The sequence below is a fragment of the Neodiprion pinetum genome, chromosome 2 (assembly GCF_021155775.2).
Source record: "Neodiprion pinetum isolate iyNeoPine1 chromosome 2, iyNeoPine1.2, whole genome shotgun sequence".
NCBI classification, from domain to species: Eukaryota; Metazoa; Arthropoda; class Insecta; order Hymenoptera; family Diprionidae; genus Neodiprion; species Neodiprion pinetum.
This window is the reverse complement of record NC_060233.1, coordinates 32,742,824-33,031,181: the sequence shown is the minus strand read 5'-3', so window position 1 is coordinate 33,031,181 and position 288,358 is coordinate 32,742,824. Positions and strand designations below refer to the sequence as shown.

At 42.8% G+C, this 288,358-nt stretch overlaps 2 protein-coding genes across 4 annotated transcripts; one reads left to right on the top strand and one right to left on the bottom strand.

The window, feature by feature from the left end:
- Window positions 1-20,455: 20,455 nt before the first annotated feature.
- Window positions 20,456-24,679, bottom strand: LOC124213141 (uncharacterized). Its single transcript, XM_046614086.2, has 8 exons — window positions 24,400-24,679; window positions 24,033-24,263; window positions 23,564-23,625; window positions 23,439-23,474; window positions 23,217-23,355; window positions 22,585-22,694; window positions 22,472-22,499; window positions 20,456-20,746 (listed from the first exon to the last, which is right to left on the bottom strand). The coding sequence occupies exons 1-8, from the start codon at window positions 24,476-24,478 to the stop codon at window positions 20,664-20,666; spliced, it is 768 nt and encodes a 255-aa protein (XP_046470042.1). The 5' UTR covers window positions 24,479-24,679; the 3' UTR covers window positions 20,456-20,663.
- Window positions 24,680-50,951: 26,272 nt separating this feature from the next.
- LOC124213138 (leucine-rich repeat and immunoglobulin-like domain containing-NOGO receptor-interacting protein 4) lies at window positions 50,952-287,475 on the top strand. 3 transcript variants are annotated; one of them, XM_069133335.1, is made up of 8 exons: window positions 50,952-51,836; window positions 52,194-52,356; window positions 58,745-58,782; window positions 72,437-72,481; window positions 131,844-131,907; window positions 194,902-194,958; window positions 223,735-223,805; window positions 280,448-287,475. In XM_069133335.1, the coding sequence occupies exons 7-8, from the start codon at window positions 223,788-223,790 to the stop codon at window positions 281,999-282,001; spliced, it is 1,572 nt and encodes a 523-aa protein (XP_068989436.1). In that variant the 5' UTR covers window positions 50,952-51,836; window positions 52,194-52,356; window positions 58,745-58,782; window positions 72,437-72,481; window positions 131,844-131,907; window positions 194,902-194,958; window positions 223,735-223,787; the 3' UTR covers window positions 282,002-287,475. The 3 variants fall into 3 exon arrangements, with proteins under 3 accessions (XP_068989436.1, XP_046470038.1, XP_046470037.1); XM_046614082.2 differs by having other exon boundaries at window positions 50,952-52,356; XM_046614081.2 differs by lacking the exons at window positions 50,952-51,836; window positions 52,194-52,356; window positions 58,745-58,782; ... (2 more) ...; window positions 194,902-194,958; window positions 223,735-223,805 and adding an exon at window positions 249,421-250,248.
- Window positions 287,476-288,358: the final 883 nt, after the last annotated feature.

The following is a 288,358-nucleotide window of genomic DNA, read 5'->3' as shown; positions in this document are numbered from 1 at the left end:
GTCAGATGGACGTGAAATTGATACTCCAAGGCACCATAAATTTATCCAGATGCGCGCGAGACTCCGCGGTTAAGATGATAAGATTTTCCCAAAGAATACTCTCGTCGTATTAAATCCGTGCGAAAGTGTCTGTATAATTTATTACGTATATAACCGTATACTTGCCAAAGTATTGAAAATTAAATTGCAAGGTTTTAAAAAGTTCGCGCGCCAGACTAATCAACTTTCCGATACAATTATTTTTCTCTGCCTGACATTGGTGCTAGTCGACGTATAAATCATCCTTCACCTATGAACAAGTTTGTAAGCCTCAAAACTTCAGTCCGTGCCTGCGATGTTTAGTAATTTTTATTACAGGACCGCGCGTAAAATATAAACGCTGAATTAAAAACCAGGATGAATTTAAACAAAAATATTCGTTTATGGAGAAGTTTTGCATGATCTTGTTATAAGCAGAAAGGGTGGCCATTATTATATCTTTCACCGAGATAGATATTTCGTTTCTTACAATTTTCCCTTTATGCAGAACAAATTTTTCAAAACGTTTCACAAAAAATTTGCTATTCTGCATCGTAACAGCACGACACTGATCCTCCTCACTGAAAACGTACGTTAGTGTAAGTAATATTTTTAATTTTTTGGACGAAAAATTCAACAAACTACACGGCGTGTAAGCTGCGAACACATCCGGCCTTTGCTCTCGAAATAATCTGTGTTTTATGTTTGTTGAAAGGGGTCAAATAGGCTGGCTAATATGTTACATGTAAGCTGACGAATTGAACGTTAATTTTCGATGACCTCCAATGCTTCGGTTAGCTTTCTTTTTGTTGTTTTTTTCTCGGTTCGACATTTCAGATTCTTTCACTTTCCTCGTATAACAAAGGAACATTATTAAAGTAAGTATTTATGGTTGGAGTTACAATTCTTACAGAATCTTTCTCCAAATTTCCTTGCATTAGCGAAATTTTGAAAAATCCCATTAATTTCACTAGCCGCTGATGGGGTATCTCTTCGAATTTGATCGTTATACACTGTACGTAACCGATGCTCCTGAGGGATTTATCAAAGTTGTGAAAAAGACGGAGACATTATTTTTGTAACCAGACGCGATATTCTCTGCCGTTCGTTTCTCCGTATTGTCTGAGCCTACCAGCCCATGATGGAGTTTTGGTTTTTCCCGTCAGCCCCGCTGCGCACCGCCGTCCGCCCGATAGAATTCGCGGGGAGGAAGTTGAATTCTCGTAATTTGTAAGATCCACGCCTCAGCGATTCTCATTGTTTTTGTGCAAGTTGAGCTCCGGCGAAGAAGTTACAAAGTTGGCAGTTTCTCTCTCCCTTTTTCCCTCTCGAGCTCGGCTCGGTTCTCTCGGTTACTTCTTCTCACCGACCTTTTCCAGCAACCATTCCACGGCGTCGCGACGCAATCGCTCGATCTTCCTGCACCAGGCAAGAACTCGACTACCTCGACTCACTTTTTTCTTCAAATTACCACCGTCAACAGGGTCTAAAGTCGAATCCCCGACACCTGCAGCAAAACTGAAAAAAATATTTAGAAAAGTAAAATATCTCGTCCAGCGGTTTCTTGCAGAACTCGCTATACAGAAGGGGTTGTAGAATTTTCATTTTCCCTGTTCGTCTCTCACAAAAGTGCAAAAGCGCGATCTTACAAAACTGAATAACGAAGTTTGAACAGAGGTAAAATTCGGAAAGTATGAACAATCGACACGTGATTCATGCCTGTGTGAAAAGCACCTCGACACGCTTCGCGCCTCTTTCCCTCTTCCGCTTCTACTTTATCTGTCACAAAGAAAAGATCAAAGCTTCGGCGAGGCTCTCGACGGCTTCCACATATACTCGTTGCTTAAAAAGCTCACGCAGACGGGTTTAATTAGCGAAGCACGTGCCGCACCCTAAAGCACCGGCACCGAGTGTGAATAGGACTTTATTTTACCGTCTTGGCTTTCGAAATAGCGAGACACTTTACCGGATAGAAGCGTAGCGCGTCGTTGCCGAGATGCTCACGTATTCCCCTTGATTAATGGCACCGGTGTTGGCACCTCTATGTCATTCATTGGATCGATTGTGCACCGCCTCGGCGCAGCGCGACTAGTCGAGGGCGTCTCGGCGCCGAGTCATTAACGCCTCGTCGGTAATTACGCTAGATAAACACCAATTTTCTCACATGCATTTTGTCACCCAAATACAGGTGCAGTAGCTATGTACCTACCTCAGCTTCCGCGGTACGTATAATGCGGTTTTGTGGATTAATCGCGAACACGTACCTGCGATATCTCGTACACTGATACGTTTTCTATATAATCAATATTGTACACAGTACACAATAATGTACACAGTTACAGGGATAAGAATTGAATTTCATATAGTCGATGAAAAATTTCGATATTGCTGATGTTTGCACCAAAATTTGAAGCAATTCTCATCGAATCACATAACGAATAGTTCAATTGTTTCGTCGTTTTGCAAACGAACATTAGTCGTTTCAAAGTATACTTCTTACATTACGCCGTCGATTGTATTATTTTTCACAAATGGAAACGTGAATCCTAATTCCGATCAGCTTCTAAGCTCATCGAGTCACATCGTCGTACAATCATCTAAACCAGCATCCCATTGAAATTAGTCAAAATTTTTTTTTCCCCGATTGCATTCAGTCACGTCCGACTCGATTAGGTCTCTTGCATCGGCTGCACGCGCTGGCCAGCTTAAATCTCACGCGTATATTATCTCCGACAAGGGTTGGTCGAAACCGTAGCAAACCTGCGTAGTTTAATTCGTCCGCAGGGCTTGGGGCTTACCGATTCGAAACGAGCGGGGTGCGTAACGGTTCGGCAACGGGGGTGCCGATGGGGTTGAGGGGGACGAAAAGGAGGGAGGGCCTTACACGCCTCGGTGTTTCCCGTTTAATCTTGTTAATTGCAACAATGGGTATACACCGCTAATCTCCAGATCTACATTCGATATCCGCGTCCGCGTTGGCGGTAGAAAAGGAAAGCAAGACCATGCGGAAACAATCGAATGCCTAACGTGGAGAAGCAGAGGCCGAAGGGGTTGGATCGCAGAGACGAAGCGAAGGGCCGCGCCGCAAAGTTTTCATGGCGCTGCCGCTGTTCGTCAACGTAAGTCCCGAACTCGAGAAGCATCCCTCTAACTTTCCTCCGTGTTTCTCGAGGAGTCTCCGCCAGTCGGGAAAGCTGCACCTCCTCTTCTCGCTGCTGCCGTCCGGCCTCGAGATAGTTTTCGAATTAAGGGTTGAGCCGGCAAAGTTGCAATTTAGAAGCCACGCGTCAAGTAGCGGACGCAGAAATCCTCGAGAAAAGTGCCGCGACGCTAATTAAATCGTCCCTCTCGGCGCCGTGACCTCCGGACCGCTATACCGAGTTCTGCGACACTGTACGCCAGAACTTGCGGATGTGGTTCTCGGGTGCTACAGTCGTATCACACTCTCGCGGCTGCCATTTCATACGGGCACATCTGCATGCGGGGTGACGGTCAGTCGGTAAGTTAAAACGCCGCCGCGCCGCCAAGGCGAGGGCCGGAGTAGTTACGCCGCAAATGCGGCCGCGGTCTCCGACCCGTCGTAATTGCACTGACAATGAAATTCAGCCAGATGTCTCTCGGACGGTAATGCATTATTCCGACCACCGCCGTTTTGCTCATACTTTGGTGCGTTTCGCCCGCTTTGATTATCGCTTTGTATCATTTTAACGTATAATTTACGTGAAAATTACTTTCTCCAACTCATCATTTCTACCGTTAAGGGGAGATCTTTGACGCAGAATCATATCAACTAACGGTACAATCGTATTGAGATTTAATTCAAGTGCAACATCATCGTAACCGCGAAGCGAATTACCGCAGCAAATTTTTGCGTTGTGCAAATGCTCGCGGCTTTGACCGCAGTGCAGCTAACGAAGACTCGGCGGGGACGGAGACAATTAAACCGTTGACCCTGCAGCTGCACGCTTCTAGAAGTGCAGCATCGCTTTTGAGCCACCGGTAGCATCTTTGTCCTGGAAGGAGCCCGGTAGAGGTAACCTGTTCCGGCGGACGTCGCGGCGGCATCAACGCCTCGGCCAGCTCTTGAGACAGGAAATCTCATCACAAATGTAGCCGAGGAGCAGAAGCGCGCGCTGTGTGGGAAAGTGTTGGTCGGTGGATGCGAAGACAGGAAATATTCCACCAGATCGTATCTCATTTTGTTAGCAGCCTCCGCTCTTAACTTTACCTTACTCTCTCTCTCTCTCTTTCTTTCTTCGTCTCGCCGCTTATGAGAAAATATTCTCTTGGAAAAGTTTACGATTACAGCTGAAGGTCGGTGTACGGCGCTAGTATTAAACGGGGTAACGAGAAACAGGGCGCATCGTTTCCGAATAGAAAACTGCGGCACGCGGTGGTAAATGCGACGAATGGAAAATGCAACGGTGAAACCCGCAGCGTACGGCTTGATATTCGAATTTAAACCGCTGGTGAACGGATCTAATTTCCGCAGAGTTATACGCTTTGTTTTAGCCGTGAGGGGTATATTCCACGCGAATGTACACCTACGCGTATCGTCGAGGGGTTAAGCGTTGCGTGAATTCGGTACAACATGATTGCCATTTCGCGGTTCATCGTGATTGGCAGAAAATGGCTGTCGCTGGAAGTAGCCGGCGTAATACGCGTATAATACCGATGCCGGTCCGCCGCACCATCGCCGATCTCAAATGACCGTAGGAAATACACCGGCGTTCGCACGCCGCGCGGCCTCGTCAAATTGCCTAATTATTAGAGGAAAATGCTCGAGAGATTTGCTAATTCCGCACTGACACGATTGCCGTCGACGTCAATTGGACTATGTCGAATATTAATCGAATGCAAATGGGCATCCCCGCCTGTTCCGAAATCGGCTCTGATTAGCCGACCCGCCGATTGTTTCTCCCTCGTACAATAAATAGGTGCCTGAAATTTCCAGTCGATTCTCCGTACCCTCCCTCCTATTTTTCACCCTCGGACCTTGCCGCACGCTTACAACCCTCTCTCCGCCCCTGCGAAGCTAGAAGGCGGTTATACGCGATAGGCTGGATCGCGTTTTATAATAGAGCTTCGCAGTGTGCGTCGAGTACTTTGCTCCGTCAACGGTTATTCGTATTTCAAATCTGCGAACATCCCTGTGTGCTCCGCCAAGGCAGGCGGGCCGCATTCAGATCGGCGGAGTCGAGGACCGGAGTCGTCGTCACCTGACACCCGGGGCATTCATCCACAAGATTGTCGTCGCCCCTGGAGGGATCCCGTTATTGAGAACGGAGTGCCGAGAGGCGGAGGGTAGGCTGCCTAAAGTGTAGAGCCGGGTAAAATTATAGGTTTCAAAGGAGAAGGAGAGGAGAAAAAAATAAAATGCGCTCGTTCATGTTGAATAGCCAAATATCCTCCGAACGTGACCTGAGGGGTTATACGATTCAGGGATGTTGAAAAAGGAGCATTTCCTCGCGAAAAATTCGCTACCATTAGCAATAATTGCACGCGATAAGGTACCGGAGGTGTGCCGTTGAAAAACACTCGAGCCTTGTACTTTGCCAAGCGGTATAAATCTAATTTACGTTCAAAATTCGGTTCTCCGTGCACGGTTTTTATACTTGTATGTATTGTCTCTCTGTATTCGAATTTATTATAGAAGAGTTGTAGGAATAATTCTTGACCTATTCCTGGTCAACTGGAAATCTTTATGTTAACATTAAATATTCCCAAGCCGAATATTTTAATGGGCAATTTTAAATATACGTCGGAAAAAAAAATTGATCGTAGAAATTTGAGATGTACATAAATTGATATTACTCGCGAATCCTCGGTATTCGTATGAGGATTACGTCACTTTTTGCATACTCCGCAAGTCTTGAACCTGATGCGGACTGCAGCCTGCATATTGTAAAAGGTTGCAATTTTTCTCATAAATCATATTTCCTCTCTGCGGTATAAAGCTTAAGTCCTGTACACTTTCAAACTGTTTGCTGCCAATTTCTCACTGAATTTATCCGCACGAACGGAGTGAAATTCTGATAACAGTCATGTTATATTTCGATTAGTTGCCGGTGAAAAAAGTCGAACAGTTCAACCGCGAGGCTGATGCGGTAAATAAAAATGAAGAAAACACAATAAAAACGAATTGCTGACGCCTCGAGAATCCCGCGTGCAAATTGTCCGTGAAAAAATTTGCGAGGAATTTCACGCGGTAGACTTGAGACCCGTTTCGACGAAATATAACGAGGACTATTTTCGAGGCACGCTATTGCGACAGCGTGTTGAATTTTTTCCTCATAACAAGAGTTCCGCTATAATTCTAAAAAATTCACCGAGCTAAGTAGGTCCAGATTTTGAGTAAGAGCATCGAGCGTTTCAAAGTACATCTCTATTCCAAATATCAGTTTGGTATTTACTCGTCTGGAAGATGGTTGCCGGGGCAGATACCTCGTAACACGGACGGCTGGCAGAGATTTCGAGCTTTCCGGCTTTGGAGGATGCCGCTTTCGATTTCACAGAGCTCCGAAATGCCACTTATTCACACCCGTCGCTGGGCGTGTGTATCGACACACGAATATCGGGATCTCTTTATAAACATCCACTTTCATAAGGATACCATTTACGCGAGCGGTGGATTTTCGAATCAGAATCACGTTTTAAATTACATTGGCAGCGTCGATTTTTATTCACATTTGTCGCTGCCTTCTCTCTTTCTCTTTCTCTCTCTCGCTCTCTCTTTGATTTCTCGGTCTCGGTTATTGTCATCTTCCATGGAAAATAGGCTCATCGACAATCCGTCGAGTGTCACGTACCTCGCGAGTTTCGAGTCGCATTCAGGAGGCTGAGTGCAATATTTTAACCCGCAAAACATTCCCGCCTTATACCCTACTCCCTTTCCCTCTGATCCTTGCTATGCCATCATCCGTCTCGAAACACCTTTTTGTCCAGGGCTCATTATGACATGGACGAGTGCCAGCAGCGCGATAACTACAACGTATTGTGCTTTCGAGAAGACCAACAAGAAATTTAGGAGCTGCCGTGGTTTGTTCTATACCTCGTACAACGCCCGGAGAAATTGTTCGAATCTCCAATAGCCGAAAATGGATGGAAGCCACCAGTTATTCACCATTTCGAGTAAGAAGTAATAGTAGCTGTTGACGCTCTCTCTGCTGCTGCTGAATTCAAGATGAAAACATAACAGGAAGTCATTACTCGAAAGTTAACAATACTCGTTCCGTTTTATCCCACAATTTGTTGATTTGGCGTATAGATTTGACATTTCATCGGTTGAACAATTTTTTATCCCTATTATTCAGTGCATACGAACTCGGTCATAATGTAGAATATATGGTTCGTATATGCAGATTTTCTCCAAACCTGGCGAGGTTTTGAAGATCCTGATGACGAAGATCGCTCCGTAGAAAATAATCATTGTATCCGTTGTCTTATTTCACTGCACGTTGTACACACCAGCTCCCTTTCTCAAACGAGTAATATGATAAAAAAAAAAAAAACGATGGTCGGTAGCTGTCTGAATGTGGTTCAAACGCGCTGTGAGCCTAAGTATACGCACGTATAATTCACCCGCCAGAAATCAGACGGTGTCAACTGGGACGGGGCAGCGGGGGTGGCAATGCCGTGGTCTTGGGGCGAGGGCTGAAGCAACGTCCGTCCGGCCGCCCCCGAAATCGGCGAGTTGATGTGCAGTCGCGGAGGGATGGCGGAGAACAAAGAGACAAATTGGGTCCCCAGACGCGACCACACGGACACAAATGCCGAGTGACCCCTTGCAGTGACCCGTGACCCGTCAGATCCCGTCGTCGCGCGTCACGTCGCCGGGGAGAAGAAGCCGAGGATCCGTCTGTCGAGTTGTTGTATCCACGGTTCGATTGAGGCGGATCAGAGCCGCGTTGCGAACGCAGCGATCAGAGATCCGGGAGAATTCGCAGGGAAGGCACCGGCGCGTCTTGGGGTGTATTTACTCGGTGAAAATTTCTTTGAAAGGGAGGGCAGAAAAAGGCAAAGTGAATAATCAGCCGGGACGCCGGGACGCCGGGGACGACGGACCGGATTATAGGCACCCCGTTTCACCCTCGGCGGCCACGACACTTCGATTTTACCAAATTAAATCGAAGGGCAGCGAGGATTTCCGCCCTCTTTTCACCCCCCTCCCCACCTTGACGCGGGGTGATTCATTTGTTTGAACTTCACCTACTGTAAGCTGAAATGCGAATTTTGCTCGGAGATTTACGAATCCCTGGGCATTTTTATCCAGTTATATTTTTTCCTTCCACCCCCTTGGCTCCGTTTTGCCACCGTGCGGCCGCTTGACTTGTATAACGGAATTTAATAATCAGCCTTTTGTATGAAATGCTTGTCAAATCGTTGAAAAAGATTGATTTTAATATGTGTGGCTATTCGTTTGTAATCGGACAGTTACGCAGATCGGTTGACTTTGAAAAATTGGGAAACCGCGAAATCCGTCACGTTTTTATTTTTAATTTCAGTCTTCTTTGTATTCGGAGGAGAAAAGAAGTTGTTACAATAACTCTGGAAATGAAAAGTTGATTTTTCATTTGATCTCGACCTTCTCAAATCTAAAACATCACCTCTGACCATTTTCATATAAAGGTTCCAGTGTGTATGCGTGTGTGTGTGTGTGGTAAATTTTTGGTACGACAATATTTCGAAAACTGATCAACAAGCTATCTCTAAGCTTTTTGTTGAAATAAGCACGTTTTGCGCGAAGATCCATATCCCTAGTCGAGTCGGTTTTCCTTGCTTTTTGTTATACCCAATTTTTCCAGAAATACGAAACCAAAAACAATCTTTCAATTTTATTTCAGCAAAATGATCCGGTTATCATGTAACGAAGAATCGATGGTTGGTTCAAATTCAATCAAGTTTTTCAATTCCTTATTAAAAGAGCGAAATAATGGGGGCTGAAGCTCATAACGATGATACAAACAAAATACCCGCATTTCTTATAAATCACGAATACGCCGACTGTCTTCGTTGTCTTTTCCTCGATCCAGGCCTTTGTAAGAAACAAAGGTGTTCTTATCCGGATAATGGTTAGGTGAATCACCCCTCCAAGCACACTAACTCACTGTACCATTACAGTCGCGTGATACGTAAGTACTAGCAGCACTTAGTGAACAATTATTACACATTAACACCATCGAAAGGGGACGACGACATCCGTATCTGGGTGGATTGTCCGCAGCCGGGTTATTCTCACATGAATATTTCGCCTCTTGTAATCCATAAAACCTCTAGGCGGGTATATACGGCGACTCCTTTCCCTCTGTTTAACATCGAGCAGGGAAGGGAGTTGCATGTTTGAACACATGACTGAATTTTTGCCATTCTCACGCCGTCGCTACGGGGGATGAGATGTAATGGAATAATGCCCGTTTAACATCGGTGCGAAATTGATCAAAAATAATTACTCGTTCATTTGTCCATTGTTTATTATTTTTCCTCGCGAATTCTGGTTTTTTTTCGATAAAAACGTAAGAGAGAAATCGGTAGAAAAAAAAAGAACAGAATATCATGCCATGTACGGGATAACATTCGAAGGGAGGCTGGTAATAAGCGGCGGTCAGGGTATTGCGTTTAATCGATTCCAATTAAAAGATTGAAATTGCGTTTCCTAGGTACAAAAAGCCAGCATGAACAAACAGCGGATCCATCGCTCTTTGAAATTAACCAATCCTATGGTCCGTTCTAAGCGACCGTGATCCCCTATCGGTGGCAACTAAATTGAATTTGGCGATAACTGATTGACCAATAAATAACCCAAAATCAAGATAACAGTGAAATAATGACCCTCCCCCTCCTCCCATCTTCCAAGCAGGATCATTTATCTCGGAACCGATAATCTCGTTAACACAACAAAAAACATTTAAAAGAAAGAACGAAAATTCAATTCCCATCCGACCTTCTCAACTTGTTATACAAATTGTGAAAATACTTATTTTCGTCCGTTAATGATGTAGAGGAATTTGAAAATCCTGAACATGATCAGAACGACACATTGGTGAAAATTACGAAATAATCGAAGATGCCGATCCTATACTAATACCGACCACTGAAAATCGGTGGAAATTTCCGCGGATTCGTATCTGAGGTTCGCTACCGGTATACGTAAGTGTAGTATAGGTATACAAAGCGTGACGCCATTCAATTGGAATTGGCCAACAATAAGGCGAAGGAATTTTCCAATTTAATTCTTTCAAAACGGATCCCCTCGTATACCGATATACACTATTGCACCATCGATCCCCGCCCCCATCAGTCGTTTTCTCCGCGTTTAAGGTACCCGCCTCAAATATGTAATACCAGCGGGCCTTCGAAATTCATACGTACATATACGCTACATCCCATCCTGTGATTTGAGCTGTTCAATTATTAAAACGTCGTGAAAGGATGGTTCGAGGCAGATTGCTGAATCCGACTAGAGCTGGTTTTATGGCGACTCGACCGTCTTTCTCTACCATCGCAGTCCAATAAATATGGTAAGCGAGAGACTTCTTCCGGTAGCAGCCATCCGAGACTCGAGTGCAGGCGAGATATCGTTGTATATTTGAATACGTCAGTCAGGGCGCTAGCTGTTCCGGATAACGTGACAGGGTTGAGGCGACAGTCGTGGTTGGCAGCCGAGAGACGTTTAATATAACAGTTTCCGTGTATCTGCTTTCTCGCTCCTTGTACAACTCTTCAGGATTCGAAGCACTGCATATTTGACACTGGAAGAGGATTCAAGACCCGGCAACGATCTTTGAATAAAATTATTGACAGATTGGCAGATTGGCGGGCCGCGAATCTTGCGTCGCGAAAATCGCGGACCCAGTTCGGAACCCAGAAGCCTGGAAAATAATGTTGAATGATGTCTGATAATGAAGAAGACCGTCTGTACGAGGTTGAGATTATCATACAATGAGAATAAATATTCCCGGTTGGACTAATGAGACATTCTTGGCGTAGAATGTTTACCGCCGGATCAGAATTGATGAATACTTCCCGACGAAGCTTCCTGCATCATGAGTTACCACCTTGATTTACTTCCAGACCAATTCGCGTGCTGGGAATTGTTCTGCAAACTCACAACGCCAGATTAGCAGATTGTCGGGCCGCGAATCTTGCGTCGCGGAAATCGCGGACCCAGTTCAGAACATAGAAGCCTGGAAAATAATTTTGAATGATGACTGATAAAGAGGAAGAACGTCTGTACGAGGTTCAGATTATCATACGACAAGAATAAATATTCCTGGTTGGACTGATGAGACATTCTTGGCGTAGAATGTTTACCGCCGGATCGGAATTAGAGAATACCTTGCAAAGGAGCTTCCTTTATCATAAGTTACTTCCTCAATTCACTTTCAGACCAGTTCGCGTCCTGAGAATTGTTCTGCAAACTCAGCGACGTCAGATTGGCAGTGACAGGATCCGCCGACCCGGAGCGATTATTTTTCGTCAGTTCTCATCGTCCGGGAAGAGGCTGCCTGCTGGATAACTCTGATCGAAGTACATAATTCGTGTTCCAAATCGATCGTTCGAGAAATCAGATATTGAGATATGGGAAAAATCCAGCCATTTTAAGTTCGGGATTTACTCGGCTTTTAAAGTGCAGAAACTTCGGCTCTCGTATATACGTTGGGCACATGCAAGCCCGGTGGCTGGAGGCACCAGAAGTAAGGAAGGATGGAAGTAAGGAAGGAAGGAAGGAAGGAAGGAAGGAAGGAAGGAAGGAGTCACCAACGAACCTGCAACTCCGCGCCTCTCCGAGTCAAGCATGAATAATGAAGCCTCCGCATGTAAGACGCTATTATCACTTCCACCTGGAATTATTAAGCCAGTATAACAACTGGGGAGTAATATTAATTGAGATTGCATTATTTATGATCGTTGGAAGGCCATGAATAACCAAGCACCGTATGATTTTTGGTGCAGGCGATGCATTTAGCAGCCGAGAGATTGGACTGGTATTATAACTTATACCTATACGGACAGGATCGACTCTCCCCTTCCACTTCTCAAACTTTCATACCGCGTATTATTATTCTTCCGGACTTTAACAAAGTGATGAAAAATGTATGCCGGATAATATCGCTAGACCATCTAGATTCAACTCGATTTTATTACCTTAAAGGTAGTCAAATGCATGACGGACGATTTTTCGTGCATTGCTTCTTCTTCTTTACAAGTTTCTTTTGAGAACTAATTATTGTCTAAATTTTCCAACCAATTAGCGTCTCTATGCCCTGCATCTGCATACGCATCCCCGTATCATCGTGCGGAATGTCGTGAACCTTTAAACAATTCGCAATCTCTAGCATCGGTAGTCCACGGAACACTAGCCTGCGTTTTTTCTCCTGAATTCCTTTTTTTCCGTGCCGTTCAAGCGAGGGATCATCGGTTTATCGCATCCATGGAGTCGCGATAAGATCATCGATAATCGCACATTGCTACTCGATATATTTACAACCACTTTCGGTCATGCGATGCCACGCACTCTCGCTCTCTCCCCCTCACTCTCTAGCTCTCGTGTTGGGTACGTGTTACGTGGCCGCGTTGTGGCTAAGTGGAAGAGATTAAAATTATAAATAATTCAGTAACCAGAGCGATATGATACGTGACACCGGCAGTTAAGTCGCTTGTCACGCCCGCGATAATCACTATATTTGAAACTACGGAATCGGCGATAACGTATCTACAGCAGCGTTGGCGATATACTGCGCTTATGCCACATCACGCACGCGTTTGCAGCCATACACATCTTCGTATCCTCAGGGAATGGAAGAGTATTCGTTGCTGTTGAGCGGTTAGAGAAGTTGTTTCTTTTTTTTTTTTATCAAAATTTTCTTTTGCAAACTCTCAAGCAAGGCTGCAGGAATAGATTCGTAAATGAAAGCGGAAAGAGCCAGTGCTAATTAGTGAAAAGGAAGCTCCGCGGAGCTGCTTCGTCGAAAAATTAGTACCGAAATCAGGAATGAAATGTTCGTAGCTCAATTTCACTACGGAGCCGGATCCGGGGGTTAATCGTGGTCTTACAAGGATCGCGGGCAGAGGCAAGGCGGAAGAGCTGCCAACAACCGCATAAGCGCTTTCGTTAAATCCGAATAATAATTACGCTGCAATTTCCCGTCGGTGCAGGAATAAATTAGTCCCTCTTCTTTTTATCTTGGAAGCCGCTTAAAATTCTACCACTGCACCTCTTCCCCGTCTACACATACATTACATTGGTTTTCAACGATTTCTACAAAACACTTCCGTAGCGATAGCAATTGTGGATCTCTCCTCTTTCCCCACTTGAGTGGGATCACGTTTTTCTTGGCTGCAGGATCAGTATCAAAATTTTCAAAGATCAAGAAATAATATCATTGCAGCATTCAACTTAGACCGATCATGTTGGTCATGACTGGTCACAGACTATGAATGCTACGATTTTTTTTATCGGAGTTCTCGAAACTCGACTCATGGACGTGACTTGTTTGAGAAATTTGCGTTCACGAAATCGGGGATGATTGTAGAAGACATGGTTAAAAGTGAAAGTTCTTGCATAAAACAAAATATAAGATTTTTCTCCGAAAGTCTGGGGCGCACAAAGAGCGAAGCAAGAGAAAGAGAGACGTAACGAGAGTGGAGAAACAAAATGAACTGGAAAATGAAAGAAAATCTTCATATACACGACGTGAGAATTATAATACAGTGGTTGTTCGGCTGCGGCCCCATTGAATAATGCATGATAGCCAGACTATGAACTTGCAGTTTGATAATCTTAGATCCGGGTGAGGTCAGCTATAACACGTTCGGAAAAATTTTAACGACTCCGAGCATATCGTTACGTGAAATTCGTTTCATCGATCGGTCTCGTTATCATCATCGTCGTCGTCGTCGTCGTCTTCGTCATCGTCATCATCGTTATTATTATTATTATTATTATTATTACTATTATTATTAAATATATACATATACATTATATTCTAATCACCAGGCACGCTTTATATACTCGCAATCACATGTACATATTATTCATGTATGCATACAGCGCATGTGCATTTACTACCCATTTGCCTTCCCTACGCGAGATTACGTGTCGCATAATCTCCAGACGCTAGACTTAACGCCGTACAACTATTCCTGTGCGTCGCTCCATCTCTTTCGAGATAATTATCGCGATTTAGGACTGTACGTCACCGTTTATCTTTATCATCATTACGTTCGTACAGCATGTGAATCAAGAGATTTTGGGAATTTTTGAAAGTAGTCAAAGTTTTAGTAAAAATGAAAAGGAGGGAGCTTAGTTGACTAGCTTTGGTAAATCCTAGCGACCTTTCGGTTGTGAATTTTGAAACTTTGATTGCAGCACAAGTTCAAATAAAAAAAAAAAAACTTCCAATTCAAATGAGAATAATATTCTTGCAATTTGTACGTTGAAGGCACTATAATTCAGCTGAGTAGCTATGAAGGCATTGAATAACGGTGCCAGTGATATGACCTAAGCCACACGTATATAATAATGTACGAAAGTAAGCAAGACAAACGGGGCCCGGAAGGTACGCGTGTGTCACTTTCGGAATTCGGTCAGTAAGTAATAGTCGACCAAAGTATCCCCATTTGTTTTCTTGTCGAAGACTTACAACACCAAGATCGTGAGAAAAGAAAGGGATAATAGATAAATAACCCTCTATCTCGATTATTGCTTTGCAATGACGTGCATCCTTCAATCATATGCTCTTCGACCACGCTTTAAATCGTACCGCTCTTCACCATAAGATTTGCAACGGCAACAAGTTTTAAGCAAGTAAAACGCCACGGCTTTAAAGTAAAAGTATAAATCACGAATATTAAATGTACAAAACCCAAGTACAACCTCACAACTCAAGGAATGGCATTCAACTGCCAGCACTAAAGTTGGAGGTAGAAATAGGTTCTTTTTTTAGGACAAGGAATTATTTTGACGAGAAGTCCTTCCGACTTTATGGCTCTTGAGGGATTTTATATGGCTTGGTTTTCGTCCCTTTTGAAAGCGTTCTGTTCTCGAATCGATGGCGCAGCTCTGGTGCGAGCTTTTTATCGAATTACTTTGACTTTAGGGACTAGTAGGAATTTGCGGTGAAAGGAAGATTTCGGAACCTTAAGGCGTGCAATCATTCAGCACAATCGGTTTACGCCATCCTCAGATATACTACAATCGGATTCATCGTCGTACAATTAAATGCACACCTATCCATCCATGTGCATATTGTGCATATTGTGTAGGTATTTCTCTCTGGTATTATCACGAATATTGTCAGTGTCGCATTACAATTACATGCCACCCACGTTTTCCAAGTTGACGCAATTTTTGCATCATAAATAGAAGGTGTCCCGTAACGGCTACTTTTTGCCAAGTACTGCAGCGCACCGTATGACAATCATTCCCATAAATTTTTTTCCATAACATTTATACCGTGTGTATGTCGTCGTAAATTTCGTCACACGTTTTCTCAATATTCCACATTACACTCTGTCCCCCTGTGTTTATTTTCGTTCCTCCTTTTTTATGCATTACGAGTAACGCTTGTTTTTCGTTCGTGATCGTTGGGTCATTGGTAAAATGTATTAGAAGAAGACCGACCACGATTCTTCAGTATCGCAGTAAGGGATTCTTTCACCTTACCGTTGTTCCACCCATCAGGAAACCGCGAAAATCCGACGATGAACATGGCAGTGGAAGACCTTCGGTAGCGTAGTAAAGAAAAAAAAGGGTCACTAGAAAAACGATACAAATTCCTGTGTATTTCGAAGCTTTATTGCTTCGAAAGTTCGCCCCCCCACCCCTGCTCGTATCGAACTTCCCGCGGTGCGGGGCGATCGGACCGAGAGTACTTCGTGAGCGAATGGAGGTCTCTTTGATGTCTGAACAGCGGGTGAGCGAGGTGACACAGTCAGGCTTCGCCCCACGGGCCTATTTCCTATCCTATCCCGTTCAACAAAAACCGTGTATTACCGTTGTGTCTGATCCAGTGACGTGGAAATTTTTCAACTGGGAAAATAACGCGCGTATGTCGAAACGGTAGCAATTTTTTTTTTTTTTTTTTCTTTCTCCTTTTCTTTTATTTTTTAACGTGTTTTTTTTTTTTTTTTTTTTTTTACAGTTAATTTTTTTCATTTTTCCTTCAATTACAATTCGCTCGAAGGGGGGAAATTTTCCATTGAAACCGAGGGAATTATCTCAAGATTGATGAGCTAGAGGGTTGGGAAATTGTAATCAACGGTTGGTTGTATGGAAGTAAACCGCTTAAGCGTTATTAAAGGGCACGGGCATGGGATCTTTTAATTACGCCACTGGCCGGACACTTTAGTTGCGTTAACTGAAACGACGGTGGAGGACAACCCTTTACAGTTACGGTCAGTGACCGACCAAATTCAAATTATTATTTCAGAGGGCCGCTGGATCAACGTGTGCACTCATCAGCGAAGCAATTTCCTCATTATCCTTTGTGACACGTCGCTCTTTCTTCGTCCTTTTGTTTCGCTGGTTCCTTGCTACAGGCTTTCTTTTTGTTTCATTATTTGGTTTCTCTTTCTTTATTTATTTTCAAACACGCAACGCGTTTCTCTCAAGGCTTTTGCGCGCTTATGCAACTTTTCGCGAATATCAACGTTGAATGCAACAGACAAGCTGGCTTTGCATTCGATGCTGAATTTTTTTTACCTAAGGTACAGATTATCGCCTCGGTGATCTGCGTTATTTTAACTCTGTTATAACGATGTAGAAAATCGCTGCAGGGTGTCCGACAAAAGCTTCATTTCATCAAAAAGCGTTAATAATCCGGGCACAGTGCGACGTGTTCATTTCCTGATCACCAGTTTACGTGCAAACTAAAACGCTGTTGTATTTTCATCAAACAATGAACGACGAGTAGAGTATTACATTTTCATCTAGAGGTGTCACTGGTCGTGTTGCTATATTCGCGATGGTGATGCGCAGGTCGTTCGGTTGCAACAAATCCATAAAGCTTTTTCAGTCGTGTCATGTTCCAACATTTGCGCAACGTATTATTCTATTACATCTCACCGTGCCGGAAACAGTTAAGAGCCTGCATCTGTAGATTAACGACCTAAAATTTGTACCCAACGACATATTTCTCCATACGATATAGACTGCAGAGTGAAACGAATCTCGTTACGCGATTGATCAATCTTCTAGTTCCAAAATAACATTGAAAATAAGGGAATGGTAATGATAAAAATTGTAGACTAACGGATGTATGGACCAAAAAAAAAAAGGGAACGGTGTCAAAATAAAAGAAGTAATCGAAATATCGGAGACACTTATGCTAGTGGTGAAAAATAAGTCTTTGCGAAGGATTGGTCACGGGACATAAAAATTTAAGTGCACACAGCGACGACGCCGGCTCGTAGATTTTCTTTTCTGTATAAAAACTTTCGCGAGTGCTCTCCTTTTAGAAATATCAATGCATGACAGAGGGGTAAATGGGGGGTGGGGGAAAAAAAATAAAAAATACATCGAGCTACGGCACAAGGAAAAAACATTTAGCGGTAAGCAGAATTCGTTGAAAGTCAAATTTATCGTATCTCAAAAGCAACTTGTCTTTTTAGTTTGTTTTTATCGAACCGAATTTCTCATCGAGTTGAATATCTGCTAGTCCAAGTATTAAATGCCAAGTGCACCTGGTACACTGAACCGAAAAATACTCATGCATTGGGTAGTTCAAACAGATAATTGACGCCTGCACATGAAAAGTTTTTCCAGCCAGAGAATTTTACGGACTGGCGATGAAAAATTTTTCTTCAATTCTTCCAATAAACTGAAAGAAGCATTTTTTTAAACTCTAGTTGGATGCCGCAAACGCCGTTTTGTTTGCACCTTCGCTTTTTTTCTTGCACGTTATTCAACTTTGTTTTTCTGAACGGAGCTCTCTCTTGAAAAAAGATATATGCATAGTTACATCCGTATCACGAAAGTATATAATGCGTGAACGTGATTCTTTACGAAGTAATTTATTCCCTGCGTTTTACTAAGTTCTATCCATCTTCCATTTTCGTATCAATCTTCGGAGCGGAAAGGCAGAAAAAATATGAATCCATGCTCGCATTTTCGCGCACACGCGGCACACATGGAGGTATATATAATACGTTTACATACATAATGTTATACATAACTTTGACCTTCCCTTTTCAACACTGAAACGAACCTATTGCGGCATACATTTTCCTGGGAAAGTTCTTTTTGTTGGCTTAGGCAGCGTACACACCGATTGCTGACGAATTTCTTATCGAGTATCAAGTACATACGAATATCTGCGCGTAAAGAAAGGGAATCCTTTAGCTCCCACGTATTATTCCGCAATGATGCAGAGGGGTAAGGACTGTTCGTAAAGTTGTCGAAAAGCTAAATTACTTTCAGCCGTGACGCAATCCCCGTTAAATTATGGCTGATAGACGAGAGCTTCGTTCGGTGTGAGAGTGATCTGATTCCGAACGGACGTAAATTCTGCGTCTCCATCGTGGAGATAAAATTTCTGCTCCATTGCGGTTAAATAAATAAATGCAGAAAGAAACGACTGGATAAATATTACATACCAAGTGGTTTCATATACCGTAGTCATGTTTTTCCGTTCGAACGACGGTAACAATAAACGTCGTCTCAAAATTTATGGGTGTATTCCGGCAGAACATAATACATACGTGTCTAATGCCTTGCGTTTAGTTAGACACCCGATGTCGCAGGGTTGAGTTGGAATTAGCTAGAGCTAGAATTGCGGGTCGGTTCAAACATGGAAAACTTGTTAGATCAGTTTGAGAAATGGGAATTCCCCGTGCATTGCCAGTGTGTTCGCCCGTAGGTGAAATACAAGCGTAACGATAATCGCTCGTACTCTCCAAAGTCGTCTGCCTTGCACTCAGCACCTTTGAGTCTACGATATGGTAAATTTTCATCGGAGCAAACATCAACTCTGCATAATTGCTCGCTATTTGAATTTTCAACAAATATGAAGACCGGGAAACTTGCAATTTGGTCTCCCATTCCACGCCCTCGTCTAGTCACGCTCGTACCCATGCGTACCGATATTCCCGTATGTGTTCGTAGTTTGATTCCAATAGTTTGCCTGCCTCCCACGGCTGGAACACAATCTCAAGTTTTCGACGGGCTGCTAATCGAACGAGTAGATTTCTCGAAAACGATTTTCTTTCAGAGTTAGAACTCTAAAAACGTGGCGAAAGATAGATGCACGAATCCGCGAGGTCGAAATCGAGGACTGTATTATCCGTTCGTCTATTACCTTCGTAATTTCAGTTTTTATACCACCGTGCCAGAGCGAGAATTCCAGCCACAGGTCGACGACGTAGTGCAGCTCCAGTTTGCAACTCGAGTAGAGCCTGCTAATTATGGATTAGAACCGACGATCCATGAGTCGCTGTCGAGTGGCGTCACGTTACATTGGCCGGACGTGCGGTGCCATCCACCCACCCTCCACACTTCACCCTCAGAACTCAGGTAGCGATGGCTCTGACAATGCGAGTGTAGAGTATTCAACAATTGTTACATTCCATACGAGAAGATTACTCGAACGGCATCAATGCTGTGTAACATAGTCATGATAGTTGGAGTCAAGCATGGCGGACTTGGATTGACATTGGGAAGAGAGAAGATTAAGTTTCGAAGTACGAAATGATGGTTAAATACTTGGGAGAAGTAACGACATTATTAGTGCCATTTACTAATGCTCTTGTTAGCTGATTCGAAGTCCTAATGATATTTATAACTGCAGACGAAGTCCGCGTGACGTAGTGGCGATGAGAATGATCTTAGAAAATGGCCGGAAGCCATTCGTTGTGAAATATTATTATGTTTTCGAATTCGATGTAAGCTGTTTTAATTATTTCCAAGCTGCTTTTTTTTTCAACCTCTGCGAGGCAACCTTTTCTCTCTCGTATTCCCGCCGCACTATTTATCAAAGTATAGGTATCAACGACACGCGCTGTAAAATGTCTGCTCTTGTGTGGGGTTGAGGGATAATTATCTCCTTTTCCTTTGATCAGCGTCGGGGGATTGGGGTCAGAATCGTCTTCCTTTGAAAATTTTGCTCGCACGTTATGATAACATTGTTGCTGAAAGTTTCCAAGCCGCAAAAGCAGAGATCTTACCGTACCAAGACTGTTACGTCGGCGTCGGTAACAGCTGATCACAGCTCGGCATATCCTATCGAGAGGCAGGTCAACTACTGTGTGGATTAGAGGCTATTAGCTGCAGTGATTGGGTATTACAAGAGGTAACCCCGACCAGTGGCACTAACCACCACGTTATTGGTTCTCCCGGATCAATCTTGAGTAACCTTCATTGATAATTAGGTGCGAGCCGGGAGTAGGCATGCATTGTGATGTGTTCGAGTTGGGAGGCGTAATTATTGGGATATCCTTCATATTATCTTCGTTTATCAACACATTTATGAAATTAGAATTCAAATTAACTATATATAAATACATGTATACTGATCGTTTTTAATAAATAAAAATTTGAGAAAAACTAACAAGATAAAATGTCATACGTCAAACATTGTACGAGTGATTTTCTCAGCTTAAATTAAATAAAGCAAAGTAACTTAAAAACAACTTCCAACGCCTGTACGTGTTCAGAAAAGACTGCGCTCAGTCCCGTTCTTAACTGCGGATTCCTGCAAGCGCAGCCTTTCTCGAAGTCTGTTACATTTTCGGCCTGAAAAATAAAAATTAAATGAAACGAAGCGAAGAGAATTGTGTATAAAATCGAAACAAGGATAAGCAGGAATTCGGCAGGTTCCCGACTTCTTGGAAGCTTCACACGTGCGTGCGTCGCGATTGCGGTATAACGCATATCTTGTACGCTCGAGGCTATTCAACTTTACGCCAGTTTATCTTACACCTATACCGACACAGTACGTATACGTATATGCGCGACTATGCTGCAAAATAACCCGAGATTTTCGAGTAACTAAAGACCCTTGTGAAACTTGGAACAACAAAGTAATCCGAGCTTTGCTTGGATACAGCCAATAGTCGAGGACCTCTAAAGCTGAGGCAATCTTTCGAGAAGGAGCATCGATATTACCCCGCTCATCGTTTCTTCGCAATACAATTGGTCGCGGTGATTTAAGTCGATCGGTATTATACGTTGGATCTTTATAATTGATCCCCGAACCTGTTGCCCGATTTTTCTTTTGTTATAAGTTGCATTTCCGGGTGCCAAATTGAGACGTCTAATATTAGGCGTTTTGATCAGCTTATTGTTTCGGTGTGTTCGTGTACGCTCTATTGTTGAAAATCATCCTGTAAGGATGTTGAAAAAGTGATATTCGATTTTTCTTTTTTCTTCCTCTACAATGCTCTGAAAACTTTTAATTCTAGCTTACGTTGGAGGGTTTTGTTGAACGCTCGAAGTTAATTAATTAGTCGTTGGTATTCGTTAACATAATTGAGACACCAAACTTCTGAATAATACTGAATGCATCGATATGTCACGATATGATGTCACATAAATGTAAATGATTGAAATTCGGAATGATAAAAAACGGATTCCAACGTTGTGGCGTCAAATCATTCGAATGATAAAATCACAGGACAGATTCACTTGTTTGTGAGAATAATCATAATTGACACAAAGTATATTTTCACGTAACAATGGCCAGCTTATCCCGACGGGGTTGGACGAAATTCTTCCGAGAAGTGAATGTATAAGCTCGAGAGAGGGTGGAAAAGAGAAGATAAAAAAAAAAAAAAATTGCATTAAACAATACTCAGTAACTGTGAATAATACCGAACGGAAACTGCAGGGTGCTCAAAGAGTTGCCGTTTCCTGAATCCTGTTTTCATCTTGCGGAAGACCCGGCCTTTCCTATACTTCCATCGCCCCCCATGACTATCGTCTCCCTCCACCCCAAGCAAATCCCACTATCCGCGGACCGTTCACCAGCCGCAAGGATATATATTTTCACGGTTGAATTACTCGGCTAGATGAGAGGTGCGGTCGGGTTTATAGGTGGGTAGCTACAAGCTTTTGCGAAAATATCATTTCGTTTCACTCCAACTGATAAACGGGCTCTGCTCAGTCGTGTCTAATAGTCTTGATAGCACCGGAATATTCTCGTCCAGTCTTTCCATTATGCGCAGTTTCCGTGCAGCAGCTCTATTCGTAGTTATATAGGTGTAATTACAGGAGGCGTTTATTGTCGAGTGAATTTTAAGTGCCGGCTGTAGTAAATCTGCTGCCTGCACAGGCACCTACACCTACCTACCAACTTTTGATCGGCGAAAAAAGCTCAGGGAATTTATTATGCTGCGGTAAAACGATTCTACAACACCTTTTAATTACTACAAACAGTTCTCGCAATTTTTCGCCAATTTCTTTTTTTTACATAGAGCCTACGTAGCGTTACATACCAAAAGTTAAGGAACGTCAACTTACTCTCACGCAGCTTGTCGGCCGGACAATTCTGAAACAGGATATACGGGAGAATGATATCACGACGTGTTCACCTCACCGCTTTCCGATACATTTATCCTCAAAGTTTAACTCACCAATTGCATCTCTCGCCAGAGACAGTGAATGAAGGCAATCCCGTTTTTATTGCACTTGGCCTGCACCGATCTCCCGTTCGTGACTGCACCGTTATCCGTTGACACTTCACCTGCAGGGGTTGAAATTTATTATAATGTGCCTATAAAGTATATCGTGTCTGTTAACTAGTAACGCGTTACGCCTATCCACCGTCGGCGAATGTCACAGTGATAATATTTTATCAAAGGGAGAGTTATAACGATCGCGTTGCTCTAACAAAAGCCATAACGTCGACTCTGAGCCGATTGTGAGAAACATCCGCGTGTATAAATATTAATAACGCAAAGACGCGAACAGCTGCGGGAAGACAATAACTCCCCTGCGTCTTCGTGCATACTTTCTCTTATTATTATTAACAAGAAATCAGGTCGTAGCATCGCTGACTCGCGATATGGGAGTGATTAGTCACCGTTGAAGAAGAAAGCAGGTCGTCGTGCATCCCAGGTGGATATTATTATTTCGTGTAGCTTTTTTCTTTCAGCGAATACAATTTATTTTATTATTTTTATTTTTTTGATAACAAAAATTGCAACACCGTTAACGTGACCGTGCTCAATATATTTTTATACGTCAACTTGAATCAACTTCTCACCTTCGCTGGGCTTTTGCGTTTCGGCGAAACACTTTTCCAGAACTTGATCTGCTATCTCCGCCTTCCACGGTTCCGACGAATACGTATCTTTCACGTATTCTCCCATACTTTCCTTCATCACGTTTCCCATGTGGTCCAGCTAGCCAGAAACAAAGATAAAAATTAGGTCTGGGATCTCAAATTTTTTCACTCCTACAACGCTTTAGAACGAATCCTACTTACAACTTCCTTTTTCTGACCGATACACTGCACAGCGCACTGTTGGAAAATGGTCAATGTTTCGGTAAGGTTTTTTTGTTTTGTTTCTTAATTCTAAAGTAAGCGAAAATGCGTAAGTAATAGCTCACAATGTATTCCTCTTTGGTTCTGTTGCCGTGGATGAATCCCTCGTATTCTTCCATCATTCTGGCTGGAAATGAGAATAATTCAGGTTGAACGGAATTCTCTCCAGTGAATTGTATAAATCTGGGAAATTTCGCGAGGCACCTAGCTTAACCTAAATAGAGATAACTTTATCCCCCTCGCTCCCCCCGGAATTCCTCTGCTCTCTTGAGTTCTCCGATGTTCAGATTCGCGAAATATTTTCTCGAGAAGGAAACGGGTGTGGATTTTAACAGGCAATATAAAATGACTAAACAGCCAACAGCTGACGGAGTCAAAATGTTTATTAACGAGCCACCGAGATTGCGTGTTCCTTACGCTTCATCGCTCCTCAGCGAATAGCTCGGCGTCAGATTTTTGGTAATCAAGCGTCGACTGAACTTTTGATCGATAATTGTTTTTGTTCATTTAGTTTGCGCCCGTGACACTGCTCACCTTTTCTCACGACTTCGGTAGCCTTCTTCGCTTGATCGAAACACTCCTTCTTAATGTCTCTGACGCCGTCGCCCCAGAGAATTTTCAGATCGTCATTTTCACCGCAGCAAGAACGACGAGGCTTCTTCTTTTTCTCACCGTCTCCCTGCGCGGTATCGCGTCCTTTTTCCATCTCCGACGACCGTCGGACGCGGGTGGAAATCTGGTCGAATTCATCACGGAAGAATTCATCTGGACATAATTCGACAGAGGTATAATAGAAATTCACTCAACGATACGCGTGCGATTAGGCAAGGTCAAACGAAGGCAACGGTGGGCAATTATTTTCAATATCTTATCCGGGGATCCGTAATTGAATTACCCTCACCGAATTCATCGCTGCTAAAGGCACTCGCGACAGCGAGATCAGCGGCTAATAGGAGAGCACAAATCACAAGAACCCTCATGTCTGAAACTCCTAAATCTCGTTTTAGTTTAGGAGGACCAAGAGATCCGCGAAAGGATATATCTCGGGGACCCTGGTAAAAGTCTGTAATTGAACCGAGCTCCGAGGTTCGTACTCGGGGAACGAAGACTGGGAAGTGAATAGGAAACCGTTCGAGGAGAAGCTTGGGCCTAGAAGGAAACCAGGCTTACAGGGTCAGTGACAGACTGTGTGGCTATATAACTGTTCCACGACCCACAGACCTCCCACTATCCCGGCAATCGGAGGACCGATCCTCCGGTCTCTCTCCATAATTCCACCTCCTTTCTTCCTTCCTCCTTCTTGTTGCAAGGCGAACACCGAAACCCCCCCCACCTTCACCTCCCTGACTCAGAGAGGCCCGACACGCAACTTTGTCGGAGTCGCCCGAGAGAAATGGGAAGTGCCAAGGTTAGTCTGGAATGATGAATTGATCAGACCTGAACAAAATCCACTTGCTCGTAACAAAAAGAGGAGGAGGAGGAGGAGGAGGAAAAGGACAAAAAGTAGTCGCAACCGTTGCGTCGGTATAATACCGTTATAAACCGCGGTAAACTCTCTTCCTCGACAACTCGTTGAGTATGTATCTTTTTTTTTTTTTTTTTATCATTCACGCCGATTTTTTAACAAGTCAAGACGTGGGTATGCGGTGACAACACTAGCGGTCAACGACTCGCTCCATGATCCTTTTTTTTATTCGATATCATGTTCCCCGTGTTTTTACAGTTTCAAGTTACGTTTCTTGCGATGATTGTTCAGGCGCCTTGGTCATAGTTTTGCCATCGTATAAACTGGAACTGTGTATAACTGTACGTATATACTCGATGCGAGTGCCACACGCGAAATACAAACAGCCTCGATACCTGCTGCATGGCCAGAGAGAAATATAAATTTATATAGTACAACGTACAGGGAAAAATGGGAAAAGGAGCTCGGAGTTTGAAGTGATGATCAACTGTCTGGAACAGTGAACAATACACCGGATAACCAACAACTATGATAGAGCAGCACGCTTCGTTGATCTTAGCAGAACTCGAGTGGATAATATATTGTTTACGCCATTCGCGGTATAACGAGATCCGATTGAATTGTAGAATTTAGAGCTTCTTGACGATCCCTCTTCATTCGTAGCTCTCTTTACCCTGACCGTGAGATGTGGAGTGGGATCGGGACTCGAAAATTTGAGAGAATGCGCGGATTGGCAAGGATTGTTTCAAATAAGGAGTTGAAAGAACAGGTTTCTAGGAATGAGGTATAAAGTTATTTCCAGCAGCGGACAAAAGTGCCCGTGAAGCTGACGATCTCAATTTTTTGCCAGGTGATTTCGAATAAAAATAAATTACTCATCTGCAGCGACTTCGTTTAACTAGACCATTGGCACGTATTCGCACACTTAGTTTTGCGACGGTAAAATAATCAAAATCGGCCAATTTGCAGAAAAGAGAGAGAAAAAGTATGATGGTAAAAATAAAAGAACGAAGGTGTGTTAATGAAATTCTACAATCAACTATGTACCATCTGCCAGCACCTGTGCCCGCCGGCCAATTTCCATCGGCACCATCTTTTTCAACGATTTGTTTTCAAATTGCATTTTTAATTTCACAACCCACCCAGCTACGATTCTCTCCCTCAATTCTCACGTACAATATACCGCATATATGTACGATATTCGACGCGTGTTTTACAGGACGCTACGGCTCAACCCAACAATTCGTAGCCACATACGTAAACAAACGGCAAGGAACCGATCCTGTCGAATTGTACATTAAATTTCAGTTCACGTATCGAAATGGGAGGTTGATGTATCAAACGCATCTAAGAAAGTCAGAAAAATTCCAAGACGTTAAGATCGAAATAGCGTGCTGATCAGTCCAAGCTGGAATATCCTGTATTCGTTCGTGTTTGCTTGTCCGCCGATGAAAAATTCCATCCGGTGGTGCACTCTACGGATAATAAATAGGAATAGTAAAAAGAGGGGGGAAAGGGAATTCGATTACTCTGTCGAGATTACATCTACGCACGCGTTGGCGACATTTCTATCTATCTCCGCGCTCCGCGCACACGCGAAGCTTTTCGCCGTTCATGTCGTACATACTTGTACCATTGCGTAGGCAGATAAACGCACCTACGCAAAATGCGTACGGGTGAGCAAGCTCGGCACATAGCGAAGCACACGTGGTGCGTCTGGGGTTAAATGGATCGTCCCTCTCTCTCGTTCCCTCGGCGTTCCATGCCCGTTCATCCGTTCATGCATGCCCTCGACAGATAATTGCGTGTTAATAGCTCGCGGAGCGAACCCCGTAGGCCTGATACAAACGGGGGCCTTGGGCCAGCTGTGAGTGTGTCTGAGGGCGCGATGCGTCGACGCTGCCTATCTGCCCGTATAATATCGAGGAAGAGGGCTGCCGGGGGGAAAGCTCGGGGAAAACGTATCGCCCATCGGAGCGCGGACTCCGCGTACACAGCTTTCTCGATGACCATTGGCCGAAAGGAAAACAGTGGCTTCGCTGACCGGTGAGTGTTGCGAATTTGTTTGCCAATCGTTAGGCCGATCCTCCACCCTCCTCTTCGCCGTGTGATGGAACGTCGACTGTACAAGTCGATACTCTCGAGCCGCTGCGAGAGTAGCTGGTAGTTTTGAAATTTTGCTTTAAATCGGTCTTCTTCGTCGCCCTGTACGTGTAAATTTACGCGAGACAATACATTCTCTAAAATCGTTTTTGCTATTTCTGATTTGAAGGAAAGTTGGAAAAAATGTGTTAAACATTTCGGTCTCGCACAGTTTTTAGCGAGTATAGATCCTGCAGCTACGCCCGGGCAGCAATTTGGTTCGCAACTCTCACGTTTTACCGGATTTTTCCTTTTTTTCTCGAGTCACGATCGCCTGTCACAGCCAGCCCGCGTCCGACTGATTAACCTTGTCGACCCAGTGAACCAGCCAGCGTCCCCGGCAGAAAGACCCACCTTTAGACTTTTCGCGTCTTTTACCTCGTGCCTTTCGCTGCTGCTGCTGCCGCCGCCGCCTCGCTTTTCGCTTGGAAACTCGAAAGTCTTGTGACAAATTACCGCGATCTATATTACGGCAGCACCCAGAGACAAAGGATCCACGTTGTATCTACGCTCCCAGCGGTGACGATTTTCAGATCTTGTTTTGTGCACGACGACGGTTTTTTTTTTTTGTTTTTTTTCTTTCTTTCTCGATTAGCTTTTTTTCTCCATTTGTAATTCCTCTTTTGCAACCTACGCAGAATTTCGTATCTCCCTCGGGTGATACGAACGGACGATGCTTATGGTTTCAATACCCCTTCGTCTTTTTACATTCATTTGACCCGATTTCGTGACACTGATTCGCTAATTGGTTTTTTTTTTTTTTTCACATTTTTGAGTTCACCAATCGACGAATCTCTGTCCGAGAAACGTGTTTGATCGGATGTCTCTTAAACGCAGTACCTGATCCCACTCGAACGATGTAAGATTAATCGAGAGAATGGCAAGGCGGCGAAGGGAGGGGGATATAATTTATGGGAGCAAGTAATCGTAGCGGTAGCATGCACGTTAGTACGTGACTGAAAGTGGCACGGTTTTCTTCATTGTTACAATATGTACGTAGGTCATACGGACATGAATATGAAAATACCTGTTCATAAATTATGCAGGTAAAATACGTACTGTATTACTATCTATACATTTTTCAGCCGTTGACAGTGGATTTTTCGGAATAAGAATTTCCCTCGCGAATCGTATGTGGGTCTTTGACTTTATTCGGGGAATTTTACTGGTACTACTTTTTGGCGGAAGCTAGGTCTGCGAGAAATGCGAAACAGAGAGCCGTCTCCGAATTGGAGAATCTTCTATTTCACAGCCGTACCGCGTATCCTATTTCTCGACATTTTTTTGCCCTACTGTAATCCTAGTTGCGGATGACGTTATTTTTTGCTCTCCTCTCGCTATTTTTTTTTTTTATGTCCATTTTCTCGTCGTTGAGAAATTAGGTTGACGTAGGGTGTTTGCAACGGCATGCCTCTGACAGCCAGTAAAACAGCTAAAGCATCCAGATCGCTACCAATAAACATCAACTTGGTACCTACGTGGTACCAGCTCTGGCTATCTTATTTCCGGTGACTCAGCGGACAAGTGGATGAATTATCTTTCCTACAAACACCTACTCGCAATAAACACTTTGTGCAATATTCTAATTTCAATTCTCGAAGAAGTTATAACCTGTTCTTTGCGGAAATCGCGCAATCGGAAGAAGAAAATTTCTGTATGATTTTTAACTGTGATATTCAGATGCTGTGCTACTACTACGCGATAATTCAATCCCGCAGCTTCACGTGTGTGCAAAACCGATTAACGGTTTTTAGGTACCATCGTTTTAAGCGGTATTCACACACATACAGCCGGCATATTATATCTCAGTATCGTATCGCATGTTTCATGTCCCGTATAATGCGATATTCATCTATGCGCACAGACATTTCAACGTCAGCGGAATCAGAATCAATGAAGAAGAAGAAAAAAAATCGTTCTCTCCTTTGGCGATAGCGTATAGAATTGAGGACTAACTGAAACGGTACAAATATTATAATTAACTCATCGACAAATAAAGGTGTGCAAGGTTATGCACTTTTTAAACATATTTCGGCACTTTAAATTTGGAATCTGTTTCAACGTTGTTTATTCGTTGAGAAAGAAAAAAAAAAAAAATCTCCACAAAAGCTGTCCGACAGCTGTCTAGGCCAATAAAATACAGCGTAAAAAGAAATGGGAATAGGAATAGGAAATGTGAATTATTCTCAAAATTGATGGACGTTATTCTAACTTTTAAATTATTACAAACGATTTAAAAGTAATTTTTATTTCATATTTCTATTCTTACGTGTGTCAATTGTATGTCAAGGATCTGTCTGTAACAGAACAGACTTATTTTATCCAAATATTACCGTGACACATTCGAACGGATTGATATTTATATGAGACATTAATTAAAATATGTCACAGCGCAACCAGCTTAAATGTATTTATAACGATGTAACTTTTTAACGACGTAACTTTTCAGCAAACTTTTACCGACGATTCTCTAACAATATACAAGTCATCAGATCTACGTAAGTATTAATTACGTATAATTATTGTAGGCGCCTTTGATAAAAGGTTTCATTCGCAAACTTCCTTGAATTCCGTCTGGAAGATCAAGGTTTTATTGACTTTTATTGAGTAGAATCAATTCAAAATAAAATAAATCGAAAGCAGAGAAAAGCACAGGAGATGTCACAGGTACCGTCGACACTGCGGTGAGATTCAGGGTATGAATTTCAAAACTGAAATGAATCGGCGTTCGGCACTCGAGATTTATACACGCGCATGCATCGGTTATAAGCATCCTGCTCGCGCCTCTTTAAATTTTCCCTCTTTGACGGTCACGTTTCTGGTGTGACGTCAGGCGCCGCAACGCCGCTCGAAATTCCTCAGCGTCGCGATACCCGGCGTCCTTGTCGTCTCTCAGCCCCGGCTTAATCCCTAACCTTAGGAACTCGATGTACATGCCGTACCAGACCATACAGCGTCGGCCCTTCTACCCTCTGAGAACTTTCTTGATTAACACTCACTCGGTAATTCCTACCCGAGGATATAATTCAACTTCTCATCCACGTTGTCATCTCTTGAACCAACGGACGATGAGCAGTCACCTGGTCATTCGGGCGAAAGAAAATCACAAGAAAATCCGTCCTAACAAATCCTCCTTGTTTCTTTCGCCGAATAAAGGGCTCAAGTGGAATTGGTTAAGGAGACGCGTCCCGTGTCTTGTAAAACAAAAAAAAAAAAAAAATAAATCGAGTCAGAAACGTGATTTTCAGAACAATTCGTCGAGCATTTAAGCTCCGTGGTCAAACTTTCCTAAACCATTGTCGAGTGTTGGCAATTGCCCGTAACTAACGATCAAGGAGTTGTTCTAGTTGGTGAAACTTATCAAACACCGAGAACCTACGAGTCCCCTCGAAGCTTCAATGGAATGGCAAAAATGTAAGCTCGTCTGCGCTCTCCCTTGCATATCCAGGATGCGGTGTACGTTCCGCCCTGAATGTGGACCAAAGTGCACCATCAGCACTGGATGCGATAACTGGAGATTTTGATTCAACAGGATTCGTTCAAGTCTCGGGGGAGCCGTGTGCCCCGCACCCTATACTATGGATATACCCACCTTTCCGACCCGTCGCACTGCGCAGTGTGCAAGCTGTGCAGTGCCGCGGGTGTGTCGTATACTACACGCGCGTGTCTTCCGTACCAGCATGGACGCAGAGCGGTGCACCGGAGTAGGTATATAGTTTAGCGCAAGTTCGTCCATCGTAGCCGTGGCAACACGTCCTTCTCAGTTCTCAGCTGCGACCCAATTCATTAGAAGGCAATCTATTCGGAGCCGAATTGAGTCCCAACTTCATTACACAGTCGTAACTATTTCCGCTCTCTAGACATTTTGTCTCAAGTTGAAGGGATTTTCTCAACTGAATCCCCTCACTTTGTAATCAGCTACCGCAATGGATGTTTATTCATTTATCTGTACCCGCGCGGTATTCGTCAGTCGTTAGACACTCCGGCTCGACAGTTGTTTTCTTTATATTTTTTTTTTCGACCAGGAAAAAGCTTCCGGCCGTGGTAAGTTTTCGACGAAATTATCAATTCCCGGTTATTTATCCTCAATTACACCTTGAAACCCTCTTCGAAGTTCGGCACGAGGCAACTTCTTCCGAAATTCCAAACTGTCCGACACTTTTCACTTCGTTATCGGAGTCCGGGAGGCTTCTCGAGTTTACGAAGCACCCGGTTTTTTTTTCCGGTGATTCTGCCGGGTCGCGGTTGAAGAAGTGCGTAATTAGCGCATCCTGCGCAACCCTCCTTGATTTAGACTGTCAGTGAGTGTTGAGCCTGGAAAGAGGATTAACAACGAATTCGCGGTGTATCATGGATGAGTAATGTGTCGGAACGTTAACAACAAACGACGGTGCAGAGTGGAGTGTAACACCAATTCCACGGTCCTCTTGACTTTGTGCGTAATAATTCACGGTAATGTTCTCGGCGATAAAGGCGTACCATGCTCGTTGGTGAATTTCAGGCTATACGCGACGCCCTGAGCATTGTGCTGCGCCTTGCCTACACGCTGCTGGTCTCTCTCTTTCTCTCTCTCGCTCTCTCTCCCTCTCTCTCCCTCTCTTTCTCCCTACATCGTATTTACGCCTTTCCACCGCCAATTTCTTATCAGCTACTTTAGCTGTGAGGTGCTACTGCCCAATTTATCATTCTCCATTATGTAAAGTTCTCAAGTGTCCTTGGGTCACCCCCGACTCTCCCTCTCGCGGTCTATATCCGTCTCGCTTTCGCCGCCGAGAGGCAGTCAGTTCTCGCGGAAAAGGGCGCCCCCTAATTCCCTGCGTTTCGTATGGCCTCGTTTTCATTTAAGGTGGGTACCTTTGCCCACACGTTAACCAGAATTAGGAAACCTCGGAGCACTAAGAATGTTTTGGGGTCTTGGAAGTGCGTTGTCCCGGCAAACGTTATACGGCCCGTTCTTCAAGTGGCAAGGTGTTAAATAACGCCGAGGAAATCCCCGAGGTTAACGAGTCAAATGAGTTTCGGATCAAAGCGACGACCGCTGTCAGCAATTAGGCATAAAAGTCTTCCAAGACTCGCGGCGAGCCCGACGTTTCGCAACCCCAAAACGACCCTCGTAATTCTTTTAGGCATCAGAGAATTCACATCCCTTATGTACGGCCACTCTGGGACAGGATTTAGTGGATTTTTACTCACCGCGAGCCTGGCCGCATCAAACATCGAAGTACCATAAATTCAAATTAGCTGGAAAACGAAAACAACGTACGCTCGAAATGGAAGAGAGATAAATATTCAACCCGTCATTGTGTCTCGGCGCTAATCACGAATCGTTGCTGTCTTTCGTTATTTATGTACTCGCATTCATTCCTACCTACGTTTAAATGTATGGTCATGTACTTCTTGATATGAAAAAAAGCCGGGAACGTGCTTCAGTTTGTGTAGAACAGATCTGTAGTTTCAGCTACATTCCTGAAATTAATCATTGGATGGGAAAGAATTCTAACCCCGATGGCAGTCTGTTTCTCTTCTTCGAGTCAACTCCTATCTAAAGATTGAAATTTTGACGACAAATCATTTTCCTTATCCGAGCGAAACGTTCGACTGAATTATAATTGCGAAATTAAACTCGGCATAGAATGAAACTTGTGCAATAAAATTTTTAAGTACGACGATTGTGCGAGATTATTTACGAAAAACCTTTTACCAACAATCGAATAACTGCCCGTTGAAAAAGTGACGGAATTATTGCCGGTTTCAGGATATTTGAATTTCCATACGCAGATCACTTGGAAGAATGTTATATATGATACCTGAAAAATGTTGAACCGGTTATACAGAGTCGTATGCGGTGTTCAGAGCAGCCGATAAAAATGAATAAATGGCAAACGAAATGAATGTAACGTTTATCAAACAGATCGTTGGCCAGACGATGGAGTCTCGAATATATTATCGGGGGACTGTAAATACGTCTGGATACCTTTTTCACGATTGATATACTTCTAGGTAAGTAATAGGCATAAAGTAGATGCGTGATGTATGAATAGTATCGATCCTACAATCTTTCGACGAACTTCTGCGCCGACACACGCGTACCGTTATTATTATTGCTACTAAAAATTGAACATATGGTGCAATAAACTTTCTATGTGAGAATAAAACAAGACGTAGAAAGGTGTTTGTTCGTTTTTATATGTTTTCATTATGCCTTCATTTTATCACCTCACGCAAGCTGGGAGTGAAGTCGGTATCTCGTCGTGACTTGTACGGCACAAAGAAGAACGGAATTCAGTGAGATTTTATTGTGATCGTTCGAGTCTCCGTTGGCAAACTTGATAATACGCGAGCATCTTGTAGGTAGATAAGAAGCTCACTCGCGATTCCCCCTTTTCCTCTCTCTCTCTCTCTCTCCACTTTTCGAGAGAGCGAGAAACGGGGGCTGGGGGGAAGAAAGTGAGACGGAGATATCGGCGACAAGGGAACCGAACGGGTGACCTTGGCAAATATCAGGTTATAGGTCCCTCGATGGTTGGCGTGGATTCTGCACGCGACATCTCCCCCATATATTTCATAGAAGATATTGCCCCTCTGACGTGATTTTTTCCCGAGGCTCGGATACTTATCATTCAACATGCCAATACCGATTTATCGGAAAACCAGCAATGGGCCTCCGCCACGTACGCCTCCATTTCCGACGCGGAATTCGCACTTGTAATACACGATACTGTTCTTTCTCTCTCGCGTATTTTATCCACTTGTTCATTTATTTGTTTATTTATTTATTCATTTAGCTTTACCCGGGTGAATAAAAACACGGGAAACCATAACATTGCAGGGATATGGGAAACTAGCGATGACGAAGGTTTCGGTGGCGCTATCGCGCTTTCCTGGATCGTTGAGGGGAGCCGCAAGCCGATTGTGGTGGTCCTGACCCGATTGGTTTTTGATTGCGATATTGTCAGGGAAATAGAGTTGAACCAAACTGAACCAGATCCCCAAGGTTCTATTGATATTGATTGCTTACTGCCGATTCAAATCACGTATATATATATATATATATATATATATATATATATATATATATATATATATATATATATATAAGTAAATAATATATGGATATATATATATATATATATATATATATATATATATATCGTCCATATATTATTTACTCTTGCCTATAGATACAATATATTGTATATGTACATACACCCAGCATATGACCCGACTCCGTATCAATCCCGCATTCAACTTCCAAGAATATCCACCACTCCATTGCCCAATCAACCGACCAGCGGACGCTGAAATATCATATTCGTACCATTGATGTGGCGCCAATGAAAAGAGTAACAAACAATACAACAACATCACGATTCGAATATTTTCGTCTCTCCGTACTCAACTCTTCGTCAATTTATTTTTTCGTCTCGATCATCGCAGGCATCATCCTAATACGTCGGACTTTTCACTCGAGCTCAGCCTGGAGTCGGTGATGCCTATTGGATCTCTCTCGGTTTTCCTCATTGTCGTTCGTTGATTGGGTTTTAAAGAAAACCCTCCGTAGGCACGCCGCGCCACGGCGACGTTCACCCTTCAGAATATCTGGGGGTGATTCCTCCCTGCGATTCGGTTGATAAATCACCAATTATAAGAAGTTTCGATTTATTGTCAGAGTTTGGCGATGAGGAGGCGAAGGATGAGGAAGGTATGGGAGGGGGGTGGGGTGACGGCACAATGCCAACGAAATTGAAAGTTGAGGCACACTGATTGTGATTGAGGCCCTGCACTACATAAATAATGAAAATTGAATTATATATGAAGATACATATATATATATATATCGATCAGCTCGATGATCTTTTATAAACGATCAAATTGAGTATCAAAACGCAGTGTGGAGTGTACAAGGTGAAATTTTATATCTCGATTAACATATAATGAACGGTAATTTTAAGTACATACAATTTAATGCATAAATGGCTTAATCCCGACGTGCTTATCTTTTATATCGCAGGCACATATGTACGATGGCATTACGGTTATAGGCATACAGGCATATATATATTTATAGCTTATTAGAGAATTACAATACAGTAGCTGCTGTATGTTGAATTTCGCTTTGCAGATACGAGGCGTCATTTTTAACAACACAATTTGATTGAGAACGAGAAAACAAAGAGGGTAAGGTGCTTATTCCCTGTAAATGATGCATGGATTGCGAACGAGAGACTCGACAGCATTCAGGGAGAAATCCTTACTCAAATAGCTTGATGTTAATGCAGCTATTTCTCATTGCCGAACGGGAAGATTGAAAATCGACGTCTTATTCGATTATACCGGCACGTGGCCTTCTGCATCAATTGTTAACCATCCTTTCTCAGTTTCGTACGTTTAATTTTTTACGGCATTTTTGACGTCATGTTCGTCTCGTTAAAAAAAAAAAATCGCGAAAATTTACCATTTTTTGCAGCGTTTGGAGAAAACTGAACAATTTTCCCAATGTACTTCAGCCTGTTTCATCCATTACCGATGTCGGAATTACGTTAAAAAATGTATGAGAATTAATGCATGTTACGACGTTAGCGATTTATTTCACGTTATTAACTACGACGAAATAGCAAACAATTATTAATCTGGAATAACGAACTATTGTGATAATTGGCGATTACAACGGAGCTTAGTTATTAAACAGCTGGTTTAACGGAGGTACTTCCCTAAGTGCTCCTCCGCGAAGTTTCAGATTCGCAGTACTTTAAAGAGTGGTTAATTGCCCGTGTAAAACGTATAAACTTTTTGCATTTTGTAGGTATAGATCCAGGGTAGGTGTAGGTCGATGTACATATAGGAACGTATCCAACTACCGTGCAGCTCAACTTCAGTTTCACCCGGTCAAACTTCTAAATACGCCTGAAGTAACGCGACTCGTCCAACAGGAATGTTCTGCCGGTTGATCAGCAGCATATAAATACCCACTCAGGCACGAAGCTTTCTTAATCCCGTCAACTTTTCAATTCGATTTAGGAAAGAGAAGATTTCGGTTGATCGCAACAAATAAAAAGAATCGACCGAAGCGGTATTAATTCAACGAATAAACCACTCTTCATTTTATTAGAAAATATTGTACACCTCGTGTAGAAGCAATGTTGAGAAGTCGTCGAGTATTGCGATACGAATCGTTGACGGGGGGAATAAAAAATTTCTGAGACAGATAGTTGAGAAGTATTTAATGTTCGGAGTAAGAAGCTACTTTAATTGGCAAAGACGTATTCCCGGATGTGCGGATTAATCCGCGGCCTACGTTCCGTAATACGTCGCGGGTGAAATGTTGTACGATTTTTGGAAATTATCAAGCCCAGCTGGACCGTTTTAAAATTTCACCCAATTAACCCGGGGGCGGAGTTTGGGCAGGGTTGGAAAATGTACAAGCGCACGTGAGTTTACTTGCTTGAGCCGGATCTTTATAGTGTTTACGTGAGCTTTTTAATTAAGATTTTTAACTAAAAAGAAAGAGGTAATGAGTATGTTTTTGAAATACCTCGAGCTAACCGCACAACAATTACCCTATTCACTTAATGTTTTGAACGTATACATATTAATGCTAAATTTCACCAATTAAAAATGTTTTGAATTGCAAACAGGAAAAAAAAATTGAAATAGAAAAACAGCTTTACGAACGTCAAGTGACCACAGAAATGCGAATGAATGTGCACTTCCTCATTCAATATAATATATGTAGTATTGGTAGGAATTGGAGATTATTCAATTCCAGCGACGGAAAATAATCACTGATAATTGAAATTGAAAATTGAACCATCCTCTTTGTTATATGGGATTACTTGACTGGGCTGAATTCCACGAACAGCTTTGATCAATTATTACTCAATCTATATCGATTTATACGTGGTATATTCTGAATCCTCACGTTTCTGACAGGATATTTTGCACCCAAATCTACCGCTAGCTTTTGTCTGCTGTCCTTGAAAAGCTTGCCATTAAGCTCAGGTTGCATTTCATTCGCATCTTCAACATTAATCCTCTCCGAGTAAATGTCCGTCGTTATTTTAATTCGTAACAGAGAAATTGAGTCCCTGGATCGATTGCTATACTTAGCGAATAAATTCGAGACGTTAAAGAATGAAATGTTGCAATTATTTAAGGGCTGCGAAGCATCTGAGGAAACATTTTTTGAAGGATCCGAGATGGCTTCTATTTCAAGGGGTTGTTCTAGCTATACATCCCGAAGCCTTAAACGTCGAATCTCTTTCACGACTCATTTTCATTCATTGTCAGTGAACCAATGTCGAGATCCGATCTACCTGACATTACGGACAAATCGCAGATACAAATATCTCTCTAATTCAACTAGAACATTACCATTGAAGTATCTTCTTGTCTCGAAATAATTTCTACCCAAAAACAATTACTTCTTAATTTCTCATCATCTCAGGCTAACCCTAAACTGATACCATGGAAGGTTGCTGCGTATTTTCAAATTGATAGCAATCTACTCCTGTTAAATTGGCCAGACGTACTTTTCTCCTATTCGTTCGACAACTACGGCTGTAGTAGCAAGTAAGAAAAAGTGTCTAATAGATTAGAGGATCTCTGCGACGGGAGGGGTGTCGGCTCTCGCTTTCGGAGGTAGCACCAGTCGTATAAAACGCGTAAAATAGTTCGTAGCGAATTGAAGTCGTCGGAGATGTCCTTGAATTTTGGCGAAGTGGAAAATGGCGGCACCATTCGTTTCGGGGCAAGGGCGTAGTCCAGAGGATTTTATCTGGTAGTGGCGTTGGCCGAGGCTCGTGGTATTGGCGCGGTCCTGATAATCCAGACTTAACTTGTTTCATCCTCGCATCGATAAAGAAGATCAGGGACTGCCAGAACCACCGCCAAGTCCAACCCTCGATTCCACGATGCTGGATAGCGAGAGAGAGAGAGAGTGCTACTTTATCGGTCAGCGAGAAGAACGAGCCGCGTTTAATTCCTTAATTCCTTCATAAAGCCACCGCGTGTCTCACACGAGACTGTAATTTTCACAACGATATAATTTTGAAACCTCCCCTCGGACTGTTTTCCAATTAAATGCAATTAATCGCGCTGCAGCGCGGGAGTTTTAAGCGATAAATTTTTCGACTTCCATTACTAGGTAACTCAACTCGCACAGATCCTAAAACGAGTCGTAAACCGAAACTCCCTCGGGTTCGAGCGACGCTTCGGCCCCTCGCTATGCTGACGCACATTTCGCCCAAGGGCTCTCCACCGTCCGTCTAGCTTCCCACCCAGCCAACCTCCAACTGATTGATTTACTCACGGATCTCCTTGTTAATGTAGAGGGATATACTGATCGAGAGAGATCGCGGGGGCCCCGAGGGTCGGCGGACGCATCGCCGGACATTAATCGTTCGAATTTAAGTGTATCCAGGAGGTTGTTGGAGGATTTTTTTCTCTCCAGCCAATAATCATGGCTAGTCAGCTATGTGAGCCAGGCGGAGGGAAGCAATGACTCGAGTTCGTATCGAGATCGTATCGAGTACAAAAGTAGCCCAAAAAATTTCTGTCTCGTTTCTCGTTGCTTCTTTACGGTTCCTCAAGGTATTGGAATAATTTGCACTTATCAAGTCAGGAATAAAGCGATGCGAAACGACTTGACGTGTGGATATAACATGTCAATGCTTAGCTTGAAACAGTACAATCACACTCGTCTACGTCGGTGACTGTTACCCAAAAATATGGGACGATTCAAAGTCGGACCGAAGTAAGACAAAGCGACTCGAGGCGAATAGAATTGAAGTCATTTGGTCCGTTTAATTGGGTCCACCAAATATCTAACTGAATTTCGTGGAAAGTGACAAGAATAGTCCTTGAAATTCACAAAGCGTTTTCAACTTGGGATAGTTTCGTAGTCCAATCGCGAAACGGACCGGTTGTCAATCAGCGTAGCGGTTAACCTCCGGGTGTGTATTAATAAAAGGGTCTGCAATTTGACGGATCGGGCGATCACGGGTTGCAGGGTTGAACTTTGTTGCTACCAACCGGGGTTTAATTTCCTAACCTCGCCGGATGCCTAATTGGTGAACACCAGCTCCGCTCTGACCGGCTGCAGGGGTACCGGCTACATCGGTTTATTTTTCCAGGGCCAATTAACACCGCGTGCGAATCCAACACGGGTCTTGCCAAAGGCAATTAGCGGGGAAACATGGGCTGTTAGATACACCTCGCGAAGGAGAAACGTTACGGCTCTTCCGAGACGTGACCTACACGAGTCGGGCCACCTCCGAGGTCACCCCTGTAGGTACGAGCGCTGAAAAGGAAACGGAGTATCACATATCTGCGAGGAGATTCGGAATTTTTATTGCCGGTAAAAAGCGCCCTTTGTTTCCGCCCGCTCTTTGTGAAAAATTCAAATTAAATCACTCCGGATTATGTTTCTTATTACCCGCCTTTCCATTGTCAAAGTTCTCGCGCGTTTTCCCTGTCGTATATTTTCAACGACATCCAAACGCGATCATTTCGCACAATCCGCGTGGTAACGATTCTGCCCCAGCAGAGGGCGCGAAGAAGCAGATATGGTCGAACGGTGTATAAGACATCGGAAGTCGATGAACGTTATGGAGGCGGCTCACGCCTTACGGAAGTGACTAACACGTGGCGCCCAATAAAAAATTACCACAGCACCCCCGCCCAGACATCGGACTACGAAGTGAGATAAATATAAGGGACGACGGGTACGAAACAGGAAATCACCGATAGCGTGTAACCGTCCGCGAAGTGCTTTTTCCTCCCCTCTTCAAAGCGATTTTTCCATCTTCAGAGTACACCGATTTATTTCTACAATTGCGGCTGATTCGCGGCCGCTAGAGATTTATTAACTTTATTATTTTTGTGTCGAAGGACGCATTCGAGCAAAGTAAAAAGAATTTTAAAAACAGACACGACATTTTCTCGGTTCATCAATTCACCTGGTAGATTGAACCAACGAACAGTTTCGATAAATTGAGATGTTCATCGGTCGATGAACTCGCAGACACACGGGATGCAATTATTGTAGCATTTACGCAGCGAGTAGGCGGATAAATGTGAAATGGGAACGAGGCTTTTGTTGGAAGTAGCAACGCGCTAAGGGACAGCCGGAAAAGAGGAAAATAGTGGGGGCGAAACTGGGCATAATAAAACGATCCATCTTTGGGAGAACAATATTATTCTCGCTGCGGACATTCGTCTCGTTCTATCTATGCGGGGATTGCCTATTTCTCTTCATCTATTCCGGCCTTGACGGTCCTCAGTCTCGAAAGTTTGGGGGGGTCTTGATAAACCCGGCAAGAAAATACATTCGGGGGTTGCCTAATTCCACGATTTGTCCCCCGGCCGATACGCGTTTCTCGAGAAATCGCCAATAATCGATCAGGGAAAGAGAGTGAAGCGGAAAAAATTAGACAACGCAAACCGCGGGCTGAGGAGAGGAGAAAAATTTGCCCGAAAGTTGACGATGGTGGAAAGCGGAAAAAAAAAAATTCTCTCTTATCTCGTGGCGGGTGGTGTAATTATTTCCAATACAGGTCCGGGCAAAGATAAAAATATAAAAATCTCCCCATTAATTCTTATCACCCAACTCGCCCCGCGTTCTCCCCTAAATCATTTCTCTCCCTTACGGCTAATCCGAGCCGCGTTCGTCGCGGCGTACACACCGGAAGTTGCCGATAATATAATAATACATAACGCGGTGCGCCTCGTGTCAAACTGTCGTTTCTAAGACCCGGCGTAATTATGACGTAAGATGACCTGACAACGGGCCATACAAATTTTTCACTCCGAGCCTGATTGCGTCTCGGCACGCCAGGTTTATATGCTCACTTGTCCTTATCACCCAATTCAGATGTTAGCCCTGGGTCATTTGAGGTAACGTATTGCACGATTTGCCGGTGATCGGTGCGGACCGATAGAAAGAAAAGCCCCGGACGGATTGGGGGGCGGGGGACTGAGCGACAGGAAACTGGGAAACGGAGGGCTCCAGATTTATCCGTAAAGTAAAATTTATCTTCTTCTTACCCCTTTAAAATATTCCCTTTCACGATTTCGATTCCGCGGATCTATACCGAGCTAGGCTAACTGTATTACCTACTCGAGTCAGTTGCAGTATATACCTTTGGAACCTCTTCGCCAAAAATAGCTTATAGATGTAAAATCGTTTAAAAAACTTCAAATCTGTTTGCAGTTCGTTAGAATATCATTGAAATTAGCAAATTTACCCATATTTCTAATATCTTCACTTCACTTCGTTGATCGAATTGAAATTTGGGTACCAGCTTGCCATGAAATCTGTTCTGGAAATAGTCATTGTTATGATTTTGCAAATTTCCGATGACTTATCCGTAGAAATACGTCTCTTAAAATCCAAGATGATTCCAAATCAATGGTTTATTATGCAAATCCGACATGTTTTCAATATCGTACGTGACCTCGTGACAGACTTTCTGGTATATGTGATGTAGATGGAACGAGTAGTGCGAGTGAGTAAATACAAGCGCAATTTCTATCAAAGGATTCAATTAATAATTAATACAACCTTTACGAAGTTTGCCTGCAGAGATAAAGCCGTCGCCGGTAGTAGCGCGTGTATCTATAAGTACGCGAGGTTGAAAACACAGAGACGGAGCGAGACCCGCGACACAATTATTGCTAGATCTTAGGCGTCTCCCTGGTAAACACGTTAGAATTAGCCGTAGGGGAGGATTACGATAAGGGGTTGAAGTGCCGACGCCGCGTGATACGCGCAGCCTCTCCGTGTGTGTGTGTGTGTGCGCGCGAGAATTCCTCTCGGCGTCGCGACGCCGCGGAAAGGTAGACGTTATTATTTATGCATGTATGTACAGAGGGGAACCGGTCGGGTCCTAATGGCGCGCTACCGACTGACTTATGATAACTTCATTTGCCGATTTGTTGCGCGGATACGAATGGAGGCATGAATTTGAACACACATAGACGCGGCTGACAATAAAGTAGAGCGGAGGAAAAAGGGGGACCGAATGCAGTCCGTCCCTGAATAGAGCAGCTTTTCAATATTGCGCAACCTTTGCACGCTGCTCGCCTGGGTCGACATTATCAAGTTACAGAAGCCTGCGAGTCGCAAGTTGACAAATGCCATTCGTTCCTTATCGCTGCAGCCGCTCCTGATCGATAAAATCTTCACCACGTATGTATTCGTCTTTGAAAAATTCTGACCTTATATTCCTTTGGCGATGCCAAGGGGCTTTTCCCCCCTTCTTCCTACTTCGATATTCCCTTCGTTCTCCCTCCAGTCCCTGCGGTTGGTGCTCTGGCCTTTTTAACCCCCTCCTATCGCGATCTCTTCAGGCGAACGGTTCGTTTTGTTATTCGTTAATAGTTCAGCGGACGAGAGTCCCGGGATGAAAAATAGGCGAGGACAAAAAGCGGGGAATATGAAGGGAGAAAAAACAAGATCGCATCCTCTTTCAGGTTTTCTTGATTTCTCCTCGGTTTTTTTTTTTTTTTCCTTATACCGCCGAAAACGACGACCAAGTTCTCTGGAATTTTTCCGTTCCACCTTTTTATATCCTCTTTTAACGCGATTCTTTCGCGCTATAGGGTTACCTTTCGTCCAAAAACGGCTACTATACCCGGCATATATGTGGCTCTCGCTGACATGATTGAAACGGAAGCCTAGATACTGACAAGAATGATAATACGAGAAAATGTTTTATTTATCTGACGGGGTGTGTGGGGAGTTCAGAAGCTGCTGGTAGAAAAACGAGCCGAGCATCCGCGGTTGACATAGAGGGGCTAAACAAACGGGCGTTGAAAGTAGGTATAACCTATACATATGTGTGTGTGTGTGTGTGTGTATACACATTAAACAGTAACTGATGGCGCAGGTATGCGTTAGTGTACGAAATATAATAGCGCCGTATTGTAGATGGATAAAAAGTTTGGTTATTCTTTCACATAAGAAACAGGATCGCTGAGATTTGAGCTGGTAATTTTACATTTTTCCTGTTTTTTTTGTTTTTTGCATTTCATCTTTTTCAATTCTTCATTATCGTACCGTGCAATTTGTTCTCTCGGGGAAATTGTTCGCTAAAAATTATCATCCCCATGACGTGTAGACTGCCGCAACGGATGAAAAATATCCAAAGATTACAACTGACAACGAAGACCAAATCCGGGTGGGGATAAATGCTGTTTGAAATATTACACGTTTTAATGTGATTTGCTTAATTTATTCATAGCTAATTATACAAAGTGCCTCCGTTATAGCTTTCCATGTACTTAATACTTACATACATACGTGCATAGATACATACATACACACAGAGCAGTGCTTGCGAAAAAATTATACCCTCATACAGTAGGCGGTAAATATTTCGCGATTTTAGCCTCAGTTGATGGAAAATTTTATACCATTGAGGTTTAGTTTTTTTTTTTAACGTCTCTTCCACTTCGCTGCTGATGCTGCTGCTTTTAGAAAAATTTTTGCAACGATAGCCTGACAATCTGCACCGTGAAGCTAATATATCACGTCATACTAATAGTGGGATACAGAGAGGCAAAAACTTTTTGAAACTGAGGAGGTTTTATTTAGAGACCGGAGTTTCACGCCATTCCGAAAGAGGCTTGACGTATTTAGTAAACAGTTGATTGCTTCGATTGTTGGATTACGGATATTGTACATTGTTAAACTTCAGTCAACACTTTTCCAATTCCATTGTCCCAGCTGAGCTGACTGCAGCTGTGAACACGCAAGCAGACTCAATGGACTCGTCAGTAGACAAGGAGCGTTTATTTAAACAATCGAACTCTCTACCTGAAAATCTACTTCGCTGCTCTATTTTTTGTTTCGAATTTCGTTCTATGACTTTTTTTTTCCATTTCTTTTTTATTCACAGAGATCAATTGCAAAAGCTTTGGAGTATTTTATACTTTTCAGAACTAATATAATTCGGTCATTCGTCACGTTGATGAAGTGAATTAAATCAACCCACATTCTCCCTACGTTAAATGAACTCTCCTTCGTTTCAGGATAAAAATTTCAAAAGATTCTATGCACGTTGAACAATGTGCAGTTTCTGTATTGGGCGGGACCTTTCGGAATCTGTGCGAGTAAAAAATATCCTATTGAACGGTGATCGAAGCCTGAGTCTGACATCCGATTTCAACTCGACGCTGTTTCCGCGTTCGAGTTGTTTCCACACGCCCGTATTATGCACGGCCTGGTAACGAGACAGACAATGACTAAACGGTCGCACGCGATGAGCTTGCGGGCCAAGTACCTTAAAGTACCTACCATTCAAAATGCAAATCTCAACGATCTCTGAGCATCCAATCGAATTAGGATGCACCGGCGGATATAACGCATTCGGGCCGCGACTGCAGCCACAGAATTCAGACTCCCAGGGGTCGAATGCTGACATTCATGGTGCGATAGAATCCAGTCCAATTATTGCAGACATTCGGAGTGATTATGTAACCCGACCCCACGCCCCGTTCCGCGAGATTCTTCCCCTTCCTCAGTCTGGAACATAGTTAGCGAATATTATCTAGGGAAGTTCGGAAAAAGTTCGGAAAAAGTGTTTTTCGATGCAGAAAAGAATCCGATCAGCTCGTATCATTGATCGAGTTGACTATTTTTAAAAATTTTTTTTTGCGCAGCCGGATCGCCCGGCCTTTATGCTGTTTACGATTTGGGCTCTTCTCGTATTTCCACGTTTTTACGTTTTAAATATTTATACAGTCGACTTCGGGGAATGTCAGTATATATACATGCGAACCCGGACAGTAAAAGGTTAAGTGGTATCCGAAGTCTGGAAATATATGCTCATACTCGTATACCGGACGGCTAAGAGGTATTTCGATTTCAAATTAGAGTTAAATAAACATCACTCGATCAACTTTTATTTGGTTCTTTTAGCTGTTATACTACGGCTCTCGCAAAGAATTGGCCTCTCCACTTTGAGAGACAAAATAAAATACCAATGAATTTCGTGAAAATAGAGTTTTGAAAGTAACATTTTTATCCCCTGATCCAAGAATTGTTTCACCGGGTCGTACTTCGATTTTAAACTCAATTTTGAACAATTAAATTTAAGGTTCAACGGAGGGTCTCGAACGATATACAGTACACGGCGAATATACACCCGAGATGCGCTAACAAACGAATTACGTACCGCGGATAAGGAACTTTATACGTCCCGGAAAAGCGTGAAAGCCTTTTTCTCTGGTCGATGCCGCAGCCGTCTCGCCATTCTCTTAATAGTTAAATAAACGTGTATTCTGAAAGCAGACGTCTATAATCGTAATTCGTCACTTCGACAGGTTAAATCGTATTTTCGATTCCACAAGGGCGTAAAAATTGCATGAAAGAAATCGAATACAGGGCTCGGAATCTGACCCAAGAATAGCGACATCAATTAAAGATTGCATTAAATATTTCTGCCTCCGTAGAAAAGTAAAATTCCGCAATTCAAGTGATGGGGACGAGGGGTTTTCTTTAACGTGTAAAATCGCGATATCGTGATTTGTGCTAAAAAGTAAAGCACAAGTTGCAGCCGGTCGTATTATGCGAGTATAAACTACGTAAATTTTCTCTCTGCGCCACACAATAATGTGACTGCATATACATGACGAATGAATATACAGAACTGAATATATTCAACCGTAAATTGAGGCATAAATATGTAATAAGCAGGCTGCAGAGCGAGAGTAGCTACAGGGCTTGCCAAGTTTGTACATAAATTGCGGTGGAAAACTTTTGTAAAGGGGTTTACATCGGTGGTGGTTGTACTAAGGGTATACGGAAACAGAGAAACGTAACACGGTATGATAACGACAATTGCTATTTTCTCCTACGGATATTGTATCCGGGTGTAGCCGCCTGCCGGTGTGTTTGAATTTGTTTACCATTGCTACGCTGGCTTACTTGACAATATCGCTATTCAATCTTCGCGTGATTGAAAACCACATAACCGAAAATATGATGAAGTGAGAAGGAAAATGCAGTCGAAATATTTTAATCTTATCAACCGCCAACTAATGGCACGACCGAACTCTCCTACGATTTCTATTAAGTGTGAAATAGTCCCTGTCATATTTCCGGTCCGAAAGTATCGGCTGACGGGACGAAAGCTCACCGACGCGACGGTAGACGTCAGTCTGGTTTTCACTGACGTTAAGTGCTCTAATGTGGCCTGGACTGGAGTGGCGCTGTTCATTATCGTCGTGTTAATTGCTGAATTTCAGGTTAACTGAATTCGTGCTACTGGCAAATTTTCAACTTACTTCTGGTGCTGAAAATTAATAGAGTACTTCGATATAATAACCCATGGAACTTGCCCATCTTGGAATGGTAAAATTTTTCCTACGAAATACGATTCACGTTCGGTTTCAATCCGGCGTTACATTTCTTCTTTCACGAAGAAACCCTCCCTCCCCGAAGCACAAACATTTCGGGCTTATCGGTACAGAACTGGAATATTTATATGTACAAAATTCAGTGCAATATTAAGGGCTTCGTAACGGCTCCTCGAACGGGGCTTCCGGTTCGATCATTCATTAATCAAATTTTCTTCGCGTGAAGCGGGAGCTTTTTAACGCCAACCCTTGAATAATCAATCACGGGTAATTGATCGTAGTAGATATTCCCGGGAAAGATCGGAGGGGGCAGAGTGTATGTACCTACTCACCTGTACCTACATTTCGCAAAAAAGAAAGGACAAAAATTGAACGAAGCGTAAATGGAAGAGGCAGGGGAAAGGTGAAAAAAAAAAAAAAAAAATGTACGGAAATTGAAAGAAAAACAAATTTTTACTAATGCCTTCCGAATGCATAATTAACGAGCATCGGTCTCACGTCCCGATAATTATCACTCTTCTCGATATCAGTAGCTTCATATCCACGAGTGTAAATTCATCCCGACCATCGGCTACCTACCGATAGTCAATTAAAGCAGAGAAACAATAGAATATTCAGGAAGTTAATGAAAAATGACAGGCGTATTACAGTCTTGGCCCCGGGTCCGGGGGAGGCGGTGGTGGTACAGGTGTATTTGATGGGAGGAAAAGGTGGGCGAGGGTATTCCCTGCAGGGTAAAAGTCACGAGAGATAGGTGGGCGCAGGGCTGGAGACACGTAGAGGCGATCTATCCGGCTGTTATGCCGTCTCTTTATCTTTTTGGCCGTACGAAAAGCCGGGCTTCCTTCCCCAATACTGCCTAGTGGCTGTGCCGTTAAAGTGTTGCAGGCAGCCCACGTACACGCGGAGATGCTCGCAGCAGCTCGATTTTACCACCATTCACCGAGGAAAGAGAACGTACCCTACCCTATACTACCCTACCTACCTTATACCTTACACCCACCAACCTAGACTCGCGATTCTCGGCCAAGACTTTCCTTTTGGCCACCTTCCTCCGATGCGCACCTCCTTTCTGCCTCACTTTTCTATGGCTCAGAAGATCGCGACGTATGGCTAAGCAAGGTAAAAGAACAACAAGTGCCGAATGACATGGATTTCCTCGATGGGCTGGCCTCAGAACTGTAACTAAAAGTCGTCACAGAACAATAATTATTGTTACACCGATATTTCCTTTGACGTAAATTGAAAATTTTCGCAAATGACAGGAGCATCGAGCCTAGCCGTGGATATTTTTCGAAGCCATAAAATCGGTGCCTACTTTAGTCAGGTCGAATTTTGGGCGATGGAAAGGAAAATAGCAACAGAATCGTAACTTAATAACTGCGATAAATCTTGTCGTGTCAATTATTTTTGTCTCTCACGACTCTAATGAAAATGAGGATTTATTCCCCGGAGTCGGGGGTTATGGTAATGCCCGTCAGTCACCCTCCAGGAAGACGGAGCTGCAGGGTATTGGTTCTCCAGTTTTGCGTGCGAATATTATGCGAAGGTGACTATTTATCATACGGCAGTTTTCGCGGCCTCCCGCAAACCTCTGGTCCCTGAGAATCCGCGGTCCGGGACTCCAGGACCGCTCTTGGGCACAGTTAGTATAAATTTCCCCAGCGACTGCTAACCTGGCCACATAATATTGACGTTCAATGCAACTCTGGCAAACCGCGTCGCACGCGTTTGTTCGCGATGTTACCTTATACAGGTGTTCGGGGTACATTTTGCACGCTGCATTGTTGCATTGTTATACCCGCCTGCGTACCTGCGCATATTATGCAGCGGGTACGTGTGTACGGTATGTACGTAATTCGGATTCGTCGACGGGTAGGTAAATCGTTGGCGTGCAGTTACGATAAGTAGGTATAGCTCGCTTCCGTACGTGACTTGGATTCGGAATAGAAACCGCGACGTATTATATTAATTAAAACGCCTATATAATTAGCCGTGTATACTTGATTTGCACCGTACGTGAGCGCAATTTTGCGCGATCCGCCGGTTTCAATGCCTCTTTCAAAATTTATCTCGCAGCGAAACCGTATATAATATGCATTCGTTAATGATTCGTCGAAGCGAATTCGTTACATCAACGATCATATTCACTCGGATGAAAAGTGACGCGGTTGTATTTCGTACGCATTACACCGATCGCTGCAGTTTCAATTCTTCGAAAAGCACATTCCGCGAAAAGCTGATCGCGGAAACGGATAATCGCTATACAATTGCAGATGAAAATTTTGTCAAAAATTCGCAGCTTATATCTGTAATTCATTAGTGCAGATCAGTTTTGTTCTATGCTTCTGTATTAAATCCGTCATCGTTGTGCAATCAGAACGCTCTTACACGAGTAACGAGCACCTAATGCCTATGAATTAGAAAAGCGAAATTTGGGGGAAAGGTACTGATACTTGATATTTTCATCGCATACGCACTTTCAATGCGGTTACACACAGTACATTTTTTTCATGATGTATTTAACTGAAAATAACCGTCTCATTAAACCGGCTTTGTTTCCATGCAACAAGAACTACGCGAAACTGTCGAGGAAGTAATTAAAAATTCAATGCTCGCTGTTTGTTTAACCAAATTGGTAACCCCCGCGATGAGATGCTTTATCATCCCCTTGGTTTCGTCCACCGTGCGCAAATAATACCTGGATATTTTATTTACGCGGGATGGACATTTTCGCGTGACATTATGCCCCAGGAAGTATTTTTAAAACGCTCGCGGATCGTGCGTGTAATGTAGGTGCAGCGGATCGATGTCGGCGGGTTAGGCGGAAGGGTTGTTGTTCGGCTTGACATTCACGTCGCGTCTTGTTGTCGCGAATAACGATACAAGTATATTATGGGACGAGAGTAGGAACTAATTTGGCAGAAAACCTCTGGTTACGCTTTAATGTAAATCTATCGGCCCCGATTTTCAGCCCTTCCGTTCCACGATCTGCATAATACAGCAGTTAAGGATTCCGGGGGGAGAAAACAGGCATGTACATGTATACCTACCTCCATGTACGTATTCACGGGGTATGCGTGCCATTATACGAGAAACATATTATTAAGTCCTGTATATTTGTTTCCTTGACGTGAATAAATATCGCACGCTTCACAAGCTGAATAAATCTCTTTCTTCTTCAAATCATCGATTTCCGGTATTCGTTGGTGGATCCTAATATAAGCTGTTTAGACGGTTGTACAACCCTCAACGTCATGGAAATAATCATCCCAATCTTTCCTGCTTTTCGACGATCAGCTAAATAATGTACGCATTGCTGAATCTTTAAAATAAAACTCGATGAATTTTGAATAACGAAGTTTTTGCGGTTTTGTGCCTGTTCGTGTAGTAGTCTCGATGTGTATAAATTTTTTATTTATTTTTCTTTGCATTGCTGCAGTAAACGAAAGGAAGATTGAAATGTCGAATTTAAATCGAAATGAACAATAATTCATTTCGTGCACGCTGAAAGAAGAACCTGATTTAAACAAGCCAAATAAATTTCATTCAGTCGATTTGTTTGAACCAGTGAATTTTGAACTCGTTGAATTGAGAATTTCGTTTTATCAACAAAAATGACCGGTGGATAATTTTCTAAACAGATTCGATATTTGGACCAGTTGATTCTGTCCAGATTCAGATTCACAAAGTACCAATAGATTCAATGAATCGTAATTATTCGAGCGAAGTACAGTGTTTCCGTAATTGAAAAGTTCAAATTATCAATATGTGAGTTAAAAATCAAAAATTGAGGTCTGGCCGGGTCAAAATTCATCTTTACTACCCACAATTGAGCGCTCTTGTATCACTTCTGACGCAATTCTTCGCAGCGACGCAGAACACAGGTTGATGTAAGCAGGGAAGTCCTTGAAGGTGTTGTTGTTGGTTTTCATCAACACTGGGGTTGCTCGGTCTGTTTCTCTCTCGTTCCTTCGTCGGATGCGTACGTCGCATTCCCGAGGTGTCCGTCCGTGTACACAGACGCCGATCCCGAAAGGTACGGAGAGTTGTGTATCCGCAGCAGCAACGTTTGCGATTTCGGCGTCACGGCGCCGACGCGAAAATTCGCGGGACGTCGCGACGCCTCTATCCTCAGTCGAGCACCGCTCACCGTCCGCGACGCTGGCAACCGTCGCGCAATTATACTTTTCTCAAGCACGTCGCAGACAGCGTAATAAGCTGATAAAAACCGCAAGCACGATAAAATTTTCTTGTCCTCTACGCATAATATTTTAAATATGTCCACTAATCGCCACGTCTGATCCTCGTCCCTTTAATCATTCGCACGACGGGTTGTAATTTTTGTTGGTAATTTAACTTGTATTAAGCAATATTCTCAGCTCCGTTGCGAGATTGTTAATTAACGAATTGTATCAACGCTAGATTGAATTTCAGGTTTCCAAATTCTCGTTCAATGGTTTCTATTTTTTTTTTTAAATTTATTCTTGCACTATTTCTAACTTCTTAATCTGCTTGTTTATCTCTATCGCGAGCACGTTCGTACTCCGAGATTTTCACAAGGAAAACTCGGAATTTATCGGCTGTAAACTTTGGAGCTGATTTTCACTTCAACGTGTCGATAATTTTTTTAATTTTCTCTCCTTCATCTTCTACTTCTACTTCCTTTTCTTTCCTCTTGCCGAGACGCTAATCAAATGATTAAAAAATAATCGTAAAGTAATTTCTTTCAAGAGGATTATGTGATTTTGAAATCAGTGCTAAATCGTTTGTGCAGGAAGAGAGAGAGAGAGAGAGAAAAAGAGGGGGGACAACGAATGATAAATATAAATAAACATAAATTAAAAGAGAAGATAAATTATCAAGTGTAATTGAATTGTATCTCGATAATATTCTCGTTTCGTCACGTGACACGTATCTGCACTATACTATATGTCTATAATAAGGAGTAACAAATAATAGGGTCATAAATTCACGTACATTTATAAATATCCGTGGAACATATAACCTGTATCGTTGAGGCATGAATAGTTGATGACGGAAAAGCTCGCGTAACGTAAATGTGAAGTTGCAACAATAGTATCTCATCTCCCTGTACCTTGTATTATATCTATAATGTACGACGTGATTAAATGTATAGCGACGATACACGGAACCGTTATATACAAGGATAACGAGTAACCCTTTCGGGTCACGTTCCGGGAGCCTGTGTAACGAGAAATTGGACATATGTTGAGGGAGCGATAAAATGTCTATGGTGTTTTATTCGTATAAAATAACGCAAATCATCCGCAGAGTGTGAGAGTTTATTGAATAACGATACCGTAATTCACATTTCGAAGTCGATGAAGATGCGGTGAAATTGGACGCAGGTAAATAAACATATACGTATGTATAAATGAAACGTTAATACGCCATTCGAACGTAACGAATAATTATAACAATATTAACACGGATGCAACATAACGATATGCAAATTAAGCTTGTCAGAATACGTGTTTTATCCATATAAAAAGTACGCTTAGACATTGCCTGGGCAAGAAATGATATCCGTATAAAGGTAATACCGGTCTCTGGATATTGCGGAAAAGTTTGTTCACCGAGTTTCGCCGCGGAATCGCCGGGTGAATTTCGTAATCTCGAACTAACACGGGGCAGGGGAAGGGAAACGACACCGCAGTTGAGGAATGGAAATGAAAAATATTCAATCTTAAAACTTATACTTTGAGGACTCAGTCGGGAGTCTGGCTCGGAGTGAAACCCTAGTGAAGTACTTAAAACAGGAACAAGTGAACCGAACTCGGACGGCCGAACGAATATCGTTCCTTGAATATTCAATACCGTCGCGGGTGCTCAGCAGGAAGCGGAAGTTGGCACCGTCACCTTGATCAGGTCAGTAATATCATGTCTTCGTTTATCGTTGTGTGTGATTTTAATGCAACTTGATCGATCGCCGAGTTGAGATGGAATTGGAATCAGAAATTGCAATTCGAGAATGAAATGTTGGACAAATTGATGGCGCAGGCGACTTTCGAAGCATCTCTTTCGCAAATCGTTTAATCGCCTTGCGTGTTCGGGTAATAAGCGGATTGTCATTTTCCGGGGGGCTTGAAGGGGTGTAATAATATCGACTAAAGTTTAGTAGCAGGTGGTACACAGCCTCGAGTACGAGAGATGATGGTAAAAAACGAGTTGAGATATTACTAACAAAATTACATCGCTTACATAGTTGAAACTTTATTGGATAACCTCCGACCTAAATTTTCCTCCGTCAGCGCAACCATCTTCTATCCATAATTCTTCACGTAAGTTTTAGAAGAGCAACTAGAGCTTTATCGCTTCTACGGGATTTTTCCCCCTTTTATTTCTTGCTTTTCATTACTCCGACTTCATTTATTTCTTTTTTTTTTTTTTTAATCGGTTTCCTTATTTCCCTACCCGCGGGCAAAGAGAGTTTGAAAAAATTCAACGATCCTCCGCGAGGATATTAATTTCACGGAATATTGAGTGCATGGGCTCAACGTTCGTTTCTCTCGTCCCTTGATTCTCCTTCGCCTCAATTTTAGGTCAAGGGTTATTTGTTCGCGGGTCATTGAATAATGTTGTTAATCAAATACGCTTACACGTACATAATATAACTGACGGTGAAATTATGCTCGTTGAATAAATATCGAGCTCGCGATGCAGCTACGCGTTTTAATTCTCTCTACTTCTTATATTACGGTAACTGCATTGTAGTTTGAAAAGCTGTATAAATCAGATATACATATATTATATATATATATGTATATATATAAACTACGATTTTCAATTTTTTTTTTGCACTCGCTCCACAATTTATTGACATTTTACGAGTCAGTTAAACGGAATTTTATGATACCTCGTATCTAAGTATCTTGGAATATTCTCCGTGTGCTGATAAATATTCTACCTACATATGTAATATTACTATTAAAAATGTCTACTTACCGTTTTAATAACGAGTGTGTAAAAAGTTTTATACATTGATCACGCAGATTGTAATATCGGATCCAATTTTATAATCTATGTTTTCCAATTTTCACTATTGCGGACGAAAGAGTCGAAGTGCAAGTGATGAATGTACGATTATCATATCCATACCACGATACAAAATACAACACCGTGAACACAATTTTTAGAAATTTTCTTCCATTCAATATCAACGTGAGTGTCTCTTTTCCGGAAATAACCAAACAAATTGTCTGCTTTTTACAATAGAAGCTAAGTGGAAAGGTCGACGATTCGTTGACAGTTGCAAGTTCAATGAGTATCCGAAGTTCTTTCAAGCAGTATCTGTAATTATTTATTTCCTGGCATGAGTAAATAACGACATTTGATTTGTACCTCGGTACAATTAATTATTATTATATCGACGCGATTTCGAGAGGTGGCCGGCTGATGTCGAGTGTAATTCAATAATAATTGTTACTAGATAACTATGTCAATTATCATCTGAAACAATTAATGCGTGGTATTCATAGCAGTCGCGGAATTGAAATCACATTTTCAACACGCGTAAATTCTGGTCGCTATTTACACACAAGACTTGAAAGTTTCACCTGCATATATTCCGAAGCTGGACTTTAAATCCATCGAAAATTTCGAATCAATCAAACAAGGCCTGAGTATCGATGAAAATGTGCGAATGGGTCTATTTGTATTATATGTTGCCGCTCATCAACATTTGGCAACCCTGCAGTGCGATATTTTGATTGAATGATTCGATGCCCTGGGGCGGGAAGCTACGAGGTTTCGGCTAAAACGTGGGTAACGAAAAATGTAAGCTTGGAATAAAAGTTCTCGGTTCATGCAATTCGTAATAACCACTGCAATCATTGCTCGCAACGCGGATGTATATTTTTTTCCGAATTATTAGCAGCTGAGCTTTTTCACGTGTTTTGTAGGTACAAGCTCTAAATTCAACAGCGGCTAGTCGGCGCTATCTAGCAGCATAAATAACGAAAAACTTTCCAAATTTATAACGCTGTATCACGCACCGTTCCCCCGCAGTGGGTGGAGGTATGTATGAAATCTAGTCCGTGTAGCTGCACCTGTTCAACACGAAAAACTACTTCCGGACTGGCTGCACGCTCTGCAGCTCGTTGAACCTCAATGCCGATAATATTAATAAAACCGGTAATAAATAATCAGTCTGTATTATATTGCAGGTAAAAATAATTTCAGTTCGACCCGCGTCGCTGGGGTCGAAAGGTTTTGCAAATTCCCATACTTTTGTCAAAAAGCTGTACGCCTATGGGGCGTGTTGGAAAATTAGGAAATCGTGTCAACGGAACTATATGGCTCTGTTTTTTAAATTTATCATCATATCGATTTCAAATAATTTCTATCCATTTAACTGGCGACGATATTATTTTCAATTTGATGTTTCGACAAGCGTAAAACTAACGGCCATGCTACGTTATTGCTCAAAATTACTCGCGAACGATAGAAATACCGTACACGTTATTGATTTTTGTCCAATTATCGGGATACCGAAGAGAAACAATCGCTAATTTTCCTGACTCCAGCAGTCCATTCATCATTATAAACGTTCAGTTTCACATACAGCGTGCTTCGAATTAGGTAACGTGTGTAATTAATTTACTCGGTGCATCTGCGGTATTCTTACTCGCGAAGACACGAAGAGAAAATTTATGAAAGTACAAAAAAAGCTCACATACATGTATATATTTTTTCGACCCGGTTCTTTAGAACAACTATTATTTACTCTGTATGGAGTGACAATATAATTTTTATAAGTATACAATAGGCGTGATTATTCGATTTCGAAATTCACCTACCGTGAGTTTAATTTTCGTTAATAGTGTTTATATTTCGCACGTTATAACGCGCTAGTGGTGAAAAGCTGATAATCACGGTTCGAACTTTATAACACATTCCAAAATAAAATCGAATTTCGCTTTCTGAATAAACAAGGATGTATATATTGTACAATTTCATTATAGGAATGAGAGAGTTTTGCAAATGGCTTCCTACATCGTATGTCGCGTGTCTAATGGTATAAGAACGTACGCGCTGTTATAACACCCTTTACCACGCGTAAAGGTAAAAAGACGTATTTTTTCGCCCTTTGTATGTACGCGAAAAATGTAACGACACGTTCAAAACGTTAAAATTGAAAAATAGATGAATTGACGGCAAAAGGTCGTATTTATCGTCGGTTATGCCCTTTCATCACGAACCTTATGAAAACCAATCACATACACTAATGGTATAAGGTCGCATGTGCCCACATACGACTTCATACCGTTACGTTCGATATTATTTTTTGAATAAATAAAAAGTTTTAAAACTTCTTCCCTACATCGATAAATATTTATGTTCCGAAGTATTTTGCGTCGTTTACAAAAAAAAAAAAACACAAAACTGGCGGGTCTGACCTTATACCATTTATAGATGTAATAAATAAAAATATATCCTGGTGTTGAAAGGACGTATACATCAAACATAAGGCCTTTCAGCCTTTTTTATTTTTTCGGCCAATTTCAGTGGGAATATGCGTTTTGAGTGCTTTTGTAACGGATACCGCAAAAAGATAAATTATTTTCGCCCTTTTCCATCGAATTCGGCTTTTTAGCGCATACATCTTTATATCATCAGACACGCGATATAGGCGATGAGAAATCTCCGTCTCCCGTGGTGCAGAAAGAGTGAGAAGGAGATAGAGTCGGAGAGTGGCAGCTAAGTAAGCTTCCTGTCCTTATATACAGGCACTTCCTCCGAAACAAATTAGTTGAAGTGTGCGGCTTATTAAAGGCAGGCAGTACGTACGCTTTGAAAAGTAGGGTGTTTCTTCAGGGTTCCTCCACCTTGTACCGCTCAGATGACAGATAAGTCAGGTCTGACCTACAATTATTTATCACACAGAAGGAGCAGAAGAAGTAAAATATACCCCCAACGCTCAGTTTTCGCCCTCGAGGCTGCAGTTTATAAGGGGTGCAAAATTGTTGACATTAGTCACTTTTCAGGTACGATTATCATCTCTCGTGCGCACGGTAAAAGCGCGTGTTTATTATACGTATACAACGGTGAAACATCGTTCACGTTAGCTGAAAAATTTCAACCTTGACGAATATTTCTACGATTAATTTATCACTCGCACACAATGAAAAAAATCATACAATGAAATCGCGGCCAGGTGGACGTACGTTTTTCAAAAACCTAAAATTCTCCATTTATCACGAACGATGAGAACATCCAGTTATTGCTCCAGACTGCAGCGAGACGTAAAACACCATTCACGTTTATACCGTTGCATCGACGGGTATAATCAAGACCTCGTCGACGCGATCCTTAGCATTCGATATCGATAGACCGGCTTCCAGTATCGGTAGAAGACCTGGTCCCTCGGCGTATTACAGCCATGTTGATAAAGGTCTTGGATACCGTGGTAGGCGGAAGTCGAGAAAGAGCAACGTCGTTAGTCTGCATCGAGAAGAAACGACAGATATTGTTTCTTTCGGAAAATCGGGCTAGAGGGAAGAAAATCGTCCTAGTTTGGCATTCGGTATGTCTTGTATCTTCTGCGCAGCGAATTTTAAGAGGAAAATTCTTTTTCGGAACAGTAATGATTATAAGGATAACGAAGCAACGCGTATCTCTGGATGCCTCGTGTTTTTTTCCTCAAACAAGGTATAACCCGAGCGAGCGGTGCACCGGATTATACGCGTTTCGGAACCCGAGGCCTCTCAGCCGGCAATGTCAATTTCTATATCGCTCGGAGGGATGATCTTTCCTCGTTCCTCGACTCCACCCTCCCGGCATCCTTCCTCCTGCTTCTCTCTCTCTCTCGGTTCACCTGTTTCTCTGTTTCTCTGTTTTCCTGCCTTGGGCGAGGAGGGCAGCAGATAAGGCTACTCATTAGCTCAGACCTTCCCGTCTTATCTGATTACCCCTGGGGTATATCCTTTCTGGTCTTCAGTGTTTACCTCCTCGATCATGGCTGGAGTACCAAAATTCTAAGCGCGATTCGGAGAACCTGATAACCGCCTGATTGACCGAACTGACTCTTTCGTGTTCAACTTTTCCACGCGACGTGTCGGACCTGCGCAGCCTTTGTAAACGGATGATTTTTATACTCTCGATCTCCACTCAATTGCCGCATTCACCCCGTAACCGCGGGGCAGGTTCTCCATCCAGGTCCGACGTTACCCGGGATTCGAGACTAATTGCTAAGGCCGATACACGCCATTTTGCAACTGGGTTAGTCAGGGATTAAGCATCGTTGAATCACCATTGGCAATTCTACGTTTCTGCTCTCTGCTCTTCGCCATTTCATCCCTAGTAGTCTCGCGTGTTTTGCACCGGAATGCTTCTCGCTGAAAAAAAGCATAGGCGAACAGTCGATAAGCCGCCGTTTTATGACTGCTCGAAAAAAGCTCGTTGAAAACTTGTGAACCCAAAGCTGCAGGCTCGATTGTCAAGTTTCACGTCATCGCGCTAAGGAGTGTCTTTCAAGTCCCCCGTGCAGTACCAGAGCGAGGGGGATGGTCTCGATCGATTTGTTGAAAGCGTTGAAAATTCAATTCTACAGACAGTTTATCGCTTGGTTGATTAACGAACGCGGCTACCTATACACGCCGTGCCAACCGACCGACCGACAAGCCGACCAGCCGAACCCCCGCGTATTCATAATCTATTTAACGAGCGAAACAAAGGTGATCGAATTATATACCCAGCGTGCTGCAATTATTCAGTTCCACCGTATAACACGCCACCCGGCAATGCTTACGATTACCAACAAGGTTTTCCGCGTTTGTTTGCCCAGCGGTTTCGCGGTCTATTAACCGAATTATCCGTCGTTGTTGTACCCGCCCGCCCCCGCTACACCGCGAAACACAAAATTTCATCATCCGTACGTACGATAGACGTGGATATTCACCTGCCAATTTGATCTAGGAAGCTGCGGTAAATAATAAAGAATGAAAAACAGTAATCCGATCACTTTACCGAACGAACGCGGGAACTTTCTTTTCCATTTTTTCAGATTAGCACCCAATCGTAGTTCTCCTGCGGTTACAATTTTTGGTTAGATTAACACGAAAAATACTAGAAATAATGCGCGTCATGTCTGGATGTTGGTATGAAAATTGTGCAGCTGACCTGATATTAAGTGTCAAGATTATCAGGCGTAAGAAATTGTTGAAAACAATTTTCTAGAAGAAAAATAACAAAAAAAAAAAAAAAAAACACACAAGTTCACAAATCATTTTAACGCTCTTCCTCTTTCTTGTTACAGATGAAGCAGTAATCTCATCCCAAGGATCTCGCAGACCTGTAAGTTTTTCAATTTTTCATCCAAACAATAAACGAAAAGAAATGTAATTTTTCTGCAGAATGATTTCCACAGTGATTCTCATGGGACTGATATTGCGGTTCTCGATAGAAAAAGTATAAAATTGGGCCCTGTCGCTGTTAATACACATTGTGTTTAATTCGTCAGCTCTCATAGAATTGACAATCGTTCCTTATTGAAAAAAAAAAAAAAAGAAAAATCTATCCAGCCAAGTTCTTCCAACGAAATCGATCGCGACCAGAGGAGAGAAATCCGGGTCTCTCGTAATTGTAAGAACGATTATAGGGCCTGATTAGACCTCTGAACCTCTCTCGAACTTCCTCTCGACCGGGCTGCGAGTGGCCCATCAAGTTATGAGCCACGCCGGCGGGAGAGCGAGAGATAAAGAGAGCGAGAGAGAGAGAGAGAGAGAGAGAGAGAGAGAAGGTTGTTGGGCCAGGGTCGGTCATGGGGTGCCGGAAGCGAGTCGGGCGCCGAGTTGGTAGGGTAACGCGCACATGTATCACCAAGGAGTGTCTGAGCTGTCCGCACCAAGTGGCACACGACGCGTCCGCCTGTCCGAAATGTGCCTCTGGTACATACGTATACATTTATATGTATATACAGATATAGAAGTGCGTTATACCTGCCTTCGGCAGCAGCTAGCTTGAGCTGGAGCAGCCTCTCAGAGCGGCTTCTCGGATGTCCTAGGTCACCCATTGTTTTACTCCCTCTCGTGCCCCGAGGGCTTTTTCACACTGACCGTAAGACCTCGTCTTCTTTGCTGAGGGTTAGGCACCGGGGACCGTAGAGGGTTCTCGGTTACTTTATCAGCGCTTGACGTATATACCGCGACATGATGTACGAGGTTGGTCCCGCTTTCAGAAACTTCCCCCATCACACTCACCTCGCTCCCCTCGTTTTTTCTCGGTAATTTTGCTAATTTCCCAACAACCGGTACAAAAAAACAACCGTCTCGTTCGTATGCTTGACTGGCACCGCACTCTGAGAGGGTTGGATAGTCGGGAATGAATACTTTTTTGGTAATGCAACTGCAAGGCATATTAAATTCATTTATTCGCGAGCTACGATGATTATTCTAAAAAATGGAATGCGGCGGAAAAAAGCTTGGATGTCGATTTAATATTTCAAACTAGTTTAGACTAACGGTCAAGATTTGGTGTATTAATATTCAATCGATTACACGTTTTATTAGCTCATTTCTTTCAGAAGACTATTCCTTCCAATTTCCGCATACTAAGTACAAAAAACATTTCTTTGCCACGCTGTTATCGTTAGACGTTTAATCCTCCGATATCGCACTAATATTTGTTTCTAATTTTGATTAGAAAATCGCGTTATTGTACATACGGTTAAGAAATGAAAAAAAAAAAATAAAAAAATACTGCTTCAGTGAATTCGTGAACATCACTGTTTTCAACAAAATACGCCATTATGAAGTGAGAATGAAGAAGTCTACTAGATCTGCCTCGAAAGTAATTTGAAATGAAAAATCAATATCTAACCTCGCATCTTATTCATATATTCATTATTTCTAATTTTTTGCATTTTGATCAAACTAATCACAGTTTGCGAATAGAATCGATTTTGTTTCTTCTAAATCTCACAATGATTACGTCGTCGAATATTTTTTCTAAAGTCGTCCGGATATTTCGCGTCCAACGTCATTACACTGTTCGCATTATCAGTTTCAAGGTCAGCCACGAGGCGACTGGGCGTCCACATTGCCATTTAATCAAATGTATCCGATCAATTAGCATTCAATATATTCGCAGTTCCATACGTGGATTCCACGGTTTTAGGACCGTATCTCGGAGCTGCGGAGGGTGGAAAACTTTTGACAAAGCGGTGAACTAACTGGCGTAAGGGACATTTGCATAAACTGTATCACCGAAAGCAGATGGAGCCATCTGGTTTTAGAACTATATATTTGGGTATATACGTACATAAACAGCATAATTTCATCCAGCAAGTTCTCTTGCACTCCTCGGGGATAAATTTGCACGCGGAATGATTCACTGATTTCTCTTTCCATTATAGAAATGCCATTACAGTACGCGTATTTCATGGACGTAATAATTAATCATTAACGAACGTACGGCAATCGAGAAAAATATCTTGGCTAGAGTTTTGCTCTTTTTTGTCCACTTAATACTTCTCATTATAAAAAATGAGGGAGCGAAGTACGTGCATCCGAGAAGCGCGTCTTCAGCATGGGGAGGTTTATACGCGGATGAAACGGCGCCGACTCGAAAGAGTGATTAATTTTTCTATAGCGCGGTAAATTGCCCTGTATGATATAGTGTTTTCCTCCAGACCCTTGGACTCCGCTTTCTTGGGTAATCGGTGGGTTATTAAGATAAGCCAATTGTCCGCAGGGTGCAGCTGCTCGCCCTTCATGCGGGTTTCCCGCGGCAGCTTCTAAAACCGCGCTCATGATTCCGTAATGAATGTGTTAATTTTTCATGGCCAAGAATTATACCGCAGTGATTCGGCCAAAGTGTATCCAGCACTGAAATTATATTTCATTATTGTGATTAGCGTCGTTTGAATTTTGTTTCATTCTCAAGTTCTCATCCAAACTTGTAGTAAAACAGATTATTACAAATTTAGAGCCGAGTTTTGAGACCGTACACAGACGAGAAAAGACGAGAGAAATGAAAAAGGAAGAGAAAGAATGTGGTAAAATTTATAACTGTTATCAGGCAAACTCTCAAGGATATCTCTTCTTACTTCCGAGTGGATGGCTCGAACAATGTAGCTAACATAACCTAACATAGCGTAACATAACGTAACATAACATAACCGCGATACTCATGGAAATGCTTTTTTAACCCCTACAAAATGGCGTATAGATATGTATACGGAAGTAAATAGCTATATACCTACCCGTATGTATCTTAGGAAGATAAAATCTAACGCAGTTTCCTACCCATTCGGTTGTGTGTATATATATATATATATATGTATGTATATAATAATAATAAGAGCGCCTGCGGGATATATATACCAAGAGAGAAAAGCTGCGCCCACTTATTATTGGTGCACTTTATTAGTGATATTAAAACAACATTACGTAACGCGGTATTATATCGATCCAACCTTGAACTCTTGCGAGTTAATAAGGATAAACGATGTATGTAGAAAATAGAAAAGATTAAGTACATGGCTTTGTTTCTTCTCCGTATTTTTCATGACAACGTTCGACCTTGCGAGTGATTTGCTTGCCGATTTATTCTAAATATTACGTCAAAAGAAATTAATTCCCCCAACTATTTGCGTCACAATATAATTTTCACGATGCCAGGTTCTTGAAGCTTTTGCTTTCGAATGTAAATTTTTTACACTGCGATTGAAAAAAAAAGGAATAAATAAAAAATACCATTTCAACGATATAAAAAAAATTCTAAATTACTTGATAGTTAAAGTTTGTTTCGTTAATTTCAAAATTCTCGCTGCTGTTGAAAGAAACAGCTTTTTTCGGATCAATACACGTTAATCGTGCGTAGGAAAATATCTAAAAATTCAATGTACAGTTCTATAGCGGTAAACGGTTGGATTTGAGCGTTGAAAGCCACTTAAATTGAGCTAGAGCACACCTCGAGTCTATCTAAATGTACTCGTATACCACCTTCGTGCGTAAACGTACATTTCGGCAAACAAATGCAAACGAGGGACTCAGTTTTCGCCCTCGGACGTTAATGTCTCGAGACAGAGATCCTCCGTTAACCAACCTTATGAATAACTAATTCGCAGAAATTATCATAGGCATTAGTATCTGCCGAGTGGTGCTGGTATGCTAATATCAAGGTACGGATATACCTACCGGGTGTATAAGCAGGCGTACCAATGATGAAAGTGTTGTTTTTCGCAGCTGCTCCGTAAAGATTCTCGCAGTTGAAAGATGAGTCTGTGAAATGGGCGTTATTAGCTGATTTACTCATTTCATTTGTTTGCAAATTATCGAAGGACGAATACAAGCAAAACAGTTTTGTTATCGATCATTCCACGCTTCTAGGCGATTAATTATTAGTCAGAAAAAATCAATTTTTATCTTTTCTTTTCTTTGGGAATCACAGCTTAACGAAAAATAAGGGATTTTAACAGAGATAGATCAAACAAATTTTCAGCCTGATGATTCAAAATGATAGATCGATATCGTAAGGGTGGTAGATTGCGTAACTGTTATTCCCTTCGGTAAAGAATCAACGAGAAACAAAAATGACGAATACAATACGAATGAAAAGATACGGAATGACGTTTCAACATTGTTGCGGAGTACAGTGCGTTTGCAATTATTAATTTATAAACCAGACCCGCTTTATCCGTGAAAGTATTATTTATTGCAGCGGTAAACCACCTACTAAAATGGAAAATAGATTTCGCATGCAGAACGCGTGTCGTTTGTTTGCTGCTGCCGCTGCCCTGCAACCGGGGATGTATTAATCCGTCCTGGATCTGTACAATCGATAAATTGTCGGTGATGAATAGTTGAGTTCGGTTTTATGTATCCATGACGAAGTTACGCACGGCGAAGCTCAGCTGGTTTAATTTCTATGTAAATGGATTTTATTGCGAGACCTGCAGGGATTGAATGTCGGGGTGACGCGGTGACTTTATCGAAACCATTTCAAACTCGCGGCGTCGCGTCGTCGGTGCAGATTGTTCTTTAGGATTTGGCTAATCCGTACTAACTCGTCGTTCGCAAATTACACGAGCAGAGTTTTTTTCCTCAGAACAAGGTAAGAGCTATAAATTGAAATGAATAAGTAAAGGAATAAAAAAACTAAAAGCTCGTGGATCGAGAATTTCTTTCCTCCCTCGGCGTAGCATCTCTTTTTAAATCAAAAAACTTGCTACCGTCGCCGTTTCGGACTCGTAAATGTAGGCAGTTACTTTATATTTCAAGAACGCTAAACGCAGCGATGTGCGTCGCGGATTGGCTGGATAGTGCGGTTCTGCCGCCGAGGCTAAACTTTACAGCTTTAAGAGGTTTACAGCCGAGCTCTCGCATGTACCTTGTATAGAGACCGCACACGCGCCGATAGGTATATAATACACAGGTGACGGCTTTCGAGGAGGAGGTTCCTCTCCCTGAAAAGCCCGTCACGTTTTATCGGTTAACGCTACACCGCCGATCGCATGCATTCATACATATTACATGCGTAGCTGTTTGTGTGCGAGTCAAGATAAAGAATTCCTCTCTATCGATTGATGGATGTACAACGCGCATACTACGCGTACCAATTGCGCGCGTATCCGTCAATACAGCCTATGTGTGGACGCATGTTTAGATACCTTATATGTATACGAGTACACCGAGCAGCAGGAAGCGAGGTATCAGCCTTTGAATCAGCCTTCAAATCCCTGCTTTATTTTACGCTGATACAACTCTTGAGAGAAAATTTCATTTCCTCGACAGAGACACTCGGTACGGTACGGTGGGGTGTAAACGTAGGTATGCACAAGGGTTTCGGAGTACAGAGCAAGGTGGAAGGCAGCCTCTTGCAGGAACGTTTACGAGCGCAGGACACTTTCAGGACGAAAAGTTCCTACGATGTTCTTCCTCACCTCTTCGCTCTTTTCTTCCCTTCGTATCTACTTTCCCACCATAGATTCTACAACACACACACCCACACCCACACACACCACCTCTTTCAACGAACTTTCAAAGTTATTAAAACTTTCCTTAATGGCGGTGCAGGTTTTAGATTTGATTAGACAGTCGTTCAAGCTCCGGAGCGGAATCGTTGCTCAGGATCTTTAGCAGCGTGTACATGCAGTATATAGTATGACTGTGCAATACCTCGATTCCAAAACAGGAGAATCAACTATGTGTAGCAACAGAAAATGTTCCAATCAAATTTTTGATTCCTTTTTCGTATCCTGTATAACGTCTTGAAGGATAGTTTTTTTTTTTTTTCGCATCGGCGTTAACGTCGAGGCGGATAAACAGAGAGGTCGAGTGGCTTTTCAATTCGGAAGTACGGAACTCTCCTCAGGCAGGATCTAGACTGCGAATTTTATGGCTCAACGCGTTACTGTTTCCTGCAGGCTATACAACTCTGTGCTGCTCGTATATTCAAAAATGGATATGACATAACGACGCCTTATCGCACTCAGATAGTTTACCCTACGATACTTGTGCGCTGTATGCGTAACCCACGCATGTCGGTATATAGGTATATTTTAAACCATACTTATGTACTCGGGTCTTGCTTCGGTATAAGTGAATGTTGTCGTCAAATTCGCCCTTTGAAAGTATGGAATAAGAAAAAGAGAACGGGGTTGGGAATGTGAGTGAAGACACGCGTTAATTCAGTTCGGGAAGGTGACTCAGTTGGTATATACGTGATATCTGAAAATTGTAAAGTTGCTAGGACGAGTCTTAGGGAGTATTTCAAAGAAATATTATCGACGACGATACAAGAATAAGGTTGTTTCCAGCCGAAAGTCTCAAATAACAGAGAAAAAACTTGGGGAAGCGGAATGAAAGGAAAAAAAGGATATGCCAAACACATCTCATTAAGGGTTGCTTGTTCCCAAGCAATTTCGCGAAGCAGGTTCTTGGTAGAATTTCCATAATGTACGTATGTTGCTTGGTAGGTATTCCGTGGTTGAGTCGGCGGGCATAACAACCCCGCAGTCTAGTCGTGAGATGTAGAACGCTGGCATTTCTCTACCATGTTGCAATTAAAAATATGACCAGTCAAAGGATGCCTACAGCGTGTAACAGCGGCTCTCGAGAGTCGAGAGGTAAAGACCTGGAAGAAGGATGAAAAATAGTGCCAAGAAAATAAACGAAAAAAAAAAAAAAAACAGCAAACGGTCTCACTCTTTCGTGTATCGACCCAATCGTCGATGAAAACGACAAATCCTCGGCGATGAAGAATGCTCGACGACTCAACAACCGCGAGTTAGAGATAAGTTATCTGTTCGAGTGGCGGAATCAACGATCACGAAGGAAGAAGCGCCTTGCAGTGAGATGCGGATGCAGTCACTTGGGGGCTGCAGGCGAACCCTCCTCGAGCTTGGAAGCTCCGGGAACGGCGTTGCGCACAAAGGACGCTTTAGGGGCGGAAATTATTTCAGTGCAATAATTACGCAGTACGCTCAAAAGCCGACCGACAACTCGCTCACGCAACGGTCTCACTTTGAAAGTGAGAGGGAGACTCGTAGCAACTTGGGGTTATAAATACGTATATCGTGGGAGCCATTAGCGGGGGCGGCTTCTACGCCCCTCAACGGAGACAGTTACTTGTCCACGAGGATTCGGCCGCCTCTTCCTTCCGCTCCTATAACACGACCCGGTTTACTTCTAGCCAAGAGTGTGGGGTTGGGTATACCTTGAAAGGTGTAATTAACTGTTATTGTTCACTGTGTGACGTAAAAGGGAGACAAGGCTGATACACTCGAGACGGCTAAGCACGTATGGATAGTAGAGGTGTATCGGTTATCCGGTTGAAACGAGGCTTTTCACAACGATAAAACGTAATCCTGACACTCTTTGCTTTACCAAACGATTCGATACGTAAATGTGCAGATTCGATGGGTTGAATCGCACTACGGAAATATAGTGGAAAGTGATTTTACCCCGTTGCAGAGAGCGATGATAGATTGATTCGTCGTTATTCAGAGATTGTTACGGTCAGGGTTGTATTCTGCACTTTCCGCAACGATGCAATATGTATGATTGTGGAGATCGCTAATCGGGTGTGTTAATTTTTGATTCGGTCAGCAATGATTTAGTTATTATCACGATGGCACAGATTTAAATCGTCATTATTGTTTCAAAATTAGGACGCCACTGTGATTACCCCGAATTCTCATCAATATTGATGGCAATGGTTGCAAGTATTTCAGGCCATTTTCCTACAACCGGAAGTCTATTAAATTAAAGCTAAAGTGATGCATCGATGAAATAAATATATTATCCATTAACCGCGTTTCAGTAATTTCCAACTGTGCCAATTCACCTCGCGTATATAAATAACGCGAGCTGTCAATTTTCCGGCAAAATTATTACACGCGAATGTTTGTAATTCCAGTTAATTACCCCCATCCCGTTCCAGTAAATAAACTTTTTCTTCCCAGTCGTTTCTATTTCTCTTTCTGGAGAAAACATACATCTGAAAAACGAACGTTGCGCGCAACGGGAACAGGCGTAATATAAAGTAGAAAAAAAATGTTCCGGAGCTTGAAGGCAGAAGCTGGAGGTAGATGAAATAGGCATAACTTGGGGAGAGAACGAATGGGGGCAGTTCCGTGACGCACTAATGTGTTTTGTCTCTAGGTCGGGGATTGTAAAAGCGTACCGTCCATTTTCGCCCAGTATTTCTCCCTCCTTGGTTTCAGCCGCCTGGCAGAGAGCGGTGGCTCCTATTTGCCGTTGGAACAAATTTATCCCCAAATTACCATCAATGCACCAACACCACCATTACCACCACCAGCAGTAGCAGAAGCAGCAGCAGCGGCAGTGCGGCCGCTCAACCCCCAGGATTCTACAGAGCAAAGGAGTTAATGGAGCGGCTAAGTGCACCATAATCACGAAACGTAAACATAAATAGAGCACACACAACCCTGGAGGCACCGGGACGTGTATTATTATCCTGACTTACTCAAAGACTCCTTCATCTTTTAGCGTACTTAGGCGCGTTCTTACCCTCCGGCTCTAATGTCACGGTAACATCGTTCTCATGTAAAATTTTCTCCGGTATATTCCGTATTACTTAGATACACGACACACGACCGATGACTAATCTCCGAACGATTGGATGGTGGCGAAAATTTTTCGATTCCGCTATTTTTAAGCGCACAAGAAGCTGCGCTCTTTCGGACATCTCGTCGCTGATATTTTCTAATTTACCATTTTCATCCACTCTCCGATCTCTTCTCTTGCGTACATCTTTCCATGGTTTTTACCCTCTTCAAGCTTTCCCGAGAAATCCCGCAACGGCAATCCAGGTAAATGCATTCCGCCAACATGCGTTACGTGGTACATTAATCTTGAGCAGTGTTTATAGTTTCCACCGTGTTTCGAATCGTAGGGAAATCCTTTATTCCGGTAAAACCGCTACGTTTCTCGGGTGTTCCGTATTCTTCTACTCCTTTTCATTCCTCCCGTTTCTACTTCTTCTTCTTCTCCTGATTCTCCTGCACTCTACAGCCGGCAAACAATCAGGGAAATTCCTCCAGAACGGAATTTCACTGGCAACCGCTGTAGAAGATAAACCAGAATCTGGCTCTGCCTGTCGAGTCTAACACACGCGAAATATCGATTATCAAAACCCAGTACAAGCCTGCAGGACATGTACTTCAATCCTTCCACCACGCGATTCCCTCTCGGCGGCTGTAAGTCAACGTCCCGAGAGTTTCGACGCTGCCAAAAAGTCTTCGAACGCTAGATTCTCCTCTTTATTTACTGCTCAGGATTTAGGACGCTTTGCGAATATAAGGTTTGGGATCTACCTATGCCGCATTACCTCGTATAAGAGATTTCTTCCCACGTATGTATCAGTTCACAGAGCTGCGTATCTACGTTACTCGGAATCCGATCTCATTTTGACGAATTTATTTCGACTTTTCGGGAAAAGCAGGATAACGGAAAAATAAGGATAGACCATATCTCAGTGCTTGGTGAAAATGTGTCGGTTTCCGTTGGGGTAATACAGTTGTATTTTTTGCCACCCCAACATCTGCACCGTATGGTACGTCTCACCTGCATGTATAGATAAGTATTGAGAAAATTACTGTCACCACTGTTGTGAGATACTAGTGAAATAAATGTCGCGGTAACGAAAAAAGCCCGTACACGATTTTTTTCGTCGTGTGTAATATATTTAAGCGAGGAAAATTGAAAGCGGGAAAACCGTTGAAATGCAAACAGTTCTGAAAGGTTTAACAATCTTTTTCGTCGCATTAAACTTTGCTCATCCATCAACGGATTGGAGATAAAACACGTTTCCCCAAAGACGGCAACAGTATTTGACCTTACGTCTTAAATACGCTTCAGAAAAAGGCGGCTAGGTATTTACCAATAAACTCACAAGCTCTGTGCCGGCCGTATTCTTCTCGTCCAAGAAGAAAGTTCGAGAAACGAAAATTATTACGCCTCTTTCAATTTGTTCATCCTCTTCAGCTGAATGTTTTACTGGCTTTCAGTTATGCTCACTGTGAAATAGTAAAAAAAATTGTTGAAAACGCAAGAAAGAAAGCAAGTCGTGACCTTCGAGAAAGGAATTTATAAGCGATTTCATACGGCCAACCGTGTAAAATGATTCAAATCACAGAATCAATTTTCCTTCCCTTCATTATTTAAAAATTTAATTTCATTTAAAAATTCCTCGCTCGGGAGGGACTGTAATTTCTTATCCCGCCTGGATTCGTTTTATACTTGACTTATGGGGGTTTCCAGGCCCCGCGGTATAACCGGAACCTCTTTAAATTCCACCTTCCATTTTAATCTGACCCGTGTCTCGCGGACTAACGGACGTTCCGCGATCAGTATTGATGACGCCGCTCCACCACGTTTCCCTATAAATCATTCAGCTTCCCCTTTGCTTCCCCCCCGCAGGCAACGCTTTCAGGAATAATTAAGGCTAGACACGAAAGTTCGAATTGAAGCATCGAGCAGCTCGGACGAATTTACATTGATCAGCGTGTTTTTATTTTCTACATTGAATTTTTTTCTTATTTTGCGCATCATGACGTCGCGCATTTTTGAGAAACTCCTGCGATAAATTCCAGACTTGGTAGCAATTGCGTCAGGAATGAAAAAGCACGCAGCAAGGATTTTACGAAAAGTTGGAAAAAAAAGCAACATTTTTTATGTAGATTATATGTTTATCTGCCTATCGTGCAACAATCCAAGTGGCTACTTGAGGCTTCAAGCCGATCGCGTGCGACCTGAACGTCGACGATCGTCATCGACTACCGCAACCATCCAGCGATGCAGTTTACAATGTAGTTCGCAGCTGATCTGTGATCAAATTAACCTGCGTTCACTCTTATCCTTCGCTTTTGAAAACTACAGCACTGGCTTATCGTCGTTCTGATCTTTAAAGTTGCAGGTACTCGGCTGCATGCGTTTTGAAATAAAATTGCAGGAAAAATTGTAACAGCGACATTCCTGGGTCTTAGGTTCGGTAGAACATTAATCAGTTGACAATTCTGTATCGATATTCAAATACTTCACATTTATTCGTTTCCCTGATAAAATGATTTTTTTGTTTTCGTCAAGGATCAGTTTGAATTATCATCAGGTTCGAGTTCGAAAGGTTAACCTGATGATTTCAGTTTCCGACGAAAGACATAATTTAGCAATTTTGGCTTTCTCTGAAATTCGTTAAACCGTAATGAAGCAAAATATTCTCATATTCTGTAAACTCAGCTCCTGTAGATTTATTCTAAAATTGTAGACTAGTGACTTCTGAAAAACGTTTTGTTCTGGTAATATTACTTACTTCAACCTTGTTGATTTTTTTTTGTAAAACATATTCTAAAGAATGAGATTAACCAATCGTCCGATGACCCTTTAAAGGCATAGCTGATGTTTAAATTTGAATGTACTTAAATTCACAATATTTTAAAATTGTTGACGCTCGAAAGATTCATCCGAGTCTCGTTTTGTGCTCAACGTTCGTTTTACCTTCCATGCTGCGTGAGCTGGTACGACAGTCTTAGGAAGAAAAAGTATTTGGGTCAAGGCAATGAATGAAGGGTTGGTCTCAGCGTTGAGAACTCGGTGCAGGGCTTTAACACTTGGCATAAACCTAAAGGTACCTCGTAATTCCCTATTTGTTTTTTGTACTTTTTTCCTCTCCCGGTTCCTTTATCTCTTTCGTTTTTCTGTTTTATTTTCAAAGGGAAAAGAAACGCAGAAAGAGAGAGAGAGAGAGAGAGGGGGGGGGGGGGGGGGGGTGCAGAAAAAAACGATGCAGGAGGAAGAGAAGAAATTCATTTGTGCGACCAGAAACAGGTGCGAGAAGCGGGAGTCGAGTTTGCCGCGTGCTTCGTGTCAAGTAACGCCGATGTAAATAGGAACGTAAATGACAAATAAAATTAAGAGGCTGTAATATACGACCTAATAAACGTAGAAGTTAGTTAAAGACCAACGGCTGCGGGATACGTGCCTTGACGATTTCACTTGAATATAGAGCGTGCAGTTGCATGTCGTAGCTGGAAAACTGATATTATTCTTTTTCCCTTTTCGAAAAGAGGAATAAAGTAGGAAACAATGTTCAATGCACGATGATTGCAATCAGGGAGACATCTGTACAATGAAATGAAAATTAAAAATGTTTTAGTCTATTTTATTATAGAAAATTTTCCTGCCGCAATTATAATTACCAAGGTTTTCTCACTCCTTGGTATAATACGTCTTGTATTCCCTTCGGAGTAACCTAGTAACTCGGATGATTTTCTTTGGTAAAAGGAGAAGAGCCGTGAGTTTGTCAAATTAGTAAGGTCTCACATGTTACACCATGAACGTCCCCGACGCGGGTGTTAAATACCAAAGGTTGGTGGGTGTTAAGAATTCATCCTCCGCTACTGATTATCCGGTGGGCGTACACGCCGAGCTTAGGTTCGGGTTGGCTTACGTTACGCTTATCATTTATGGTCCCGGGTGAAGTGAAGTTGTACGCGTAGTCTGCTCTGCGGTAGGCAGACAGGCGACGAGGCCGGGAGGCGCAGACTTACTCACCCCGGGGGTCTGAAAGCAGCCTTCCTTCCTTCCTTCCTTACTTGCTTGCTCCCAGTGTTGGAACTTCAGGGTATGATTGATACGCGAATTTGAAACTTGAATGAAGAAACATGATCGATTTAAAACATTGATACCAACCTACCACTGCATCGTTCCGAGCCCTTTCAAATCCCGCGCTATAATTCTGATTGATCGAGCCTCCCTTCCTGTACCTTTAAAACCTTTCCGTTGTAGTTTGCCTATCCCATCCCTGTCATATTATAATATAACCTCAGCTGATGTGAGTTCAGCTGTGTTTGAAATGTCGCTACGTTGGCATCGAAGTCGATGAAATCGCGGTTACCCGGAGGTTCATGTATAACACACATTCGAATGTATGTACAAACAATGTGCCGCCCCACGACGCGTGCATCCCGTGACTTATTTTCGGCACTCGTGTATCGTAACTTTCGATCTCATTCGACAAAAAATTCTCTCTCTTTTTTTTTTTCATCCGAAACCTGCAATTTCCCTCCGGCGAAAAAAGCTGTACAACTGATGGGAAACATTCGCGCTTCAGAAGAAGCTCGTCTTCCGGGAAGTCTGTGAAAGTTTTGATTGTTGCCAAAAATCCAGGGTTTCCTTGTATCTGGCAAGTTTTACCTTCGTTTCGCTTCGTTTTTTTTTTTTTTTTTTTTTATTTCTTTCATTTCTTTCTCCCTTCTTGCCTCGCCATGTCCGATTGAGCGATAGGCTGAAAGCAACGTTTGAAACTTTTCCAATGCCACATAATACCTATCGTGTTTTGTTACCGCCACAATATTGCAAAAATTGTCTGTATGTTTTTATGAATGAAAAAAGACGTTGTATCATAATCAGTTATCGAATTGAACCAATGTAAATTGAAATCTGACAGACAATGAACTACGATAACAAATTTTTCATTTTTTCAGGATCATCGATCCCCGATCCAGGTGCCAAGGACCGCGGCGTAATCGGTGAGTTACAAAACCGGAAGTTTATTCCATTTTACTCGGTATCGAATGTAGTGCTTATTATTTGCCGGAATATAGCCGAAGCAGACTTAAATTTGTCGTCGCGTATTCGTAGCGACACGGTTTCAAACACATGGCTGGTGGTAGCTAGGTAGGCATGTAATATATTTTCCTGTCCAGGATACTTTTATCATGCAAATAATTTCGCAAATAACCGTAGGGTACTTTTACCTCTTTTACTCTTCTCCCCCAAAACTCGGCTCTACATATTTACGTCTCTTTCCCCTGTACCCTATCCCTTTTTTTCGCGTAGCTTCGTAATAACCAGTATATTCACTTGTTCATTATGCCTCTGTGCGCCTCTCGTTTCCCCGCCCCGTCCCGCCCCGATCGTTCGCCGCGGGCACCGTACCAAAAGTTACAAAATTATGTTACAAATTGAGTACCAACGTATACGTACACACGCATGCACGCTCGATTTCCCCTAACCGATAAATAAATTCGCTCCCTAACTCTCGGCGCGGGCGTTTTCTTTTTTCTTGTTTTTTTTTTTTTCTATTTTCTTTATTTTTTCGGATAAAGCGGGGGCGAGGAGGTTAAAAGAGTCCTGGGAAACACGTATGGCGCGTAACAAATGAAATACCTAACCAAGTCAGCTAGTCATTATTATTATCATCATTATACTATATGTCCTGCAGGCAGTAATTATTTGAAAATGATGATAATAGTAATTCAATAACTTGCGCGCGACAAACGCCCGCCATGCACGAGGCGCTCGAATATTTGTCGAAATGATTGTATGAAAATATCACCGTATTTATTTCGCATGACGGATATTCGACCGGCAGGGTTTTCGCTCCGAGTCGCGTTTTAATGGCCCGAAGCATTTTCCGAGACTCGATTAGAATCTCTATGTTAAATACGCATTCGCTAGACGCGGGGATGTAGAAGCAGGTGGCTAACATCTGTCCGCGTATGTGCAATAACCCAAGCAACGCCTCGTGACCTACAATGAACCTAGGTTATATGTATAACATGGTAATGCGCATAACCGTGTTGTTGGTTGGATAAAATATGCTGCTTGCGGGGGGTGTCGCAGCGTGTCCCATTTGTTATAAAAATTCTCAGTCATCTGCGTATTTCTCAAAGTAGAAAATGGAGAAAGATTACAAGATGAAACGGTTCCATTAATAATATCGATTTTATCGAAGACACCCGATCAATCATTTCACAGAATTCATCGATGACTTCGTCAATTTTATACCAATTCTGATTTTCGATATTTCGTCTTTCTACACTTTGATTTTTCCAGATTTTGACTTTCCATTGTACACTTAAAAGTTATGTATAAAATGGATATTCTCGTCTTGAGAAAGGCCGGTGTTCCGCGCCTTTTGTTTTTTTACAAATTTTTCGACGTCTTCCCCCCTTCCCTCCGCCCAAAACGAACGTTTCGTCAGCTGACGAATTGTGATTTAAAGTGACCACCATACGACCCTTCCTCAATCTGTGGGTAAGGACGGAGGCTTTCGTGGTATTTTGTAATTCGGTCCGTGCAAATCGACCCTCCTCGCTGCCGCTTTCGTACTCCACCCTGACGTATCGGCAATGTATAAATCAGAGGCGAGACCCTCGGGCGGCTGGTTGGGCGAGTGCTTTTGCCTTCAGAAATTCGCCCGGGTCATGTTGATGGGATCGCTTTGGGGTCTCCGGGACATTTTACCTCGCAAATTAATAAACTATCCAGTCTTTGGGGCGAGGTTGTCGCCCGACGATGGAGAACCTTCCTTGGTTACATTTAATGTCGAAGCGGATACAGTTTGCGACGTGTCTATTGTAAAACCGCGACCAAAATGAGCAGGAAGAAAGATTACATGTGAGAATTAGATCGTTCGCTTTTGTTTGAGATCGATCTGTTTCACTCTCGAAGATTTTACTCATCGTCTTCTCTATGATTGGTTGTACGGATTATTCATCGGATATAAGAATAAAAAAAAAAAAACCTAAATATGATTAAAGCAAATATTCAGCGAGATATATAAAGGCGAGGTTCAACTGCCTCACGGTTCTCGTGAATTTCCTTTTAATACACTCAGCGAGTAAACCCAGGCATGATGAAGATGCTACGTTAGCAGGGAAATCCTTTCAAGATCGACCCTATATGCAAGTCTTTGATCCTTTTTACTTGGCGGAGGAAAACTTCGGCATAGTGAACTAAGTGGGCTTTTTAATTGGTGCGGTAGAAAAAGGAAAAGAGAAGCTGAAGAAAAAGAACGACGAATGAAAAGTAGGAGGATAAAAAAAATATATATATATAACAAAAAAATAAAAATAAAAATCTCCGTCTTCGTTTCTTATTCAGAGTTTATTTGAGCCGTAAGTTTACCTTACTCTCAAACTTCATTCAGTGTACAGGCTATCCTGCGTTCTTAAAAATCCCCAGTATTTTATTTCCGTCCTGAGAATTATTATATATTATAAAGAAGAAAAAAAAATATAAAACGATTTTCCTATTCTGAATTTGAAATCTTACGCTGTATGGCATTGATTTTTTACTTGTCATCACCTTTGATGAATATAATACAAGAAAAGTATTGGTTTCGGTAGAAAATCACTTTCTCTGATTCTAACGAATCGTTACGTTTATGAACCTTCAAAATCTGAAAAACAGGCTTTTAGAAAATGATGGTCTGGATGAATAAATTGGAAAACTTGCAGGATTTTACAACCAATTGATAGGGCTGAAAAATAGATTGTTTCGTTTAATTTGATGATAAATCGATGTGAATATGTTTTACCGAAAAACCTATACTTTTAATGTTAGTTTTGTTAGTTGAATCTTTGTGATTAAATTCAACTGACTCATCATCACAAACATCTATACTAAGTTATTTTAGAAAAACAACAGAAAACGAACTCGATGTCAAAAGCAATGTGTGTGTGTAAGATCGGATTGCTAATTTAAAAATAACATGTGAAGTGTGTTACCGCGATACAGTTTACAGAATTTTCTTTCGAAAAGAATATTAGTTATTTTGATTTTCATTGGTAAAAATAAATTATTTTATAAACGTATCCTGAACAATTCAGCTCTGAGTTTTGAAAAAGTGCTGTATTTCCGTGCATTAATTTTACTCCATACTCCAAATATGTACTCTCTGCACTCGTTGTGGTGATCAATCCCTTTGATGTATTTCATAAATTTTCCACACAGTTTGTTTCCTAGTATGTTTTTTATACTTCGTTTTTATTTTTCCACATATACGTACATATAATTCATACATTCCGCACGATGATTAACATCTATATGATATAATTCCTGGTATTTTTACTGTCCTGCGATCAATGATGTTGCGGGTTTTCTGCAGAAACACATTTCAGATGTTATTTATTAATTTATAAAATGAAAATTCGTTTATGAAATTTCGTTTGCGATACGTACGTACATACTTCGGATTCATTCCATCGGACACACACACGCGCATAAACACATAATACACGTATCCTCGTGACTGCATCACACCTGGAGGCTAACAGGGTTAGCCGGCAGAGCATACAGGGGGTTGCAATAATTTGTAACATTCCCCATGATATTATTCATGGATTGAATCAGCTCCCGAGAGAATGATGTAACGCTGCAAACAAACATTATTACAACTACTACGGATGGGATTTCTGTCTCCGACGATAAACTTTGACTATCGCGTATATATACGATGACGATATATTTATTATGCATATATAGTTGCCGCAGAGCGTATCTACTAGTGTATCTTGGCACTCTCGGAGCGATCACGCTTTCTCATCTCTTTCACTCACGTTCTCGCTCTCTTGAGCCATCGAGTCGAATAACCAAGATCCTAATTGTTCCTGCAGCTATCAATGTAATAACGCCAATTATCGTGAAGCTTTTGTCGTTAACTGCGCAGCGCCGCCTAGCCGTAGGCATATACCGTCCATTTCCTGTAATACGCGGAGCATGGCGGACGAGCACCTTATTTTACAGCTGCTGTCCTTTCCACATTCTCTTTTTGTAATACTTAAGTGGCGAAGGAGAAGAGAAAAAATTAAAATATATACCGCAGGAAAAAAAGACGAGAAGGATACAGCGGCGTGTGTGAAATGCAGAAAGGAAATCTTTGAAATGCCTAAATTGATTTTCATGCAGTAAGTGCAACGGTGTAGGGAGAAATTCATTTTGGATGAAAAAAAAAATGTATCGACAGATACACAGCCAAAGGAAATAGAGGTGAGCGAGCGGGTGTCGCGCAATGACTCGAAATTTAGAAATTAATCGAAAACATAGATTAAAAATCTCGAAAACCGTATTGCCAACATTTACATGTATTTAAATGAAAAAAAAAAAAAAAAAAAATAGCACGGAAGTCAAGAGGGAAAGGAAAAAAGAGGAAAAGAGACAAAGAAAAAAGATACACCAAATATGGTAAAACGATTTCAAAAGCGAAATTCAATTTACGCTACCGCACAACCTGCAGGTGAGGGATGAAACGTGTTACTACTCGTGTTATATTCCTGCACGATCTATGCGTATCTGTTCATAGATAACAGAGATTTTGTATTTAGATTTTTGTCACCATCGCATGCGGACGTTCACAATACACACAGACACACACACGCTTCACCAGAGTATAATACCAAAGCCTCGATATTAAATTACATTTCACTGAATTTTTGTAATTTATTAAAACTACGTAGATGCAGCTTTTTGATTATGAAAAAAAAAAAATCAGTCACCGTTGCTAAGCGATACGAAAATGTATACTTGGGAAATATGACGTGTAACACGTTAAGTTTTTACTTTTTTCGGCAAACAATCCAAATGATGTCGAAATGAATTTTATCCCTTACCTAACTAGATTCTCAATCTTTCTGTCAATTTTCTTTTAATCACGTCGTTGCACACCGTTGAACAACTTGTTTTTTCTTCATTTGCTGATTATAATATATCATATGCGTCGAACGAGGTAAGCGCAGTTACTTATCCGTATCCGTAGTTACTTGTGCGAATAAGATAGTGAGGATTAGGAGAAAGGAAGGGATGGGAAAGGAAGAGAAGGTAAGGGAAGGGAGGAGGAACCTAGGATAGGACGGAGCGATCCGGATCGTGAGGAGGAGGAAGTTTCATTAATGATTTAGAAGATGCAAGACTATGCGAGAATTCCGCTCGAACATCCTGCGCACCAGTAAGCCTCGAGGAATTACCGATTGTAGTATGCGCCTTGTAGGTATAACCTGTGTATATACTACCATACATATACCTAGGTCGGGATATTGCACGGCTGATAGCATTTAGTTCGAGGCTCCTCGCGCATTGTGATAGGAAGTGGTAGTTATGTAAATTGGTTTAAAGCGACGTAATTGGTCAATTTCTGTGGTAAACTGCCCCCCCATACCCTTGACTCTTCAACCCTCCGTCTCTCTCCGTCTATATTTCGAGCTGATACTGATGCCTATTATAGAAAACATTTCAAATTCCGTTGTTTCATTTTTGTATCTAATTAGACACGGCTGGCTAAAAGCCAACCACCGAACCGCAGAATTTTTCAATTTTTTTTTTTTTGCAAAAAGAAGACCTTAGATTTTGGCAAATTTATACTACGACCATCCAAAATGATAAACGAAACGCTGTCCAAAGATAAAGCGAGAAAAAAAAACAACTCCCGAATCGCATTCGAAAGGAAGGAGTGAAACTACGGGTGAAAAAATAAACCCGTTACCGTCGACGGGAACGTATTTCGTAATAGTTTTGGGCGACATAGTTTCGATTGGAAATAGAATGAAACGGTCGGCGAGCAGTGCTCTTGATCGAGCGATGTGCACTCAGTGGACACACAACACCACGGGGTTTTCTAGCGGAGCTTAATGGGAATCCCGTGGTAAAATAATGTTTTCCCGTGATAAAATTTGGGTCAGGATCGAATCACCTCGTCGCGAGTTGGCTGTATATGCTCAATTGCTATCAAGGGTTCACCGTTCGTTATGTGTATTCGTATTGTACGATTTGATTGATTGAAACGAGCGTCTCTGTTTTCGATCTGATCGATCCTACATTTTTATTTTTTTTTTCACAACGTTACATTATCGCTTATTTGTTTATTCAGGCTTGATTTTTCATTCCACGTTTAGCGTCTTGTTTTCGTTCTAGAAATTCCCAATTTTAAAACGTTGAAATTACAAATCACGCAGATAATTTATGTTGCGCCTGCGGAAAAATTACTTTTGAATATTTCAATTACTCGAGTTTGAAAATCAAATTGATAATATCTGAGGATAAACACATGATGGTTTCTACCTAATCCTAGAGGAACGTAGGAAAATACTGAATTAAACGTACTTTTAATTTTTTCCTGCGAGGAAATTAAATCGTAACCTCGATTGCGCAACCGTATAACCGTGTGGTGTACATTTCTCAGGAGAGATCAGGGATAGAAATTTATTTGCACGGCAAATTTTCCCAACCGAATACCATTCAGGTGCATGTATATAATAATACATCTGGGATAAATATGTGAAGGTATATATTTCTTAAAGTATAAATAATGTCAAAAAAGCAGCTGCAGCGCCAGCAACGCCATCCGCGGGTTTAAAATGACGGTGAAAAATAGCAAACCACCATTTCTCATCATCCTTCTCCCCCCAGTTTAAATGTGCTACGCTATTTCAGCACGTGCAGCAGTTTTCTTCGAACTAACTTTCTGTTTTTATTTTCTTTTTCATTTCTCAAATTGCCTTGAGCTCTCTCTCTCTCTCTCTCTCTCTCTCTCTCTCTCTCTCTCTCTCTCTCTCTCTCTCTCTCTCTCTCTCTCTCTCTTTTTCTCTTTCAACGAAGACGCGCTGTTTCTTTTCCGTAAATATGACCGTTTCCGAGTAATTCCCTTCGTTTTGTTCAGGGGCGAGAGAAAATTGACGATGTAGAGAAATGCAGGTAATCATCTTTCGCTCGTGAGAAAAAAATATCTGCGTATCGATTTTCTGATAAAACTTGCCCTTAATTTTGTGATTTTTCATTGATAAGGTGTAAAAATAATATTAAAAAAAAAGAAAAAAAAATACAGAGATACTTCAACTTTTTTTTCACTTACTTTTGGAACGTTAAAATTAATTGAAGGGCTGAAATAAGCCGGAGTGAGTATATCATACCAGTTATATAAACCGAGGTGGGAATTTTTCGGTATCGCTAAAGCTCAGGGGAGACGAAGATTGCGACGGGAGTCTAATTCGCGTGGGGAGTCGCTCGGTCGTTTGGCGAGCCTGTTGACCCATAAAATCGGATAACAGTGTCAATAAATAGCCGCATTATCGCGGTCATTAGCAAGGCAACAATTTATTGCGGTGTATCAACAAATTGCTACTCACTGTACATTAATACTAACGTTATTATTATTTATTTATTTTTTTTTCTAAACCTCACATCAAACCTCAAGAAGTTGTTGCAAATATTCTTCGCATACAAGCAGCGAAATTTTTGTAAAACGAGAAATCTGCAGAGGCTAGAAAATAATTAATCAACCTTACGTTGATCAACGGATGAACGAATGGACGAAAAATTTTCTGAAAACGACGAATCGGGCTTTGAAATTTTCCAGGTAACCGCAAGGGCGACGGTAAATTCGAGTTAGTCGGGCTAGGCTACGTCGTATCATATACGAGGCTGTCTCCCGGGGTCTGGAGGGCATATCTGTTCTCGTTGTATGCACGTATAACGTACCACCCCCGCAATCCCGGCTGTCCGTGAACTCGTGCTATGTACGTTACACCTATATATAGGTAGTCGTACCGTCTGGCATGCAGGAGTCGAGGCTTTTGCCTCCCTTAAATCACGGCGAATCGTTCGGCGACACTGTGCACTGCGGTGAGGTATGTGTACGTACACACCCGCCTGTACATGCGCGTGTATACCTAGGCGAAAACCGCTAAAAATCGTAGAAAACTCGACCCAGTTTCGTGTTTATCGAAATATTGCTGCTTTTGCGTCCTCCGCACAGACCTAATAAACCTACGTACAAGTATACGCGTTATATATATACACACACACACACACACACACACACACACACACACTTCTATTTCCGTACAGACGTATACGTGCGTACACATGAGACGTGTACATGTCGTATATACATGGTACTCCTGCATACATGAATGTATTTGGATAGAGTAGGTATGTGCGTGTGACGAGTCACAGTTTTATTTGCGTAAGAGCGATTATTACCGTTTCTACTCTCTTCGTGCACGGTGAAATTGTCGTTATGTACACGCATGCGTGTATGTACGTGTTTTATTTTTCATTTTACATTTTATCCGTACATTATATCGGCCTGTAACACGGCTCGAGGTATTTTTTTTTTTTCTACGTTTAGCCGAAAGGGTCGCTCATAACCTGAGGTGTACGTATCCGTACACCATCCTAGGTGTAAAATCGATTTACAGATGTAATCTACCTTGAAATATTGCCCGGGATGCTTCCACCTATTACACGGGTCCGCTTACGAGAATCCCGTATTTTAAACACATGAAATTTGTTTTTTTTTTTGTTTTTTTTTTGTGACCACCATATGGACAGATATTTTCCGATTCATTGAGACGGTCTTTTGAAGCAATTTTTTTTTTTTTTCCCTCCATCATTTTTCACTGGAAAAGGAAAACTTGGCGACAAAGAGAAAGAAAAAAAAATTGGAACGAACTTTTCTTGGCTTAGCTTTTCTCCGATCACTTGTGCTTCGGTTCTTGCCGCGTACAGCTTCAATTTCAAAAGACGTTAGTGGCAAGCCAAGGGAAAATGGCCGAGTTTAAATGCTTTCGCCTCCAAAGCGAACCTGCGAACCTTTCACCAACTCTACACCGCAGCTGAGCACTGAAACGTGCTTTGGCAAAAATATGTTCACTCGCAATTTGAAGGTTTTCAAAAACGTGGATAAAAACGTCCATGTCGTATACTGTGTATAGGTAAGTGTACGAATTTCTAGATCTAATGTCACGGCTTTTCGAAAGTGAAAAATGACTGATAATATTCAGTGATGAAATGAATCTAGCAATATTCGTTTGTAACTAGGATTTTTGCAATTTAATTACTACCACATCTTTTACGAGTGTTTAAATGTTGGCAAAACGACAATTTCGCCGCGAATGTCACAACTTTCAAATACAATTTTACATCGGTAAATCCTGAACGATTCCTTGTCAAATCAAAGAATACACGACTGTACCTTCAATGTCAAATAACTAAACCCGGTATGTTTGTGTAATAACGAAATAAAAACAACGCAAATTAATTAACGCCCATTCAGGAGATAAATTCACTCGGCAAATACCGGGTTATATAACATACATACCGTACTGCGCTTTTGGATGATATATTAATTTTTTGGGTCGGACGAAGAGGTCGGAGGAGGTCCGCGGTCGCGCAAAGCTCCCATCACATACACACATGACGCTATAAGCTTGACACGCCCGTCAGACAAGCTCGGAAGCTCGCGATTTTCGCACAAATCTCGCGGCACGGCATGGTCATTAAATATGAAAAGCTCAACGGTTTTCCTAGTCTAGGTTATATATTATAACGCAACCTCAATTCCGTGGCCTAGATCGGTTTGCGCGGGGGAGGAAAAAAAAAAAACTGTGATAGGCAAGAGATAAGTGAAGTGATGATATGTCGTGAAACAGTGGTGAGAAATATCCTGCCTAGCTAACCATGCAACGGCTCTCATATGACGCCTTAGAACTTCTTCACCATGCATAAAATTATAACCAACGAGTTTATACGATATATGATCAATGATCATACTTCGCCTGCACATGTCACATCAAACATTCGGGTACACAGTTTTTCAATTTCTGTTGCAATTGTTTCCATTCGTCATCTTTCCGTACGAGGATAGGAAAGGGGGAAGGACAAATTCTCTAGTGAAGAATAGAATGAAAACAAAAATGATTTTAATTTAATCATCACGATCAGTTGTCGCCGCTCGTATTGGGTATACATACGTGCACGACGATCGAGCGAAAGAGCCGTCTGATCGTATAAACGTTTCAGTGATTGTGGTAGAAATTTCTTGGTGTCGGTATGCGGTGTAGATACCGGCTGCTGTTGGGTTGTAAATTGATAATTCAGGTTGATTCGAATATCCGCCGTCTAATTCGGTCGCTCGAAGCGTCGTGACGCCGGTACAACTTGCTAATCCTAATAACTTATTAATCGCAGGCTGTTCGACTCTCTACTCGATTCTCGTCCTCGCCGATAACCGTTGAATAATTGATCGTCGAAAATGCAGTTCGTACATGTATAACATGTATATACCTACGTAAGTGCCGAATGATTAGCAAACAGTGATATGCCAAACCTGGTGGCTCCGGTAATACTGTCAGTTTCCATTTTACCCTTAATCAACACTCGACCCTCGATGCATTCGCAACGATTTTAAATCGTCGCCGCTATGCAATCCGACAAAAAAAATATTATCCCTCTGTTAACCGAATTCCCGCGGGGTGAAAAAGTTCACTTTACGCTTCTTACTCACTCGGCAGCCGCTATATATATATATATATATATATATATATATATATATATATATAACATGGAAACTTTTCCCACCTGCGAAGAAATCGAACGCAGCAACCGTGACAATGGTATTTACGTTAGAGTTTCCTCGAAGTAGTCTGATAAGGGTTGAGGATCGAGTGGCTAGGCTGCACAGAGACCAAAAAGCCAAGTTTCTCGCTCTCGGGTATTTGCTTGTTGTGCTGTACCTTATACCGCACGGTCTAGTCGTTAAAAAATCAAGTATGTAAGGGTATCGAAAAAATCGATGCCAATTTTCACTCTCCAGCGGTTGAATAGCTTGACGAAAAAATACTCCTACCATTCAAGGGTGGGAGTGAGAGCGAAAGAGAGAAAGAGAAGGATAAAATCACTTGAACGCTCGTGTTTCACTCAACTCTTTATTTTTTTTCGGTTTCGCTTCGGCTTTTCTCGTTCAGCACGTGTAATGAATTCGCATTCCCGGCAGCTTCGCTTTACACGTGCGTGTGCGAACTTCGTCGTCGACGTCGCAATTGTTAGTGGTAGAAAATATACACAACTAGATGAGCTTTTTTTTTCTCATACCGTGAGCTTTTAATCTCGGTCACGCGAGAGTTGCGGCATAAAATCATTAATTAAAGAACAATGGAACACTCTCCCCCCCCTCACCCTTTGGTTTCTCCGTATTCGGTATGCATATATATACGTAGGCACATTTAAACGGATCGCGTGCGTAATCGTTTGCACTCGTGTTTGTAACCTCAGATCTATGTGTGTGTGCGCAGGTGTAATTGGTTGTACAAACATTTCGTTCCGTAAGAGCACGCGGGGGAAACGCGGAGCTATGACAGGTAGGATAACCCTGACGTACGTTGTTGTTATTATTATTATTCAAAGTGAAATATACGGCAGGATGAACGAGGTACGCACCCCGTGCACTCACGCAATAATACATGTGCAGGATGCTAAAAAGTATTAACATTCACGGCGAACCTGCGGAGGAAAGCACGAAACGGGAAAAGCGGTGATTTTATAAAGGCGGCGGGTAGAGAGGGATAGGGAAAGAGTGATATAAAACGTTGAGACAAAAAGACACGGGTTTGCTGGCAACTGTATCAACGCTGCTGTACGTATTCCACCTGTATACGTATATATTGTAGATTGTACATACTTACGGAACCGGAACTCGCGGCAAAGAGCTCTGCTCGTCTTGCCGCCGCGCCGCGTCTCTTCCGTCATGCCTGCAGAGGGAATAAAACGAATCTGAATTAGTGAAATTAACTTTATACATAAATGGAAGCTCATTTGACTTCATTTGTACAGAGGAGCGAGGTGAATCTCCAGGCCGCGTTGTACTTTCACCCCTTTTTCCATCCTTTTCCCCTTTATCCTCATCCCACTTCGTTCTCGCGCTTTTCTGCCACCGCCCAACAGCAGCAGGCTTCTTCTTTCTCTCTTTCTGATTCTGAGGGTGGCAAAAATTATATTTCACAGATTCACTTCCCGCGGCTAAACTGGAAAATTACCTTTCGCGTTAACAATACTTGACTCGCATTTCACGCTATTACACGCCCTTCTCACTCCCTTCGCGCCGTTCTTTGTTTTTTTTTTTTTCAAATTTCATACAATTTTTTTTCTGCTTTTAATTATGTCGTTCCGAATGTACACCTGATGTTCGCGTGTATAACGAAACCATCTCCGACTTTTCAGCAGAATTTTCAAATTAACTGGAATACCTGTTGTACACGTGTACACGTACCCAGACGCATGTGTGTGTGTGTGTGTGTGTGTGTGTGTGTGATCAGCCTGCGATCACTCACAGAATGAAAACAGGCTGACCAGAATTTGTCTCGCAATTATTTTCGAACGGATAAAAACATTCTGTTTCAAAACACCGCGATTTTAAAAAAGCTCAACATACCAAATTTGCTTGTAACTTTAATTGAAATATAAAAAAGACAAAAAAAGAAAAATCGAAAACTCGTAAGGCAACCAGGTATTTTCCATACTAAAATGATCCACAGGTATGTAACGAATGAGAATTGAATCAATTTAGCGATCGCGTGAAAAAGCTGGAAGGCTGTGCACGCTGGCACGTACAACGACGATGATAAAAATAAGAAGGAATTCTCAGGAAAGGGTTGACAAGCTCTGATGGCGCAGTGGACACAAGCTCATACGAATTTTCGTGGCCCTCGGCGCGTATCTAACCTAGCCGTAACCTAACCCGACCCTCGCTGACGACGGTCCTCATTGTTCCAAGATAATAGTCCTCCCTGCTCCTCTATTGTCTGAAAAAGTTGCAAATTAAGTCGCCAGCATCCGCCTCGCATACTTACGGACACGCTCGGCTCGCCCCACATCCTGTTTTGGCACAATTTTTCACTATACACGCGTCCCCGTGACGTCGCTGCTGCTGCTGCTGCTGCTGCTGCTGCAACACCGTTATTAAGAAATATCGTAAACCGTGTCGCACCGCGGTGAAAATAAAAAACATGAAAGAAAAGAAAAATAATATCACACCGGGCAAGCATACACGTGTGAAGTAACGAGCAGAGGGTGAAAAGAAATTCTCACCAATGCAACGCCTCATGCTGGCACCATTTTATTTCTCGTTCTTTCGAAATTCTTCGTATTTCGACTGTGCTTTTTGTCTCACCGATGTATCGCGTAAGAGTTGTGACGATTTTTCAAAATGATGTATTATAGCATCAAAGAACACAGGAAGAAAATAATGCGAATGAATTATGATTCGTTTTTCGTGGTTGACGATGCACGGAAGTCGTGTATTTAATTTGGTTGTTCTGCTTACTAGAATCGATACTTTTTATTTCTTGTCACGATATTTTTAAAATATCTATTTGAAAATACAAAGGAAAGCTCATCGACATCAAGGATTCATTTCAAATTGCTCAGGTATTGTTAGAAATTTAGTAGATTCGTTTGACAATGAGTTCAGTTGACGATTGTTGATTTTTATTCAAAAGACTGTTTTTTTCGAAGCCAATGAAACAGATTTTCTTTTTCGTCAGTAGTCAATTCATCATTGACATTTGTCGATCATTATCAGTTTCAGTGCAATAATGATTATCTGGACTGAAAAATGCTGATTTCTTGGTCGGAGACATTTTCGAGCGAACTTGAATCGAAGTTTTCTTTCAAACTAACTGAATTATAAGAGCACGCACATTTCACGGGTGATGAACCACCCCAAGAACGCGAGGTGCGGGAATTCCATACGGCGTCAAAATGCGTAGGTTCTCGCAAATCTCGCGGCGCGGCGGCGTGCAAGCGAAAATTAGCGCCTCGCCTCCTACTTTAATCTTTCATTCAAGTCCTGGGATATCAGGCTCGCCTCGTGAAGCTCAGATTAATTCTGGATCTCAAGATGAAACCGCCGTCGTTGGCTCCGTACGTACGGGAGTGGTATATGTAGGTATACCCTCGCTTCCAGATTGAGTGGCGAGGAATAATGGAGCAAGCTCTACCGTCTATGAGGATACGGGCTGCATTTTAATACACCCTGCAGGCTGCTGGAGGTTGCGGATATTTCAGGAAAAGAAACAAGAGGAGTAGAAAAAGATGAGGCATAAGTAAAGCGAAGAGCTGGGAAAGAAAGGAGGAATTATGTAAAGTGCAGAGGGAAAAGCGCGAGGGGGATTTGTTCAATTTATTAAACGAGCGCCCAGCGTTCGAATGAATAAATGAATGGGCAAAAATTAATACAATATCGCGACGGCTTTCCTCTTCGATTATTATCATCCTTTCTAGTCTCAGCTTCCTCGTCGAAGGACTGAAACTTCTCCGTGGTTTGAAGTCGCGCGGCTCAGTCGAGGGGTCTGAGAAAGCCGGTTTTTCGCGCATTGGTCGATCTAAGGGGAAGAGGCCGAGGGGCATATCCTATGGACGGTCATAAAAACGGTCTAAAGTTGAAGGAAAAATAAGAGAAAACCTCTCCGAGAGTAAGAGAGAACCGGCCGCAGGTTTGCAAGAGCGGATAGGAAGCGTGGAGCTCGACTCCGTCCCATACATTCGTGGCTCGCCAGCTCCTTCTCCTGACGCTCGGTGCCGGTGCAATAAAGTTGGAAAATACGGTCAGTAAATATCCACTGTGTCGAGGCCCATAACTCGCGAATGCATTGGCATCGGTTCACACCGCGACAGGGATAATTCTGTCGCGCGAAAGGTTTTTGCCGAAGAAAAGATGGGGGAAAAAACTGTACGGATAGTATGGGAGTAAGAAACGGAAGGGAAAGTGAGAGGGAGAAAGACGAAGAAATTTCAAGTGCGCTTCTTTACTTTATACCTCGCGCATTGCTACGTGTGTCGCGTTATTTGTCACACCACAATATGGCCACGCTTCTCCAGGGAACACCGTTGGACCGATAACTTGTATATTTTATTCGCAACATGTGGCGGAAGGTAAGAAACGTAATACGGAATCGCTGCCCCGCTGTACTTGAATTGCAGACATCGCGGTGAAAGGAAATAGGTATCGATAACATACACATTGTAGGAGATCTTTTGCCGTGTTTCAAAGTGCATGTATTACTTGCTCAACTGTTCTAGCGAATTCAATGTCAAGTGTAGAATAGAAAATCACGTATAAATATCTTTGTCGACGAGTTGGAACCTGGCAAAAATCGAAATCGAAAAATTTTAACGGTGATCGTGTTCGTAAACTTACAATTTTAGGATTTTTATAAATTAAACACCGATAGGTAATTATTGCCTATGACAATGGAGAAAAATTGGTCAACCAGAACGTTGAGACGATAAGAAAATTCTTGCATCGCCGAGACAGTGAAATATGATTTTTTCACGCGGAGATTGAAAGTCCGGAAATTCAGATTGTGGATAAATATTTCTATGTGCAGGGTGAGTGAGAAATGGAGGAGGAGGAAGGATCAGGAAATTTATATGAAAAACAAAAGGAAGTTCGACTTTGTCAAATTTCAACCTTTGTTTCCGCCCTTCTGAATCGATGGTGTCATTTCTGATCGACAAATACGTGACGAGAAGAATAAAAAGAAATCACAAAGCCCGCAGCGAATTTTACGCATTTCGAGGGTTCTCGAATATTGAATATTCCACCGGTATGTCCTTCGGATGTGATTCGATTTACTGTTAACTTTGATGCAGGATTGAATAGAGAAAAAAAGAGAATCCTGCCGAATTTATAATTACCCCCGCGGTTCAAAAAAACTCGGATTTTGCGCTTCGTGCAATTTATGAGTACAGACTTGTGACAATAAGTTAACGATAATACTGTCGTTGAGAATTGAGACCGTAAAGGATTTATACCGTTGAAGGGAAGTTATTCAAGGCGGAGCGGGCGGGGAAGAAAAAGAAAGAAAGAGAGAGAGAGAGAGAGAGAAAGGGGCTGTTCGGGTGGTACGTAGAGGCGAGCGAAAGGCACGCAGGGTATATAAGGCGAGTTTTCATTATGTATTCTGGTCGCGGAAATCATAAAACAGAATCGTGGCAAAGTTTGCCGATAAGCCTTGTTGTGTTGGTAACAAAAGGTGTGCGCAAAATGGGTGTCGAGAGTTTAGAGAGTCTTTCCATACAACTTTCATTTAATTGCGCTAGCTTAGTGCGCGATATCACCCTCACGGATCGGCCATGCTGCCTGCAGTAAAGGTGTTTCTGCCTTACGGCTTGGCTGGTGAATTGATTATGAATTTTCAAGTTTAGCGACATTAAAACTTTCCCGACACATTTACTACTGTTATACATTTCATGTTTGATCGTTCGGTCTTTCGATAGCCAACCGTTTTGGGATGATAAACCTTCGCTGAACGTCGCCTCGAAAAAATGTCGAACAGAAACGACGACGGGGGTGATAATCTTCGCTTTCTCCTCTCGCCCTTTCGAGCCCTGCCAATTCCTGCCTCGGCGAGGAAACCCCGAAAAGCGTCACTTTGATTGGGGAAAGCTAACAAGTGGAGTCTGTCTGCTGTCGTCAAATATCCTTCTCGAGTACATCAATCATCTGACCCTTAATCCGCGGCACGAACAGCCTCCCCGGGCTCCTTTATACCTAGTCGTGATAACTTGGGGAGAAAATGGCATCGGCCAATATTGACACCGACAACCGACGATTGAATATTTTTATTTTCTTGAATTTCATTATCAACGAACACCGTTCTGTTTTATTCATAAACTGTCCAAGACTGCGTCCTTCGAATTAAGTGAGAGTTGAGCGATTATTTACAAGGAGAATTGAATAGATACTTAATCGAACGTTTAAAGAATATCAATTTAAATGGCGAGCTCCTCGTTTCTGAAATTTTCGTCGCATTTGTTGATTAAGTACGTGAAATTGATCGATCTTTAAATACGCGGGTGGGTCGAATTATGGGCAATTTAGATTGTACGGAAACTAATTGTAAGCTTTGCTCGATATTTCAACATGATGCTCGAAACATTGTAACGCATAAGTGTAAAAAAGATAATAATAGAATCACCGTTATTATACCGGAGAGAAAATGTAAGGGAGAAAGTGATAATAATTCTTGATGTGAATTAAGGAGGAAAAATTGATATACCGGGAATGAAAATGTGGCGAATATATTTTTTCTTTTACTTTAAAAATATATCGTATACATGCGATAGAACGAAGAGACGAGAATATTTCGCTCAAATATTGGTTGGAGCCGGTGAACGAAAATGGGTGGTGAGAGTGGAATGAGGGGGAGAGGGGCGTATGTAAGTAGGCATATCTCGGTGAAGCTGGTTGGTATACTCGCTAAAAGTGTGCTACAGAGGCAAACAATTTCGCAAAACCATAAATCACAACGTATCACGGGAGCGGGCGCAATACTATAAACGTAGCGAAAACACACGGTTGTAGCTTTATTTGCGGTGGCACATTTGTTCGCTCCTTCACTCGCTCCGTTTCACTCCTCCTCCTCCTCCTCCTCCACCTTCCTTTCCAGCTCCCTTTTCTCTCGCTCTTCAATCTCACTCTCAGCTCTGCTCACTCGTTCAGTTTCACCGGGGAACTAAACCGCCCTGTACTTTGAGGGGGATGATTGGAAACGATAAATAGCAGCTGGCCTTCGAGTGCGTGCGTGCGAAATACGCCCACCGTTAAGTCGAGCTAGGTGAGAGAAGAGGGGAAGAGGGAGATGGTGAAAAAACTAGAAGAGAGCGGAGAGAGAAAGGGAAAAAAATCCGAAAGAGAAAACCAGATGATAGTCGAGGGTGGCTAGCGTCTTGGGGATGACAGACGAATCCCCAAATGGATGAAGTAAAGGACTGCAGCCGCGGGTCCCTTCTGCGAAAGATTGCCGAAAACGATACCAACATATCTGTCTATAGGGGCGTGACTACCGAGGAAAGGAATAAGAAAAAGAAAAAGAGGAAGAAGAAGAAGAGGAAGAAGTGAAGTGAAGTGATGTGACAAGAACGGAAATCAGACCCAAGGTCAGACCATAAATCTCACCGACGATCGTGACCGTTGATAATCACAAAGTGCGGAATGTTCGGTGATGAGCTTCTCGCTTTGTATCAATTTACTCTAACCTTGAGGACGTATAAGGGCTTTTTCCGTGGGGACGTATTTCCAACTCATGCGGGGAGGAGGCTCAGCCGTATCGCAATCATAGCTGGAATAATGCCTTCGAAACACGCCATCGGGCATCCGCCATCGGGCTATTATGATCCGTGAAAAAGGATGGATTATCCTGGGCATGCCCTGGAGGGAGGAAGGAGACTGTGCCACGGTTGCCGGTGATCGAGCACCGAGGATTTATTATATTAGCGAACCACTTCTGTTCAAGATTACCCGTGAAATTGTTGGGATTAGAAAGATGTATAGCTGGGATGGTTGCAGTAACGATCCGCGTGATCGATAGGGTATTAAAAAGGCAATGCAGTCGCCGATACAACCTCGGACCAAAGTTATTCCCTCCCGGGCTACCGCCACGTCGTTCCTCCTCCCTAAGCCGTGGAGGGAATCGTCAAATGCTCCGCCGACACAGCGAATCCTGCTAATTAATTACCTGCGAGGTATTTAGGAAGCTCGCATCACGCGAGCAATCATACGTGTCAAGCCGGTGGAGGACTGCGAACGCCGGGAATCGCGAAGAAAGCCGTACGAGCTCTCTTCTTCTCACACATGTAGACGTGATGAAATAAACGTATTTGCGAGCCGGGTCGAACGAATAACGAAGCGTAATTTTCACTCACACAATCGGATTATATTGACTCATGCATGACGTTGACTTTTTTGCCTTACCGACTCCAAGAAGCCGAGTCCAATTCGGACAATAACTACAGCCTCACCTAACTCGTGTCACGTTTCCCATTTATCGAAGTTCACTCATATCTGCCGGTCCTCTTGAGTAATGGACGAAACTATCAGGACGTACCTACGACGCATCGGACGTAGAACAGAACGAGGAACAACAAGAATCGTTGTAAAAGAAGCGACGTCGAGGAGTGGATAAAGTAGGAAAGAAACCCCGTGACGTTGGATGCGGTGGAACGGAGAGTGAAAAGTTTAGTGGTTGGTATACCGCGGAAGAGGGTATGAAAAGATGTACAAAAAAGGGTTCCCGCTGTTAGGTTGAGTTTCGTTCTCGCGCGAGGTTGATTGCAAAGTTTGACTCGGAGCATCGGAAGCCGCGGGTGCCTGTTTGGCCTTTTAAATTTTTAATAAGTACCTCTGCCCTGCAGGGAGGAGGGGGGGGGGGGAGGGAATAGGGCCAAAGCTCCGATATATCCGCGCCCTGAAACGCAGTCTTACCTCAATTTTCGCCGAAAAGCAGGCCCCTATCACTCTTCTGCCCCTGTCACACCGCCTAACAACGGCTTAAAATAATTTTACCTTCCAAAAGCTTTTAACTTTCGGCTTTCAACTCACGAATCATTGTTTGCCACCATTAATTCCATCTTTTTATTCAACTTTATACCGTGAAATATGTAAGTAGGTACCCCGGCTACCCGGTTCACTCAGCTTTCTTTTGCAGGACTGAAAAGCAGCGAATTTTTACCGTTAAGTAGAGTAACGCGAGAGTGTAAGGAAATTAAAAAAAGCATCGTGTATGTACTTTGCAATAACAAGACGACGAGGGTGACTCAATTAGTGGTCCCGACAAATTTTTTTTCGGCAGGCAAAATAATATGAGAAGTTTGGTACCGGTTTCTTTTTCGTATTTTCATACTCTTAACCTCTTCATCAACGTAATTTAAAAACTTCGCGTGTTTAACCTCGTCACGGTATGGCCTGGATGGTTCTTCACTCCGAGTTGAGTAAATATGTGACGTCATAGGGCCGCGTGGAGATATGAGGAGGGAAAGAGGGAAACTAGAGACCAAAGAATAAGAACAAGGGAGCAAACGGGTGCGAGAAAGCGTGATAAAGAAAGAGAGAGAGAGAGAGAGAAAGAGAGTCACATTTTCGTCAGCTCATGAATTTGCAAAGTCCTTGACTATAAAAATGCAAATTAACTTGGCAAGTCTCAATGAATTTTTCATAGCTATCTGCAACGAGCAAAAAAAGGGCACGGTACTATAAAGTACCTTGACAGTTCAACTTCGCTGTTTCCTCTGCGTTGTGTTAACAATTCTCCAATTATAATTCTATCTGTGATACTTCTAACAACTGCAGCAGTTCGACTCCGTCACGCGTGCGAATCGATGAATCCTTCAAATTTCCCCGGAACGTTTTTTTAGCTGCGGATGCGTGTCGAGTGATCAACGTCACCCATCTCCGGTGCTAAAAGCTCAATCCTTCACCCCTTCCGCAAGCCCAGCGACACACGTCGCTTCTGAGCTTGACCGATGATGAATTTCTTCGACGCTGAGTCGTCGTTTGCTGCTCGACGATTATCGCGTGCTTCGGAGTGCGCAGACACACGCGCACGCATTTGTACACCTCAAGATTGATGAAACAATGGCTACCGCTCGACCTTCTTCCAAGGCACAATGGGTCTTCGATTGCTGAATTCATCAAATTGCTGAAACAAGCGGCACCCTACGTTGCGGGCGCCCGGCGGTCCGCTACCTTAATTCATTAATTAGGCCGCACCGTCGATTGTGTCCCACGGCTGGAAATTTGCGCGGAATTCATCCTGACATTGTTTAAATTTGCCAACGAGAATAATTCAACCCTCAGGTATACAACAATCAAAACCGCCTTGCTGATTCGGTGCGATGGATTTTCCTAAACAGCTTTCAGACGTTTCCATACCGCACTACGTTCATTCGCATCTTACATGCATCCATATTACCTTGTATTCACTCACTTGCCCAACCACGCGTTTCGGGCAGCATTCTCAGATACGAGACTCGAGACACGCGTTCTAATCGTAAACGCAATTACAGCCACACCGGGCCGAAACAATCAGCACATTTGAATAATCACTGTTTGGTGAGTCTGTTCAAGCCTCCTTCAAAATGTCTGGCCGTTACCGTCTCTACCTACTTCACAAAGCTGTAGCAATTCCGCTGAATTACTTCACTGCTGGAAATGATTATAATCCGGATTTATTTCACTCGAAATACTTTCGTCACTTTACTTTGCCATTGATGCCGAATTTTCGCGGTGAAAAATCATATTTCAGCGTTGCTTCGTGTTGATATAGACAATGGCTTTGTCGTGACTTGAGGAACTTTGAAGTTGATCCGTTTATTCCAGAAGGTAGAGCGGAAAACGCACTCCATGAGACTCCTCGGTGTGATCGTAATTTTAAAACTTTTTGCTCCTTTTTTTTTTTTTTGAACAGAAAAGGGAGTGTGGGAATTTATTGTAATCAGTCAAACATGAAAGGTTGAATGATCACTAGATCTCGTCGTTTTAAGGTCCAGAAAATTGTGCCTGATTTTCTGATGTTATTTTGTGTACACGTTTCTGTGTCATTACATTATGCCCGACGATATCTCGAGAGCAAATGAACCGATGAAGATGTTTTAGGTCCCAATTGACCCGGAGCTTTGCTTAAATCAGAATTCATTAGATTTTTAACCTCATTAGCCCAACAGGTTTAGAGTTATTTAAATTAACAACACCAAAAAAAAAAAAAAAAAAATAAATGATCGTACAGAAATTTTCCATCAGAAAAGAGAGAAGAATTGAAAAAATCTAGATATCTGTCTCCTCAGAAGAGGTAAAACCTTCCCACTCAATTACGGGACGCGTATCTAAATTTTTTCTCCTTCTGCGAGTGTGTAGGATAAAAATCTGGGTTAGAATATAGGCTCGAGATGAGTGAGAGATTAAAACATTAATCAAGGTGTGCAACTTTCGCAATAATTATACGACTCCTTCGTTCGTTACTGCATACCTACGCTGCAACGCGACGACGGTAAGAATTTCGATCCGACCGGAACCGGATTTCTGCATGGGCAAAGCAAAAGTTTGAGGCAAGAGCAATTTGTCCCCCTCTATTCCTTCTGGCAATTTCGCTATTCGGAAAAAGAAGGCGTTACGAAGGGTGGAGGGGGGGAAGGCGGGGGTGGAGGAAGAGGAGGAAGCGGTTCGCGACATCAAGGCAAGCTTTGTGCCGGAGCTCGAGGAGATAAGAGAAGCGTTTAATACCGCGCTCTGATCGCTCGAAGCAGTTTGTGCAGCCGTCTAGAGGCGACAGAAGAGAGCCAGTGCAATATTCTCTCTCTCTCTCTCTCTCTCTCTCCCTCACTCTCGCTCTCGCTCGCGGTGCTGAACTAGTTTTCAAGCACCCCAACCGCTTTGTTCCGCTAAAATCGTTAGCAATATCCACCGGCAGCTGCACCGAAGCGACGATCAAGGTACCATTGATGAGATAGGCAGCGAAACGTGCATGCATGCCGTTTTCCGAACTAACCCAGGTATCCATCCTAGATCTGTGAATATGTCTCTCTGTGCAGGCAACGATAGGTGTATAGGTATGCGTCCGGGGATCGGCTGAAATCCAGAGAGAACGACGATGCGGATCGTAATACACACACATACACGCACACACATGCGTGCATACGTACATATATAGTTGACAAATGATCATCGATTGGCTTTGTAAGTAAAACTAGAGCTCGACGGTAATTTAGCGTAGAGTTGAACCGAAGCCCGAGGGGCTGCGGGTAAACCGGATGGAATAGATATTGTTTGTAATCACCGCCACGCGGCGCGAAGTTCCGGTCGAAACTTCAGGTCGAGACGGTTGATGTTAAGCATAAATTGTGTATTCGTAGAGCGTGAATCGCGAAAAGAAAAAAAAAAAATAGATTCGTATCAGAACGATGGAGAGAAAAAGATTCGTTGAAAAGAGGATTTAATTGAGACTAAAAATGAACGAATGAGTTTTTTTTTTTTTAAATGAGCGTTAATTTAAGCTGAATTTTAAAAAGTAGGTTCACAAATTTCCATATTTGAACATAAATACAAATATATGTTATTCCTCTTCGGCCGACTTGCTCGAATTTATAAACTCTCCCTTTTTTTTCTTTTTTATGCGTCTGGTTTAGGGATTGTACGTGTATGTTATGACGCCCGTTGAATTTTCGAATAAATGTTTCTCTGCTTTGCTTTTACACAAGCATTGCGAAATTTGAATTATCCAAGCCTCACGCGTTACTTTTGCATAATTATTCATGAGCATCAGGCTTGTGCACGGATAGAATAGAAAATCTCCGACAGAGGTCAATAAAATTTCTATCGTGGTATTTGTACGTGCGTAGGAATTAAAAGATAAAGCCAGAAGCAGCAACACCCAATAAGGTATTCCAAAGCAAGTTGGTATATATTACGTGAAGAAAATTCAACCCACTACAATTTCACCCTCTTCTTACATTATTTCCTGTTTTTTTCTTTTTTTTTTTTTTTTTAAATCACGCAAGGATATATACATATTGACATATATGTATATAAATGTGTATATATTATATCACGATATGTATACGAGGCCGCGAGTTTAACCCGCGAAAAAGGGTTTCGCTCCACTTCTCGATTAAGGCGACAAAAAGGTGCGGTGTCGATTTGAAAAAATGGAAAATACGGAGCCAAGAGACTGTAGGAACTTTCCAATTCCCCAGCCCCCCGAATCCTCGACCCCTTTCCCATGCCAATGGAAAAAAAAAGGAAGAAGATCATGTCGAAATATCCGAAGTTCACCGCGTACCTAAACTTCTTTTCGTCTACCGAATATGGGTTTTCAAATTGGGATCGGCAAATGTATACGCCGATATTTGGGTGTCCAATATATTCGAGACATTTTTTTACTGTTTTCTCTTTCTTCTCGGTATTGAAATTTTTCGGTTCTATACCTTACCAATCGAGCATTTTTTTTTATCTCAAAATTAATTTAACAAACTACACGCGTGACTGTATATGGTTGGTATTGCGAATGTGAAAGAAGTGATCAAAACGGTGGTAATCAAATAAATCCAACTCTAATAAAAATGTATTCGAACAAAATTTTTTTCTCACACATTTTGTCAAACTGTATCTTGCCTTCGGCTTTCACGGTTGATGACATGAAAAACTGTAGAGTAACATTTCAAACACAGGTGCTGACTGCTATACAACGTCATAATGGACTAATTAATCACAATTCCTTTGATGTTGTTGATTACAACGAAATAAAACGAAAAAAAATAACACAATGTGTACAAAAAGTGCACAAAGTATGAGACAAGGTTGGAAAAAAAAGACACTGACAGTAGAATCTGATCGAAATACAAAATTGCAAACGCTAATTCATCGTCTGGCACCGAAAAATGGTCAAAAAAACAAGAAAAAAATTTGAAGAAAAACCGTGGACATCACGCTAGTCGTGTTGTTTCTCAGTGGAATTTTTGTTTTGTTCATTTGCACGTATGTTAAGAATTTTCCGAGCACCTTCTTAACAATCCTTAGGATCTTCGGACAATAAGAGACACTTGAAAGAACCGGCGATATTTTGTCCGCTGAACGAAGGTATTCGGAGCGTTTCCACGAGTCGGGAAAATGTCAAAAGTTATCCAGCGTTTTCACCGGGATTTAAGGAGCAGCTAGGAGTCTGTTGTAGATAGTGGTTAAGCCGCCGCCGCCGTCGCTTGGACCGCGGTTCTGCAAGCAAAATGTACTACGAGGTTAAAGGCTAAGGGTCGGTCCTAAAAGCCTTAAAAGCAAAATTCGTCTCTCGCCTCAGATGACGTTTTTTCAATTTTCTCTCCTTTATTTTCTTTTATAATACAATTGAAATATCATTTCTTCATACAACATATTTTGCACTTCTGCAACAGAGATTCAACGTAAATTAAATCTTTTCAGGAAGTTTGCATTTTTCGTGAAATTGTAATTGGTAATAATGCTGGGTCGTATACATGATACATAATATCTCTATGAGCAAAATTATCAGGTATGTGTATACGTACCTATATGTGCGTACATATGTCTCGACGTAGTTTTGCGGTTAATACAGTACGAACCATTGAAACTTCTCCGCGTTTTGGCGTCGGAGCGTGAAGCATGCCGATATAATTCAACGCTACTAACTGGCTAGTGTTGCAGGATAGCTGTTGTATCAGAAGTAACAGGAAATGTTTCAGTTTATTAGGTTAACACGTTCCCGTCGTCGTCGTGCGGCTCATTTTATCATCCGAAATTAGCCTCGAGTTCCCCGAGCAGACTGGAGACATTTTCAGATCGTTAAATTTTACTGTTTACGTAAACAAGAGTGTCTTGATTTTTTCTTGTGTGCTATATATACTCGTATATATTACACCGCGTCGCGCATTAAACACAGCTTCAGAAGCCTCATCGGACATTCCGCAATTTCTACTTCTCTCTTATACTTCCGTTCCGCTCACTTCGCGTGCTGCAGGGACACAACGCCAAGCTTTTTTACACCCATTCATAACGATTACAACCCCAACGATCCTTGTTGGCTTGACGGCAACCTGGCTACTACCGGTACCTTGTATTATATACACGCCTGCCGCGAACCGCGTGATGGGCCAAAACGATGCTTGGAACATTTCCATCGACCTTATGTAAAAAACGGCAACAGTTATCGCGGTTGGATTTCGGTTGAATTTTTTCTTCCTTCTCCTCCGCTTCGCCTGTCTTCTTACGGTGAGACGGATTCCGTGGGTATATTTCACTCGGGTAACGGTGTGGAAAAATGCACATACTCGAATCCAAGCAGGTAAGACCGCAATTGCCCGGAATGTCAGGAGCGTCTCGGTCACGTCTCTAATACTGTTACATGCTGACGAATTCACGGTTATAAATTCGAAATAAGCGTTTTATCGCCCGATTAGCGGTGTATTCGGTTATCCTGGAAACAGATTCATACCGTTTATCCTAGTGCTCAGGGTATAGAGGCTGATGAATGGGTGTGACAAGAGGTAAACGGCATGTTGACTACAAATGATATATTCGCGAGGGATAAAGGGGGCGGCGGAGGGGAGAAGGGAGGTAAGGCAGAGAAGGAATTCGGGCCGATTTCAACGTAAGGATGGAATCGAATATTACGGGTTGTCGAGCAAGTTCCTCGATAATTTCTATTGTGGCCTAGGCGGGTTATACGGCGTAGAACCCATTAAGGAATATGGACTAGAATTCGTCCTCGTCCCCCATTATTCGTGCACGTTGTACACGCCTCCACTTCTCTCGCAACTGTGCTCGAAATGCGAGTCTTCTTATGTACATACTATATGCATATACGCAGAAGACAATTTTTGAAGCGGAGAAGAAGAGAACAAAGGGAGGGCCAACGATTCGACGGACGGAGAAAAAGGAAGCGAAAAAAAAATTGTCCCCTAACCAATATAAACTCGGTGGCAACGCCTACCTTAAATCGTAATAACGCACAGTTATGCAAAACACACGGACATCATTAAAGGGGTGGTACGAATTTCACTCGTTGCAGTGATTACATCCTACATCCAACCGTACGGAATACTTACATACATTGAAAAATACAGGACTGCCCTCCGCCTTCGCGGTACCAACATTACACTCACTTCCTCTTTCCGTGTAATAGGTCTACCTATTCTCGCTGGAAAATTCTCTGCACATAGAGCTTGAGTGAGATGTCAGCTTTAACCCCTCGCACACTCGGTGGTCGAGGAAATAACGATCGTAGGAACGGCTGACGTAATGTTCGGCAAAATCAAACGACGTGTCAAAATACTTTTCGATGTGTTAAGAAATTAACGAGTCAGATTTCCAGTCCTCTATCTCGCGTCCGGGACGACGTGAAAAATTTAGTTTTCGACTTTAACGATCGGATAAACGTTCGTCGAAATCTCGTGGAAATCTAGTCGGTACGCTGGCTCTTCGACGTAAACTGCAAAGCTACGGGAGCAAAGTGGGCCAGTTTATAGACAGCAGGTGTGGGTATTCTCGGCAAGTTTTGAACCGGGTATACGCATATACGTATATGTGTATGTATATATATATGTGTGTACATATATGTACGTCTGTGTCCTGTGACTGCTTAGCGTAGACTACTTCGACAAACTTGAACCCCACCTTCTGCCCCTGTATTTCTTTACTTTTCCCTGCGACTACGTACCACTTCCGTCCGTCGAGTTCTATACCCACATCCTTTGCCGACCACTCCTCGCAATTCAATAACTCTGTGGAAATCCTCGGCGTAGGAAAATTATAAATTCCGATGGGCAAAGTCTGAACGAACTGTCGAAAAAAGAAGCACGAAAACGGTCGATTTTAGCCTGTATCGTGATGCGGCACTCGCCGATGTTACGTCCCTTTGATTTTTCCGTCAATAACCTTGTAGACAGAGAGTAAATAGATTTCGCGACGAATCGAACTTTCATGATGTTTCTTGCTCGGCCGTCAAAGTTAATCATTACTCGCACTCTCATTGGGGCTTGGGAGTGAAACTCACGACGAGTCGAGTCGGCGGCCTCGTCGTCAGTCTCTCAGGACCTGCCTACCCGGCTCTCGAGGCCCGGACGCCAAGTGTGTATTACCCGTCCCTCCCCGGGGATCCTTAGAGCCGAGTGGGCAGGTATTGTGTGTTATAGAAACCGAGGTAATAGAAGGAACGGAAACCCGGAGGAACGACGCCTTTCCGGGGCCGAACCTCCTTCGAGCTGCAGGAGCGCCGATTAGCCCCCTTCGATTCGCCCCGATATCAAGGATCCGGGTTTACCATCGGGACATTATTAATCAAGCGAACAAATTTCACCGGCTCAGCTGGCGGATTAACCGCACTCGCTATTATTCGCTTTATGGTTAGGCAATAATAGTTTGATTTTCTTCCCATTTCCGGTCAGATTTTTTCTTGGATCGGTACGCACAACGCCTTCGTTATCCAGACTACGTACGGTATCATCAAGAAATTGTAGACGATTCGATTGTTCCTTTGTGAATAATAATTACCAGGGTTAAAGAACACCGTTCCCATTTGATACGGCGCTGCTGCCATTATGGCGTACTGATTCTCGTGGAACAATCTGTGGTGCATGAAAATATATCACTGACACATTCTCTCGAGCGTACGGCAAAGTACGCTTATTTATATTAAATCTTACCCGAATGAAACCATGTTTCCTGCCAGAAACAATTCGACGAACGGGGTTCCCCAGAAACGGCATTGCGGCCTGAAGACGTTCTGAAATACGATTGAAAAATCGAAAAAGTTGTCGTCTCCGCTTGTTACACGTACCAAGTTCAAGTTTCTTTCACCGAAATTTACGGCTCAGGTATCACCTTGTAAAACCAGTCCATTTCCTTCGCTATCTTGACTAAGAGAAACTGCAACCGACCGCACAACGCTATTTCGTAATGAACGTACAACGAGCAGGTTAAACAGGGAACAGCGTCTGAGCAGATTGCTTCGACGATAGGAAATACCAGACCGACGTCAGTTGGTATCGGTTCCTTTTTAACAGGCAGCAAAGGCTCCGCAGGATACTCTGGATCGTCGAATTTTGGAACGGAATGAGGTGTTGCTTTTGTACGATTTATTATTAGTGCATCGTTTTCACCTACTCGTTTTGTAGATCATCGCGTTCAAGGTGTCGCCGATTATCATGCACAGACCGACGGTCGCCATTCGATACTCGAATATACCGTAATTATCGTGGGAATTTTTCATGAGGACGTAAAACCCGTATATCGATGTGAAAATCAATGCCGAGCCTGAGAAAGTCAGCAACGACACGTTGTCGCGACACCATTCGATGATTTTTGTCATATCGAAGATTTCTTATCGCGCGTTGTTGTCGTGCAGGATTTTACAGTGCAATAATCCTGAGACTCGAAATCGATCATTCGTACAATTATTTCATCGAAATTATTCGACATACTTGTCGTTTCTCGCGCGAAATGACTTTAATAGGTTAGAAAGATACAATCTATAATATCGCATGCTTGTTTCGTTGACGAACGGTCAACTTCCGAAATTTGTCGTACGATAAAAATTGATCGATGATATCTGATACGCTGTAAACTTCAGTATGCTACTGTTTGAACGTGGAAAGAAGATCAGAGGTCGGTGGCAAAAAATATGAAAGAAATTTTTGGACCGTTCGTTCGAAGAGAAAAAAAAGAGGCAACAAGACGCGCGCATGATGCAAAAGATTATTTTTTAATCGTATTCTTTCCTCTAAATTCAATTATTAAATTTTCTTACGCTTCTCTTTGATAAAGCGCGAGCAGCTCTTCGCGGTTGAGTAATTTTCATGGTTTTCACAAATAATGAAAAAATAAATGTAATTAAACAAGAACGTTGCCCTTACTCTTTAAATTGAAAACCAGGGCTTGGTAAATATATATATATGTATATTAATTTTCACCGAATGTATATCATACACGTCTATGTATATTGCATACGGTAATGTGATACAGAAATTCGTTCTGCGCATGGTTCAAAGTGAAATGATACGGTGCCTAGGTGCATCTGGATATTTACCGTGCATGAAGGGTAAAATGTTTAATATTATGTTACCGAACGAACGCTGGCGTATTGCGGTTTCTGCGAATAGCCGCAAAATGTCTGCCAAAAGCAGCGAGAGGCAGAAATAGAAATTGGTTTTTGCACCGTTCATGAATTCTCGATTTGTATATGAAATACACACAGGTATACGTCTCGACTCGAGAATTTCTCTTGACTTTTTACCACCCCTATCGCAAACAATATGCAAAAACGAATCAATATAGAGCAATGGCCGTAACATCTCTTTGTGCACACACGCGCACACAGACACATATACATGTATATATATATATATTTGCTATTCTATTAAATTCAGCGAACAACAGAGAATAAGAGACAAACTTTCGGCGTGGAATTGCCAACGCTTCAGGGAACATTTATTATCAATAACAATGCCGAAGACGATTTCAGCGTTTATAATAATGAGGCGATTATAGTTATTTTAATAGGGCTAAAATACGAGGGGGCGGACAAATAAAATAAATAACGATATCGCACCGATGTATATCTTGCAAGGTACACGTATAGGCGGCGTAATGTATACGACGATATCGGAGGATAGTGGATAACGTAATTTGCTATTTACACTATATCAGGAAACTGACAACGAGCGATAATGGCGCGGGGAAAACGCTTCAGTAAAAACAGCCTCTAGTTTTGTCAGAAAGATTGATTACCGTCCGGTGTAGGTACATGCGGCACGCATGCGTATACCCATCTATGTACTTACCTCTCTTTGCGTGTATATAAATATAAATACATACACCAGCTGTATTACAAAAAAACGATGCATTATCCTTGAGTTATTTCCTTGCGCTTTGTTTCGAGCTTCTCCAGACCAAACCCTCTCACTTCACTTTCCTCTCAATTACTCTCAAGACATTTCCACGGGTTTTTAGTCATTATAATAAACTCCGCGGAATTATTTTACGCAATGAAAACACGTGTGATCATTATTTTTTTTTTTTTTTGTCAACACAAATATTCAATTTCATCGTTACGCGGAGAAAACGATCGAGATTTATTCGTGGGCTAAATTTTATAACTAGTTTTACCTAACGCAAATCAAATCATCGTATAACGTAAAAAATAAATTGTCAATTCGGATTTTCACCCGATAACACATACCAATCGGGGAATATTGTGTGCATATTCTTACACTGTGGCATATATCGATGTATTATATACAAATATCTGTATATCAATGCACATATATGCGCACATATTTGTATACGTATTCACATTTTCCTCCTCCCATGGGGATCGCAATCTTCCTATGTAATAAGCTGATCTCCGAGGTATATATTTGTGTATATATATATATATATGTATAATACGTAATATCTGTAATATAGGTTCTTATATACGCTGCGTTTTCGAGCTCGGCGGAAAACCGACCTTGCATGCTTCGATTTGAGGATGTAGGTAATATCGAGAAGTATAAAAGTGATACCCTGAGAGGCTTTTCTTTTCTTGGCCGATCATCGCAATTTCGTAGACGTATCTACATATATATATATATACCTAAGTAAAAAAGAAATAGGTAAAGAGCAAAAAAGTAACGTCAAAGGTACAATCTCATCTTTGTATGGAGATATGATAGACGGTGCATCGATGTATTAATATATCGATAAATTCATGTAACCCAATCGCATCGGTAATTTTATGAGTGCTTGAAATATAAATCGTCAATTTTTATTCAAAGGATTCGAGGGTCTCGGCTTTCTTCGCCGCGTATATCAATCCCGTAATGAAATCAAAGAGTTAAACGGATTGCGGAGGGAAAAATAAAATTTAAACTCGAAAGTTTTTCACCGTCTCTTAGAATGGCTATCGAAACATTCAAGTATTAATAACGCAGAGCCAGATTTTATTCCTTCTTCGCTATTTGCCTGTAATAAGGACACGGTGAGCGTCCCAGTTTCTTTTCGTAATACGATCCAGCCACGAGAGTCAGGACCGTCGCATCTCGCGTTCGTTTTGCTCCCCCGCAGTAAATAAGCGGCATCAATATTCCACGGAGTTATACAGATAGAGGAAATTACGAACTCTTTGGGTAAAGATAGAATTTTATCCCGTGCGGAGGAAGCGTGGCTTCGTATAGCCTAGCGTAATCGGTATTTGGGCTTTCAAAGAAGGATTCGTACGGTATACTTTCTTTGCCCATTGTTAGTCTTCCCTCAGAAGTCCGTCGCTCCTCCGACTTTCGATATTATCCCGAAGAACTTTATTGCCATTGGCCAAGGACGTCTGGATACGTACGTACGTATGGTATTATATTACGTTACACATATGCCCTCGGCTACGCCGATTTTTGGCACGGGGAAAAACGCAGCGTATACATATGTGCGGGACGGCGTATACATACCTATACGTATACGTATATCCTCGTGCTTTTATTACATTTCGACGGATGAAGTCCTTTGAAAGATAATGGGAATTGAAGAGCTCACTTTTGAAGCTCGGTTTTTACATACACAAACTTCGCAATGCGTTTAGAACGAAATAACGGACTGAAAGCTTCGTTCTGACAAATACGAAAATTCCTAGCCCTTCAGCTTCGGGGTTGAAAAAACATTGGCTTCTTCGTTTATTCTTCGTATATATATAATCACTTTGTCACGAACTACCTAAGTTTTTACATTTTTCAACGAGTTTCTCGAATCTGACAAAAAGATGTCTGAATCTTAACAAATTGAAAGGTTTTCATTCTGAAAATAAGCCAACTTCTACCCGCACTGTGAAAACAATATTTCAATCCAAACATACCCTTCTTCGAATGAATAAAAAAAGCACATCAAATGATTGCTCCATAAACGCGTATTATTGTTTAACTACAGGCAATTAAAGTAAAGTGTAAACGAGTTCTACGTTCAGCTCGACATTCGTGTCAGCGAATGCGTAGAAAAAAGGTTGACTATTCTTTGTAATACATACCTATGTAACAGCATCGGTGATCTGCCGAGATTATTAATGAATCGCAAAAGCGACCGGCTCGTGTTTGTTTAAAAATATGTACATATTGTAGAACGGTAGATGTGTACTTACAGGTCTGTACAGATAATTTGCTGATTGTGAGAATGAAGAATACGTAAGATATATATTGTACGTGTGTGTGTGTGTGTATATATATATATATGTATATATAGACGCGCCTCGTACATAACTTATTCACGTTACATAATAATGTCTAGATGCAAATAATACCTCTGTACATTGGCGTTGTCTTACTCCCGGGGCTTTGTCGAAACTTTGCCAAAGCTAGGGGTATTAGTCAGATCACGACCGGGCCTCGCTCAAGTCCGAAGTGGCTATAAGTAGCGGGAGATAGGGAGAGCTGGTGAGGTGAGATGAGGTGAAGTTACAGACTGTTAGGATAATTGTTTGAAGGATTTCTGTATAGAGGGTAACGGAATCACGAGCTTGCGAAACACGATACAGACGGAAAGCTTAACCTTCTCTTCTTGCTTTCTATGCAGACACGTGATCGTTTACCTTGGACCTAATCGTTCGGTTTTATCCGAAGAAATAATCGAACGGATAATCGTCGAAATTTCAATTTTGTATATCAGTCGAGGCTGGTAATTAGTTTCATCTAGATTACATACACAGCGTACTTTGCTCGCTCTTGTTTCGTAGCTACTTTTTTCTTCAACGAAAACAAAGGCTTCTTGGTGAAACTTTAATCCAGATTCTGGCTTCCGTTGATAAACTTAACCCGGCGTCGATAATAAAGCGGTCCGGAGGTAAGGAAAGAGAAGAGAGAGGTAAAAAAAGGGGGTAAAAAAAATATGCTTAGGACAGCTACAGGGTAGATTTCGTCTGCGGGTAGCTAATTAAGATCACGAAAAGTCGTTTTAAGATCGAACGAGCTAGTCGAACGGAGAAAGCTACTGCTCGAAAAGGTACGCGATAAAATCAACCCCCAAATTACATCACAATTTTCTCCTCAGCGGCTGATAGCCTCGCTTAAGCCTAGTTTTATTACGAGTCCTGCAGCCAGGCAGCCTAGACAAACGAAGGACCCCCCTTACCCTACCCCTTCCGCCCTTCTCCTTCCAGCCTCTCCCCTTCATCTTTTCCCGATTGGTTTTTATGCCTTTGGGTTCGAGAAATCGATATTCTTCACTCCTGTTCTCTAGCTGGTTTTTTGTTTTTTAATTCAACGCCATCGGAGGCATACAAACAGGATATCTACGATGGCCGAGTACACTTAATCTGCTTCGCGGTCTGTGCGAGGTAAGACTTTGATCACGGGTACGTGTTCGAAGGGCCGTATGTGGGACAGATGATGTTTCATGTATTACAAACCCCGATTAAACCAAAGTGGATAGAGAGATGTTTGCACAATGTACACGTACAACCAAGTCGGTCCTGCTCTTGGCTCCGGAATCCGCGAGATAGGGTCGCGGACACATATAGCCATATATATATGTATATATATATATGTGTATATATATATATATATATGTGTGTGTGTGTATGGTATATACACGTATATCCGGAATTATACGCGAGGGCCGAATTATTAATTTCGAACAAAGCCCCGCCTCGCTTCGCCTCGCCTCGTCTCACCGGCAGGGTTGACGTTATTTGGACGGTGTAGTCTGAGAGCAAACTAGCCGCCAGTGTCGTCCAATAAACGATATTTGCATAGGCTGACGTGAACCCCGATCCCTCCACTTCCGCCTGTGCCAGCTTTATAAACAGCGAGATACATCCCGGGGAAGCTCAACAATTTGTTGTCGCATGGGTTAAATTCGTATCTATCCTGCATCGCGATCAACTCATCGCCGAATTTGTAAGTACAGCTGTTGCAGGTCGGTAGAAGATCAAGTGAAGAATTTCAGTATATCCAGGTTTTTCAAGTCCACTGCGGAAACACCTCGCGGCCATTGATTTTCACACTCGTTCATACCTGTAGGGTGCTTCTCGTGTGACGTCAGATGTCGGGGAGTTGCAAGCGGTAAAAGTTTTCAACGATTCCCTTTCTTTCTTCGATGGTACATGTTCAGTTTTTTCTTACTTCTTTTTTATTCTTCGTATAGTCATTTAACGGATGAAAAAAATTTCACCGTATTATTTTCCCCCTATTTCGCGGAATCCTTATGAAAACAAAGAAGAAAATAGTTGCGCCACATTGCACACTCGAAGCTTGAATCTTTGATCGAGAAAAACTGAGTTCAGAATCTTTACAGAGTATTCGGGTTATCAGGAGTATCTGAAAAAATTTCGTATTGATATCAAATATTCCTAGAAAAATGTCTGTAACAAGTGATACGCGAACATATGGAAAGATGCGGAAAATCTATGAAATCGTTTGTATGTAAATATTCGTATAACGTGGGCTTTTGGAAAGTATCGAAAGGTTTGACGGGGAATTTAGCGGGGTTAATTATTCGAAGGCGTGGGTCAGCCGCGGATAGGAAGGCAATCTAATCGCAAGGAGGAAATCCACTCGTCAGAGCAAACTAGAAAGCTTTCTCTTTGGTCCCCCATTCGGCGCCTCCGAAATGCTCATTCGATATTCTGGCCCCGTCTCGCATCCCGGAGAACCTAGCCGCCTAGCTCCGGGTGCTTCGCCTCGCCCCTTCGACTTATCCGAGTCTCTTCCCCATCTCCGAATGCAGGGAAACAGAAGCTCATGCTCGGGGATAGAGGATCTCTCCGATGCAATTAAACAAACCCAGTTCAACCGAGTCCCGGAAGATGAGAGAGGGACCTACCCTCCGAGTAGCGCCTCGAGTGCGCTCCACCCTCACGGATACACGCGTCGATTCGGAATTCACCCTCCGTGTCCGATCGCGAAGATGAATAAGAATGGGAAGAAGGTGGATCCAAGAATCGCAATTTCTTCCGAACAAGCCGCGCTTGTCTCGCAACATGTTTCTTTTCGAGGATCTTTGAAACGAATAAGTTCTTCTTTTTTTCAAACACGGTTCAGACCCTTGTTACATCGCATCGCGAACAACTGGAATTTGCCTAAAATTATACGGAAGTTAGAAAACTCGCAGATTTCATGTCGCGTGAGTGTCCTTGTGAAAATGCAGAATGCGCATCTAACTGTAACTGCAGTACGACGTTGACTACCGCTCGGCCAACTTGTCCCGATTCTCGTTAGTTCGTTTAAACACTAATTACTCTCAGCTTAGAAACTGGGAAGGGAGAAGGCGGGGTTGTTTTAATACAAGAGATTATTATTTCACCTTAGTCACCGGATGCAGATACTCCGGGCACCGTGCTTGTTGACTTTGCGAAGTGAAGCGAAGTGGCTCGTGTACCTGAATATGAGAGTAATCGCGAAACTGGTCTTCGCGAAGATTGGATCCGTGCAAGAACTGACGTCCGTTGTGTTGCCGGATGAGGAACATTTTTTCTTTTTTTCTTTTTTTTTCTGATGTAATATTTCGTCGGAATCGGTCGTCTGACAAGTCCGCGGATACCGACAAGAAAAACACGGCCATCATTCCTGATCGATGATGAGGATGAGTAGCAATGCTTGATATGCGCAATCGAAAAGCTGTCATCTTGGTTCTTGATGTATACATTATCCGGAACTCGTTGAGGGCCTCGGGGGTGTGCGGCTCGTTGGCTTTTGCGTATTAATTAAAATGATGTCAAGACTCGTTACCGTCGACGCACGGTTACGTTACACGTCGATACAATGCGAGACAAAAGATCATTCAACGACGAGTTTCATCACCGAAGCTCAATGTGACTAAGCTTGAATCGATGCCACGTTCCCACCGACGCCTGTTCATATTGGCTCTAATTATGTATTTGATAGCCGAGTTTCGTTATTTTATCGGAGAGAATGATAGCGATTCTTGTCGAGGTTGGAATTTCTTTTCTCGGACAATTACGTGTTTCTCCAATAGTTAAAGAGAATGAAAAAAAAAGAGAAAAAAAAAGCCCAGCAACAACAATTGGAAATTCACTCAGGTATACAGTAAGCGTTCATTGAATCTCAGTGGGGACTTGATTCTACGCGTCATCGGCAAAAGACTAATAAAACGAAACAACAAGCTCGAGACCAACAACACTTCAAATAAAACTATAGTAAAAACAAGTTCTGTACGAAAGTACGAAGTTCGACAGAAAAGCTTAGCGATGTTGGGGGAAGGGATGTTGAAATTCGAATAACTTAGCATAGTTTACGGTAGGGAGTCCTTGGGGTGTTACGGGTTCGAGGGCGTATGTTACCAGAGCGATGATCGGTAGGTATGAAACTGCAGGGTTTGGTCTGCAGGGAGTTGGTCAGTTTTGACGATCGCGAATCACATCGCTTGATACCTAGAAGAGGGAGAGCCGAGGCTCGATTTGCCGCGCCTTCTCTTCGGACCGCCGGACGGTCCCGAGGATTTTCCCCAACTTATGATTTATATTGGAAAAATTTTACCTTTTTCTTTCTAGCTGCTACTCCCATTTCTCTCAGACCTTGTATTTTACGCTTATGTTATACGTAGGCATGTGTATACCTCTGGTATATATATATATATATATATAATAGCCGGGGCGATCGTTGTTTCATCGATGTAAATCCTACCGCCATCAAGAGCAGCAGACGAAAGAGGGGAAAAACGCCGATGAAATACAATACTACCGAAACTTTTCAGGAAGGCCTCCGCTGTTCAGAGCGGCGACGGGTGGAAAAAGGGAAGCGGGGCCGCGGACCCATTGCAAGAAAGTTTTCATTGTTTGACGAATGGTGAACCGATTCCATTGTGGCGTCGCGCGAGTCGGGTTATAGGAGTTCAACTCGGCAGGGTAAGAAGGGGGTGAGGGTGAAGGAGGCGGGGGGGAACCTTTTAGTCACTCCGGTCCCATTTCTCATCCAGCATCCCTAGTTCCCTCATTAACTTCGTATAAGTTCGAATAAGTTCGCGGCTTTCCCGGCGTGGACGTTCGCAAGTATACGTGTAACTACGTACACACACACACACACTCACGCATATAATACTTGTACATGGATATATATGTGTATACGTATATATGTATATTTACATTTCACGCGTATGTGCGGTTGTCGCGATCGCGTGAATTTTCCTCTCGCGTGTGTGTTACGAGTATACCTATATCTGTGAGTAGAGCTTCACTATCGTTCTTTCTCTCACTCTCACTCTCTCTCTCTCTCTCTATCTCCTCGTCGTCCCTCCTTCTTTGTCGTTGATTTTGCCCGGTTTCCCTGATTAATCGCCCGACTTTCAGAGCTCGCGTGGTACCGCAAGAGAATTCAGTCGAAATTTCCTCAAACTATAATTTCTGAAATCGAGCTATTATTCCCCCCCTCACCCCATTCACCCCGTCTCTCGAGATTCATATCTGCACCCCGCATGCATCGCTTCGTCGCGATCTATTATCGGATCGCTCATTTCCACCGCGCGTAAAACTTTACGTTGAATTCAATGTATTTGAAATATAGTAATTGGATCTCGGTCGTAGGTCTCGTTCGGTTCGTTCCCGACGGATATAATTATCACCCAAACGCAGAGGATCCTGGAATTTGTCCGAAAGCGCTGTTGTACAAATCTGCTAATACCCACGTGGGCACGGATCGCAGAATGCACCTGCAAGCTCCAACGTCGCCCTGCGGTCAATTCGACCGGGGTTTATACGGAATGAAGAAATTTGGCCCCGTTCCAGTCCCGCAGGACTTTCGACGCGGTCTTCTTCGGTGCCGAGCACGCGTCCAGATCTAGCAAGAAATCGCGTAAAACTAGATAACACTAGGAGGTGGGTGTAGAGCTCTAGGGCCGGGCTCCCGGATGACCGGATTACCGGACCACACCGGCGCCTCTCCCGTTCTCTCCTCACCGTAATCGGATCACCCCGGCTAAGAAGGGATTCCTCCCGATTTTGACGCTTTGCGGATCTATACTGCCGCTTGCGGGGAAGACGGAGCACGTCTTAAGGACGTAATTTTCGGATAAAGTATTTGTCATCGCGAGGTGACCGAGGTAAGGAAAAACAGAGTGCGAAAACAAAGAGGACCTGTCAAAAAGTCTTGGGTATATATATATATGTATGTATGTATAATACACCCTTGAAGAAGTAATATCGATTCGTCTCCCTCACCGTCTCCAGGAAGCGAGTTATATATTATCATCAGGTTCTTTGTAGATTATTTTTCGTCAATTGTCATAACAGATTTGCTTTAAAATTTTTTTGAGGAAGACCGCTTTATCGGTTGATTAAAATTTCAGAGGAATCTGCTTAACCCTTTAAAAATCATTTTCACAACCGCTTCAAATTTTTCTCAATCAAAACATTTGGAAAATTACACGTTTTTCAATTTTCATGCCTAAATGAAAAGTTTTTCAAATCAAATTATCCAATAAAAACTTTCTCTAGAGTGCGTTACTACTTTTTAAATTATTTCAAGATTTTTGAATTGAAATTGAGGAAGATATTTTAGAAAATAGCTGTTCCGTCGTTGCTGCAAATATGCTACAAAGGGTTAGAGACAAAGTTTTCTTTCGTTTTTTTTTTTTATTTTTTATTTTTAAAGAAAGGAAAGAGGCGATACCCGAATCTAGCGCCAATAAAAGGGAAAAACTATGTATCGAAGTTTGCCGACTAGGTATAATACGATGAGGAAGGGACAGATAGTATATATCTACAATACAGTATACCTGTTCCGAAGACTCTTACGATTTATGCATATAACGTAAGTTATTCTTTTCCTATTCGAAAACTCGGGGCGATGTATAATATTTCCCTTGAAAATGAAGCGAAACGTGGAGGAAATAGTCAAGTCCTACTTTGCTCGGGGCTACGTTGTACCCTCTATATATAGCCATGCATGAGAAGGACGAAGGGCTTTTCCTTGGGACGGTCGAGAGAGAGGTGGGAATACGAGCAATGATGTATGGAAACAAGGGCGCATCATCGTTGAAAATATATCGAAAAACTTAGAGGCGACGTTCTTCCATGTATTCTCCTCTCGGTCGTGTCGTGCCGCTTGGGACAATCGATATTCACCACTTTTCGTAGCTCGACATGAATTTATGATCAAAACTTAAACAACGGGTGAATACCTTCTATCACCGTGTCTCAATTCCCCAAACTACGTTCCTAGACGACGAGATCTTGAATTTTAGAATCAACCGTTGATCGATCAAGGTATTCGAAATATCGGCAAAATTTTCTATTTACTCCGCACGAAGAATAGACTTTTCTAGTTCATCAAACGCATGAATCTGACTGACTACCTTGAAAGTTGGTGGTGGTGGATGAGGAATATGAAACATTGCTCAATTCGAAGTATCAGCAGTTTGAAAGCAGCTTTCAGACAAACTCTTTCCTGACACTTGGCGATGCGATATTACGCAGACACTCGCGGTTCCTTCCATTCTCCATTAAACCCAACACGCGCACCTTCAACCCTAATAACTTTAAGGCATCCATCATTCTCATACAAGTTTCTTTACTGCACCTTCAATCTCGTCTCGCAACCTTTGCCAACTTTTTACCGTTTACTTTTATCCTACCAATTTTTTTTTTTCGGCTACCACTCGTTTAAACTGCGTTTGACAAAAACGTAACAATCTCTTTTCTCGCGTTTATACAGAGCCCCCGTCTCGTCTGGAGGTCCAAAGAGGTTCAATACCACCTCTGCAGGCTACAAAATTGAAAGTACGACCTTGGCTGCACAAGCTGCATATGCGGTGCCTAAATGGAGCTGTCGCAAGTTCGTCGAGTTTCCATCTCGGAGTCATCTTTTATGTCCAATATATCGGAGAAATTCCGTATCGAAGTATCCACTCAACTTTTTAGCTCCCGTCCGTCGCCAATCGACTCGGATGATGTGGCATTGAAGTAGCAGCGTTTGACTCACTTTAGACAGATTGAATTGTTATTGCCTTGTATCGGGAATTTTCGATTTCTTAGCTCTGAACGGTGACTGCTTTTTCTTCTTGTTGTCATTCTCTCTCTCTTTACCTTTCCTTCGATTACCCTCTTTATGGAGATTGAACGTATAAAATTCACGGCAGTTAGTCACGACCATCACGAATGAACGATTCGATATTCAGCCATTCGGTTCCACTTCGTGTATGTATATGTATACCGTTTTCTTTTCCCTTTCCGCAGTCACAGTGACTCTGCAGAACCATGAGAACAATTGTTTTAGAAAGGAAAGAAGTTTCCCTGGGACTCTTCAGCCCCATTTTGATAACGCACAAGAGACAGGCTCGCCGAGATGGCGTGGCGAGATATAAAGAAGCTCGAGTCAAATTCGGCGCTGGGTTGGCGAATTCCGTCAACGGTGGTAACTTCTCATTAGACAGTCTAGACCTAGTTAACCCACCCTGGGTTACAATTAACCATGTCGGGGGGGTGAAGCGGGTCGGTAAGTAGCGCATAAAACTCGGGCGTCGACGTGAGCTGCCGATGAGATGGCTGCCGGACGGCCGATAGACCTTCTGTGAACTCCGTTCCGAGCTTAAAGTGACCCTGCACGAAGTCCCTTGCTCACGTTTTGCGTAAAACGCTTTACGCGTCGTGAGGAAAAGGACGAACCCACACTGGACACTGCGAGGAAAATGTACGAACTTTTGTATAAACGATAATCCGCACAGCGTATACAGCGTTAACCCTGCGATATAATCTGATTTTCAACTTTCGAATTGACCGTGAAAATTTCATCCACTCTCTAATTTTTGTCAATCTTGACAACATCGTTATTCACGGTTATTACAGTAAATCCGTCCGAGGATAGAAATCACGATTCTCAATGTTTGCTGAGGCGCGCAACGAGAAGAAGTGCTGATATATGGAAATGATTTCACGGGTCTTTTTTGCCCGTCAAACCATCCAAGGTACCGAGTTCGGCTTTTTCGCTGGATAATCGAATAATGTCGCGTTTTTTGGTCGATTGATCAACGCCCCGAGTACTAAATCCTGAATTCCTTGTTACGGGACGCAGAAGCTGTCGAGGATTTAATTGAACGTCGGTACAGATTCACCCTCTCACCTCCCGCTTCTCACCCCCACCTCCCTCCATCTCCCTTTCGCTCTCTCGCCCCCTCTCTCTTGGCTAGTCCATCCGACGGCGCGTTTGTTTGTCCACCTTAATTAAGAGGTTGTTTTGTTTACTTGCCCCGCTATATTTGATTTGTATGCTGATGCTACTCCTCCTCCGTACTCCGCTACTGCAGCAGTCTACCGACTCGAGCTTCGTTAGCTATGCTCTCCTACGGAGAGATGGCCAACTTTGCCAGGGTCTGTCCCGTTTATACAGGACAAGTATGAGACACTTGAAGGATCCAAACACCGCTGGAAACACAATACCGTCAACCATCTCGTTATACTTAGCTATGCAGTCTGTACCAGCCTTATTCCGGTTTCTAAAGAATCAGAGCGCTGCGGGTGAAAAATTAGAAAACCACGAAACGCGCATCAGGCTCATTGTCAGATATATACCTGTACGTAACGCACAGTTTTCTAAACTGATTTCATCTTTCGTTCTCAAGTTGTTTCTTTATTCTCTAGTTTTTTCCCCCCCATCTATGTATCGTTTTCGTTCCATGTTGTTGTGTATGGCGAGTTACACGATTTTATTACGCTCTTTAAAAAAGTTTTACTCTTTCGTAGCCAGAGGTCGAACAGGCTATTTCGTTCCTCTTTCTCCCTCTCCCTCCCTCTCTTTCTCACTCTCTCGTTCTACACTTTGGCTTCAACTAAGTTAATAATAATTCTCTGCGTACGAAGGGTGATGAATTATTCATTTAATTAGTTACGAGTTGGTTTCGTAGGACGCGTGTTGGATGTGCGTTGGCTCAGAGAGCTCAGGGCTGTACACAGCTGTCAGAAACAGTGCCAAATACTACTTTACATAGCCTCATCTGCGAGAAATCTCGTTCGAATTCTTTGTCCCCGTCTGCGTCGCGCGGCCGCTAATCACACCCCTGTGATAAGTTATACGGTGAAATAAAACATCGCCCGGTATTTTCGCCTGGGCTGGAATTAAAAATATCGTAAGCAAACAACGGCAAATAAACGAAAAGTAAACTAGTCACGGAAGTAAGCCGAAGTGTCATCAGAAACTAGGGAAAAGTCGGCTCGAAACGGATTATGAATGGAAAGGTTGGTATTAGTTAACGAACCAGCTTATTGTCAGCCCGCTGATTATACGAATTCAGAGCGCAACTTCACCGCGGCGACACTCTTACCTTAATTAATGAACTTCATATTTATGGTCCAGCTCGTGTGTCCTTCCCTTGTGATTCGCGAACCTCAATTACCGAGCTGCTCCTCCCTCCAGCTCCCCAGAGATTTGCCCGCGTCGAAACTGCAGTTTTTTTTTTTTTTTTTTTAAATATTTATTTATTAATTTTTTGTGACAAGCCTGCGGACGTGCAGCCGAATTTTTGAGCAACAAACCGACTAGATTGCATTCTCAAAAAATTTTATATATTCAGAAGCATGGAACGATAAGCGTCGTGATGGTAGTATGACGGTGCGAAGGGAATAAGAAAGTTGGACGAAGGTTGCAGACTATACTTAAATTTTTCCATTGTGCAGAAGCTGCGGCAGCTGCATCGAAACTCGCGTGGGGATGGTTTTTGAATCCTATCTTCATTACGCAGGCCTATTCCTTACGTCGTTTTCGATTTCCTTACGTAACGGGTATATTGCGAATGCCATGAATATAGTTTGGTAAGAACGATATCTCCAAGTGCTGCCAGAAAATGCGAACTCGTTCGCAAGGAAAAACATCATGCTTTCCAGAAGAATAAGAAACAATTGATTATCGCGCTCCAGTTGCTTTCTCCCTCCACCTTTTTCGCATCCCCTTTCGTCGTTCGCCGGTTATTCACTTAGCTGCACCCAACGGCGATGAGAGAACGAAAAGGGAAAAAAGTGAGAAGGGAATAGGGAATAGGGAGAGACTCGCTCCTCTTCCTTCACCTTTTACACCCCGCGTCTAGGCCAAACATCTTCGGATCGCAACTTGAGGGGCTAACTAATTACTTCCCGCGACAGATCTGAATCTGAACCTCATTCCTTGGAGCATTTCGCACTTCCCGCTAGCTCCGACTTTGACTAGCAGGAATACCTCTGGACATTTTACATAGGAACCTTCTCTCCCTCCCTCTCTCTCTCTTTCTTTCTCTTTCTCTTCCTCTTTCTCTCTCGACTTGGCGCCGCTTCATCTTAAAATATACACGCGCTCTTATCGTGGGCACTAAATCAACCTGCGGACTGGATTCTCTGACTAACTAGCCAAACTCAGTTCCGTGTCAGCAGATCAACCAGCTAAACTATCGCATGCTTCGGGGTTAACTAAATTCTGACCCCCGAGGCTCGATCGATCCGTGAAACATGCCAAACGATACCTACTCCATGAGAAAATTTTCGGCCGTGCGGAGCTTCGCCCCTTGTAAAGGCTGAACCGTTTTCGCAAATTTCAGACCTCTTCGACACGGCTCGTTTAAGTGCCTCGAGACATCCGAAACGAGAATTTTTCGCGAGCTTGCGTCAAATTTCATTGCGAGCATCTCGTGCCTCAAACAATCAATTATACTCTGAAAGTATCATCGGTGAAAAAGTTCGCAGCACTTGACTAAACAGATAAACTTCACTTAATTTTTTTTAATAAAGAAGTTCAAAATGTTCCGGCACACTATGGTTTGCCAATTCACCCAGAGCAGTGAAACGTTTAGTATTCATATCTTCGACCTAAAAACTTCAATGCTTTGCGTAAACGAAATGAAACAACACTAGTATTCGAAAACAATTTTTTTTTTCGATGCAGTGTTAGAATCACCATTACAGGGAATAATGCATTCTTTTGCACTGAAAATCAAGTTTCAAACAATAAACAAATATTGGCCGGACAGAGAGTAGCAGTTCCAACGAGATATGGTACAGACGATTGCGAAAAGCATACGAAAAAAGTTGTCGGACCAACGAGGATTTGTGATTGGCATTTACCGGTCGGTCGACGTGACCTTTTGATCAGTGAAGAAGCAGAGATCCTTCGCCCCATAATTCTATTTAGGCTTTCCTAGGTCCACGGACGCGATTCTCCTTCAGAAAGGCGGCGCTTGCGTAGGTGGCTGGGTGAGCAAAGGAGGAACAGGCTAGTCGGTATAAGGTATACGTGTAAAGCCAAGACGGAGTTTCTTCCCGGGCCACGCGAGGGAGGCCAACTGAGGGCCGAACCTTGCGGCAAAATCAATTTTTCGTCCGTCTCCTTTCAATTACCGTTCACCCTTCGACCCAATTATCCTTCTCGTGGTCTCCGCTACTTTTTACTCTCTCTCTCTCTCTCTCTCTCTCTCTCTCTCTCTCTCTCTCTCTCTCTCTCTCTCTCTCTTTATACTTTTATCTCGTTTTTCTTTTCTCACCCCTTTCCCATCGCCGCTGGAGTGAAAGAAAAGTAGGAGGAAAAAGGAGAGAAAAAAATTGCTGATAAATTCGTTAGTGACTTATCGTTAGTTGGAAAATTAGCGAAGAGAAGAAAAAAAAACGAACCCAACATTCCCGTATTGTTGCTTATTATACTTCGATGTCTGGGAACCAATATTTTTTCAACGTCCTGCAGGATGATATCGAATCTCAGAAATTTTTAATCATTCAACACACACCCATGGTGTTAATTGTACTATGAACAAATATTTTTTGTTACGTTAAAACAGCAAAGTGACACGGATGCTTGACATTTTTCAAACACTCGCAAAAGTCAATAGAAACTCTGTAATATTTCATTGAAATTTGTGAATTTCTTTAATACTCGATCTTCTCACTGAGCAGGTGATAAGCAAAGTAAAAAAAAATAAATAAATACAACATGACAGACATACTTTAAAAGGCGACGACTTGAACAAAAATATTCCGACACTTAGAAATTATTTTCAGTCGCACGTATGTATAAAATATATGTATGTGTGCAATGTACTAATCCAGAGATGTCACTCGATTGTCAATATACTTAACGTTTTCGAATTTATATATTTTATTACTAACCGTTTCGATACGTCTGGTTCGATAGTGATTTGAAGGAAATCCGTTAAAAGCTGTCGTATCGAATGAATCCGGGGATTTAGAAAGTACGAACCGTCGATCACTCCGCGATATTGCGCGCCATTGATCGCGTAGACGGAATGTCCGGAAATCACCGACGGGTTTAATCAGCAGAATGCATCTGTAGTTTTGAGCGGCCCGTAGGCGATAACGCGGTGACGAGGGAAACAAACCGAAACTCAGAGAACTTGGATCGTTCCCCTCCCCCTGAACCCCTCCGATCCTCTTTCTTCCGTATCTCGCCACCCTCCCCTTTTCCCTAGCGAAGCGTCGCGCGGTGTCGCCGTTTTTGCCGCAACTCAGCGTATTTGAAAAATACTGCCTCAAGCGAGCGAAACAATTTATCCTGCATTCTGTCGCCCTGGTTCCACCCTCCAACCCCCCCCCCCCCCCCCCCCCCTTCTCGCACCTTCACCTCGCCGAGATATATTGCAGCGTTCCACGGTTTCGCATGGGTTTCACCCGGGTGTGAAGGAATGCCTGTAACACCTACCCGTGACTTGCGTACGTCGCAATCTCTGACTTACCGCCACTCGGAAATCGATTCGAATACCCGTGTTCCCAGATTTTTCAAATTTGCTGGCGAGAAAAAAGAAAAAGTAAAAAATTTCCGTCCTCTCGCGAAAATTTTTTACTCCGTCTACGTCTCTATACGGTATTATTTTCAGCTCCCACTCTCTCTCTCTCTCTCTTTTTTGGGCCAGCCGTGATGGCACGGCGTGGACCGGCGAACATTCTTTGGGAAAGTAAATCGAGACGAGACGACGCCCGAAACGCGTTGATAGTCGTCGCACGTGCCTCACCCAATATCGGCGTTCAAATATCACGGGAAATCTGCGCGAGGTGGGTAAGTTCGACGCAGAATATTCGTGCAGATCCTGAGTGAGCCTCACCTGAGATATATCCTATAAGAATATTGCCGGATATCAGAGAAATTCTTTCTTCGAACGTTCTCGTAACGCGAAAGACAAATATATTTCCTAGTCGGGAATTCGTCGGGCTCTAGTTGAAACTTTATAATATATATATATATATATATATACACACACTCTCCGTGTATAAATTTCTCTCTTTCTCCTCGCGTTCTTTTTTTGCTTGTGATAAATTCCAAGTGCCGCGGAACGCGATACCGAATGAAAAATCGCGTGCCGCTCACCAGACGTTCGGGTGACTGTTATTTCTTTAAACATGCACGAATGCGTGTAACACTGTAACGTAATGTACCTACGTACGTATGCAGTGCGAAAGGTGAGACCTAATTTTTATCGAATTGGCATGCGGAAAGCTGGCATCAATCCTCCGAGACAGGCTCCTGCAGCGAGTAACCCCCGGCGGTAACATTTCGCAAATTTTTCTTACTCCGAAACCTCTCAAACTCTAAGAGCCGACCGCTTTGAATTCCGAGTGCTTAACTTTGGCAACGGCACCCTGGTGGGCTCGAACGCCATCTTCCTCCTCTTCCCCCCCCCCCCCCCCCCCGCCCCTCCGCTTTTCCTCCTCCTCCTCCTCCTCCTCCTCCTTCTCACCCTCCGTTCCTTACCCCTTCTCGCCGTTACCATCCTTTCGGAATCTGCACCCATGGAATAGACAAGGAACATAATATATAGAGAGGAGAGTTTTTTGGTCTCACCGTTTGAACTCAATTCCGGCTTTACGGGACACTTGAACGTATCTGTCGTGTAAAATGATAAGGCGAATTGCTACCGCGGTTGTCACTCACATACCTCGTCTAGACGCTATATATTTGTCTCAAAGTAATTCTGAGTTTTCGAGTTTCTCCTTTATTCGACGATGCTCCTGTTGCTTTTGCTACTTCTGCTTCTGCTTATGCCACCGCTAGCCGAACACTGCCGCCGTCTTCCTAACGAAGCAACAGCTTGGTAATTAAATTAGCAGGCCTGCCAGACGGCTCCAGGCTGACACCCGTCGCCACCGTTGCTAATTTTTCCGCCTTCTTTCTCCGCCGACTGATTCGTTTATTATATTCATTTTTTTTTTTTTTTTCTTTTCTCTATTTTATTTCATTTTTTCTCTTTTGCAAATTATTTCCGACTTTATATCATTTCAATATTCATCTCCGGAGGTTTAAATCGGTACCATCGGACATTTTGATTGAGCACGATCCGTAGAGCGAAAGAATGCTATTTTTATATAGAAATAATTTACAGCGTCTGATGTTTCTATTACTTTCCAAGCGAGATTTCACCCGGTTCTGCGTAACGTACGTGAGGTATAATAGGTACGGCTAATAATCAGGGTGCTAACTTAAACTTCGCAACAATCAATTAATCCAAACGATTACTACCAATCAACGTAGTAATCAGGTTAAATAGGAGGGCGAAACTCTGCCGGGGACGTAACGAAGTTACTCTCGACTAAAGTGGCTAAGTGGTAAGTCACTCATTTACATTTTAACCAAACCCGACTTTACGCGGCTGCATCGGCAAGAGGGTAGGTACGGCTGCATGCATATATTTCGACCCGCGTTTCTCCCTGAATAAACCTCAAGCTGCATCAATATTTACTCGACTTACCTCAGCGAAGAATAACGATTAATCAAAATGAATCGATGAATAATTCGTTGTATGAATAAAAAATAAAAGAGAGAGAGAGAGACTGACTCGTGTTTCTGTTTTTTTATTTAATTTCTTTCATTTTTTAAATTCCTGTACAAATACAACTAAGTTGTCTTCATACCTATCAGACGAACGTTGCATAGCGTAATAGCGATTAAAAAAAAAAAGAAAAGAATTCGAAAAGTTCAACAGATATAAACGATTTGGGATTTACGTCTAGTTGCGTAAAGAGAGAAATTGGGGAGCAAAAAGCGGTAAGCTTCCCTCCACTCGGTCTGTGTCCCTCTAGAGAGAGGAGAGGGAAGGAGAGAGCTTAATTTATATCGCAGCCCATATCTTGGCGAAGCTAGAGAGATCAGAGTCCTAGTTCCATTTATTTCAAATCTTTTAGCGGAATTGGTGGATATACGTCTTCCTCCGGTGACTCGGAACACCCGGAGCCAAGTCGATGTATCTTGGCGTCTTCTGGTTGGCAGTTTTCTACCCTGCAGCACAAGCACGAGCGGCACCAATACCAGAAAAGTCGTTTCTCTTAAATTGAAGTTGAAGAAATCAAGATCAAGATATTCTGACGGAGATTAAAATAATTTGATCGGCAAATCGATTCCCCTCCAAGGAATTTTCAACCTAAATTGTTTTTGCCCTTCAAACTCTCGCTCTCTCTCTCTTTCTCTCTCTCTCTCTCTCTCTAAACTTCGCTTGAGAGAAGAAGATAGTGAAAAAAAAAAAACCATAAGTTACGCCGACTTGCGGAGATAAATTTTTGATTAAACACACTTTTCGTTCTTTCTTCCATCTTTTTCTGTGTTCATGCTTTTACGGCTTTTGCAAACACGTCTCGCTACGTCATCGATAAATAATGTAAAGCAAACTTGAAACTAATAGAAACTTTCCGAAGATCCAAGTCTTGAAAAATTCATTACGTTTTAAACAGTTGCACGCGATGCAATCGAAGCCTTTTCTTTGTTCCGAGATACGGCTTATAAATTATCATCAATTCTGAAAATATTTCTTCCCCTTTCGATATTTCCTCCTCTGGCCGAAGAAGAGTATCCGAGTAAAATAATGGAAACGGCATTTGGTTAAGGCTTAACGAGAATCTCTTGAAAGTCCTGCAGGGCGTTATAACACCGTGGATTTTCTTCCTCCTCTTATTTCTGGTTCTTTCCTCGCCGAGAGGCGGAAGCTCGAACGGAACAAAGTCGGTATATCCACAGAGACGTAAACGCGCGCCCACACACGCAGAAATTCCTATAGAAAATATTCCTTCGCGTGATATAAGTACGAGTCCGCATACAAAGTTAGTGTGCGAAAGCAGTCGAGAGTCGCGACGTAACGATGTCTCGAAGGGTGCCTCGCCCCTCCAGGCAATGCCGGCTGCGGGGGTGGCGCTAAGGGATGTAACCCCATATTACTGCAGTTAGGGGACTGCCCCCTTTTTCCTGGGGGATATATCGCTACAGGAGCCGGTATTGCACCGCCGGGAACTGTATGGCAATAATCGCGAACTTCCATTCATGCATTCCAAACATCCACAGGATCCTTCTGCCCGACCCCTAAGAGTCACCCCCTCGGTCACACTCGAGCACTTTTATTCTGCTTCGGGGTTGTTCCTCGCTCAGCCGGTTCAAAATCCTGTGTACAACACGAACGAAGACGCTTCGCTAAGGGTGAAATCAGCGACGGTAAAATATACTATATCGTAGAAAAAAAAATCATCGTTCCTGTTTTACCTTGGCTAATAATTGAGGATTCAATTACTTAAGCGAGAGTAATAGATTTGTTGCTTTAGAAGAAGTGACAAAAAATTTAAAAAAATAAAAAAGTATCCTTTAACATCTGCGTCATTATCGCTAAGGGACGAAGCGAAACTTCGCCGATTGTACGTATTAAAAGTGAAATCGGAATGCGGATTGATTCTCACGTGTCGCGATATTTCTAGCATTTAATAAAAAAAAATAATAACAACAATAAAAAACAAAACAACCGAAACGGATTTCACGGCATACAGTGACGCGTTAGAAAAAGGATCTTTCGTTCTCCCTCCTTTTCCCTTTTTCTCTCGCGCCCTTTCGAGTATGTATACATATACGTACATTTCAGGGTGTATCCAGAACCGCGAAACTCCGTAGCGAGTTTCCCTCCGTGAATTATACATTCGCATTCTTTATCACTACGCTGCATGGGTATATAGCGGGGGTGTTCATCGTATTACGATTCTCATATTTTATTTATCCACCTTATATCCCCAAAGTAAATTCCGATTGTCTTTCGACTTAACGTACGTACGTACGTTGGTATGTACATTCGTATCTACTTTCCACATATGTGTAATATTACGTCCCGTGTTATACTATCACCCCCGTCTCAGGTGAATATTTGTTTCCCTCACGGAATTTACAATTGCAGATATGTAGCTAGATACACATGTGGGTGTCGGTAGGTACATAATATCTACCGATATGTGCCTATGTATATATATATATATATATATATATACACACGCACAGCACTCTTCCTCGAAGATTTATACCTTCTCCAGCCACGGGACGTCGCATCACCAACTAGCTCTTTCAGACCTCCCGATTAACTTCTGTCCACCAAATAATCAATTTTTTTGTTTTTAAATCCCGCCATTACGAAGGATTTTTTTTTTTTTCTTCCTAGTGAATTCGTCGTTTGATATTTTTCACGTTATATGAATTAACAACGGAGCTTCAACGCTCTTCTATACATACATTGCTGTCGTCAAACTATTTTCAGAACAAAAGATTATTCATCACTTTTCGAACTGTTTTTCATACCCGACGGTGAATCTTTGGAAGAAAAAAACGAAGTGCGGTCTGTGATCAGTTCCAAAAGTGATTCAATGGACGGAAAATAAAATAAACAAAGTTTAAGCAGGCGTTAGCGATAGATTGGATGTTTTAAAATGAACCTACAGTGATCGGTGTGATCGAAAATCGGTTTTTTTTTTTTTTTACATTCTCTCCCCTCTTTACAAGGCCCCGGAGAGAGATTTACTCGAGTAAAAGTTATACACGGTGATCGTGACGGATGTGACTCGTTACAGCACGAGCTAATACAATATTTGAATCAGAGTGTTGGGTGTTGTTTCACCAGTTGCGGCTGTACAAAGTCAACGTAACGCAACGCAGCGTAGAAAATGGCGTGCGTCGGTCGCTTGATGCAAAATCTGCGGTGGATACACGCGTGCACGCATGTAGATACACACATGCGTGTATAGGATGACAGGTACGCGTGTACGTATATAAATGATAGCACGTGTCAAGCTGTCAGACTGTGTATATTCTAGGGGGATGAAAACAGCGGGGGATACGGATGTATATACAATAAGGGACGGGATTTGATTCGAGGCCTAACCCTCCTGAATCCCGATATAACGAAAGGGGTAAACAAGTGCAGCATCACCGGCACATCGCGTTGCATTGTGGGAAATACTGCGATATACGTATACGTATATCCACGCATACTTTCCGCGACAGGGAGTAACGGGATGCCATGGTATATACATAATAAATATATATATATATATATGTGTATATATACCCTGTGACGCCATACGACGGTCGGCTGTACACGCAGTTTGATATGATTAATTAGAGGGTTAAATTTCACAGGGTTTCTCCCTGTCCCTCAAGGAATCTCAAGGATCCGTGTCAACGTTGTGTCAAACGATCCGAAATTACTTGGGGCTATCTTGTATATATACCTATATATATATGCACATTTCCAACGTAACGAATTCTCTACTATGTAAACCTATAAACTTCAGAGGATCCGCTGGGATAATTAGTCTAGCTTGAAATGTGTATCTGTTATTAATTAAATGATTAGTTAATTCATTATTCCGATAATTTCGTTGACGATAAATTTTCATATTGCACACGCTGAGTTTAACCTGGAAGAAAAACAGTTACGTTAAATTACCGATCGTATCAGTGGTGGTGAAAAATTATTCTGTATTATACATTATAATAGACATTATTGATAAACTCTTTTCTTAATATATTTTCTTTTTTGTTTTTTTTTTTTTTTTTTTATCCAGCTTCTTACGCCCGCGTTAAATATTTCGATTTCCTTGATTCGACACATTTTGCCATACACCGTAACATCTCGGCTCGGCAGAATGAAATTGCTATTCCACCCACGCGGTAAAATTTTTCATCCCTTCTTCTTCGTTTATTATCACTTTTCTTCCTCCCTCTCAGGCGTATTTTAAAATGCGCCGAAGCGAATACATTCCCAACGGTATGCAACAGCGGGGATAAACCACATCTGATTACCGCGAAGGTGGGTATATTTAATATGCATTTACTTGCGTATAGTGCAATTACCCCTCGTGGCCCGTTGTGACTTGTAACGACGGTGGTAAGAGAGCCGATGGTTTTGCGACTCGCGCGAAGTAGGCAAGCGGCCACACACGCGACTCCGGGGTCGTGAACCCGAAGCGACGCGACGCCACCTGTCCTATAATGCGCGAGCTGCAAGCCCCGGGGGTGAGGATCGGGATAAAACGGGGCGAGAGGTGTAATCAGCGCCCGCGAACCCCGGGGATTTTAAAATAATTAATCATCCCATACCCGCCGATGCAAATGCGTCAGAGCGGCTCGGTTATGTTTGACTTTTAAATGATCGGCTAACTTAATCGCGCGCAACGGTAATATTCATCACTCCGTGCATCCCTGCAGCCAGTCGCACCACCTTCACCCTCCTCGTAAAAATTTACACGAAATCTCGGCGTTCGTGATTTTTTTACTTTTTTTTTTCTTTTTCTTCCTCTTTCTCTCTTTACCAATTCATAACGTTTCCGATCATTTCTATGCATATTGTTTCCAATACTTTGTTTACTAAAAGAATTAGAAATTACCGATTTGCCGTATGTATGACGTGGACGGAAGACGTTTTTTTTTTTTTTTTATTCTTTTTTTAAATTTGGTTTTTTCCACACTCGGGGTGAAGTGATTTTTTTACGTAGGTATTTGACTGGGATATTGTGTGGGATGCATGTTCAGGTTGGCATTCGTGCGAGCAGTTGATATCGGGGGCGAACCTTTTTTGCATACCATTATGCATCGTTTCTTATCGTCTCGTCAGGATTCGCGATAAGCCGGCAAGTCTAACGTGTGTACGAATGACTCGCTGCATGACTAATGTCGACCAATATCCATTTATTAATATTTTATGCTCTCGTTATACATATTTTACCACGTTTTTATTTTTATTCTACCCCCTCGCGCTTACGTTACGTTTTAGGTATGGTTTTTTCTACTTTTCAATACTTCAACTGCTCATTAACGATGATCGATCGATTTTGAATTATTTCCGGGACTGAGATTTTCACCGTCGTTATATGCACGCTGGGTATATTGGTGTTACCTCACTTATTTCAATGGAACGAATATTTTAGGGTGCTGATTCAAATTTCGACACATTGGTCGGCTGCACGATGTCGATTGATAAAATTTTCAGAACATCGCTCGAACACGTCACGATAATGTATAAAATCGTTAATTGTTAACCGAAGAGAACGAAAAAATGCAAGCAATATCCCTTTAACGTAATAAGAATCTTGTGAGTATACATATGTGCTGACAATAAACTAAACTAGACTAAACCAAACTGCAAGAATGAACAATTTGCATGAAGTTTGCAGCAGAAAACAATACGCGCAAAGTGAGTACGCGGAGTGATGTAAAATGAATCGGGTATCATAGTCGGCCGAGTAACAGTTGCTGCGTCGTTGCAGGCAAACGGGGTGATTGTCATTACGGTAGTTTGAAATTGATGGTATACATAATGGAACGTGATAATTAGCAGTATGCATACATGCGGGAGGGATTATGGATTTGACTCACATCCTATTTTTCATAATATTAACCGGGGCTACAGCCGAGCGAATCCGTCTGTTAAAATGCAAACTGTGCATTGTCATATCGTGCCGCGTATAACGCATTCGACCGATCTACATAATTCAAAATATCTCATCCCCAGCCATTGTCATGCAAATCCGATTGTTATATTTGCAACCCTGCTGCCTATATCGTCCTCAGCCTCCCTTCCGCCCTCCGCAACTGTCTTTCCCCCTTTAAACTGCAGTGTCAAAAGTCGCCGTCTCCCTTATAACAACGTGCACTCGCTTTTTCGATCATCCCTTGGCCTCGGAGGAGACAATGAAAGACGCAACTATCACAGGAAAAAAGACATCTTCCTTCGCTCCCCGTTTATACGCGAGATTCTGAAATTCGAAACCGTTCCGCATATCTTATGGAAGAACACCGAGATTTCTAATTTGTAAATAACATTTGAATAATACCGGGTCTTTGAGTCGCGCTCACCGTATTTAACACTTTTGGTGTTTCGCGTGTGGCTGAAACCATAGCGCGGGGCTTCGAGGCTCGGCTCCGAGAGTAAAGTCTTTAAGCCACCCTTATCCAAACCAAACAAACTTTTCCGAGGGTGCGTTTATACATTTAATATCCTCACCCCCGTCGCTGGATATTTTCAAATTAACATCTTAGCCCTCGCCCTCCTCCGACTTCGCGCCTTACATTATACGCGGACGTAAATAATATGTGCTTATGGTTTCCGTGAAATTTATTACTCCGGGGTATATACTTCTACCCGTATTACGTCATATTGACGATACGGGTTCGAGGGACCTCCACTCCCCTCGTTTCCCACAAATCAAAGATGATGCCCCCTAATTCCCCTTACTCTCAAAATTCTCTACTTCACTCTCGCTGTACGCAGAGCTCAAATTTTCGGAATAGAAGCCAAGAAATAGAATTCCCTAGTTTCGCTATTTATAAAATCCCTTCCAAATATTTTGCCACGTTTCGTCCAACGCTACTCTAACGCCCGAAAAAAGCCTAATATTGACAATTTATTTTGGGAGTGTGGAAAAATGAATAGAAGTTCTTTTCATAGTTTTTATTTAACACGTATTGACGTATGACAAAAAAAATTTATTATCATTTCGATGCAAAATGGCGGTGACAAAGTCAATCTTTGAAATAGTCTTTTTTAAAACTCCTCCACAAGAGGACGGTTTTCTCGTGCAGTATAAAACCTGGAACAAAAAACCAAAAAATTGTATAATTTGTACGCTGTTTGCCTACGGGATTACATGGGGATTCTTTTAAATAAAATTTTGTAGAATTGGATCAGTTTTGAAAAAATAAATCGATTTTTGGCCAAAAAATAAGCAGTAAATTGTTTATAAAGAAAGAGGTTCACATTGTATAAAAAAAAAAAAGGAAAAACAGCTACGTACTCCCATAGAAGGTCTAATTGTGAAGCTACTGTCAAAATTTCAAATCGATCCATGCAACGGTTTTAAAGTAATCTTCAAGTAAAATGCCTTTTAAGTTTTACAAGCACAATCCTTGAAATTTTCAGTTTCTCGAAATTGGAGCATTTCTCTCTTTCAGGGTTTCCTCCACCGTAAGACCATAATATATATTCTAACCAAAAAAAAAAAAACATCGAATTTACCAAAATCCTAGAGTGGTGTTACCCCTCAAGTATAATTCTTGCCTCCACTGCTTCAGCATTCTTGTACAGACAGCTTCACTGCCTACGTCATTGATTGTTGTTAATTGCTGCCTTCATTAAACTCACTTAACAAGGTGAAAGATACAGTCGTATGAAGAGTTTCGGAAGGAGTGAATTAGAGCGAAATATTGGATGCAATGGACGTAACTTACGGCAAAGCTTCTGCAGTTGAAATAAAAAATAAATAAATAAATTCCCGAGTGGAAACTCGAATCGTTGAATCGTGGAATCGTTGGAAGGTGTATCGGACAGATAGGTAGATGATCGCGAGTTGGCGGGATTTTTCTGCAGTAGAATTTTTTAATATTAGATCAGTACGAGCGTTCAGGAAAGAAGGGTGGGGGAGATACTTTGAAACTAGAAGTAACCTGCTGCCTCCGCGTAACACAGTAGGTACTTTTACAACGACAGAGGGGGCAGACGGTATTCCCCCAAAGCGAGCGGCCAAGCGAAATCTATAAATAATTAATCGGTAAACTCGGCTGTAAAGCGTTTCAGTTTCTCTTAGTTGAAACTGCAGCAGCAAAGGCTCAAAAGCGTTTCCCTTCCTCCGTCAGAGACGAGCATGGCTCGAAGTTTAATAGAAGAGAGGAAGAGGGTGGTAGCCGGGCGCTTGGTTGTGTGCGACACTCTCGGCAGCACGCAGTATCACTCACACAATTTCACGAAATCGCGTGGTAAAAACTGGCGATACATTAACGAAGTTGAAGCCGGTGATAATCTGCATCGATCAAGAGACTCCGCGGCGTCCGGCCTGAATTCCACTTATACCCAACATTGAATTTCCTTGAAATTCGTTTCGTTTCCACCGTGCCTTCTACAAGCCCGCATTTTCCCAAAACGCGCCATTTCACTAATTTTTTAATTTCACTCAGAAGCACGCGTTCCGTTTCACCTCACCGCCGCTCTTTAACCGTTCGGCTTGCCGACGTTGAGCTTAAAGAAAAATAACGATAAGTTAGCGTGATGGAAGGTTGGAAAATCGCGCGAAATGACACGGAAAATGAAGCAAACGCAATTTTCCGCCTCTTCTCTTTTTCTCCCTTCACGCTCCTTCTCGCTTCAACCCTCTTTTATGTACTTACACGGCGGATAAGGATCTAACCGCAACCCGCAAAGCAGACGAATAGAAACGCCGAGCTATTCGCCACTTTTTATCGTATTTATCTTTCCCTGTTCTTTACTCGTTTCTCATTAAATTCACTCATCCAGGAATAAGAGAATGGCATAGAAAATTCAATCCTAATTTTTTCCACCTAATGTCTTTCACCGTGAAAACCCTGAGAATCGAATTGATGAAAAAAATTTAAAGTACAGATGATCCCATTGTGCGACTAGCAGTTCTCGGTGGACAGCCTGGCGTCGATCGTTTGAAAAATACGACAAGCAAAGATTGGATCGAGCGCGCGACGATCTGCAATCTCATGACGCGAACTGGGTCGACATTTCGCGACACGTAATGATCGGTAACGTGTGTCGCGGGACGAGGGGGGAACGATATTGATTGAACCGTGTGTCGCTTCGCGTCACGATGACACAAAAGAAGGTACAACGGGTTAACGACCCTTGAAAACACCGACGTTGTCACTAAGAGTTTCTCTCTTTTACAATGCAGCAGCGACGGAAGTGCTTACCCACGAAGAAATCGTCGAAGTCGGTATAACGTCCGCTGGAGTAGTTAGAAAAATTGCGCGGCGTCAATGAAAGTTCGCAGCGTTTCGTGTGAAATTCTACACCGTCCATTAAAATTGACGTCAAAGTGATGCGGATTTTTATATACAATATTTATTACGCCTTACATTCAACGCTGCAACCTTTCTAACAGCGCAGCAACGTGTAGACGTTTTTTTTTTCATTTCTTTTTTTTTTTTTTTTTTTTTTTTTTTTTTTTTGCAAGACAGTGCGCGGTGAAAATATCTTTGAGAATTTTTCTAAACGCCAAACGCTAAATTTTCGCCACGGGAAAATGAATATTTTTTCCTTGGTTATAATTTATATCTACTCGGTTATATTCGGCTCTTCTTTTTATTCTTTTTTGAACACGGACGAAACGCTTGATGCAAATTCATCCCTTTGAATAAACCACGGGCGCGGGCCTTTATTAGACACCCCGAAATTTTAAGCCGGTTGACCAACAGTGCAGCTTTACCCTTTTCATCCTGCGGTGAAAATCCAGTTACAGTTAGTTAATTTGATGCATATAAACGGTGAAATTAAAAGGCTGAAAATGGAGGACTGTGTGTCTTTACTCCAGTTATATATTGTATTCACGTACAGATATACATGTATAGGTATATTTATACGCACCCATTACACTTTCTCTCGCGAACAAGCTTGCAAAGTTCTCAATTATCCCACTCGCAAAGATCTCCCATTTTTTTTTTTTTTTCGTTTACGTTTTTTCTTTGCCGCTCTTCATATATCTCGTAGAAATTATACGAAGGTAATTCGAAATTTCTTTTTCGTTCTATTTTCCTCATCCTTCGATGTTTCGTACAATTTTCCGTAACGATTTTTACGAATCTCTCTGAATTTTATACCTCGCCAAATACTTCTACCTGTATGCACAAATTTTCGCCGATCCGCACAGTGATAGTTTTTCTGTTATTGCGATTACTATTATTATTATTATTATTGTTATTCTTTTTCTCCCACTCGTTCCTACCTATCTTTGGGATTTTTATTCCATATTTTTTTTTTTGTTTTGTTCTTATTTTTTGTTTTCACCCAACAACGGTGTTAACGGTCCAGCGAGAGCCTCGAACACGTTTGGAAGTTTAAAAAATTTGAATAGCGAATATTCGTATCCCGACGAGAATTCTACCTGCACCCCTTGCCTCGGCTGTTTGCATCTACATATTTACGTATCCTGATACACGCGATACATACATATGTAGATATACCCGATAGAGGGTGTCCAATTCTCACGAATCACAGCCGACTCACTGCCACCGGAAAATCCTCACCTCCTAGTTTTTTCGCCCGAATCCGTCTATACGTATACATTATACATACAAAAATCAGTTACAGATTACGTTGATAATATATCACTCTCGAGGATTTTTCAGCATTTTGCGAGAGGATAAAGTGTCGAAATTGCGCAGTTTTCGGGAGAGATGCAGGAGGCGTTCGACGCGATCGCCTGCAGATACGGACATTACACCCCCATATCCGTTCCGCTTATGCACGATTATTTTTAAAACGATATTTGCGCCCGTTCGCACAACTTTGCGGTTTTCATCTGTCGGAGCAATCTCCTTGAAAACTGAGTTCAAATAATCTCCGATATTTCGCGTACGTCTGGCAGCTGCATCGTCTTTACGCTTCTCTGCTTTCGCACATTTCGTTCTGTAATCCGTTCCAATCAGTGCATCGCGTCTGCCGTTCGTTTATCATATTGAAATCCAACTTTACCGTGCGACGCGTGAAGATAAATTTGCACAAGTTTACTACGTATTGACGTTTCGCTTTTTGCCCCCGAAGAGGAACGACCGTTTATATGTTATTTTCGCCTCGTTCAAATCCTTTCACATCCAAATCTCCGCCAAGAGACCCGCGGCCGTAGGCCAAAAATGTATCACTCTAATCCGAATCTAAATCCAAATCCTGTTTTCTCTGTAAGCGCTTTCGCCTTGTCGGACAGGTAAATCCTAGCCTTAGAGCGTTGAGATTAAGTAATCTTTTTCTTCTCTCCTACTCGCGAAGAAGACGGAGTAGAGACTGTCTCGATGTCGAGCTAATCTAACCCCGGTTCTTTGTTACAGGAGCTCGAGATAGACGCAGAGGGAGGAAATTGCCTCGAGGCCTACTCTAGTTCTCCGCTCGAGGGTGAGTCTTTTGCAACTTTTCGATATAATTGATTCCCCATAGCGTTTCAAATATTTCCGCACTCTACGTACTTCGTCGAAAATCAATCTTTGCTCGTTTCCCCGTTATCCCGCGCCTTGCGATCAAACGCGATTAGCCAGCCAATTCTCGGACTCGGTTTCCTGCACTGTTTACCGATATCCACGACTTCTTTAACGTCAAACATTTGCAAACGGAAGTGTCCGGGGGATGTCGACGGCCCCGATTCTCGAGGACAAACATGATCGGAGTCGGGGGTGCAAATATACGACAAAGACGTGTCAGATTTAATATTTATATGGTAGCTGGTCGATCGAGTGTATGTATATATATATATTATAGATATATATACATATATATATATATATTTATACATGTGTTATATATATATATATATATATGTTCCCGCGCGATAAGATATCCGATCAAATATTTACGTCGTCTGGTGAAGCATATGCCCGGTCAACGGAGGGGTGTGAGAAAAGACGTGTACGATGATCCGAAAGAGAGAGAAACGCGTATCGAGGTGGACGAAGGTGCGATAATCGAAAGGATCGTTTTTCATCCTGCGCGTATCGCTTGCCGCGTTACAGGACCAACTCTTGGATTACCTAGTGTTCAACTTATAATTTGTGGGTTTCAACGCGACCCCGTAAACTCGGGCGAACGAAGCCTGCAGTCCCTAGTTGGGAAAGTTCTCTCGCAGTCGGTGCTCTCTTGGTATCGCAAATTCTCGGTTGTAAACTGTACGGAGTTAAACACCAGCCAGATACCCGCGAGAGAGTTGACGAAGTGAGTTAACAGGGCCGACGGTTTGCACGAGAAGAAGATACACCGTAGTCAGGATCAACCGCTTCCCGCTTACCGGTCAAAAATTCAATATCCGAATTAACCTCCGGTCGCGTCTGGTGCTTCGCTGCTTCATTTGAAACCTTTCGCGAACAGGATAGACGCCAACTTCGCCTGTAGAGGAGGGAACTTGGACGACCGCAAACTCGGTGACAGGATTTCGTTGAGAAACGTGGAATAGAGTGGTTTGGGTAATCGGACGAATTCGCGATTAAATTTTGACTCTTGTACAACGGGGCAATAAAAATTTGACGAAATTTCTCGGAAGTATTTAAGTGTTTCGTGAAACTTACGAAGGTGATCAGTCGACAGGTATAGAAGTTTGATTTAGACGGTGAACAAGCGAAGGAGTTGTTGAATGTTGAATTTTCAAGATAAATTAAATCCAACAGACTTCGGGTGATGCTTTTATTTAATTCAATAATTCAAATTACCAAGTGAACTTAATGTGTAGGAATGAAGTGGTTATCAAGTATTACAGAGTTACTTTGAAGGTAAAAATGATTGTTCGTAATACTTGGGTTCATAAAAGGGTTCAATTCTATTTGCTCGTATATTATTATAGTTGTTTCTGAGCAAGCGTGTACACAGGTGTATTTATATATATATATACATATATATAGCATTCGGCTCTTCTGCCTAGTGTCAGCTTACTCGCAGTACTCGGGTGTAGATTGGGTTCGTTTTACCGCACGGACATAGGTAACACTCCGTTAATAGAATTGTCAACGACAGGAAAGCAATCCCATTCGGAGCTAACCGGTATAGATTCTAGCGCGAATTACTTCGTTTCCCGGAGGAAGGATATCGGTTCCTAGAATTTCATTAATAATGTTGGGACGGAATGGTGGCAAAAAATGAGTATTTGAAGAAGAAAAGAAAAAATGAAAAATACGAAACTATCGAACGGTCATTTCGGCAAGCCTAGGCGTACGATCAGATTTAAAATTCGCAAAACGTCCCGAACATCTCTTTTCAGTTACGTTCGTCCGTATCTATATATTTTTATTTTATTTTTTTGCTATTTTTTGTTTCCTACACACCGGTTCAAAGTGTCGAAAATCGATTTGGAAAAGAAGAGTGAACGCCGAACGAGTTAAAGGTGACGTGGTTGAAGAAGAGCGGAAAAGGAATGAGGTCGATAAAAGAAAACAATGGATTGGTGGTGGGTATCGGCGTGGCTTGATACTCGAAGCCGAGAGGATCGTTCGGGCACGTATTTAAGTCGAAACGGAATTCAAGCTGCAATGTGCGAACGAAAGTAAGTTGGGTATAGGGTATATATAGACGTCGAGACTAAGCCGGATGGTCGTTAGGGGTGGGGGCGCCTATTTACACAGCGGGGAACGTGCGGAGATTAAAACGAATCGTAATTACATCGTAATTATCAACTTGACTCCACTTCACGTCAGCCGGTTCTCGGAACAACAGAATGAAATAGGCACATTTAGGGCCGAATGAAAGAGGTTGAGAGCCGTGTGTATCTTTCACTTGAACGAAGCTTATTAGAAAAGTTTTCCTAATTATTTCGCCTTGGCGAAATAAAACGAGAAAGAAAAGACCGAATGGAATTTTAACGGAAAATTGATCGATCCGAATAGTGTTTGCCTGGCATTTTCACGGCTATTTTCACCCACGTTGAAAACTCTCGAGTTGAATTTTTTCTCCGTATAAGCCGTGATGCGTAAAGGATGGGTAAAAGATTAGGTCGCCGTTGGACTGCAACTATATATATACCAGCTTATATAAAAGCAACGTTGAACAAATGTAGTTGTTTTCGCGAGGCCTTCTTCGGCTGTAAATCAGCACGGAATATTATTATAGAAATGCGATTTCTATCGTTTCAGCGAGCAGGACAAAATTGGTCGTATAAAAGCGAAATATGGAATCGCTTGACGGATAAATACGACCAAACATTAATTTTCGTATGGTAAATAAATGTATGCGTGTATGGATGTACGGTAGGGTTTGGGTGAGTTCGTTTCAACCCTTATTCGTTTCTCTTTTTCGACAATACTTTCCAGTTTTATGTTGTGTCTCATATCTGCTTTGCAAATTGCAAATTGAAATTGCAGAGTGACTGCTTTATGAAGTGTTTAAAAAGTATAGTCGTTGCTCGCAAGGTACGAAGTTAAAATTTCGCTGATTTATTTTCCACTACTTACACTTGCCTGAATTTTGTTATTCCTTGCTAAAAATTGTTTTCTTTTTTCTTACTTTTTGCACTCCGTTTCTCCACGTACATGCCTGATGCATTACGTGCAAAAGAGACTGCAATAGTCTCAAGTCCGAGTCATATTTGCCAGCGTCTGAAAGTCGTTTAATTGAGTTTAGAAACCGAAGGTGCAAACTCTTTTCATTCGTTCCCTTTTCTTTCATTTTTCGTCAACACCCTGGGAATCATTACTTCATTGGTAAGAGTTTTCGCTCTCGGTTATTGCTGGGACTTAATAAGGTTTGAGGGAATAAAGAAGAAAAATTATTTTATTCGCCAAACGCGACGAAGGCTCCTTGAAAATTCATTCGATTTTATTTCATTATGTTGTTATTTCGTTATCGTTATTATTGAAAATGAGGTGGATAAAAAAAAAAATTGCATGTATCGAAAAATTTTTGCGAATATTCTACCTTATTAGCTGAATTCGTTATTTACGAATTGGCTTGGCGAAAATTGATTGATATTAGGTGCTCGTGCAGGGAAGAGAGGGACAGAGGAAGAGGAAATACACGATCGCAACAAATGGAGTGGACGGGGAAAAACGGGAGGGGGTGAATATACGTCGAGAGGGCAAAGCGAGGGGAAAAAGAAGAGATAGAAAAATAAGGGCGGGGGCGGGGGAGAACCGAATAAAAGGGGTAGTCATTTTTACGACCTAATTCTTGCGAGACGCCCTGTGAGAGATGCCGATCATGCCTGTGTTATCCCGTCTCGTGTTCGCTTACCTACAGTTCTCTTGTTCGTCGTAAAGACGAGTCGTAAAGTAAAGAGTTGATATCTATAGACAAAACGCTGCACTGGCAGCGACGGCATAGGGCAATGATCAGCTCTTCATCTTATACTGCTATCAACTTCGATTTGAGTCTTGAAATCAGAAAGACGACCAAGTGATCGAGATAGCTGTTAACCAGCCTGAGTGATTGCCCATTTTTACTGCACATCGCGTTTCGAATGACCCCCTTCTTCCTTCCCTTCTACTCTTTGTCTGATATTTTTTTTTTTTGTTTATTTCCTTTGGCCGAAATCGATTCAGAGATTTCCTTGCCACCCCATCGTTATTGCCGCTACTGTATAATCGATCATTGAAGGAAAAAAATCATCGACAATACCGTGTGAAAATAGAAATGATAACCGGAATCGATATGACATATTTTCTATTTTTGTGCCGGTACATACCTTGCTTTCAACGAGGCGATATCTGCAGTAGATGGATATGAGTGTGGATGTGTATAGACACATGTAAGTATTTTATGGAAAGAAAACAATTACACTAGCAAACAATCGACAAGAAAATTTGTTAAAAATTGAAAGGAGGAAAGAATAAGGAGATAAAAAATAAAAATAAATAAACACGAAACTTTACCAAAGCCCGTGTTATTTCTGTGTTTCGAGGCGATGGATAAATTTCACTGTGTATAGAAGAAAGAAGAAAAATAGAAGTAGTGATCGATAACAAGGTTTCGCAAGCTTCGGACTGCAGACGCGATACAGGGATGCTTACTGAAAATTTAAAAATTTATATTTCTATTATTCCTCCTCTAAGATCCGGTTTCTTTAAAATACCCGAGACCTGCCGGTTTAAAATACGATGCAGCCGCAGCTGTTGCGTCGAACGACGGTAGCGCTGCAGTTGTTTCACATAAAACAATAATTTCTTTAAGTGTAAACACTCGTACGGAGGTACATATATTATCCGAGAATACAGACTGAATATTCCACTCGACGTTTATCTGGGTCTAGGGTATAAAACGTACGGGGGTATACAAAGCAGATCCCCCCAACGTAGCTTCGCCATGTGGTAATCTCACGTGCGCTTCGAATAAAGATGCGCATCTCATACAACGTAGCGTCTGGTGCCCCAGGCCCCTTACCTCGTACACCGTTCGTACACCTTCCGGTTATCTTGCTATTTTTCTTAACGACGGAAACACCGTCGAGTCCGATCCCACAATCCACCTCTCGTTTCTCGACGAACGAACCATACATAAACGCAATATTATTCTATTCCGAACCGATGTCAAGACGATACTCGAATCTGTCTCGAATCATTTTCGAACGTATCGATTCTTCTTTTTCGCTGTAAGGGTGAACAGGCCGTACGCTTTTACTTGATACCCGTACTTATTGTTAGACAATCATCAGACGCGTTGCGAATCGCGGTAGAAGCATAAAGAAAAGGTAAACTGGGACACTCGAAGTTGAGCCCTCGCGGCGCGTCGTTTGACATTTTTACCGACGATGAGTAAAAGAGTCAGGAAGGTTGGTTATAGGAGGGATGAAAAGGAGGGACCTTCGAGGAAAGGTGCGAAGAAGCGACGTGAGGGAAACGGATAAAGCGTATATAATCACATGTACCTATACGGTAACTGCGTGGGTGTTGATACGTGCAACGAGTCGGTCAACGAGCTTACTTCTTCATCTGGACAAATAAGTTTTAAGCGATAAAAAAAACAAATTAAAAAAATGATAATATTTCACAACGATATATCGGAATTGTGAAACCGCAACCGGGATTCAAGAGACATGTTTTTTTTTCACCCTTATAAAAAACAATCCCAAATACGCTTACATACTTCTGCGTGATCGTCGTTCGTCCGTCGAAGGAATCTACGTTAATAACATTAAATTCCATTTCAAAGGACCGTAAAAATTCAAGAGACTAAAAATATTACTTTTCGTTTTATGTCTTATTTTCTTTTCATCTCTTGAGTTGAGACATATTATACCGTCGGTCGTGTCTTCTTCAAAAGTTTGATATCAACCGACGGAAAGCCTCACGTATTAGGTACAGGTATATTAACAACGCGGTACTTGGCACGTGCAAGCATATCACAGACTAACAATCAGTCCCTAGTAATCACAACTTTCCTTTACAAGTTGTGTAATTTGTCAAAAACAAAGGCAATAAAGATGTAAAAGCAAAAGTTCTTGCCGATATTCATACTCCGGTACGAACTAAAATTTGGCATCATACATGACGCTGTTTGCAAACCCTCCTCAACTACTGCCAACAAAGTTCTTAAACAATTAACGGTCAGAATGACGAGTAACAATCAGCGTCTGTGAAATTTAATTCGATTGTTTCAACCTCGTTTATCATAGGTTAAAACTTAAAGCATCGTTCATCTTTCCACTATTAACACACAGACGCGGTTACGTGAAACAATTCGTCAAGTATACAAATCCCTCTTTGACAAATAAATGCACGTTTTTTTTTTTTTATAGTATTCGCATTCACTCAGCTCTGAATTCATTTAGGCTATACTCTAAGGGATAGTAAAGAAAGCATGAGCGATGACACTCTTTGTGCCGCGTACGGGTATTTGCAATGCAAAGAACGAGGAGGAGGACGAGGAAAGTTCACGCAGGCTTTCATCAGTTATAACAATAAGTCATCGCTACCCTTAACTGGAGAGAACACGAGCCATAAGGCTGGCGCACCCGAGTACTTGGCGTAATTAATAAAATGACGAAACGAGGGACAGTCACGACACGCAACCGGAAGAAGTACGCGTGACGCCGAAGCGTTAGGCTATGCCTTGTTGAATTTTCGCTCCACCAGCCGCGATCGGTCATCTTTGCATGGAGATTCAGCCGCAGCTAGATAAAACAGAAACGAAAAATAGACAAATTAACGAGAAAAAAAAAACAAAAAAAAAACTGGAGTCGAAAAAATACGTAGCCACGCGCAGGGCGACCCTCGAAGACGGAGAGTCCCCGGCATGGCGTTCGGCCCTTTAATTTCCCCACGCCAAAGTTCGAGTAGGTACGCGTCGGCCTATAATTATTCAATTCGTAACTAGCTCTAATCTATTCCTACCCCTCGAGTCCCTCAGGCCTTGCACGAAGCTCCCGTAACCCTCAGGAAAGCCCCAGCATCCCTGAGTGCCGCGTGGTCCACGGACTGCACCGTCAGCCCAATAATCGGTGAGTTTGTAATTATCGTCGGGGAGAATGGAGAGGTCGTAGCTGAAAAAGGGTGAAAGAGAGAGAGAGAGAGAGAGAGAGAGAGAGAGGATGAGAGAGAAAGGATTAGGGCGGAAGAGAGAGCTGTGGGTGATAGGAATGCTCTTTTGTCTCAAGTAGTACTGCAGTCACGGTCGTGTGTGTATGGATGCTTGATTTTCAAGGGTGCGGACGTGCCAGGTATAGCATTCGCCTCTCTTCCCGTTTTTACACTTCTCGCGCCACAGGGTGATGATAAAAATCAACTATCGGAGAGCAGGGATACAAAAAGAATCATCGCGATTAACGCTATCGCTGCAGGGTGTTTCAGCTCTTCTGACACTTGAAATCTAGGTGTCAAACTCGACAGAGTGATAAAGATAGATTCCGTATTATACACCATTTGACAAAGATGGGTTTGGGATTTGTAAAATATTTTATTCTCGGCCAAGTTACATTTGAAAAGGTATTATTCAAATTTCAGCCAATGCGCACGGGTCCTTATTTTCAATTGCAACGATTCATTCGATTCTTTCGATCAATCGAATAATCTAGTCAACCGGAAGCAATAAGCTTCGCAAATACTCTACGGTCACGGGTGGCTGAGCTTTCGTATAATAACGACCAAGGTTAAAAATTGCTCAGGAAAGAGAGGAAAAGGTTAGGTTATTATTCCTATAGGATCGGCGGGTGCGGAACGCGCGGACCTTTATTCCGGCTGTGTTAGGGAATAGATGAGGAAAATTGTAGATCTTGAAATGGCAAAATGGCGAATGAGGCGGCGGCGAAGCTGCGGAACTCGGTTGGACAAGCGGGGAAAGGTGGATTCAATTATTGCATCAAGGCCCTTCTTTACAGACACAAGCGGCCGGGCAGCCAGCAACCTTTTTCAATAGAAGCCAAATGAGAAATTCTCAAGTCGCTGCAGCTCGCGATCCGTTCATCCGGCATGATTTCCTCTCGCTGTAATTCTCAAATTGGTTCCGTTCTTTATGCCCATATAATAGGTAGGTATACGTAAGTTGTCGAGTACCGAGGTCCAGGAATCCTATTTACTTTTCATTCCCATTTATCGCATTTATCTTCACCCAAGTAGGCGCATAATTCAAACGTTGCAGAATCGCTGTGCGGAAATAGATCCATGTAGACCAGTCCGAATGTATTTTACACACGCGTTGTCAGTGCGTAATTTTTGGAGTATAAAATTTACTCCGCTTATTCCTGTTTCTATTTTCATTATTTCCTTCTCTGTTTTCACGTGCAAGGTGTATTTATTTTATCAACCGTTTGAATTATTCAACGTTATTGGGTACTGGTGTAAAAATTAAATATTCTCGCGACAAATAAAATGGAAATTTAAACCTCGAACTTTACACAGAAATTTATTTTTCATTGTCACAATGTGACTGAAATTGATTGGTTTTTGAAATTTTTATGGGTATCTGGTTAAGTCGACTATAAAGCTTTTGTTCATAATGCGTAAAAGGATCCTTCTACAATTTATGTCACTTGTTTGCGTTGCCTCCTGGGAAACGACGCTAAGCAACAACGAAACGGAGCAATAAATTAAAATCGAGACTCGCAATGACTGGGTAAAAATCTTGGAAATAGTTTCGCTCGAACAACCGGTTGAGTAAAAAGAAGTTGAAGAGAGAAACAATTGCAGGAAATGAAAAGAAAATTGAATAAAATCTTTGCCGGTGTGTATTTACAATACTGACCTAGCAGCCAACGTTGCGATCAAAAATTACTGTACACCTTATATGTAATTGAAACTTTGCTACGCGTAGCTTCTCCTGAATGGAGGTTGGGTTTAAAATTGACTGGAAATCGGGGCGAGCCAAAAACCTGAAATGAAATATGTTTATCGCTGCTCATAGTTCTATAGTTAACATCTCTAACTCAACCGTTGTACTTTGTATCATTATCTCAACCCAAACACAGTAGTGCACTAAAATACTGCGCGCGTGCAATAGTAGTTGCAATTGAAACGATATGAATACAGTCGCTATATGAAGGTTTCATCGATGCGGATTTCATGGCGTTCCTTTTGCCTAAAGTACACACAATGCAGTATATATGTATAACACTCTACGTAATTTCCTGCGCGTTTTTGTATCATAAATTAACAGCTACCGGTCTATCGGAAAATTTAGTTATTTTAATAAACAATTACGCATTCTGTGCGCTGCGATAAAATATTCAACGGTGTATTCAACTATAGGGTACGGAGAGATGATTATCGAAAAATGCTAAAAAAAGAGACAAGAAAAAAAACAAAAAAAAAAAACAAAAAAAAAAATAAGGTAACCACGTGATTGAAAAACAGAGGTGAAAAATGCACCGACGTTACGAGGTGCAACATCACGCGTGCGAGTTCGGTTGCCCGAATTGCAGGCGCACAAGACGCTTGTAACGTCGATTCTCCTCGGTTCGACTACTTTTACTCAGCATTTGTCGCGTATTCATAACACCTGTACGGACAGATATATTATTATGTCTTTGGCATCGTTCTCGATGAATCTAAGGGTTGAAAAAGTTTTGGTAAAGTTTCGGATAAACAGTTCGACTCCGAAGTGTTCGTCCCCGTAGATTTACCTCTTAATAGGTATGTACGATGTATATGTATATAAACTGCGAAGCGGCAAGGGCCTTCATGGTTATACCCACCGACGACGGTTGTAATCAAGGGGATTTCTGGCCCGCAAAAGGGGCGAACCTCCGGCAATTGTGCAGAGTTTGCTTAATTATTTTGTTAATTACGCAAGGCGAAGGATACTTTCGCCGTTGCGAAACAACGAAAGTAAGAAATTCTTCAAACCCCGACCCTTCACCTTTTTCCCAGAATCCACCATCGCCACCCTTTTTGCCGGGCAACCGGATGGGGCTGAAATTTACCAACCGCGATTTCGCATCATCCCTTCGCATTTCCGCGTCATTTGCCGTATTTTGTGTACAAGAATAACTTTTTCGGGAAGAAGAGGAAAGTTGCCAAACAATTTTTTGTCCTCCTATACTTTCTTTGCTTCTTCGCATTTCTTAATTCTTTTTAATTTTATACATATTTCACTTATCCTCGCGGCATCAAATTCGGCCAAGACGAAAAAAACTCGGTGTTTTATGCGGATACTTGCGGGGGATGATGGTTGGTACCTGTAAGGCTGCAGAGCGCGAGCGTAATTCCAGCCACTCTGCTGAATGCAGCATCTTTCTTTCGTTTTCATTTTTCTATCGCGTTGCCGTGTTTTTTTTTTTTTTTTTTTTTGACTCGTCTTCTTGAACGCCTTTTGTTTTTAATTAAGTAGTTCATTAGCTGGTGAAAAAGTGATTAAATTAATCCTGTGAATCTTCCATGGAAAAATGACTATGGCACGCGCGCGAGTCTCGGCTTATTTGCTGCTATTTATATTCAAGCGTAGCTTATTATATAATAACCTGCTTTAAAAATGACACGACGCTGCAGAGTCGCACAGGGGAGGGCGGGGGTTGAATATGAAGATCGGGGCAGCTTTTTTAAAGTGACAACGGTGATATAATACATGCATACATAATATATACGTACATATACAATATACGTGTAATGGGTATACATAAGTACAGAATATAACATTCACACGTTTATTAAATTTTTCCAACAATCTCAAAACTCGGAAGCAAAATGTTTCCGGCTCAATTTTCGCTCCCCTGCGTAGTTATCAGAGCCGTTTTGAAATTCCACGCTTAAACAAGGACAATTAAAAGTTCGATCTTGCATGGAAGAGCGGGCTGAAGCAGAAGCACCGCGGACAAGTCGTTGCGCTCGGATTGGGTTGAATTTTTAATATTTTCATCAGACTCTAGCTCTGTACCGTGAGTCGGCAAAAAAAGTAAATTAACTACGCGAGTGTCGTCTCCGCAAGATATTAGCAAAAAATATGAGCTCTGCGTTAAACGACACGAGCAATTTTTGGCCTCGTAATATCATTAGGAACCTTTTTTTTTTACGGATTAAAATCAAGGTCTCAAGGTGTAGATTGCATCTGTCTGACGCGGTTGAGGCATGCATCCCTGCAGGGCACTACCGGAAGTTGAAAAGATTGGAAAAATATGGGAAGAATGGAACAGGGGCGGGGGTGGATGGGCCGGTAGTTGCGGATGCTTGCCGAGTTTCAAACTCCTCTTTGCTTTCATATTTAACAGGAAAGTTTTCCTACTCCAGGTGTGACAGGCCGCGGTGAGATATGTGTCGTACATCGAATTAAGAACGTACATATACGTATATCCCTGGTATACATGCTCCGGCATCATTCACGCCGACTGAGCGAAAAAACGCGCTGCACCAAAGCTTCAGCTTAGACTTTTCGAAAAGTTGGAAAAGTGCATCGAAAAGATTGCGGGCGTTGAGTTAGAAACTAGAAAATTTATGCATCGGACGAAATGTTTGCACGCGCGGTAAAAGTTCACCTCAGGCTGGTGCCCTTACCGCGTTACGTGACCGTATGTATGGGTACATGCATGTATTATGTATCAGACGTCTGTCTGTCGGTATCCGTTAACCGGGATAGCTCTCTTCAATTGACACAATTTACGCTTGAGTCTGCCCCGTCGGTTGGAAAAATAAATTACGAACGAATGCAGGTTTGCAAAATTCATACCGACCCCGAACGCTTGTCGGGGCCTCTTTTTCTTCTATCATATAGGTAAAAATTAGTTTTCGTCAAGAGATTTCGACCCGGTCGTCGTCGCGACGTCGCGGCGTCCCCGACGAAGTGGGTGTCTGCCTCATAAATTTCGAAACTTGCTTCGTGAGGATAAATAGGTATATCCATATTCTCCGTTCCCACCGCGAAAATACTTGTTCCACTGTTTTGCATACGAAAGATATAACGCTGTGGACAAAATTTTGTGCATCGTGTAATTGCTGTTCCGATACTCGTAATTATAGTTATCGGCATGCCGTCGTGTTTCAATATTTTTCTTCTTCCTTCCTGCAGCCTTACTCGTTCGGGAAGCAAAGCGCCTGGATTATCGGAAAAATTCAGTGCAATTAATCACCCGGCACCCATTATAATTCAATCCTTAGTTAAACCCGGGGTACAAAAAGATCTGTCAATTTTTTTCCCACCCTTCGCGTACCTGCCTCGTACCTCGTAATGTGTTTTTCACCGGGCCGTGCCTCGAACGATACATCAAGCAATTACTTAATTAATCAAAAAAACCTCCGGCCTATTCCCTACTCGACCCGCGGAATTCCCGGCACCTCCTCCTCCTTTTCCTCTTCAACCCCCGCCTATTCTCCGTCGGGTTACGGAGGACTTTATCTACCCACTCGGACTAAATTAAAAACGTTTTTCGTGTAAAAACTGGCGGTTTGGAGAAAAAAAAAAAAATTAATTTCTCTAACTTGACACAATTTTTTATTTTTTTTTACTCTATTCTATTTTCATCCCCGTAGAGTTCTAAAATGCAGTGAACAAATATACGTCACTCTAGAGAGGAATTACTCAATAATTTACAGTGAAATAATATAAGTGTACTTGTGAAAATCCAGGTGTAAAAATTTCTAAACTCGAAAATATATACAGTTTTTATTCAACTTGATATCTTGATGATTTTGTGTAATGAAAATATTGTATAATATTTGACGAGAATAAAAAATAATTAGCAGCCTCGTAAATGGAATGGTAAAAAAATTGAAGCCGAGATGCGCAGTGACTTGGAACGATAAATAAAAGTAGTGATTAATTTCTTCGACGGTACGTGTATGTTACGTAAAGATCGAAATGAGACTTGGTATATTTTCGTCATTGCTGGAATGAAGTAACTAAAAATCCATTAAGAAGAGACAATAGCCAGACGTAAACGGTAGAGAAAATTGCTGAACGAATTCAAAGAGACAAAGAGGGTGTGATGGAAAGTGGGTGAGGGAGAGAGAGAGAGAGAGGGAGAGAGAGAGAGATAAGAGAGAGGAGATTATACAGACGTTATCAATGAAATAAATGAGACTACCGCACATATATTATACCTATAATATAACCATTAAAGCAAGCGGTGAGTAGAACGTAGGCAGCGAGTATATCATTGACATCAGATAAGCCCTGGGATCTTTCGACGGTGCATTTTAACCGTAATTACTTAGCGCCGAGGTAATCAATCATTCAGCCAACGATGGTAGCCCGATGGCTTTGCCCCAAAGGGCTTTGAACCGAATTTCACCAAAAGAAATTCCTAAATGCAAAAACAAAAAAGCCATACGTCAGCCACGCCGCTATTCCTGCACACTTTTCGCGAACATCCCGGGATTTCGAGTTGGTCATTTTTTGTTTCCCTCGTTTTCGCATCTCTTTTTCTCTACCCCGGCTTTTCCGCAATGAAAAATAAGGAGGAAACGAAAATCTTGAAATCTCAAATCGCCGAGAATTTCTAATCGGTAGGATTGCGCCGTGGCCTCGGGTGATATATTCGTTTCGTAAATAAATCCGTAGGTAAATTTCGTTTCGAATATTTGTCCGAGCGGCTGTCGCGCCGAGATCCACACCTGTAAAAACTCCGCAATTCTACGTGCACATATCGGTGTATACGGAGTGGTGCAGGACCTTTGGTCGACCAATCGTATCCTTGCTCTCCGGGCGTAGAAGTGATGTATGGATCCGCGAGCTCAAAACTCTCATAAATCCTCTCCGGGAAGTTTGTCTCACTTTTTTTTCTCCTATTGGGTTAACAACAAACTGTTAGATTTTCTCATCTATCATGCACAATCCCTCTATACCGAGCAGCTAGAACATATATGTATATACGATTACCAAACCCCCAGTTTTATACTCGAAATACACCCACTGATCGGAAATATCTTTCTCATCGATTCTTCTGGAACGAGAAGATTCGAATTCATTAAGCTTCTCGCCCCTGTTATTATCCCATTCGACCTTTCGTCTTTTCCTTGAAATATAAATTTCATCGTTTATCAATCATTATCACTCTCTTCGTCGCGTCCACGTATCCTGAAAAACGTGAAGGATTAGCGATGATGAGAACGATAAAAAGAGGGTTTCTACGCTTTAGACAAATCAGAAAACCGATGGAATACTAGATAGACGTCAAGGCACGTCTCGGAAGTTGTCGCATCGTGTAGTTGCGACTTCCCGGGGGGATTTGAAGAGTGGACGAGAAAGAGACGGGGCTCTGAGGCGTAGATACTGTATCCTGCACCGTGCACGTACGATCTGAAGGATCGAGAGTGTAATCAGTGACAGCACCGCGGGGCGGTTGGTTCGACGATGATATCGTAAAACCGTTTCATCAAAGTTTATCAGGGTCTGCGCCTCTTCCAGCAGGTCTTTAAACGAACTTGAAATAGGAGAGTGACAGACCATGGGAAGATGCGACGTATGCGGAGATCGGAGGGGAAATACGTATCTATACTTTCGTCCCTTGCTCACAAAGAACTGGAACTTTGATTTGAAGAGGTTGTTTTTTACTCGCAAGACTCTCAGGAGCGCGTTTCCAACGGGACGAAAGGGGAAGAAACTAGTCGCGAGGGATACTCGACGCTTCGTTATTATTTCAGGGGTAGAAAATCGTGTGGACCCCCCCCCCCCCCGCTTTGGGGGACCGGAAATACGTCCGAGAGGAACTCGAAAGCTAAAAGTATTTATACCAAGACGAAAAGGGATGGATTCACCGCAGAGAGTGGTTAAAACCCGTGTACCTGATTCGGTATCCGAACTGCTGGGTAAAGTTCTGTGGAATCATTATCTGAATCCGTTGAGTAGTCGAAGAGAATCTGCATCAACATCATCGATAGTCTTCCGTACTCGTACCTCTTGCTGTTATTTTCTCTAAAACTATTTTTGCTCACGTCAAAAAAATATGGGTATAATTTACACTCGCTTTTTTCAAATATATACGTGCAGCTTCGACTCGCATCAGTTCCGTACACACCGACTATAGTATTACTATAACCATATATATACCAATGATTATTTTCCAACCCAGTTTTTCACTCAAGAATTATTCCCATAATTCAAGGAGCCTGTCCTCCTTGTCCGCACGCGTCCGTTCCCGTCTGTTACGCCCCTCAAGAATTATTGCTTCGGAAAGCAGGGCTTATTTATTAGCTGAGTATTAGGGAAAAAAAACAAGTAAAAAAAAAGCACTGAGAGGGGAAAAAAAAGGAGAAAAATCTCGACGCGACGCGAGCTAGGTACGAATCTATACGTATACGTATACATACTTGTACGTTTCTGAACGCAGAGTAGAATAAAAATAATTGATTACTTTGTACTGCAGTTAAATTAGTAGTATAATTATGGCACTCGAGGTGTGAAACAGCGTAAAACCTTCTTTCAAAGTTTCCAATCCAAACTCTTGTCACGTAAAGTTTGTACACGAAAACTCGTCTTGAAGGATTATACAGAGCTGGCTTAGCTGATTATTAAACTGTTATTTTGCATTCGATCTTTCATTATTTCTCACTAACAACGTGTCAATATTTTCCCGTAAGGAGATTATCACCCTAACATGATTTCTATACCCACTAACAAAGAATATCGATGAATAAAATCGCGATTAGGGATTAATCGTGGAGCCTGTATAAAAGGAGAACGATCCTAATGTAGAAAAAACGGTGGAAAATTTGCAGAAAGATCTTTCTACACTGGAGGTGCTGTAGTTGCCAATGTCGGGTTTTTCAAATTTAAGAGGAATGCAAGGGAGGTCGGAGGAGGGGGGGATACCGTGATCAAGTTATACAAAAAATAACAAACGGACACCATGAACCTGACATTAACGTCACCAGCACTATTTTGGTGGACATTGTGAGAAATTGATCTTTCTCTTTTCTTCTGGCTGTAAATAAAGCCAAACAGCCAATGTCGATCGTTCGCCTTTTATACATATAGGCTCCGTGGCATGAATAATCCGGTCAAATAAATCTTCAAACAAGAAAATGACGAATCAAAGGTTCGAGGAGACGTGCGACCGAACTCGATTCGCATAAATCCTACGATAGAATCGAGGAACAGCTTTTTTTGAAACCAAAGACTCGGGGTAGAAATCACGACCGGCTCGTAATTTCGTAATACGGTGAAATACGGTTCCAGATTGTTAGTCCAGAATCGTTAACTTGATTTCCCTGTTCGGCCGCACTACCTTCTGCAACTGCTAGGTAACAATCAAAACGCGAACGATGAGGGATCGATCGGAGGTAACGAGCGTCGATGTTCACCACGGACGATGTAATTGGATGTATGCAGGGGGTCGTAATATTCCCGGCGCAATATCGCGCCGCATACGCGTTTATGCAAACATACATATTTCTATCTAAACGACACGACGCGGGGCATCAGCCTCTCGAAGTATGTTTAAATGTTAATTGAAAATGGCGCGGGCATACCACCGACGATTGGTGTCAACGCATCAACTTTTCACGATACGATACATTATTTACACGCGTAGACAGCGAGCGCCCGTGCCCTCTGCCTTGGTACATATGTACATAGGCCGTACACGGTATCAGGCCGGCCCATGTGGGTTAGGTACCTGAGCATAACGTATGGATTATATACACGCGAAAGTAACGCCGGTGGAACGAGGATCACGCGACGCGGGCGTACCGCTAATGACTAATTATCGAAGCGCTTTGAAGGAATCCTTTGAACTCCTTGCAGCGTGTATCGAGCGAGTGGCCGTATTGCTCGCGGCGACGAGGCTCGAAAATACCAAATTTTTCGCCTTCATTTCGGATCGACCTTTCCGTTGTTCGTTAGTTTTTTACCACCTCGGTCCGGCTGCGATGTCCGCCTGCCTGCCCGCGTGCTCGCGTGCTACGAGAATACGGAGAGACAGGAAATTGTCCAATTCCACCACTTAGGAGAAGCCCGAGCAGCTTCGTCGAGGAGACTTTTGTCCTTCGCTATGCTCCGGACCGAACCAGCACCTGCGGCCAGTCGCCACTTATTGTTAGTAAAACATACTTTTACGTATCTCGAGGCTATTGCAGCTCATGCTTTTCTCACTAGTCGAGAGACGCACGGTATTTTGCGATTGGCAATACTGGTCGCCAGTAATTACGGTTTGTAATTTTTCAAATATCAGGTGAAGTGGATTTTGATTTTGTGGTGTAAAATTTCGGTACAGAGATAGGAAAAATACGGTGCTTATTGCGATGGCGCGAAAATGCAACAGAGTGCAACAAGTTGGCGAAGATCGAGAAATCAGTAAGGCTGATTATACAGTTCGCGTGCCGAAAAGTATTAAGAGTTGAAGTTGCAGCAGGTCAGTAATATGGCCTCGACTTAACACGCGATCGAGGCGGAAATATCTGCACGCTAATCTCGATGGCAATGGCCTAGCCCAGGATATGCATTAGAGATGTGTGCGGACGGACCGCAAGTTCGCCTGAGGAGTAATTAATACGCGTTCTATAATCTTGGTTCGGAAATGTTACGGGGAATAATAATCACTCGGTACTCTGACGGATTGGTAGGGAACTTTGGGATACGTCGGAAAAATAACGGCGATAATGATAATAATCGCGAATATATATATATAATATACAAATATATATATAAATATGTATATATGCAGCGAATATTTTATTCCCGACTTCCCGACGTTTCTTGAACGGCACATAACAGATAGCCCGATTACTTATGCAATGCCTCGTTCGTGCAAGCCGGCTTCGAATTGATGAATTTGATCAGACCGATTCAGACACCGGGAGCCGCTTTTGACTTCGACGAGAGAACTCGCCGAGGCTTAAGAATCGAGAAGTCAGCTGGCGTATCCTTACATCCGCGATACGATTTCGTTGAAATTTATGTACCGTGCATTGTTAATTCTGTAGGTGAGTTATATTTTTTTAAACCAAACATATCGTTTTAGGTCGCGGTTATTAACGTCTCTTTGAAACTTAATGGCAATTGCGACATGAGGTGTAACTATCTCAGACCATCTAACGAATTCGTCTCACGAGTCCGTGATACCAAGAATCGGATATAATTAAAAATTCGAATAATGATGTAATTAAAAGCTCGAGTTTCCTTCTGCAGCGCTCGTAATTGGAATAATTTTACCCACGTTTCAAGCATGGGCTGCAACGAAAAAGCTTGGGAATTTTCACACGCGAAACACTTTCAACTTGCACCTAGGTCACCTCTGTTTCCGCTGCTTCAGGTTTGCAAATGCAGAATTTACAGGATATTAACATTTATTGTTAGTTGTTGGTGTGGGCTGAAACGCCAGGTCAACTCTTCTCCCATTTAATTTAACAGTCGGGTCCCGGAATTGAGTTGACGGTTGATTTTTTTTTCTGCTCTCCCTTTATTCTCCCGAACGAAAAGAATCCCACTTCTGATTCAGTTAGAAAATGTTAATAAAAATAAGGATACGGCAAAATAAGGTAAATTTTTTTTTTAAATTCGAAAATCGCGAAGGACAATATCGCATTCTCGGGGGGAATTATACAAGGAATTATACAAGGAAAGAATAAGACAATCCGTCGACTATAAGCAAAACTGGTAACTGCATGACAAGGTGAAATTTTTTTGGGGTAGCTTAACGGCGTGGAATTCCGGGATCGTCGGAGGAAACACGATGAATAATGTAGGGCAAGATCTTCGGCAGCCAACGCTGAGCGAGGCGTTAGCGAATGGACGGAAATTGAGGTCTGGGGATGGAAGGGGGGTTAATGACACCACGGAATTCAATTTAATCCTTTTACGCTGTACACCGAGCTACGTCCTGTCCCGAGACGCCGAACCTCGGAGAAGAAGACACTCGAATCGTTGCTGGTTGCGGGTGAAATTCGAAGTAGTAAGTTTGCGTTGCACAGGTAATGCGGATCTCTCTCTCTCTCTCTCTCTCTCTCTCTCTCTCTCTCTTTTGCTCTGTATTTGTGTGTGTGAGTATCGGCTGAGCAAGTAGAAACGTCGAGTATCAAGTCCTTGGCAAACTTCTGCCTCTACAAGCGGCGGTAACGGGCTTCGGCTTAAGCCACAATACACACAGCTTATACCCTTCGGGTTCTTATCAACACCGCGCAAGCCTCGGGCAAAGAAACTGGTGGAAACAATCGGAAATTAATCATCGAAAGCGAATGGCCGCGCAACTGTAATTACACCTGCTCTCAAGCCACTCAAGCGCAGTTGCGTAGGCATCGCGGACGCGGGCAGGGATAACGATCCAAATTTTCAGTCGTGGAAAACGTTTTTTCACGCACCCGTTGGCGTTTTAAATGTTGAAAAGAAATCGCGGGTGTATTATACACGTGTATGCATGTATGGGAGGATCTCGCGGCTCGCCGAAACCCCTTTGCTGATGGTGTGTGTGTGTGTGTATGTATATATGTATGTATATACGTCTAGCAAACAAGTGGCAACTAATGAGAGAACTTCTTTCGCGAGAAGTAGAAACGGTGAGACTAGACTCTTAATCCTCCGAAATCCCTACCTGCAACCTTTGCTAAGGGTTTCAATCCCCCGCAAAACTCCGCCTCGTCCCGCCTCGAAACCCCTCGGAGATTCACTTCTTCGAAAAAAGTCGACGAAAACGAAACAGAGAGAAATAACTTTTCGATAGTTCTCTTCTGTTTCAACTTGCTGGTCAAAGGACTCCGCAGAATCATTATGGAAATTGAATTCCGGTCGAATTGGCTGGATTTTTAGTATGTTATACTATTTATCCTTCCGATCAAAATTCCTCACAGATACAAGTCGCAAAAATCAGTAGATTCCAAGATATAGGTTTCGGAAGTGGGGTGTATGGATTTTTTGATATCCATGGATTACGCGATCTTCACGAATTACAAAGCTTCAAGTTGGACTTGAAATCAAATGGATCACACAAAAACTGCACAGCCGATTCACGCGAAATATGACTTTGCCAATTTCTTCTGGTATAACAGCTTCCTACCTATCCTTGAAAATCAACCGTGCAGTTTCTTGAGTGATTTGTAAGTCCCCTGGAAGCTTTATAATTCACGAAAATCACGAAATCCGTAGATCATATGAACAATTCTGGACAACTTTTTTCCGAAGCTTGTGTCTCGGAAACCATTGACGTTTGGGACTTGTGGCCGTGAGAACTTTTGATCGAAAGGATATGTACTTCAACGTACTGAAAATCCAGCCTATTCGACCGGGAGGCAATTTTTATAAGGATTCTACGGGGTCCTTTCTTCCCACAGCTGTGATATCATTGAATACCGAGTGAATATCTACCCCCGTGAAATTCGTCCTTGAGTAATTATTTCATTGTCAGCTAATTAATTAATTCAAAATATGAATCCGGATGTCTCGGTACTCGATTCGTTTTTTCTGCTTTGCAATTAGCCCTTCATTTACTTCGCATTTATTCTCATCGTATATGGCGCGGCTTATGATTTTCCCTTTTTCTCCTGTCTTTTTTGCACCCTTGCCCACCTCAAGCTACCCGCCCCCTTTGCGAAAGGGAAAAAATCAGGGGTGTAGACACTTCGAGTAGCGTGCCGCCAGAGTCTCGGATGATTCGCGGTTGGTACTTGAGGCACGTACGCGATATCGAAACCTCCGACCCTTCGCTTTCCTCCTTTCTATTCCCCGGCCCTCCTCGCCTCTCCTTTTCTTTCGCCTCCTTTCCGTTTCTTTCCATCTCTATCCTCCGCCCCTTCATCCGGTTCGTGTTCGTTCACCATCTCGCCAAAAATCTCCTCCGGGACAAACGAGTGTTTGAGCTACACTTTTAACTAGAATCAATAGGTGGGCACGAAAAGTTTCTCTTCGTCTTCTTCTCTTTCTATTTTTATTCTCTATCTTCCCATCTCCGGCTCCGTGTTTTTCTTCTTCTTCTTCTTCTTCTTCTTTTGGCGTTTTTCTTTTACGCTGCAGAAACGTGGCTGAAAGTCTCGATGCTCGATCCTCGATCTCCGGACTGAACGATCTCCAAACTGCATCCGGTCGAAGAAGTAGCTACTACCGGCTTTTTCCTTGCCTGAGTGGAAATTTTATACTGTTTCCGTTTCTTGTGGCGTTTCAATTTGAAACTGAAGCGTAATCAGGTGGCGGAGAGGTCAGAATGCGAGAAACGATTCCTGCGTGCATTTCAATTTTACAGAAGAGTTACACGCATCGTAAATTTGTTCGTTGAACCGGAGACCAGAAAATAATTAAACACGTGCGAAGGTTATAACTTTTCGTTCACTCGCACGTGAGATTTCACAATTAACGTGTTTCACGTATCTAACCAAATTACTGCGGAGTAATCACGGACTAGTCTAACTTATAATTTTGGTAATCTCGTTGCTCGTTTTATCATACATACGCAGTCTGTGCCTCAGCGTATAATGCAGAATTGTTCAACTGCGTACAGCTGCACGGAATTGAAATTAAAAGTTTTGTACCTTCAAGCGCGAATTGCAATTTGAAGCGCTGAAAACTGTGCGAGCAAATAGGACCGGGATTACGCGATACAGAGGAGAGTGTGATTTATTGATGTAACTGAATAGTCCCGTCGTCCATCACCGTTATATTGAATTGCTCCGATGCTACGGCGCAGATACACCCTGATAGCACGATCGTAGGTAGACTATCGAATAAACTGTAAATTCTCGTTGGATAATTATCAGTCGAAATTGTTTCATTCGAATGAAACGTGGAGAAGCGAATGTAATTTTTCTAACATTTATCCGGTACTCCACTCCATCTGCTCTCGATATAACGCGACGATAAAATTCTCCAACTTTTGAATCCATATTACTATTTCAAAGCGTCATTTGATATTCAAACACGTCATGTGGAATGCAAATTCATACCGTACAAAAAAAATATCCGTACAGAAACTACGTCTGATTTTTACTCCCTTGGTCGTTACATTTAGACTGCTTTTTTTTAAAGGATTCTATACGTCGACGTGGATTCGTTTACAAAAATTCGTATGTAAAATTTGGAAAGTAACATGTTCACGCACAGATACCGTGCGGAAAGGGATCGAGACGCGCAGGAATTCAAAGCGTTTGCAAAATCACCGCATATTCTACTTTGCATCATTCCGCGAAAGAATCCTGTAGCTTGAATCTGCCTTGGTTCCCGAACCCAGATTCCTCCGCCTCCCTATTCCCTGCTCTCTCTCTCTTTCTGTGCGAGAACTCTTCGTGTAGATGGATTTTGAATCTGCACGATTTTCTACTCGGATCTCGTGCCGCCGTCCCGCGAGCCGCCGGACTAGAGCAGAGTTCAGTTCCCCTCAGGACCCCATAACCGAAGCTGTGCCAAGGGATTCTATTCCTTTCCATGTCTATACATTGCACATACATACACGTCTCTCTGTTTCTCTCTCTCTCTCTCTCTCTCTCTCTCTCTCTCTCTCTCTCTCTCTCTCTCTCTCTCTGAGATGCGGATCACAGACGGACAGGGCCAGAGAACGGACGCTTCATTCAACGTATATTTTACGTTTTATTCGTCAGAGGGATCTAGCATTGTCCTCCGAACAATACTTCTCATTGTTATCCACCTCGGTTCCTATTGACACACACACACATACACTCGAAGAAATACATATACGTGTATACCTCCACACACCGTTGCGTCTTTCCTACTCGCTGCTCGTCTCAGCCTCTCTCTTATACTTCGCGAGCCTGCCGGAGGCTACTAGACTCTCGGCACTCGAATATAGCGGAAAGAGAAAAAAAAAAAAAAAACGAATAAATAATAATGACAAGAAAGGCTTCAAAAGAAGCGAATAAGAAATAATAAAAGAAAAAACGAAAATGACAATTTCAGAAAGTGCGTAAACGTGAAACGAGAGGAAGAAAAAGGGGTTATTCAAGGGTGGGGATAAAAATAATTGGTCCATGAGACAAATTGGGTATAAATCACGGTGACGAAAAATGATGTGAGGTACGGTGAAGTTTGAACTGAAAATTAGGAGCAAGGGTGCCGACGTTGGAGTCTTGTAGAATTGCCAATTATCGCAGAAGTGGAATTCCACCGCGGCGGCGACGGCGGAGGGACGTCAGTTCGCCCTATGTCTGTTGAATTATATCATACCCGGTATGGATGGAAAAAGTGAAAATAAAAATAAGCGAATGAATATATTTACGAGGCCAGCTTGCGCAATTTGGGACCAAAAAAGGAAGAAAAATTATTGGGAACGATCGTTTATTTTTCTTCTCTTTTCATTTTCTCGTACTGCTGCTGCGACGAATATACGATAGCTGTGAATAAGATAAACAAAATATCCTCCAGCACAATACGCGGGCAATTTTTGTTTGAGCACAGCTGCGGTATAGCTTATCTATCAAATGCACTGCACGTTACGCACAGGGGTGTAAGTATATGAAAAGAAAATATCATTTCTGCGGAGGGGTTAGCGAATGTTTAGAGGGTGAAATGTAAAAAAAACTGTACGAAACCACTTTCGTGAACGAGGATCCTGCCGCGCGTCCTGTTTTCGCAAGGACGATAGCTGCGGGAACGAGAGAGTGACAGCCTATTAAAACACAGGCGTGCAAGGGGTGCTAGGGGGTGTGGGGGGTGAGGTAGGGTTTTGGCCGCAAGTTGCCCGACGAAAATGGGGTGATTCTTGGCTGCTTGCTATGCTCGGAGTGTTTTTAAATGAGAAGCGTCGAAGAGAAGAAGAAGTAGTGGTTGGTGGTGGTGTAAGGGTGCGACTCTCGATCCTTTAAAATTCCATCCTTTCACCGGGGGTGCCTTCGCGTCGTCCATCCCTCTCTCACTTTTCTTCTTTGCACCCGGGACTCGCTCTTCACTTTCCTATTTTTTAACCCATTTGATGGGTCATTCGGATATCAAGCCTCCGCGGACTCGTTCGGAATTTAAAAAATAATGGCCCACGTACCCCGGCTGACTCTGCACACCGGCGGCTTGTAAAGATTGGGAAAAATAGACGGGGAGGAGGAAGAGAGGGAATTTATCAAATCCCGTGGGGATGAGAATTGGCGGTGAAAAAAATAATTCAACATTTTCCTACAGCAACGCTTTTCGGCAATAGACTGGATTCTCAATTCAATTCTCGATGGTTTGGAGTGAAAAATTGTTGCCAAGTTACCGAAGGTACGATATTGTGTCAATTTTCAGTTTTCAGGCTTTGTGGATTTTTATTTATTTTCATAATAATCTCAGAGTATTGTGATCATTTTGCAATCGCGCGTGAGAATTGGATGCGACAATTTTATTACAAGATACCAAAATTTTACCGACCAAAAAAAAAAAAAATATCGTTTCGTATCTTAAACGTTAATTGATTGAACTTCACGGATCCTCACGACGAGATTTATTCGATAAGTCATTTTCAAACTTGAAAATAAGAAAAAATCGCAAACGAATTCGTACGACTGACACACGGTGAGCGTAAAGAGTTTGTCCCTTGACACTCGTGAGAGCGACGGCACGTGGCCTTCGGGATTTCGTCGGCTCCGAATGAATACGAGAGGGAAGAAAAAAGGAAGAAAAATAACTTGGAATAATATTATCGTAGGCAAAGGATAACACGAGGTTGACTAGTCGTCGGCCTCCCGCGCCCGTCGTGATTAAAAAAAAAAAGAGCGGGGAAAAACATGGTGAGATAACCCCCTGACCTCGATCTATATTACATTTTGCTTAAGAAAAAAAAAATAAATAAAAATCACCCGATCTTCGACGTCTCAAGCGTACGAATTCCAGCGCGGGTCGCCGCAACGGCTTACACCTATTCACTTATACTTACTTTGTCCGTTTTTTCCCCAATGACGAAACGCTTACGGCTGATTGCATTTCGGTGTAACTGGTCATCGGATGTCATTCGAGAGTGTTGCAACGGTCAGCCGGTTGCCTTAAGTGTCGCTCGGTCAACGCCGCGTTAGCGTTGCTTCGACAGATGTGCTGAGCGTCGACGAACAGCGTTTGGTCCAGCTAGTGGTGAGGGGCGGGGGTGGGGAGAGGAGAAAATAAAAATAGTAAAGACGAAAAATCTGTCGTCTGCGATAACGAGGTGTCTAGACCCTGGATCAACACTCACTCAGCCATCTGACGCTAATTCTGAACGAAAGAGCCCTGACCATGAAGCTGCAGCGAGATCGAAAGGAACGAGAAGAAGAAGAAGAAGAAGAAGAAGAAGAAGAAGGAATACGACAAACTGACCGACGTGAAATCGTGATAGTTTCACGAGGAATATGAATCGTAATTGATAGGCAACGAATGATGCATTCGTGAGAGACGGGATGACGGCACAATCGCGTGAATCAGGAGTGAAAGGAATGACGGATTCTCGATATGCGCAGCTAACGATAAGCTGCACAGACTCGACCCTTTAACCGACCGGCAACCCCGCGAGGCGTCGAATAGCTCGATCCGGACTCGGGGCACGATTCTAGTTGTGAAAACAGGAGAATGCACTCAAAGCTTCGACTGGTAGGAAGTAGGTACTTCTTAGATCCCGGGGAATGCTGTGACCGGGCCCGCTGTCCACTTTATCGCGCACGTACCGCCGCTCTCTGACAAAGGGCCTCATATCACCTGCAGCAGGGAAAGTGCAGAGCTGCGGTTCGATTCTCCGCAGGGGCGACGGCAGGCGGAAACACCGTGCCGGTTGAATAAAAAAAAAAAAAAGAAACAAAGAAAAAAAAAGAAATGACTAGCCCCGTTCCGTCCGGTGGTTGCAATTTATTTAACAAAAGGGACATCCGTCAAGATACGGAAGGGGGGAAAATAGACCCTCTCGAAGGACGTTCGGCCGTTCGTCTTCTTTATTAACTTGGAACAAACGGAGAGCGAGGGAATCCAATTTTCGCATCGATTTAACGGGAATTAAAATTCACGCGGTGCAACGTTTTACCTTATATATTATGAGGTGACAGATTTTACAGTACCTTGTACCTAAATAAATTAAACATGGACCAAATACTTATTTACACAGTGTAAAGATCTTCTCTGTGGATAACACGTAGGGACGTATAAAATTAAAAAAAAAAAAAATATATGTAGAAAAGAAAAAGAGAGAGATAGAAAAAAGACGAGAACAATTCGCAACAGGCGTCGTGCCTCTGACTGCCAGGTGCCACGCGAGCAGGTATAAACGGTGCTTGAACCCAGGTGTATTATATCACCGCATCACCTAGCCCTGAATTTTTGAGCACACTTTCGGTAAATATACTTTTCCCTCCTTGCGTTTAACATCTGCCATATTCCCCCCCCCCCCCCCCCCTTATTTTTCACCCCCCGTTTCAACGCCGAGTTCCTTTACTGGCGGTGCAACGAACTGTTCGCATAATCGAAGACTTTCTGCGGCGGTGTAGCGCAAAGAAAAAAATACCCATTTCACGCCTAAGGGACTGAAAAGATGAGGAAAGAGAAGTAACTGTTGTTGCCGATTATTATACATGTGACCTGCTTAAACGTCTCACTTCAATTCTCAAATTGCCGCGTCCCTCGGGCCGCCTGATAGCGGTTATACGAGTACGGCGATAACAGGTGACCCGAGGGTCGCTTGTCCACGGTTCCTTAAGTGGTGACCAACGGTGCGTGAATAACGCGCGAGCTGCCGGCGCCGCTCCTCAAAGATCTTTTAAAATAATTTTCCAACAGAGCGAGTCTCAATCGTTCTGCGTCGCCGTCTGAACCCCGAGGATCGTAACGTGCAGGCGGATACTACGGGGAAAAGGACGCTGCGGGAGTTCTCGTTAGATGTTTAAGAAATTACTCAATTTCACGTGTACCTGCCCACATCATTCAGCGCTTTTTTTAGCGCTAGCTGCAGGCTGCTCGTGATTCTGTTAATTAACGTTAATTGAAGAAAAAATCTAACGGTGTATTTTCTTAAACAGATTCCATTGAGAATGCGTCGCCAAAATTTTCTTGGATGTACCTACTTTAGGTTAAGCGGGTGCCCTCTGCTCGATTTTAACGTTGACGTGCAAATATCTCCGAACATCGACGTCTACGTATTTCAAACGCGAGAAAGGGCTTGACAGCCCCATTTTATACACAATTCTGAGATTCTAGGTGATCGCAATAGTAAATTCGTAGAATTCATGCCATGTCTATATCACTGCGTCAGATGAAAATGTATTCGAGAGTTTTTGTTCAAATTGGTTTTTGTATGGAATGGGGCTGTTAAGCCCTTTTTCGCGATTGAAATACGTAGTCGTCGATGTTTGGAGATATTTGCACGTCAACGTCGAAATCGAGCAGAGCACCCCCTTAAAACTAGATTTCGAAAATATCTTGTAAAGTTCGTCCGCGAATATCAATCTCAGAAAAAGAAACGTCGAAAACATTCTCCAACACAATACGATGTTGATCTACGAACCTCTTTGCGCTGCGCTGCGTTGCGTTCGAGAATCTATGACAAACAGAGATTTGCTAGTTATATTGAACACTCATAAATTTGATTATTAATAATCCCGTGTCCCTCTCGTTCTTTCGATTTCTCTTTCCCCTCTCCCTTTCTTCTTCAAACATGCAAACTGATTGGCCACCGGTAATTGGACAAAAGACTTTTTTTTCGCTCTTCATACGACGATTTCTCTTTGCAACGACGAGTGTATCTACCTGCCTTCGCCGTGGTCCTGAACTACTGTGTTGTGTATCAATGATCGTTTATTTCGAGGAGAGCCCGGCAGCTCGCTTGCTCGAGCGATTCTCAATAATGCCAGTCCTGATCCGCCCTGACGTTATTGAGATTTTCTCAGCCGTAACTCTAAACAGATCTTCCCACACTCCACAACTCCATCCTGCTCCTTCTTTTCTGCCCAAACCGCATCGTCCCTCCGAGATTAGACAATGCTGGGGACCATGCTGCTCCAGTATTACCTTCTTACGGTTAAAACTGTCCCTCCGTCTCGGAAACCCGATGTATCACTGGAACGAAAAATTATCTCACAACGGTACGGACGACACCAAATAAGCATGATTTTGATAGAATCTTCTGTTCGTGAAAAGGTGTGAAAGCGGCATCCTAAAATTTTGATATTAATATTTTTTTTTTTTTGAAACAAAGTACCCCATTTATTTTGGACATCCATTTTCACCATAAGGCTTTATTTTAAAAGGTGACGAGTAAATTTTCTGTCAGAGTAATTGGCAATCGTTACGAGTTCGTTCCTTTGTATCAAGATGAGTGAGAAAAGAATTTCTCGACCGAGAGGAAAAAAAAACCCCTAAAGAAGATCGTGCGATCATCGTAATTTTGCAATTAAAAACCTGGATATTCAGATTGACAGAATAAAATGTCACGCCTGATGTTTAAAAAGCAAGGAACTCAAACTACAACCGAAACCGCAACTCAGCTAAGATAACAGTTTTTCATAGTATAATAACGCGAGTAATGCGAACTGAAGTAGGTAAGCGTTTTCTCCGCACAAGCGGATCAAGAGGTCCGGCATGAGTTGACTCGAGCGGGTATCAAGCAGGGTTCCGAGTCCCCGCAATTACGGCGCTAAACATTGAATTATATCCGACAGCAGCCCGGCATTGTCCGTTATAATTAACCGGAACTCACTGCTTTTCGGATAGATTAAGATTTATGAAATCAGGGCGTCGCTGCGGCAGCAGTGACACGCCCGTATCCACGTACCTACACCCCCTCGGACAGCTGCACCTTCTACTTCTTCTTCTTCCACTTCGTCTTCCTCTTCCTCTTCATCCTCCGCGCGTAGCTACGACGACGCCGCGGCGGAGAAAACGGCGTATAAATGCGGGCGAGTGTAAATACTGGGCGTTTAGTGGATATTCGGTCGGTCCTTTCTTCCTTCCTTAATTCGTGTGTAACTCATTTCCCCGCTTATACGTGTACGAAATTCACGGATCAGTGTGCGTTTCTAATTTTTACGGTTTATACCTGCAGATGGCGAACTCATTTTACGCTTCCTTAAACTCGACGCACTGGGCGGCTCCCCTCCCCCCTGCCCCGTCCACGTTAATATGTATGCGGGGGTGAAAATTTTCCAACAAAATTTCATCTCCCCCGCAGCAGTCTTAAGCTCGAATTATCATCTCTGAACTTTCTCCCATGCCTTCTTACCGTTATATTCTTATACACATATACTGTATATATAATTACGATGGATTACAATTTCTTTGTTTTCTCTTTATTTTTTTCAATCCTCTTGTATATCTCTACTGATTCGCTTCTCGATATGCGAGGGTTGTTTTCTATTTGCCGTAGCACAAAGCACCGGCGCTCTTTGCCGACGAGGGAAACTTTTTGCATTATTGCACGAGGCCTAATGGCCGGCAGAAAGCGTGAATATAATTCGACATCCCACAATGCGCTCGTTCACTACCGACCGGGGACACACAGAGCCAATAAATTTTTCTACTCCGTAAAAGCCTGCTCTCTCAAATTTAATCACGAATGCACTTCCCCAATCAACCTCTCCGGGATCCCGTTTCTCTGCTTTCAATTCATCGAAGCCGTCCCCTCCCGCAAAACGGATCTGCTCGATCAAGAATTGCATTATCCTTATTACAATCAAAACCGTCACGCGTAAGCTTCCCTATATCGCGCTTTTTCTTCTCCTTCTTTCTCGAGTTTCGATTAGTACACGTCGTTCTTTAGATGAATTCAATTCAAACTTTCATTCGCGTTTCACTTCTAAATCTGCGTCGATTAACGAGAGAATACCGTGATGATCTCTAGGTGTGAAATGATGGAACTTAAAACGGTAAATCGAGCGTGCCTCGAAGCGGGTTATTCATGCGTCGCGTGAGGCGGAGCATGAATATTGTAGAATAAAGATAATAAAGTGGGTTGAGGGCTGAAAAACGTTGGGAAAATTGGGCGAGCCAGACGGCGGCTCGAGTCTCGTCGACGTTTCTTAGATCCGAGGGGCTGGCGGGAAGAGGACTGCGAGTTCTGCATTGAACGTTAACAATTATACTCAAGGGAGAGCGTCGTTGCTACAGTTGAAAGCTCCGGGGTGCCGCCGGTGTTCGTTGATGTGCAGCGACCCGGATGCTCGCTAATTTCTGCTTTGTGAAATCAAGCTTACGATTGCACGCTCATTCGGTTTAGGAATAGTAATTCAATTATCCAGAACTTGCGCGATTCAAGATACAGAAATTACCTACCATGCGTCTAAACTGCGCCTCGGGACTGTATTTAAAACTTGGTAGGTACGCCATCGAGCGCCGCAACGCTTATTCGCCAATCAGTGTGACGTACACTTCGCATTCGGCTCGGTTCGTATATCGTATTACAGCTGAGACGAAGATGAGGAGAGAGGAGACGGTGGTGGTTTGTGGAAAAAAAAAAAGAAAAAGAAAAACTCGCGCAAACTCCCGGGTTATTCGCTGGCGAATGTTATAATTTGCCTGAACGCAGTACCGCGGTCCTTCGTACAACGAACAGACCTTTCACAGGCTTCCAGACACACCTGATTGTGAGTACGTGGGCATCGCGTGATAACACCCGCGTATCGTATATTCTATTCGGATCGTTTTACCGAGAGCAATTTTCCGTTGATACCCTCTGATCTTGATGCGTAGCTATAAAATTTACCCGGCTATCAGAATATGACCGACCCCCCGTCGCGTCAGACTACATTCTGGTTGACCAGGGGTCGCCTCCTGACGCTTAGCACAGCAGGTAATAGCACGCAATCGACCCTCGACCAACCCTCGCAGTGCAATTTATTTATTTTTCCCCTCCTTTTATACTTCGAAATTACAGCGGTAAGTTATACACGTTATATACGTAACAACGTGAGTCGAGCGAACGACGTATCGGACGATATTGATAGAGGTAAAAGAAATGCATATAAATAATGAGAGACGACAATTGTTGAAACTACAAGAGCGGGTGCGTGAAATTCGTACGTTGTTATAATTATTCCATATTTTTCACAAGAAAAATCTCCGTCTATGTTCCGGGACAGCGGTGACGATGGGAAACGGGTGATAAATTTCTAGCCGTCATACGGGAGACGGGGTAAGTTTTTGAAAAGGAAGTAGGCGGTGGCGAAACAATGCGACGGGTGAAGGGTGGCTTAGCCTCTGGGCAGCTTAATGGCTTGGGTTCAGGGTATATAAGGTCCGGCCGCAGCGTTGTGCGCGCATCACGTTTCGCAGAATGAAGAGGGATCGTTTTTTGAAAAGCCGCGGAGACTGCTCCGATCCTCGTCGTCGCGACGTTTTACAGATCGATGAAAATATCCGCGGCTACCGCGTGTGACGGAATAATAAAATGCCGGGAACGAGGCTATTAAATTTTTTACATTTCGTTCGTTTTCTTCACCAAATATACAGGTCACAGGTTTTGCGATTCGATATTTAACGGCGATGCCTGTTTGCCGATCGTATATATATATATATATATATCGGTCACTCCTTGTTTTTTATCGACAGAATATGTCCGCGTGGATCAGGCAGGTTGATAATAGCCGGTCGGTTCATTAAGGCGACTCTGAAGATCTCTCTCTCTCGGTACATGAGAATAATCTGATCGTTCGTATAATTACACGGTTTGTCGGCTGTTCGTGTGTCAATCCGACTGGGATAAAGATCTCCGAACGGGTTTAAGGCTGGGGATCGGATGAGTTTAAGCGTTTGTCACAAACCGATAAACCAAGAGTGGTCTCGAGTTCGTTAGCGGTCCAAATTGCCTCCCAATTAAAAATCTCGATTATTAAACACACCGATAAGTAATAGGGCAAGGGAAGACGATACGGAGGGTGTCGCCACCCACGGAGAAACGGCTCTTGGATCACGGATGAAAGGAGTATCACGGAAAATCGAATTGTCGCTTGAACGCGGGGACGTCCGGTCGCGCATCCATACGATTAAGGAACACAATGGAAGACGTATTTCAGGGAATGTCTTACGCAATGACGCCCATCAATATCCCTCGCATTGTCCGTCGGTTTGCCCGCAGTGACGTCGTGCTCGGTAGTAGGTACCTAATACTATCTCCTACGAGACCTCGGTCCTGACCATCATTCTGTCTTATCCTATCCTGTCCTATCCTATCCTATCCTATCCTATCCTATGTTTGGGCCGATACGCACGTCCAGCACGCGTGAATGTCTGTCCGTGTCAGCCGAGCGGAACATTACTCACGATCAGAGGGAAAGCGGGAAGGGTGGATAGATGGATAGATAGGTAGATAGGTAGATGGATGGATAGATAGATAGATAGATAGACGCCCGAGATCGGAGGGGACAATAGCCGTCCCGCGAACCGCAAGTCCGTCTTCTCTGATCAACGGTCGCCAACTCGTGTTTCACGGATCTGAATAAAACATCCAGCGCGTTAGTTAAGATTTACCCACTCATTGTCAGTCTGCCCTCCGGATCTCGTAATGATGAACTACCGCAAGGAAGAATCGAAATTGGATCGTCGCGTCGACCGAATTAGGTATTTGTTTTCGTTTGCCATATTAGGCGTATTATGTAGATCAGTCTCAAGGATCCTCGCATTCTAAATTAGGATCAAAAATGAAGCCGAGGATTGTGACTTCCTCGCGGATGTAGAACGTAGGTATGGTATATCAATTTTCCACTCAACGGCGCTTTCATCGTTCCGTCCTCGTTATTATTCCTGACACAATTATCGTTCAACGAGGTTGCGAACTTCGGGGACAACAACGATGGAAAACCTTGAACTTCCCAAGGCGTAACTAAAATAGCTCAAGGCAGGCGCGGGGGCACAAACGCGTTAATATTAATTATTAAGAGCAGCTGAGTTAACGGAGAGATCCGTGCGCAATTGCGTTAGGCTGACGAAGACGGGCCGAGATGGTTGTCAAAATGGGTGAGGATGGGCGAGAATGGGGAGGTGGTGAGGGGGACGAAGAGGGTGTGATTACCCGGCAACACCCCGGCAAGGCAAGGCTTACAAATTACCACCGGTGAGGCAAGGCTTGTTCTACGCGTTACGGGGGCGCTTGTAAGTGCGTTTAATAGGGGCACTCGAGCGATCCTGCGGAAGGAGTCCCAGGACCTTAGCCACCCCTCGATTCTCCTCCTCACCTTGGTGCACGGTCACCGTCGTGTAACTGCGGATATCCCTTGGCGCGAGCCTTACGGTCCCCGCCGTTACATAACGGATATATCCCTAAGAACAGCACCGATATCCGAACCCTGTCGGGGATTAGAGGAGCTTAAGATCAACACCAGGGGCCGAAAGCTTCGCCTTACCGCGAAATACGACGCGCTGCGAGGACGAACCGGAGATCGGCAATCATTATCGACGCGGCCTTTGGCTCGCGGAAAGCGATTTCTCAGTACCTAATTTACCTCCCTCTGGGACGTATCCTTCTTGGCTCGTGAGATAAAATAGGGCGTTCGAGTAGGAAGGGGCTTGCGACGGATTTGCGTGACATTAGAGAATTGTTATACCGAAACGCGGTGAATGATGAAATTATTTTAGCCAAGATACGTAGAGAAATCTGTATGGTTTGATAGCAATTTTGGATACTGCGTCGCGTCAATTTTTTTAACTTTCATTTCTCTTGTTTTTTATTTTTTGCTCTTGGTCCCGTTTGATGGGATGAAAACAAGGACGAGATAAGCGTTTCGTATATATATATATATTACATATATTCAACTACCCCCCTGCCTTTTTCTTAATCGTCTTTTAATACCCTCCCTGGCTCGTTGTTCCCCTTTAGTTTTTTGTCCAACACGGGCAATTAGCTAGCGCTATACCGCGTCTACGGAGGGTAAAAGCGGATTCGTTCCAGCGTTCTGAATAAGCGATAACAAGAGACAGAGTCGAAAACCCTGATGTAGCAGGAAAAATAAAGGTGTTTAACATCGCCAAGGATAAATTGTAGATTACCGAAAAGCATGCAACACAAATTACGTGAAATTGGGTTCACGCGAATTGAAAATTTTCCATCTTAAATTACTTTCTGAATATTTAACACTTTCGTCGTGGTAGGGGGAGGCTTTTTTCGCTGTTTGTTTCTCTGTTATTACGTTTTTTCGCATCTTCCTCGGTCATTCTTCTACCCGAAGGGTACAGCTTCTGCACGTAAAAAGGTTGAGGGATGGCTGAGCGGCAAGAAAGTCTGGTGACGACGTCAAGTGGACGGAAGACGGACCAAGAGACAATCATTTTTGTTTCCTGGCCCTCGCCTCCTCGCCTCTAGTGAGCGACTTTACCGCGCTGCCCCGCAGACTCTGAGTGAAAATGAAACTTTTTCACCCCGTGTACCACGCGTCGGGCTTCCGCGACACTGATGACACTCGACTACACGAGGAGCGGCAGAAAAGGAAACAACGAAAAGAAGACGTGTAAAAAAAAAAAAAAGTGGAGGCAGCGAGTGGAGCAAGAGTAATACGACAAAGCGATGCGGGGGCGGTGAAGACGCAACGTTTCGAAACTTTAAGTTATTCATCCATTCTCTCTCGTTACGTGCGATAGTCCTTGGCAACTTTGGCAATAATCCTTCAGATGCAGTGGAATTCAGGAATTCGGAGAAGTATTTCGGCGGGCTGACGAGCATCTGGATTGATCAGGGATTCTCTTTCGTTTCAGATGGGTAGAAATTCTCGCCTTGTCTGGGCTGTATACCCTTGTCAGGACTCCTCGTCGCTAGCAGATCTGCCAATTCCAATTTGTTAATCAACATCAGTTTCGCGCCGTTTACGCGAGGAAAACGAGAGACAACCCGAGGAGAGATCTGATTGATTGTTTGTTAAATCTTAACGCCGTCTGACAGCGCACTTAGCGCTCCGCCGTCTCGGAGACGCTTCTCATCCTCGTCTCAAATTATATGTTTTCAATATTATCGTTTTGCGAGATGTCCTCCTCGCCGGTCTTGAAAAGCTTGCAAAGAACAATCGTGTGCGTAGAGTTGTTCTTTACGAAAATAAGATCGAATTTTTATTTGATGTTTTTGTTTTTCTATTTGGAGTACAGTTACTGCCCTCCAACGTACGAGATGATCGAGATAATCTTGATTCGGTTGTGGCTGCGCAAACTGCAGGCTTTCCGGTCATAAAGGGATGCGAGGCTCCCTCCTCGCGTTGGTCGGGTCAATTCTACCGTGATTCTAGCATTCTTTCAGCCCATCCGGCCGTAAGATTGTTTCATCCCTTCAGCGGCGTCTAATGTCCACTGTAGCTATCAAGCCAGCTTCCTTTGTCAATGGTTTTTGTCGTCGAATAGGTTTTTCTTATTTGATCCCGCTGCGGGACGGCGAAACGAATTTCCTTGTATCGGAGGTTGATGTCCTTTTTTTTTTTTTTTTTATCTGAATTTCTTCCACTTTTTCACCTTCTTCTCCTCCTTCTTCTTCATCTTCTTTTTTTCTGATTCTATACATTTTTTGTCGTACATCTCATAGCCCCCCCGCCATTCAGTTCCCAAGACGAAGGTGAAAATCAAAATAGAGCGGCACATCAATTGCATTTCATTCACGAATTCAGTGTATGGGAAGAGAAATATTCTGAAGGTCTTTTTCTTCGTTAGCAAAATGTAGCTAATTTTTTTACCGAGTTGAATAACGTTAAAGAATAATTGTAAACCTCAACCGCATTTTATATCACGCACCTCGCAACAGTTTGCTAGTAACTTTGCAATTGAAAATAATTTCTAATTCTTGCTGCGTCATGATCGACATAGATATAATTTAAGCTCAGCTCAGGTTCTAGCGAAGTATCAATCAGTATCCAATTTCCACATCGCGATACGTACCGTGTCGAAAGATTTAGGGATAGTGTTTCTTTGGGGTACTTATTTGGCTTCATCGAGAATTCGAGCCACCGATCATTTGATGACGTGATTCCGTTCTTCGTATTTGGGCCGAGTCTCTCGCTCAATGGAAAAATACTCGATATGGTAAAAAATTTCGTTGCGTCGACACGTTTCCCTCGTGGAAGGAAATTTCCAGCGAAATTGAGATGGAATTTTTTATCGAATTCGAGAGTTATTCGTCGTCGAGTTGAGCTCAGTTCAATGTCAGACTGACGTTCTGTTCTTTTTATATGAATATGCAGACTGCGGATTGATAAAATCATAAACCGAAAATTTGATTTGATTGTACTTCTATCCTATCTCGTCGATTTTGATTCTCACTCGGCAATGTTCAAAACTGACGAATCAAAAATCGAGTTGTATTAGTGTAAAAGAAAAGAAACAACGAAATTCTTCTTAATTTTTTGCCTCCATAAAGTAGCGCTCAACGTTCAGACGGGGTGGTCTACTAAATTTTGCTACGAGAAAGTAATATTTTCATGCATGTAACGACAAGCCTGGCATGCTGGTCGTAGGATATACCCGTTGAGGTCTGGCGATACAGTTCCTGGGGGAAATAAGTGTTCGGTGTAGCGAGTGTGCTAAGCGCGTTCGGTTTAACGACGCATTGTAAAACCTGGCGATTATTAGACCAGGGCATTCGGTCCAGCAAGCTGGTTACAATTTCAGGAAAATTGTTGTCCTCTCCCAGTCCGACTACGGTCCGAAAGGAGTTCGCTAAACGACTTATTCGACGGTTTGGCTCAGCAGCGCGGAAAATACCTACAACACTGAATTAACCGCGCGACGCGAGTTGAAAGAACCGGACGATATAATTCTTAAACAAGTGTGACGACTCGATTGATAATCACGGCGATTGGTCGAGTGGTCGCTTTCTCTTTGGATCGAGGTTGAATCTTTCTCCACCTAGTTGCGAGAAAAAATTCTCCCTCTTTGGCAAATCGTATACGCAAATTCTCGCCGCGGAATCGAACGGTTTCGCGAATTGACAGAGGGAAAAGAGGATATAGGGAGAGAAGGTAACAGATTCGGCCAAACACAGACGCTTGTTTGCAAACACGATTAGCATTCAGCGCAGGCTGGAGAGAAATCAGAGTTACCGTTGATTGGACCACGATTGGCGGGCTGGTCTCCCTCACTCTCCAACTCCTCTCCATACACCTGCGAATCACATTTGCATTCGAACAACTGACACGAATTGTTCGAATCACCAGAGCGAGATTTACTAAATCCACACCCTGCGAATTTTCTTCCCTGTACCTGCAGTGTATCCGTCCCGTGAATAGGGGAAAACTTATGCTACCAGTTCTCACCCTAAAAATTTTCACACGACGGCTGAAAAATTCACGAATCCACCGATCTCTTGGCTATTACCTGAAAATAAACGTTCACCTTCGAGTCTTCAATCGGTATAATTTGTTCACGATGAAAAAAAAAGTATTTCGAGACAATTTCTATCAACGTTTGAACAATTTTTTTTTTTTCTTTTAAATTTTCAAGATTAGCCTTTTTCTGTCTGTTTTCTACATTTGGATACCCGAGAGGTACGAAAAGAGCATAAAATCGAGACAAAAGAAGATAAAAGAACGAAGCGACCCTAAAAAAAAAGCACAAGAAACAAGAAGGAAAGAAACAATGAGCAGGACGTGATCAGAAAATCTGCGCACCGAAGCGAGAAATGGTGATGTAAAAAAGTGTGGGCAGGTGGCTCAGACTCATTGGTTCCGATTTCTTATTGGATCTGTTCCGATGACACGGAAAAAAGAGCAGAACCAAAAGCAAAAGTAAAATAGTAAGTAACAAAAAAAAAAAAAAATAAGAAACAAAGTTCCCACGGATATCCCGGAAGACTTGACCCAGAGGTCGGTTATAAGAGCGGATAAGAAACGAGAGAACGAAGAGCAGCCGCGAGGGTTTCCTACGATGAAAACGTGCGCGTGTATTATAGCTATATAGGATAAGTTTGAGCGCGTCATCCAAAGCCGCATCGCATCATATTCTCTCGCTTCCCATAAATTGAATTCCGTCTGGTCTTCACGGTACACTGATCGCTGCCGCGACTTCATACGCGGAGGAATGTCATCTCGAACGTGGCGGCTTGAACCCTGCGGTCCTACCGAAGATCGAGGGGGAGAGAGGGGGGGAGATAGAATGGGATAGAAAGGTGGTTAGCATGACGGAAAGAAATAGGGAAAGAGAAATGCGGCTGGAAGAAGGAGCGGGGGGGGGGGGGGGGGGGGGGGGGAATCGCCGAAAGTTTTGCGGGGTATGCAGTTTACTTAAAGCGGTGGCTGCAGGGTACAACGTCAAGGGAGAACGAGGGAAAAAGACCGCGGTCACAAAAGTGACAATTATCCAAGTAAAAGATTTCTTTTATATTGGTTCGAACGGGCGTAACGATCCGCGAAAATCGATCCATTGTATGTTCTTACTCTGAGCTGTTGACACTCCAGCTTCTCCTCCTTCTCATCGTCTCTGAAACCGACTTGTAGTGAACCTATGGTTCGACAAATCTGAAATATATTGGAAACGTATGATCACGTGGACACGGATACCTTTGTATCCACTTTGTGCCGTAGTTTCTTTCTCTCTCTCTCTCTCTCTCTCTCGCTCCGTGACTCGTTTTATTATTATATCTGCAAACACGTGAATGCCAGAGCGACAGAAGAGACCGCCTGCTGCCACGAAGACCAAAAAGCAAAGTTTCCACCTCGCATTGTCCACTTTCCAGACTTGTCAGTCGAGAAACCCGTGCAGCTGACTGGTTGCAAAAGCGACGCACTTTCGGCCGTGCAAAGTTCCCCCCGATTTTTGCACTCCATTATTAAATACTTTGTTAGGAGACGACGCCTAAGGGGTAGTTGCGGCAAAACTCGACCGACAATCGACGCTCCGCGCTTGAGGATGTTCCGTCTACCGTGCACGCTCATCTTCGGTCTCGTGAAACGAAACAAGAATTCGTCGTCTGCATCAATTGCGGTAAAGGAGACCAAGCTCTCGACGAGTTTTCTCGTCTCCTCGTCTTCGCTGTAATATTCGTTACAGACGCTGCAACGACTTTCGTCAAGATCCCGAGTCATCCAGTTATCACTTTTTCATCTCTCCGACGGCCCGGCGAAATTTTAATCACCGCATCGAAACTCGAGCGAATCCAGAAAGCCTGGGGTACGTTAGACGAGCGGCATAAAAAGCCACTTCAGAGGCGTATTTCGCCTGGTTTGTAAGAGTCGCCTTGGTAAAAAGGTGGGACCATAACGCCGAGGCACAGGTAGAGAACTGGCGTGTAGGTATTTATATACCCGCTCGCAGAGACATTCCGGCAAGGTCTCGCGGCACGTTGAGGGCAGTCCGCAGGGCAGTTATAACACGGGGGCCATCCGTCACGGGGAGGTTGTCTGCACGTGAGGGAAGTACCGGAATTGTTTTACGGGTCTGCAGGAGCTGATGTGGATAGGAGAACGGGCAAACAAAAGAAAGGTGCGAGTGTGGAATTGAACGCGGTCCTGGGCTTTAGGTTTCGGCGGAGGCGCGCATGCATCTTCCTCGTCCTCGACGTCCTCGACGTCCTCGACGTCCTCGACGTCATACGACCAACAACGGCCGGGCTATAATAATGGAAAGCGCAAGCTGAATGGGAAGCGGCTTGCTCACAACGACAGTCGTTCAAAACCCCGTTGAAAGGAGCGAGAATAAGGGGAGGGGGAGGAAACGTCGAAATCATCGAAATGAAAAATAAAAACAAAGGACGCCCCGACAAAAACCTCTCGAAAAACCTGCTCCTGCACCGTCCGCTCGCCTCTCGGCGAGGGATGAAATTACTCCACTCGCAGGTAGCGGCTGCGGAAAGCAGAGCCGGGAATACGGTCTGCTTGCTCGCCACCTGCGTTAACCGATATCTGTGACGTAGGTTAAGCCGCGCCTTTCTTCCCGCTTCCAACTTCCGCAGGAACCGGCAGAGGCTTGGCTTACAGGACGCTGAGACTACCAGGGTGGCCGTGAGAGGCCTTCGGCTGTGGAAAACCTGCAAGTGTCAGGGAATTTTCGCAGTCTGCGGTTGAAGTTGGGAAAGTATCGGAAAATTTCACTAACGGTCAGGGAAATTTACGATCAAGTACGTAACAGAGGTGTGGCAATAGCTCGGTTACGTGTTTAAAAACTATTCTTTCCGGCATTTCAACGAAGTTGAATTTTTTAAATTCCCGTCAATTTCTAACAGCCCGTGGTTAAAATAACAGTTCATATTTTACGTAATCACAATCTTTGACATTCTGTGATATTAAACTTCTTCAAATAGGCACATCTCACAGTTCGGGCACAATTCTCGCAAGAAAATAACGGGGGGATATATTTTTCAATTATTCGTGTGGTTGAGTTTATTTTATTCAGTCATATTGAAAAACGTATACGGTAAAACGTGAGGAGAAAGATTGAATTCGACTCGGTCACCCGTTAAATGGAATATATTCCGTGCGTAGGTGGTTCCGTATGCAGCGGTATAGGAAACGATCAGGCAGAGTAGCTGTTCCTTTGTCGGTATAGTTTCCAGGTAACCGCTTCCGCGTTTTAATTCTGCAGCAACGACCACCCACCTCGCGGACCCGGACGGAGGGAACGGAAAGAGAAAGAGGACGAGGAACAAAAAAAAGATAAAGGAAAGCGGGGCGCATGCAGCCGTACCGTAGCGGAATGAAACGCGGGCAAATAATCAGTTGCACTGAAAAATGACGTAGCCGGCGAAGCGTACGTAGACCACATCAGGGAACAAGTGGAACGGAAGAAACGAAAATAGAAGGGGGAAAAATCGGTGTGCGTTAATAATTGAGCGATACGTGATACGGAAGCCCCGGTGTATAAATAATTATAACGCATTTAGCGCTAGTTGGATTTTGAATTCGCTCATTTCTGAATACCCTGCTCTAGAATTAGCAATGAGGTGGAGTGAAGAGGCAGTCAGGGTCAATTTGCGTCCAAATCCTCTCAGAGGCGCTCCAAAATCTCGTCGGAGAAGAGGCTTAATTTAGCAGCAAAAAAACAATCTGAAATATGAAACTTGCGTAGAGCAAAAAATCGGATAATTTAACGCCCGAGACTAGGAGGGATTAGAGAATGACCCCTAAAATCTCGCGCGGGATTAAAAGCAAATGAAAACGTCTGTGAAAAAAAAAATTGGAGCATTGTACAGCGCGAAAAGACAACGGAGAACAACCATTGAACGTTATTTTTGAACCAGAAATTCAGTTTCAACGATAAGTACCGATGCATGTTGCTATATTTTGAGTGATCTATTTTCATCGAATCGTTCAGTTCTTGCTCAAATGCGCGGGTATTATGCGGAAACGGTAAAATTGCGAGATCCGATCGAAGTACCTACGAATGCAGAATGTGCACTTCTGGATGCTACTGCGAAAGTACAATCGGATCAAATTACCTGTAGTATGATTAAATTTTCTTTTTTCTCTGCCACTTTATATTTTTCCTTGTCTCTTTTTTCCGCCATCTTGTTGCAATTTCTTCGTTCCGACTCGCACTCAGTGATGGGGATGAGGAAAGCGTTCGAATGACAATGCTATTTTTCTCCCTGAAATTGAATTCAGTTTCACGTATAATCCCCTGATAATTGAAACTGGGAAATAACTCGGTTGTAAACTCAATTCGGACATACGAGATTAATCGATCTTCGTCTGTAGAATCGTTTGAACAATGATTTATTCCTGCTGACTAATGAGTTTCAATTATTCGAAATCTTCGTTGATACACCTGCGAGAATAATACGAACTTTGTAGATAAAAAAAAAATCTTCATTTTTCACTGCAATATAAAGCCTCTACTACATTTTCTTCTTCGTTCCCCTTTACGTTGAAAACTGCAACGCAGCGGTAGCAACTGGCTGAGAAAATAGCGGGAAAAGAAAAGCCTCGCTCGTCGAAATAAGAGGTTGAACTCTCTACGTGTGCAAGTAGTATGCTATAAACGCTTTGAAGAAGTGGGGCAGCCTTGTTTTAAGGGTTGGTACAGTGCGAAGATAAAGGATCTTGAACTTGCCAGCAGCTTGCAGCTCGACGATTTAATTCGAGTGAAACTGATGCTTCAACAGCAGGAAAAGAAATTACATCGAATAATGGAAGGGGACGTATTGTGAAATTGCATCCGACAAACGTTTGCATCTGAATTCAAAGGCTGGCGGTATATGTGCATTTTTCGATGAGGCTAGAATTTCGTCAGGTAGAAAGAGCGGCTGGTAGTTTGGGGAGAAGCGGGGAAAAAGACGGAGTTTGAACTCGTCTTATATTGTCGAGATTATAGGGCTCTTAAACTTTTCGAAAGCAGCAACGAGTGCTACTTTTCTGTCTCGTTGAACGCCGCAAGAAGTTTTCGAGCCGAGTATTCGTCCCGGGAAGACGAGAAAACCCTACGCAAACCTGACCTAGCCGGCGTTATATCATTCCAGAGTTTGTTTTTCGCTTCTTCCGACAATTACGAGCGGTGCGCGTAAATTCTGTGCCGACCGCCCAACTGACCCATAAAACTCGTTGGGAATAAAAAATTGCAGCACCGACCGGTCTCGTTGAGAGCCGCAAATATCTGTTAAGATGTTATCGCGAATTCGTAACGACCTCGAGGAGAAAAAGGTAAAAGAGAGAAAGCGAGAAGGAGATGATCGCTGAATTCATATACGAGGTCTCGAAGTTTCTTTCCAACCTTTAATTCCTTCGCTTGAACAGAAAACATTCACAGCCTTCAGGCGTTCGAAAAGATCGAAGTCTGCATGGCGCGGCGAGCTTTTTCTTTGCGCGGGTAGCTACACTTAGTAAACACGATGAAATCTGTAGAAAACCCTGGCTTAGCTCCCGACATAATCTCTCGGTCAGGGAGGCCAGGGAGTTTACCTGGAAGAACAGATTCGAACTCAAGATCGATGTGTAACACGGTGTATGAACACCTTGTGCATCGGCGGCACAAAACTCGGGGATGAACATGTTTGCAAACTTGTATTTAGTAAGGGTGTCAAAGCGCCACGGGGCGTCGCTACCTCACTTCACTTTGTTATTACCATTATTATCATTACTATTGTCATGCCTATTATCTATTTTTTTTTTTTTTTTTTTTGTTACCTTCACAATACCCAGCGAACAATTATGCCCGTTAGTTTCTTACGCATTGTGTGCTTCGGCTTTGTGGCGCCTCGAGTTCATGTCCAAGACTGCGCGGGTCCGTGTTCTTTGACGGAATCCCTTATCCTCAAAAGGTGTACCGAGTGGCTCGAGTAATGTTTAAAACGAATAAGTCGAGAAAATAGGGGCGACAGAGATCGAATCGAGGTGTGAAACTTACTTTACCGAGAATTTTCTGGTTGCCCGTATTTTTCGTTTCTGTCGCTGGTTCATTGTCAAACGGTCGTGAAAAATTTTCAACGCCTTCGCCGCAAAGCCGCAGACCCGTTGTTCAGGTACAAGGCGTTCGGTATCCCATCGTGCGGAGTTTTTCGAAACGACGATCTGATTTCGAGATACACTCACACGCCGCCCCGGCGCCGGGCTTTCAGCCCCCCTCCATCCAAAAAACTATACAGATCGGCGAAACATCGGCGCCACTCGGAAAAGCACAAAACGCAGCAACGGGGCACCTGAGGGTCGCTTTACGCCGCCTCGGTTTTGGAATCACGGTGATTCAGCCTCTCTCTCTCTCTCTCTCTCTCTCTTTCTTTCTCTTGAGAAACCCCGGGGTCCTGCGGCTAAATCTTAAGTGAGATCTTACGGCCGCTACGATGACAACCGAACAATGGACTCCTCGTTGACAGATATACATGAATATATATTGACGGGACGTGGGCGTTAACGTTGCCCGCGTAGTCTGAGCTATAAGGTACGTCTATGCATTCTAAGTTCTGTCGGCAAACAAACTCCCGCCGAATTCCATCCCTATCGCTCTTCAATATTGGCTCATTTCCCCGACTAAGGGAAATATTTTATTTCTTTTTCTTATTTCTTTTTCCAAGGGACAAGATCGATAGACCGATTCGTGTCTTTTTTTTCATTTTTCTATTATTCTTTTCTCTATTATTCCTTTCTTCAATTTCTTCTTCTCGATTTGGTCAGCTCAGATTTCAAAGATACAGTGTATTAGTTGTACGTACCATTGTCAGAGAGCGAATGCAGCAGTTAATTATTACTTTAAAAACGTTCCGATACTTCGTTCACATTTTATACAAATTTCAGAATTTTCCAAGTTCCTTGTAATTAAGTAGATTATTTTATCGTCAAAAATAAGATTCTTTGACGAATCGGTTCTGCACGCACGGTGTAACGATTTCCATACATTTGAACGTTATTCCCATCGGGTTCTATTTTTGTTTCACATGATACAAGCCAAAATTTAATTACATACCTAGGGCCAGCTAAATGTTCCGTATCTTACGCGAGTATTGTACATTAATCATTAACTCAAGGACAACAGCGACTCCTTTTTCCCTTCCTTAATTCACAAGGTAGGTAAGAAGGTTGAAATTTTATCAAGAGTGTAGGTAATACTTAAGTGGTGTATAATCTCTAGCATGAAATCGACGCAGGGTTGCCAATGACGTCGTTTAATCCTTGTCAAGTACCTCAAGTATGTGTCGCTTAACATCGTGACCGTACAGTGTATCGGACATTGTCCACTCCTACGTGCACGGAGAGTTCACCCTCGCCTACAATCCCCTTGCGGTTTCAGATTCCCATTTTTCACCCCTTTGTTTTTTTTTTTTTTCTCTTTAAGTAAATGAAAAGACTTGGCGCAATTTGAGTTTGAAGGCTTTATTATTTATAGCTTCAAGAACACTTTAGAATTTTTTCCGTAATTTAACATTTTTCCGCGGTTATTTATATTTGTTTTTCGTTCCCGCTTCTCACGCATATTCCTTTACTTTTCTCTCCTTTCTCTCCGTAAAGCGCAGAATTTCAAATTTCTCTTTTCACATCAAAGCAGAAGTTGTGGTTGCTGCGGCGAACTCCTCGAAAATTTAGAATTATGTCTGTATAGGTACACTTGGCGGTGTTTTACATGCCGCGGTATAGAGGAGGTTGTATTTTCACCTGGAATACGACTACCTTCGGGTGCTGAGGTGTTTGCTTCATGTTTTTGTTTTTTTCCTCGCCTTTTTCTTCGTGTTTCTCGGTGCTTTACACGGCAGCGTACCGTAGCGAAAATATGAGCGGATAAAGCCGGGAACGGAAGACGAAACAAGTCACGAGATACAGCAACAGGGCTTGGAGTATACAATTACATATTATTTCTATTTAAAAACACCAGGCCGAAGACCCTGCGTAATGCGACGCCTTTCGCCGTGCAGGTCGAGCTAAGAAAGGTGAACCGAGGAGTATCAAGTGCATCTATATGCACGATAGTCGGGATGTCACGTAGGGTTCGGTGTATTTTATTCTACTTTGCAGTAATTTGCCCAATCATTTCGCAGATAATAAAGTCGGAATATTCGAAATTTGGTATTTTTGAGTTCGTCGTTTTGCAATTTTCAGAAAATTACTCTGAGGAATTGAATCGCAGATGGTGATTTGAGAATCGTTTATTTTTAGAAACTTTTGCAGCAAAAAATTTTGCTATATTTACATCGCTTAGAAATGAAGGTAAAGAAATTTTTCAATGTACGACTTGAAATGTGTTTAGAAATGAGGCTTGTAAAAGAAAATGATACAAAATCCCACACAGAGTGTCTCGAACTTACATTGTACCAGCAAAGATTCTTTCCGTGCTTTGAATTGTATAGATATTGAGGAAAGTGTGAAACCTGACGCACAACGAGGGACACATTTTGGTATTCAGTTTGGTTATTATTGATACTCTTACTATTTATCCAAGAATAGTGTGTAGACACGACCCTTCAGAAACTGTTTATAGAAATCTGCCACAAGCCGGGCGATCATATTGTGACCGTCCTGAAAGGGGCTGCCAAAATGTGTGCCGAGCCTTTTGAATCCTTGTGTCTGTGCCTGTATACTTGACGGTCGGTTTCCAATTACAATCGTGACACCGCATACATGCGTAACGTCTCAACTACGTTCCCACTTTTTTCCCGCGTCTGTCCGATCTTTCTCGCTGTAAAACGTGCAGCCATAACGAGCTTCTTTGGGTTTGAACGGAAGAAATGGAAGAATGGAAGGGAAAAATAAGAAAAGAATAGAAAATCGATCGAGTTTTACGCGAGACCTTGATAATGATTAGCTTTTAATTTCCGTCTGCGCACCCGACTGCATGCTTTCGGTACCAGGGTGACTCGGAAAAAACGGATAAAACGTTACGTCTATAGCCGGGTTAAACGGCGCGTGAAAGAGGGTGAATACTGATACCGTGCAGCAGGCGTGTAGGTATAGTTGGCGAAACAAACTAAAGATAGTTCCCGGTGTCCCTTGGCAACAAGCAAACACAGCGGTAGCTCCTATCATCCGTCACACAAACCGAGGAGTGGGAAATCCCCAGTCCGCAGCCTTGTCCGATCAAAGAGTGACTCAGTTTATTGCATTTACGACATCTTGCGCGGTGATAGCGGCAATATCTCACAACCTTTCGCAAACGGCGAACGGAGAAGGGGACCAAGGGAGAGAGAGAGAGTCTACGAGGAGTGGGCGAGACGGATAGAACGTCGATCAGACTGTCAAGCCAAACGCTCAGGGGTCTCAAGATGTCACCAAAGCTAATACTGCAATCTCAAACTCGGGGATTAACTCCTGCTGGCTTCACAGTCACCTACTCAACGATCGGGGAGCGTGTTTGCAGAGGGAAATATTGGCCCTCGGACCTATACGTACTCTTACATACACATACCTATATACCTACCCACCTATAACATCGGGCGCTAATTCCTAAGGGCTCTTTTTTTTTCTACCCTCCTGTTCGGCTGCGGATTATCTCCGAAGCTCTTCTCCGCCTCCAACGACTGGCCACCGCATGCTCGTCGTCGACTTATCGATAAACACTTGCACACGCGTCAGAGTTTTCCCTCGTCTATATCATTTCTCTAAATGTCTCATATTACGACAGATCAGCGGGCGTCGCGTGGTGCGGAAAGAAAAAAAAAAAAAAAAAAAGCACGCGTGTCTACGGGATTGGGAAAATTGTTTCGGTACCTCTGCCACATGGGATAAGAGAGGAGATACTCGAGACTTGTTTCGAATTTAATGAAGGGCGCAAGGGCGACTCGGTGACCCGGATCACATCGCGAGGTCCGGAAGGCCGCGTATTTCTCTTCCGGAATAAAAGGAGCCTGCAGTCAGGTAATTCTGGGCGATGGAGCGTGCGTCTTTCGCACATATACGGCGACAGCTTCGCCTCGTCTAACCCGAGTTCCACCACGGACTCGCATGACTCTTCCATGAGCTCGACCGACGCCCAATCCCAACGCCGTGCAGCTCGCTACAGGGTACGTACTCGTAAATTTCAACACTTCGATGCCCACCGAAACTCCCCGAGACTTTAACGCGCCCTGAACCCCAGAGATTGGCCAACCCGTTACGGTTTTATTGTTTAATTCCCGGGTCACCGGAACTCCGACCCGGCACAACCCTGCGGCCTCTGCACATACGGATATCCATCTACGATGCCAAATTTATTTTACAACTTCCAAGGAAAGAACATTGAATCATTGATGTTCCCGCGACTATTGGCCTTCTTACTTTCAAGGAGACAAGGGTTACTTGACTCTGACGAACGGGAGAAACGCTCCTCGTTGATCCAATGTTCGATCACATTTTCGTAATTTCCACTCTTGGACCGGCGAAAAGAAAAGGTACGACTAAAATCGCTATCACCATCCTCATTCGCGTGACTGATTTTTGTTCGATTAGGTATAGTCTGACCGATCGTGAATCCTTACGAGAAAAATTTCCATCGCATCGTCGATCTTTCAGTTTGAATGTAAAAAATATTACGGGTTTTATGTCCCAACGCCTGAACACGTACCTGATCCATTCATTCCTCTCGTTCCGTAAAGAGACGGTTCCGAACTCGGATCATTCTTCGCTTATTTGTTTCTCGTCGCGTTTCTTCTCAGCACTCGCAATTAGCCCGACGTTCGTAACGAATGCTCAAATGACTCTAATTAATGGTGTACTCTGGGGGTGGAGGTTCAGTCCCCGTGGTTTGAAATAAAGGCTTCAGATTCGGCGCCATTGCGTGCCAGGGTGCGTGTCTCTCCGTGCGTTGGGGGGCGCAGCAACCGAGCCACGCGACACACCGAAGGGAAGCCATCACTCAAATAACTCGCTTCCCTATATAATTATACTCCTCTCTTTCTCGCTTTTTCACCAAGCGAAAACCCCACTCACCGTAACGGAACCAAAGAAGTGAAAATAAAAAAAAATAAAAAAAAAAAAAAACCCCCAGGGAAAAAAGCTGACTCGAAGTGTTCCTTTCCCTCCCTTTTCTATTTCTGTATTTTATCTACCACCCCGTACATCGTGTAGTACGGAACTTGAACTGTGGGTGAAATGACAGTCACCAAGAACAAGAATAAAAAAAAATTAAACCTCGCTCACGGGTATCGGAATAAGTAAAAACTGTTGAATTTTTTATCCTTTAGTCGCTTGTACAGGAAAAAGTCTTGTTATTTTTCGACAGTTTTGTGCTTCGCGCATTCTCGCCGTTGACCTAATCTCGTCCTTTGCGAGCTTCCGATGCTGTTACACGTGCATCGCGATCGTCATAACTATTATCGCATAGCCGGTAGCGACACGTGGGCGTACCTCGTACCTTACAATACGTCATGTATAATCGAACTCGCAGCCTGTTCCTACTTATTTTAATTAATCATCAAGAGTTCCGCTCGCTTGCCAACAAGCTACAGCAGACACGTAAGATGACTCGTCACAACTACCGTATCCCATCCACATCAATTATTTAACGGGCACGCCGCCGACGCTACACTTTGTATTTTCTCTTCGCCGTATTCTTTTTTTTTCCGCTGCTATACGTAGGTATATATTTTTTTTTTCATGACATGCTTTTCTTTTCGACTTTCTCTCTCGATTCCTCCCTGCTTTTTTTTTGCACCCTGACGTGGCTGTGGCTGTGGCTGTGGCCGTGGCCCTGTCAACATCCACCCTATTACCGACTCACCATTCGACCAGACCCCGGAACTATCGTGCGACTAGGAACTGAACCGTATTTTTTCCCCGTCTGTTTGTTTTTTTTTTTTTTCTTTTCCCCTCCACCACTCTTTCTTTTCCGCCGAAGCCAATGCAGGGTTTGGTGGCTCCGTTTCGCCGGTCTGTCTCGCTTTTTATAATTTCGGTTGTTTTTTTTTTTTTTGTTTTTTTTGTTCTTTTCGTTCATTTTCTCTTTTTTCCCTCATCGGCGATCTCTCGGCCTCTTTCTCAATATTTTCCATTTGTTTGTTTTTTATTTATTTTTTATCGTTCCGTTTCACCTTTCCTTCGCCTCGCTCCGCCTGCCGGACACCGCGGACGACGAGAAGTTCCGTATTATAACGGGCAGCTGTGCGGGGTAGCGCCTTCCCGGTATGCACACGCGCCCCGATCTCTTCTCTCTATCTCACCCTCGTTCCTCTTCCTCCTCCGCACTTATAACTTAAAACAAGTCTGCCAACTGCCTTTCGTCGACGCTCGCGTTCGTAGCGACACATGCACACGTAGATGGTACTCACACACGTAGACGCGTCGTCCTGGCTTCTGCAGCAAACTCGCCGCCTCGCAGCAGCCGTGTTAAACTCGTATGCATGTTAACACTGCACTGCACTTCGCCTTGGACCAAGAGAGCGAACAAGACAGAGAGAGCGAGAGAGAGAGAGACAGAGGGAGGACTAGAAGAAGAAAGAAAAAAAAAACAAGAAACAGAGAAGAAGAGACAAGGGATCGCTGCTCCAGACACCCGCGTCGTATATTTATTACCATTTAACTCATTTATTTTATTAGTGACTACACGTCGCCCCCTTTCTTTTCCCCTCACACGGCATAAGCCGACGCTTGTGGCGAACAACGCCGTCACGCAATACAAGCCGGTAAACGCGACGCACGTACGTTCCCGTGCATTATGTATATCATGTGTACACCGCGTGCACTTGATAAGTCGCGTGGCTGGCTTGTCCCGGCGATCCCCGCTGCTATAGCTGGTTAGCATTCTTAATTTCCCCCGGCCGTGATGGTACGAACGGATACCCGTGGCTTATAATGTATTATAGACGGGCGAGGGTTGAAAGCGGGGTTGATACGGGCTCGCGGATGAACAAACCAGGCATCCCTCGCTTTACGCTTCGAATATTGAAATTCAATTTTACGTGGAAATTCAAATTCCGTCGCACTAGGGAAAAATTGGAGAAAGATTTTCGTCGTCGTTTCATGCGGTACGCGTAAGTGAATTTTCAACGAAGAAAGTAAAATTCAAGTTAAACGATCAGCGAGACGATTTCGATTCCGAAGGTGCAGGGAACTCTCACACTTGTAGAAAATATCATTTAACATGAGAACTTGCAAAGTTTCGACTCTCGCGTGCCTCCGCGAGACGAGGCGAGATTAGGTGATACTTTTTACGTCCGTACGTCGGTATAAAGTACCATGGAAGGTGAGATGCGAGCGACTCTTCGCGATGAGAAAAAGAGGGTGGGGGGATGGAGGCTTGATTTCCTCCTTTTCTGTCTCGGAACTCGATATAAGTTATGAAGACGCCGTCGTACCTCCGGAATTGGGCGCATCGCGGCTCCTCCGCAACGTCTAGACGCGGCGACGGCGACGTCGCTTAACACGTCCCCTCGTAAACGATCTCTGCCGTTCTTTGCCGACTTATATACGCGTCGTTATCAAGTGAGTTCCTCTCGAATGCGCGGTGAAATGAATACCTGGGAGGGGGGGATGATTTTCTTCTTCACCTTTTTTTTCCGTTTCACCGTCCAAATGAAATTTTCTAATTGTTTCTTGCTCGGCATTGATTTACATGTACAGGATTTAAAGTAGAGAAAACGTGGAAACTTTTTTAATCAGTTTTAATCTCAATCGCGACGATGTCGCAAAGTTGGGTATGAGAACCTAATTCGCGAGTGAATCGAACTTGAAATTTGCGTCGTAGTCGGAAAAGCTCCTCCTCTGCATAAAAATTAATCATCTGTAATATCAACGTGATTCATCGATAATACGGTTGGATTGATTCTTTTACCAACAAGTGTTTTAATCTTTGATCGACGGGCGATTAGGTTGCAGTTCTTCTTCGAATCGACTTCAATTATTTACACGATGAAACGTATTTTTCGGAGACTGAAACCTCTGAAGCGTCGTTATCGCTAATCTATCGTAATTTCCCATTCGTCCGAGGTCTCTTGCAGAGATGATTACTGGCCATGAATTCCGTCTAGACGTTTTATTCCACAATCAAGTAGAATATGTCTTCCTCGGAAAATTCGAAGGCAGAGCTGTGTACAGAAACGGTATAATGCACGTGCAGATTCATAAACTGTCTTGTGGCACCAACGCACAATGCACCGCGCAGTTAGTCGACCCCCTAGACTTTACATCATATCCGGCAAAAATATCCCACAGCTTCGGAGCCGGAGGCAGACTTGGGATTCCCTATGTTATTAATTTCCCATGCAACTTATACCGCGTCTCGAAAATACCGAGACGACTAAGACGCGGTGAAAATCAGGCAAGGAATTTCATTCATGCGTCTTGGCCGGCACGTTGGTGAAATTTTGAAGACGTTAATTCGCAAGGACTCGGAAAAGCTCGTACTTCGCGAATTTTTCCATTCCTCCATAATTCCTGCAGGTTTACATTAAAGTGGCGGTGATTTAAAGGTTTTGAAAATTTTATTGCAATTACGTGATGTAGCTGACGATGCTACCGGATGCAGCACGTGAGTTTTGCAACTTTCATTACTTACCCGTCATCCCTAAGTCGCTACTCTCCCCGGAATTTCAAGGATATTATACGTATAGAGAAGCTGGAAATGATTTTTTAAACAGAAGCGAAAGTAACGAATGTGTGTTGCCCCCCCCCCCTCCCCTCGGAATACGTTACGGCGGGTGTGTTTTCGGGCTACCCCAATTCCTCCAGGCGCAGCACGTGCTCCTGCAGGGCCAGGACGAGAATCGCTGGCGTTGCGGCGGTCGAAATAACTCGTAAATATTTTAACCACAGCCGTTATACACCCCGAGTTACGATTCGGGTGCTCGCTGCGCCTCAAAGCGAGGAGGGCTTCCACTAGGCGAGGTCCTCCGGTGCACCAGACTGCAAACAGCGGCGCAAGACCTGCCCGAGAGGCAGAGCCTCCTCTTCCTCTTTCTCTTCCTCTTTACCTCCCATTCCACACTTGCCAGGATTAACCGCTGCACTCCGTGCAACTGTCGTTCGATCATTTAACCGCACGTGCCCGATCCTTCAGACTCAAGTCCCGACACGATCGTCAGCTTTCTCTCAATTTCTTCCCTTCGAGTTCTCCTCTCGTGCTCGCTTGAGGGCGAGATGAGAAAACGAAATTTTTCCCCGCGTTATTTAGATCTCGAAGTTATTCGTGAAACTTGAAATTTCATCGCACTTTTCGCTCAAGGAGTAGGATTTTTAAAAAACTTGCAATTCGGGATACCAAAAGTAGACAAAAATTGAAATCGCGAACTGTCATCCGAAAGCATATACGGAACCTTGGGTGCTTCTTTACCTTTTCACCTTTACCTTAGATCGTAAAATTTTTTAGCTTACACAGAATTGATCTCAAGATCTGAAAACTCGAAGCTCCGGGTCGGCAGAAATTTCTGCCAGTCTCTGTTCTGCCAAGGTACGGGCACATACCTAAGTGTGTTTAAAGTTTCGCGTCAAGGTTCGTCTTTGAGCCGAACCAAGCCTCGCGTCTAGCGTGTATGCACGTCCCTCGTAGTGGTATAAATATTACAGCAGTACCGAGCGAGGCGGGGGAGGAGGGGCAGTGCAAACTTTGATAATACAACCTTGTGTCTGGTACACCGGCTAAGTGCCTCTTCGTGTAAATGGCACCGCTGAGACTAGAAACTGGGGCGTTCCGACGCCTCGCTCCGTGCCTACTATTCCTAACACCTGTCTCACTCGGTGAGCGCGGCTCTGCAGGCAGCGACGCCATCCCCCAAAAAGTGTAAAACCGTGTGAAAGAAAAAATTTTCATCTTACTTTACACGCAATTTAAAGAAGAAAGAATAACGTCCATTTGCCGTCCGTAGCGCCGAGCGAAAATTTTATTCCTGCAGGAATAAAGTCGGCAGGGCGAAACACGGGCGTGTTAATTGATACGGGTAATCCAGAGTGCATGCACGACGAGCAGCATCCTGATCGGGGAAAATTTTGTTACTCGTACAGGGCGATGGAAAATAAGGAAGGCCTCGAACGCACCTGCGATGCCTAGGTAATGAAATAGCGTCATTAGCGCGTCTAGCCCCCTTTGAACTTGACTAGAAAGACTAATTAAATGTAAGTTCCCGCATTGCGGAAGAGGAAGGTGAGGATTGCGACGCCGAGGGCGCGAAGCCGACCCTCGAGGGATCGAACTCTCAACCTTGAACCTTACCCGCGACCTAAGAAGCCCGCCGAGACTCGCGGGGAAATTATTTCACCGGCCTAACAACGCGCTTCCGGTTCCGCTAAAACCTTTCTGCGTGATTCCCTCGCCTTTCATTTTTTTTCTTCTCGCTTTTATCGCTCTAACGGCTTCAATTTTTTTTCTTCTTTTTTTTTTTCGCCTTTTTCTTTTACTTTGCCACAAATCTGTCCCACTCCGCTATTTGCACAAACCGATTTCTCGTCGATGACCAAATTTCCTTTCCATGCAGCCAAACATCGACGGTAAATATCTACGATTTACTCGAGCCGCGCCTACGCAGCTCCGTGGTCCCATAAACATACGAATGGTTTTCTTCCGATATCACTTTCGGAAATCACAGTGCTCAAATAAGCTTGTTCGAGACTCCCAATGTTATTCGTTACATTCGGAAAAGAGTTTGACTGAATCTTGCAGCGTATAGAACCGATCGTAGGAATATCTCTTTAATTGTTTTCCCACTCGGACATTCGACGCGTGCGCTTCAAGCGGATTCACTTAATGCGGGTGAAATTGGTCCTGCGAAAAAGAGACTGAGAGAGAGAGAGAAAGAGAGAGAGAGGGAGAGAGAGAACGAGGAGGAGGAGGAGGCAGCAGCATAAGAGGAAGTGAAGCGTGACCAATAATTCGCTTCTAAACGTTCCCTTCAATTTGGAAAAGCTTTTGACGGAGGGAACTTTGATCTTCCAAGCTTCCAGCACAGCTTGTGTCGCCCTTATTTTTCGCCCGCTTCTCTTCCCGGGGACAACGGATCATTGGATTTTGCGAATTCTACCGCGTCGGACCGGCTAATCTCGGGATACCATCGTCTGGCAGGACGCGCAGCCAAAGGAACGCTGAATCCTGGATCAGCGGTTCGAGCAACGGAGCCGTGAAGGAAGCTGGCTCGAGGAAAAACGCAGGGGAGAAGATAAAAAAAAAAAATAGGACGGACCAACCCGAGCCCAAACCGCAATCACGAAACTGTCTAACGGGTGAAATTGAAATCTTTACCCAAAGCGATACACCGCCGTTAAAAATCGAGAGCGTGAAATTCAGGGGAATAAAACAAGGCGAGGGGGTGGTAAGTAAGATACGACCAAGGTGTGCCGAGCCGAGCGCCTTTTATGTTTCTCCTGAACAAAAAAGTACTCTCCGATATCACTTTGTGATTTCATCGAGCGCTTCGCGAAGTCAAAGTAGGCGCGCGGCTGAATTGTTGTCGGGGTAAAATAGCCGGCTTGTGTACAGTTTGCCGGGAGGTTTTCACCACCGGGTTTTATATCGCGTGTTGATACGGGCGCAGTGCATCTATTATAACCATATACATTTGTACGTACACAAGTCGGGCGAAACGTTACCTACAGGGAAACACGTTACACAGCTATAACGGGCGATACGAAGGTACTGTACCTCGTGTGTGGCAGCAAAGGGGGGGGGGACGAGGGGGTGGAGGGGTGCAGTAGTCGGGCCAACTTGATTCATCGAGATTTCGATTACAGATTATTTTCAGGCTGACGTTGCTACAGCGCCCCGTATGGCCCCCCTGAGGTTGAGTTAATTAAACGGCGGCCAAAATAAACCGTAAACGCATCCTGCTGAACTACGTAAAGCGTCTAATAAGTTATAATAACGACCGTGAATAGCCGCTCCGCTTGTTTTCGACTAAATAATTAAACGATTTACTAAATCGACAGAGGGTTTCGTCCGAAGAAGAGGATATCTTACATGTGTAGAGAATAAACACCGCGCTTTGATCGTCACACGTGAGGTAGATTTTAATTCGAACGCAATCCAGGCGATCGAGACAAATTTTTCACTTTTTCAAATTAAATGTTTTTTTTTTTTAATATGATTACACTTCAGTGGACAGAGAAGTCTGACAAAAGCTGAAAACGTACAAACTGTAAACAATACCAAGAGAGTTATGCGCCAAATTTTACGCAAGTTAATGGAAAAGTGTGATTAACCTGTATAATTTTAGAAGCTCCACTGATCATGTTGAAAATTTAATCCTACCTTCAAATTACAACCCAAATCGGTGTAATTGTTACTTTCGAATCGAGGATACGCATCGATTAGAACTTGATTGATTTACCGTAAAATCCGACGATCGGTGCTATTCAATATTCTTACGCTCTGGATTTTCTTACAACTGTAGGTATTACCGTCGTAAAATACGTCGTGCACGTTGGTTAATTTTCCGTAACAATTGATTTATAACCGCACGATCAATCGGGATGGATTACACCACCTTGCCTACGACTGCATAACGCGTATTCATTAAAAATTTTCACGCCAACAGCATGGCTATGTTCGATCGGTCCAAAATACGATACCCGAACAGAGCACACGGCGAACGGTGATCGTAAAAAAAAAATTTCGAGACGAGAATACCCAGACAGTAATACCTACACGGGGTTATCCAGGCACGTGCCGAAGCGCATTCTGTGACGTGTGCCGTTCCAAAACGACAGGTGCAGGACAGGTGTAAAACCCCATCGCATCGTCGCGCCGCCAACAGCCGCAACGGAATCCCATTCCTCATTCTCCTCGCGACATTATCATTCTCATTCAAGCACCAATTTTTATTGTTGCGCTGTGTTCTTGTTACGATTCGGTCGGCATACATTCGTTCCGTCATTTTGCAAATTTTTGGTAAGTTTTGGTATGTGGAATTTATTCGAAACCATATTTCCATCCAAATTCTTGCCCTGGAAGAAATGCCTAAAATTCTTTGACCATTTTACGTAACTATTTTCATTGTCAGTTCTTTTTATCTCTGAATATATTTTCGTATATTCGAAAAATAATTAGAATCTGACATTTACTCCGCAAACCGTATCTCGTCCCGGGGTACAAGTTTTTCGTTGCAACGCGTCAGGCGTTGTGTCTTTAGTTGCAAAAAAAAAAAAAAGAATCAACGACCATGAAAAATCTTCAGCCATCCGACTCTTCGGTCTCTCCCGTTTCTTCCTTACCTGCAAAGTACACAACGTATACACGTATTGTTTTCCTCCCGCGAAATCTTATTATCGTTTCTTTCGCGAGTAGCTCGCCTTATACCTTGTAGCTTCTACCAACCTACATACTTTGCTCTCTCCGGTCTTCCACGCTCGCAGATATTTACCTTGGCTGGCAGACGGTACCTGCGGAGAAGAGAAGAAGGAAACGCGGTTCGGCCGAGAAGAACGAGACGCTAGCTCCGTGCTTCTGTGCACGGTGTGCAGCTCCGGGACAAAGCGAGGTGAAGTCGGGTACTGATAAATAAGGCAAACACTACAACCTGAATTATTCATCTCAGCCAACCCTCCCCTTCCATCTCAGCTCTGTCCCCCGCTCGAATGAAACCAGACGACACCGACGGCAGATTTTTGCAATTTTCCTCGACACTCACTTCCGGTTTGTTTCTCACCATGCATTTCTCTTCTCGTCTTAAAATTGGATATTCTCGTTGGAGACTCGAGGAATTAAATTAGTCCCCAAAGGATTTTACAGTCTCACTTTCTCTCCATTACGCGTGTATGAGAACATCGCGATGTTGAAATGTAACTTGATTCAGTATCAAAGTTTTTTCGGAGTAAAATCTGTTGGAGTATTTTTTTTTTGTTTTTTTTTTTTATAACAATTTGTTACATAAATACAGTTTGATTGACATTTTCGAGTCACTGTATTATTTCACTTAGATGCGAATTACGTGGGTTAAATTCCTTTGAGATAAATTTTTTTCACAAATTTTTCTGCGTTCATTTCCTTCTCTCGTACAATTTTTCGCCCTTCTTCTCTCTTTCTTTCGTGCACATCCATCTCGGGATGCGAATTCCGGAGCTGTTAGGTCGTTTAATATTCTTGAATCGTTGCGGCGCGTCTCCCTCAACTTGGGCTCCGGTATTTGCTTCTCTGCCCTTGAGGAAAAACGCGATGTTTTTTCTTACCTTTTCTTTAAGTATATTATCATCATCATTATCGATGTTGTTATTATTACTTTCGTTTCCGCGCCCCTTCTGAGTTTCAGAAGCACGAAAAATACATATCAAGGATTTCGATCAAAGAAATGGTCTGGAAACTTTGAAGCGCGGTCACTTAAAAGTCCTTAGTCCTTAGTCCTGAAAAGACCGTGTACAGAAGACGGGAACTTTTTCACGAGGAACACACAATTCGATGGAGCATAAAAACGCGTGGCATGGATTGAAAAGAAAAAGCTAAGAATAAACCACCGCTCGAACAGCGGGGCGCAGAATCCAGGCTCCACGTGTCCTGGAATCAGGAAGTTATGGTGGAAAAGAATTCTGCGCGAGGATTCGCATCAGCCGGCACTCCGCGTTGGATTTTCAATTAAAGAACTTGTTTTGCCTCGCTTTAGCAGCAGAAACATGGCGGCTGCGGCAGCTCCGTGGAAATCCACTCTAGGTTAAATCGCACGCCGCAGTTCCACATTTAAATACCAAATCAAGACCTCAGACAGAACAATTACTCGCAGGGAATCTCCTGATAAATATTCAAACTTTGTTTTGATCAAGCCGAGGGCTCGTATTTCCTTGTTTCGTCGCAAGCTGGCCGTTCTTACGTCGAATTTTGGAAATAAAATTCAAGCGAGAAACAAAAATTATTGAAAAATCCAACAGACCTATTCCAGATTCATCGAATTTATGGTAAAATCGAAGTTCATTCGTGGGAAATAAGCTGTTCTGGTACAATTTCGAATTCATCTTCTTAACGGTTCGCCGCATGTTCAGTTTAGATTGATTAATATAATTTCGGCACTGACCATTATCCCTTGGCGCTGAAAATTAATTATATTTTGATCCGGAATCCAGATAATTGGGTCGAGCCTCCGCCTCGGCGAACGCCAACCCGAATTGCAATCATCGGGTAGACGCTGAGACCTCGCCGCAGTCTTTAATTCATTCGTATAATAACAAACTTATACGAGACCCTCTCTCCCTACCCTGACCCCATCAGTTTTTCTCCGCTTCGCCGCCCTGGATCAGTCCAGGCTTGATTTAACCTCGATACCCGACGATCCCCTTCCTATTAACGAACTCTCAAAGGGTTGAAGCTCTCCGGTATTTCAGGTGTCAAGATAATAACAAGTTTTCTTTTGGCTTGACTTCGTAGGTGAGCAAAAGAAAGAGAAACGCCGGATCGATTACTTTCACTATCCATTCTTCGTCGATCCGCCCTGCACCGGGAATTTTCGCGAATTTAATATCCAGCTCATCGAGATTTTAGAGGCCACAGCTGGTAATTGAAACTCGGGTAATTTCGCGAAAACGCTCTCAAGTTAATTCCAAGCTCATCGCGAATTGTTGAGAGTAAAGATAATTGCCGGCGCGCCACCGACTCCAAGACGAGCGGCAGGTGCGAATTAAAAACGCCGAGTCTCTCAAGACTCGAATGTTAATGTCTCCAATTTTTCACCCATTCCCTTCCCTCTTCCCTGTTCTCCAGCTGTTTTCACCCGATTCGTGTCCACGCTGTGAGTTCAACATTATGCAGTCAAGTTTACGTATCAAGAAATTTTACAATCCCATTTCCCCGTCTTTTATATTTCGATCCCGTCCTATTACACGCGAGCAGGTGTAAAATAAAATTTATAGAAAAGACGTTCTCTTCTCGGATATTTTTCTCGACTCTCGTAAAGAGCGAACGAAACTAATATTTGTCGTCCGATCCCGCCGTGAGTGGAATTACAAATGTAGTCCTCATTGAATTTTCAACACGGCCAGTCACCGCTGTTTCAAGCACTAAAAGACGCTACGGGGATGTCGGACGATGGTCAGCTTGCATGGGCGCAAATCCCTTAACGAATCCGGTTTCCCGCTGGAGCTGGTAATGTTTGTTTAGGATAATTGCCGGCATGAATATTAAAGAGCCGGCCAATCTGTGGCCACTGCCCGCCCAGTCACAGCCCGTTGAATTCGTAGTCCTCGATATTTAATTGAAGTAAATTGCATCTCGATCGTGGCTTCATTCCACCGTTACACATGCCGTTCATCCGTCTCATGGTCGGTAGATGATTATATTCCTTTCAAACGAGAGCCGGAAATCCATCCCGGCTGCAGCGATGCACCGATTCATCGCGCTCGAACGCAATGCCCGACGGTCAGCAAAGGAATTGAAATGGAAAAACTGAATCCGACCGAACGAGGCGAAGACTGAGCTTCATTGTTGCACAGCGAATTGATTTTCGCGAGACGCCCGGGTTCGTGACTTTTTCACCAAGAGACAATTCTCGCAATCAAATATTGCGTTTTCTTTCCACCTCGCGCAGACGCGATCAAACAGTCTCCCGGGCTAACCGTAACTACCCTCCTTCGTGTTTGCCTTCGGATATTGGCAGCCTGGATCGTGCTTTCGGACTGATCATCAGCCGCTCCTCATTCCGCCCCCAATCCCACCCCCCCAAATACCGACTCCACGAGCGGGTGAAATCCGTGCCGTATTGCACCAGACTGCAGCCGTGCTGATTTCCGGCGGCTTTTGATATCAGGAAACCAATTTCGCTCTTCGTTTAATCGCGGTGCGTATCAGCCGGCTTGCCTGGGCATGTAAACTCGTCCGATCCAGCATCGCGTCGACGGCTACGGCTTGGCGGGTACTTCAACCGGGAAAATATCGCGAAAATTTGTTTACCACCCGGGGGTGGGCGGCGGGGGGGGGGGGGGGGGGGGGGGCAGGCGAAAGTGGAGGAGGAGGGCGGGATACGGTCCCACGGAATCGCGGTGTGCGAGTTCCAGTTGGAAATTTACTGCCGCTCTTTGACGGCCGAAATCCGTTCCGCCGATGCATACGGTCAATAATTGCACCAAGCTAGAGGACGAGCCGTATTCGTCGGTCGATCATCACGCAGCGTCCCGTGTGCCGCGGCTTTTATTGCCAGTCTGGACTCGGAGCCGCTTATGTTTAGCCGAAATGAACTGATCGCTTCTGCGGAATCTTTTTTTTCTTGTTTTTTTTTTTTCTCTTCATTTCTCTTCCTCTTTTTTGTTTTCGACAAGTTCATCGCCGCAGATAACCGACCCGGGATTTAAATTTTTCCAAAGGTTCGCTATCTCTGAGTACACCTCAGGATTAGCGTATACATTTATAATGTATATACATATATATATATATATATCTTGCCACACAATTTTCTGCCCCGTGACTCGCCAGAATTCCGAGTGTCATGTCGGCTCGTAGCTCCTTCGCGGACCGCGAAGTCTGGTTCGTTGATCTCGTTGACCAGACGGTGGTGCAGGGCAAGCATGCAGCTAACGTACAGCGATTTGTAATCTTCGCTTCGCGTCGAAGATCGTAGCCTCGGTTATCATCCTGTTCATTTTGGCGGGTCGTTAAACTCAAAACCACCTCGGAGCAGACCAGGAACTTTACGTCCCGGAGTAGACGGATTTTTGCAATCAAAATTGCACAACTTGGTTTCAAGGTAATCCTGCGATAAATGTAAATTTGTGATCAATAAAACAGTCGCGTGGTTCTACTTCACTGTAAAACATTTTTAAAAAAAACTTCGAGGTAAGTTTCGTTCCTTCTTCAAACTTCGATTAGGATTTTTGTAAAAGTTGTTCAACCGATTGGGTTGAACTTTTCAAGGTATTTTCTCGGCGTGACCTTTCCTCGATCTTTTCAAGAGAATAGAGGGTTTTTTAAACTACCGAATCACTGCAACGATCCGTTTCAAAATGTCGGCATCTTCTTGTGGTAAAATTATTCTTCGACACGCGTGGGGTAAAGTTTTTTCAGCTAATGAAAATATTATGTTGCAAATCGTTGCGCTACCGCGCAAAATGGGTTGTGGCTGTATTAGCTCCGAATACCATTTTACGAAACCGTATAGCTTCGCGCTCCTGCGCACCGCGGTGTTATAATACGCATTATGTTTGTGTAATTAAACAATTACGTCACCGTGACAATCCGATCCGCAGTGGCTCCGATTTTACGCTACGTTATTTCAAACGTCCGATTAATTAGTCGCTAATCAAGCGATACGGCCTCGCCGCAAATATACTTTAACCAATGACCCGTTAAAATTGCTTCTGCATATTTTTTCCCTCCGCTGTCGCTCTTTTTCTCCCTATTTATGCGTTCATTATCTTCTGTCTGCTCTTCCTTTGTGCTTACCGCAGAGTCGTTGTTACCTATATTATACAACTGCCATAGACAACTATTCCGTATGCCTATATGTATGTCATATGAGTTATACATGTATATTCGAAGGAAAATTTCGTCAAGCTGAAACGTTGCGCCGAAACAATGTTGTCATGTTTTTAAATTGCGGAAGAAGTTTTATTCCTTTATTTATTCGTGGTCGCGTTTTATCGCCTTTAACGAATTCGGCTGTTTGCGTATGCTTATGCGAAATACACCTGTGGTCAGGAAACCGTGGCGTATCCTCATCTCCGCGAAGCTTCTTTTCATTCCCATTTGAAATGTACGTAACACACGTGAATCTCCACCTTAACATCACCGATATACGACGAGAGGGAGCGTAACGGCCTAAATTTGCCTCGCCTTTTCCTATTCGCACAATATCTCAGCAGATTCTTATTTTTCCATCGAAGAGCTTGCAGAAGCTCGAGCTAGCGAACGTCACTTTGACGTAGATACTCGACGGTATTGGGCAGTGTATCTACATCCACGAGCTTCGAGATGTGTCGGTAATATATTGCTACATTTCTTCTTGGAAAGCCGACTTGGGTCTTTCTGCGCAAAGCTCCGATTTTTGAAGTATCGCGATTCGGAATAGTTTCATTCAGCAATTTTTTAACACTGAGGATAAGTATGTCTAACCCTTCTACGAAGAGGATTCGCAATTGATATCGAAGTAGCAACGGCTTTAACCCTCTGTGTTATGATTTTGAATTTTGAAATTATTCAATAATAACAATAAATTTTGATCGAATTATGATTTTACGACGCCTCGTGATTTTCGCCGACGACGAGAATGTAAGGCTGCTTTCTTCACTTTTGCAATTACATTCTATCCGCACATCCGACACTGACGAGAATTGTTTTTGATGAATTGAAGCAACGAGGAGAGAATAAGACTGAAATCTGCGCTCCGGACCGTCTGCTCGCTCTTCTATTCCGAAACAAACAGTCTTTGGTTATTGTTAGCCGCGAGGTTGTTATAAATAAGTAAGAACATGGCGTGTTTGAAAGGAGCGTTATTCCTGGCAGACCGACAGGCACCCTCTCCTGTCTGTGTAAAGCTGGGCCCTCAGGTGCGGGCGGACATCCCGAAAGGAGATAAATCCTCTTGTTTACAAAGTTTCCCCGCACCCAAGGTTTGCACGGCGGTCTCGGCACCTAGGCCGGTAATATCGATAACAAGGACTTTCCTTGCGTAGTCACAAGGCTTATGCATACCTACATTCCCTTCCTCCTCCTCCTCCTCCTCCTCGTTCTCCTCATCCCCGCATTTTCCTCTCGGATTTTCTGCTGTACGCAAAGCGTTAAACTCTAACAACAAGGCTTGAACCTCACATAACGGTTGCCACTTTTTATCTTCCTTGGGTATAAGATAACAAAGAAAAGAAAATACCTCTAGTATTCTATATCTTGTAATATCTTGTCTGATGTGATTTATTCGTGAATAATTGTAATTGAATATACGAAGATGGAATTTTTCAAAATACTTTTCGTAGAAACGTTTTTGAACACCGAAACATTTGATTATAACCATCGATTTCTGGCGATGTAATTGATGTTGGTCCTTCCCTATCGCTCACGGCATTCCTTTCGGGTGACTAACGTCGATTAATTTTCTTTTCTCAGGTGACCGCCGCCCTGGAGGTAGGAACCTTTCTTCTCTGATCGCCGCTAAAGGACATGGTGAGTCTTTCAATAATTCCTGCATGACGTGCAGATAATATTTTTTCATCCTCTCCTTCTCCTTCTATTCACCTTTGGTACTTGAAAGAAAGAGGGTGGAGCGGGTCCCACGGGGTGGCCGTTTGTTCCTACGTCACAGAGGCTAGAGCCACGGAATTAGCGCCCTTTGTACCGAGGCCCATGCGCCACTCAGCCAAAGTCCTTTTATCCCCGCGCCGCGCTGCGCAATTACCGAATATTATTTCGTCGCCCGCGTTAAGATTTTGACTTTTTACTCTGCCGTTTTATTATTTTTTCAAATTTCTATTCCTTCGTTTTCTCTACGACCGAACAATCCGATATTTCGTTGGTCTATCGGCGCTCCTTTCTCAGGATGACCGTGCAGGATTTCGTAAAGAGGCTAGAAAAGGAGAGCCGAGTGTGTGAGAAGAGACGAGGAGAGAGAGGGATCGAAAAAAAAAAGAATAATGGTAATAAAGGGAAGGAGACGGGGAGGAAGGAAGAGAGAAGGAAGATGCGGTAGGTTTTTATAGCCGCCAGCATCCGCAGTCCTGACGGAATGACTCATGGCCCTCGACGACGAGGAGTCGGAGTGACTAAAGATTGAAACGAGTTTCTCGCCGCATCCGGGGAGCGCAAACCAATGCGGCATATTTCTCGGGTGAATCGCGTATAAGCACCGCGGTGATCATCGTGATGCGCAACGTACCCGGGAGTCATACCGGCTTGCAGGCATGATCGTAGAAGCGACCGATGAAAGCCGAGATACACCTACTCGCCTTCTACCACCGCGAGATGAAAATTCTTCGCCAAAATTCCCACGAAAATTAAATTTCACAACAATACAATATCTTATCAAACTCGAGTTTCGTAACTTGATTCTCTGTCTTCCATATCGTAGCAATTCAGATGTCGCTGATAAAATTGTGTAAAAATTTGGCAAACACCTCGCGTATACCGTGTAAATGATATTCTTCTTTAAAAATGTTTCGTATATTTGAACTATGCGTGATATAACGGCAGGGATAATCGAGTGAGCGGGTATTTATTCATCGTCTCGTCTTCTCCGTCGCTTGACGAAAAAAACATTAGATCGGAATGAAATTTCGTGACAGAGTTCGGAACATCCGCCTACACCTGACGGTTATAATCGATGAAAGGCCGAAATCGGTCGTAAATTTCTAGTAATAAATCGTGCGGCGGTCGTCTGTCAAGGGGTGAAATGACGAGACGAGGAACGGCGATGATCGGCATTCGTACCTGCACGCTTCTCGCCGCAGCTCCCCAGACTTTCACCTCTGTCGAATACTGCCTGCAGTCGTCCGGCATGCATCGCAATCCGTTCGAACATCGGGGAGAACGCGTCTCGCGTGTTCTTGAATCTCTGACACGACGAGTCGACCGAGATATCTGGCGGCCGAGGGACCGAGGGACGGACTCGAAGCCACGTCGTTCTCGAGATGATCGGTCGTCAAGGAATTCTATCTCGACAACGCGCGTATTATCGTCCGTGTCTCTCTGCCCCATGCGTATATACATGCATATAAACAACAATGGCCAACCACCCGAGGAGTTGGAAATGCAACGATGTCGCATAATCAAGTGTTCTAAAACTTCATCTCCGAAACTTCCTTAGGAATTGACTGATCGGTAAGATTGAAAGTCACTTTGTTGGATCGGTCAGAATTTTGTAAGAATAACAACGAGTGGTGCGCTTACCCTGCGCTAGATCACTGACCGAGGTCAAATTATTCTAGACATCTCACGGTCAATTATGCCTGAAAATCTTAGGGACGATAGAGATTCGAATACGTGAGATACTTCGTGAGAAAATTCCAAGATCGTCAAGTTTTACCTGAGAAAACATCGATGTGAAATTTTATTCGATAAAAGATGAGTTAGGTGTAGCTAATTTTTTGCACTTTACTTGTTTTGCTCAATGAATGCTCGCGTCAAAGACGTAATCTGCGGTTATTCTCCGGTACACGTTTGGGGTAGTTGATGTATTTTTACTACGTAATATTTGCTCACCGGATATGAATGACGTTCTATGCGAATGTTGAGATAACATCGAGATCGATTCTCGCGTTAATAGTTAACAAATCGAACCGTTGAAATGTTTGGTGCAGCTTGAACGGCCTCGTCAAAAATGGTGGTAAAATCGAATGACCACCAGCCGAGTTTCAGATCAGCCCGGATCACTCCACAGGTAAATTTCCACCGAGACATTGAACATGACGGTCAATCAGTGCCCGTTGTTACATTTCATATTTCGAAATTGCAAAAAGAGTGTAGCGAAATGAATTCACGTCGCGTGAATGCATCGAGGTGGGGATTGAGTTTCGAATTAATCGAGAACCTTATCGTGTGAAAAGTAAAAATATCGCGAAGAATGTACGCTGAGAGGTTTAAAAAATCCGCCGGGTCCCCGACGGGTTCTCCATTGAACTTAGCGTCTGTTGAAGCTGCTGGCGGGTCTTGATCGTACACTGATGAAAAAGTTGGAAACTGCTCTCAGGTCACCCCGTACGGAAAGAAAGAACAACCGCGTCGAGTGCAGAAACGGAGGGGAGCACGGGGTCAGTGATATAGTTTAGTTTTTATTAAATAGTTGTGAAAGCTGTTATAGCTCCGCGATGTGCATCCTCCGCGGGCAATCCGCGGCTTATCGAGTGCCTTTGACAGAATGACGAAGAAGAAAATGACAACGGTAAGGGAAAAAGAGGCGAAACCAAGCGGAAGAAATTAATTGAAATCGCAAAAAGTCTCCCGCTCCAGGCTTCGAAACTCGGTATAATAATAGAAATAATAATAATAATAGTAATAATAATAATAATAATAATAATAATAATAATACTAGACTAGAAGACCCGAACATGGCTTTGCCTAGTTTCTGCTCTTTCTCTATCTGTATTCCTATTTTAAGGTGGGAGTAAAAATATAGAAAGATGAAAGAATCGAAGGACCACAATATCGAATTTTTGCCTTCTTTTTCTGAACTTTCCACAATTTTGAATTTTATTAATAAGATTCTCGCGTCTGTGAAAATTCGATATTCTGATCCTTCTATCAATCGACAATTCCAGTTCTCCACCCCCTGTCCTATTTTACTATTTTACTATTTTCCTACTATTACAATTCCATCTACCTTCTCTCGAAGCCCGATTAGACTCGGTATCACCATCAATGAACTAATTAAGCAGCCTTTAATTACTATCACACGGGCCCTGCAGCCCGGGTCAATCAGGGAATCCATTTTGACGGGTGTCACTGCGCGTAATTAGCATCCAATTAGCCTGGCGCGTAATTAAGCTCAAACCTTACAGGCCCGACCGCAGTGCTGACCAGTGCCAACCGTTCACCGTTCACCGTTCACCTCTGCCCATATTTTCTTCGTGTATACATTCGCCGCGTTTGCACTCCCTGCACCTACCAGCAGCCAGCCACCCTCCGTTCCCTATCTGCACGCATTATCGCCTGTTCTCTGCACAGGCCTCGTCCGGCTGAACTAATTACCCGACATCAAACCGGTATCTTCGAACTGAGAATGCCAGGGATGTTCGAAGCATGCTTGAAACGTAATTTTCTATACTCTTTTTCGATACAATCACGCGACGGCCAATATCGAATAAATTGCCAAGTTAATATTTATCGGACACGTGCAGTGCTGACAAAAAATTTTGTTTACCGATCGATTATGGCCCTCGAAAATAGATTGTCTGTTCTGAAACAAAGTTTGGATGATTAATAGTACCCATGTATTATTTGAAATCATTCCGATAAAGTGTACGCGTTCGATTTTAGAAACAATTTCATCTAAATCCACGTCAATTGCAATCAATTAAATATTTGCGTGAAATTTTCCCGACGCATTCGTAGCCTGAAGATATAGTTATTTGCGTGTGATAGCGCCGCTGTTACAGCGGAGCTATCTATCCTCGGGTAATTGTTAGCACGGATTAATTCATCTCCCGCCATTATCGGCTGAGCACTCGTCCGGATTATTTTTTTACATTTCATTTTCGTTTATAGTTTGGCCCGCCTCGCGAAAAGCTTTCAACCGTACTCATGTATAAAAATATAGGTATAGGTAGGTTCCTATCCGTTACAAATGCAGCCGGCTACAGCGCGCCGGCGAGTCTCCGGTTGGATGGAATAAAGATAAAAACCATGTAGGTACGCAACATGTATAGATATACGTATTCCAAAAATTGAAGTACGCAAAATCGCGCTTTTACAAAAAGAAGTCGATAACAACGGTCAGCAATTTATCTACGAATATATGCACTATTCCTCGCGAAAATTAAACGTCTTTTAAATTTCTTGGAGAAATTTTCTCACAACTTCTTTAATTTGGTGAAAAAAATTAAAAGTTAACTAAGAAACGACCACTGGGTTCGATCTGTTTTTATTCCATTTAACAATCGGGCTACCTCGCTCCCTCCTCACCGACCTTTGTTTCAACCCTCGTCGACTGTAATTTCCTGCAGGATTTACCCCGGAGTTAATCGCGAACGGTATGTTTCCGTATACCGTGTCTGCGGGTAAAGGAAGGCTGAAAAACGCGAAGAGGTGCCTCAATTTCAACGGTCACTGTTACAATCGCGGCCCGAATGCACGAACCAACGTTATCGTGTCTGCCCTGTATCTGTGCAAGTGCCTACGCATGGTTGTGTCTGGTGGATAACGGAGGCCTGCCTCCGACTGTATGCACAGTTTGTTGTGGCTGTGCTTTCGTGCATATAACGACCGGGATCTCGCCCTGTCAGGTCGTACTTCACTACGGAGACAAATTGGCCGAGAGATCGATTGAATACAGTCCAATTCTCCTGTATATACCTGTTTCACCTTCCATGTACGTTGTACACATGTGTATACATACACAATACCCACGTAAAATAGTTTAATCAATCGAAAACGGTGACGCCCAATTTGGCGCATCAACTATACGTTGTTAAATCGCGTGTAATTAATACAATACCGCTTATAGATACGTCGAAAAGTTTAACGCACGGAAGGCGGTGTTTTATTTGAGAATAGAGGTTGAAAAATATGCGCATAATCGTTGATGTGGAAAATGAAGAAACCTTTGTGACGATATTCAATTTCATCGCCACGAATCACGGGGAAAAATTTTATTATTTTTCGAATTTGCAATCAGATTGATCGAACTGGCTCGGTTTGATCGACAACGCCGCATAGATCAGAATCGACGATCTGGATACGGGGATCCCTGCAGCTGAGGCTGCGACCTGCAACCGAGTGAGCGAGATTTCATGATTATTCATCGGAGAGAAAGAGAGAGAGAGCAAAAAAAAAAGAAAGGAAATTGAAATGAAAAACAACAGTTTTATTTTTATTCCGTAAAAAAGTGGAATACGTTTGATAATTAATGCGCATGGGAAATCAACGAACAAGGAGAGGCTCGCTGTGGCTGAAAAGACGCGGACCGAGGTTTGGAATTATTATAATCCGCGCGGTGAATGTGTTTCAAACAAATTATTATAAGATATTCAAAAATTTATTTGACATTCAAATTTTTTTCACTTTTGCATCCGAGCCACGGCAGGACGGAATTGAATTTTCCCAGCTACCTCTTTACATCCATGTATCTTCGTCTCTGTCGCAATTCTCGGGGAACGAAAAATTCTTACACGCCAAATAAGCACACGAGAGTACATCAGCGCTGGTGGATACACCCATAATCTAACGGTCTTCTCGGTCCGCTCGCCGCGGCGCGGCGCCGAACCGGATCTGGAAGAGTGCTGTGCTAGCTGAGTGCAAAAATGGATGATAAAAAGCGAGGAGGAGGCGGGGCGGGAAAAATGGCCCGATTCAAATCTGCGTACTCAAAAGGTTTTTATTTATACGCGTTATACCGAGTGTTCGGGTACGAGTCCTTTTAAGGTACGTGTCTGGATGTACTCGCCTTTCCTCGCAATTTTCTACATGTGTATACAATCTACATTCTCATCTACCACTGAATGAAGCAGCTTCAAAAGTATTTCACTATGTCGATATGCATATGGTGGGTATAGATATGGTAATTTTTCGCCAGCAATAAGTTCGTTCGGGACAAATTTGCGAACCTGTCTAATTTTACAGTACTTTTGCGCTCTTTTAAAAAAGAAAAATTCGCCATTTACTCCCTGATAGTGAAAAAAAAAACAGTTTGTATCTTCTTAAAAAAAAAAAAAAAATCGTCGAGGGATACGTAATTTTCGACGATGAAAAGAGATATTGAACAAATATTCTCTTCCGATCAGATTCGTCCTGATTCGATAATGCGCACGGTATATATTTACAATTGTTGAAGTGGGATAAACAGGTATGAACTGTCGATCGATTGAGCGCATTGTCCCGAATAGGATACAACGGATTTTGTTTGTCGCGCATAGAGAACAAGAATTAAAAACAACCGAGGGCCGGGAGAGTTTGCGAAATGCATTAAAATCCGGACAGTTGTCCAATACGTGAAGCGTATTTCGCGAGGAAAATCCAATAAAACCTGGCATAATTATCGGCACAACACAAACACAATAGTGAGCCGTTGTTCCTGCAGGGGCTCAACGTTGAGCGCAGCATACGTGCCGTTCAGGCTTGTTTGCTACCCCTAGATAAACCGTTAATAAATAAATAGCAAATGTTTTACTCGATCGGATCACGCGCGAACTCTCTCTCTCCCTCTCTCTCTCTCTCTCTCTCATTATCGTACACGCCTCACACTTGCGCCAAAAAAATTCTCGGTATCGTTAAGAGGATTGCGCGGCGTAGGATTTAAAATTATTTCAAACGCGGGGGCGTCGCTGTCTTGTTCGCTATTCAAATTTATAATTCTCTTTCGGACTACGTGCCAAGCGGTACTTATTGTTAGAAATAGTACGTCTCATGCTCGAACGCTGCACAAAACCATTGCACCAGAGTTGTGACTGTTGTATGATCGATGTAGCGTGTCTAGAACCAAGATTGCTCCGTCGATAACACCGCCGATGTTCGCGCATGCGCCAACTGACGCGTGATCAAGAATCGAAGCTCCGAGCTTGCATTATTCACTCCTTATCGCCGCGATCTCGCGGCACGAATACACGCAGGCACCTACCGAGTGCAGTGATTGATGCGTCAAGTGCAGGTTACGCCAGTCGAATTCCTCGGCACTCTGCGTCGAGGTAATTAATTTGTTAACGGGGAGTATCGATGGTCAGGAAAATTTGGAAACCGGCACATCTTTTTCCCTCTCTTTATACCCACACCTCGTTCCTCGGTATCTCGAGATTCGGCGACCCGCGGGTCAAGGTGGCTTGCAGAGTTGGTAAATAGAACGTTCCTGCACGAGGAGTGGATCAATGCGTGGTCGTAGCTTCTGGCCTTGGACAAGCCGGCATTCAGGGATCAGCCCTAGGAACGGAGAAATCGGAGGTGTGCCTGGATGGGCAGTTGTAACAGTGACTAGCCTAGCGGGCCGGTTGGCTATGTGCTTTGGCACGCAACGAGGGATCAATGAGTCTATAAATCGGCAAGAGAAGCCCGAACCCCGAGCGCCTGCTTTGATCCGGGAATAAAGGAACGGGGAGTAAATGGAATGGCAGGGCAGAGGTCGGCTGCCGCGGGTCGAAGGACGGGATATTTACATCCGCACGTGACGGATGTGACCATCAGGGGTCTGTTTCGTCGCATCAATTATTCAGGCATCAGATATGATGACGGTGGCTGGGTACCGAGCAAAGCGCAAAGGGCGCTTTCTCTCCCTCGGTCCGCTGAAACTCTTCGCAGGGTTCTCAACTTCGTCGTAATAACCATTTTTTTCTTCAACCTCGCCGTGTTTCACCGGCTGCGCCAAACGATCGACAACGTTTTTACGGTCGAACAAGTAGCACTGTTTATGCAACAAGTTATCCTCAAGGGACTTCGCGAAATACGCAGGAATTTTTCAGTGCTTTGTCACCTTTTTACCGTTACTTGAAATTATTGAAACAAATTCTCCCCAAACCCGGATGTCCCGTCACGTCGCGCACGGTGAGAAATGTGATTTCGAGTGACAATTGATATTAATTGAAAGATGAAACAGGTATACACTTTTGCACCGTGCAGCGATCGTGTGATTAGAAATTGAAGTACAAGCGACTTCGAATGACTTTACATGGACTTCGAGCGCTCGATGTTATTTAGGCGATGACTTCTGGCGTCATTGCATCATCTCAGCGAATATATGTTCGCGGTAGCTTTCTTGTTAATCGTACTTGTGGCGATGTTCACTCTCGTCCTGGCCACATCTGGGGACGCAGCAAAGAGAAGTGACCCAGTTACGTCTTTTTTATGAATACATAGGTATGACGGGCAATGGTAACACTAGTCTCTTCGCACAGAACGAGGCGAGCCGAGACTATGCGAATGTAAATTCGTTTGAAGCTCAGCCAGTTATTTATGGAATATTATATACCCGCTTTTGGTTTTGTGCCTTTTTGTCATGCGGAGAGCGGTATAAACATCACGCATTCGTGTGAATAATGTCCATATACCTCAGGTTACGTCAAATAATAAAATTCTTTCGAAATAAAGCTATCCGGATAATTCTACTATTCGTAATATGTATCGCCAGTGCAATTATTTGTTTGCAATTGCGGTTTTATAAAAACGAATAATTTATGTAGAGATGAATTTTCATTCTTCTGGATGACAGACACGATTTAAACGAATTCAACAAAGATTCCATTTTTCATTCAGTTTAGTTGTTGACAATGAAACGGAATTATCTTTGTAATTTCGTCTTTTTCAGACAAAGCAATTGAAAATTTTTAAATTTCAACGCACGTTTTGGTCATTGAATCATCAGACGTGTTCTTTCTCCCAATCGTTTGGAACATAAAATCAATATACGTAACGATTCGATTACTCTGTATCAGTAAACAGGTTTACGTAAAATATAACTCGCTAATCTTATAACGTTTAGCGATAATATTTCTGAATTTACTTCGTTGATTTGAATGCTGAAATTTTGACCGAAGGCGAAAATATCGCTTGGATTCTGTCAGTTCATTTTTAATTGCATCTCGTAAAACTTCAGAGATACCAGATGCTGTAAAGTATATGTTGTAAGGAAAAACTGTTCTCTACTTTACAACTCGTCCTAGCCGAGAAGTAGATATAATATAAACCAGTGAATAATTAACCGGGGTACCAATAATAATAGGTTTCAAGCGATAGAAGGACACTTGAAACTTAAATTTTATATTTTTACGAGCCACTTGAAAGCTCGCGATGCTGTGGTGAGTTAAGAAATTCCTTCACCGACGAAGAAGCCTCTCGCTTGGTTCTTCCGTAGTTGTAGCTCCGATATCTCGAACTAATGAAATTATACTAACAAATTGGTGCAATTATTTACCCACTTATCTGTGAAACAGAGCGAGAGGAAGAGACAGATAGCAGAGTGAAGACTTCACGTTTCGCTTCGTTATATCGATCTTATCGGTTAGCGCAGCCTTCGTTTTTTTAGTGTCCAACACTTTTTATGACTACCAGTTTCTCTATATTTGGGGTAGATAAGGCGTTCTCAACTAACGGTTCCGCGTCACATATCCTCGGTAGGTTTACCGGTACAGCCTCTCGAATAACCTTCGGGTCTTCGGTGGATCTCGTAAAACCCTAATATCACAGTAGTAGGTGTGTATGTACACCGGATAATAAAAGTATGAGTGGAAGAACGGAGGTCTTCGTAATTAGAAATACGTCTTGCCGAATGTTTTTTATACTGCGATAAGGGGAGTAAAACGAGACTCGAGAACAAGAATAAAAGCGAAGAAAAGAAAAATCACCCAGCCTTCTTTCGCGCGGATTGTTTGAATAATGCACTTTGCGGTTTGTTCAGGTTGGCTTATTATCACTGAGGTGTGAATTTACATCTGCCAACTTGGGGCATCTGTAGGGGGAGGGGGGGAAGAGTTTTTCCCGCGTGTACTTTACGTGACCAATCTGCCAAAGTCCTGTCTTATTTGACTTGACCGAACGTGATTCAAAATCAAAATCCGTAGAATTAAGTAAAAATCACGTATCCCCTGGAGATAAATGAATATACCTAGAGCGGTACAACAAACATTTGTCACACCAATTTAGTCCCATTTTGACGAAGGGTCAATTATCTGATTAGCCATGTATACATATAAACGCAGTGAACAAACAAGTTTTGTAACTTTCGTATTCTAATATACCTTGAGTTCAAGTGTTTAATATTGATGTCAGATAAGGGTAAGAGCAAGAAATAAGAAAGGAGTGACGCGTCTAGCAGGTTAGAGCACATACCAGGTAACCTACCCTTCTCTTCACTCCTACATCTCAGCTCATGAAAAGTTTTAAATTTGTATTACTCTCGGAGTAATAAAGTCACGTCCTGAAATCAGACGCGTAATTCACTTTTTACGATTTTTCTCCGTTGTTTTCTTTATTTTTTTATTCTTTTTCTTCATCCTTCTTTCTCTCCACATTTTTCCACTTCAGCCCTTACGTCGCGTCACACCCTCGACGGGCGAATGTGACCTCACCAAAAACCGGGAAACTTTTATAGCATGGATATACGTGTATACGTATATATATATGGTGACATTGTAAAGCAATAAAAGTCAGTCGTTTTTTCGTTTCTGTATTTATTTTCGTTTCTTCGTTTACAGTACGATTCACTCTTATATTTTCGTGTTCTCTAAGAAAAGAAGGAGAATAAAAAATAAAACAAACCCTCGGACGTAGGTATAACCTGTGCCTGCAGTCGGAAATACATTTTCGCGATAGCAAAGTGAGGAGAATTTCGGCTTTCGACTGCTTTCGATGGCTCTCGAGGATCCGCGGATTTATGCCACCCTGCAATTCCCTCCCCCGCGTAAAGTCTCGTCGCGACTCTTTGGGAACTCGCGCGAATAAGTTGAGGTGTCGTTTACTCCGCCATGGTGTAATATACTTGCCTACCCTATAAGGGCCGTTTTTGAAAATGAGTTTTCCTTTCCCTGACACCCTCGAACCTCGCGTTTATGCTAACGGGAATTTCCTACCCGATTTTTCCCCCATATTTTATGCTAATTCTTCGCCAAACTCCGACTTGTATGCGGATATCGGCAAATCGGTCACGTTCGATTTTTCTTCGCTACAAATTTCCCCGCCACCTTTACAGCTCTAGATTTCACCTTCAATTAGAGTGAAAAATTTCCAGTCCCTACATCGGCTTCAGTCCGCGATTTGAAAAAAAAAAAATATATATTCGTCTCAAGTCTGAAAGTTTTCGTTCCACTCGCCGTCGTCGCTTATATTCATATGGATTTCGGAAAAAATAAAGAAGAAGATCTAAAAATACAACAAGGATATTCGAGCGTTGAGCATCGCAGCTATTCTAAGCTACTTTCAATCTTATTGCCTGCAATTTGCCGGCATTAATATTTCCTTGGTAGGCGACAGGCACCTGATTACGTCGTTCCTTCCTTTCTTCCGTCCGTCCGTCGGTCCTTCCATCCCTTCTCCTCTCCCACTGTCTCCTTTCCCTCCTATCCATCAACGAAGAAAACTTTCGCCCCGTACCGTAGCGAAGCCAAAGTCATCCCTCAAATTTAAACCACGAGCGGCATAAAATTTGAAAAGTTAATCAAGCGCATTCCAATAATAAATTAATTTTAGATATATCAAACCTTCGTAAGCGAGATTTTCACGTCCCGAGATGTCGGGAAATGCCGCCTGCAGCTGCAGTGCGGTGTAAGCGAATGAAAAATTATAGAGCGCACAGAACCCGGGTAGATATTCACCGAAAAACGAAACAAAGGTACGATGATCTCCTTCTCTTTCCCGCGAGTCCCGCGGAGCAAGGCGCGGGTGTTTACCCATCCACCCTCGTACGTATGCGGAATAAGAGCGAAGAGACTGAGTGAAGGGCATCAGGGAGTGTGCAGCGCGGCGGTACGGAGTATGTAGCTCTTTCATTCTTTTATTCTCATGAAATATTTCACTGCTCAGAGAAGCAAACTCTCACCGGTGCATGCGGCGTCTAACGCGACTCCCGCGGAAATAATGACCCGGCGTACACGCCGGTGGGTGGGTGATTCTTTATATAAAGGGTGTGGATATTTTTTGCGACCCAACCTGCAGGGGTTAAACGCGTGATACGTTGGAAAAAAAATGGGAGGAATTGAAAGTCTCGCAGGTATGTGCCGACCGCGATCTGGACGTAATCTAAGTGCGGCATTAGGTATATTGGGCGGAATTTTTTATCAGGGTGAAAGTATGGATGATCGTAATAACAAGGAGAGACACACACACCGGCTGGTCTGCGGTAGCTGTTGCAAGTAGGTATACAGATCCTCGTTTCGTTTCGGAAAGCAGCTATCAATTTCACGGCACATAGTAAGTGTAGTCCGTTATATCGCATACACCGTGCATAGGTATAACCTACGATATAACATACTTTTACGTATGCCTATTTGGGTAGAAGTGTTCGAGAATGAGATTGGGCGCACGCATGCCACTCTACGAAGATATACACGCATTTATATCCTTCCAGACGTAATTTCAACGAGGTACCTCTACTACACCTAGCAGGAAAAAATTTCTCATCACTTTTTTACGCACGGTAAATAACGGATCGTATTATTTTACTTATACGCGCCAGTCTTCCAATTCCCAAGATTCTCAACCCCTTTGCTATCCGTAGAAACGGGGCAAAAAATAAACGAACAAATAAATGAATGAAACAAAAGCAAATGACAACGACAAATAAATAAATAACATTCCTGCAAATAACAGGCACGGTTTATTCTACACCATGATAAATTCCATCGTAGGTAAACGTGACTCGACGATCCATCACGTAATAAAACCTTGCGAGGCTGTCATCGTTCGAGAATATCGCCCCTAAATAATCCATACGACAATTTTTTTTATTCCTTCTTCTCCAATTCACGCGTGTAAGAAAATATGACGGTAAAAGAAACAACTTGAACAACAGTGGAAAAGAATTGATGAGAAATTCGTCCTTACGTTGTTCTCAACATTCTTTAATTTCTTATTTCGTCTTAAACGTTTATTCAGACAGCTATAACAGTAAAATTTTGTTTAACACAAAAGGCAAAACATTGATACCGCGTTTACCGCGCAAGGGAAAAATTTCAATGAATCCAACAAGCAACAAGGAGATGCCGAGAAAATTGGAAGGCTGTACATTTTTCGGTGTTCATTACACGACGATACTTATAAAGCCGAATTAGGAGTATAGATGACGCTGTTTATTGGGCCTGAAAAGATCCGCGGCGTGGTTAGGAAGGGAAAAATTGCTTGATGTAATTTGTCTCGGTTCGAGGAGGACTTTGATACGCTTTATCCGTCGTCTCAGCTCGAAGTTGTGTGTGTGTGTGTGTGTGTTTGTGTGTGTGTATTCAGAGCATCGCGTGTATCCGTAGGCAAGAAATACTTTTAGGAGGACGAGTTCCTCATCCGCGAGGTAAGAGGTCAAGCCGGCATGAAATTCAGGAGTTGCAAAAGCTTATTGGCGTGATATGAGGGTTGCCCAACCAGGTGATTACCAATCACTCTTGATCAGCCCTCGGTCTTCTCTGATATATATCCACCGTCCTCCAAGGAGCGGCCACCCCGCCGCTCCAGGGGCTCGAGCAAATCCGACCTTAACTGGACCTGAGTCAACCCAAAGCCGAAAGGCAGTTCATGCTGGCCGTCTCGCCCCTCTGAATTATTGCCGACGTCGTCCCTGCACCACTCGCCTTTTGATTGTCCGGCGAGGAAAAACCGGGCATACGAAAGGGAGCAGAAGACCAAGAAAAAGAAGAAGAAGAAGAAGAAGAAGGATATACTGGAGGAGAATCTTCCCTCGTCCATTTGATAAACGGTTCTGTCGCGTTTATCCCCCCCCTCGCCCCTCCCTTCGGGAAATTGTCACCACCGCGGTAAATGCAGGTGAACCATCGTCGCAGCGACTCTTTTCGATCACTCGAACCCGAACCCGCGACACCCTTCTCGCCTTGGCGCGCCTCTGAGCTAGGGCAATTCGGGTAATTACCGATCCAATCGATCGCGTCCTCTTTAACGGTTCCTTCCCAGTCGCTACCCAGCTTATATACACTGTCCTACGTGTTACTCGCCACTAAGGCTGCCACCCCGTCTATAGCTTCCTCCATATTCTATAGCCGGCCTAGGTTACATCGGTCTGTGCTCTATAGAGTCTATAGACTCAATTGCCCCCGAGACCTACTGCCTTGCAGTGATGATATTGCGACTCCCTCGCAATCGACAACCCGCAGAATAATGAGGATTATTCGCGACCGACGAACCCGCGGTCGGACCATTCCTCATCCGGGACACTATTTCGAACTGACGGAACCTTGAAAATTATTCGATCAATTCTCAGAGGCTTTGCAACTTGACCGGAATTCAATGAATGTGGCATTTCTCAAATTGTCTGCTGTACAAATTTCAGAATTCAAAATACATAGAGTAGATCGAACTTCTGTCCATCAATCCTTGGATTACAATCGGCACGCAAATATGTTACGTGTAGAAAATTTCTCAACCTAAAATCAATTGAACAACGAAACGCGATTCATCATTGCAGTTTGTATATTTATCGTCATAGCTCCAAGTACTTTTTTACCTATCTTCTCTCTCTACCTCTCTGTGGTTTCTTTTCTGTCGCTTCGTCACGTCTTCGGTAAGAAACTACCTTCGCAAGCCTTTCACTTTGCCGTCTGCACGCGTCGACGGTGCAGCAGGTAATTTTTCGAAGAGTCTTGAGCGCGTAGCTGCATAATTGCGACAAATAAAGGAATCGTCAGCCGGTGTGCGGTAAACGTTAGCATGTACAATGTACATATATATCTAATCTGCACTTTCGCACGACACTTGCGTCCCGAGTTGGTAATTTGTGTTAAACCTCCCTACACTGCGGGGCCGATTATTATCTTTAACGCAAATTAATTTCAACTACCGGCACAATTGCAGCTGCCGTACTCTTGATTAACAATAAATTACCGTTAAAGTTCTTCGGATGCAATTTGCTCATTACGTTGCGCGTTAACGCATCGCCCGTAATATTTCACCCTGTGGTATTTTACGAGGCAAACAGAAGTTGGAATCTCCTCTCTTTTTTATATAACGTATGGCCTCGGTTGTATCCTTCGTCAATTTACAGTTGAGCTTGGGTAAACGGCAATCGTTTGTATCCGTAAAACGTGACAACGTTGAGTCTTGTTTTATTCTTCTCGTCTCGGTCTCCCTGTTTTTACCTTTCCTCTCTTTAGACAGCATCCGTTTCTTTAATGGGAGTAACAACGTCCAGCGAAACGAGCTACAGTTGCGATTAAGCGACTCCATTTCCACGGGAATTACTTATACAGCAAAGAGCGACGTAGCTTATCTCGCGACGTTCCATAACTCAGTAATACTATCTGCGTAAGCTGCGATGTCGCCCAGAGACTGGACACACATGCGAGTGTGTAACGGCGGTATAGAAATTACCAGAGTGAATTCGTACGCGTTGAAACATGTTTGACGGTTTCTTACGCGTCGGCGTAACATTTTCCCCCGCTTTGCTCGTTCAAAAAATGAACGGCGGATTAGGTAAAATCTTTTCCCATACAGTCTTTCAACCTACCTACGTTCCTACAGCAGAATCTTCCAAGAGTCTAATTTATACAATAACTCTTTTCGGCCGACGTGTACAATTTCTTCAAAAAACTGTCAACCTTTATATTATTACATGTAACAGAAGGCACTGAGAATTTCTGAAAAAGGAATCGGGGGATGTATGTGGGAGCTGAAATTTGTTTAATAGGCAAATAAAGTTTGAGGTATTATTCATTAATTTCGAAATCAGGTTTAACGATTCCTACGGTCTGCACAGACTCTGTGCTGTGCGGCCAATTATGATGTGTCGTGATAAATTAGATAGATTCACAGCGGGAGGAATAAACCACAAAGCAATTAAATCCCTCTCACGTAACGCCATCGCATGTATACGATTTTCTAATTTCTGCTGCCTGCTGCTTGCGCAGCCCCGAAACTCAAGCCGTAAAGAATTTATGTAAATTACTTTGTATGCGACGCCGCTGCAGGCAGCTCCTTGTTAACTACAACGAGTTATACAATATACCTACCTACCTACCTACCTGATTCTCTTCACCGCACGTTTTCATTCTGTATTCCATGAATCAACTCCGAGCTACTTAAAATTACATCTCTTTCAATTCTTCCGAAATACCCACGGCATGTAGGTACGTATTCCTGCCCACGCGTACATCCCACAGGCTTAATTAACCCAGGTGTCGTCAAATTTTTATTTTTCTTTTTTTTTTTTTTTACTTATTGTTTTTAAAATCCGCTTTCGGCCTCCCCACCGCTTCCTCTCCTCAGTTTTTGGCCCACGAAAAACCCCGGGACGCAAATAACAGGAGCTTTAACGGCGGCGAGCTTTCAGGCAAGCGATCGCTGAAGTGAAAGCAAAGTTCCCGTACCACCGGAACCTTTTTTCAATAACTAGATATAACCAGAGACGGTCCCGACTACGAACTGTGGCTGACGTTTGTCAGAAAGTCAACGAAGCGTGTTGCCTCCGTGTCACGTGCTGGCGACACTCTTGCCTCCTGCCTCCTGCCTCCTGACGCTCCGTTTGCTTGGCTGACTGGCTGGTCTCGGGTATCAGAACCAGCTGTACAACGTCTACAGAATTCGCATATCTCGTCACGAGACGTCGGGGTGACTTTGCGTCTCACCTGAAGTGACAGAAGTCGGTTATGATCGCCCGGAGAAATCGAACGTGTGCACCTGACGAACGGATCGATTTACATACTCGGACAATTCAGCTACACACAGCTTCAATGACGAACAGTCGACGACGACATCTGTACGAGGGTGGTCCGAGTGAAAGTGGTCGAAAGAAAAGTTGCGGATTAGATTGTGCCGACTTGTGATCGCAGTCCAAAGCAGCCCAAAGCTGTAAATCGTTGACGGTCGATTTGGCGGAATATTATAAATACGCTGTCAGGTTAAAATCGACGCAAGGACCTGCCGAATGGATATGCGAACGGTGCCGGAATTCTCGAGAAGACGTTGATCTCTGAAAAGGGTCTCGAACGAAGCTTGAAAAGTCTGGATGTTTTCTCTTCAAAGGTTCATCCAACGAAGCCTGGAAATGATACCGGATCGAACCGCGATTAACGGACAACCTTTCAATAATCGGGAATAATTCTTCTCGTCTTTCGACTTTGAAAATTGGTCGTGCGAACTGAGAAATCAGTTGTAATTCGTTATCAAACGATTACTTTTTAACTCTCATAATTTTTCACAAGAACTTTACAGAGAACGGGCTGAAATTCAAACAAAAATAGCTCTTGCATCAAACGAGTTGACAAATCGTACAAGGTGTACACCGAGTTTGCCAGAGGCGCCTGAGCCGAAATTCAGGTTTGATCTCAGGCAGCCTCCGTGCCGAAAGCGCTGTATACACCGAGGGTGTGGGAAAGGTTCCGGAAGTTTGAAGAGTTAATGAATTTGTCTCGTTCATTAGTCTAATTCGGTAGGAATTCCTCGCGAGCAAAGGGTTCCCGAGTTCTGAAGTGACCCGAATATGCCGGAGGGTCATGTGGTATCGGCACCCGGGTCACGGGGTGCGAGGGCTTCCTTTTCGTTGCCGAATTTCGGTTCCTGCTACGACTTGCGAGTCTCCCGGAACCTGTCTCTCCGATGTTATCCTTGGACCCCTGACGTCGACGCCTGAACGAGATACTCGAGCTGGTTGGAATCCTAATAATCGTATACGCCACACGAGTCGCCCACTGTGCTAACAAAAAGGGAGACAAATTTCCGTATCACTTTACAGAGCCGAGTTGTATTATATATTATATCCCCCCTCCCCCCTTGCCCCTGTCCTCCTCTCACACTCGCGCGATCGTTCGCTCCGAGTATTTTCCCGCCGTCTCGTTTCACTATTTTTTTGTTCTTACGTTTCTACTCGTCGTCTTCTTACAATTTGTTCCTTCCCTCCTCCCGTAAGGAGCGACGACTTGTGACCACTGTACACAAGCTGTATATAACATCACACGGCGTACAATTATCATCACTGTTATTAGTGATGATATTCGTTTGTTGTACCCCGCGCTGTATTTTAGGAGTACCTAAGCGCAGCCTGGGCTTAGGATATCATTTATCACGGTATAATGTTAATCGTTTCACAACAACACACCGCCCTTGCTCTACGTAACTAACGTAACTACCAAAGCCTGAGCTTTCACCGAGTCGAACCACACGCGGGGGGGGGGGGGGGGGGGGGTGGTTTCCCATCCTATTCGTGCCAGGATCTGCTCGAGCGAGCAGCTGCATCGTTTATCTCGGTTGAACCGTTGAAACCTGCCCATTAATAGGCGAAACGGAGAGAAGGAAAAGAATCACCGTTTACAGATAGATTAGAGGCTGAAAAACACTCGGCAAACATACGTATACGGCACGTATACATATATAGCCATCGGTACGGGATCCAAGTGCTTTTTCGGAGCTTGAACCTCCTCGGTGCGGATACGAAGGTGGAAGGTAGAGACGAGGGAATGAGAATGAAGGCTTACTCTACCCTTCGGCCTGGTAATCTTGTTACGTGTACGCCATTGCGGGCAGGCCTGAGTATCGATCGCTTGTAATGTCATTTTAAAAACTGTCACACGCCGCACTCGCGCAATTATTATCATCCCATAATCCGATTTTCTTTTCTCCCCGTGGCCAGGACGCGATTTAACCGCGCTGCGAAATATCACCCGCGGGTTATACGAGGAGTGGAAAGTGAATTAATTATTCAAATAAACAATTATTCACCGAAGCGGAGTAGCTGTATTGTTGATTAAAAAATCACGGTGTAAGAGAGGACTTTTTCGAATCGTATATCTCTCTGTCTTTTAAAATCTTACCACACCTACGTACGAAAATATCGATCTGCGTGAGAACAGCAACGAAAAAATAAATAACCGTGAACAATGAAAATGCGCACAACTCGCGCATTTTCATTTAATAGCATATTGGCTAAACTCTTTATTGTTAGTACAGGCGCACCGTAACGGGGTGAAAAAATGATGATAGAAAACAAAATAAGCGGGAAAAAAACACGGAGGAAAGTCGGGGCGAAAAAAAAAAGTGAAATGAAAGGGGGGGATGAACGGGTTTTCTTCGTCCGCTAATAAAAAGGGTTTGTAGCTGAGGTGGTTGAGTGAGGTGAGCTCCCCAGTTACCAGACTGAGGACAGTCGACAGGCAAGATCTTAAAAAGTTTCCTCTACCCGGAGCGATAAAAAATAATTGGTATCGGGTCTTTTCACGATCTCAGCCTCCGCCCGCGGTCCCTTTCTCCCCCCGCTCCTTCTATTCTCCGCGTCTTCTTTCCGTCCTCCTTCCTTCTTCCTTTAAAACAAACCCTTAAGCCGCGTGTATATAAATTGTTAGCTCTATTTACTCGCGCTGCGCTGCGCTGCCTTGCCTTGCCTTGCCTTGCGGTTAAACAAGAAGATCTTCAAAGCTCTGTATACCTATGCCCGGCTATGTGTTAGCCACGCCAGTCGGCCACACTCGCAACATTTCTGTATCCTTGGAGGGAAGGGAAAAGCGAAGCGGAGAGGCGAGACGAGTTTTACCGAGGCGTCCATATCCGACTATATCTATCCTGGCTTTGTCTTCCTTCTCTATAATATAGGAGGAGCCGAGGCCTCCTCAAAATCCCGGGAGAATACCGGAAGGAAAAAGTTACCCGAATATTGCGTTACCAACGTTGGGACGGATACGTCTATGTACATCTCTCTACGTGTGTGTAACAAGATTTCGTTTGCCAATCGACCGTTCGCCCTTCGAAACGATGGGAACAATGATAATAATCGTGATAATAATGTTCCGCGAGGAAATACGCGGGTCGCCTCGATTTTGGCTTCAAAAATAGAAAATAAGGTGTAGAAACAGCAAGAATCGATTTCTGTTCAATGATAATACCTTCAATACGTACACTGAGAGGAAAAAGTCCCTGTATCGACTAAATGTTTGGTCACGGGCGGCGAAGTAAATATTTATCTGTCCGAATTAAAGATCCATCGGTATAACAAAATGTTCAGTTGATTCAACTAAATTTTGTTAAACCAACAAAAGTATTTTGTTAAATTAAGCAAGTACATCGTGTTCGTCGCATTCAGTTGAATCAAACGAATATCACTTGGCTCAAATAATCCTTTCCCTCGGTACAAGCCCAAACTTCTTTTCATTTCACATTATTTTCAGACCACGTTTTTGTTTATGATTATAAATTTCTCTGGTAGATCGCAATTAAGCTTTCATCTAAAATTTGCTTGGGATTGTCGCAACTTTGTGAAATTTGTAAACTAATTATCGCTTGCTTGAACAATGCGCACAATTGGTTTACCTCGAAATTAGTAATTATTGAAAACGATGGAAATATATTATGTTATCTTCCTCTTTGATCTGCCACTTATTTGTTACATCTTTACACAGATTTTTTTTCTTCTCTCGCCGGCGTTCCGATTGTTACAGTACCGTCTCAACTTGTTCCCCCTCCCTTCGATCCCCCTGTCGATCGGAGATTAAACGTTGGCTGTTAATTATCTTACGGGTAATTAAAAGTACCACTCAAACGCGTACGAAACGATGTCGGACCTGACCGTCAGGCTCGAAAAGACTCATCACTCAAAACAACCGACGACCGCAATGTATTGATCGATCGGAGATATTCACCAAGGACAAACATATTTTGATTAATAAATTTTACCTCGGCGAAGAGCCTCCTTTGACCATCCCCACGTATGCGGGACCCGGGTTTTCCTTCTTCGTATCCTGCATCTTTTTATTCTCTTCTACCACTTAAACCCCGTCTTTTAAGCGGCGCCTGATAAATCGCTTGCCAGATACATCGACCTGAGATCAGATCGTTGTCGGAGCTACGTGATCCCGACGTTCCTCGCCTCTGGTAGCGGCCGATCTTCGAGGCGAAGAGATAACATCGCAGCATTGAGTAAATAATTACAAGGGATTGTGAAACCCCTCCTCCGCAGATAACTGATTTCATATCGAGAAGCGGTGTGTGACGAAAAAGGGTAGAGAGGAGAAAAGGAGCGGGAAGAATTTGAGAACCAATCTGGTAACAGCAGATTTGCCTCTAACAAAGTAATATATATTGTGTGAAATTTAGCTGGCGAAATATGGCCGCCATTACCTGCAGCATACACGGGAAGTGTGCCTTAATAAGGGTGTGGCTACGATGTTTGGGTAATTTCGTATACGCGTACGCGTATACGTATATACGTTAAACAGCGGCTAGTAATTAACTTAATTAATCGTTATAAATCTCCAAGAAATTATAATTAATCCGTAGTAATCGCGGCAAGGATCAGCGGGCCAATGTTTCCCTAAGCCGCGTCTTAGCTGGGAGGCATACCTAGAGGGATGAGAACACCCGACCGTTTCGTACCCTTTACCGAGTGGAGCCTGCAGATACTTGAGCTAATGCTCGCGGAGCTGCGATGTGTAAGTGAAACAGTGAGGCCTTGGCTTGTAAGACCGCGCTTTTCACCTACCTCACCACGCCCAGGGTGAATCATTCAGCGCGAATGTATGAAGCGGAGAATCCTTTGGTGATGAATTTTCTCGCCTCGTTTTTGCGGAAATATTGTATTTCAACGATATATTTTTATCTACGAACTTACCGCTCCTGGAGCACAAACAATTCCCGACGAAGAACTACTTCTCACCGTGTAACTGGAACATCGATCAATTCGGTTCGTCCATGCGTTGTTAATCAATGACTGCGCCGATCAATCCTCGGCAACGAAGTCTGTTTTAAATCAAGAATAATGTAGGTAGCTTGAATTCCCTGCGCAAGTTCACGGTTTACAACTCCAGAGGGAGATTTCGGTCAACCGAGCTCTTCGATTTGGTCTATAAAACAAGCAGCCGGCTGAGCCCTGCGGAATCAAACGGTACGCGTGTCTTTACTCAGTTGTAAATTGCTCCTCAAGTTGCAGGGGTGCGCATTGCCGGGACCAAAATTTAAACGAATCTTGAAAGGTATTTTCAGTTTTCGGTTTCGATGGTACATCAGTCTGAGTTTCGAGCCGTGCTTCCATAATACTCGGCCCTCGTCGTTAACAGAATGCGGCTACGTCCGTTGAAGAATTTAATCATTGCCCAAGAAGAAATCCGAAGGATGCCATTCGCGAATAAAATAGCATTGAAGTGAGAGAGAGAGGGAGGGAGAAAGCGAGAGGGCGGCGAGGGGAAGAAGGGAGGGAAGCAAGACAGCCGGAGGGATCAGGGAGAGCGTCGGAAGACCAAGAAAGTGGGTCAGAAATAAGCAGCGATAGAAGAATTGCGAGAGCTGGCATTGTTCGGAATGACCGATGCCTGAGATAAATCCCTTTTCTGACCGGCCCAGCTCTTCGACCGCGTGGCGTGTTTCACTATCGGCTTACCGGTTACCGAAGCGCCCTACACCTACACTTCCGATAAATTCACCTTGAGGAGGTCGGAACGTCGTTTTGCACTCTTGACTTATCTGCAGAATCTCGTGCCTCTCGTGCGGTTTAATCTTTGGAGTTACATGCACGCTTTGCGTATGAAATACGATTAATTGGTTCAATTTTTGCGAAGAGTGATCCGAATTTGGCGGCGAACTTTTTGCCGTCACCGATGTAACGAGTATGTATTACTGAAAATAAATAAATAAAACTGCAGCGTTGGTCGTAAAGCCGACGAACCTGAAATTTTCACACCCTAGTTTGCAAATAATCAACGACCGTGCGCCGACGATGCGGCAACCGATTTTTGATCCGGATTTTCGTTGCAGGGTTTTTCAACTTTTGCACACCGTCAAATAACGTTACCCGCATGAAAACGACAAAATATCGTGACGGTGCAACCGAACAGCGACAAGTTGAAAATTTCGCAATACTGTTAAATTTTAGTTTATCGAAAATCGATTGGAACGTATAAGCTTTAGTCTCGGTAACGACGCGGAACTGCTGCAAAAATTTCAAGTCGATCGGATTTACGGTTACGGAGGAATCGTGCAGGTCGCCGTTACCAACGTCGCCGCGTTTCAGAGATCGTATATACCTACCTCTTATACAACCACGCTGGAATTCTGATTGTAAATTGGATTCCTTTACCGCAAACCACGGTCTGAGTTTCGTACACTACCCAACCCCGGAATCATACGTCGCCAGTTCCGTTCTGGAATATAATTATATTACCAACGACGTGGAATATCGGTGACAGTCTGGCTTATCCGAGCACCCGCTCTCAGTCTGGACTTGGTCCAATTCTCGCGAATTAACGCAAGGCTCAATTGTGAGCGAAAGTGCGCGTAATCGATCCGGACGAAATTACACACCGCTCGCCTTAACACGAATCGTATTAGATATTCTCGAGAAAGCGAATCGGAGAAATTTCCAGCCGCCTTACGATAACGAAAACTCTCTCACCTACGCGCCTAGCTCTTCGTCGACGAAGAGAACTCGGGGGATCAAGCCTGTTGACGCTGCCGGAATATCCGGGGGTGAACGAGTCCTCGGTATTAACTAGGAGTTAATTACAACAGGTAGGTATATCGCGGCTCGACTCGACTCCGGGTTTAAGGCCGGCTATCATCTCCCGGCTTAAACGTGACGGGAACCGGTTCCACCAGGAATTCGTCTGGGAACTTGTCTGGTACTGTAATTCGACGATATACCCGCAACACACGTTCCGCCGGTGCGGACGGCGTCGTGGTCCCGTCTCGCCCCATAACCTACAAATTTTTAATACACCCCGGCCGAACCTCGAAAACAATTTGTAGACGCGGATAACGACGAAACGCGGAGGGCGAGGCGATTCTCGGCTAAGCGTGACTGAAACACTACACTCCGATCACCCGTGCATTCGATTAAAATGCTTCGATGACTCTCTATCTTCCATCCAGCTTTCCCCTCTTTCCCCTCTTTCACCTTTCTTTCTCGTTATACCTTCTCAATTTCAGTTCGTACCGGATATGAATATCCCCCCCGCTTTCTCCGCAGCTCCGGCTTGTGTAAAAGCCTCGGTTGAAAATTACCCTCTTGTAAAGAGAGATATGAGGAGAGAGAAGTTTAAAAAGGCGTCCGTCGCATCGTGCCGACGTGTCCGTGGAGTATTGGGGAAAATTGTAGGCGGTATTCAGAAAAATACGAGCCCCCCCTTCTTACTTACCAAAAACTTTGGTCGGAAATATTTTGCGGTCCGACTGGATCAACTCGTTCGGAAAATTGTGCGTATCTATAATAAGACTCGAAAGGTCGGCCCGGCCAAGGAATAAATCGATACGACGGTTGAAGGCAGTGATTCCGGTCCTCGGATGTCCCGCTGCGAACGTCGCCCTGTGCATAGATACGTCGGTATGTACAAGCTGCGGGTATACAAGGAAAGTTTTATCGATACCCTTTTCGTCGAGCATGAACCGACTGCTCGGCGGGTCCGCGGGGGATTGTTAGGCACGATGCATTGACAATATAAGCCCGGTGCTTTTGACCCGGCTCTAAAGAAGTGCTCAAAGGTCGACTAATCCCTCCTAACGACGGGGCGGTATAATAAACGGCTCCGGGAGGTAACCTCGGGATTAAAAACTTGGCAATTAAATCGACCGAATGAATTTATCGTCGCGTCGCGTCCCCGAGCTTCAGCCGTTCAGAGACGTCTCACTGGAATTGGAGAATCACGGGCGAAAGTCAACCACACCCCCCTCACACCTGCAACTTCCGCCGGTATAGATTTAGGGGTGTCTTTCGGAACACGCCGCGGTATTTCCTATCGGGTGTAATTTATCTAAACGGTTTTGTTTGCATCCCCTGGCAGCCGGGGTAATTGCCTCTGGAGGATAGGGAGCCCTGGGTAGGTTGGTAGTTCTTTAATTCCTTACACCGCGCAACAAATTTACACAGGGGATATTCGACCGCGGAGCAATCTCGAACCGCGATCTCATCACGGAACTCTCAGCCCCGAGTCCTCCTTGATTCACCGTTTATTATTTAAACAGAACCAGCCCCTATCAGTCATCGGTACAAAGTATATCACACTCGGGTTCGTTCCGACCCTCCGTCGTCGGAGGCGCGAACAAAAAATTCGACAAAATCGAGCCCCGTTCCCGGCTTCTTGCATCTCAATCGTGAAATTTCACCATGATATTAATTTCCTATGCATCTTCTTATGGGTGGCCCGAACCAGTTTCCGCTAGTTAAGGCCCCGGGAGGAAGGCGTGTCGCTCACAAAAAGTTTCGAACATGGTCGATAATGAGCCTCAGCCGTTGTCGTCGCCCGTGTTCGTCGCTGACTCGAGAGCCTCGGTGGAAGAAGCTGTTCTTGTCTGTATACACCTATACATATCTGCGTATATACATACGTGTACGTGCCCAGGCCGAAGGGATTTTCAAGATGATAGAAAACCCCACGTGCTCCGGAAGCCTCGTCAACCGCGAGCCAAAACTATAAAATATTATCCACATGCGACACCGACGACCGGACCTTCGTTTACTAATTATTTACGATCCGGTCGGAGAGCCGAGTCGTCCTCCGTGGCATTTGTCAGAAATAATAACTTGAAAAGCAATTTTCGAGGAAAATAGACGATGGGAAATAGTATCTGCGGTAACGGTTACGCGCGGGGTTCGAAATAATAAACGGTTCGAGGAAAATTCTCGGGCGTTTTTAAGGAGACGGCCCGCAATCGGGATGGGGGAGGATTTTCCTCCCGGGATTTCTCATATTCCAGGATATGCGGAGTCGTCGGAGCCGGCCCCGATTTAGCAAGCTCAGTCACCTCTCGCCTTTCGCTGCAGCGCATGGACTGAATGGAGCCGGAATCTCCTATCGTGCACCACCGGCTCAATAGACCTCACTGATCTTCGTGATCCCGGAGTCTAGAGTCTAGACTTTTCCGAGCGTACCCGCGGTGAATAAGACAGAATAAAGGAGGATGAGGAGGAAGGGAGACTCTTCCTCCGTTAAGGAAGACCCTTTTTCGCCCGTAATGCATTCTGATACGAAGCATCAACTTCCTCACTCCCTCGTAATAATCCCTCGAGGCGATACCTCGGGCCCCGAGTTATGGGTCGTCAATTCTATAGTCGCATCCATCCACTGTTATCCGAGCAATTCTACTTACGCTCGCAGATTCTCTCTCGCCCTTTTCGCTTCTTCTTTTTCATCTCTACTTACGCCCGGCGTGCGCTGCGAAAAACGCTTTCAACGGAGCTTGCGTTTGCTGGTTCTTCGAACCCCGATGTATCCACGTATCGGAATTGATCCCTCGCCCTTCGTCGGTCGGAAAACGTGTTCAAACAAGGCGTTAATTTGACACGTGTTAGGGAGCCGAAGTCGGGGGGGCTGGCGGCGACGAAGGAAGGATAGTTTCTCGGTTTCCTGGGGGCAATTTGGCCGGTTTAACAGTGCTGGAAGAAACCGTGGAAGGACGGTGTTCCAGGCGGCGGTGGTGAACGGGGAAAACCCCGTAGCTCGGGCACATTTGGTCGGGGAACGTATGGCGCCGGGAGCCCATGAATACCTCGGAATTGGCTGATAACGGTTCAAATAAAATCGACAGCTCTACGAAAGTCGGAAATCCCTGATCCCGGCTGTAAACCAGCGCCAGCCAGGTAAGCCCCTCGATTGATGTCGCTTGTTTACCGAAACGAGATGAAGCGCCCGATCTATCGATCGGTAAACGGAGTCACCGGGAGAAAAAGAAGGAAAGAGGAAATGGAGGAAACACGGCGAGCGAAAAGGCGGCGCGAACGAGAGGAAGGAGAGGAGAAAGAAAACAAAGCAAAGGAAAGCTTCAGGGAAATCCTCGGCTCCTTGTCAATAATTCACCGACTTTTCGCCTCCTTTCGACTCTTTCCTCGCCTCGTGTTCATGCTTCGCAAACTAAAGGGTATAATATTACCGATCCGATGTACTCGTCGACTACGGCCAATGACGAGAGGTAGGCTGACCGATTTTCAGGTTCGTTTAAACAGCTTTTCGCAGTGCGCGCACATGCTCGCAACCCACGGGAATCGCTATTCCTTACAATCCGGTAAAGTACGCACCGTACAAACATGACCGTGGGTGGGTAAGTAATAACTGTGACTAGTTTATACGTCCCTGCAATTATGGATTAGTTCGGGCGTCACGTGGCCACGTAGTTCGCGGGTCACCGCTATTGAAGAAAAGTCTTGTAAAGGCGGACGCGTTATTGCCAAATAAAGTTTCGCCGATATTTCTAATACCAAGTTTGACGACTGAGTCCTGCAGGCATTCAGTCGTTTTGAGGGATTCTTTTTTTCTTCGGTTCATTCTCGTACCTAATTTGGCCGTTTACTTCGCACCTTCAATTCTTAGGAACTGTTACAGCGAAGAAAAATGCACCATATTGAGCTGTGTATTTTATATATCTATTTTTTCTTTTTTTCTTCTTTTCACCGTTTGGGACAATCGGAGCAGTCTTCTCTATTCAAAAATTTAATTTTTACTCTTAACGTGAAGCGTCACGCGAAGGGAAGCAGCGCGTGTCAGTCCTCCTTGAACCCGATCAAAAAAAAAAAAAACGCTCTTTAATTTCCTGACGGACGCGAGTCATGGCCAAAAGGCCATGCCTTCAGGCGAAGAAAATTTTCCTCGACAGAATGGAAATTATACACATTGTCGCTACTGGATCACTTTGGTGTAACTTTTGTATCACGGGTGTCGGCTATCTTGCATACTCGAATACTTTTCAACAAACACGTAAACCTCCCTTTTCCTCGCCTAATCCTACTTTTCTCTGTCGGTTTATCGTGCAGTCAAGGATGAAAATAACCTCCATCTGTCTTCCTTCGAATCATGTAACCCATATTCCATAGTCAGCAATTATTCTACCGTGTATCAATGGATCTTTCATAAAAGCCTATATTTATATGCATATATTTCTGGGTGGGTTCTCTGTTCAACATCTGTTTCAGCCAGTTGCATGTTAATAAACCGCAACAACGTGCCGCTATTTTCTTTTTACACGGCACCGTTTTCAAACACTGAAGCATATCCGTATTTGGCTCTGTTTCTGCACCTGACAAGGCTGTTAGGAAACTTATCGATTTCTCATTTATGCTTCACGTTTCTTGTCTTTGATTAGAATAACTTCAGAACAGTTACATTGAACCGACATGAGAGACAAACTATTTCTCTCCTTGAACGCAATCAGTTCGGGCATTTTTATTTTATTTTTTTCCATGTAAATCCGTTGTACACACCGCAGATTATGAGCAAATAAAGCAGCCGTGGTTTCGTGCCAACCGGGTTGAACTTAACCCAGCGCTGAAGCGTTCGTAAATTAATAATAACTTTGACGAGAAGAGAGAGAATATTTTGGTAGGAGTAAGTTATCCAATAAGCAGTGTACTTACAATTAGTCCGACCCCGGTTCAGTTGTAAGTTAGACTGCCCTTGTGTACCCGCAACGGTTCTAAAGTTATGAGTTTGACGTTAAGCAGATCCGTATAACAGTTCAAAGTACGAACAATGCGAGCGGTGTTTTAGAAAATTCAATCTGACACTCGCATCGCCAAAGATGTGATCGATCACGGACGGTGTTGTAAAAGATTACTCGAGAGCAGAGAGCAACGATCAATTTTATTTGTCTCAAACTCACGAATTCGACACGACGCGACTGGAAAATATCGCCATAGCAATCAGTCTTTCCAAAATCCTGCGCGATTGTGTAATTAAATATTTACCCTCCTTGTTTCAGATCCTGTGATTACGACACCTCGACTTCATCATCCGACAGCTCAAAGATCGAAAATGTTTCGTCTACCCTGGGTGAGTGAATATAAACACATCTATAAGAATGTATCTTTACTCTGTGCAGAAGTATATGTGCATAGATTCGATGATTGCAAGTATTTACGTTGCACATGTCGGAGCGCAATGATTGCTGTTGAGATTATTAATTTTTCGGATGAACAATCGAGGCTTCTTCGTTTCCCCGGTTTTTCCGATAAGATATCTATGCGACAGGCTTGTTTTCGGTTCATCAAAGGCGCAGAATCCACTGGGTAACGAACGCCGAGAAATTTCTGAGAAATTTCAAGTTGAGTCTAAGTTACTGTGCGTTAGCATATAATTAGCTAAGCTCTAATTACACTCGGAATATTAGCAACGGTGGTTATTACTTATTACACGAAACTCACCGCCCCAAAACTTTATCTCCCGTATATACCTGTATATATGGGTGTACATGAACAGGTACACGGCACAGCGCTTTCGGCCAGAGAAAATTTTCGAAATTCCGAGAAAATTACGACGGCGTTACGGGTACGCCGGCTGTGCTCAAGCCACAGACGTTCTTATCTGCGATTTTTCTAACGGGTGAAAATAGAAGCTACATCTTGCTTTGGAACGTGAAAACATTCAAGATTTTTCCGGCTCTCGTAAACTGGACGTATTTTTTTCTTTTTTTTTTCTTACGATAAATAAAATTTCATATCTTTGAATAGTCGCATTTTTTGGGGTTCGGATCGACGAAGTAATTTTCTTTGTGATACACATCTTAAAATGTAATCTATAGTTTACCTGCTCGGTAATTAAATGAATTATTTCGTTAATCAGCGTGCTTCTGTGAAGATGATAAGTAATGGTACGAACAAAATGAAATGATGAAAAAAAAGTTAATAAAGAAGGAAATTCCGTTATTGCAGGACAAGTCTTTTTGTTACAAAACAATGGCGAAAATGGAGTTCGATTTTCTTGAGAAAACAATTTTCTCTCTAATCGTAAACAGGTTGTGCATATATATATATACATGTATATACACGTGGGTCAACGATGTGCATATACGTGGCACGGTAGGTAATGCCAATGTGAATTCAATTTCCCGGTATACCGAGTCCATGCGCCTTGGTCGGTGCCTTCTATGTGTGGAGAAGATCCTGACCTGCAAATATTAATATGGAAAAAAAGGAAACGAGGAGAGGAAAAACTAGGGTTGAAATACAAAGAGAAAGAAAAATGAATAAAAATATCTCGGCCAATTTACCCGCCATTTCGAATCACCGTCAAAACTCTTCGTGTATATACATTCGCGTGTGTAATGCCCGCGTGCTTCTGAAATGAATAGCAAACACAAGAAGCATATTTACGGTCGGTCATGCGTGTGCGTCTGTGTGTCTTGCGTGTCTGTGTGCGATGCTCGCTGAACCCTGCGAATCGCTCTCTGCTAACCGTTTACAGTTCGATGCCGGGTGCAGGGAACCGGGAACCGAGAATTTAGGGGATGAAGGAGGAAATCGGCCGCGAATAATGATCGCGCGATGCATGATGTCTGCAGACGTCTGTAACTTTCCAAGCTTCGAATCACCCGCTGCACTTTGATTGCGAGTTTGAAAACGTCACATCAGCGACTGCCTCAATTTTTATCCAGGATCCATTTGGTGGACTGAAAGTTGAAACTTTTCACCTCGGCGTTGATAGGGAGAAAAATTGAACGGAAAATTGAAAAGGAAAAACACTCGATAAAAACCGAATTTCCTTTTTATTCTTAAAGTTTGGTATTAAGAAATATGAAAATAAATAGGATGTAAAAGGAAAAGAGTGGAGGGGAAAATATGAAATAAGGAAATAAACCGCTTGTATATAAATCAAGCAAACTTTTCACACTTTTCACACGTTTTGTACACTTTTTACACTTTTCTATATATATATATTACACGGTGGGCAGGGAAGGAGGGTGTTTTCTTGTTTTAAGAGGGAATTATAACGCGTTGAATGATGGAAAATCTTACCTTCTTTCCTTCTTTCTTTCACTCTTTTAATTCCATCTCCCTTTACGGCGTAAAACTCTCGGCGGGTAAATTAGCTACGCGAGACAAAGCCGCTTCTCATTCATCTGCGGATATAAAACGCATAACCTGCCGAGGCTGAGTGTAAATATTGACGAGTCGAAATTAAACGCTCTCGCAACCTGATTACGCAATCAATTTTTAAACACACCCTCGAGCATCGCTTTGTACTAATTTTACCTCCAGTCATTTTTCTACAAACAAAATCCCTCCTGAATTGATAAAATGAACCCGCACGCGTTCATCGCGTCACGACTGCTCGAGATCCTTTGCTTCTCGTTCTTTTACTTCCTCTGTTTTTTCGGTATTCAAATTGAAACTCCTGTCTAAATGACACACCGATTCCAACATCACTTCCGTACCGCAAATTGAGAATTTTCTCTTTTCAATTATTCTTTTTCATCCCACAACCAGTTCTTTCAAAAAATCTGCCGCAAATACAACATCCTCAATTTCAGTTTTCAGGGAAATCAATTGAAATTAAACCATTTTTTTTTTTTCAAACACCGTTTTCCAACCCGCCTGCGTATCTACATCACCGGTTAGGATGTCGCCACTTGAGATCCAAAAGCGTGTTATATTCACTTACACACATGTGTACAAAACTAGCGTGTGTCGACAAGGCGTATAAGATGTTTGGCTGAAAACGAGCCTGCGACAGCTACGCAGCGACAGTCACTAAAATCCCTCGCGTCTACTTGCGGCATCTGCCCGACATCAACACTCCTTTCGCACCACCCCAGCTTTCAGTCTCCTATTAACATCTCATATTCGTCGTATCGTTGAAAAGCCTGCACGCTTATACACCGACTGCATCGCATTATGAAGCAAAGGATACGGTATGAGAGAGATGGTAAAATGAAAAAAACAGCCTTCCACGGATGGAATCCTTCGTAAGGTATAAAAAGTAAGCCGTTTACACTTTTTTATTTATTTTTTTTTTTTTGTCTCATCATACTCGTCTTCAATTTTTTCTTCTTCTTTTTGCTCGTGGCACGCCCAACCCCGTGTCTTATTCACACGAACGGATTGTTGAATTTTTTTTCTTTCCTCCTTTGTTTTTTCGAATCCGGTTGTGGTCGAGGAACGCGTTAAATTTGGATTAAAAAGTCGCCGAAACGAATTTTACTCCTCGACTTCCCTTATTTTTCCCTCGCTAGAGAATCTACAAAATTACTTTGTCCGCATGTAAGTGAATTCGTCTGGCATATGGCACAGAGCTGTTTTAACAGATTTCCGTACGTATGCCAGACTCCGCAATCTAACCGTGAAGAGTCTTCGGAAATAAGTATACGGTATGTAAGTAAATGCGAGTAGAATTTTATGAAAGGTTGTACGGCATACGGATAGTGCAGCGGAAATCCCTTCGAATGAAACGACGCGCCTCGCGTACGAAAGTATATTTTGTATCGGGTTATACACGTGGAGCAAAGATCGAAGGTTGTATGTATGAGAAATCGAAAATGTAAAAAAAAAAAAGAAAAAAAAACAAGTAGGAGGTGAAGGAGAAGAAGAGAAACGAAAATTAATCTCGTGAAAAAAATGTGGGAGAAACTTGAGAGATATAAAAAAAAAAAAAAAAAAACGATTCCAACCGCGTACGCGAGAACGGAGGGACGATATCTTCGTAACGGGTGGCATGATATACTGCGAACGCCATCTTGAATGAACTCGGTGGGAAAGTGTTGCTGGACTATCAGCCTGCCATGGGTTAGATTTAGAGGCTATTTCGCTGTTCCTGCGGATTTCGGATATACATACATACATGCATTTCGAAGCCACCGGCAGACGTATAGGGAGGGTCTCGGATCGTGGAAGGTGCGGCATCCCTGCCGAAACGGTTTAGGGAATCCATAAATTTGTATAAAATGAACCGGTAAACCGCGAAAAAGTCGCGCGTATCGGCAGCTTACCTGGGAACTCGGTCACGTCCCTTCGAACTCGAGGCTTCGGGGCAAAGTTTTCCCCGAATGCTTCCAGCGGTTCGTTTGAATGCTTTGGATTTTGGTTACCTACCCTACGCGTGTAACACAGCCGGGGGTGAGACGGACGTCAGCGGTGTTATGATCGCGGAGCGAGCTGTTCGAGGCCCGTTGATCATCGGCCAGAGATTGATCACCGTGATATTGCATCTTTATTCCTATCAACCCCCCTGCCTCCACATTTTTTGAACTTATGAACACTCCGAGCTAACGAGGGTCAGATATTGATGGATGGCACGCGTGCCCGCGAGCCCCGACCGGAACCTGATAAGAATGAACCCGGCATCGAGTTATTCATGCCGATTTCTCAGTCCGCCGGGAACCGTCTGTCAGTGGCTCGAATTTACAAGTGAAACGCGTAATCTACGTCCCCTTCGATATATTTTCCTTCTTTCGTTCTCACTTCGAGGCGAAAAAAATATCCCCGCTGCGAATGTCGGAACTCCATGAGAATTGTGCAGGAACGTCTTGAAATATTTCAGTGAATCATGCACGGAATTATGAGGTTGAAAACCTTTCCGGTGACTGCCGAATGCTTTTTATGGAATTTATTCCTTATTTTCACTAATTTTATTCGGTTATTAACCAAGCATAAATTAACTAACATCGGCTACTACCGCGCGGCTAAAGATGTTATTCTCGGACAAGTAGCGTCTCTGTGAAACAAGTCGAATTCAGTGAACCCGTCAATACCGTCAGACGAATACCCAAAACTTGTCACAGCCTTGGTTCATACACGAGAAATATCGGTAGACGAAAAAGAGTGGACGTCGTTTGTCCGCAGAAATTATCTCACCGGAGGAAAGAAACGACGATTACCTGCGACTAATCGTCGCGAAACGAGTTTTCACTGGCGTGGAATTCTCTTCTGTAAAAGTTTGGGAGTACAAAGTACTCGAGGCACCTAAATAACGGATAGCGATAGCGCGTAGGTAGTTCGCGTTCGGTCTAGTTCACCCTTTCATTATCCGCGGAACGATCATGGATTTCGAAATTTCCACATTTCGGGGAAAGAATATTGCAGACGGAAGATGAGAGGGCGGATCGTTGCATATTACCCAAGAGCACGTCTGGCGCCTTATACCTACATGCAATCGAACCTCGCTGCATGAATGCGGTATCAGCTACTCTTCCGCAGGTCTCTCTTTGTCCCGATGGTGGCAAGCGCTGCTCCCAAGGGAGTTACGTCAAACGTGAAACGTGAAACGGCGGGAGGGGCAAGGGAGAAGGGTGGCAACCAGGAACCACGAAGAGGACCCTCTTCGACGCGTGGACTGGGATCAGGCCACGACCTCTCGAGGACGGTTTCGGCTTCTTCGGAAGGCTCTCGCCGATTTATATGCGAGTATACGCCATCGCGAAAAGTGTAGGTGTAACAAAGCTGCGGATAAAATTCTACGACCTTCGGGTGATCGTACATATCGGCAGGCTCGCATTCCGAGAACGCTTTAATTTTTCATCGGCCTGGAGATGAAGACATGATTTTCATTATTCTTTTTGTTTTTTTGTTTCCATTTCCTTTTGGGTACGCGGATCCCGCAGAGAAACGGTCGTTCGGGGGTTTGGAACAACTCGAATACCACAATATTCGGAGAACTCGCGTGCCTGATTGGAATTTATAGATAACGCGGTGTCTTGTTCTGTTTTTTTATTTTCTCATACATGCTTCAATTTACCCGTCTTTTCAAGCGCGATGTGCTTGTTAAAATCGAGATTCATCAAATTCCGAAGACTACGCAGTGATATCAGGAATTTCGGCGTATTACGCATATCCAGTTGCTAGGAAAATGTCGGCAACGTCGATTTTCTTCGTTCTCCAATCTGTAATTTTACAACGAAACAAAAATTTCCTGCCATTGTCAGTACGCAAGTTTATCGGTAATATCGAAATTACTGTGTCAACGGTACGAGAACGGAGAATAAACTTCGGTACAAACCGTCGCGAAGTCTATGCACACGAATACAGTTGGAAATAATCCTGGGGGAGATCGGTGTGTATTTCGCACGTGGAGGGCACGAAGGGCCTGACGAGCGTTGAAGCCGGGATGGATATCGATCCTTCGAAAAGAAGTCTGCGTGTGCAGCGACGAGATTCTGGGCGGGACGGGGCGGCGAGGGAAAGAGGAAAATAGAGAGAAATAGAGAAGGGGAAATGGGATGAAAAGGTAAGACGTATCGTCCGGAAGAAAGTTGGAAAGAAAAAGTACGTAAATTGAAATTTCATCCTGAAAGGTCTAGACTTGCGGAGTCGTCGAGCCGCACCTCTCGCTGAATCCGTATAACGCTCATCTTTCGCGATTCCTAGACACCAGCTAGGATGTTATTAACGGTCAGGATTGGAAAAAGAGTCATGCGAATACCGGATGACGATGAAAATAAACAGAGAGAGAGAGAGAGAGAGAGGAAGCCATTTTTAAGAGTGGAAAAAAAAATATCGGAGTGAGAGAGGATTTTATCACCTTTCAGAAAATTATCCCTTTCTACCCTCGTCGTCGACGACGATGACGATGACGATTGTCTCGATCATCTCGGTGAACCGGATGAAATATCGGTTCTACGGGTTTCACGTAAGGAAACTTTCGTACTTTGATGCTGACCGACGGATATGGTTGGGCTTTAGGGAGGGGGGGGGGGGGGGGGTCGGGTCGGTAGACCCGTCATAAAAACATATGTCGGTGGGCGGTCAATGGCGCGTTGCAAGGGATGAAATATACCGCGTCAAGTCGATACGCATAGGCGAGAGTGTAAGGTATACAAATATGTTACTTACACCTCGGTACGGACATGTCTGCAGACGATGAGACCACTGATGGTGTGCAGCCTGGAAATATCTTGATTCAGCAGATATTTTCTTTTCCCCCACCCCAAAACAAGAAGCCCAACCCCTGGATGCCCCTCCAGAATCACGCGTCGAAAACATGGTGATAGCTTTTCCCGACTTCACGGCTGATACATATCGGATGCATTTATGATTCGCTCGTTCGCATACGTCGAACTGTGTAATTCACGCGTGCATGCGTCTCAACGACTAATAACGCGATAGGAGATTGCAGGAGCCGGAAGTCGAGGGAGGGAATAATTTACGGGGTAAATATGAAAGCTCTGCCGTTTTTCAAAATTCGACTGATGCATTCGCTCGACAATTTTGCGATGTTTTGTATGAAATAAGCACGAAACTCGCGGATAAAACTTACAACGAGAGTCGAAAAACGCCCACGGTGCCGCGGTGGCTGAAATTACCAAAATTACTACGATCCGAGAATTTTTCGTCAAGTTTATAAAATTGCCTCCTGCATTGTAGCTAAATACGATTCCCGAAGGACTCTCAGGCACCGAGTATCGCGTTGCATTAGTCACCCCAGCAAAGGAACGCCGCCCCGGATTCTTTGCCGCTCCGAAAAACCCTCGCGGATGCGGGTCTGCTCTAAGGGCTGAGGGGAGGGACATCTTGGCGTTATATGGGGGGGGGGGGACTTCTCAAGTGCCCTGTGTACCCTACGCGAGGCCGAGCGAAGGGGAGAAAAAGTGCGTTTGCCGGAGTCCAAAATCGATCCCAGTCTTGGATCGTGTCTGTTCACGCGAGCGTGTATGTCGGATGAAAATACACGCGTACGTGCAACGTAGGTTCGAATTTTTATACGACAATTGTATGCGAATCCATATGTCCATGCAGACCTTGTTTTCCATCTTGTTTTTTTTTTTTTTCATTCACGTCACTCTTTACCACGGATATTCCACCCACTTACCGGTGTACGAATGATTTTTCGATACAAAAACTTCCCGCTATTTTTATTTTTTTTTTTTCTTCCTATCCTTTTCCTCAACCCACAAGTTTGGTTTTATATGCTGAAGCAACGCAAACTCATATCCATTTTTCAAGCACGGCGGGTATCGCGGTTCAACGAACGTCGGAGACGACGCGACGGAAAGAAAAATTTACCTATCGATAAATATTTTTGTCCTCAAAAAACCCGTTGAAAATTTCCCTCGTCACTCGAGAATTGGGAAGAGCCCAAGATAGTCAACCAAGAGTATGCCGTTCGAAAACCAAAATACTGGATGAATAATTTTTGAATGATAAATTGTGTGCATCGTCAAGTGGAATAGTAAGAAAACGTGGATTCACCTCGTCGATCGTTTCCAGAGGGTGAAAGTACGGGGGTAAAAAGGGTCTCAAGAATCAACGGAATTTACACGCAAATTGAATCCGCCGTTTCTCGTACCATTTGCGGTGTCGCCTTTGTAAAACCGAACCGACGACCCAGCAGACCGAACACCATTTATTATTCATAGATGATTTTGCATGTAGCTGTTTTGTCGGTCGGCTCATCATCGGCACTTTTCTTTCTCAGTCTTCTTTTTTAATTCTCTCTCATACTCTCCCTGCATTTTCCATCCATCCCACACGTATATTATGAATGATATAATACCCACACGCCTCGCTTGTCGTCGGCGTTGGAGAGGGGGTCGGGGGAGGAGCACGCTACGGGGTTCCTGAAGCCCGCGACCCTCTTTCACCCCCATTTCTCTCTCTCGCTCTCTCGCTCTCTTTCTTTCTCTTTCTCTGCTAACGTATAAATTAGCTATGAAATATGACGTTCCCTAATTCGAATTGATGTATCGCTGATTAGTAGTAAGAAACACGTACAACACGTTCAGTTAATACCGAAATCGATGATGCTCGTGAAAGTTTTTTCGAAAACGTAATTTTCTTTTTCTTCTCTCTCCTCCTTATCCGGGTGATCGTGTTCTAGTATTAATAAAGATCTTCATCGTTCCATGGTCTATATTTATTATCCACGGCGTTTCTTTCGAGGGCCGATCATTATGGCTAATTTCTTTCGGGGTATGAAAAGGGAGTTTTTTTTTTTTTTTTATTCACATTCGTCTTTCAAAGTATAATAATCGCACAATGCCACGGGAAACCCTACCGCTATCGGAGTGACATTCACAAGCCAATCACAAAACAATACGCGACAATATGCGACGGAAGTTGTCTACAACCGGGGATATCGGATTACGATCCATAGATGCCTGTATAGTTGAATAAAACGATTACACGTGCAAAATCGGGCGTTTCGTGCATTTCCCGCGTATATATTCTACCCTCGCCTGTATGCATATGCATATACACACACATGCATATGCGTGCACTCTCATACGCCTATGATTTCCCCGCGTATCATCGAATTGCAAAGAGTGTTCAATTTCTCCGTCCCTGTGGCTGAATGATTTTCAACCCTGGCTCTATAACATGCATATGTATACGTATGCGTACCTCCGTGCTGCAGGTAGAACGACGAAATGAAATTTACGCTAGTGTCGTTCGATCTGCGCTTCTGGATCCACAGTCTGCAGTGTTTTTCACTGCACTGATCTACACGCTGCCATCATACGGGAAAACGAATAAAAATTTTACGTTGGTATACAATCCATTTATATGATATGCATCACGCTCGTCGATATGACGTTAGTTAAATCGCAGTTACCCTGCGTGTAAAAAAGAGAAGAAAAAAGTTAAAAAAAAAAAAAATCTGTGCGCGCTGAAAACGTCATGATATTTCTATTTTTTGAACTTCAGAAACGTCTAGTTTTACGTTTTTTATTCAAAATTAACCCTGTTAATTACTTTAATCAATATTTTCTCTTCTTTTACATCATTCTACCAATTCCGTCAAGTCCCCACGGTCAATTCGTAAAACATTTCGGAAATCCATAAAGCCTTCAGACACGACGATTTTCTCTCGACGCTTTGCAAGAGATAGAGCATCCTGCGAGAGAATTATCCAGCGTTGTTTCCCGCTACAGTGCAAAAGCATGAAAATTTTTTCAGTCTAGCAGTTTCGAGAAATCACAAGCACGCAGAATGGAACAATAAAACACTACGTTCAGGTATTATTTTCGTAGGAAACCGATGACTCTGTTGGGGCGAAATTTCGAGGTGGAAGGTCGTAAAACTTGGTGTAAAAAAAGCAAAAAAAAAAGATAATAAATAAATAAAAATTTGGACAAAAAAAAAGTTCCGGCCACTATTCACTTATTTATGTTTATTTTCATATTCCTTCTCCGGCACCCCATAACGCACAGTCGTACGGGACGCCGTTCGTAACATGTGGAATTTTCCCGCTTTTCCTGTCGTTCGTTTCGCGTACTTAATTTTGAGTTAAGGCTGTTACACGCGTATGTGCAGGGTAACAGAAATGCGCATCGGTCGGAGAGAAACTCCATTCTCCAAGAGAACACGCGTGCGAGGCTTGCGTTCCAAGGGTCGATATTTCACTCCCCGTAATATCAGGAGCCCTGCACGCACACACGCGTGTATAGCAGCTCTGAGTTCCGGGAAAAATGTTATTACGCCACATGCATATAAAACGTATTCTACCTGCGAAACAGTCGAGGTTGCTCCGTAATATACACCCATGCACCTTTGTTCCGTCCAACTCAGCTTTGCCGAGAGGTGTTTTTACGATTTTACAGTTCCATGCTCGGTTACTGTAAGCCCTTTTCAAGGTTTCGAAATTACGGCGACGTAGTTTCGTTACGTCTAATTTCTACGAAAGAAATACGATCTTTTTTCGACCCGATCCGAATCGCTTGGAACTTGGCGAACTTAGGGATTGCAATGATTCTTCAACTCTGCGCAGACCAACCGCCGACAAAGTTCTTCTTCGTGATTTTTCGAGGATCCAAATTAATTCCACTTTCAATTGCGTCAATCTGGTACAACTTCACCTTTCTCAGCGGACCGAAAAGAAGAAGTATCCAAAAGAATAACGCACCCTTCACTTATACCTCAATGTCACTGTCGTTTCGATTGTCTTGTAATATACGTCTATATATATATATATATATATATATATATATATATATTTCGTCTCTCTCTTTCATTTCTTCTTCTTCATTCTCTTTCTTGTACCACTTTTCCTTTGCCCATTCCTGTAATACCAGTGGTAACAAGTCGACCGAAGTTACGTTGTTGAATTTAGCGTCTGCAAATCGCACTCAATTTAGTCGACTCGGCTCGTTGTAAAGAGTCCTCTGGCAATTTCAAATTATACCCTTGATATAGCCTTTTCATTATTATTTCAAAAGCCTCTCAGCTTTTGCGGAAGGCAGGTGTATTATAGGGCGAGTGTCTATATCTAAGGGTGTGTGCGGGACCGTGCGAAGAAATGAAAACCGCCCGACATAATAAGATAGTATAGAGCGAAAATATTCGGTTATCATAACTCGAATTGTTTTCGCTCGTTCAATATGAAATTAAATATAAGGACGACCCCGCGAGGTAAACTTTATACTCCGGATGGCTGTTTGAAGTCAACTTCAATCCCGTCAAGGTGCTATTACTTCGTGGCGAAAATCTTCAAGTAATTTACGTACGGACAGGATTAAACACCCGGTCATACTTAGAATAAAGTTATAATTGAGTGAAGTGTAAGCTTTTTATGAGAAAATGATTGGCGAGGAATTTTTCTCACCGCTACAGGGAAACGCCATCTTGAACCGTCTCTTTAAAGAATTCTTTTCCTTGCTTTTATCTTTCTGCTTCGCGGCGGTAATTATACGAGAGGGCGTTAAATGTAAGAGCAGCCATGTTTCCCCCCTAATCGCACAGTCTTATCGCCGCTGTATTTTCATACTTATAACCTAGGTATGGATATTTAACACTCTACACCTATATATACTCGGGCATGTACCTAACACGAATTTTATACCCTGCGAAAATCTGCTAGACTATCAAATTTCACCGTCGTCCCCTTTAATCACGCTTTACACGCTTGGTGAAAACATTTTTACAGTCAACTTTTTTACCCCAACTAATTGACAACCTGTGTCCCTTGGACCTCGTCATTGATTGCCGGAATATTTTATTCGAATAAATCGAACAGCTTTCGGAGATGTCAAAGTTTGTTGAAATTCGTGGTTTTCCCCCGAAAAAATGCACCCTTAGGCAAAGAAAAAAAAAAAAAAATGATGGCTGTTTTTGAAAATAAGTCAAAATGCGATGAAATAGCTTGAGCATAATTTGATTGTGTGAAATTCGGCAGTAGAAGTTGTGAAAAGAAAATAGAACGAATGTAGTAATTGAATTTTATTACCGTTATTACAAGTAAAAAGCAAAGTATGCAAAAGAAGAAGAAGAAGAAGAAGAAGCTAGAATAGGAAAGGAAAAAGAAAAAGACAGTTTTCATGGGGAAAGAAATTACCTCCATTCGCTGAGGTAAAAAAGCTAGTAACTACGTACCTAGCAGCGTACCTCGGACCTAGAACGGAGAGTAGGAAAGTCAAAATAGGTGGTATAGAACGAGATCCAAGGCGCAATTTTCTCGTAGCGTCGTGGCGCGTCGGTGAAATCCTTGGAAATTAATTAAAGAAAGGATTCAGGCGTTATCGTTAGCAAGATAATTGGCCAGAGACCGTGGGAAGTTGAAAGCAAGACCGATTGCTGGTTGCCAATGGAAAGCGGGGACCTAATGAGTCTAATTTACTTAAATGTTTGCTAATTAATCGCTAAAAGACAGTCGCTTACGGAAGCACTATTACAAACTAATGTTGCCTATCTACCAAACCGAACCTTCGTTACGTTTTAATTTCTCTTCCCACTAATTCATCCACGTTATTATGCACACATTCTTACTTCATTTCACTCGAGATTCGAAGGTATTATCAACGTTTTCGGCCTCGTCTGAGATTTTCATTCTTCTCCCTTCTCTCTTGTTTAAGGAGTGTTAAATGACGGCCATTTTGTCGAATCATTGTCGGGTCGTTTGCCCCCCGCCACCCCCTCCCCTTCCCTGCGTCACTGATAAACCGGGAACGAACGAAATAACGTTTTAACTGTTCACACAACTCTGCGAGAAGATGACGAGGAAGGAGAATGACGTCGAGGCGAAAGAGGGGCTGTTTACACTTTACGTATTACGGATCGGGGCGGATAGAAAGCGGGGAAGAATCGCCATTGCACCCCAAACGAGACTCCGATTTTGCAAATTAACCGAGCGAGATAAGAGCGGACGAAGACGAAGCCGCGGAGGCGAAAAAGGCGGAGCCTAGCTTCCGAATCCGAAAGATTTCAACCCAGCCTCCCTTTCGCCCCGTGAATAACAGCCTAGAACACGACGAGGCGGCCCCCCGAGCCTATCTCCTAATGTGTTGATATCCCAGCACGGTGAACTTCTTCGAGACGATATCGTGGACATTAAACTCACATCAGGGGCTCGAAAATGCCCTGCTACACCATGGACGCACAGATATTACCTAATATCTTTATACAGACACGTCGAGCAGAATTCGCAGACGACAAGTGACAAAAGCTTTACCAAATTACATTTAACAATTTTTCTAGGGGTGTACGGATAGTGATTGTATCGTATCGAATATTCGACACTTCGGACAATACGAGTAACTCGAATAATTCGAACAGCTTTACGAATTTTCCGCATTATGTCTGTGGCTCGTGGATAGTTTCAATTATTTCAGTAATTTAAACGAATCGAATTGTTCAAATTACACGGTTTAAATCTCAAATTCTATATTTTATTTATTCTATTTTGGAATCATATAAACGAATGAAAAATGCTTACAACAAATGAGTGAATTTAAAGTTGACAGATCAATAGATTCGAACAATCGCCAAATTTCAGGGGTAAAAGAAACTGCGAATTAATCAAGTCGAATGAGAAAAAACAAATACTGGAAAAATCATATCCTCGAGATTCTGAACGAATGATTCGACAAAGTCGAATCGTTCCCTAATCGATTTATTCAAAAATTGTGAATTATACGAAGATTCGAATTGTTTGCAAAATTTGACTTATCAGATCGGTAAATCAAATCAATAATTATTATTCGATTCGTGCTGAATTATTCATACACCCCAAAATTTTTTGCTGCTTCAACACTCGTTGAATCGACAAAAAAAAAAAAGAAAAAAAAAACCAATGCCCAATTAGCAGTTGAAAATTCCCGTTTGTACGTGAAAGCAAATCATTTGCCGCATGATCGGAGCCGCGAGAAGATGAAACTGAAATATGACCCGTCGAAAATCTTGGGAGCCGGTTTGATTGAGGGCAGAGGTTTCGCCCCTCAAGTAGAAACTAATCGAGAGTTATTTTTCAGGTTGGAATTTTAAGGCCCGAGTCTGATATTACTTATCTACATGCTCGCGTACAGACGGGAATGTCGGATGCGATCATTAGAGCCTCCGATGTTTATGAATACAAATGACGTGGTCCAACGATGCAGCCAGGCATGCCAACAAAGGCAATCATTAATTCTAGTTGCATCGGAGCGACCGTTCTCCTTTCTGCCAGGGGTCTCTTGATTGATTCATTCTCACCCCCTGAACCCGTGTAATGTCATTCAACGTTAATTCGGATCGGTCTACGAACCTTTGCTGTCGAGTTTCGTTTCTAGCCACGCTGCCGGGACCCGAAAGGACAGGAGAGAACTGAAAATCAACCCGGAAACCATCGATGAGAATTCTACAAGAAAAAACTTCCACTAACTAAATATGCTGGATTAATTTTCTTTCAGATTATCACAATATTGTCAGATAAATCAGCAATATGCAAAAGCTTGCAGCAATCGAATGCGAATTAGGTGAAAAGTTTCTTTCGAATTATCAATAGTTGCGTGTGTTACCGCAGTAGTAATTTCGGAGAGTTCCAATTTCGAAACGAGTCCACCGATTTTTATTTTCCCAACACAGACGTAATTGCCGCGGATAGAGCAGAAAGTTTTACGCCGATTTTTTACACTACAAAATAAAATACAGTGAAACAGAAGAAAAAAACGTCAAATAAACAAAGAAACCATAAAGCGTTCGTAGGGAATACCAGCTCTAGCACAGAACAGGGAAAAACATTGAAGTGACTGTTTTCTCCCGCATTCGAATGCAGGTCTTTACAAGCGGGGCAGTCAAGTCGCTCCCGTTGCAAAAGTCGTAAACTTTTTGTTCAATTTTATGGGTCGTCTGCACCCTGTATATACGAACAGTCGGTCTGTATGCGCAATATTTTTCTAAACAATCATGTATACTGCATTTTACCACATACGTCCGCATGTATCACAGATAAATTTACTATTCCCATTCCACCGAGTCGCTGATTCTCGTGCCTTGATCCTCCGGAACGAAAATAGCAGCAAGACAATGTCAACACTGTACTGAGAAACTTTTCAGCTGTTGTAGTTACTAGTTCTAGTAAAATCGGGATCGTTGCAATAACGGTTTGAGCGTAGTTAGAATTACTAGAAAATGTGGTGCAAGTTAATATTTAGCAAAATTATAATTGTCCACATAATATTTTCCTGGTATTGCCACATTAAATATTTTTGATATTAATTTACAGCCGAATGAAATTGCCACACTAGATTTTCCAGTTACAGCTATGAAACTCATTTTCGATCTCAACGTAGAACGTATATTTTTCGCTATTGTGGTGGAAAAAAAAAAAGAAATAGAAAAATGAAAACAATTAAGGAGCGTACATTTTTATTTTTTAGTTTGCTTTCAATCTGATTCTCGAATCTCGGCGTTTCGTCACACAGCCCGTATCGGTTGCCTCGGTCAGGATTCTGTAGCGTTGGGCAATTCGTCGCTTCCGGAGGACATGCCGGTAATCCATAGCTCGCGGCTTTTATGCCATATCAAGGGAGGAAGGGAGCCTCCCGGGGCCGCCGGCATTTCGAGAGATCCTTAATTAATCCCTCTTGTCTCTTGACGAGAATCTTATTAGAATTAGGTTAGTCGTAAACACTCCGACGTAATCTTGCAGCGCATCCTCGGTTGCCGGTTCCTCTCTCTCTCTCTCTCTCTCTCGGTATCTCTATCCCTCTTTCTCGCCCTCGCTTATCCTCCACAGATTTTAGCGCCCTCTGGTGACGCCGGGACTCCTTCTCGCGGTATTGTTAAAAGTTGTTTATCCACCGCGAAGAATCATTCGCCTTCAGCCCATTATAACGGAGCACAGCCGCGTTTTGGCCAGGTGATTTATAGCGATTTTAGATGAAAAAAATCGGTATCCTCGCGTCGTCGTTACAGGGGCGGGTTTAAATAAGAAAAAGACGAAAATAAAACGAAAAAAGGTAAATACATTCTAAAGACTTTCACGGGTATGGAATCCCTCGTGCCCGACTAACGTACGCCTTCGAAAACTGTCACGGATGTATGTAAGACGAAGAATAAAGAGGGAAAGATAGAAGAAGAAGAAGAAGAAAAATGAGCGATGGGGATAGAAGTTTCGGAAAAACTAGAAACTAGTGATGCGTGGAGAAACGCATTGCTTCCACCTATAATACGCATGCCCTGCAGAGTAGTTTGAAACGATTTAACGCCGCAGACGCATCTGCCGCATTCTGGCGTTTCCTTTAATGGGAGGCGTGTCTCTTTGCGGAAAACTCGGGGCTTGAGGCACGGCAGCTTTACGAATCCATCGAGGGTCGAAGATGCAGCGCGAATTCCACCCTCTGCTATTATGGTGATTGAAAAAAGAACCGTCATTCTCGAATAACTCTACGTCGCCGACGAATTTTTGCAATGGCGGTATTATTCCTGCAGTCTAATTTTTAAATTATGCAAGGGGACAAACTTCGACTGGAGTCCGCAGGTTGTAAGCGAGCACTGATTTCGTTCCCTTTTTTTCTTGTTCGCTTTTTTTTTTTTGCTGCAGTATATTTACTTGCTTGTACATGTATATACTTACATATATATATACATACATATATCCCTTGTACTTCGAGACGACAAAAGGGACGCGGCGTTTTGAATGCCCGCAAATTGTTCAGCCATTGTTAACTTTCCTGAGAACTATTCTCCCGCCTGCAGCAGCCTCCTCCTTCCATCTTCCACCCTCCGATCTCGAAAAGGAAACGGCACGCGGGACTCTTTATTCACCTTCTTTCTTGCTGCGTACAGCTTTACACAGGATTTCAATCTCGATTGGATTTCTCGTGAATTAACCGCGCTTCCTTCATGCGTACGTCGAATGGGATTTGGAAGAAGTGCAAGTGCAAAAAATTCTCGGTTGTTTAATCGGAGGAACGAAGTTCGAACAGACGAAATAGTGAAAAACAAGCCCTGTAACCCGTTGAATACTGTGCGTCAGATTTTATGCTATGTAAAAAAAAAAAAATTCAACCAACATAAAATTGAATTTAATAGGATAACAATAACTCGGAGTTGAATTTGTTTATTGGTGAATTGATTTGATGTGTGGAAAAATGAGGAAATTTGAAACCGTAAGTAATATTCCGGAAAAGTACGTCAGACTTTGAACAAGGTTTAAAAATTTGGAGAGAAAAAAAAAAAAAAAAACTGGAACGAGTCCTATCCCAGAACGCAGGTACGAGTCTGCGGTGTGTCTGAGGTTTTTGCTTGCTGGTATTGAGAAATTAAATCGCTCGCTAGTGTCGGGGCGAACTGGATAGGATGGGACAGGCAGGTACGGTCGGTATTTGATAACGATCCAACAGGAAGATGTATCAAAAACCAGAATCTCGGTTGTTCCCAAGAAAGGAAACGCCGCCTGCATTCAAATTAGAAGGATAACAGCTATACATATACATACAGCTGTGTACACCGCAATTTTCGAGATCAGATGAAGCCTGCCTTGAATATCCTGCCGCAGGAGCAGAATACGAGGATCCGGAATATAAGATGAAAAAAAAAAAAGAAATAGGTATTAGGAAAAATCTCCCTTTAAAAGAATCTCAAAAACTGTGGAATATAAGTATCAGAGCAAATTCCTTCTGTTTTTTTTTTTTTTTTAACGAAATGGTTTCGTAGACGGATTTAAAATAAAATTGTTCAAACAAGTTTCCAATCTTTACGAAATGATTTTTTAACTTATCGTACAGATCCGATTCCACAATTGAAACAGAATATTCCGGATTTCGTTGAAATTATGGTGATGAACTTTTTCACAAGTATCACTTATCGTTAAATATTTTTATCTCGAGTGGAAAATAGAATCGTAAGTAAGTCTCTCTGTCGCGGCGACGCAACGTTTACTGAATTTTATATTAACCCTGCAATTTGGCGAAATCGAGCATCTTTACGCGAGTGCACGACACGGCTAGGTGACGCTGCGCTGTAACGAACGCACGTCTCCGCTTCAACAACGCACACGCATATATGCAGGTCGATTCGACGAGGGGATCTATGAGGCGGAGATCCGAGGCGGGACACGGGAGTCCCGTATCTAGGATCAAAGGATAAAAAGGCAACATAAATAGCGTATAATCGTACCACCCGTGAACGCGGAGTGAAGAAGGGGTTGAGAAGACGGAGCATAACCAGTCCCGCTCAGTGGGGCAGCGGCAACGAGGAGGTTAAAACGGTCCGTGATAAAGTGCTTCTGTCACAGCTAGACAAATTTGAATAACGTCGTTCCCGTCGCCGGGACGCCGCACGACGTTGCGTTAATGCAGGGCGCCCCCGATCACCGATCAACCCCGATTCACCCCCTCTCTTTATTCCAATCGTATATATCAAGCTTTGCGATTAAACATCTCTGCGAAGAAAGAAACAACAGAAGAAACGTACGTAATTTTTCTTTCCGAAAAATATCCGGTATGCCGGTAGAAAAATTTTCAATCTTATTTTCAGTCGACATCTATTGGTTTTTTTTTTATTCTTTCTCACTTACATCGCTCTGGTGGTTTTCAACGGGGTCGCAATCGTTTCTTTTTGCAGCTACGAGAGTATCGAGGTTCCGTGCGCGAATTTGTAAGAAACTTGTAATTGTCGCGATTCTGTTAAAATACACGCAGAGGTAAGCGCACATGTACTTACATCAAGTATACATTCCTGCAGCGTACGGTGTGTGATATAAAAATTTAACGCACGTAGAGCCAAGGCGGTTATCACAGAATAACAAACACGATTCATCGAGCTCCGCTTAGTCACGATTACCAAACCGTTTATATTCTTCAGTCGAGAAGAACGGGGGTTAAGGGAAAGAATGCGTAGAGTAAACTCATGAATACCAAATCACTTGTATTAACGCACCGTATAATCGATACGATAAACGCATATTTGTGGGTCTGGTGAACAATCGCGACTTGAGAGAACCCGTAAACTCGATACCTCGGCTTCTCCGTTTATCTTGTAAAAATTACCCCAAGGATTACAGGCAGCAATTGTGAAAAGCACGTCGATGGAAAAAAAAAAAAACAAACAAGTAACAATTCATCCGCTTTTTGTCGAAACATCGAGGAATATTTCCAGCCGTACACGGATACATCGAGCTTAATTCTGTTAGCTGCAGGGCGAAATTTCCGGCGGTGCAGCGCAGGTATAAAACGCAAGTCCAGGTGCAGCCAGGTTCTCTCACCTCACGCCCTGCAGGGGGACTCTGACCTGCGTCCATCCGAGTGCGGAGCGTGTTCATAAGCTGAGCCCTGCAGGGTCTTTGTCAGGCCTCTTCGCGTTCGGATCTTGCCCAAAATAACCAAAATTGTGGAGGATTGTAGAATGCCGAGAATCGGTAAGAAATCCTCGTCGACCAACGAGCGTCAATGCCTGTACGCGCATTGTGTTTAAAAAGTATTCTGGCGCCCCGCGTACCTGCAATGTGTGCCTGTATCCGTCGCCTGCACGACCCCTGACGACACGGTGGGTTGACTTTTCGGTTTTTCTTTTGCTTTACAAACGACTTTGATATCGCCTCTGTTCGCTCCTCGTGTTAGTCTTCTTGCACGTACAAACGCACACGCGAGAGGGAAAGAAAAGCCCAGACACCAGGCAGGCCCGCACCAGGTGTCGTCGAAGTTTCGATGGCGAAACGGTTTGACCGATGCTTCTGAACTGGGGGAAACGTTATTCGTATTGAATAAGAATCGAATTCGCATCAGCTGGGCACACTTATGCCTGTATACAAACGCAACTTTCTTCCCCATATATCACGCGAAAGGGTGAAATGAAAAAAAGCCGGAGAATCGATTCGTCGAATAAATGATCATCGATTGGGAATATATCCGTCTTGAATCGTTAAACTCTCGCGATAATCGATCGATTCTCTTTAATCTTAATCGCCGGTATAGTCCGACGGAGAAAGAATGACGATGGAAAATAATTTTTTAAACCCTCCTCTCAAACTCCAAAATCAGTCCTGCTTGTCCCTTGTAGAATCCATCACGAAATCTTAGAAAAATATTTGCCTCACGGCCTACTGGAAAAGCCAAACGGACACAGTAGCTTTCAGACCGGTGTTACGCTCGGTAACCAAAGGAAAGGAAAAGTTAAACTTTTACAACGACCTTTTGTGCCGGTCGTACCTGAATAACGCGAATCGGAGACATCGAGTCAAAAGTTATCTTAAGCCTCCAAATAATGCGTCGAAAAGCTAATATGTGCTTAGGTTTTTCAATTCTTAAGCAAAACAGGCAACGCCCTTCAACAGTCCTACGAAAATAATTCCATAGGGACCGTAAATCACACGATTTTCGCGCGGCTTTATACTTGAGAATTGCAGGTAGTGAACAAAAATTTTCAATTCTACCTGTTATTACTTTTTTATTTTACGTAGAAGATAGAAGTTTAAGAATATTTTTTACCCAAGTTTCATACGCTAGTAGTCTTTATTACAATATTAAATATAATTTCACCACGTTTTTCGGTCCGTTGCAGCAGGTTTCTACCAGAAAATTTAAACTACGCGTGACCGTTGCAGCAACCCTCTATTTTCTTCTTGCACCTGCCTCGCGCGGTCCTTTTTCTCTATTCTTTTTTCTCTTCTTCATCCAGCCTTCAGCCCTACCTGACTTTTTTTTGGCAATTAAGAAACTCTAATTTAGTCGGCATTTATCCGAGTTAGATCTTTGGTCCAGAAACTAGGCTGCAGGATTTTTCCTCATTCACCGTTCCTCCCTTTTAGACACTGATTCTCCGCCGAGATATGAGAGTCGGCGAAAGTTTTTCTTTGCTGAAAATCGGAGAAATTCTACCCAGAGATCTGGGATAAAAGAGAGGCGAGTAAAAAAATGAATGAAATTTTTTTAAATAACCAACAAAAATTACGCGAAACATCAAGTCTCCGTGAATATATTAGTCGAAAGAAACCCACAAAGTTAAGGCGACTGAAAGATACATAAATAAAAATCTGATGGCAGACCTTCGGTAATTACGTCAATTAAACTAATTCAAATACAAAATACACCATGCAGGTTAAGATATTTCCGTCCACGTTTGGCAACTCGCTCGAGCTTTCAAAACCTTTTTCTCAGCTCCATTGTTTTATTTGACAAAAAAAAAAAAAATTCCGTGCCCCCGTAGCAATATACGTGAGGGTTTTCACCTTGAGGTCGAGAAATACATGACTTTACAGCTCCAACCGCGATTGGATTTTGAAATGCATTAGAAGAACCAAAGACGTGACGATGCCGTCGCCTTGCGCATTGTCCTCTCAACTCCCTCGTCGTAAAGCTTCCTTCGTACCTGCTTCAGGTAAACGTACCTGCGATTATGCCTTACATAACACGCCGCAGGTACGAACATGCAGATTTGTCCGCCCGGCCAGGTAGAACGCTAACTATATATATATATATATATATATATATACTTTTTACTTTGAGGGAAACTCGGTTGAAAAAGTGTTATTATTCTTCGAACTCCTCAAAATTCCAGGATGTTCGTTTTATCTTTAAAAAATCGTACGGAAATGTATCACGCGAAAATTTTTTTTCTGTGGTGAACCTCCGACGTTTTATTGCGGTTTGAGTCTGTTCTCGCCTTTTCATTATTGCAGGCTGCACCTAGACATCCTGTTTCAATGAACGAACGATCAACGCGAGGAAATATTATACACGGTATCCTTATTTACCGGCTTCCGTCGAATTGTGTCCCATTTCACGGTTTTGGATCGAGTGACGAATGAGGAATCAAACAGTCGGGGAGGAATCGTCTCCCAAAAAATTTATGATTGATGGGTGCCCACCCATATATAGATATATATATACATATAATATATATATATATTGTGCCAACGGTACGGTGCCAAAAAGTAGGACGAAAGAAGCTTTTAACCTATACCAGAAAAAAAAATCCCATTCATATCACTTCCTTTTCGGTCACGAACGAATCTCGTGTTTCTCAAAATAATATTTTTGAAGTTTCACTCGTAGATCCTGAAAAGAACGGGCGAAAAATTAATCGATTTTGAAAATATGAATTTGTGAGTTACCGTTTTCGTTCAATCGAATTCTCGAACAAGATGTAGTTTAGTAATCAGACGGTCAAACCGCAGTGAAATAACACGAGGATTACGCTTACGTATAAATAATTAAAACCGGGTATCACTGCAGGCATTTGATTGTGTGAAAGCCGAGAGAGAAAGAGGAAAAGGGAGATGGACATAAAGCCGGACGGCTAATCTATCCGCGGTCAGCTCGTAAAGTGATCCGCAAATTTCATTATGAACGCGGCGTAACAATGACGATCGGTTATATAGATGTGGGTGGGTTGGTACCCACACTTTAGGTCGGTGTGTTAAACAGCTATATGTGGGCGTGTAATGACGTCACGAACGTTAACTAACCAGCCTCGGCTCTCTTAAACTCCCTTCTTCTTCTTCTTCTTCTTCTTCTTCTTCTTCGTCTTCTCTCATCCGGCGTTATCGCCGCTGGCCAATATAGCTACCTGAACGATAGTGTCTCGGAGCCGCGCCGTAAAGAGGAAACTTGATAACTGAAACCCTTTGATCCATCTATCTCGAGCCATACCTCGGTGCCCTTTAATTTCCTCAGGACTCTGTCCTCGAGCACGAAGTAAAAATATGAACGATAAATTGAGCTAAATACTTTTCGACGAATAGAGCCATCAGCCGCCACGCGTATCGCGAGATTAAAAACATGTCTGGTCCTCGCGGTCAGTTTGACCCTCTCGATCAATCGTCGTCATTATCGCAATGTCTGTTATGTCTTTCATACAGGATCGTTGCATAATTTTCAAAGTCAAAGCAGTCAAGTTTGGTCGAAGATTGATTTATACAATACGATTAAAAATTCAGAGATATTATAACGTAATAATGAAAATTGTTACGGGTAATACGAATTGAACCGAAACGCGATAAGCAGTCCGTGCGATGCACCTTCAGTCGAATAATTTTTCGACAAATCCGTATCTTCGGGTCAAAGGTTTACCCTCGGAAGGATTCGAGGGGAATTCGTTATCCGCAAGGGCCTTAGAGAGCCCCGTTTAAGCGCGTCTTAGCATACTAAGGCGAAGTTGTATTAAAATTCAAGGTACGAGGGTGGTTTTACGTGCATGCGAATGCTTCGGAGCTGCAGTATCCTTGCTGCTCGTTCCGTTCTGTCACGTGTTTACCTGCAACGGTGCTCTCGGGGTATTAGAGATGTAAATAAATCTGTCCAAGTACAGGAATAATAGGTGTACCTGCAGCCACGTGGATTAGGATAGTTAGACGCGGGGAAAGGGGGTCCCCGCTTTTATCGTGGGAAAGAGAAAAATTCTACCGCGGTGCACGGAACATGCATGCGTGGATGCCCTGGCATGGAACCGGCAACGATCATACGCGATATTAAATAGAAGATATCGCCGGATCTCATCTCGTTATAAAGCACGATCTTCGAGGAGCTTTGTTGCAGGCCGTATTTTTCTTATTTCAAAGAAACACGTCCATCCGATAAGTGTATTCATAGATTTAGACGAAGGGGGGCTGTTTTCTCGTGCCTTTGTACCTTTTCACATCTCGGTCATACGTACACACTATCTGTTGTACGATGGAAGTAACGTCGGCCAAGCAAAGTCTGGTAAAGTACAGTTTCGAACGTGTTTCACCCGCAAGATCCTCGTTCTCTGTCAATTTTTTTTTTTTTTTTTTTTCCTTCGTTTGATTTTTTTTTTATTCATTTTCCTTCTCTTTAGGCGTGTAGTGCTGCATTTATTACAGACATGAGTACCTACGAGCCCAAATTCGAGCCGGAAACCAAGAACCCCCGGTAATACGAATCAAAGGTGAAAAGAAACCGGATTGACGCAGGTGCGTGTATACTTTCGGCTTTGTACGCGTGAATTCATGCGTATATTCGTTATTTACCGCGATTGCATTGCGATGGTGCTCATAATCGAGCTCAAGCATTCATGGGAGAGGACTGATCGTCAGAGGAGAATAAAAAATAACTCGAGATATTCGAGTACGGAGAATATAGGAGAACATTCATTAAATTTGAGCTGAGCTGTCACAGTTATTTCTCACTTACCTTCATTGATTATACGAAAATTCAAATTCGATAACTCTCAACTATTCGTGAATTACTGAAAAAGTTAAATGGAGGAAATAAAATACCTACTTACACGTTGATTTTACGATACTAAACTAATCAGAAAGCCGCAATTCAATATTTCTGGTGCAATTATAAATCGGTTGTCTGTAAAGTTTTCCCTCAATCTGATTTAGAGATCAGTAGGTATGAGAAAAAGGCGATAAACTTTACACACAGAAAACTGATAAACGAACAAGAAAAATTCGAATAGGTGTCGCCAAATCCGTGGAACCCATCAAGAAGCGAGAAACAAAATTGCATCGATGCGGGATAAAAATTATCAACAGGTGGGGGAAAAGAAACTGTGGAGAGATCGAAAAATCGAAGGGTCACAATATCGAGTATCTTAAAATCGCCAAAATCTTTAATTTCATAGAATGTTGCTGGCGATGCATTTTTATTCGTTCCGACGATTTTGTATAGATTCTGACTTTCCATATTCCGACGCTTTCTACATTTTCTACTAGTTTTTCTCCGCAGTCAGACAGTTTCTTGTACATTACCAATTTCCCATACTTACTTTGACTTTCTACGGTTTAAGGGAGAAAATGTTCTACAGCAAAATGAATTGACGGTTAAGAACAGATGAAACTTGAAAAACGGATAGAGCTAAAGATGTGAAGATAAGTCGGTTGAATTTTTGTAATCCGAGGGTATCTGTGGGCCAGGATATTATTATACCTACGCATGTTGCATCATTCAACGTTTACTCTTATGCCAAAATACTTATTCGTCGTGTTCAATCACTCGGCACCTAACAATAATCGACGGTTAGACGTCGATGAAACGATTTTTAATATTGAAAAAAATATCTACCGAGCATTATCGACGCGGTGAAAAAATTAGTCTGCCACAAGAGTAGGTGTTCGATGATTTCACGGCCCCGCACAGGCAAAAATCCAACTGACTTATAACACTTGACTCGTTTATCTACCCACGTTTCAATATTAATTTTACTTCCAACGGTCGATTAATCGTGCGACGAAACTCGTTTAAAATAATCCGGGGAAACAGATTCTCGCGTCTTTGACAATTCCACATCGGGATCGTTTTACTTTCGAATATTTCTTCATCCCCACCCCCACCCCCGACAGTACAACCCTACAGCAGACGGCTTAAGTGCGTCGGACGGATTGCGACGGGGGTGCCAAAGGGCGTCGCAGCGCGGATCGGCGGGAGGGGGAAGGCGGTACTTTTGACGGCGGCTAGTCGGGGGGGATGGACGTTTAGTGCAGAGCCGATCCGCCGGCGGCGCCACCGAGCCGCGTCCCGAGTGGTGGGGGAGGAGAGACGGGCGTCGCGACGTCGAGGGACAGTTAGTCGACACCGAGGCGCGTCAGGGAGTGGAGGTCGCGCGTTTACGATAGGATTTGAGTAAAATCGCGTAGCGTAAAGTGTGACAGTGGGAGGCGTGTTGTTTCCCCGAACCACGAAAGGCGGAGGAATTCTCGCGAGCGAGATTAAGAAGTCGAGGAGACGACGATAAGCCGGTTAACGAAGAAGAAGAAGAAGAAGGGAGCGATAACGAAGCGATATGTGGCACCGTTACCAAATTCCCCTGCTCACTTTTCGTCTCGACGTTGTTGAATAGCATCGCGGTGACTTTTAGTCATCCGCGCGTCGGTGATCACGAGAAAAATCTTGACCAAAATGCGGTGATTGTTAATGAAACCGGTTAATCGCGGAGGATTTTGGCGGTGTTACACCGTCACCGAAAAAATAGAAGAAAACATCTGGATAAAATTTCGATGTGACAACTGTGTGTATTATACTCGTGGTTTTTTTTTCACAACTGTGCTGTTATCGTCGGTCGTTTGATTCTTAATTTAATCTTTTCGTTTTTCTTCTTTCTTTTTTTTTTTTTAATTCTGTTTCTTTATCGTTGATGTGGGGGAGGGGGGGGAAAGGTTCGGTTCTTATTGGGAGAGAATTTATAAATGGTTATAAAGTGAAAGAGTTAGTTTGACAATAAAGGAGGTCGACGGACGAGTCGAAGAATCCTTTTCTCCTTTCTTTATTTACTTTTTTTTCATATCTTTTCTTTCGTTTCGTTTCGTTTTCGGGGTGAACATGACTCGGACAGGTGATAGTGACGCCCCTGAGGATACCCTGGGCTTAAAACGAGGCTGCTGCGATATTTCGCGACCCGGAATATCAACGGTGAGTCGAGAGTTCCGAGTTCACGGTTTATTTGTTACTTATTTTTTTTTTTTTGAACTTTTACTTCCTTATTATTACTTTACACCTGGATATGCTGACCGAGTGTTCGTCGCATTCCGGCTGTTGAAGAAGGAGGGAATGAAAAATAATTATTACAATCAAACCGTGCATTTATATATAAGTGAAAAATTCTCATACCGTCTGTTATGCAAATAATGTAAAGAGCGACAATACAACTGCATACCTATCCACTCGTCTCTGCAAACGCAACAACGCGGAAATAATCGGATGTAAGTGTTTTCTTTTCAGTTCCAGCTACTCGTTTCAAGCCTTTTTAAGATCGTCGATAAAATGACCAGAATTAAGTAGCCAAGTTTCGTCAAGTTCGTTTTTCTTCTTTTTACTTGCTCTCAAGGTCATCGATCTTACATCATTTCAGAATGAAAAATATGCTCACCATCGTACGATGTCGTTATTTTTCAATCCACGCATAGAATATTTTAAATATCACGTTATATTGATTGAAATCGTATAAATTAACCAGATTTATGTTGCGAAAGAAAGAAGGAGAGAGAGAGAGAGAGAAAAAAACTGTTAATTGCAAAACTTGCAGCTGTACCTGCTTATCTTGGCAATAAGAATACGTCTTATAACTAGTATGAAAAAATTCCATTGCAATAATTACCCGGAATGTTGTAGCGGTGTGTTTATAAGTTGCCGACTACGCGTCTGTCGTTTAATCACTGATTTATCATTATTCTCTTTAATTTGACCCAGTGCTCTTGAACTCTTCGTTGCGTTGCTCAACGATTGCTACTTTCGCGATGCGCAAGTTGCGTATGCCGTGTATAGTTCTTTTTTAACTCCGCACATGACGTAAACTCTTTCTTTGCCGAAGCAATATTCTCAGGTTGAATTACGCAAGGTTTAATTAATCTTAGGTGCGTGCAGCGCTCTTCTATACCGACACAAATATGTGTATAATTTTATTCCGCAGAGATTGCGTCAATCTCCGGCAGTTTCGTCGAAGAAAGAATACGGTACACGTTCACGCACATACTTCCGGTTCTGATTTAAAGTAGGTATGTGACCGAAACTTCCTTGCGGCAATTTTGCGAGGAGGAAAAAAACTGTTGAGCCTCGTGCAAACTATAAATAATTCAATCCACACGGCGTACCTACAAGTGCCTCGGACTACTCGAACTCTGTACGAATTATCAGACGAGTTTAGCAGTCGAGACCGGAAGTGGAAGGCGTCAACGAATGCGTGAACTAGGATGAAACGCTTTGAGCGGAAGGAAGGCTTTTCTCCTATCTTATTTTCAATTCTCGTAACCCGTCATTGCGTCGTTATTCGCGGAAGGTACACGTCTGAGTAATTCGTGAGTTAATTGCTACCGAGATTCCCTTCTTCTGGAAGATCAAAGTCCGTAACAGGTTTACGTAAAACTTTTGCGAAAGAAACAATAGGCATGGTATGTAATACGTATAAAATTGCACTTATCCAACGTTGGAAGAAAAGTAAATATTATCTTGAAAGAATACTTCCGCGTCTTACTTTTTCTTTGATCCTGTTCTCCCCCACAGTGATTTCACAGTCCTCGATTTTGTGGAATAATATATTACGATGTAAAAATTTCTCCAGCGATTACAGGGTTGCGTCATCGTTGCTATTTTTTCTTAATACTTACAACGTGATCAACGCTTTGGTCTGGTCCTCTTGATTTCGAAGAAAACACGGGAACGAAATTCTTTCTGTCTAGATCTTCCTAATTCGTCTTGTTCTTAAAGTATAAAGGATATAGACAATACGTATTCGCTTTTAAATTTTCATACGCCGCAAACGACGTTTTTTATACCCACATCGTTATATCAAACGAGGTTGAAATTCGTAAGGTTATCGTAACGAAAGATTAGACAAAAAAAAATAAAATCTTCCCAATTTTAGAGTAACTGAAAAAGCTGAATTTTTAAAACATGAGTATGTGTTGATTTATTATACGATTTGCGAATTTCACACAGTTGAAAAATTCGCGAAATCACGGTTTTCTTCAATATGCGTCGTTTACAATAACGTTACTAACTTCAAGGCGATTGTATCAATCAGTTGAAAAACAAAGCATACAAATAAACGTTACCAACTCCAACGTCACGACGAGCTGCGGAATTCCTTTGGTGTCATATTTTTGCCGCTGCTTACTGGCTCTTTCGACCGAAACGGATAACGAGAAGAACCGCTTAACGATACAAATCGAATTAATCTGCGACAGTCAACGAAGCGAGGCGGATCATCGGAATCTTCGTATCGCTTCAGTCCTCGCAGCTTCTGCGATTATATCCATGTAGCTACGAAAGGAACGCTTAAAGAAAGGAAATTTGTTGCCATTGTAATCTATGATCTACGATCAATGACCATCAAAGAAAAATCTGAGTCGTTTTATACCTTCGCCGTATCAGCGTTCCAAGCTTGGCGATATTCGCCATTGATGTCAGCGTTTATTATATTACGGTTCGCGATATAAGTTTTTTTTTTTTTTTCTTTTTTTTTTATCGGCAAGCTCACGTTCGCCCACCTGCAGCTTTTGTGCTTTCTGTGAGAAAATTATGAACATCGTTCGGAGATTTAAGCACGTATTAAGTTCTTGTATTTCTAATCCTTGACCTTCACTATGCATTGAACAATAAAACGTCGCCACTCAATTTTGCTCTTTTTCTCAATTTTGAATTCGAATATCCGTTCGTATATTTCTGGTTATTCGTCGTTGATCTAACAACCATAACTCGACTCGATGTAAAATGATAACCGAAGTAACACTTCCGAGTTTGCCGAACAATTTGCCGGTCTGACCGGAAGACAAAAACCTTGCAGAAAATTGGTCCGATCGATCAACCGACGAAGCGAGATCACGGAACGTGATGCAAGTGTCGTGAAAATCGAAAAGTAATGCAATTGGCTTTGTGCATTATTACTTTGCCGGTTCGACAACGAGTATCTACCTGTAATATGCATAGGTACGTAGGTGTACTATAGCTACCAACCTGACAACAACGAAGCGTACCAGTGACGCAATAAACCGGTATCGCCGCTTTTATTTCGTTTCGATTGTTGCTCAAGGATGATCCCCCTCGCTCTTTCATCCCCTGCCTCTGAACACAGGCTGAATCTCGTTCATCGTGCTTGCACGCACTCCGACTGACTGAGCGACTGACTTACTGACTAATCTCGTGTAGTTAATTTCCATTCGTTTAAATACCACCCTGTGTGTGAGTGTCAAACAGCTGCGCAATATGCTCTTGCAGTGTGCTAAGAGTAATGATGAATCGTGCGAAAAAAGTGGTATGTCAAGAGAGTCGAGGAATGGAAAAAAATAAGGAGCCAAACATTGACAGTCTTGTTATTTAATTATGCAATAATCAAGGCGATCGCTGTGCGTTGTTAAGTTTAAAAACGGAATTCAATTTTTTTATTAAATGTCGTAGGTGTATATCTGCGAACCGTTTCGGTATTCGTTCGAGTATTTGAATTCCGTACAACTTATAAATTCACTGCAAAATTATAATGACGTGCGAAATACTCGTGCAGAAGGTTATTTTTTTATAATTTTTTTTTTTACTTTTATGCTGAGATTTTAATGAATATCTTTAACTCGAGCAATGGCAATTATTTCTAGAAAAAAACATGGTTGGTGAATTATATCTCTATTCGAACAGAGATGCGCGTCTGTGTTTGACAGCGACCATGAGACCACGTCACAACTAATTTCAGTCGGTTGGCAGGCGCGCAAAGACCGATGGTGCGTGTCCGTTGAATAAATAACGTCTTAATTAGTAATTGATGAATTCGACGGTGTTCAATGTTCTCTCTGTGAGGCCTTGGCGGTCTGGATTGACCACTTTTCGGGTGCCAAGACTCATAAGCTGTTGTCCGGAACAGCGCAAACATCGTACTTAGGTCGAAAAAATGTAAAGAATAATTTTTATTGAAACTGGCTGATCTTGCGTGGATTTTGTCGTCACGAATCAGGTTGAAATGGTCTCAAGATTTGAATACTGTCCAGAACAGCGCAATCGTCGTAAGGTGAGTGTATCGGATACCTGACCCTTTTTGGTTGTATCTGTTAGATTCTTAGTTCTAAAATTATCAAAAAATAAGTTGGTAGTGTCTCAACCTCTAGCAATCGGCTTTAGTCGTCGAGAAATTCACAATCTCGGCCGTCAATTTTTAATTTTGGAAAATAAAAGGGTCAATAATTTGGTCGAAACGTGTCAATAACTAGTACACTTATCTTACTTACAATTAGAACGGAAAAATCCTATAATTCGATTCAAATCTCTACTGCGCGCCTCTCTATGACTCTCTCTCTCTCTCTCTCTCCTCTCGCGCTCTCGCTTTCTTCCCATCCCAATTCTAACCGACTTTTCGCGTGTGCCTAATCACTCTGGTCGCCTTGCGTTACTCTCGGCTGCAGCTAACTTAAGTCCAAAACCGCGATCCAACCTTTCTAAGTTCCCTCCCTCGCTCCTTCAAATCTTCGTCCGTTCGTCTGGAAAATGGCACACGCGAGTCACGCCACGATTGCATGCTCTTACCTATATAAATGCACTTATGTGGATGTACAAAGTGGTGGTGCCTACGTATTTGAAGCGGGCGTACACGTGACCAATTTACAATGCTTCTCTCTTTTTTACTCACAGCGTATGTATATTTATGGATTTGCCTCGATGTGTGTGAACGTACCATGCCGATATGCATGATTCGTCCTATAATGCCAACCGCTTATGGAATCTATACGCTACTTTATGAAAATAATCGCGTATATATATATATACACCACCTTTTTTTTATTCCTGCGAATATTGTGTCATGACTCTAAATTTAGAAACTCTGTGCGAGTTACCTTACGTGTTTTGCCATTTTTGAGAGCATATGCAGACGATACGCAAATATCACAGCTGTACTCGATTCTGCGTAGTTGAGTACAAAAATTTAAATGTCAGTTTACCCGTTAGAACATTTTTTTTTTTTCGTTGGACTCACTTTACTATGAAAATAACGCGTCAGGCGAATCCTGTAACGCCAGTCGAATAGAAATCGTTATCAAAACGTTTGGCATTTACAATTACATTGTATGTACAGACATCAATGAATCAATATATTATAAGTAAAGTTCACTGAACTTTTGTGTCCTTTTCTTTCTCAACATGTTTCTTCGGAAGCTGTGCGTGTATATTGACGAAACGACTCGAAGATTGTCGCGAAAAAAAAAAAAAATGTCTCCCTGCATGATAAATGAAAGTATAGGGAACAAACCCTAGATACGATACATTTTTTTTCTACTTCTTTTCTGCAATAATATTCAAAAGATTTGGAATTTTTTACTTCCTCACCTCTCATTACGCCTCGCCATAGCTGTAATATTCGCGGTATCTATCTCTCAAGAATGGGTTGGTTTGTATTTTCGCTTTTCGAGAAATCCAACCCTTTATTCCCTCACTTTCCTATGTTTTTCGGCTGCTTTGAAATGGTATAATATGGATGGGGTGCGAAACAAGACGCAGAAATATCAACGTGATATATTTTACGCGGCAATTTTCTCTTCTCCAACCCCTCCCCCCCCCCCTCCGCCCCCCCTCTACAACCCTTCGCCGAAACACTTTGCATATCTTTTATATTATTTAAGACTTATTGAATAATTAATAGATCTCCGTATTCCGAAAGCCCGCAGCAGCGGAGTCGACGGCGATAAATCAAGTCCGCAGCATAGACTTTCCTTGTAGGCATGTTGTTCAAACACAAAAGTTTGAGGCTTTAAACAACACAATCGTGGCTCTCCCTCTACAGGGGGATGCTTTCAACAATTTCATCAACGTGTCACCCCCCTATCTATACGTGTATGATTGGGTATACGTATAACACGTGTACGGTCACGTCTATCTACGCACAGACGCACACACACGCGTGTGTATGATGAAGTATACGTTCGCGCGTATTACGACGAGACAAAGTTTTCCTTTCGGGCTTCTTAACTCTCCTTTTCCTCCTCCTCCCCCCCTCCATTTCTTTCCCTCTCTCTCTCTCTCTCTCTCTCTCTCTCTCTCTCTCTCTCTTTCGCCATGTCAATTGACTCAATTTGTTTTCTCTTGAGAAACTTGGCGAGGCGGGCAGATAAACTTTACGCCCTTCACCCATACGTACGTTAACAATTACGCAGGACTTGCATTCGCGTGCGTATATGGATATAACGTGTCGTACCTGTAATCACCAGCCTCATAGCCTGCAACTTATAAATTACCCGTAACTCCCGCCATACAACGCCCGCGTTCTACTACCTTCGTAATTATAGTTAATACTCGTGATAAGGTTATAATTGTACGTGATGTATTTTATTTATTTCTGTTTTTCTTCATTTTCTCTTCCGTCTTTATAATATCACTCGCATGAAGTTTGAATCAATTATTTCAATCATTCTCGCCAAGGCGGATATATTGTCCGTATACTTACCGCGTTTATGGGTTCGATCAGTCACCCGCATCATGCGTGTCGTCGTCGTCGTCGTATCTCATGTGTCACAGTTCTGTAAGATATATGAGCGTATATTAGCACTATTTATAGAATATACAGCCACGGTAAGACGTATAAGCTCAGCTTGCACGTCGTTTACAGAAATCGTCGCGTTGCAAAGTTTAGTTTTCTCCTGTTTCTTTGGAGAGAGAAAAAAAAAATTGCGTAAAAAAGACGCATTCTCCGAAGCAAACATCCAAATTCTCCGCCAATTAATCTGGATGGCCATGGGATTTAATGTGGCAAAATGTATCCTCGTAAATGTCGAGTCTCGTTTTTGTTTTACTTTCTTTCGTTTCTTTCGATTATCTATAACAAACGATGAAATTAAATGGTGTTGATTGACTGAGGTAAAAATGAAATTCGGACTTTTCCATAACCTGAAGAAATTTGAAAATATGGAATCGTCTTATTATTATTATTATTATTATTGTCGTTGTGTAGTTTCTATTGTTGATAATAATATTATTATATTTAATTTATATGACAGGGAGAAAATCGATTCATTCTTGTTGCTCTGCACAGTACAAAGTCGGTGACGTAACAACAACAACAACAACAATTCCGTTAGTACGGTTACACGAGGTACGTTATATTTGTATGTACCCATGCAGACATTGAGGCTGCAGAGCGCCGGTAAAATGGTCACCAATAATACATCATTCCTCTCTCTGTGACCCAGTTATTATTATATGAGTGATCGTGCGCTCTCCGACTGCCTTGCTTGCCACGCTGCGAGCCTCCAAGAGCAACAGCTTGGCGCCACGCAGCATCCACGCTACATATACCGTATACTTAGTAGTTACACGCAGAAACGACTGATGCTTCTTTCGAGGAGTTGAATGCGATTCTCCATTCAACGAAACCACGACTCCTTGTACCTTCGTAATGCTGCGCGTATTCATATTTCATATAATTCAATAATATTTCAATGATATCGGTTCTAGTGTTAAATTGGTTGGAGAAAAAAATTTTAACGCGTAGAAGAGATATTTGGAATACCGGTAAACTTTAGTCTTTTTATTTATTTATTTATTTTTTTCATTTAATTGAATTTGTGTTTTTGTTCTCTTCGATTCGAGTTCTCTAATGAGAAAAACTTTTACATTGTTTGTTCATTTTTTGTCCCTTTTTTTCTCTTGCACCTTGTCTCTCTCCCTCCCTCCCTCCCTCCCTCCCTCTACCTATCTTTCTTGTTTCTCCCTTTTCATTTTTCAACGAAGGAATTATTTGTTTTCACAAGTTGCGGACGGAAGATTTATTACATACTGCGCGTTCTCAAGACCAGAAATGTATTTTAAACAAACCTGCTCGCTCATCCAGGAAACATTCTGATGCTGCTGCTGGTGCAGCAATCTGACACAAAGCAAATGATTCAGAGTTTCGTAACTATAATGGCACGCAACCTGTGGTAATATAACCTATACCTATATTAGTGCGAATTAACAACGCGGAAATGAATTTATCCACGTATGTAACAGTCCATACATATATATATTACATACGTGCCTACATACCCGTATATCTGATTGCGCGATGCAGCTACGCATAGATCCGGTTAAAAAATAATCATTCTTTACCGATTAGGAAACATGCAGGATGACTTGTACGCATTTTTTTACGAAGCATACCTACATCCATCAATCGGAGACAATTGTTTCTGACGCTTCGAAACGAGATTCAATTTCAAATTTGAATTGATCAAAACGATGCTCGTAAAAAGAAAGATGGTTGAATGACGATGGTGTTGATTAACTGCGTAAGCATTGAATACCCCGATGATTGATCGAAACGTTGATAAAACGTGTGAAAATTATTAATCGTAATACTGAAAATAGCACGTATGACAATACACACACACACACATATATATATATATATATATATATATATATATATATATAAATATATATAAATGTATGCATATGATCGTTGTGTAAGGTTTATTCTCGGATGTAGCAAGTAGCAGCAGCAACATTGCGGTTTGCATAACAGGCGGATGTCGGAAGGTAGTTTTTGGGATTTAGGGATTCGGGGTCCGGATTCCAAATTATCTGGTCTTTCCGCAGTTGTCGATTTTTTTGTTTTTTTTTTTTTTTTTTATTTCCCATCATTTTGGGACGAATACATGTTTAATTCTTCTCGTTCTCTTTCTTCTTTTCTTTCAATTTTATTTCATCCGGCACATAACACATTATTATATTCCTTCTCCTCTTCTTGTTATTCAACGATGCTCGTTTCGTGCCCGTGGGGCCGGCTGTGGGACACACGCGGAATCCGTATACCATTCAGCACGAGATGATAATAATAAAAGGAACGGAGAGGCGAGAGGAAAAGCTTGTTGGCTGCGGGGGAATTGTGGCGGTGCCACGGCATCTCGCCTCCTGCAGTGTTTAATCCTTGAACGAAGTCACATAACCCTATATATAGGCGTATATATATACATATACATATATGTATATATAATATATAGGAGATAGCCACCGCTGGTTTATTATATTAAATTTTAAGCACTTTGAAAAGGATTAACGACACCGTTGTTCTTTTACACCGTACCTACCGTTCTATCTTCATAAGTCACGGCTAACCCTACCTCGTATACGTATACATACCGACGTACATTACGTGTATAATATGTATATTACTGCAATATATATATGTGTATATATATATATATATATAAAAGTTATTCAGTGATAAATATTTAAATTTTTCAGCTGCGTATATACACTCGAGTGATAAAAGTTTTAACCGCATATATCTTTTTTCTCTTTATCTTTCTTTTATTTTTCATGCTTTGATATTTCTTTTTTTCGTCTATATTACAGAATAATGGCGGAGCTTTTATTTTATCGTTATAAGAGTTGGTTTGATTCTCGGGCTAGCGAAATTCATACCATAGGTTTTCTGTACTGCAATAATTGTTAAAAACGTGAAATGTTAACAATGTTAGGTCATTGGAACAAGGAATTAATTGCGTGCAATATCGTACAGTTTTCTGTCAAATTTTCTAAGGAATCGTAGATAAACATACGCCAAATTTCAATGCACACTTTTGTTGCTGACTCAAAGCGTAAAGTGAAGAAATGAATGAAACTGAAATAAAAGAATGAAAATAGGAATGGTGTCTGGAATAGTGAAAAAATTATCTCGATATCCCTACGTTCGATTCTAGCTACTATGTAATTGGTAATTTGTTTATTTTTCATCTTCTACTAGTTCGGTTTGCAGTTCTTGATCTAGCTGACGATCTGATTTTCCAAATAATTGAGCTATTATTACCGTTAAAGTAATAATTTTTATAATTTGAAAGTCGCTGGTGTTAAATATTTGCTTAAAAACCAATACTTTCATATTAAAGAACAATGTGTTTTAAAGAAATCACAACGCTGCAGTGAAGAATATGTTTTTATCGGGTACAAACGTCGACGTTATAAACGCAGCGTACAACTTGATAGGGATTTTCTTCGAAAGTTTCTGTAATACTTTTTCCCCTCTTAACTATTTCTTTTCTCTTTTTACAATTGTATCGTTCATGTATTAATTACCACTGCAAGAATCGTGTAAAAAATGTGAAAGCAAGTCATAAAGACAAAATTGTGTGACAGTAAAGAAGCATAAAAAAATAAATAAAAATTGCAGTCACACCGCCGCGCACCTCTAACACATCGACTGTATACTTATTAGCGTCTTTTCCCCCCACTGTGTTTACAACACACCCGACACCGCTTTCGTAATCGACTGCACACACGTTGATGATGAAAAGTTCCTTCAACAGCTTCGCTTGATGCTGCAAGGTCGATGGTTAGTTAGCCGGTTTTTCCACTCCTTATCCATTTTTTTTCGTTTTCATTGTTATTTCTCGCTTACGCAACTTTGCGCACAATTCACACAGTGGCTGGAGACGTGCTCTGTTTCTTTCTTGGTCATTTTTGAGGATTTGCGATCGTATTTGTGTAAATACCTCGAGTACCGTTTGTGCTACAAAACCGGTAGATTCGACCCAATGAAACTGTTAGATTGATTTTATTATATATTATATATAATAGTTTATATAAGTGTGTGTATTTTAGCGTAAACCATGCGGTCGGTGGTACGCAGTGGTGATCGTGTTCAGCGATGCGGTAGCAAATTACTGTCAATCGAACGCAGCAGCCAGTGAAATATCCTGTTCCGGTACGAGGAGATTCAAACTCGGGCAAATGAACGTCGTCACACCTAAATGAACCGAGAACTGTCGAATAAATGTACAAAAAACCGGACAGACGACGCCCCGTCCTTCTTTCTCCCTCGTTCTAGTCGCCTATTTCGAACCTCCTCCTCATCTCTCTCAAGGCTTCGCTCTTTTTTTCCCACAGGCTGTAAACCACCGTTCTCACGACTTGAATTTCACCTTTTTTCCCGTGTGTCCCTTGATTCTTTTGCGCACCTGAAACCTCCTTTTCGAGTTCTTCCTTCTTCATCTTCTTCTTCTTATTCTTCTTATTTTTCTTCCTTCTCCTTTTTCTACTTCGTCGCGTAGCAGGTATAGTAATTATACAAGGTGGATCGCGTCGCACGGATGAAAGAATTCCCAGTTATATTTTTCAAACTCGAACTTACGATGCTCTTTTTTTTTATTCTTCCTATGCCTTTATCTTAACATCGCTTCTTCCTCTTGCTCGGAAATAATTCAGGTGGGTATATGCAGATTTTGACTCATGGTTGGGCATCAACGATTCAGTGATAAAAGGGCAATCAATTCTTACAGTCTAATTATTCTTAATTGGTATTACCGTTAAACCCGGTTGTCTTCTTCTTCCCTTTTATCTTTGTCATTTTTCTTTTCTCATCTGTTGCTCTTTTTTTTCACCCCCGCCTCCTCTGCTTCTTTTATCATTGAAAACGTGCGATAATTTAATTATAACCGTGGATTCCTGTGGAACTTATATGTATATATATATATGTGTATGTATAAATATATATATACATATACATATACATATATATTATATATATTTGACGGATATGTTAATTTAATTATAACGCCTCCCTCCTCGCCTAATTATTATACAGCTCATTGTGAGATACGGAACCTCTTTATCGCTGCCTCTTCCTCGCTTCCTCCCGTCTCGATCTCCGATTTTCCTGTAACTTTATTCTCGAATTGTGATTAAAAAAGATCATCCCATAACTTGAAATTCAGCGTATCAATTTCATTCCCCGCGCATGTTTGTCGCGTGATCATGTCTGGTAATAAAAATAGGGTGTTCCTGAGTTTTCGAACATACGATTCGAGCACTGTATTTACAGAAATTAACCGACGGAATCATCGACAACGACAGATGTCCGCTGAGTGTGTGTCCTTTAGAAGTACGGAGAATACTTTCCACAAATTTTCGCGTAAACACGCAGATGGTCGACGGGAAAAAAGAGGGGTGAATTGTATAGCTTAATAGCTTATCGTTAGACACGTGAAACGTTGAAGTTTGCGGATCATCAAGTTTTCACAAAGCTTTCGTCGTTTCTAACAAGCTAGTGCTTGAAATTGAACCGCGTCTATATTTCACGGGTGCAACGCAGATGCGAGGGCGTAAAATGTTAACGATGTGCTTTTAGCGTCATGGATGTATTTTCATGAGAAATGAAGAAAATTGTACACGAAGAAAAAAGCAGTGAGGATTCGTTTTGCAAGACTGTGGACAGAAGTCTTTAATTTCTTGAAATGAACTTTTCTCCACGCTCATAGTGTTCTAGTAATATTTTTTTTCCTATTAACGACTCAAGTATCGTCGAAGAATGAATAAAATGAAAGAAGGAAATAACGGAAAGAAAGGACCTAACCGTACATGAAAGGTGGGTGATTATCATATGAAAATCCTATTTCCTATCCCATAATTCCCTCCCTCAATCGCACACTGCAGGGTGAAGATGAGCGATAAAAAGCCCGCGATAACGTTGGAAACCGGTGTATAAGGGCGGGTGGCAGCAGGGTTGTTCAAAGTAGATTGAAGTGGTGAAGATGAAGCGCGTGAAAAGAAAGGGGGGGGGGTGGGGGGGAGGGTCGTCACTCCGCAGGGTGAGCGAACGGGTGTGCTGTATAAACGCAGGGCGGACGGACAGATGCGCGAATTGATTGGCCAGTGTCTGATCAACGAACGAGGGTCGATTCGCGGACGAAACGGGGTAGTTTATACGCCTAGGCGTACGACGATGATCCGCGCAAACGACGCAACATCGACTAGCAGCGCCGGTAGCAACGTGCCGCAGACAAAGGGTGCAGCAGAATGCAACGCGTGTTTGCGTAGTTTGAGAGTATATTTATGCAAAGAGAACGGGAACCAGAATGAGAATGTAAGAGAGTGCGAGGAAGGCGGATTTATCGCTGGTTTGTTGTTGGCTCTGCTCGTGTTGCGGACCACCACTCAGGGTGCAGGATGAGGACGATGATGACGCCGGTGGGCGAGGGTGAAGTGAGATCGTCGAACCACTAGTCGCATTGTTACCTCGGGGTATTATTTGCCACTAATCAGAAGGAGGGTCGAGGGTACCGTGATTGCGGAATGGTTCGAAAGCGGCACTAAAAGTTCATCCACGGTGGTAGTGCTGCCAGTGACAGTGACAGCCTATACTACTCGCCTATTCCCTAATTCGTGGACCACCACCCTGACGAGGGGTCGAAAGCGGGAAAAACTCGGGGTGGCTCTGCCGGAGAGAGAGAGAGGAGAGAGAGTTAGTTAGCGAATGAACCGAGTGGCCGCCGTCTGATGCCCTCGTCGCCCTGCGGAGTAAACGTACGTTCGTGACGTAATGTTTTGGACGATCCTTGTTTTTTCTTCTCTCCTCTAAGGTTTACCGCCACTGAGGGAGGATCTTCGTTCGTTACCGAGGACGGGGCTGTGTGTCTAATGCTACCGGCTATCCGTCGAGGGTGATCGTTATCGCGGAGGTTGTTTAATATCTCACGAATGTACCCACCCCGAATAGATAAAAGAACTTATACTGTCGCTTCGGGGGTAGGGCCATTTTTTTAATTAGTCGAAACGAGTTTTCAACCTGTGGCACAGAATGCGGAGTATATAGGGCATTATGGACCGATTCGATCTGACCACGATTCTCACCGTTTTCACCTCAACTTCCACGTGTGGTGTTTTGTAGAAGAAACAAAAATGTATCACACAATTCGCAGGTTTCACGTTTGAATGATATGAAATGTTGGCTTTTTAGTTATTTCACGGTTCGTGAAATCACCGTTTGCAGACATAGTTGACTTTAATGAAATATACGTAGTGATATTATTCCGAATAAAAGAATATTCAACGCTTCAAAGCCTAGAGCGAAAATGAACGCACGTTGAGTTTGAGAGATACGAGATGAACAATTTTTAAAAAATTACCAAGTTGTATAGAGCAGATAAAAATGGAACAAAATAGATTAGCTGTGAAAAGAAACCGCAAAATCCACTCCTGTATTTCTTCTTCGCTTACCTTTTTCTTTTTCGCCCTTTCGAAGTACGGAACCAGTTGAAACATAAATAAAAATTGTAAACTGCCGAGCAACTAAACATTTATGTTTCATTCCAATTATTTCATTCACACCGAACATGTCTAATGGAAATCGTCATACTGCAGGCAATTGTTGATAATTCATGCACGTATTATATATGAACGCAACGCGTAGGTGTAATACAACCGATAAAAGTGATTGCTGAAATGTTGCTAATGTGATTTTGGCGCTAGGCAACTGGGATTTACCTAGACACAATGCATCCGTTGAGCCGTTAGTAACTTTTCGTACACCGCGTATTGTCCCGGTTCGCCATTCCCCCGATCCATTCTCTCTCCCCTCTCTCTATCTATCTATACCACCCTATCTCCCTATTTCTCCCTTTCTCCCTCTGCTTCGTTCCCTTAGCCTAAATTCCCCCCGCTGTTTAGGGGTGCGCCTAATGCGAGCTGGATACAATTTATCTGAATGGTATGTATAGCTGTAGTGCCTCAATACCTTGTCATGACTAACTGACTTTCCCTACCTATTGACGAAGACAATATACGAAACGTTGGATTCATCCGCGAGTTGCGTGAGCCGCGTGATAACGGACGATGGGTACTAAAATTTATTTAACACTTTTTTCCTCCCATTTTAACGCCGCTCATATTCGGCAACGTCAGTTTTTTCGCCCGAAACAGGGAAAGAGCTTGATTTTTAATTTATCATTCGTTACGATTTGCGTAAATTTAACGAACTCGAGTGTCTCTTAAAGGCATAAATTATCGAATTTACGCGTTATAAGAAAAGATAACTTTTGAATTTCTGAAAAAATTTTCAGGGATTGCCAATACGGTTATCGGGCTTCGTATAGTATTCTGTTAAGTGAACGTAATTGTAGACCGTTGATATTGAAAATGTAAGTATGACGAAGTCGCTGTAAATAGTGCATTAAAATTTTCTCGAGAAAATATTGAAATGAGAAAAACGAGAGTGAAAATGAAACTTGGATGCGCTGCACGTGCTTCGGTAGTTAATTGTCGCTGGTTTCGTTGACCCGGGTTATTTCCTACTAGTTTAAATATTGACTTTCCGCCCACATTGTCGTCCGCATCGCCACCGTCGACGTAATTTACCCACCGATTTAACCCCGGACCTTGTTCCAAGAAATTTTCTTCTCATACTCTTTCGGTAAACAATAATACGTGAACGAAAAATTCAACGCACCAGGAATCTGCCGGCTGTATAACATCACGCATCGAACCCTCCGCCGTATTATGCGGTATAACCGACCCTTTCTATTACATAGCTTTACCCGATCACGGTGTGTGACCGATGACGTCATTTCCCGTGTATCTGGCTCTCCGTACGCCCGACCGCGTTACCAGATACGTCACAGATTACGAGAATAAGATCATAAATAATTGTTTCGAATTACCCGTTTTGCATATGGTGGCTGCTTTTCTTTTATTTCATTTTGTATTAATTAACCTGACTATTGTTCTTAAATACGCAAATCGTTTCCTTTGATTTTTTTTTCTCTTTCTTTCAGCGTTGTGCTCGCGTCCCTTTCTTCGCGTCGAAAATTTTTGACGTAAAAATGTATGCTATAGATTTTGTTCCACGTTCACACGCTCCTTTGATTCTTTATGGAGGAGGATTTCGTTACTGTGTCGTTGAAAAAACTTGTAAGCGTAGCTCTCCAAGTTTCAAACTCCCTTGTGCGACGGTGCGGGTTTTATTTTCTAGGTTTTTTTTTTTTTTTTCTACCCTCTTACCCATTCGACGACGACGGTAGAATTCGTCACCGGATATGGCAAAAGAGTTAACATTTTTCCCATTACCCACTCGTTCCGAGGTCGGTCATGTTTCATCTCCCGGAAATTACCTGCCATATTATCACGCGAGGTACCGCCAAACCAAAGCTTTTCGACCCCTGTCACACGATTTAGAATCGACAGCCCAGTTTTAATAGAACTCGACTGAGAGAATGCCAAAATTTTCGGACTGTCGTATACGTACCTTTACGCGGGTCAGAGAATTCATCAAATTTGTACCCTTATCAATAAACTATTCAAAGTTAATGCAAAAAATTGCTATTTCCTGCATGGACGACAACGTCATTCACGTTGTGCGATTGAAGTTAGTAACGTTACTGCCACGATGCATGTTCAGGAACAAACTTTACTTCGCGTCATTTAATTGGAATCGTTTGAAATTAAATGAATCACGTTGAACCGAACATATAACACATAGTCGTTCTAAAATTGCACAATAATGAATTTCTTCCCGATGTTTCGCGACGTTGACGTCGAATCTAAAAATTCAAGCTGCAGTTCCTTACAGACTTAGACGCGCGGTAGAAACACAAATTCTAGTTGTACCCTGAACGCGTTGTCGCGTTGAACGAGGTGACTGTTTCTTATCAGGCATCGAGTATAGCATCCGCGGTGAGATGTACGTGTCACTGTACCCTCAACTACCGCGGCAAAGTAACCTCTATTTTTAGACCGCATGTACCGTATATTTAACTTATGAACTCACACTCTCTCCGCGTACCACGTTCACCATGCGCCGCGAAACTAGTCGACGCGATGATGCGGCTGTGAGCTTCTATCCCGGAGGAGTGTGCGTTGAGAGTGTAAAGGACGGCATCGTCGTCGTCTTGGTAGTATCCGCAGAGTCACGACACCGCGCATGCCGAAAGACGCACACCGTACGTTACATATCGCGTATCCGACTCAGGCTGTGTGTACGAACCACGTCAGCGATTAGTGGGTGTCGCCTTACTCCCACGTAGCCTCGTCTCGTGATTCTTACTTTTTTACACGCTCAACTTTTCTCTCAGTCAGCTCGTTTGACGAACTCGTCGACGAAAGCCAACCGTCCGTCGGCGTCGTTTCGTTGCGCTTCGGTGACGCTTTCCATCATTGAAACCGTATACGCGATAATCGGAGAACGGTAAGCGGAAGCACGAACAGTGGTCTTCTTATACGCGACTTGTCGTACGGGGGATCGCTCGATGGACGAAATTCTGGCGTGACTTTCGTGTCTGCCTCGAATTTTTGGGCGTTATTCCTTGAGGAGGGAAACTTTTACTTGTTCTACAGGTACGTCTTTTCCACCTCGAAGTTATCGCTTTTTTAGTCTTTCTTCCCATGCGTCTATTTTGCGTCGAAGGGACGAGGAATGGAATTGCTCGGTGAAGTGGGAGGCAAAGAAATCGGAAATAAGAGGTGTTCCGGACAATTTCATATCCCGGTTCAAAAACCACTTGCAACGACTTACGGCCTGTCGTGTCTTACCGAAACTTATTGGAATTTTGAGCCTCGAACTCGCGAAGGATTGCTTGCCACGTCTCAAATCACTTCTCCTCACCTCATCTTGCTCGGATTTCGCTATCGCAGGCCATTTCGTTTATAATATTATGACACAGCTTTGAATTTCCTTTAATTATTGTTGGTACATTTTTTCACGAAAAGCCGTACCCAGTTGCAAATGGGCGCGGAGCTCTGCAAGGGTTGAAATTATATTATAAAGTCGAATCATATTTGAGTCGGATTTCCATTGGCTAGTCGCTCGGAATCCTGTCATCGGCGTGTATTTGCGTATCGTTCTGAATTAGTGATGGGTGGGTAGCCGGTTCAAAAGCAATATCGGCGATTCTATCGTCGACGGGAGTAAGTAAATTTGCCAAGACTTGTCATTATACGCCCGAAATCCTCGTCGTTCTTCGGCTCTCTCGCTCCCGCTTTACCGCGCACGCTCTCTCTGTCTTCGATTCGCGGGAAAGCACTTTCTGCTGCCAACCCCTGTTTACAACCCGCCCACCCTAAACAGGAGAGAGCCGCAACTTGAATGATAAATGTGTCTTGCGCGTATCATCAAAGGCCACCCCATTATTCATTTCGGTACTCGCCCATTCGCCGCTCATGTCTCTCTTTCTCGATAAGATAGATACTTCTACACACCGCCTACGTAACAATGAAGGATTGGTTTCCTTCCCTACTTCCTTCCTTCCATCCTTCCTTTCTGCCAATGTGGAAGATAAGCATAGTACCTACGATATAGGTTGAAAGAGTTAAAGGAAGAAAATGGATTTAAAAAACGCGTCGACTACGCAAAAATTTACTTGAACACTGTTGTCGCGTTAAAGTTATTGCATTTTCGTTTCTTTGTTATAATTGAGACATGAAATTTCAAGAATCTATGCAATGAGGGAGAGAGAGAGAAAGAGAGGGGGTCATGATTAATTCTGATCACGATGTATAAGTCTGTTGTTAATCAATCTCCCGCGAAGGGAAAGTTGAGCTTGGGAATGTTGCGGGAAGTCGATGGGAAGGATTTATTCCCGAGGATGAGAAGAAAAGGAGAGAAACTGATGGGAGGGGAGAGGAGAAGAGAGTTCTGGTTGTCAGTCCCAATTGGAATCCCAAATTCCGAAAGTTTGGCTGGTTGGTGAGCGCGAGCCGAGGTGCCCGGTTGAATATTTTGCCAAGTTGAAAGAACTGTTATTAGGAAAGTGAAGCTCGGTTGGAGGGAAGCAAGGAAGGAAGTAAGAAGGAAAGGAAAGAAGAAAGAAAGAAAGGAAAGTCGGTCCGTCGGTTGGCTTTGCCTCGCGAGGAGAGAAAACGGAAAATCAATAGCCATACGAAGAGAGGGAAACCCTTTCATCTATCTGAAACACACAACCCCGACCAACCAAACCTGCCAAAACCCTCCAAAACGACCCAACTCACGACCAAGCCAAACGAACCACTTCCACGCGTATCTTTGCTGACTGTTTTCTCGCTGTTTTCCCCTCTTTCTTCGTTGCCATTTCGAAAAACCATTTTTTTATCCAAAAACTTGGTCCCATCTCGCGGTCGATTCAAATAACGAAACGTCTTCTCGAGTAAATATTGAGGAAAGGAGAAACCGTTTTTGGTAATATCGGAACAAAAACTTGCCAAGTATATTACGTTATTACAGTTTTTATACTTTGTCCAACGTTATTATACACGCATGTTACGCGTATGCGTACGTACTCTACAATTATTCGCGACGAAAATTTGACATGCAACTGTCCGCATAGCGGCGACCCCATAAACTTTTATTGACTGATTGTTACCCTGATACCCGTGGCGCCGGGGGATGAAAAATAGTATAGGGGGAGGCGTTGCTGCGCTTGCATCTGCTCTTGCACAGCAGCTTTTAGTAACGGTATAACGTACAGATAGTCGGAAAGGCGGTTGGCACCAATTTTTTTTTTTTCCTCGTGTTTTCCTCCCGGCGGTACATATATATTTATGTTTTAAAAAGAGCAGCGGAGGAATACGTAATTAATTGATGAAAATTTCTCTCACGCCCAACGGAATTACCGGTTGCTATTTTATACTTTCTTTTTTCTTTCGACAAGTCAAATTCCCCCTCCTCTTCACGAACAGCCGTGTCGCTCTTGACATTTTTTAATCGACACACCCAGCATGCACTTCGACCACCTGGCGTCGCCCGCTACTCTTTTCGCCACCCGATGCGTGCAATGCGCTTCCATTATAAGCGTATATTGTACGTACGTGCTTCAACAATGCATGTCTCTACATGCCTGAGCTTATACACCCCCGCTGACCCAGATTTTTATGCATTAAAAAATAAAAAAATGGTCTGCCGAGACTGGTTACCGCGACTAACGTCCGTGCCGTCATCTTTTCCGTTCTCGGTCTTGAAACCGTCGAGAAAAGTTTCGAGAAACGAATGAATCGCGCACATCGCCGACGCCTCGCGGCGATCGAGGTGTGCTCTTGAAAATTCATCTCTCATGTGGAATTTTAATCATTATTTTTATATAATTATATTATATATATATATATATATGGGAATGGGAAGCGGAGAAAAACGAAGTGACTAGGTAATGTGATAAAATCTTGAAAACTGTACGACCGAATTTTGCGAGGGCGGAGAAAATTTTGAAATATAATACAGTGAAATGGAAATTATATATGTAGAGATGCGCGTGGACGGAAAAGACTAGGGATTATGCAAAACTGGGCAACTTTTTGTTATCTAAGCGTAATTCGAACGCCGCGTGATAAACCCGAAGAGGAATCTATGCCCACCCGCAGGCACGAGTCGAGCCGGAACGAAACTAAAGAATGATCGTGGCGAATCCCGCGGTAAACGAAAAACCATTAATCAAAATCTACACGGCGTCACTGAGTGTGTATCGCTGAAATCAGAACAAACGTTTGTCTGCAGACACGTGCGATGGTTCCCATATTAAAAGTAGATATATCATACAAGTTGGCAGCAACGCGGCTGCTTTATAGCAGCCAGCAACGAGACGAGTTGGGGTAGGTATGCAGGCACGTCGTTATTTTAACAACTTCCTATGGGAAGAAATTTATCGATATTCGTACCTTGAACGCGTAATCCATATAGACGCACAGTACCCACATATTTATCCTGTTTTGATCGATTGCGTCGCTGAATCTTCCGGCATAACCGATTCAGCGATTCCGTGCATCCGAGTTGTACGTTATATACCTGCATCGTTATATGTGTTGTATATGAAACGGAGTCGTCGTTCAGTAAACTGTGAGAGAAAAGAAAGAAGGAAGAAGAAAGAGCTCGCCTCTCTTGATCGGAAAAGCTAAATCAACGTACTGTTCTCCGATGATCGTTGTTGCAAATCGCGGTTCGATGGAAAAGAGAGCGGGGGAAAATAAAGAACGGAGAAAGGAAATTGCGAAGGTAGAAATTGAAATCTTAAGAAATAACCTTTTGTGCCAGCATCGAGAGAAGCCTTGTCCAAACGGTGATTATTTTATATCTTTCTCTTGGAAATTATCGATCGATTTGTTAATACACGGGGGATAAGAATTGCGTGTACGCGATTTTACTTATTTATTGCTCTTTGTAACGACCTGCTGAAAGTATCAAGAAAAGTAACACGAAGAACGTAAATTTGTTTGTCAAACTGTTGTATCTCGATGTACCCGTGATTTGTTTGTTGTCTAAAACTTTGTTATATTTTTAATCAAATCCGAGCTAAAATTAGAACTCTTTAGAGTCGAAAAACCAATTTAATATATCCGATCGATTCGTACCGAGCATAAGAATATAAATTTACGCTCGGGTATATCAACATGTAATATTAAATAGTAAAAATCCATTTCTTTGCCTAGTCAAAGTACGAGATATAAGTATTTACCGTGTTACGCGTCGAGAGCGTTACTTTAACTAATGAAAAAAAAAAAAGGAGCGCAGAGGGCGCATTTGTACCTGCTTATGTATGCATTACGTTATACATGCGGAAGAGTATTCGTGGGTAAATTTAATATGCATGTATGTACGTATGGGTTTGTTTGCAGTATACTTGAGCGTTACCCCCAGTGCGTCTCGCTAATGATGCCAGAGTTCATTTCCAACCTGGTAATTAGACGTATCTCCCAGTTTTTATTACTTCAGTTTCAGTGCCCCGGCCTAATCCCTTTCCTCGTTGAGTCAGCTTTTTACACGACTCAAACAAAATTCTTCGTAACTTCGTCCATTGAGCACGAAAATGTAAAATCGGCTTTTTCTTTTTCCTCGCAGAAAATATCTTACTCCTCTATATCGTAATCTTGCAACAGATTTTCGTATCTTGCTCTATCGTCTGGCGCAATATTGGAATCTCATTAACTCATACAAATTATTGTTCTAACTTTTAATTTCATCAATGAGATTCCCTCAGTTTACAACTTAATAATTACACACGGCGATCGACGCTCTTTTACGTCTTCGTCGAACTTTGTTTCTATTTTTGGACCAGCGGTATTTTTATCTTTAAATGTGAACTTCCACGGAAGAAATCTAAAACCTCAGTCAGTACATCGATCGAAAATCACAGTTTCGCACAACAGTAGCATAATATCATGATGTAATTTCGTGGTTTCCCAATCTTCTGTATTCACCTGCCTACATTGCGGCTTTGACATAAAATATCTAAAAACCGTTACGTGTAGCCGAATTGACCGTAACAAGAAGTCAGCTCACACACGTGTTTCGGAAAAGGCAAAAGGCAGCAGCAGCAGCAGCAGCAGCAGCAGCAGAAGCAGAAGCAGAAGCAGAAGCGGTATTGCGTTCGGTTAGAGATAAAACGCTACACGAGGTCGAGTAAAATAAATATTGATCCCAAGTTGAAATACAACTCGCGCATTGCCCTTGGGCAGTCTGACGCCGGTTTGCAGGCTCTGATCTGGCCTGCTCGCATCTCATCTCATCTCATCTCATCTCATCTCATCTCATCTCATCTCGTTTCTGGACCGCAGCATCAGCATCGGCGTCGGGAGCGATAGCACGAAGATTCGGAAACGGACTGTTACAAAGGGTGAAATCACCCGTTTTGCCCCATTTTTAATGATCTAGTAGTCATCATAGGTAAAAGACGTTTATAAACCTCTTACGTCTTTCAAAAGAATAAGGTTGCTGCGTCAACCAACATTATTGTAAAAACAGTCTTGTTTCAGACTTAAAACCAGAAACACGTACACTGCAATTAAAGCTTTTTCACGACATTTATTTACGCTTTTGATTTTGGCTTGATAATCAAACTCACGAATCCATATTTATTTCCGTAACGTCCAACAACGTTACAGTACGAACGAAATAAGAAAGAAATTCCGTACACAACGTGTCGAGGCTTTTACGTACTCGTATGTCTGTTTTATTTATTTTTTTTTGTTTTATAAAATATCAATCTATTCAGACGTTTTTAACACCAATTTTTTAACCCAGGTTCGAATAAATTTTTATTCAGACACACGCGCATATGTGATGTATAGAAAATGGAGCAAATCCTCGCGGCTTACTCTGCAAAAAGCGACAGAAACTTGTCGACGCGTAGGTGAACCTGTCGATTGGCTTTCGAGCCTAAAACTCCGCCTCGCTATCTGCAAACTGGCTTCATGATTCTATATTTAAACCTGAGCCGGTGTACAGCGGCTTGAACCGAAAGGAAAGTAATTCGTGAAAGATTTTGAAGAAAAAATTACGGGTCCGTTTTTCTTTGATAAATTTACAATCTTGTTTGTAGTTTTGTGTACTTTGTGCCGCTGCTCTACCGCGTGCAAGAGGGTAGAAAAAATGCTGAACCACATCGGATATTATATATTTGATACGGAAATGTCCCCCAAAGTTGAATTTGCCAGGCGAGATGGGGTTGACGAATCCCTAATTTCTGAACTCTAACTCTGGATGGGGAATTTCCCAGCTCGAAACTCGTGATTATGGCTACCCGAAGGCGGAAAGGGAATTCGGAATTTCCAACCTGCTGTAACTTTGTATTACACGACACTGCGTGTACGCAAAATGTTTTGACACATCCCGCGTAACATACGATATGTAATTTCCCGTGAGATTATCTGACAGTGAGAATAAGGAAGAGGAGGAGGAGGAGGATCGTGTCTAGTCTCTTTCCTTTAGAAATACGTAGCATGCAGCGGTACATTGTATGCGGTGGTGCTTCTAGAGGCGCATAAGCCACGTGCATTATACATTAGTTGGAGGGAAATTAGAATCGACGCTGACACGAATATGAATAGTAATTACGGTTTATTAACGGACGAAAATATATGGGGGATAAGTAACGCTGTTACGCACCGTTTCTTTGCGCCCTTCGACCCAAATAGACGGGGGACAATTATCGGTGTAACACGCGAGCCGGCCATTGATAAAATAAGGGTCAAAGCAGAAAACGAAAGAGGTTGAGTAAAAAGGAGAAGAAGGACAGAGATGAAATTGTCTCGGTCTTTTATCTGACCTCCGAGAAAGTACAGCAACTTCAATTGAGTCTCACACATTGCTGGGCGAGTGGAACCTTCGTTTTTTCTTCTTTCTCTGAGGGAGAATTCGACGATGTTTCTATCTCTGATCATCCGTTGGTTTTTTTCCATTTTCTTTAGCTACTCGGGTCTTTGGTTATACGTTATAAATAACCTTCGGGAATAATGTTTTGTAAATTTCGATCCATCGTGTCAAGATGAATTTGATTATCACTGATCGTTTATAAACTTTTCGAAAATTGCTTCAAGTTTTTCTACCGTTGGTTGTATCGGCAGCAGCACAAGCCTTGTTTGAAAATAAATATTTGTACCGATGACTATTCCACTTCCAAATTATGCACCCCCTCGTGAAATTCGTTATCTTATAAACGACGTGTGATATTTAGGTTCAAAATACTTCCGTACGTAGTGTGAAAAATGCTAACGTTCGAGATAACCGTTTGCCGTCGTGTCTAATCTTGTTATTCTAATGCGAGTTGAACGACCCGATACGTATCTCATTTGTTTCCGTATAGATTCTGTAAGCCGTATGCTCCGTTCGGTCAATGTTTATTCAACAAACAATTGTACACGGACATTGTTACCTGCGTGAACGTTTACACCGCGCAGCATTCGTGCCCTCGTTTCATCAAAGATTACAAACTGACAATGAGGATAAACGATTGGTCAACTCTCCGTCTCACCTACCTCAAATATCCATGATTAATACCGTTTTATCGATAAGATTAGACGACAGAGCTCGCAGGTGTGTGATTCGTGCTTTTACTTACATTCCGAACTTGCCATATAATTTTCCTTCTTATCAATCAATAAGATTACAAAGTTTATCTTTCGACAGCCTCGGTTTCTCACAACTTCTTTATATTTATTTATAAATTTTTCAACTTACACTTACACAATACTTGTCTATCGTCGCGTACGTGTATTATATTTATACGTGTACTATCCCATATAGAACTATACTTACATTCTGATTCGCAAAGTTAACCCGATCTCCTAATAGACACGTGAGTCACTCGCGGAAAGCAGACTCAATCTTAACTTGTATTTCGTGTTTTTTTTTTTTAAATTTTTTTTCTGTTTTATTTCACTCTATCCTTATCTTGCCGTGCTATTTTGCCGCGTCCACCTCACCGCAGCTCGCCTTACTCACGTAGATCTACACGTGCGCTACTTGCTCGCTATATCTACGAGAATATATATATATATGTATGTGTATATATGCATATATGCAATTCATCCGCATGAGTACATATACGAAAGGACACGACGATCCGGTCGAGGATGGTTCTCTGTTCCTCGACGAGACTGGCATCGGCTGCTCAATTTTACTCCATCTTTACACAACAAGCTCCGAAACTCATTCGGTTTTCGAAGTCATTCTATTTATTTGTGAATATAGAAATTCTATTTATTCTATTTATTCATCGATTTCTTTTTTCTTTTCTGTTGTACAATTTCCTTTTTCCTCAATCTCGGATGGACTCGTCTCTCTGGAGTGTGAAGAATTTTTTATCTGTTTTATTTTGTCTTTTTGTTATTCTTTTTTATTAATAACATATGTAGCTATACTTTTTTTTATTTGAAAGGAGTTGCGTATATTGTACTTAATTATGCGAGATTCGCAAACGGAATTCGCGGTATATTCAGCGTTGCTCAAGCAACTTGTATAGTGCAGGAAAATATCCTGAAAACTCTTTAAATCTAATGAAGATGAAGTTGGTGACGTTACTGCAACGGTACATGTTTAGGAAAAATCATTACTTCGCGCTCGTAGGGATGTCTGAAATTTTGTAAATCATGATAAACGAAACATAATCATATTTTTGAAAAGCCAACTTCTTATAGAGATCGTTCTGAAATTGGGCAATAGTAATTTTTTCCCCGATGTTTCGTATACGTTTAACGTTACTTACTTCAGTCTCGTTGAATCTAAAACAGATTTTCAATCTCACATATACTTGAATTTTATTGCCGTAAGAAAATAGAATAAGACTGGATCAGAGATTGAATTTCGGTGGTCTAAGTTGTCGTTAAATCTTATTTAAATTTCTATCATTTTTCAAAACGGTATCTTGGCAAGAGATCATCGTTTTCGTTGTCATCTTAAGCTGTGAAACGCGGTTGAACTCGATCCCCGTGAAATATTCACGAATTAAATATTCATGCCCGTTCAACGCTGCTTATTGAAAGTTATACGCCTTGGCTGTTGGCCAGTATTACGTGTTTTTTCGTCGTTTTTTTTCTCTCTCTCTCTCTCTCTCTCTCTCTCTCTCTCTCTCTCTATTTCACCTTGCTTATTTCGTTTTATTTTTCTTCCGTCCCTTCTCCTTCTCCCTCCACGTTTCTCGTTTTCGCCGTGGCAGCATTAGGCGTATTTAAAAAAAAAAAATTCCGTCCGCGGAGGACACTCGACGGTTTTTGAAGCCAATTGTGCGTCTTCCATTCCACGCGCATCGCATTACCCAGACCATTAGGTACACGTTAGGTTGTACGGGAACGAGCGAAGCGAAGATTGTTGGAAATAAAGGAACACTCGGTACTTCGTGTAGTTATAACAAGCGTGTACAGAGCCATGAACTTTTGTAAACTTGCGGCTGTGAAGAGAAGGTGCTTTTGGTATATAAAGCTGTATAATACGGCTAGGTGTTGCACGCGTTCTCATCTACGAGCGTTTCTTACTCGCCTGTCAGGATTATTTCTCAATCGCTACGAGCCTGCATAAAACTACACGCTTATATGTATTTACAAATGGAGCGGCGTATGCTGGATATGCTCCACCGGCACGGATGATATCTATGGGGTGCTACTCGCCTCCTAGCATGTGGTTAATTTTTTCCTCTAATTTCTTCTTTTTCTTCCTACGCATCTCCGTTCCATCGACCGTGTACCACACGTGTCTTAAAATCCTGCGGAGAGAAGCCGCAAGCTCCTCGGTGCCTGAGACTAGACTAGACTAGACTAGACTCGTGTGCGTAAGGAGAAGACCAGTCATCCAGCTTCTCTTCTCTTCTCTTCTCGACAAACCTCAGCTTTATACACGTTGCGGTGTACACATCACGTTCTCGTTTATTTTATTACCTACAGATGCCGCAAGCTTCTCCCACGTATACATATTATACATATACATATATATATATATATATATATATATATATATATATATATATATATATACATACATGTATATATACACATATATACATGTGCGAGGGCGGGCTGAAAAGATTTTTATACCGTGCAACCGCACGTATTCAAAACTTTTTTAAATACTTTGGCTGGAAGTTGAATTTCTAGTTGATCATTAATACGGTTTTTACGTCAACTATTCACCTCAATTATTCAACTCCATTCGCCTCAATTATTTCCGGGAATCGAACCGCGCCAAATGGAATAATAATAATGATAATAATAATAATAATGATGACGATGATAACAACAACAACAATAGTAATAATAATAATAACTATTTCACAGGTATCCGGCATTATTTGATTAATCCTACAGGCAAATGCGAATCATCCGAACGATCTGTGATTATAAATTATAAATTAATAATTTACGAACAGAGGCACGATACTCTTGAATACGATAACGCTGATGCTGTGGATATAAAATATTTGTCTTGTCCAAGCAGGGTCTGCTTGTGTAGAACAGTGCACGGCATCCGTCCATATCTAAGTCGGTTTGTCCGTGATGCATGGGTTGGCTCGAATCGCGACGTTTGATATCCGTGACGTAATTCTTGGTCCCCGTACGTGCCCGGAGCGTCGGTCCCATTACTCATTCGACTTACGCCTTGGGGCCCTGTGTCAGTGCGGAACGGAGAACACGTGCGAGGGCAGAGGCCGATTATCCGCTTCGGGGTATGCAGAGCTTACTTAGTTCGCGAATCTCACGTGAATTCGGCGTCCGTCCGCGAACACGTAGAAAATACAACCAAACACAAGGCAACGCGTCACCTGCGCACGTAGGCTTCTTGTTATTATATTTCACGATCTGTCTCTGTACCCCTGAAGCAGTATCCAACATACCTCGAACCTACGTGCGGGTGACTCCCGACTCCTTCTTCTTCGAGTTCTTCTTCTCCACCTTCTTTCACGGTGACTTTTTATCGCTTCGGGGAAGAGATACGCCCGCCGCTTTTTACCTTTTCCTCACTATTTCTCTCCGTGTGTACATACCTTGTACCGTGTCTTCGCTAGCTTATATACCTTCCAGTCGTATCGCATGGTGGTGGTGGTGCTGTGTGTTTTTAAGGTAGGCATACACTCGGTTTAACTCGCCGTGCCGCCGTGCAGTCACGACTTTCACCGCTATCATATCCTTCGTATAAGGCTGTGTGCGCGGTCCGTGTAGTAACCTCTGCGGTGTACAATTTCCATCGGTGCAGCAAGTACCTCGTCTATGTATGTAGGTACTTATCTGCCTACCTCGCGACCCTTCTACCGAATCGTAAACAGAACGGACACTTACGTACACGCGTGCAGGCTGCAGAATGCTTGCGGGGTGCCTAACTTGAATTATTCAATCCTTATTCTAACATTGAACACCTTTCCTTTCTTTCCCTTTTCTCATTCCGTGTATTCGTACTTACCCATATATATGTATATATATATACCTTATAAACGTGGCCGAGCTGAGAGTAAATAAAGAAAGGGAAAAGTGGAAGGGGCGAGAAGGTATAAAACTCTACGTAGATACCGTGTGCGATACGTATACTTGGCTTTTTGTTGAATTTATTTTTTATATTTGTCGTATAAAACATCTTGCATCAGCCGACGAAAAACTTACGAGATATTTGTTATTTTAACTGGAACGTTGTTCGTTTTATTTTTTTACTTCTCGATACTCGCGACTAACGACCGATAAATAAAGTGTCAAATTTAGTTTTTGGATTTTATTTGTTGCTTTCGAAGTTTTGTTTTTAGTTATTTTTTTGCAGAGCTTACATTTCTGTCTTACTAGTTTTTGATTTGAGAACAGGGTTTCGAAATTTTCAAATTCATGGACGACATCTTTTAAAATTTCGACTGCAAGCTGTATATATGTGTTTAATAAACTGAGCTAATACTCGATATGTTTTTACGACAATCTCGTGCTTTCGCCACAGGCTCCAGAAATTTCTCGAAAATTTCTTACCCTCACCTGATAACATGTCACATACACTCGGATAAAGTGATTATCTTCATCTCGCCAAATGTTACAATCACAATTGTGCCTATAGAAGGATCTTTGTATCAAATACAAAAAAAAAATATATATAAAAATAAAAAAAATAAAAAAACAACTTGTAACGTGGGGAAAATAAAAATTTAACCGACATTGATGTTATTCACATCGACCGATACGATTGTAGCTTCAGAAAAAAAAATTGTGGATAAACGTAAAAAAAAATCGAACGATCTGATGCACAGTTTCACGTAATAATCCCCCCCACGTATCGCATGAGAATCGATCGTGAAACTTTTATTATCGTAAAATTGCCATCACATGCGGTTAATGCGAGTAATACGATAGGGCGAAAGTATATACATATATCAAGAAAAAAAAATCAGAAGCGAGCAGAGAAAAAAACTGAGCAAAAATGGTATAGGCTCGTATTTTATATACAAATAGCGGATAACTATAAATCCGATAAGGATATTGGGCTGGGGTGGCGAAAGGGAGGGACGAATCGTGCTGAAAACGTATATCGGCACACATTTTCGCGATATATCCTCCCCCTTTTCGTTCCGTTCCTCCTCCTTCTCCTTCATCGCGGTTGCTGTCCTCTAGGGGTGCTAAAGATAACTAGAGATACGCCGTAAATATATCCTACGCAGGTCTTTCGCAGGTTTAGCGGAAACGCCGACACCATGCTTCTTAACCGCAGATAAAAAATCCGCCAGGTTATCATCCGCAAGGCATCAAGAGCGCGTCTCTGTAAGCATCGGTTGTTGCGGTATTTGAATGAAAAGGGCAGTTTAATATCACACTTGCTTCGACGAATACTCACCTTCCATTTCCTTTCTTCCTTCTTTTTCGGTTTCAATCAACGATGATCTTACATCGATTTCCTATAAACAGTCGTCTAAACATTCTAACGAACAAGCTTTCCTTTCTTCTTTCTGTCCTTGTTTGTTTTTCTCCAAAGTTAAAGAGAAGAAAATTTGAGAGCTTGCCCGCAAGGGAAACTGGAAAGAGATTCGTATTCGTGTATCGTTGGTGACATGGTAACGCTATTGAAAAAAGAAGGGAGAAAAAAGCTTGATCTAAATTTAGCTTATTGCCGTTGCGAGATAAATGTTGCTCTTCATTCTAACTGTTATGTGTGACATTTTCCTACCGGCACACCCTTTAACGCTATATTATCTCTTTGTGCTTCCAGGTGTCGAGACGTCACAGTGCCTCGAAGCTGCATCTCGTAATGCTGCTGGCGGCGGTACTGAACTCGGTCGAAACAGCAGCGACCTTCTGCCCGAACGGATGCGACTGCGACGACGAGACCCTGGTGGTCTCCTGTGTCCAGGCGAACCTCGAGGTCATACCAATCGCCCTGAACCCCTCGATACAGAGGATAGTGCTGAAGGAGAATCGGATAAAAATCGTCGACGCTGCTTTCCAGTTCTACGGTGACCTGAGGAACGTTGATCTGTCGAACAACCACCTCGTCACGATACCGAACAACAGTTTCGAGGCCCAGAAACAGCTCGTCGAGCTCCACCTGAAGCACAACAAAATCTCGGCGCTGACCGAACGGACGTTTCAGGGACTCAAGTCCCTGACGGTGTTGAACCTGCGGGACAATTACTTGGAGATCCTGAAGAACGGCCTCTTCACGTCGCTGACCAAACTCGAGGAGCTCGATCTCGGTCAGAACCGTATATCCAGGGTGGACCCCGAGGCTTTCCAGCGACTCGGTTCACTCCGGGTTCTATACCTCGACGACAACCAGCTCAGGGGCATTCCGTCCCCTGCGCTGAGCCCCCTTAACGCTCTCGCCGAACTCCACATCGGCCTGAACGCCTTCTCGTCGCTACCCGACGACGGTTTCAACGGGCTGAGCCGACTCGCCGTCCTCGACGTCACGGGGGCCGGACTGGACAACGTCAGCGAAGGGGCATTCCGGGGTCTGAACGCCCTGAGGAACCTCAAACTCGGAGGCAACAAGCTGCGGGAAGTGCCGACGAGGCAGCTGGCCACTCTTCCTCGGCTTGAGGACCTCACCCTCGGACAGAACGATTTCACCGCGCTGAGAGCCGGCGCCTTTCACGGTCTCTCGAACCTCAAACGACTCGAAGTTTGCGGCGCGAAACTCCTGACGACGGTGGAACGCGGGGCTTTCAACGACAACGCGAACCTCGAGAGCATATCACTGAACAGCAACAAGCGGCTGGTCAGCATGGAGGACGGCGCCTTGGCCGGACTGCCAAACTTGAGGCACCTCATGCTGCGGGACAACGCCTTCGTCACGTTCTCCGAATCCCTCGTAGCGTGGGGCGAGCTCAGGCGATTGGACCTTGGTGAAAATCCGCTGGTCTGCGACTGCGAGCTTCACTGGTTGTCGGAGGTCCTGGCAGCCAGAAACTCGACGCCGGTGGTATGCGCCGAGCCTCAGGATCTACGGGGCAAGTCCCTGAAGGGAATGGCGCCGGACGAGCTGGGATGCGCCTTCTCGGACCCGAGGCGACAGGCCCTGGTCGCGACCCTGGGAGGTGCCGGACTCGTACTCTTCGCCGGACTGGCGCTTCTCCTGTATTACAGGTGCAGGCGGCGGGTACGCGACGCCTTGAAGGACTACAAGAACCGGGCGATATCGCGGAAGGAGCACGAGTACCAGAAGACCTTCTCCGACGACGAGTACATCGTCAGGGCGGCTCACGCCCAGCAGCAGGCCCAAGTTGCCGCAGGCATAAAACCGATACCGGTTACCGAACTGTAGCTAGAACTCAGGGCTGCGAGCCCCGGCAACGGCGGCGTTTGGTTCCTGCCACACGGTGGAACCACGCCTGCCGATGGGTTCACCTACATCGACGGTGAAACAGCGCGACAAATGCGCAGGCCGGGGACGCTGCCCTGCTCGGGTGTACAACGGGGAACGAGCTCGGCTTCCGGTAACTCCAATACCGGGACCAACAATTCCGGTTCCCTTCACCATCAGCAAAAGCAGCAGCAACAACATCACCAGCAGCAGCAGCAGCAACAGCAGAAGGGAGACGTGACCTGCAACGGTATCAATGGTACCGCACCGAGGATACACCACATGGCGAATCATTCGCTGAGGCGGAATCATCAGGCATCATCCACTGTTCCCGCGCTTCCGGCACGCGGTGGTAACGAGAACGGTTCGCTGGTTGAATCGGGCGGCAGATCGTCGTGCAGGAGTTCGTTGCAAAATGGCATAATACCCGGGCATCCGCCGCCGCCGCCCCGATCTCATCCCCCCTCTTGTAATCAGTCCTCTTATCCGACTCTGACGGTAAACGGTCACACGCCGCATCATCATTATCATCATAGGGAGAGGGAGAGGGACAGGGAAAGGGAGAGAGAGAGGGAGAGGGATCATCATCATCATTATCATCAGAAACACAGAGACGCCCTTGAGCAAGATCTTCAGGAACACCGTGACAGGAATGGGATCATTGGTACTTATCGTGCCTGAAGTGCATATGATTCTTTCAGTCTTTTACGTTCTTTTGTTTCTTTTTTCACTTTCTTTCAACGTAACGAATGACGGCACGTTGCTACAAGTTATTATACATATATAATAAAGGGGTATACATATTATTATTGGATATTATAAGGATATATAGCACATATACGTTGACGCGTTGTTTGTTGCTATCATACGATGCTTCGATATGCGCGATGATGTGAGGATTGAAGAGAAGACGAGGGTCAGGATAATGATGATGAGGTGCGGAACCGCGTTGGAAACAGAAGACTGAAAGGTAATTTAAACGAAACAAAAAGAAAAGAAAAAATGAAAAAAATAATACATAACAAATAACTAATTTAATGAAGAAAAAGGAAAAAAACTGAAAAAAAATAAATAAAATAAATATAAATGAGTAAGAAATTTGAAGATTGATAATAGGATAATAATAAGTGAGTAAAAAAAGGACACGTTTAAAAATGTAATAATGCAGTGCGGAATCGTAGAAAGTTAGCTGTGACTGCACACACACACACACACACACATATACTCCCACCATACGTACTAGGGTTTTCACTTAATCTTGGACTGTACGTGATAAGAGAGTATACAACGTATATGAATATGTCATTTTATTCTTAATACACGTGTACGTATAATGTGTAGCGTGTATACACTCGGCAACGTGAAACTATCCAAGTGTCGTTATCGCTGGGCGAAGGTTTAACAACCGGTGTCAGATGTGCCAAGGAGAACATGGAGGGATTATCTCTGACCGGAATTCAACGGGTTGATTTCCGTCGCCATCACGCAACGCGAGCCGCGATATATGCAGAGTTTATAAATACACGTACACGAATACGTTCCGACTGTGTACGTGCGAATCTAATTCAATGCTGATGAGAAATTTACGATTAAACCTACGTTAAACCTTAACTGCTTAATTCGAATCTGTGAGTGATTTTTTAGCGTGTATATATCATTTTTTTCTTTTCATCTCATTTTCGGACATGGCTTTGTTTCGAGCTTTGTTGTTTTATTTTTTATTTACTTACTGTGTTTTTTTTTTCTTCTTTTTTTTTCTTTAATTGCCTTTAGTGCTTGATTTGGTTTGAATATTTTACCGTTGTCAAACTTGAACTAACAATAAAATGAAAAGTTTTAAAATCGAAAAGAGATAAAGATACATACATAAAGGGCGTCGTGTAACATAGTAAAGCTGAGTAATAAAATTTATTAATAATATAATAAATAATCGTAACTTACGCATACGTGCGATATATGTATATGTAAAATTGATATTTATTCTAGACGGTCGACCTATTTTCTAAAACACCAATAATTGTCTATTAGCGATTTATAATGAGGAGAGAAAACATTGTATAATATTATATATATACATACATGTATACATAATATAGTTTAGGGTTAAAAAACACAATTCCCTGTCGAAGGAAACATACGGACCCGTCATAAACGTGTGTAGATATTGCCAGTTGTCGATCATTCCTACATTATTTTTAATTTTTAATATACTGTTTTTTCTCTTTTTTTTTAACCCGTACATTGCATGAAAAAATCTTCTCATCCTTTCCTTTTTTTGACCAACTAATTTATACTCTGTAATTGTTTTTTATTCGCGCTTCCGTGCAAAATTGTTTCGTACGGATATAATTACTTGTTCTTCAATTCATTTTCTTCGTTTTATTCTGCTTTCAAGTTGATTCGTCAACGTTTATCTGGCAAACAAGATATTTTGCATTTACCTATAACGGATAACATTATTTCTTGGCTGGAGTGTACTCGGTGGAATTCCATCGCCATCTTGGGTGAGAAAAGGTGATTGCACCTTGAGCTAAGCCACGGAGTAGGAAGAATTGCGATCAGTGCTTTACTTAACCTGCAGAGAGAATTTTCTCCTCTATAAATGTAATCATGCATTTATTTGTCTTGTTCTCTTTGTTTCCTTTTCTTTTTGGTACTTTATTTTTTTACACATACAATTATATATATATTCTTTTTACGTCAGTCAGGTCAGAAGCAAAGGAAAAAGAATCTATCGCTAGGTTTTCTCTGATATTACCTCATGGATTATACAAATTTCACTGATCTTTAGATTGTTTTGCTTGTATGACTGGGGTAAGAATTATATAAGGGGAATAAATTTGAAAAAAATACCGATAGGATACGGAGACACATAAGACTAAATTGAAATTTCGTATTTAGGGTGCTCGTTTAATATTTATCGTCTTTTTGAATAACTCAATTAATGGAAAGGAAAAAAGACGTTCGTAAAAATTCCAATGAATAATTGAAAGAGACTATATAATATTCAAACAACAAATAAATTTTAACTGAAATTAAAAAAGTGACTAAATAAATTTATCCATAATATCACGTCAGATTAAAATTGCGCTTCAAAACGATCGAGTTCTTATCTGAAGATCGATAAATGGTTACATCGTTTATTCAGCGTACATTTTTTCTTCATTTATCTTGTCAATCTTCAGCCTGGGATTTTCGTTATCAAGTATTAAAATCGCGTACCGTGTATACCTTAGTTTATATCGTGTATTGCACTTTTTTGTCTACAAATTTTCATACAAAACCCGTTGATATACATAGATAGACAATATGAAAATTCACACGATCTTACATGTTACATAAATGGTATACATATTCAATAGAACAATTTGAATGATAAAGTAAATAAATATATAATACAACAGACAATTATTTAATAAGAAAAAATGTTTTCAATCTTGAAGATAAATCTCAGCATCCGCGGATGTTTGCCATATATCACTGCCGTTGTTTTGCGCATTTCATTTACCAGATAGCGGCATGCAAAATACGTCTTGAATTGCGAGGTCGAGAGAAAAAGAAGTAGAGAACAAATCGAAGGGTCAAAAAATTATGCAAGTATGCGAATAAAAAGAAAATAATAAAAAAATATATATATTACAATATACCAAGTGAAAATTATTATACGAGGAGATGTCGTCTGTGTAAATTTGATCGTTTTGTAATGCTAGTCAACCAATAGAAGTTGAAGAATAAGTCGGTGAAGATTATAATGTTACGATTAAATCTAAAACTAAATTAAGACCGAACGGTAATAATAATAATAACATTAATAATATTAAGAATAATGATAAATGATGAGGATATTAAATTATTGTACAAAATTTATTATTAGCATGAGCGTATAATATGCATTTACGAAACAAAAAATGGAATAAAGATGAAAATTGAAAAAGTAAAATATCGGTCTAGGTTATGATTTATCGTTTGTAACGCTATATTATAAATAAACTACTATCTTTATACATAGGTACGTATTTGATATTGAAATCGGCTCATCGCTCCTATTATATCATATATATTATGAAATGCACACATTATCGTTCTTATATCTGTAACAACACTTCTCTCTTACTTTCTTCCAATATTTTTTTTTTTTGCTCTCCATTACTTGGTTTTTTCTCGGTGTCGTGTACTTTTCTACATAAATATCCATATGATACTTTCACGCTGCATGCATTTCACTTGAGATCTTACTGCTTTCGCAGATAGCTTTTCTCGTTTTTGTAGAATTGTTTTTTTTTCTCTTATTGCTAGAATAAAATTTGCAGAGAAGAGAGCGAAACCTTTTCATCTTTCATCGATGTTCAATAAAAGTGTTTTGTTATTTCCAACATAACAAACGTGGAAGCTCAATATTCTTTAAGGTATTTCAAAAAAGACATATAGTTGTTGTACATTCGTGTAATAAAGCATTATTAAAAAAAAAAGCACAAGCCTTAACGACAAAGCAATATACAGTCACACTGAACTGCTTGTAAAGATATTTTCAAAATTATATCGTCATATGCTGACTTGACTATTCACGTTCAAAATCGATCTAGGCGATGTTAAGTTGTTTCATATATATATAACATATTATGTAGCCTAATCAGTAATTCACTAATTCAGCCTTTTGCGACAGCTGCGAATAATCCATGGTACACAACACATACACACATACACATACACATGTGTACGTTATACATGTCACTTAAATTATTATCGTAGGCATATTGAATTTTCTTAAAGTCAATTTATGCTCCGTTATTCTTTTATTACTGTTATTTAGTTTGTTTTTTACCATTTCAAATATCATTCAAAGCATTTTTTCTACAGCTGAGCGATGAATTCTTTTATTCCGTTTTCGCTTCAACTTATGTATTACTTTTTATGAATTATTGAGAATGAAAAATAAAACCGCAATGCAGGGAGCATAAGTCTGACTTTAAACTAGTTTGGTACAGAGCTATTCTTTATCACGCATAAGGTATGTATGTGTATTAAGGATCATAATTTTTACTTGGATTTACATTCTTTACCTGAACTCATCTCTTAACGCTGAACGTATTGCTGAACAAGAAATAAACTAATAAACGATTTTCACATACTCTGCAAATCTTAGGAAGGAAGGACGGAAGGAAATAAAAATTATCGAAAAAACGGAAGCAGTGACGATTACAAAACTCTGCAGTCTTGCTACGGTTTACTTGATTTCTCTTTGCGGTATAGACGCATAGACTACCCAGTCTTGAATTCTCTTATCTTATATCTCATAATCTATCGGTGATGTAAATAGTCGAACGGAAGGAATATATCTATATCTCACTCTTAAGAGGAAAAAAAAAAACTCAAGTTATTCTGTACTTTCGACATAATATAAGTCCACGACTTGGGTGAGCAAATGCAAATACTCGGATAAATAGATAGCTATATTCTTCTCTTGCAATTGCTCGTTCATCTCGACGTTATATATATAAATATATACATAAGATACTAATTATAACTTAAATAACTTTAAAACAGATATATATGTATATCTATATAATATCTATGTAATATATACATATATATCTCAACATTATTTTGTACATAAACAACTTTATCGACGGATATTCAAAAATCATCAATAAATCTATATATAAAAATTATAACACTCACTGTCTCCACTCGTGATCCTTGTCACTTATATGATTTCGGTGTGAGGAAATTAAAGAAAATCAGCTTTATTTTCTCGGTTTCGGTAAGTGTGGTAACGCCGATTGTACGCGCAGGCAAGTATATGAAGTACTCGTAGATATACGCGGTAATGTATATGCCTTTACCTACCCGGCGCTAAACCGCAAACCAGATAATGCCAAAATCATAACACCGCTGTGTCTCTTGGCGGGTTATTAAACTGGGATCTGGCTGGGAAACTCTCGCCACTTCCGGAGCTCGGTTTTAGTTGTAAAACCGCACAAAAAAAAGGTGCAATTTATGTGCACTCTAATTACGAAAACAGAGAACTCCGATTAGAATTCCCTGCACATCAGTTACCTCCGTTCCTCCCTCATTCAAAACACAGTACCAAAATGTACAATCAGCGAGATTCAAGGCTAGTTTAGATTTTTTTCATTCATTAACAACACTCAAGCTCCTGGTATGCAAAACGAATGAATTTCGTAATACTCTGACGTTTGTACATGGAAATTCATTGTGTTAAATCTGGATACAAATATGGATTTTGTAAGACATCGGTTAAGATGAATTGGTTTCATTGTATAATTGTTTGATTATCTACTTGGGACGCTTGAGACT

What these genes read in the sequence shown, in the direction of transcription:
- LOC124213141 (XM_046614086.2), bottom strand. Translation starts at nt 24,478, where the DNA reads ATGAGGGTTCTTGTGATTTGTGCTCTCCTATTAGCCGCTGATCTCGCT. An exon ending in TCGGTCAGAAAAAGGAAGTT is followed by an intron (nt 23,356 to 23,438) that starts GTAAGTAGGATT and finishes GTTTCTGGCTAG; the next exon opens with CTGGACCACATGGGAAACGT. An exon ending in GGCCGACAAGCTGCGTGAGA is followed by an intron (nt 20,747 to 22,471) that starts GTAAGTTGACGT and finishes TTTATTTTTCAG; the next exon opens with GCCGAAAATGTAACAGACTT.
- LOC124213138 (XM_046614081.2), top strand. Translation starts at nt 250,159, where the DNA reads ATGACTCGGACAGGTGATAGTGACGCCCCTGAGGATACCCTGGGCTTA. An exon ending in CGCGACCCGGAATATCAACG is followed by an intron (nt 250,249 to 280,447) that starts GTGAGTCGAGAG and finishes TTGTGCTTCCAG; the next exon opens with GTGTCGAGACGTCACAGTGC.